This window comes from Patagioenas fasciata, chromosome 11, assembly GCF_037038585.1.
Source record: "Patagioenas fasciata isolate bPatFas1 chromosome 11, bPatFas1.hap1, whole genome shotgun sequence".
Lineage (NCBI taxonomy): Eukaryota > Metazoa > Chordata > Aves > Columbiformes > Columbidae > Patagioenas > Patagioenas fasciata.
The window spans coordinates 24,848,524-25,064,267 of NC_092530.1; the positions used below are offsets into that span (position 1 = coordinate 24,848,524).

Here is a 215,744-nt window from a genome sequence, read left to right on the forward strand (position 1 = left end):
GCCCCAACAAGTGGGAAAGGACCCTCTCCCGGCTGCATCTCGCTTGCATCTCAGCCCAACGGGGACTGACGCCTCATATATTTTAAGAATAATTACCCACTCTTTCTTTATTTTGTGAAAAAAAAAAAAACAAACAAACAAACAAACAACAAACTGATCTGTTGTGCATTTTAAAAAAGAGAAAAAAAAAAAGCTATTATTAAGAGAAATGAAGCGCCTCGTTACGCAAAGGGGGAGCGAGAGATCCTTACACCAGCTGACGGTGCTCGCTCCCCGGCAGCAGCCAGAAACGCTGGTTTGACTCCGCTGTGCGTCCCCCCCCGCTGGCGCTCAGCCCTCGGGGGGGCGCGGGGGGAGCCAGCCCCCGTGCGGGGAGGTAGGAAGGACTCAGCGCTGAGCCCCTCCCCGCCGCGGAGTCGGAGAAGAAATGCCCAACTTTCCCCTTCCTCCCCGGCGGCGCGGAGCGGTGCGCGGAGCGCGGAGCCGGGCGGGCGGTGGCGGGGCTGGAGCGCAGCGCAGCGAGCAGCGGGGGGGCCCCGCCGCCGCCCCCGCCCCGGCCCCACGCTGAGCCCCTCCGGGGCGGGCGCGCCGCCGCCGCCGCGCCCCCGGGGCCCCTCCGCTCCTCGCCGAGATGCCCGGGACGGTGCTGCTGCTCTGCCTGGCCCTCGGGCCGGTCCTGCGCGCCAGGTGAGCTCCCCCCGCGCCGACCGGGACGCCCTATCCCCGCCTCAGTTTACCCGTCGGGGCAATGGGACGGGAGGGGGCTGGACTCGCAGAATCTCTCCCCACCCCGGCTTCAGCGGGCATTGGGGCACCTCTGTGCCCCCAGCGGCTCCTTCCAGCCGGCTCCGAGGCGGGATCAGGTCTGGTCGCGGCAGCACCTGGTGCCTGCATGTCCTCTGCACCCCAGGTCCCCCCTTCTTATGCTGGGAATCCAGAAGACACCCATTTTCCACCCTGCCGTCACCTCACTGGCTGAATCCTGCTGGGGCCCGAGCCTCTTCTGAGGGTGCCCAGGGCAGGACCAGAGGGAGCTCAGCACCTCCCAGAGGCTCCATCCATCACCGGGGCATTTCCATGCAGAGTTGGGCTTGATGGGAAGGAGCTTGTATCCTCTTCCCTACACTCCATCCCCTGGCGCCTCGAAAGCCCCTGCAGGGCTTGCAGCCTGGCAGGAGAAGGGCAGCGTGGGCTCCTGCCTTTGCTCTACAGGTTGGCCCCGGGTCCCAGCTCCGAGTGCCGCTGGGAGCCCAATGCCAGCCCGAAGCCACTGCTGAGCTGGGTGAGGAGGCGAGTGGAGCGTGGGGCTGGCAGATTACGGTTCTCTCCCAGGGCCAGCGGTTTGTAGCGCTTTTCTGTAAACAGCGACGAAAGGCCCCACACACAAGGGGTTTTCAAGTTTCTTTTTCCCTTTTTTCTCTTTTACAATTCCTTACCTTGCTGGTGAGTTTAATGGCTAGTTCGCAGAAAGAACATGTTGTCAGCAGATTGTTGCCCCCGGGGCTAAAAGGAAGAGGGATTTTACTGGCTGAAGCTAATTGGCAGAATAAGCCGCCTTAAAGCCTATCAAATCCCATTACAAATGCAGTCAGGGACAGAGAGCATGAATCCTGCTACTAATGGTCTGCTCTGCCAAGGCTTACCGACCTCGGCTGTGGGCAGAAAGTCCATCCCTGCCACTGTCCTCCAGGGCTTGGCCTTCCTGGGGTCAAGCAGCGAGAGCTGTCCCACGGCTTGTGCCATGACACCCAGCCTCTCGCCAGTGCACTGGCGCCAGCAGGCATTTGAGAGCCAAGAGAGGGATCCGTGGTGGTCCTGGTTCTTCTGCCCTACCGTCCCTGCAGCGCACTGCATTTTGAGAGGGTGAGAGTCCGCAAGATCACATGGAGGAGCAGTTAAGTCATGTATGCATGTGCCCTTGAGCAGGAAGGTTTACCCTGTAGCTGGCCCAGCTTCCCTTTTGCTCAGTTCCCCATGTCTACCTCTTCCCTGAGCCCTGCTTTGCCAGGAGCAGTTCTGTGCATGTTGGAGGGGTGATGGAGCAGGGGAGGAAGCCTGTGGAAGAAGAAGGAGATAAGGAGAAACTTATATCAGGGTCTTACTCCGTGTTCACTGCGTTTTTGCTGGCTTCAGCTTGCACAGGGTGAATCTCACCTGCCCTGCACTTGACGGTGGGCGCTGGGGTGAGGAGCCCGGTTCAGGTGCTGTGTGTGTAAGAGCTCTTCTCCCAGCACAAGCTGCAAGACCTGTCCCCTGGTGCTGGAGTGGGCTGGATGCTTTGTGGCAGGTGACTCAGCACTCCCCAGATGATCTGCCCACCACAGACTCTAATTCAGAAGCATTTCCCAGGGCACAGCCTCAGCTGGGACCAAGGCACCCAAGTCTGAGCTCTGAATGCAGGATCCCTGCATAGCATTCACACCACTGGAAAGCTGGGCTTGGCAGATGATTGAAACTGTGCAGACTTGACCACTGGGGCTTCATGGAGTGTGCTGTAAAAGGAGAGATGCAAAAACATGTGAAATAGGTAGGGTACAGTTTAGTGATCACCCTATATTTAAATCCTCTGCCTGCTTCTAATTTAGGGTAATTTTCCTGAAGGTCCCTGTGCCTACAACCCTTGGAGGCATTGGGATGGGTGGCTAGAAGGACACATTAGCATGTGGTGATTAGGATTGACTACAGTGCTTTTCAACCAAAGGAAATGTTGTTCTTGCGTTTTGTTGCTGTCTGCTCCTTGGGAGCAGGGGAGGCTTTGAGCTGCTTTTGGAGAGGGGCTGGACAATCACAGCCCAGGTATCTGCATCTGCTCTGGGACATTCCTGCCTCAGCAGTAGCTGTGTCACCTCCCCATGGGGTGCAGGTCTCAGTACAAAATTTAACTGGTCTCAGACTTCGTTAACACACCAGGTTGCAAGTAGTGTATGCACCCTGGTCAAGCACCACCAGTTGTCCGACCAGGCAAGGAGCAGAAGTGTCTTCAAGGGCTTGTAGCACATGTTGCTCTTCCCCTCTTCCTGCCAAGGGAAACCTTGTCAGACAGCGTATGCAGTCAGGGAGGGAGCCAGCCACCAGCTCTTCAGGTGTATTTTGACCATCAGTGTTCTTGGAAACCTCAGCAGAACAAGGGTCTGTTTGAGTAAAACAGAATGAGGGAGGCAAGTCAGAGCTCTGCCTGCTGTAACGCCAAGGGTTGCCCCAGGAGGGTTGTCCAGCCCCATCCATATTTGTGAGTGCATCCAAAAAGACACCTCCCTGCTGCGCAGGCCTCCTGCTCTGGGCACCAGCAGGACCTGCCACATCCCCAACCACATCTGTCACACCAAGGGTTTCCTTGCAACCTCCTCAGCTCTGTCCTGCCGCCATCCCTTTGTCCACCCCCTGCCAACAGTCGCAGCTGCCCCGTGGCCGAGCGCAGGAGCTCCATGAGGCGGGCATGTTGACAGTTTGACAAACGGAGGTGAGGAAACATGGCTCTGCCTTTCCTCCTGGCTGCACGGAGACATATGAGAACTGGCTGTCCCCTGTCACTGAGCCAGTCGCTTTGCACGAGGAGATGGAGCCGCCGGGCCAGAAAGTGTTCACAGCACGTTGGGGATTGCTGCAGGTCTGCAGTGTGACATTTCCATTAGCAGCTGTGGGGGGACATGCGCATGTCACCTTAATTCCTCTCCTCTGCAATAGCTCTTGGACTCTTCCCCTCTTGATTTGAAATGGGGCCACTGGGAAAAGAGACGGGGGGAGGAGGAGGTAGGGGTTTGCATAGGGTGGCATGAGAGTCACACTCCTGACCAGCAAGAGCTGGCGTGTGTCTGTATATGCACAGACATCCAGCAAAAGCATATTTTCTCCAGCAAAATCTGGCTTGCTTATGCTAAGATGGCTTAATATGGTTTAGTAGTCCAGGATTAGCTGTATTAGCAAAAAGCATATTTTTGGTAGCATCACTGCATCTGTAATAGGGATGTGACTCCCTGGAAATGCTACCCCAAGCCTTAGGGTGTTGATCAGCAGCACTAAATGGGGGCAAGCCAGAAGGCTGAGGTCAGACTAACCAGCCTGGTTCTGTTCAGCCCCAGAGGGATGTTTTGGACTCTACTGTGGCCTTACGCTTTGTAGGAAGTGGATTTTGGCAGGGCAGTGAGACATGCAGAGTTCAGTGCTGGCAGGTGACTTGTCTTGGGCTGGTTTCAAGTAGAGTCAAGGGAACACTGAGACAAGGTTTTGGTGTAGCTGTTCCCACTCCGCAGCCTGCGTCACCCAAAACACTGACAGCAAGGGAAGGCAGTTAGGATTGCTTTTCCCTGCCCCGAGCTGGGCTGTGGGCAGATACACGTCTCTCTTTGTGTCCTGTAGGAGCAGGGCCATGCCCAGATTTTGGCTCTGGCCAGCTTTTGGGAGGGCATAGAAGTGGTCCCCCGTGTCCCCTGCAGCTGCTGGGTGCTGTGGAGCTGTCTGCTCGGCTGCATTTCGAAGGCACGCCAGCCAGATGAGCCCGCGCTGCTGCTGCTCAGATAGAGAAGTGCATCCTGACAGCATCACTGAAGGCTCCTTAAGCATCCTTAGAAAGTGCAGCACAATCAGAGAGGAAACAACAAGCTGATGTGCCAGTATGTAAGTTCTGGCAGCAGGACTCCAGCTGCTTGCAGCCCAGCCATTGTTGGGGGACCCATCCCAGTGTCTGAAAGCCGGGGAGATCAAGACTTTTAAAGCGACTGTGAAATCAAGTTTTATCTGGGGTTTTAAGAGAAGCAGCTGATAAATTGACTGCAACATGTCAATTTAATGCCTTTTTTCCCCCTCCGGGTACCTTTGCCAGGCTCTGCCTCCCCAGGCACTGAAGGGAGATGTGTGTCGGTGCTGCCTGATTGCACCTCGGAGCTGCGAGGCTCCAGATGGGAAGTGTCAGCACGGTGGCAGCTCCCGCTGTGAGACCCTTTCTGGCGCTGGAGCAGGTGACACGCTGACATGACAGACGTCGAGGGGGGTGTGCCGGGTGCGGAATTGCTCGGCATCCTCTCCCACATATGGCTGTGTCGTTCCAGGGACAATCTTGTGAATGAGCTGCCCAGAACAGCGGCAGGTGGTTAGAATTTCCTGGGTGACCATGTGGACCTAATTTAATTAGAAGGTTTAGGAAAACTCCTTCAGGAAAAGGGAGTGGATGTGAAAGGTTTAGAAAGGGCAGATTTGCAAAGCTGTGGGAGAAGCTGTTGCTTAGTGGATCATGTCCAGAAGAGCATGCAGGCTTTCCTTGCATGGCTTGGAACTGGAAGATCAGGAAGATGGAGCATCTTTAAATGGAAACTCACGCCAAAGGCAGGGGAGGAAGGGTTGGTGAATACAGGGAATGGGTTGTGGCAGGTCTTGGCCCGAGGGCAGAGGAGTTTGCATAAGGCTTTAATTTCCCAGGCTCTGTGCAGGGCAGATGGTTGTGTTCCTGGCAAACCAGACATGCATGCTGCCTGCTTGGTAGTTTTTAGGACCTCTTTTCTCTAAAATGCGTTTGTTATGAATGCCTTGCTCCCTAAAAATGCTTTTTGTTCTTTGACTTCTTTGTCAGAGGAAGCCCACTTCAGGTGTAGGTGACAGGCAGAGCAGCTGAGGTATTTGGGGTTAACAAGCAGCTGCAGGAGCAGGAGCTGATGGCAGCAGAGGAGGAGCAGGAGCACAGGGGAGGGCTCTGTGTTTTGGGGATGAGCAGCACATCTCCCAAGGGAGCTGGGAAGGATGTGGAGCACCCTATGGCCGCTAGTCCTGTCTGCTGGTAGGAAGGCCCCCGCATCTCTAGGGACCCTGAAGTGAGCAAAGGCACCAGGTGAACTGTGTTTTCTCAGCAGCGTAGCTGAGAGGAGATCCCTGAGCTCCCTATGTTCTGCTCTTCAGCAGCACTGCATGCTCCTCCTTTAGTATCTCTGAAACCCAGCTGTGCGCTGACACCCACAGGGCGCCAGAGAGGTGCCACAGTGATGTCTTTCTCCTTTTGCCTCCACTCCAGGTGTGAGAGCACAGAGGAATACGATTACGATTACCTCAGCATCAATAAAACCTGGGTCCTCACTCCCAAGGCACAGGAGACTGATGCCACACAGATCCTCAACTCGCTGCTGAAGAACTATGACAACAAGCTGAGGCCTGACATTGGCAGTAAGTGTCCCCTGAAGTTCCCTGTCGTGGGTATTGACCTGGCCCTGCTGTGTCTCGTGTTTTCTCTGCTTTCACAGCTGTTGTAGTTGGGATAGTTGGTGAGTCAAGAGCTGTGCTGATCCCAGATGCTCCCTTGTTCCCCAGCCCTTCACAAATGGTCCTAGCCCCAGCTCATCAGTACCTTTTTTATTTTCTTTACAGTCAAGCCCACGTTTATCGATGTGGATATCTACGTGAACAGCATCGGGCCAGTGTCTGTCATCCAGATGGTGAGTAGTGTCATTGCTGCGGTGTCACATTAACACCACAGCTGAGTGTGGGAGGTGGCTGGCCCAGTGCTGCTGGCAGATCGTGCTGTGCTGGCTAGACATGGCGTGAAGGTGATGTTCTCATGAGAAGAGGTGTATTTGTTTACTTTTCCTTGGGAAGAGGTGCTCTCACCTGCTGATAGCTGGAGCTAGGAAGTCCTGATAGCCATCCGTGGTTAGGAGCAAGATACTCAAGTGCTCAGTCAGCTCAGCAACTCTATCATGCTCACAAGTTCAGGGAGAAGGATGATGATGCTCTCTGATCTCCATTGGCAATGTGTGGACAGACAATCTTGCTTTGATGCCAGGACGCTCAGGGCAAGTTTCACCACCCTTCTTGAAACAGTGAGATGGTGGCTGGGAGGGGGAGCAGGGCATGTCCTAGGAGGACTGAAATAGGTACCTGCAGGTGGTTTCCATGGCAATGGTCTGATGGTGTGAGACTGGGGTGCCCAGGCCTGGCCTGCGATGCCAGGGAGGGACAGGCAGGTGCCTCAGGTCCGACAGCTCTTCTTCAGTATGTAGCACCTTAGATTGATGCCACCACAACTGATGGTTTCTGCTCATGGCTCAGGACCCTGTTGTACTGGTAGCTGTGGAAACACTCAACAGAGATGCTCTTTGGTCTGAAGAGTCTTCAGGCCATGCACTGGAGAGAAACTGTTGATTATTTATATTTCTCAGGTGACTTTCATTATTATTTTCCTTGTAAAGTCATTTTTTCCTCTTTCTAGCGAGAATGAGACCTGACTGCTGTCAGGTTTCAAAAGACTTATTTGGTCCACTAGGTAGCAGGTGGAAAGTACAAAGGAGAGGTACAGCTGGGACAGTTGGACTTTTCTTGTATCTCTCAATGCAAAACACAGCACAAATAAAACCAGCCCTCTTAAACCAAAGAAAGAGAAAGTTCTCAGGATGGGCATGTTATTTTTAGTCTCTGGGGTAGAAAATTTCCACTGAACAAACCCCTCTGAGGATGGAGAAATGGCATTGTAATTGTAGTACCACTTTCACTCCAAAAAGCGTTTTGAAGCAGCCCTTTTGGCCGGCCACCACCCAGCATGTGCAGCACCTGCTTGTGAGCCACCAGATTGGCACCTGGCTGGGCGCTCACTTGCATGGTGAGGGCACCATCGGGAGGGCCAGCAGGGATGGCCTCAAGGCAAAAAAAAACCCTTTAATTGTTTATGTGGACATGGTTTCTGGGAGGAGAACCACAGCCCAAGCTGTGCAGACGTCATCCCTGTCTGAGGCAGATACTACAAGCTCCTCCATCCCATGTGGGACATGAAGCCACAGTGATGTAGAAGCAGTAGTGCAGGGACTGCACTCAGCTCTCCAGCCACTGCTGTGCCTGGAGGTAGAGCATAAGGGTCATATTATAGGTAGCTGTCCCATCTGCTTTGCACTGCCCAAGGATACGCCAAGAAAACCATGCAAAACCACAGTGCATGTTCTCATTCCTTCTCTTTCCTTCTCATCCATTTACTTTACCCCTTTCTGCCCCTGTAGGAAGCTCTGCTCTCTATCACAGGAGCACCGTGTAGCCCTGTGGATGGTAGCAGTAGAGAGTGGCTTATAAAATCCAGTCTTGTATCCAGCATTCATCTCTTCTCCTAAACAGAGATACCGGGCGCTGCTGTTATTCTGGTTTCCTAAGAAACACAGATTATGCCATGGTGATGGGTGTGTGAGAACATGCGTACGTCCATCCCATTCTTTCAGTATTTTAGATCCACTGGGCTAATACCAACCATATAAGGCTGCAGCTATAGGAGCTTCAGGAGTACTTGGCACCTCTGGTATTTTTGTGAAAACAAGATGCAAGGCAGTGACAAAGGATGTGTGAACTCAACCCTTACTAGACACCGGAGAATCATATGGGAGGGTGTTGCTGAAGACAGCCTTGACCATTCCTAGAGCAGCTCATCTCATGTGTTTAGTTCTTTTTTAAGAGTCAGCAGAAGGTTTTATGCTTCATGAAGTGGGGTTCCATGACTGCACAGGATTCCAGGGGGTCCCAGCACACTTATAGAGCACACCAGGAGTGTGAAGGCAAGACTGGTACTTGAAATTACCTACATCTGCAGGGTTCTGCTGGGGAAGCTGCTGCCATGGGCCTAATCTACCCATCTGCAGCCTTCCTACCTGAGGAAGGTAGTGCTGTTCGTGGGAATGGCATGACTAGGAGCGGCTTGGCCAGGGGAGGAAACCACTCAGCATAGAGACAGTTGATGGATTTTGTGGCATCAGTTACAACTGGCTGCAGTGTCTCTCCAAAGTGCCCAGATGCTATAAATCTAGGTGTCCCTGCTGGGTCCCAAGAGTCACCAGTGATCTGAAGACACCTCCATATGACCCCGCAAGTAGAGTCTCTATGGACCTCTCTCCTTCCTGCAGGGCCTGTTGTGAGAGGACAAGGGATAATGGCTTTAAACTAAAGGAGAGGAGATTCAGGCTAAACATGAGGAAGAAACTTTGTACAATGAGTGTGGTAAAATACTGGAACAGGTTGCCCAGAGTGGTGGTGGATGCCCCATCCCTGGAGACATCCAAGGCCAGGCTGAATGGGGCTCTGAACAACCTGATCTGGGTGAAGATGTTCCTGCTTATGGCAGGGGAGTTGGACTAGGTGAGCTTTGAAAGTCCCTTCCAACCCAAACTACTTGATGATTCTGTGATTCCTCAGCTGGGATGTGTGATGCCCATGAGCTGCAGACCATTTCTCCCTGAGATGCTGGGCTGATATTGAAGGTACTGAGGGCAGCTAGACCCAGGTCTTACAGCCTTGGATGGCAGCTTTCTGTTATCTGTACTCCAGATACCTCCCCCTGCTCGTGTGAGAGGCTGCATCCTGCTATAATGTCTTCTGAAGCAAGAGAAAAGGGTGGTGAGAAAGCTGCCACAGTGTCACCTCTGGACTTGGCTACTTCACTGACTTATTTTGTGTTTGTTTGCTTTTCCATGATGATGCAATGAATTAAATCATTCTGCAGGTCATGCCAGACACTGGCAGGCTGGCATCAAACCTATGATACAGATTGTCTTTGCTGGGGATATGTCATTCCCACTTTGTCCCTTTTTATATAGCTTCTCCCAACCTGAGAAGCTTTGCCTTCTCCCAGCTGTCAGACCCATTCTACATGCCTAATTTTTCCTTTTTCCCATACACAACCTACGGAAATGCACATTTCCGAGGGAAGGGAGCCAGAATGTGGCTGGGGGCTAGATCTCTCCTGAGCCTATGGTGAGATTTCTCTGTGCTGCGGATACAGAGGCTCATGTAGGCTGGAAGGTCCACTGGAGGGGAAATGTCCCATTGATCTCTTTTAGGTGCATTGCAATGACAGGGTCTTACATAAATATTTCTCTTTCACATACCCGGGCTATGCAGAAAATAAAAACCTTGTTCCGCTTTTGAGAAATACATCATCATTACTGCGGCTATTAGCTTGGACCAAGATGGTCTGTGCATCTGAAGCTGAAGGCTATAGGATGGCCTGACATGCAGGTGGAATAGAAGGTTCCAATGAAGCAATGTAGTCTGAATACTGGTGTCCTGTGATCTTTTGCTCACCCCTCAAAGGGTTAACCATTCACTGCTACCTTCAGCCTCACGATGCTCTGTCAGGGCTTGGGAAGCTGGCCGCACGTAGCTGCTGTTCAACCTCCAAATGATAAATCATGTCAGGATACAAAACTGATTCCGGCCCTTAAAAATGAATAGGTGATTTGAAAATGCCCTGTGCTGGGTGTAAATTTTGCATCTCCCTCATCAATCACTTGTCATAAATAACATTAACATTCAGAAGTCAGCAGAAGGCAGGCAGGTTTGGAGGGGGAAGAAATGTAAAGTGATTTCCTGGTATCTTTTGTAGATCAGAATGTCAGTCTTGTTTTCCATTTGGGTAGTTGAGCAAATTTTACATTCCCTCCTCCCTGGGGAAATGACCCCCTGTATTCTGCCAGCCAAAATGTGGCAGTGACCAGAAATAAAGCTAGGAGACAGTTAAATTATAGTGAGTGGACGAGGCTTGGTTGAGGGGCTGAGAGGGAAAAGGGTGCAGAGAAGTGGAACCATCAGGTCCTGCAGCTGTTTGTTCCAGCCACTGCATGGCCTGGGGCTTCCTCCGCATCCGCATGAACCTGTTGTCTTTGAGTGGGATTGGGGCACTTGGCACTTCTCAGGGTGGTGAGAAGCTCCATTTATACCATCAGGGAAAGGATGCGCTCAGCCCTTCCAGAGCTGCCTGCTGCCATTGGGTGCCAGCCAGCAGCACATCAAGCCAAATGAGTTATCGCCCACAGTGCCTCAGCTTTCCAAGCTGTGTCATGGCCCTGGATGCCCAATTAGATTCACATTAACACAGATAGTGTTTAGGTGTCCTTGGCTTATCACGAAGCTGAGCCTGGTGCAAAGACTCACCTTGGTTCCCCCACCACGTTGGTGGGAAGAGGTGCCTGGGAGGGTTGTGTCAGTGGGGACTGATGGAGGAGACTTTGGGTTCAAATTTTACGCTGACTGGTTGTTTGCTGAAGGGATTTGCTCCTGGTTTTGTTTTGTAATGGCTTTATTGCTATAGATTATAGCTTTAACTGGTGTCAAGGGCACCTAGAGTTCTGGATCACCTTCCCTTAGGAATGCTTAACTCTCAGAAAATGATGCTGTAGAAGTGGTTGCCAACGATTGGGACTGAGTGTCTTTTAGTCCTGAGGATGTCCGTGAAGTGTCCATGAGAGCCAGCACGTGTGGGAGTGGAAAAAGTGCTTCTGCTCTGAGCTTGGAGATGGAGCAACTCCTGCCCAGAGCTCCTCAGATTCCTCCCAGAGGTCAGAGCTGAATGTCCTTTTCTTGCTCGCTTGCTCAAAACCAAGCATGAGGCTCAAGGAGTTGAACACCAAGAACCTAACCCAAACACTGTGGTAGCCTCCTGGCCAAAGTGAATGGAGATAAGCCACTCATCCAGGGACCTGTCTTGGTTACCTGTGTCGGGTGTCTGGGATCAGAGGTGGTGCAGCCAGGGCCAGTTTAGATGCTGGAGACTCTTCTCTTTGACACGTGCAAGGAGATGCCCTTGTGTGCCAAATTCTGTAACAAAACTTGATGACAGCTCTTCTGCTGGGATTGTGCGCAACCTCAATCTCGTTACTTAATGATAATAAGATGGAAAAAGCAAAATTGGCCTCCATCATTCACCAGGGGCCAGATTCTGCTGCATCTGAAGTGCCTGTGATTTCCAGGGGACAAGGCTAAGCTTGTGCCTCTGTTATTTTAGCAAATTATTTTCTTAGCTCTGCCTGTGAGCAGGGGACTGAAACCTGAAGAGATTGATATGTCCAAATACACGTGTTGAATGTTCAGCCCTTTCCTCTTTAGGAAGGAGATGCTGCCTGTTATTAAATTCATAATACTGTGCCGGCTGCATTAGTTACCATGCAACACTAACGAAACTGAGGATGAGGAATGTGTTTTCCCACGTCTGGAGAACTGTAGAAAAGATTTAATAGATTGCATGTATGGTGCGTTTGTGAAAACACTGTGAAAAAGGGGGAGGGAGGGAAGGGGGAAATGTTTATTCGTTATCAGCTGATGAATAATTAATTTACAAACGTTGTCTTGTTAAATATAAATTAAATCCTCATTTGACACACTTCATAATTTAGAAGTATAAGCCCAGCATGAATGAAGAGAACTCCCCACTGACTGCTTTCATGTAAATCCCGAGGAGCCAGGGAGGGAGGTTTAGCTTTCAAAGTTGAAGCTGACAAGGAGCAGCAGTGAGGAAGAGGCTGCTGTGACAAAGCCAGCTTGGGGACTTGGGGCACTTTGCTTGTGGGTGCTCTAAGGGCAGGGAAGGCTCAGCGGGGCGGGGAGGCAGTGGTTGAACACACCACCCTCTTCCAAGGATTCCTCCCTGCCTGCTCAGAGTTGCGGGTGGCCAAGCTGCCGAATCACGACTCTTTGGATAAAATCCCCATTGGTGCCAGGTTACCAGAGTACGCAGCAAGCCAGCAGCTGCTTGTGAATGGCAGGACACAGATCCCCAAAGTTGGAGTGAGGGTCTACAAAAGCCGTACGGGGCTAAGCCACCCTTGCAGAGAGCCCTTGGGCGGTTTGAGGCATCTCCATGTAGAATCAGTGGCTGTGCTTGACTGGAAGGCAGTTAATGTGGGAGCCACCGTGGGAAGCCTTGGGTTACAGCCCTGGTGTCCCGCTGCAAGGCTTGGGTAAATATCTTCCTTTCTTCTTAATAGATGGGAAAACCAGGACCGGTAATAATTGTCTGGCTCTGAGGAACGCTTAAGTCTTCATTATACTTAGCTTTGGCTGCTTTGGAATAAGTAGGAAGGAAATGAAATGAAAATGGCACAGTTTTTAAGATGCTTGAATGTGTTGCTCTGGAGCACAAGATAAGCCTATAGGTAAAGGAAATTTGTTACCTCCCCCCACTTTTTCTCTGATAATAATAGACTCCAGCGGCTGCACAGCACTTTTCGACTGAAGAGACTTAGAAATGCTTTGCAAATCATCTGTCTAGGAGGCAACAGCCCAGATGCACCCACTTCTAGGGCGGATTGCGGTGCCTGAAGCGTGCCACAGTGCTCTGCCAAGGACTGCACGCTCTTTTTGGCCTGCCTGGTGTGCAGCAAGAATCGGGCATCAGCATAAATCTAATGAAGTCACACAAGACATGCACTCTTGTAATAAGCTAGGTCAGGTTTTGGTCCCTGATAAAGAAGCATATAGTGGAAATTTAAAATGTTGGGAAATAGGTATTGCTCATTAAGGGCCCTAGTGCTTTTTCTGGCCATTAGTTTCCACGCCTGAGTGATGGCTCTGTGCCACCGGAGCTGGTGGTGCATTTGTGATGTCTTCACAAATACTCATTTGCTTGGAAAGTGCCTGTATCTCTTGATTCCTTAATGTTCAGGAACGCTCACCTGAGCCTATTCCTGTGTGCCCAAGTGCCAGGAGAGTGACTTCCTCACGTAGCTGCTTGTGTTCGTGTGCGGCGAGGCTGGGTACACGGAGAAGGGCAGCGGCCATCCTGTAGCCATCATCTGTCATTGTCTTAAGAGAAAAAAGAATCACGAGGCCGCTGAGGAATAGCAGCAGTCACGTACGACTTCCAGGACAAATCACAACCTGCAACAGAAGGTCTAATGAAAGAATCGAGTTACGCCCATCCTGAAGGTATCCCAAGAGCTTCTGCAAGTTTCAGGGTCTGCTCCCAAACTGGAAAAGGAATGATTTATTCACTATGAATAATTCAACCAGCTCCTTTTATTATCCAGAACATACACTAATCCCCTCTAGATATTTCTGTGTGACATCCATGTCGGTATTTTATTTATAGGCTGTTTATTGTGCAGAAAACACAACCAGTCTGTTATCAGGGAAAACAAACAAAAAGCAGGGGGGGTTGCCTCTAAAATTTGGAGCTAAATAAAATAAGAAAATATGGACAGCTGCCTGCTGGGGGGAAAAAGTGCTTTTCTTCAGAGGCATTTCTGGAGAGAAAAGCCCTGAAGTTAATTAACATCTGTGCTCCCCAGCCTGACACTCAATGGGGAATGTGGCCATATTCAGTCAAGTTTCTTAAACTTCAGCATCGGTCCTGGCACACAGGTGCCTCTGCACAGCCCACAGCTCAGGCTGCCTCTGGCCCTGGGGCAACACGGGGTAAATCACCGTTCATACCTAAGTAAGCAGCTTCTGTACTTTTCTACATTAATTCGATTTCTGGGCTCCTACTGGCAGTAGCGCTCAATCCTGCATTCATCTGGTGCCAGCCTTTGCAGAAAATTCACATTTCTTCATTCAGGCTGAATGCAAAGGGGTTTCTTTGCACTGAACCCTTGCAGGCAGCCCAGGAAGGGCACTTACTGTAGGTGCTTTCCAAGTAGCCGGCGTGCTTGCCATGCCCGGCCTGAGAGCATTGTAACTCATAATTCCTCACTCTTACTCACAGAAAATCTTTCTAATGCAGCTTGTGACCACAGTAGCTGTTCCTGGTCTCCCTCTCCAGAGGCCTCTGACAGCAGCTGGGTTTCTGCTTGTTAATAGACCATGATGATATCTTCCAGTGACCAGGAGACTCTCCTTACTGGGACCTGGACCAGGCTGGAGGGATGTCCCCTTCCCTGGCAGCTAGCAGCTGTCTCTTGGCTTGTGTCATGGTTTAGACCCAGCCAGCAAACAGATCCACATGGCCACTTGCTCACTGCTCCCTACCCCAGTGGAATGGGGTGGAGAATCAGGGAAAAAAGGTAAAACTCGCGGGTTGGGGTAAGACAGTTAAACAGAACAGCGAAGGAGAAGATAAACAACAATAACAATAAAATAAGATACAAAGCAAGGGATACACAATGTGACGACCCTCCACCCAGAAAATCAATGCTCAGCCTGCTCTGCTCCTGGCAATTTCTTCCCCCAGCCAGCTCCCCCTGACATATATATATATATATACTGAGCATGACTCCATATGGTATCGAATATTCTTTTGGCTAGTTTGGGTCAACTGTCCTGGCTGTGTCCCCTTCCAGCTCCCTGTGAAAGTTAACTCTCTCCCAGCCAAACCCAGGACAGTTTGGTAGAAGCTTTGCCCTCTGCAGTCACTGGGCAGCGGGAATGCAGCCTTGCCCATCACACTCTGGTGGGGACGTGCCTGGGAGATGTGGGCTTGGGCTCAGAGCTGCCTCATGTGGCTGCACCTAGCGAAGAAAAGCGCGGGTGCAGCCGTGTCCATCACGAGCCCATCAGCTAAAGGAGCTGCGATGTGGTTCCCCAACAGCCCCGTGTCTCCATACGGAGACACGTGCGTGTGGACAGGCCAGGAAGCATGTGTTTGATTTGGGTACTGATCTGTCCTCTGAACCTCATTAAATTGATTCTTCCAAGTCAAAGGGAAAGCACTATCGTGTCAAATTTGAAAGATATAGGCTCTGAGCTGTACCAATAGTTGTCACTTGATGGGCTGAATTATTTTTAAGGCAGAGTTGATTTATTTGAACTGAAGGCTTTAGATCTCTCCATGGGAGAGGTCTGGGTGTTTCAGGTATGCAAGAGCCAAGTCAGAGGCTGGGGTTTCTGGTCTAGCATTGTAGAGGGAGAGGGTCTTGCTCTCCCCTCCCATTTGGGACAAACAGCCAAAATTCTTAAACATTTCTGAGGGAAAGTGGATTTAGGGACCATCAAAACATTCACATTTAGTAGCACCAGATTGATTTGATTGGCTTTTCATATGGTGATAAATTCTATAAGTAAAGCGTGAAAATCAGTATTTGAAAATAAAATCAAAATAAAGTGAATAAAATAGAAATGGGTAAAGCAAAATATTCTGTTAGTTTACTGAAAGGAAAAAGTTCTGAATGAAATGATGAGGTCTAGGTAATTCATTTTAGATCTTGACAATTTTAATTAATTTTCAACAAGGCTTCATTTGTTTTCAGTAGAAATCGGTTCCATTTATTTCCTGCATCGCCAGATGAAGCAGTCTTACCATCTGCCCTAAAAGGCTGATGTGGAATCTGCCTGCTGTAAATGTGTTACGAAATGGAGACCATTTCTCAGGATTCAGTGGTTGTGGGTGACCAGAGGCAATATGCTTCAAGGACCTCTCCATGCCCTGATGTTAAAGACTGAATATTCAGACTATTGCATCCCATTTCCGTGCACAGGAAGGGTTTAATTGCCCATGATACAAATTGCAAACGAGCAGCAGTGGAGCGGTGATACTGCCAGGCAGAGCCTCCCCATGGCAGCGGGGCTGGCTGGGATGAGCAGCGCTTTGCTTCTCCTCCCTGCAACCCCTTCATCTCCATGACGTCCCCAGGCACTTCCTTGATGTCTCTGTGTCTTCAACTTGGTGTCTTTTATGCTGGTAGGAGATACGTGTTAGGGTCAGCAAGTGGGTGGGCAGGTAGATCTTCACAGTCATCTGCGGTGATGCCTCACGCTGGTCGGCACCAGCCTGTTCTTTCCCACTGCAGGTTTGGGACGCTGCAGCCATTTCAGACCAGTACTGCTGGGACTGGCCCCACCGATTCCCAATGCAACAGCTCCTCAAAGCCCCAGAGAAATCATACTGGCTGCGTGTGGCACTGTGGGTGGGGTAATAAGTCTGGTCAGGGGTCTTGGCCTTGGTGTGTGCTGGTAGCACAGAGCTGATGGTAGCTGGTATAAGCCTTGCTTGCTCGTCTTTGTGTCCAGAGGGATTTGCTGTAAGGATTTCTGTGCTTGTTCTCTGACTTGCAGTTAGCTGGCGATGGCTCTAACCATATGATCAGCTTCGCTCGACGGGAGAATTGCGGATGGTGATAATGGCTCACCTGCGGGCAGGTGCACATGAGATACGTGAACCAAAACACTTAGGTGTGGGTGGGAGAACACCTTGTCTCCATGTGGCTGGGGAACAGGGAAGGTCAGAGCAGGGACTTTGCAATTGTTGTAAGCCTTGTTTCCAACACCTCCCCCTAATCTGCTTCTCTTTCCCTGTTACACCTCCCACACCAGACCTGTGTCCCTTGGTCTGTCATTCTCCACAGACACGCAAAGCCACCTTAGTAGTGCAGTGAGGACAAGGAAGGGAAACAGAGCAGTGGGGTAGAGAATTGGGAAAAATTTGTGGGAGTTAGGTTCATTGTTCCTACAGCCATAGGGAGGTTGGAGGGTGAAGTTAAGATGATAACCTGCTGATCTTCTCTTCGTTACTTCTTGAAAAGAAAATCTGAAGGCAAAGAGAAACATAATGTTCAAGACAACTGTATTGTTTCGTGATCTGGCAGTGGTGGAGTGACAGACCTGTCCAGAGCTTGGCGACTTAGTTTATCACATGAATCTGCACCTTGTGAAAAGGCATGATAGACTCTACGTCTCTCTGCCACAAAAAGCAACAGTGGTGACACGGCTTGGAGCAGTGTGCTGGAGGGATTTGCAGAGTGAATCTCACCAGGAGGCTTGGGGAGGAAGGGTCTCTGCAGAGAAAAGAGGGGATGGGAGGACCATGGGGATTGGAGATGTTGGGCACCTCGTTTGCACAGCGAGGGAGGAGTGAGCCATTGCTTGAAGCCAAGCTCCCTTCTCGTAGGAGTGAGGTCTGCGGCTGCTTAGACGCTGGTCAGCAAGAGGGGAGATGGAGATATCTCAGTGTTGCTGCTGTCACAAAAAACAAAGGCAGGGCTAAGTTCTGGGATTTGGAGCAGCAGAGAATGGGCTGCCCAGCTCCTGGGAGCTTTGAGCTAAGCTCAAGAGCCAAAATTGTTTGGTTTCTTAATATGTATGATTCTGGGATATACAGGCTCTGACAGTGTATTCTTTATACGTCTGTGTAGAAAACCTGAACCTCCATCTTTTTCACTACTCCCCGCTGCCCTAAAACCATCTAGGGGAGTTGAGGAAGGTAGAGTGGTGGAGTTTTAAAGGATGCATCTACATTAGGCTGGGTCTCTACAAAACATTTCAGAGCTGGAAAAAAGTACTGGGAATACCAGCCCCCAGTTTCTGAGGAGAGACTTTTCCAGCCACCAAGTGACATGGGAAGAGAACAGCCCAGAGCAGCAGGGCTCTGCAGGTCCTGCTTGCCCAGTGGCTGGTGTCCTGGCTTCCAAAAGACCATCACAGCTGGCCTGAGGTGTGGATGTATGTCTGGAAAGGAGAATCAGCTCTCCTGGTGTCTCTTCTGTAATTGTGGTCCTGCTTGCTTTACTCTTCAAATACTCAACAGGGGAGATGGAAAGAAATTGTGCTTTCTCTGTAACCTGATTCATTTCTCTCAGCTGCTTTTCTCAGCCTGGTGCTCCCTTGAACTCTCGTTAGGGCTGGGCTGTGATTTTTTTGTGGTGGCTTGAAAAGAACTGCGAAAGGAAAAACAAAAAGAAGCAGGAAGGAGCTAAATCAAGGGACTGGCAGGGCAGGGAGAGAAAGCTGGTGAGCACAGCAAGGGCACACGAGAGACAACATGAAACAGGTTTCCTTGAAAGAGTCAGTGGAGCAGAGTACACTGTCCCCACCTCCTCCTTCATCTGGGGCCAGGAGAGAACAGCCTCAGAAGTGAGGATTTCTGCGGAGGGCACAAAACCCTCTGCTTTTTTGAAAGCAAAACTTTCTTAGATTTTCTGAATGTGCTTCTTTCCTTGAGGATGCGGGTTAGAAGAGGATTTATACAGGCAAACAGTGTTTTTCCTCCTCGCCAGCACAGGTATTTCTGTACAATGGATTGCATCCTACAGAAGTGGGTGCATTCTCAGACCAGTTTTGGTGGGAGGAGGACCGAGTAGCACCAGGGTTTGGGAGGTGGACCTGTCTCTCAGATAGATCGCTGGTTCTGGAAGAGTTGAACCTCACTGCCCACCCAGGGCCAGTGTCCTCATGATGCTTTGTGACTCCTTGTGTGGTGCAACCCATTTGCCCCACCGCAGCTTGTGATTCAACTCCCAGGTGCAGGGCAGCTCCCCTGGCTGGTGGTGAGCATCACTTCTTCAGCATCAGCTCTGGGCTCTGCTGGCTTGTCCACCCCGCCAACATGCTGCCCATGAAGGTGGTTTGACAGAGCTCAGCACCTGTTGGAAGTGAGTGGTTCTCACAGAGGAGGCCAGATTTAGGAGAAGGTTGTAGTGGTTTTTGTGCTCCTTATATACCTGTGCTCCCTGAGCTCCTGTGACTCGCCACTGTAGAAGGCTGTTGGGACACAGGAACACTGCCTGACGTTGTTAGTCCTTTCTTATCCCCTCTGGTTTTGCATGCTGCTGTGCCGTGCCATGCAACTCCTGCGCTGGAAGGATGCTCCGGGCTCTGACCCACACAGAAAGCAGAGCTTCTATGGCTCCTTCTCTCTGCCACCCGTTCCTTCCTGTCTTGACCTCAAAGCACAGCTTCTGTAGCAGTTTCTTCATCATTACGACTGCAGTGGGAGAGACTTTGTTCTCTTTGCATGACAATCGGCGTCCAGTTGAGATCGCTAGGCACCTTTCAGTCCGCAGAGAAAGGCAATCCCTGCCCTGGAGAGTGTACAGCCTTATTAGACAAAGCAAAGTCCTGTGAGAAGGTTGGAAGGGGGTGGGAAATGATGTGATGTTTGAATAGGAACATTACAAGTGAAGCTATTTCTGTCCGAGGAAGGGTATGGGCAGGGTGGCAATGTCTTTCTTGCTGAGACAGAGAAGAGCAGTGAGCAACAGACCAAAGAGTGTGGAGAGGAACGTGGAGAGGAGGAGTAGGAAAGAAGACTAGAACAGGGAGTGAAGGGAAAAGAGGGGAAATCCAAGAAATCCTGGAAAGATGAAAAAACCAGCAAAGGTAATTGGGCAGTAGATGTGGGCTGTTCAGTCCCTGAGCAGAAGGCTGTACTGGGGTCTGGCAAAGCCAGTGGTGGCCCCTTCGGTAGGAGGTACCAGATTGGAAGCACAAAGACAGGCCCAGTAGTTGGGAGACTGTCCCCATGGGGACAAACTGACCATCCCAGACACCCCTCCCTGGGATTGTTTAGGACTGGACACCTCGAGGGATTAATGGGATCTCCTACCTTCCTTTGCCTGGTACAGGGGAGCTGCAGCAGCTGCCCTCCCAGTCCTGGGCAGGATTAGACTGCCCGTCCCAGTGTTTCATTTTAATTGCTGTGGGTGGCATGGGAATGGGAAGCGCAATTAGAGAAATTCCAGCTTCTTATCTGAATCTTGCCAAGCTGTCCTGAAGGACCAGTCTTAGGGAGTTAATTGTATTCAGTGAGAAGGTTTATCTTCTAGCGCTTTCAAAGGAAATTTCTTTTTTGTCTCATCAAGCAACCCATGAGCTTAAAGGACAAATAAACAAGAGCACCTGCCTGGAGTGCTAAGTATTGTTTTCCAGTTATCCGTGTGCTTCTGTCCTCACCTCTTCTCTTGCCCCACCTGCTTTCTTCTTGCAGCACAAAGTTGCTTCGCACATGACATCATGGGGAGCATTTAAACGTTTAGCAGTAAGGTTTGACACGCAAAGAAGACTTTGGAAATATATGGCTTTGCTCTGCAAGCAGTTCAGGCATTTCTTAGAGATCATGGTAACTGGGCTGCATCCTTGTTTGCATCAGAAAGTGCTTACACATGATTTCCATCCATGTCCTGTCCTGAGTGGTGCAAAAACAAACTAAAAGGAGGCGGCTCGTTCCCCATGGTGCTTTGCATAAAACTTCACTGAAGTGTTCAGTATCTTCCCTTTTAATTAATTCTGCTCCATCTGCATGTAGCATCCTGTGTCCGTACCTCTGCCTTTTCAGTAATAACCTCATCAGGGAGAGCGCAGACAGACTGTGCCTCCATAAACCAGAGTCTGGCTGATGTCATGTCTCGACTCAAGGACTTTCCTTGATCCTTTGGGTAATGACTGTTAATCAGATGCTAAAACACACATGTCTAGGTCACAGGCCCCTGGGCCTCACAGTGGGAGACTCTGTGTGCCGGGGTATGTTCCCATTAAAAGAATAACAGGCACCATGGCAATCAGCGGCTACCCTGGGGTTGCATGTGAGGAGGACAGCAAGTGATGGTACAAGGGAACAGCTCAGAAGAAAGGGTTTAGAAGGGTATGGTTGGCTGTCATGAGTATAAAAGCCTGCATTTAGATGTCCCTGCTTGCACATGCATGGGAACCGGCATGAGCAGAGGTGTGTGGGAATGGGCAGGGACAAATCTCAGAAGCCAGCACTTGGTTTCAAAAGCTCTGTCCAGTTCCCATCTGCAGAAACTCCAAGTGTGAACAAACCGTGATCGGGGAGTTTGCAATCAACAGAGCAGCATGGACAGCATGTCTTGTTTGAAGGCTCCTGGCACAAGCACAGGACATGGTGATGGTTTTTAACAGCAAGTTTGTATTATAAAAAGAACACGGTCTCAACTGAAATTCCCTGGGCAGAGGTGAAAGACATTCAGACAAGGACAGCGCTGCCAGTGTTGCTGCAGAAGTGAAACAGATGGGAAGTTCAGTGTGTCACCTTGAAAACACAGAACATCAGAGCTCTGCTCCTTTCGTCCTTGCACACTCCCCCAGTCACTCCAGCATCCTGTTCAGAAAGCTCTCTGGGGTCTGATTGGGAGAGAGGAGGACCTTGGAAACATAATGATACTTAAATTCTCGTTCTTTTGCTCTTTGTGTTGGGGACACAAGTGAGGAGTCTCACACCACTAACAGGAGAACTGAGAGAAGCCTGATGCTGCCCAACTGCTCGCTGCAGTGGTCAGCATCAGGCAGTAGCCTGTGCTGTCAGTGCATGTCCTCTCTGCTGCTGCCTTGGGAGAGTGCTTGCACATTCCTGCCCGCGAGCTGTGGGGACAAGAAGTTGTGCATCAGATTTGAAGTTTATTCTAAAATAACGTTATTTTATTTAGTTACCCGAGTGTGGGGAGCATCTCCAGAGTTTTTGCTATTATTGAGCGTGTTCCCTGGGATGTAGAGCTGGCTGCTGGGAGCAGCCCAGGGTTTGTCAGAGGTGTTTGCAGGCTGGGAGGGATGTGTGGGATGTTGTGGAGAGTAAAACGCTTCCCTGTGCAGGGCTGTGGGGTGTAGAGCTGCTGAATGCAGATCTGTCTAAAGGGGGGATGCTTGGGCTGACCCCGTTTTGCAGAAGAGGGAGAGACACAGAGCGACCTACCAGCCCATGAAAGAAATACACCCCATTCCTGGCTCTCCTCCAGTAACTCCTGAGATTTTTCCTTGGTTGCAGCACCCCAAAGAGTTTGTCTGTAACACATGCTTTGCTTTGTTCTGTGACTGGCAGCATGGACCCATCCGATTCATACCAGCCCACCCAAAATACTGGCCAAAATACTTCCCAGGAGAGCAGCTTGATTTATGGTACTGCAGAGAGGGATTTGCTTGGAGGCTTAGAGAGAAGGAGGCTCTATGAATAAAGACAAATATCACAACAATAAAAGCTAGAATGAGACTAGGATATGAATTTCTCAGCCCCACTGTCATTCAGGGTTTTTCCAAGCTGTCTCTCCAGCAGAGAAAAATGGAGGAACCTGTTTCCAGGTCTCTGTCTTCTCTATTTGGAGGTTTTCTCGCTGCTGTTGAATACAACTGAAGTTGCTAAAAGCATCTTTAAATGCTTAATTTAATCCTAATTTAGAAAGACATCTAAGACACCTTCATCCCATGGCTTTGCTTCTCACTTTGGCATTTGTCAGAAAGCTGAGCTCTTAAAGAACACAGAGAAAGAAGCTCATAGACGGATACAGAGGAACCATGGGGTCCCAACTCCTCTGTATCCCCCTAATTACATCCTTGACAGGGGGCAGCTGAGCTACACACACAGGCTTACTTTGAGCCATTTTAAAAGGATCTTCTGGCAGTGCACAGCTGTGTTTATTTGGTGTGTGATTCTCTGGGGCCATGAAGGTTTGAGCAGAGTGGCTGGGGCTGGGATGACCCAAGGAACTTGGCTCAGGATAGCACAGGATGAGAAGAGTGTCTGGAGCCCAACTCTCTAGTGCTGGGGACAGGCTGATTTCTGAACCTCTCTATTTTCTTTCGGATTGAAAAATTTGGGATTTTCTTTAAAACGACTTTTCACATGGAAATGCTGTAGCTTTTCTGTTAAACTATGGTTTTAAAATGAAAGGTTTTAAGAGTGCAGTAATATCTTTTTTGTTAGTGTTTTATTTTTTCTTCCAAGTTGAAATATTCTTATCAACTCCATATTCCCTTATTTCCCACAAATGCTCTTTTACAGGACAGGGGGGGGGTTTTCCATTAAATGTATTCAGATTTTTACCATTTTCTAGAATTGGGTTTCCACCAGCATCTGTGGTGCCCACATGAGGAAAACAAGGGCTGATCAGTGATGTGCTGGGCAATGACGGTGACCAAGGGCCAGAAGGGGTGTGCTGGGCAATGACGGTGACCAAGGGCCAGCAGGGGTGTGCTGGGCAATGACGGTGACCAAGGGCCAGAAGGGGTGTGCTGGGCAATGACAGTGACCAAGGGCCAGAAGGGGTGTGCTGGGCAATGACGGTGACCAAGGGCCAGCAGGGATGTGCTGGGCAATGACAGTGACCAAGGGCCAGAAGGGGTGTGCTGGGCAATGACGGTGACCAAGGGCCAGTAGGGATGTGCTGGGCAATGACGGTGACCAAGGGCCAGCAGGGGTGTGCTGGGCAATGACGGTGACCAAGGGCCGGAAGGGGTGTGCTGGGCAATGACGGTGACCAAGGGCCAGTAGGGATGTGCTGGGCAATGACGGTGACCAAGGGCCGGAAGGGGTGTGCTGGGCAATGACGGTGACCAAGGGCCAGCAGGGATGTGCTGGGCAATGACGGTGACCAAGGGCCAGAAGGGGTGTGCTGGGCAATGACGGTGACCAAGGGCCAGCAGGGGTGTGCTGAAAGGCTGAGTTGGACATGAGCCCACACAAGTAGCAGCAATGCTGCAGGCTGTTCCTCAGCATCGGATAGTTTTCAGTGTTTGTCTTATGGGTACTTTATTATTTTACGGCTAAAGTTTGATGTAAAATTGCATGCATGCCAACACGTGTGTGCTACCCCATGTGTGATCCAAGTGGTGCAACCTGACTCTTAGAGCAATTCCTCTTATTTCACTAGCTTCTTCTGTTGAAAACACTAAAAAAGCCCATGCTTTTACAGAGAAGTTAACAACCTCCGTGTGCTGCATAACAGATGGTACAGTAATGTTGGAGGAGTATTTTACAATAACCTTTTTCCTCACGGCGAATTTGAGGTATTGCGAAGTCTCTTTCTGATGCTTGAGAATGAACCAAGGGCAGAGGGAAAGTCCAGGGCTGCAGGAGTTCAAGAAGCAGCACTGCCATAAGTTTCAGGGGCTGAGTTCATCTTGCCAGACTTCAGCTATTCAGCCTTGATCCATCTGAGCTCTTCTAAGATCAGTAAGAGTGTGAGCCATTTCCAGAAGAGAATTTGCACTAGGTTCGTATTAGGGTCTCCCTCTTCAGTGACGGTAGGGAACCCATGGTCAAACACCTATTTTAATCACCTTGGTCAGATGCCTGCAGCTGAGTGGGATCTGATTAATGCTCAGAGAAAGGTCTGAGCACCGTCCCACAGCTGATCAGTGCAGAGCCACCATCATGCAAGGTCCCTCAGCATCAATGCAAACCACATCTGGTGGGAACAGGTGCTAAAGTCTTCAGGAGCTGTTGTGGTTTAACCCCAGCCAGCAAGCAAACACCACACAGCCACTCACTCACTCTCTCCCAGAGAGGTGGGGGAGAGAACTGGAAGGATAAAAGTGCTTGCAAAGGCCAGAGCATTTTTGTATAAATCTTGCCTCAGATAATTCTGAAGAAAATACATTTGTAAATGCCAATATTTCCCAATGGGTTCCCCACCTAGAGACGAGGGAGCCAGCTCAGCTCGTACGTTCTTCCCTGTGAACAGCTGTGCTTATAATAGCCACTGAAATTAGATCAAACTACAGGACAGAGACAATAACAGCTCAGATTTTTTCAGAAGAGCTGAATGACTTGTGCACTACACCTTTTGTAAAGGCTGGCTATGAATAGCAGAAGAGGAGGTCTTTAATGGTGATCCCTTCAGGAAATCTGGGCTTGACAACAAATACTAAACCCCTAGGACAGCTGACCCCTCACTCTCCCAAAATGTTAACATTGGTTATCCCAAAGCTGAAAGCTGAATTTTACAGCAGGATATTTGACCTGAGCAGCCAGCCCAGAAGTAAGATCTCACAAGTGACTCCCGTTAGGAGTTAGAAACTGGTAATGGCACACAACATGGATTTATTATTGCATTTTTGATTGCTTTCTCCTACACCGGAATTATTGCTGAGAAGCAATGTAAGCTCAGGCTAGCTCAAATGAGGTTTGCAGGGCTGGGGGAGAATACATCAAATGTTGTGTTATTTTGGCCCCAACAGCTGGCAAGGAAAAGAAAATGTCCCCATGCAGAATAAAATCAGCCCTTCCCATATATGTGGTTTTCTTGGGCTTCTATTACCCCATCTTGTCTCTGCTGTGCCAATGCTTCTTTGCCTGGCTGCGGGCTCTATTTCACTGCTTCACAACTTGATCCATGCCTTCATCACCACATACCCGATGTCCACTCATTACCCAGTGCAATCCAGAGCAGTCAGACGCCGGAACGGGCTCTCCCCACCTCCTGTTTTCAGGCAGTGGCCAACGCTTGTGCTCTTGACTTTGGGGGCTGCTGCTATCCCATTTCTATGTCTCCTCATGTCTGTTTTGAACGAATTGTAGAGGCAACACCATCACTTTGAACATATTGCATCTGTCCCAATTTAGACATATGTCAGGACCTCATCCCCGTCACCTTTACTTATCCCTGTGTCTAACCAGGGTGAAGGATCAGTCCAGAGAGTGACTCAATGACCTGATCTCATCCCCATGCACGAGATATTTTAGGTACAAATCACTCATCACCGGTTGGCTGACAGTGGAGCAAGGGCAAGGAAAATGAAGCGGGCAGTTGTGCAGTGCCCTGCTCTGCCTGCCTGGGCAGGACATGCTGTCCAAAGGAGCACCCTTAGAGTACCACAGCTATTTTAACAGCACGCTGTAGAAGTCAGCTCCGAACCAGCAATGGAGGGAGGATGTGCTGCAGTCGTAAAAATTCCACCAAGACAGATCAATAGAGGGAGGAGAAGAATGGGAGGGAGAGCTGAGCAAAGTCAGACATTGTTTGTCTCTGCCCACAGGAGAGAGGGAGATGATGCCTCTGCGATCATGGGGTTTAAAAGGAGTGGAAGGGAGCAAACTCCAAGTCCGAGAGGTGCTGTCAGGAGCAGGTGACAGCCTTTAGTGTGGGCTGGTGGAACTGGATTTGGGGGGCTTGTTCAGAGAGCCACTGAGTGCCAGACATGCTCCTGTACAGCACTAATTAACGCATTCTCAGCCAGGCTGAAAATAATAAGGAGCAAATTGACTTGCAGTAGCAAGCAGCGGAACGATGGGGTAATGATGTGGGCTATTGCCATCCTGATCCAGACAGGTGCTGCCTCCCAGAAATGCTGTTTATAGGTGAGCTAGGACACCCTGTCTCTCAGCAAAACTAAAGGTCCTCATTATGGTGGAAACTCTATTTTCTGTCTGCAAAAGGCTCAGGCTTTTGAAATTGTCGCTCCAAGAGCTGGGTCCATAGCAGCCCTGCCCCAGCTTCCTTCTCTAATCTTCAGCAAGGGGTATAGGTCCGAAAACCCTAGTGCCCCAGTTGTGTGACATTGATCCTGAGCTAAAGATGAGTCTGGAAAGCTGTCAGTGGTCACTGGCACCTGCTTCCAGACTTAAAAAGCAAATGTTCCAGCTATGACTCCGAAATGGTGGCTTGCAGAGCAGAGGCCAGGGCTCTGCTTTGCCTGAATCCCTCTCAGAAAGACATGCTCTTCCTTCTCTTTTGCAGGAATACACCATTGATATCTTCTTTGCTCAGACATGGTATGACCGGCGTCTTCGTTTCAACAGCACCTTGAAGGCCCTCACACTGAACACCAACATGGTGAGCCGCATCTGGATCCCAGATACCTTTTTTAGGAACTCCAAGCGGGCTGATTCCCACTGGATAACCACTCCTAATCAGCTCCTCCGCATCTGGAATGATGGAAAAGTGCTCTACACGCTCAGGTACATCCAGCAGGCACTGCAGCTGGCGGCTGAGGTCAGGGAAAGATGAGCTGGTCAAAGTAGAGGAGGATTCCAGGTATCCTGGGACATAGTGGAGATGTCTCCCAGTGCTGATGGGAGTACACAAGCCGTGCTGGTTACAGAATGGGCTTCCTCTTCCCTGGATGAAGGCTTCAAAAAAATCAAACTGGTTTTCCATATCATACCGAGAAAACAGTCAAACCTACAAATGGTTTCCTAAACCAAAATCCTTTCAAAGTTTATGTTGGTCAGTCCAGCCATTTGATACTTATGATAACCATTTGGCTTTTGTTCCCATGAATTCTCACTCCCATAAATGAATCTGAAAAGCTCATGAAACAAAAAGGCTTTTTGAACGTGAAAATTCGATCGTTTTTCTCACTTTGAAAATATCCCAACGTATGTTTTGTTTTGCTGCTGTTTTGAAATGTTCCTGCAAACAGACTGATTTGCAACAAATTAGTGTTTCTGTCTCAAGGAAGTGAGCATCCCTCTGTCACACTGTGATCTTGGAATCAAACCGCCGTCACCAACACAAAATCTTGATCTCCCTCTCTCTTCCTCTCTCAGGCTGACAATCGAGGCTGAATGTCTGCTGCAGCTGCAGAATTTCCCAATGGACACTCATTCCTGCCCTTTGGTTTTTTCCAGTTGTGAGTACACATATTTTTAAAATAGGTTTGGAAGCCAGGCAGAGAAACCTCAGTAGAATAAAACTCTTCTGGGAAAACCGTCCTCCCTTTTAGCTACATTTTTCACCTAGTCTCTATGGCTCTTATCCTTTGCTATTACCCATTATGCCCTGGAGCATCCTTTTACTCCTGGCCTAGCAGAGGTCTTCAGGGACAACTCACAGCACCTCTGAGTTGCTCCTTAATTTGAGTGGATGGTTGGAGGTGATTATTTCACTGACCTTCTGGTCATTCTGACCTACTAGACAGAATGTACCCCTTCAGGTGGCACCCGTCCTGCCTTGCATCTTCCCACTTCTGCTGCTTTCTCAGGGGACAACTTGGCTTTCCAGACCTGAGCCCAGAGACAAGCTCACTTTCTGCACCCAAGGCCATCACAAAAGAGGGTTGATAAGACCTCACCTCTTAGTTTTCACTTGTCCATTGTCATCAGCAAACAGGGCTGCTGATGTTGGCACATCTTCACTGGTAATTTTGCAGGGAGCCTTTCTGCACCAAGACATTCTTGTCCTCATGCGTTGGTTGGAAATCTGATTTAGTCATCTTAGCTCGGGTTCACATCTCCTGCTTCCCCTGCCACTGAAGAGACGGAGCTCATGTGGCTCTGAGGTGCTTCAGTGGGAGGCAGCATGCTGAGGAGATACCATCCTCTCATCTCCCGCCATCCCTCATTCTTTGCTAATTAATAGTACATGCCATAACTGCTTGATAATTAGAAGCAAGCATTTAGTTAGCTGCCAAGCTCTTGCTCCTTCCCTCCTCTGAGGAACTCTCTTGTAGGTGTTGAGGTCCCTACTTCACAGTAGGCTGGTTTCTTTGTCAAGAAAGCCAGAGCCAGAAGAAGCCATGCTCAAGCCTGCAGGAGCCAGGTCTCCTTCTCCATGAAGAATGCATCCCTTCTTTTCCATACACAGATCAGCTCCCAGGGCGAGAGGTACAGAGATAGTCAGACCAGCCACAGCTATGTAACTGCCTGTGTTGGCAGCTCTGTGTTCCTGCCGTACTCATGCTTGGGAAGGGAAGGTAGTGGCCCCATGCTCCCCTTAGGAGCTAAAACTCTTAAAGATTCCAGGCCAGGTGAGTCCTCATACACCAATTCAAGTCTCCTTCCCACCAACACAGCCCTTAGAAAGGCTCCATTTCTATCATTGCTTTTCCCACCCCATGGATTTGGAGCAGCCCACAAGGGGAGATGCTGTCCCTACTCCCACTGCATGCAGGGATGCCTAAACAAAAGGCGTCAGAAATGCTTGCCAGAAAGCTTTGTGTCTAGAAAACAGCTGGAGTGAGATGCCAGTGCTTTTGCAGCCAGGGTGGTGAATGACTTTGAAACACATGACGTACTCTTTCATTTATGTCCCTGCCGCCTTTCGCAGATGGCTACCCGCGCGAGGAGATTGTCTATCGCTGGAGGCGCTACTCCATTGAGGTCTCCGACCAGCGCACCTGGAGGCTCTACCAGTTCGACTTCACGGGGCTGAGGAACACCTCGGAAGTTCTCAGGACAGGGGCAGGTGAGGCAAAGGGAGGCAGCCCACAGAAACATGTTTGAGACCTCGTGGGAGGCAAAGGAGTCATCAGAGAGGTCCACGGTGGTGGGCAAGGAAGGTCACAACAGCACAGTTAGAGAAATGTAAAAATGAAGGGATGGACTAGAGGGAGCAGAGGTGATAGAGATGAGGGGTGAGGGGAAGACAAAGCAGGGGCAGGCCAGAACCACTGATATCCGTCAACTGTGGGGTGACAATGCTGATGTGAATGGAGCGATCCCTAATCGAAGTGTCAGGAGAGAGAGGAGATGGAGCTCAGATCCCCTTTTGCTGCACTATGTGTGTGCTCTGTGATCCCTGGGTGATGCTTATAACTGGAACAGCGGTGGGGAAATCAGAACTTGAAGGCCTCAGTCTTCCCTTATGTGAAGTTACGTGGGGCTGGTGAACACCTGAATTATGCTTCAAGAGACAGGAATAAGGCTGAGTGTGTGAAGAAACCAGGGAATGGAGGCCCTTCAACTTCTCCTCCTCATAATAGCTCACATCCCCTTTCGCTCCCACAGACAACTGAGAAACGCCTCTTTGGGTTCCCGCAGGTAGGGTGAGCTCATATTTTTAAGCCCTCTGAAGCAGCAAGTTCGGGTAGTTCTCCTTCCACTCTGCAGAAAGCTGCTGTTGCCAACACCAGCACCAGCGTCTAACCGGAGTAGAAAGGCAGCACAAACTGGGAGAAGAAGTGGTGCAGTGAAAGTGTGTTAAACGCACCAGTGGATGTCTGACATTTGTAATTCTCTTTTTTTTGGTAATTGCCTGCAAGCTCCATCTTAACTCTAGAGCTGTCGGGTGGCTTTCTTCCAATACTCACTAGGAGCCTCTGAAAAAGAGGAAGAACCTCAGCTGTAAGTTGCTAAATGAGCAATTAGGATGTACAGCACCACATGCCTTTTCCAGGGGCAGAAGCAGGGTCTCAGTGAAAGCGACTGAAGGACACTTCCATTGTCACAGCTCAGGTAGTTAGTTGGCAAGCCAGGCCATGTAGCCTGTTACAGCTAAATAGCTTCTATAGAAAAGAAACCCTTGCAGCAATCAGCTGAAGATGAATGCTCTCTAGTTTCTTCCCTGAAATTTTTCCAGTGTGCTTGAACACACAGCCAGGCCAGTATAAATGCACCCTCGTGACCACATAGCCAGACAGGCAGACAGCCAGTTGGGCAACCACAAAGTCAGCTATTAAATTAATCACAAAGACGTCAAGTCAGACAACTACAGAGCCAGCCAGGTAGCCACAGAGTCCACTAGCCACAAAACCAGCAAGACAGCCACAATGCCAGCAAGTCACCAAACCTGCTCAGCCAGCCACACGTCTGTCTGTGAAGCTAACAACCTGGGCAACCACAAAGCCAGAAACAAAACCAGCTAGCCAGGCACTTAAAACAAGAAAACCTCATCAGAAACACTCCAAATTCTGAAAAATTGCTGATTTTTGCTTTAGGAAGTTACATGCTATGATTCCAATGTCTCTGATGCTTTTTCCTAGGGGAGTACATGGTGATGACAGTTTCTTTTGACCTAAGTAGACGTATGGGTTATTTTGCCATTCAGACCTACATTCCCTGCATCCTGACGGTTGTTCTCTCCTGGGTTTCCTTCTGGATCAAGAGAGACTCTACACCAGCCAGGACATCTCTGGGTAAGAGATGGGTTGTTGAACTCTGCAAGGCTAGCAGACTAGCACTGGTGGGGTACAAAATCTCCTAAAGCACTCTGCTGTTTTCTGGTATTATTCAGCTTATTGGAGGATAGTCCATAGGGCATCTTTCTGTGTGTAACACCATCCTCAAGCTCAACCAAATCTCTGGCTGTGCTGGCTTGGACTAGTGGATTATTTCAGGATAGCACAACACTCATATCTTGATCTGAGACCTGAGCATAATCTTTTCCAAGTTGACAATGTGGTATTCTCATGTGCCAACAGGGAGAGGGAAGGGGTGAGCTGTGTCACTGCAGCGTTGGCCAAAGGGCTCCTGTCACACGCAGGTGATCTGCACTTCCTCATGGCTTTTCAAGGGTTCAGTGTAGGACCAGTGACATAAAGCTTGTAGGGTGATGAGTGAAGCTGTATCCACAGAGTCCCAGGGTCTGGCAGGATGCAGAATGCTGGTAAGTCCAGCCTTTCTCTGTCAGTCACACCACACTGGGAGTCCAGGACGTGGCAACAGCTCTGCCTATTGTTTAGATTTTCTCAGCAACCTGCGGTGGCTCTTTGAGGCAGGAAAAAGCTTATGTTGATTGAATCCCACTCTGGTAGGCACTAGAGAGGTCTTTATGAATCTTTAATGCTCTTTGGCTGTATCTGCATTTTGCAGCAAGCTCTGCTTCCCAGCACTGTCCTTCCCATCAGCCCCACTGACTTTCCCTTTAATTGGAGGTAGCGTTCCCAGCCTTGCCTGCAGCCTCTGCAGGGAGGGAAAGGAGAGGCGAGGGGCCAACAGCATCAGGCAGGACTATTCAGAACCCATCCATTATGACCATCTCTCCCCACCTCCCTATCAAAATCAATTTATTCGGTGCTTATTTTGAGAGCAGGAGGAGAAATGGGGTGTCATTTCCAATGGAGGTGAGGCTACGCCATGATCCGTGGCCGGGAAAGGAATGAACAGCAAGAGGCAAAGTGTTCTGAACAGCAAGGGGCAAAGTGTTCTGCACAGCAGACTCCACTATGGTGGCTGTCTCAAATAAAACAAAGGCAAGTTTCCCCAGGAGGGGGGCCCTTCTCTCTGGGAAGGGACCTCAGCACATCAAGAATAATGTATTCTCTCCACAGCCCCTGTTGTACTTAATACAAATGATCCCTGGTACATTTCAAGCCCATCAGCCTACATTAAGGAGATGTAAATGGGACCGGTTCCATTGGCATTTCAAATATATGGGAAGTCACATCGTATCTGCTAATGCAAATATAGCAGGAAAATATGAAAATCTCTTGCCGTGCTCCCATCCAGAGCCATTGGGGTGACCCAAAGAAAGGGTGGCAGGTGGATTTAGATAACTGTTAAAGAAGGAAGAGCAGGCGGAGTTTCTGTTTCTTTTCCACAACCTAAAAAAACAGTGGATAAGATCACAATACAGAATCACAGAATGATAGGGATTGGAAGGGACCTTGAAAGATGATCTAGTCCAGTCCCTCAACTCTTGCACCTGATCCTTTGTTGGCTCCTGATCTCTGGAAACAGATCTGTGAGTACTACTGCTGCTGCAAAAACAATTCCAAGCCCCATTCAAGCGGTGGTTTTAAACTAGAAGAGGGTAGATTCAGTCTGATTGACCTGACCCAGTTGAAGGTGTCCCTGCTTATTGCAGGGCGGTTGGACTAGATGACCTTTGAAGGTCCCTTCCAACCCAAATTATTCTATGATAAGCTTTGCATTAGGCTAAATTCATCCTGGGAAGCAAATGCACAGAGGCAAAGGGAACAGGGGCCTTTGTCTTCCAGCTCTGGTTCACATCAGACAGAAACAGCAGTCCTGTGTCATCTGAGACATTACCATGCTTATTGTTGACTCAACCAGCCATCACTGACTGAATCCCAACTCACCCATTGCCTACCCAAAGCCATCCACTGAGTCTTAGTGCCTTTTAGCATGTCCTTCCTTTGGACGCTCCCCCCAGCATCCAAACCGTTGTTCCTGTCTACAGCCTTAAGCAGAGCTCGAGTTCCCCACTCCTTTACCAGTCCACATTGATGTCCTGTGTGATGAGTGGGTTTTGAACAGCTCTTTTTCCATGGAGCATTGTTAGAGGGGACCTCAAGGCCAGAGTCTCTCTAAGTAGAGCAAAAATAGGACCAGGCAACCAGGGGAATTTCTCTCCCACGAGAGAGGAAAAATGGGGATGTTTTGGGGGCTGGATACATGTAGAAGACAGAAGTGCTCCTCTTCATTACTTAAACCAGCTCTTTTCTCTCCCAGGTATCACGACTGTGCTAACAATGACCACCCTGAGTACCATCTCCCGCAAGCACCTTCCCCGTGTTTCCTATATCACAGCCATGGACCTCTTTGTCTCTGTGTGCTTCATCTTCGTCTTTGCAGCTCTCATGGAGTACGCTACACTCAACTACCTGGTGGGAAACAAGAAACCACTTGAGCACAACAACAGGAAAGCCAGGCTGGTAGGTTGAAGGCGCCAGGTGAGATGGATGCTGTTAGAATCATAAAATATTTAGAAATATCCCTCCTGAGCCTCCACTGGAAACTGCTGACATGGTTTAGTGTTTGACCCGTACTATGTTCATAAGGTCCTCAGACCACTGTATGTGCTAGGTCTGAGCACCTGAAAGGTGAGACAGCATCAGAAAAAGCAGCTGAGGCTCCCCTTGAAACAAGGAGGTCCCTGTCAGTGCCAGGCACACCGTGATCTCTTCAAAATTGCTGGAGAGCTTATCAGTCTAGTTTAGGATGACTCACATGACCAAATGTAAATGTCTACTTTAAGACAGGGTGATCCACAGCCAGGTTCTTCACCTCTACAGATTTGTTCTTTGTGGATTACAGAGGTATCTTAGGTCACAGAGATGCAGAAACTTGCTTTATTTTGTGGTCTGTCCACCAGAGGACATCATGAGTGTGGGGACAGTGAACTCAGAGTGGTCATCATCCTCTTGAGATCTGCCCAAGCTCATGGCAGATACTGCTGTCAGACACATCAGCTGAAACAGGCCTCTGAATTGGGACAAAACTGAAACCAAAAAAGACAGATCTCTTCTGTGCCAGCCTCATTTCCCAGCATGGGTGGAGAGAACTCTTCCATGAGGCTGATATGTCTCTTCCCCTGGGCCAAGAGGTTGGGAGTCACACACAGGCTTTCCCCAGCTTTTCTCCAGCAACTGACGGCAACCAGAAGACATATCTGGACTGTGTGCTGTATCCAGAGACAACTGAGCTGGGGGGAATGAGGGAAGAGGCTAGCACAGCTGAAACCAGACAGGTCCTGCTTCTGCACTGTTAGTGGCAAAGGTGGGGAATCAGAGCAATTAGATCTTTGCTGATGAAGGCTACACCCTAGAGTGCCAGGGATGAAACTCACAGTCATACAGGGAGGTACCAGTCCCCACAGTATGCCAAGGTGGTGATTTACAGCCACATGCATTGAACTGTGTCTATGCTATGAAATGATCTCTTGCCAATTTGATGAGTTTTGGTTTCTAGAACATGTTTTCTTGCCTTTTCTTTCCCTTTAATCCACCTACCCCTCCTCATTACAGCCACCTGCCAGTGCACAGGTGATGCCGTCCTTTACTACCATCAACATCAACAACATCATGCACTGGCCCACAGAGATAGAGGAAGATGAGGATGAAGATCCTGGCTCCCCATGCCTGGAAGGAAAGGAATGCGAGAGGTTCTTCTGCTGCATTGAGGACTGCCAGACGGGAATGTGGCGGGAAGGGAGGGTCCGCATTCACATCTCCCGCCTGGACTCCTACTCCCGTGTCTTCTTCCCCACTGCCTTCCTGCTCTTCAACATTGTCTACTGGATTGCCTATCTTTATCTCTAGCCGTTCTTTGTCCTCAGCCGGACCGGACTGGAGACCAGCAAGACGGGCTTCTCAAGGAACATAGAGAACAGCATCTCTTCCATCGTAGTTGACTGTCGGTCTGAACAATCTAATCTGGTGATTCCCTCTTTCTGCTCTCTCATCTCTTCTGAGAAGAACCAGACAGCTTTTTTTTAGCCTTCTAACACATCTTTTTAGAGAATCTACCTTTCCCAAACAACTCCCTCTCCAGCACCACCAGCATTTTACTCCTTGTAAGATTGCCCAAAAACATTTTGTTCCCATCTCAAACATTAGGGATTTTGTCAAAAACAAAAAACCTTAATGCATTTCATTTTTCCACCCAATCTTACTCCAAAATTTCATGTGAAGTGATGGCAAATGGAATTTTCTGCATAGTTATTAAGACTATGGAAGAAATAAAGTAGATCTTACAACTTCTGTACCAATTCAACCAGAATAGACTTTTTTGGAGTGCTAGAGGCTTGGTAAAGCCAGACAGAAAGAAGTGTGAAAGAGAGCAGCAGGACAGCTTTCCCACAGTAGCTAGGCTTGGCTAAAATGTTTTGAACCTGTCCAGAAAGCTGACAGCGGCACGGACAAGGATGGAGTAGCTGCAAGTCTCCACCAGCTCCCTGTAGAATATCTGGGGAGCGTTCCTCATGGATCACTCCACTTGTTATACCAAGTGGCACCCAAGGCATCCACCCACATTGCTAATTCTCATCAGATGGCGGTAAAAAGCACTTCACAAGTATGAAGGGCTCATCTACCTTACTGGAGCAGATTTCAGGGCCCATGGTGACTTTCGGCTTTGTGATCAGTACTTTGAGCAGGCTATGGAGCTTACATTGGGCATAACTAAAAGAGGGAGAAAATCCTTACGCTACAAAGACCAGAAGAAGTCTCATGAGCCAGGTGTGAGGCGGCTTTCTTTGGCCCGTCTCGTGTGAGCTGGGTCCTGCTGTACCATGCATCATAGCAGGGCCGTGTTCTCCTTCACAGCAACACCTGTGGAAACCATCAGATCTGTGCTTGGTCATAGGTGCTAACCTGAGAAAGGGGTACTAGAAAACAAAACAGGATCAGCTACCAGTGCTGCACCCACCAGTAGTGGGGAGAGGGCGTTCCTGCAGCTCGAGTGTGTTTCCCTGCTTCTCCTTTTATTTTTAATTTCATACAAGACAGTTCACTAAGACTTCACTATGGCTTTTTCCAGTTCCCAACAATGTTTGTCCCTTTTCTTCCGGAAAATCAGGAAATGGAGCGAGTCATCCTTGGTGTTTCAGGAAGGTCAGACATAGTAAGATGGTTCCTTATGGCCCATCTTAAAGGGCTAGAGAAATGCATAACACGGTCTCAACTGGGAAGAAACTACATGAGGTACAAGAGGAAATTTAGGCTCAGGATCCATAACGTGTAAATCAGCTGCATCCCCATTTATACCAACTGCTGATGCGGCCCACAGCATGATCGCGAAAAGCGATGTGCCGTTAATAGTTACTTACTGCGTAAATTACAAACAAAAAAGAAATTTTTAAAACCAGCATGTTTTAGAAACAATTAGCACTTAAAAAGCTTGTCAAGAGAATAAAGCTGGCAGGGTTGCAGAGAAAAAGTTAGGAACGGCTGGCTCACAGCACAGCTAACAGGAGCAGGAGGTTTTACATATTCTTAGAGAGCAATGTGATCTGGTTTAAAGATGGATTTTGACACTGTTAAATCTGATCTGAGTAATGAAGTGTCATGTTTAATTCATTCATAAATACATCCTTACCTTGGTTCCAGAGGAGCAGCTAGACCGCCTAATTAAGTATACAATAGTACAACACTCAGCTAAGTATAACCTAATGGGGGTCAGAACAGCATAGCTCTGCAAGGGGAAATTGTGCCTGTCTAACCTGTTACAGTTCTTCTTTTAAAATACCAAGTAAGAGATAAAGGTTACCCAGAAGCATAATTTGCTTAGCTACTCCGACAGCTTTCGAAAGGATGGAAAGAAATTATGGCATGTGGTTCTAACTGAGGAAATTGATTTAGCAAAAGAATTATTAAGGAGGTTCTAATTAGAGGAAATTAACTGAGGAGAGGGGAAAAAAGAATTGTTAAGGAGGCTCTAATTAGAGGAAATTAATGTTTTAGAAAGAAAGTCACAGAGAGGGAGAAGTCTAAGAAAAGAATCAAAACAACTTCCAGACAAGGAAAGCTGCCGACTCCCAGCCAAGCAGGTTGATGTTCTGCTCCTGATAGCAAAGCGCTATTAGATGTAGCAACAGAAAAACCTCCTATGACTCAAGCATACACTGATGGGGAGCTGTATTGAACAGGGTCCTGTCATCTCTGTGGGGAGACAAAAGGAAAGAGCATCCTATATTAAAACTGGCCCAGATTACAGACTCTGAGCAAAGCCTGTCTTCCCGCATCAGAAGGCAGTTGCTGGCATGTGCATGGGAAGAGGAACCCCAATAGCAAACCAGTGCCTGTGCCAAACATGCTCATTGGCAATACAGTGGCATAAAAGGTGTGCAGGCAATGTAGGTTGCGATGAACACAGGCAGCAAAATGTGGAAGGGAAGCATCTGAGAAAGGGATGGTGGAAGGCAGAACTTAACACCTATGTGCAAAGGACTCCGAACATCTGCAGTTCACTGTAGCTTTGAAGTACTCAGAAGCCTTGATGGACACAGATGATCGTCATGGGCACCAGAGTACAGACATCAGCACTAAGAGCAGCAGCTTGTTGAAACAGACCTTTTATAGAATCAGTCAGTAGAGAAGCAGAGTGTACAAGAGACCTAAGAGGATGACAGAGCCTTGGGCGAAGTAGACTTGCAAGATTATAAGATTTCACCAAAAAAAAAAAAAAAAAGATAAAGCCAACACACACCTAGGTAATTTAACCAATGATGGAGGCTTTAACAGAGGAAAATAGCCTAGTGTGGGCTGGAGCACAAAAAAGCTGATTACTAAGGCTGGGGAAGGAGGAGGGAGGGGGCTTTTTGGCTTAGGGAAATCTGTGCCCATCATAAATAGCTCAATAAATAAAGGCATGCACAAATTCAGTCATGGTTTGAAGTTTCTGCAGTATCTCAAAAAAAGGAAGCTAAGAAAATTCCACCATTTTCTGGAACTACTTTGCAAAGCTCCACTTTCTTGAAAAATGGTTTCCCTGCTACGAGCAGGGAATTCAAGGCACAGAGACATCCATAGCTGTGTGCAGCCCTGCTCAGCAAGGCAGCCAGAACAGAGCCCCACTGGTCCCCTGCTAGAGCAGCACAGACCACAGCCCAAGAACATAGGGTTGAGTCGAGCTGTGCCGGGCAGGAGGGACAGAGACACCTGGGTGGCTGCGCCGCCTCCTCGTCTTATGTAGGTTTCAGCTTTCCTCCCCACACAGAAACTCAGTGGAGGAGCCATGTATTGCCACCATCACAGGTGAGTTGGTGCTGGGCTTCCTCACCTCCTCCCTGCCCTTCCTGGGGACAAGTGAGTCACCTTCCCACCCCCAACACCTACAGAAGACCTCTGTCAGACAACTACTGCATTACAAGTTTCCTTACCAGTGGCTGAAGAGCGTCTGATGCTGACTATCATGGCTGATCCCGTAGCAGAACTTACATCCAAAGTTAGGGAACTTTGCTGTGAACAGGGTCAGTTCCATGTCTTTCTGGATAATCACCTCTATAACTTCCAGGATGAAGCCGATGATGAATTAATCTGCCATATCTGCCTTTAGGCTCTGCTCCAACCTGTGGACATATGTCCTGTTTCAAATGCCTTGAAAACTTCATGCAGGAATATAAATCTGTCCTGTGAATCAGAAAAGACTCTCTTTCCAGCAGTGCCACAAGTGGCAGAAAGTTCTGCAGCTGAAGTGGTATCACTAGAGACTGCAGAGGCTGGACTGGTCAACCCATCTTTTGAGGAGGCTGAAGAAGACCTTCCTAGGAGAATTAGAGTTATGGCTGAAATGAAAACAACTGAAATTCACCAAGAAGACACAGCAGAAGAGTTGAGGATGAGGATAGCCAGGGGTAAAGACACCCCACTGGGAAACGTTCAAGAAGAATTGCAGGATTCCGTCATTGCTGCAGATGAATAGCACCTGGGGACCATATTCTTTAAGTGGATGGTGTCAACGTCAGCAGTGTGGCTCACTGCCAACTCTTTCCTTGCTGTACCACCCAGGGCTCAGTACCAAGTCCAGTTCTCTTTAATATCTTCATCAATAATAGGGACAAGGGGATCAAGCACCCTCAGTAAGTTTGCAGATAACACCAAGTTGAGTGGGAGCGTTGATCTGCTGGAGGATAAACAACTGCTACAGGCTGGATTGATGGGCTGAGGGCAGTTATATGAGGTTCAACAAGGCCAAGTACTGGGTCCTGCACTTGGGCCACACCAACCCCAAGCAACACTACAGGTTCAGGGAAGAACGGTTGGAAAGCTGCCTGGTGGAAAAGGACCTCAGGGTGCTGGTTGGCAGCAGCTGAACATGAGCCAGCATGTGTCCAAGTGATCAAAAAGGCGAATGTCATCCTGGCTTGTGTGGCAATAGTGTGGCCAGCAGGCCCAGAGCAGTGATCATCCCCTTGTACTGGGCACTGGTGAGGCTGCACCTCAAACCCTGCATTCAGCTTTGGGCCCCTCATGACAAGAAAGACATTGATGTGCTGGAGAGAGTTCAGAGAAGAACAGCGAAGCTGCTGAAGGTCCTGGAGCACAAGTGTTACAAGGAGCAGCGGAGAGAACTGGAGCTCTTTAGCCTTGAGGAAAAGAGACTGAGGGGAGACCATATTGCTGTCTACAACTGCCTGAAAGGAGGTTGGAGCATGGAGGCTGTCAGTCTCTTCTCCCAAGTAACAAGCAACAGGATCAGAGGATATAGCCTCAAGTTGCACCAGGCGAGGTTCAGATTGGATATTAGGAAAAAGTTATTAACGAAAAGGGTTATGAAGCATTGGAACAGGCTGCCCAGGGAAGTAGTTGAGTCACCATCCCTGAAGGTGTTTAAAAGATGTGTACATGTGGTGCTTTGGGACATGGTTTAGTGGTGGACTTGGCACTGCTAGGTTTACAGTGTGATTTGATGATCTTAAGGGTGTTTTCCAACCTAAACAATTCTATGGTTCTAACATCTGGCTCATGATGGGGACTGGAAATTATTATCTCAGCACTCGTGTTTTATCGCTTTTGTTTGAAAGATGCAAGGAATTCAGGAAAAAGTTTGATTTATCATTTCTCTGTCTCCAATTCCAATCTTACCCTTGCATATTATGCCATGTAAGGCACCATTTTTAGACTGTATGCTCTTCAGGGCAGGGACTCTCTTATTGTGCGTCTGTACAAGGACTAGCACACTACAGCTTGATCCTTAACTGAGATTTCTGGATGCTACTTATTACAGATAATAAACAACAGTATGGACTACCCATCTTCAGCACCACTGTCTGTCGACACCTTGTAAGAAGGCTAACAATTGTACCTCATTCCCCTCCTGATGGGGTTACTGGAGCTGACTAATGTTTTTATTTTCCCAGAAAAATATAGCTTGTTGGAAAGTGGGGAAAAATGTTGGCCTGATATTTTGAGGGTTGGTGGGCGATTTTTCTGATTTTTTTGGTTTTTAGTAAAGAAAGACAGAAGCTGCTTCAAATCAATACTGCACAGAAACTCTCTACCATTTAAAATCGTTGTTTCTAATGCAAGATAGACCCTTGCTTGGTCCACTCAGTCTGTTGCCATGTTTCCCCAAGTGTTTTTGGGGTTGGTTTGGCATTAGTATTTGGCTGCTGAATCCAGCTCTGGGCCCACACAGCCATATACAGGAAATCTCACCCTTTGCTCCTTTGGAGAAGCATTCATTAGTCATGCCTGATGTGACAGAGAAATTAATTGGCCTCTCGCTATCCCCCTGCCCAAAACGCTGTTCGTCTCCTTCAGGCTGTGTCCCTCATCATGTCCTGCACAGCCCCACCATGCTGCCAGCACCCCTTCAGCCTTGAAGCTCCCCTAAAATCTCCCCTAAATGCGCAATTTACCAAGGGAAGATGGGAGCACTGATGTTAATGATAAAGTCCCCTCTCCCTTAAAAACACCACAAGACCATCCTAGTACACGAAGCATTGCAGGAGGCCTGCCTGAGGATGGCCTGCCACCCAGAAGACCCCTCCACCTCTCCCGTACAACCTATATGTGCTCCATGAACTTGTCGGGGGATGTGTCCCCACCATCATCTTACTGCACCCACTACATGGAGTAGGGCTGAGCCGTCTCCAAGAGGCGGCAGCCCACGTCACCTCCCACCTCTTATATTTCCTCCTCTTAATCTTTCTTAGGGGGTTTATTTCATGGGTTTTGTCCTGCCACCCACCCCGTCTGGGGCCACCCAGGGTTTTCCCAACACCCTAGGGCTCAGATCTCACCCTCCCTCCCCTGTCACTGTGGAAACCATTAGGCTGCAGTGCTGCTGCAGGTGCTTGAACTATAAAATCATCGTATTTCTAATATGTTTGCTTTTTCCCCTTTCTTTCCCCACATTTGGGTGCCCATGTGCCGTGGGGCAAAGGGCCTGTTGTCTCATGGAGGAGCTTCCTGCAGGCACAGTTCACATCAGCTCAGAAAGGGAAAACGTCCCTCCTCTCTGCAGCACACATTATATCCCTTCAAGCTTTGACAGTTTCCAAAATGTTAAAAACAAGAGATGGTGAAGGTGGGGAGAGGAGGGAGAAGATAAAGTTATATTAGTCCTTACTTTTTATATTCTTAAAATACATTCATTATAACTTTTCTTCCTCTTAGTGCCTCAGATTTATAGGCTTTGGGAAGGTTGAATTTAAGGAGAATGAACGTGGCCAAAAATGCTTTAATATGTGCTCCATGGGGCAAGAGGGGAGACATGAACACCTCTGCCTGCACAGCCCCAACGTGGTTGGGATGGGAGCTACCGATTTGTTGTCCCCTCTTAGAGAAATGGCATCAATTGCCCAACAGCACAGCACAACTTCTGACAGCCTATTTGGGGCAGCAGGTACCGGTGTGAAGTGTTGGGGTATAACAGGGCTAGGCTCCCAGTGTTCCCATCAGACTGGGTGAGGAAACCCAGGAGCCCAGGGGTTCTGGGGATCTTACCCCTCTCTCCTTGTTTTTCCCCCTTCTCCCCATATCTTCCTAAAAAGTGAAAAACAGAGTTCAAGTCTCATCTGTCCCAGACACACTTCTGGCACCATCTGAGCCCCTGTGACAATAACAACACCGCAGGATGGAAGAGAGCAACCGAAGCCTTAATAGTTGCTGTAAGCAGGTCGGCATAGCAACATCTCCAGAGAGAGCTCTCCATGGGGTCATTTCCATTCACTTTAAAGCCCACTTGGGCTGCTAGAGTGGTATAAAATGGACTTAGAAAAGCTGTTAATTAGGATTAGCAGCTTCAGGAACATCAAGACACAGTGCTCCAAGCTGAGCCATTAATCTGAGAGAACTCAGGCCTCTTGACTGCCTTCTGAACCGAGGCACAGGACACCGCATGTCAGGGCAGACAACTTTGAAATCATGAAGCAGAGCCAACCGGTCATCTATGAGAGAAGGTTCCTACCTCAGCTGCACCTCTCCTGTAATCAGATCACCCTTTGCTGGACTCAAATGGTTGTCAGGTCCAAGGTGCATCAGCCAGCTGTAAAGAAGCAAGCAAGGGAGAAGACATGGAGCTGTCTTGTCAATACAAGTTGCATGTGGTGTGAAACCCATAGAGCATATGATGAGTGCCCCTGTGTGAGGTTTCTGGATGATACATATCATCTGGTCTGTAGGGCTCCAAGAGAATGCAGCCACTGTGGACAAGAATCATAGAATGGCCTGAGTTGGAAGGGACTCACAAGGGTCCGTTCACAGGACAATCCCAAAATTCACACTGTGTGTCTGATGGCATTGTGCAATCACTTCTCAGATACTGTTAGGAGTACTAGCTTCCTCACATACATCACTCTTCTGGATAAATACACTAGGTCTGGTCAAAGATATAACCATGGTAGCACTTCAGGTATTCACACTGCAATCTGTTTTTCAAGATCACACAATTCAGGGCTGCTGGCAGCCATGCTTTCAGCTGTGTCCATCATAAAAAGAAAAGTCTTTCACTATGTTGACAGCTGGACAGTGTTCAGGCAGATCTGAAATCAATTTTAAGGCAGAACTGGGCCTATACTCTTCTCTCATTTTAGCCACAGAAACTCCCTGTAGCCTCAAAGAATATATATGGCAACAGAGACCCACCAGGCCAGAAAGCCAGAAATCCCTACCTAAGAGTTTAGAGTCAGCATCTTGAAAATGGTAAGTACCTGCTGTGGTCCTTGCCATAATGGAAGTCTTCTATTGCTCCTGTCCAGGAAATGTCTTTCACCAACCAGCCAACCCTCTTGTCACAGAGCTTCAGCCAGCCCCTGATAGCATCCAACAGAGGTCAACAGCTCAGGTAAAAAAAGTCAAGACTGTGTGAGAAGAAAAATCTGTAGGAAGAATTTAGTAAGTTAGAACTTTCACATTGCAAAAGAACATGTACAATGCCAGGCGAATAAATCTGTGAGCACCACCATATGTTGGTGCTTTGGCCAAGCAGGTAGAGTCACAGAATCATAGAACAGGTTGCGTTGGAAAGGACCTTTAAAGATCATCTAGTCCAACCCTCCTGCAATGAGCAGGGACATCTTCACCAGCTCAGGTTGCTCAGAGCCCCATCCAGCCTGGCCTGGGATATCTCCAGGGATGGTTCATCCACCACCTCTCTGAGCAACCTGGGCCAGGCTCTCACCACCCTCATTGTAAAAAATGTCTTCCTTATATCTAGTCTGAATCTCCCCTCTTTTAGTTTGAAACCATCACCCCTTGTCCTATTGCTACAGGCCCTACTAAAAAGTCTGTCACCATCTTTCTTATGAGCCCCCTTTAAGTACTGAAAGGCCACAATAAACAGTAAAACAGGGTAAGACTTTTACTTCCATGTTACATAAGCAAAGGAAGAAAGCAGCAATCGCATTTCTGTAATTCTCTACTTAGACACTTTGCCCACACTCTTCTGAGATTGATGGCCCAGTTATGCCAAATGCATAAAATAACTATCCCTTTCCCAAAACGTTTGCCATCATGCCCAATACAACCTCCCCTTCCCACACCCCCAAAACCAAGCCAAAGAGAACACAAGAGCGGTTGTGATCAGTGCAAATCAAACCAGGGTGGCTACATATATATGATGTCAAAAGAAAGGAAAACAGCCTAATGGCTGTAGAACAGAGAACATGTTTTGACCAAATCTTCAGATCCATATGTCCAAACCACAAGGCATTTTCAATGGCATTGATTTTGCTGCATCCTACCACATATTTCAAATAATGGCTTGATCGCCAATTTTCACTGCTCAAAAGGGAAGATAAAAAACTTGCTCTTTGCTGATACATTTTGAAGAACTATTTCTGATTTCTTTGACCAAATTTTCAGGACAAATACATTGTCCTTGAGATAAGTTGTATTTGATCTGCATTGATATTCACAAAGTAACCCACTTCTCTCTGGCTGAAGAGACTCAAATGTTTGCTACAGAGACTTCAGATAAGCCATTAATACATCTTGCTGGGTTTAGGGGCCATAGGGTCACCATTCCATGTGGACTATAGGTAGCCAACATTTCTACAGTGTTTAGGACCTGAATTTAAATTCAGCACCAGCATATATGTTTATATTAGCGAAAAACTTGGCAGATTGAAACATAGTTCAGCATATTTCTAACATCATTTCCTGAACATCAGAATTTGGTCTAAAGGGAGGTCCAGGCAGGGCCAGCGTGCCACATCTGAAGAAGATCTGCTCTTCCACTTCCACTTGGTGCACAGAGACTACAGGCTCATGCAAAAGAGTTATTTATTGGCTTCTCCAGCTCTCCTAGTCACTACAGCCCTAGTTCTTCAAGAAACAGAACACAGCAGATTTTATGTTGGATTAATTTCAATGATAGGTCATGTGTTGTCTTGCCAACATAATTATCAGACTCAATACCATGAGTCTTTGTAGCTGTAAAAAGCAAGACCACCAAGAACTGTCACCTTTGAAGCTGAACCAGGGGCATAAAGTTCTGCCATATGCTATGAAGTCTTATAACCACATTTTGATTGACCTTATAGAATCACAGGTCACAACATGCTACGCATTGACCCCCACTCTTTGTTAGCTAAAGAAATAGAAACATTCAGTTTGGACCTTTTGGGATCCAAAAGTACAGAAAACTGAGTCCACATACACTGTCCCATTGGTGAAAAGATGGTTAAAAAGCAGAACAGAACTCCAGAAGGGAAACTCCATGAATTCAACTTGTCCCTGGTGCCTGCCCCCTTCTTTCTGCTCTGTGATGCATTAAATTTAGGCTACTGCCCTTGCAAATCAGAAAGTGATGGGCAGAAACCATCCAAAGACACAGGAGGTTGCTCACTCTCTTTGTTCCATAAGTCACACACACACAAATGCACTCTTTGTCACCAACTACCTCTTGCAGAAGCATCTTTCACCTGCTGATGGTCCAGGTTCCTCTTAAAGGAAGAATTTGTCCTTGTTGCTCTTGAAAACCCGAGGTCAGGAGAGGCCTGTAGTGATGTACATGATGTTTGTTCAGGCTGGGGCACTGGAGCATGTAGGACACACTGGTTTTCACCATCTTAGGGCAGCCAGATGTCCAGGCTCTCTAGGAAGTGAGCAGAAACGCATATGGTTGATATGTGTGTTTACAGAAAGAAAGAGGAACAGCAGAATACAAGTTTAGAAGAAGCTTTACCCAAAAAGACAGCGGATGAATGCAGATAAGGCATCTGCTCTCACATGTAGTTCATGACTTTGGATGGAGCAAGCACAGAAAAAGAAAAATCCAAAAATAATGTAAAATTTCGGCCACCTAAAAATGTATCAGAATGAAAACAATTTCTCACTGTGATCAGATTCTAGAGCAAAGCCCAAGCTGTCGTCAGAAGATCAGCCTCTTTGTAGGCTGCTTAAAACAGACTCTGTGAGAATGAATCACAAGGGACCTCACTTTCAAGCAAATAAAGAGCCTACTGACCCCAAGCCACCCATACCAGCTTGTTGTGATATTTCCCACAGCCCAGCCTGGCCAGAATAAGTCAGTGGCCCTGGCCCAGTCCCACTGCATGGAGGCAGCTGAAAATTGCTTCAGAGACCTCTGGTACCTGGGAGCAGATCCCCTTCCCCAGCGATCCTACTGCTCACCCACACTGTGCCCCAGAGGAAATTACTTTATCCCTGTGCTTTATTCAGACATCCTGCTACAGATTACCCCCCAAAGGCACCAAACTGAAGAGCAAATAATTAGATTCAGGCACTGACACCCTGCATCAGGTAGACCAGGAATAGCCCCCTCCCCCATACAAATGGCATCTCCAACCAAGGCTTCCCTGAGCCCCAAGATGGGACAGAGACCACGGTGGGACCGGCTCAATGCCTCCTCTCCTCATCTCGGGGACTGCTGCATTGTAAAGGCAGATCATTATACTGCAAAATTTATTTTAGTTATAACTGGAAAAAGTAATCAAAGCAAATGCAACAGCTCAGGAGGAATCAGAGTAGGATTAGACATTTATATGAATAAGAATAGCTTCTGCGCTTTGACTTGCTGTGATAAAAATAATAAGAATTTCAGTTTTCACGCTCCAGGGCAGAAACCTGATCTCTGAACAAGGTGTTAGAAAGAAATTTCCTCTCCCAATAGTAGTCCGCAACCGTGCAGGCAACAGCATAGGGTTTAGTGGTGTCTGGTGGCCCTCACTAGTGACAAAGCTGCCTGGAAGCCCATGCGCTGGTTCAGAAGCCACTGCAGCAGAGAGGACGTGAGGTGGGTTGCAGTGTATCAAACATAAATGAAACAAGCCCATCATTCTTTGGATTTCCTTGCTAAATCTTAGTCCCTGACAATCAATGAGTTTCTTTACTGGATTCTAGGGACCTCCTTGTTTTGTTTGGTTTGTTTCTCTGCAGAGACAGATCACTGCTACCCCTTCCTTCCTCTGCCCCCATGCAAGCTGAGCTGTTAAGCTATAATGGTTTTAGCCCCAGCTGATTAATAAACTGGCTTGAGACTGCTGATCTCTTTGGACCATTAAACCTTTCCCCAGCGACTAGTCATTAATCCCTCAAAGAGTCATCCTAGATGAGGTTGTTGTTAGCCCCATCAATCCTTTTTAAGGCCTCAGTTTGCAGCAGAAAGGAGCAGGGAAGGGGGGGACATTCTGCATTTGTCAGGCAGTGCCATCTGTTCCCCCAGGTTACAAACAGCTACACCAGCCCCTGCATGCCAGAGCTCAGCGTTTGTGCCCAGGTGAGGGCTATCACTGCAGCACAGACCATCCACCAAAGAGCAGGATAGTACCACACCAAAGAACTAGAGTATTAAACAAGACTAGGAGAAAAAGCTGACATTTGTTTCCTTGATTGTAATGCCTTTGAGTGGGACAAGAGGCATCGTAATGTATTGTTACCACAGGAATACCTGCCGTACTGATTTCAGCAGAAATGCTGTCAAGGAAACACAAGGACTTGAATTACCCAGAGCATTACTACCTTATAGGCCTGAGCAAATCCCCTTGTTTTCTCAGCTTCTGTTTCTAATCCCAATGTCTTCATTAGCAAACAGTCCACATCTCCAGCCGGAAGACCGGATTTGCCTTAATGATGACTCTTAAAGTGGCATTTAAGCCACCTGGCCACAGCCCCTACCTGGCTCTTTCAGCTTCTTCCCCCACTGTCAGCACACTAGCCCTGATTATTTTTCCTTAGCTCTTCCAGGACTTTTTGATATCATTAAATCTCATGACTGTGAGCCATGCTTAGGGGCTTGGAAAGAGGGTGGTGGCAGCAGAGGTGTTAAACCTCACATTGTACCCTCCAAAGGTTTTGCAGCACAGAAATCACATCTGCAAAACCACAGTCAAACATTTCTGGATTTTCACCTAAAAACTTCCTCCCCATCTCTGGAAAGTTACAGCTTTTTAACTCTGGATTTTTTGTCCATGAGAGGTTCTGAATGAGTGAATGGTGCATGATTAAGAACAGGTTTTATAGAAATGAAGTCATATAAGCCTGTCAGCTGGAACCAAGCTACAGAGCAAAGTGTGCCCCAATCTGGCCTGCACTACTGCATATGGCACTGCTGCTAATGGTCTGCTGGAGCAATCACAGAAGGGAAGGAAGTGAAGGATGATGCCGTACACAACTTATGCTATGGACAACTGTTATCTTCTGCAGCTGGTGGTGTCAAGGATGTCTGCTGTTGAAGCCCAGTGATCAGGCAACATAACAGAAAATACATCCGAAGTTTAAATTGGTAGTTTGACTTAACCATCATGCTACTGCTCCCACAGCTTGTCCAAAACGGACAATGAGAGGGCAAACCTCTGGCACTAACACAGCTTGGAAGAAGACATCCCCATCCTCAGCCAAAGAGCTGGTCACTGCTATGTTCTTCATTAGACTTCCCATGTGTCTGTGTCTCAACTACCAGCTATAATTTGGAAATGACCATCCCAGTTCTATCCTTTCAGTGTGTGACTTCTTATATCATGAAATATGTCTTACCATTAACAAGCAAAACTTTTACATGTTCCCATCAGAGGGCCTGGTGTGCTGCTTTGCTACCAGCACAGTGCATGACTTGCAAGAGCACAGATTAACGTGAACGTGAGTCTTCAGAAATCATTTTGGCTTTAGCATTGCCTTGGCTGGTTCTGAGCATACCAACCGTAGCCAAAAACAGCTGGACTCCACGGGGAGTGGGGAAAAAAGAAAAGAGCCACACACACACACAAAAACCATCAGTCAGGCTCCTTTTAAATGATTAATGCAGTGCACAGTAAAAGGCTTTTCAGCTCTCAGATCTTCACATGATTATATAAACCTGAACTCAGCTACCAAGGACCTCTGTTTGTTTGTGGGCATTAATAGCTGCTGTGGTGTTATAATTAGAGAAGAGAATGAGCAGTCCCATGGGGAAATGGAGGAAACCCCACATTGCTCAAGCCATTTAAACATTCAGGGAGATAAAACACCACAGAGAAGTTCTGGAGGGAGCAGTGCTCAGGGGAGGGAGGGGTTACAGCCACCACAAAAGTTGTTTCTGCCTCTCTTGGGCCCATATAATTAATTATGGCTATGAATTATTTAGGATGCTACAGTAATAATTAGTGCAGTAATCATCTCAGCCACTAAAATAACCCCTTCCAGCCCCTGAAGATCTCACAGGACCTCAGAGATTCCCACGCAGTCTCTGGCCTCCCTGCCTGTGGTCTTAGACTCCCTGCTGCACCCTTCAGAAAGCAAAGGCTGGTGGCCCCAGCAGGGAGAAGGGACCCCCCCAGCCAAGGTCCCACCACCCTCCAGATATGCGAAAAAGGGCCTGGGGTGGAGGGCAGTGGGTGCCGCTCCCTCAAAGGAGAGTAGCGGGGAGCACATGGTTTGGATGCTGCAGCTTTCCTGGGAAGACTCGCTGGGTGCCAGCACGGGGTGGGGAAGGTCCCTGAGGACCTGCTAAACCAAAGCCTCTCTGGGAGAAATGGGGAGCTATGGTGTGGTCCATCTGGCCCTGTTCCTCATCCCTCTCTCGGGCACCTGTCCAAGAAGAACTTGCATGCAGCCCCAAATTCGTTCCCAAAGAATAACTTTCCCCAAATCCACCACCTGTTTTCATGCTAGTGACTCGCATGGCCTGTCACGGGACTGCTCATGTTTGCAGCACGCTGCTGTGATTTCTCCATATGTTGTCCCTGGCTGTGGGCATCATGGGCCAAGAGATGACTGAGGACATTGCACTGATGGCAGAGGTTTTGCTTCATCTCAGGGCTTTGTAAGCAACTACGTTCCCCAGTGAGCAGCCAAGAGCCAGAGGTCACTTCCCATCCCACAGCCTCCCACCTCCATCCACCCACCAGGTGACCCCAGAGGATGGGAATGACCCCACTCCTTTCCAGCCCCTCTCCTTCCCATCACATCAAGTGGCACCTCACTCATTAAGGATTTAACTCAACCAAAAATTAACATATTTTACTACGCCCACACCCTGAAGAAACGCTAGCGGGCACACACCATCAAAGAAATAACTCCGAAAAACAAGAAGCAGCTCTCCTTCTCCACATCCAGCCTCTCCTTCCTCCTTCAGACAAGTTCTGACTGCTGCTCACAGCATCCACGGTCCTCAGTGCGACCCAGCCGGCCGCATCGCCCAGCCTCCCGGGGGCTTGTGTAATGGGGAAGTGTCAGAGATTAGAGACAAGAGAGCGGCGACTGCAATATAAAAGCAAACTGAATAATTAAAGAGAGGAGCTGTTCCTCGCAGAGAACAAAATGAAAGAGTTGTGTGATTTGAGCAGAAGTGACCTTTACACTTCATTACAAGGAGGTGGCGTCCTTATAGGGTTATTAATATTTCCAGCTGAATTAGTTCGGGTTAAAAATGGCTCAAAGGAATGAAGAGGGAGAGGGAGAGTGTGCACAAAAATATATCATTCTGTCCTTTTCTCCTCCTCTTTGCTCTTTACTGTTTTTTTTTGTAACTTGTTGACTTGAAAGCAGAAGGACTGTGTGGCCACCAGGAACAAGGCTTCATTAGAGAGGTTGAGAGTGGGAAGATGACCTGCTGAGAGATCTTCCCTCCCCACTGGCTGTGCGCCATGACGCAAGAAGCCTGTGTGATGCCCCTGTGGTTGTTTCCCCACGTCCTCATCTAGGGCATAGTGTTTGTCTCCATTCGCCAAGCTGCAAATGCGTCATGGGACTGACGTCCAGGCGGTTTTGAGTCAGCAGTGGAGCTCAGTGCTGCTGCAGCTGGATCCACATGGGGTCACTAGGATCTCCTAGGGCACTGCAGGTCTCACAGGTGCTCTCATGGTTATTCTCCATCTCCATGCCAGCTGCCTCCCCTTCCTGCTGCCCACAAGACATCTTCCCATTCTCAAGCTTTACCCTACCAGACTGTGAGGGCATTTACACCCTGACACAAGGGACAGACATACATCCTCCCTCCTAAACAGAAACAAAACCCAGGCCTTCACTCAGAACATTTTAGCGGAGAACAGACCATAAAATTGCCATAGAGAGCAGAACTGCTTCAATGCTGTAGCTGGCAGAAGTTCCTACGCACATAGACACTTTTTCTGCTAATGTAAACACAGAAAAGGACCTTTACTTCAGCATGTCCCAGCAGACACAGGCCCACGCAGCCTTACAAAAGCACGACTGTCAATAACGTCCCAAAACACTGGATGAATTAAATGAGCAAAGCTGAACTCGGTGATCTGAACCTAATTCCAAGCCACAATTTTGCTGCTCAGAGCCTCGAGGTGTACACACTTGTGCTTTTTACTCAGATCGCTCAGTCTTGTATTAGTCCCATCACTGACGTTGCAGATGCAAAAGCGCTGCTACTTTGGTAACGTATCCAGATACCTGGTTGCTTCTCCACAAACCCGACCTAAACAATTTCTCTTAGTGCCTTTCTCTTCCTAGTGGTAACAGACATCAGGAAAATCCACCCAAGCAAAAAGAAGAAGAAGGAAAATGAATGCAGGTGCACATCAATAAGGAATGAGGGTGCTATGGTGGAGCCTGCAATCAGTCCCATGGGCTGTGTTGTCACCACAGCAGTTACTCCCACGCCATGCTCCCCAGAGGCACAGCAGATCACTTCCCCCTGCTACACTTGTAGAGGGGGCTTTTGCAAATTTAATACAAAAACCCAAATCAAAAAGAGAGTTTAAGCTTTTGAACTGACCATGAAATAGACACAGTGGCAGCTGCTGCTGCTCCTACAGTGGCTGCTTGAATCACAGCCCCTCACTTATTTATAGGGCTCCCCAGGGTGCTTGCAGCCAAGCTGATGACAAATGCCAATGAACATCTACTCTCACCTCCACAAGGTGCTTTTATCCTGGCTGTAAGGGAGATGCAGAGCAACTAAATAACACACCATCAGCTGCTCCAAATGGAGTAGGGGAGGCAGGCAGAGCACCCAGGACACTTGGCTGACCAGCCAGTGCTTCCAGAATCATCTGAGCACTGTTCTCAGCAAATGCACAGGCTCCAGTCTCTCACCCTACAAGGTGTAGCTCATGTCCATTACTAAGCCTCACAGTTTCTGATGCTATCTTCACTCTGATGAAGGGCAGTGCTCTTATGACCATAGAAAAGATGACACTGACATAAAAATAGAGCAGAGGACTTACCTGAGTTCTGAACCGAGCAGGGAAACATCCCAGGGATGGTGGCCAAGATGCTGATGCTTGAGTGGAAGGGGCAGGAGGAGATACTGAGGCCCAAAGAACAGCCAAAGTTGTCCCCTTTTTGCTGGCAGACTATTGCACATGGGCCAGGCAGTGAAGACATCTGAGGGCAAGAGAGGAGGAAATTTAGACTTAATCTGGCGTTGGTGCTAACAGAAAGCATGAACATGAAGGGAGAGGTAGGAATACCTTCCAGGGACAGGAAAGGTGAGCTGCATCACCCTTCTGTCCAAAAAAGCTTCCCTCCCAGATGATCTCCACCTGGGCTGTGCTCCAGAAGGAAGAGGCCATTTCCCTTGCTGTAGTGCCAGGAAACTCTTTCTGGGTGCATCCACAAACTCTGGTGCTGTACAGCTGGCAAAAGTAGGAGTCAGCTGGCAGGACCACTATTCTCAACGATGGTTTGGAGGCCACAGAGACCACAGCTTGCCTTGTAGATGTCACTGGGACCTGGCAATCAAGGAAAAACTTCTTATTTATAAACTAGGACAGAAGACGATTGCTGAGCTATAGCCTACATGGGAGCTCCTGCCTTCTTTGCAGAGCAGAATGACTCTTAAAATGACACAAGAGGCTGAAGGAGCCCTCCACAGAGCTTGCTCGCTGGGAAAAGGCCACCCAAGCAGGGTGTGCAGAGCTCAAACTCTCACTCACAATCAGACCAAGGCTGGGACTCTCTTCAATAGGCTTCCTGGTGTCAACTGATACTGTGATGCTGTGGCTGTTTATTTAATCAAGTCACCACTCATATATTAAATCTGAAGTAGCTGTTTGGACTAGATATGTTTTCTGTCAAAGCTTACACATGGGCTGAAAAAGCAATGGGTTTTACAGGGAGCACCCATGGACTTGTTCCAGTGCAATTCCAGATGAACCCAAGAAGCCACTGAGTTGCTCTGTGAGGGAAGCTTGGATCCTGCAGAGTTGTCTCCAGGATGAAAACCATTGACGTCTTATTTAGGGTTGAGCTCACAGGGAGGTCAACAAGACTACTGATAAAGTCTCTCCCCTGACTCTTCAATCTCATGACTTTCGTAAGTATACAGTTCCAGATTGCCTTTGCAGCCCAGAAAACCGAATGTATCCTGGGCTGCATCAAAACAAATGTGACCAGGAGATCAAGGGAGGTGATTCTGTCCCTCTGGTGAGACCCCATCTGCAGTGCTGCGTCCAGCTCTGGGGCCTCCAACATAAGAGAGACACGGATCTGTTGGAGAGGGGCCAGAGGAGGCCACGAAGATGATTAGAGAGCTGAAGCACCTTTCGTATGATGACAGGCTGAGAAAGTTGGGATTGTTCAGCCTGGAAAAGGCTCCAAGAAGACATTTCAGCAGCCTTCCAGTACCTAAAGTGGACCTACAAGAAAGCTGGAGAGGGGCTTTTTGCAAGGACGTGTAGTGATTAGGACAAGGGGTAATGGCTTTAAACTGAAAGATAAGAGATTTAGATGAGATACAAGGAAGAAATTCTTCCCCATGAGGGTGCTGAGGCCCTGGCACAGGCTGCCCAGAGCAGCTGTGGATGCCCCATCCCTGGAGGTGTTCACAGACAGGTTGGACGGGGCTTTGAGCAGCATGGACTGGTGGGAGGTGTCCCTGCCCACGCAGGGGGTTGGGACTGCGTGATCTTTTAGGTCCCTTCCAACCCAAAGCATTCTATGATTCCGTGATTTAGATGGAATTAGCTGTTGGTATGAAATGTTGTCGAAGCAGGAGCTGGAGTCAGGCAGAAAGGTCATCTATGTTTTGTTTGCTTTGTTTCAGCTTTCTTTGGCCAAACCTGTGGCTGATCTGAAAGGACTAGAGGCAGCAGCAGTACCACATACCTGGCTGAGATCGACTTGAAATGCAACTGTAGAGCAGTGGAGAGAAAAAAAAGAGGGAAGTGTTAGGAAGAGGAGATATGAGGTGCAGAAGTCCCCTTGTTCAACAAACAAGTCCCACTTTAACTCCACTAGCACAGAAAACAGTAACAGCAGTAGCTCATCATCCGAAGACTGTGACATGAAATTTTTCTTTTCTCCTTGCTTTCACAGCAATTTTGCACTATGTTTGATAGCTGATGTGCATATCCAAATTCATGCAGCCCTACCATCCCTCTCTCTCTGCCTACTCGCTCTCACCCACGCTTCTTCCATGTATGACTCAGGATAAAAAGGGATTTAGAAAGATACAGGGAACGTTTACAAGCCACCTACCATTTCACCCTCAGCCTGGATGGCCACATTAGCACCTCCAGTTTGCATTTAGAGGCCAGACAAGCGAGCATTCAGGATGAATGCCTGGGACAGGCATTTCTTCTGTCACCAGCTCAGACAGGCACAGAGCAAAGCAAAGCTGGACAAGGTCTGCCTCAGTCATTACTGTTGGCTAATTTGCTTTAAGACGCGGCAAGTTTCCTGACTCAATGTCTTGTACATAGACTACATCTCAATATCCATCCAAGAGTGGTCACTGCAGCAGACCCAGGAGATCTCCTGAATATGGTCCCACCATGAAGCAGTAGCTTGGTCACCCTGGGCAATGTAGGAGAGTGGGAGACATACAGTTCTGCCACACTTGACTTAAAATCGCCACTGTGTAAATGTCTATGGCTTTTTTGGGGCTGGCTGAGTGAGGTGTGAAGACTTGAATCTGAGAACTCCCCAGCAAAATACCTGCAGCACAGGGGCACTGGGGCAGGTTCCACCTGCAAAAAACAAGCAGTAAAAATTCCCCCAGCAGCAGCTGTCAAGGCCTGACAAGGGACGAGCTAACCAGATTTGGGTGACAAACTAAAGCCAGTCTCTCCGTGTAACGCGGCTGTTGATCAGCCATTTAGGGGAGCACGTCACCACTAACATCATCCTGTTTCCATGGAGACCAGATTAACAGAGCAGCCGAGAGAAGCTGCACTCGTAATTTCTCCAAGAGAAAAGGGCTTGCTGATACAAGAAACCTTTGAACATCTTTAATCCAAACTCAGGGTTCTCATTTCCATGTTCTCTCTAATCCTGCGGGAGGTTACTAGCTCCTTTTAACCCCGAAGCCAGCACAATAGCATCAAGCAGTGCAGTTACCCACAGCCTCTGCTGTCCCTTACTAAAATTAAATCTGCCCTCTCTTTCTGCGAAAGTTTGGCTGTCCTAAAAATAACGCTTAAACACCTCAGTCCATCATGTGCAAGTGGCCTGCAAAATGATGTCTGCATTGGCACATTCAGCCTACTTTCTGGTGGTGGAACTAGGCATTGAGGACAGAAATGAAGGCACTACCTCCATCAACAAAAAGATCCAGCTCCTGCCTTCTGTGTTGCGTGAAGCACCTTTTATTGACTTTCTTCCCCTGAACATTTGCCTTTCACGTGTAGCATCCTAAATAACAACAGGTCCCACGAGAGCACCAGATGGTTTGCCCAGTGGAACAGTACATTGCAGTTGCACGGTTTTACCTAAGGACTTGCTGCCAATGACTTCCACAACACTGTGTTTGACCACTATCACTCCAAAGAAGTTCCCTGCAATATCTATAGCCTCGTTTACACTTTGGGTGTCTTGATATTCTGTCTATTCCACGAAGAAGGTGAAAAGAGTAGTGCACCCTGGAGGAAACAGCCACATGGCAGCTGACAACCCACCTACAACTGCTCTGCCTGGACCTCCACACTTTGTCCTGTCTCTGGGAGGCTTTGTGGCCCTCAGGCCAAGGCAAGGTCTAGGGGATCAGAGTACAAAGCAGTTTCCAGCCTAGTGGTAAGAAGTCTAAACTCCTGATGAGAGGTCAGTGTTGGAATAGCAAGGGCTCCTGGATTTCAGGTGCAGGATTTCAGCCTACATGGGTCTGAAAATCCTCCCTCCCGAGCCCTAACTTTCCCCAGGGAAACCTACAGATGCCAAGTTTAATTGTAGTTTGGGAGACAGGAAGGCAGTTCCCATGTTCCCTACTTCTAGCAGCCCTGCAAATTCAGCTATAGAAGAAAGAGGTCTGCTTTCTTTCCAGATCTTTTTGGTTTGGTTTGTCATTTTCCTGATGGAAAATATCTCCAAATGCTTGAAGAGTTCTTCCCATCCTCCCTGCCCATCCAAGGCACACAGCCACGTTTTCAAACCATCAGGCAAGGTGTCTGCCACACAGCTTTTGCTGGGTTTTGTTTGGTTGGTTTTGGTTTTGTTTGTTTGTCTTCCAATGGGATTCATGCTGATTAAGCCTCACCTACTTCTCTAAAACTCCAGGCAGGTGGGATGGTGCACACAGCCCTTTGTGCTTTCCATTGATAGAGGGTTACAGCGAGCACTGCAGATGTGGCTCATACACTGCTCCAGCTGTGCCGAGTCAGAGCCGTGTGGAACAGCTTTGACTGCTGAGCTGAACAAGACATAAAAGGCTCTGCCACCTTGCCGTTGCTTCCAGAATTTAAAAGGAATTTGACAACTTGCTTTCTCTTTACCCCGGAGTCTTGCGAGGAGGCTCCCAACAAAGTTTGGCAGTGCCAGAAAGATGAAGAAGGAGGGAGTGTCACCAGAAAAGTTCCTTTTAATCTCAATGTCATTCCTGCTCCCCATGCTGATTGTTTTTCTGCACACCTGGAGGTGTAGTTACGGGTTTGCAGAGCCTTGTCCCAGGGGACTGGAGCTTGTAATTCAGCTGCACCACAAGGTCTAACCCAAGTCAGCCCTCTGGCCCTCCCCTGGGATCCCGCACATGCTGAGGCTTCTCTTGGCACTCAGTACACATACAAGCCCAAAGCTTCCCAAAAGCACAGCTCTAACACAGGCACAGGCACCTCTGGAAAGGGCCAGGCCTCAGCACATCTGTGTCCTACAGCTGGGGGCAATGAAAGGTTGGTTTTCTCTACAGGCTCTGAAAGCACCAGGTTACTTCTGATCAGTGTATCTGATTTCAGATAAGAGCTCTGCTGAGGGATAGAACTGGCGTGTGGGATAAGAGGGAGCAAAATTAAATGCAGGATATTTAGCAACAGTGTTTACTACAACTGCTTCCATGGTCCCCCTTTGACTCGTGTGTCCCTGCAGTTTAGTTCATGGCTGTGCATGGTGGCTGGAGTTCAGTAGAAGCACGGGATAAGTTAAAGCAGACTTCTGCAAAGGCTGTGTTTATAGCACCTGCACCTACAGGTGATTTTTTGTTTTCTTTGGCCAGATGATGGCTCCGTGGACCCTGCATGCTATCCACAGCCGCTTTGGGCCAGACAACAAAGACTATTTAATCTGAACATGGCCCCAAACTCCTCCATCTCGCCCCTCTAGCTGTTCCCTCTGAAAACGTGATGCCCAGAACAAAAGATAAAATTGCAGAATACTATTACTAACATCATTTGTGTGCAAACAGGCTGTACTGTCACCACCAAGACCATGTCCAGAGGCTCAGATACCATAATTAAGGACTTCCAGGAGGGATGATCTGCAGCCTATTATCTGCTGGGGCCAGCACAGCCCTGGGTCTGCCCCTCAATCTGTCACCTGGGGCTGTCAGGGGAGTGTGGGTGAGAGGAGGGGGTAGGTGAGGACCTGGCCTGAGCACACCACGTCAGTAGAACGGATGGCAACTGCCTTCCTACCTGCAGCTTTCGGCACCTTGGTTGTCCTCACAGTGCAGAAGCAGCACGGACGGGACAGGAGACGTGTTGGAGGTGCTGGTGGTGGTGGAGCACCTCGGGAGGTTCCTCCCACGCGTGGGCTGGATGCCGGGGGACATCGAGCGGGGACCGGCTTTGCTGACTCGGCCTGAGCTGTCGGGCACGATGTGTCTTCAGCGGGCTCTGTCGCGCTCCGCCGCTGCGCCTTGTTTTTGCCGGCGGGCAGGAGCTCAGCAATGGACAGGCAACCAGAGGGAGGAAAGCGGGGAGAAGAGGGGGCAGATGAGATAAATAGGTAGCGTGAGGCTAATAAAGGAGGACAGCTGGCCTAGAAAACTCAAAAGACAAATCAGCAAGAAAAAGAAAAAAATGAAGTTAATTCCAAAGTGCAAGGTTCCTGCTGAGCCCACAGGAGAGAGGCACCATGTAGCACCAGCTCCCTCCTTGCTGCTGAGGGTACCAGTGGCCAGCACCCAACCACGGCTGGCAGCTGCCACAGCCCTGCACCTCAGTGGGATTTATAGCCAAGGAAAAGCAAGTGGCTGCACGGCTTTCCCCATATGCAGGGGACCAGCTCTGCGGGACAGGGGTGGCTGTTCAAACTGCGATGCACCACTCTTGCAGTGCAGGCTCATCAACGCCAGCCATACCAAGGCTCCGCATGCCCGCAGGACACAAACAGGGCTGGAGAGGACCAGCAAGGACTTGTCTTGGCGTCTGTACTCCAGTCCTTATGTTGTCATTAGCTGAGACCCTCAGCCCCACCAAAGGAGCTGTGTGAGAATCTTTGTGCTGCCTTAGTGTACTAAACCCCATGGAGCTCTGGGGAGGCCAGAGGTGAGGTCTTGCCACCCTTTCCTGTGGGCTAGCGAGTCTTCATGAAGCACTGAAGCAATACACCAGCAGATATTGAAGCAATTGAGTCTAAAGCATTTGTTATCATTCAGGTCCTCTGATGCACCACAGAGCAAGGGGCAGGAACGCTGTGAGCCTCCTCGGTAGCAAAGAAGCTGTGCAGTGCTCCCTACTGACCTGAGCAGGAGGTCCATGGCCCAGGCAGAGGGATGAACCAGCATCTCTCAGTTCAGCGTTTTTCCCTTGCAAATGGCGGGCACAGAAACACACAGCCCCGGTGTTTTCACAGATGGCATCAGCAACCTAAGCTGTTTTCCAAGGTTGCGAACAAAGATGGAGGGAAAGTTAGAGCAGGAGGAAACATGGGACCAGCCTGTGCTTTCCAGGTTGACAGAAAAAACAGGGGGGCAACTCATAAAGAAAACAGAGCACAGCTTTAATTTCCTTCCAGCCACCCTATCCACAAGCCTAGCATAGCAAAGGCAGCTCACACTTAATCCTCCCCACAGATATTCACACCCCTCCCTTCAGAGCCTGAAGCCCAACTTGGAGAAGTGAAAACAGCCGCTACAAAGTCAAAGATAAGTGGCAGCTTCCCATTTAACCAGCTCTAATTGCCAGCTGAGCAGATGGTTAATCTCTGAGAAACGTGCTGTGATACGGGTGTTGCTGAGTCCCTATAATTGCTTAAGAACAGCTATTGAGGATGCCGGGAATCAGCCAATTATTCTCCCTAGTTTCTTTTTCCTTCCCCCCTCTCATCCCCCGCCCAGTTTTGTGAATTAGCAAAGAGCTGCACTTTTTTTTTTCAATATTTTTCTTTCTATTTTTTTCCAAAGAGCAGCCAGTGCAGGATCTCTCAGCAGTTCAATAGGGATTAAGAGATTATATCTGTGCTGGCTAATCCTGTGTGGGCAGGGAGGAGAAAATGAGGGGGCACTAGTGGGGATCCCACTGTCCGCTGGGCTCGCCATGGGGAGGGGGAGGTCAATGTAAAACCCTCCGGTGTTATTGTTTCGGAAGCGAAGGGGAGGGGAGGCTGCAGTCACAGGTGACGCCTTGAACTGAATTCATCCCAGCAAGCCAGCGCTGTCCCTGAGTACAAATCACATCCAATTTCCAGCTCCTCAATGGCTCTATTGAGTAATAAATCAGCTCTACGTCCAAGCTGGCTGAAACACTCACGATTGCATAGTTATCTTATTCAGTGCTGAGAAGCTAAAGCCTCCTTGCCAAGGCCAGCAGGCTGGGGAGAGTCAACCATCCAAATCCCTTCAGAGCTCAGCAGTAAAAAATAAAATTTAAAAGAAAAAAAAAAGCCAAAAAACACAGGACAGAAAGCAAGTCCCTGAACTGCAAATCACCTGTACATCTCCATTTGTTCAGCTATTTTTCTCCACTCTGGAAGAGATGATGCAATGGACCAAGTATTCAGCTCTCTGCAAACAGCCAGGCCTCTGTCTAATGCAACGCTGATCTACATGTACAGGTAACAGGGCTCAGGTCCCACCCCTTGCTTGTCTTTGGAGCTATTTAAAGTCTGGTTTCCTCCATAGACACTTCATGACCATCCCTTGGATGCCAGTCTTTAAGTCCCAGCATAGCAGCACTTCTTTGTGCTGACCACACAGGCAGGAGTCTTCAAAGCCACCAAAAGGACTGAGGAACTCAAAGTCTCTTAATTTTAACACAATCTTCTGTAAACAGTTCCTAGAAGTTTGGATCCCACCACATTATAGATACAGCAGTACTAAAGCACCGTTTGACCTCCAGCAGCAGGTCCAGTCTGCCTGGGCCACCTCTGGGTAGGGATGGGACACCCAGGTGGACTTGGTCTCTTTTTTTGTGCTCTGCACCACCAGCACATATCGTAACCCACCTACAAGCCACAGCAACCACAGCATCTCTACTTCCATCACCTTACATCTGTAAGTTGCTCTCCATCTCACAGCCCATCCTTCCTATTATTATTCCAGCCTTTGAAGACACCAGATAGAATCAGTGTTATGACAGCTCCTGCACTGGCTTAGTGTTGGAAACCTCTTAGTGGCCCCTCTCAGCTGGGATAAGGCTGGGGTGCTAACACTGACCCCAAAACACAAATCCACCCCATCCCACTCACGGCAAGCTGGAAATCTCCCTGTGGGCTGAACCAACAGAGGAGGCAGGATCTCAGCAAGGGAAAAAACAGAGAACAGGAGAAAAGATGACTTAAAATCCCACAGCACACCTTCAGTTTAATGAATGCCAACCACGGCATTGAAGAAGAGTCACGGATCACTAAGACAGATCTAGGCTAATAGTTTATTGAGTTCTGATCAGTTTAATTTAGGCATGTAAAATATTTAATAAGTACAGATGGATTGGTAATCAATACTCTACTATTTACTACACAAAGTTAGTATGAGATGCAAAGACTGTCATTTAAGCTTGCCATACATATCTTAAATGTTACATGCATGCAAAAAATGTCACTTACCAACCCACTGGTGTCTGGTGGCATCTCTCAGCCTTGAGGGGTGACCTTGCGAGGGTCCCTTCTCAAGGGGAGATCACCGCTGTGCAGCAGCTGCTGTGGAGGGAGAGCTCAGTGGACCCTGATGGCTGCAGATATTTATAGTGTGAAGTGGATGATCTTAAGTCAGATTTTGTGCTGTGTTAATGCTGTTTCAGCTACTTATCAGCCCAGTCTCCAGCCAAACTGATTTTTTGGGGGGAGCTGGTGCTGAGTTCTGACTGAGAGCCTCACACAATAGGATTAGGTTAGGCCTACTTGCTGAGCTTCTACCTGGACCAAAGCTCAGTTAGTTCAACCAGGAGTGCATCCGTCACATCCCAGACCTAAAGCCATATCACAGCAAATGAGGAAGACTCATTCAATAGCATGCCCGATCTCTAGCAGCATCAAAACATGCCCTATGGACACTGTCAGACCTTTTAGGCAGTGATGGGGTCAGGTCCCCTCGGCCAGGGCTGGGCTCTGCTCTTACTCATCAACCACCCCCATGGCAGGGGCTCTGGGGAGTGCAGCTACCCCAGGGAGGGATCTGTGGGTGACCAGGGCTCCTGGACAGCCACAGGCACGTCTCCATCCTGCCTTTCATCTGTACACAGCAGAGACAGCATCAAGGGATGGACCATATACACAATACCAAGTGACAGACTTCCTACAGGAGGATTTTGTGCTTACCCAGCAAGGCTTCTGTTCGTGCTGGGAAAACAACAGTCCTGGGGCTTCCTAGAAGCTTTCTGTGGACAGGACAGCAAGCAGGGGAACAGGAGAGCAAAGGTGTAGAGGGCTCCCATCACAAGTAAAGGGTTGTCTTTAACCACAGCACACCCCTAATCTCTAAACTCTGCACCCTCTCCCTGGCAGCCCTTTCCTCCCCCTCCATGCCCCTGGTACCCACGAACCCTCCAGGGCTCCTCACTGCCATACATGCTGATGCAAGAGCTACGATCAGCCCTTATATAGCAACTTCTCCATCTAAAAAGGCTCAGGGACAACTTCCTTGCCACAGCCAGCCAAAAATTATTTGATGGCGGAAAAGGCAGGACAAGAAAATGGTAGCAGCCTGTCTAACGCAACCCACTTACCCAAAAGCTGGATTGTTTCTTTCTGCTTTGACATAAAGGTTACCCAACCTGTTTTCTTGCCTCCTCTCCAGGGAGGTGGCAGGATGAGGCTCAGAGAGACCAGGACAGCCTCAGACTTGTTCTACTCTCTCACAGCATCGGCGAGCCGAGGGGAACCCAGCACCATTCCAAGGGTGTGCCCAGGGCACAGTGTTCATACTGCTTTTGCAGCCCCCTCCCCAGCTGGGGAAGAGTCAGGGTGAACCAGCCAGGGGCACCCACTTGCCCTCCCTCCCCTCCGAAGTCACACACCCTGGGGAGCAGGGTCTGCTCTTTCATCCATCCACAGCACTCATTTTTAGTTTTTTCCACACTAATACAGGTACTAAGCACTCTTTCAGGTGAAGGTCCCAGCCCTGTTGGTTACCTGTGCAATAGCCCCAAGAAATCTTCCACCTGACAGCTCCCTTCACCTCCAGAGGAGCCAAGTCCTGCACCAGGGACTTGCTCAGGTTGACACAGGAGCAGAGCATTCTGCCTAGGATGAAAAGACCACAGCACCTAGATTCTGTCCAAACATGAAGCTGAGCCCAGCAGTAGTGGCCTAGATCTTGTCCTGGCCCTACCTCAGTCCTGTCCTCATGCTGTCCTGCTGCTGCCCCCACCCCAGAGGCAGCTGCATCTTAGCACCATTGCCCCTGGGCAGGGAGGAGAGCTATGCTGGAGACACAGCCACGCTCCCCAGGGCTCTCCCTACTGTCCTGCTGCCTCGTCTTGCCACGCAGTTATCCGTAAGGAAGAGCACTAGACGTTACAGTTGGCTGACACTGGGGAGATCCACTGAACCTTTTCACAGCTGCTCCTCGTGCAGAAGCGTTTGCATAGGGCAGCGTTAAGGCAGGGGACCATATGTTCCAGCGCAGGGAACAATGAGCCACGCGTGCCGATTAGCATCGCTGTGATGAACCGTTGTCATGACTGGCGGCATGAATACTCTTGGTGAGTTTGGGGGGGACAGAGGGAGCACAGATTTTCCCAGCAGATAAGCCCTAATGAACAGAGAAATAAGTTCCCATCATGCAGGAGATTTGCAGAGTTACAACAGCCATGTCTGGCCTTGCAAGGAAGGAAACAGTCCATTGCTAGCAAGACCATAGAGCAACACCTGGGGCAGAATGCAGAATAACCAGGGGTGCTGAGAAAGCACATCTTCCTGATGGGCTTGGGAGCAGGGGAACAAGCAAACGGTTCCATGGAGGAGAAGGAATAAAAGTGTGAGATAGAGCCATGGGGCAGACCAGGCTCGCTGGGGCATGGGCTGGGGTCTGCAAATCCACCCACGTGCTGTAGCCTCCCCTGTTGCAGAGAAGGCAAGAAAACCATGCAGCTAAAATACATCCACTGCAGCAGCCAGAACCCCTTGCAAAGGGGAAAACAAGGCACAGAGAAATACAAATCCTAGGAGTCGCTTCTCCCGGGCAGGGCCACCCCATACGAGCGAGAAGGAAACTTCAAAACTCAATATTGGCCTCTGCACCTCACAAGTCGGTTCCCACAAGGAATCTCTATTGTCTAATATTGGCTTGAGCACACGCTACAGCTTTCCCCACCACGTCAGAGGAAGCTTTGCCATGGGAACTGCTGCAGAGCCACCTTATATTAGAAGTTACTATAGCTCTGCCAAGAAAGCCTGCCCCGCGCTTTCTATATTTAGCTGCAGGCAGACCTATTCATATCAGCCACTGCTGAAACTCAGGTCCTCACGAACAGATTTGGTGCAATAATTCAGGGCCATGAAGTCAGGTTCTCGGATTTGAGCACAGCTCACCAAGATAAATAATAAACGTGTGAGCCGAGTGCTCACAAGCCCGGGGGCGATGCACTGGGGGGCTGGGAGAGCAGGAGCGCGCAAAGCTAAAGGCGCTTTCATCACACACATTTATTCGACAGGATCACACCACTATTTACGTGCAGAGCGAGGCATGGGGCTGAATGTGATTTACCAGCTCAGGGCCATAAACTGCAAGGGAAGCAAGAGAAATGGGATGAGAGAGAGGAAGGGTCCTGGGGGAAGCGTAAAACAGCTTCGCAAGACTCCAAACTGGTGGTTGTTTTCCTGCTTGTTAATTATTTTGTCTTAAAATGCTTTTAGAAGGGAAGCGCTTCATTTGTGTTTAACACAGGACAAGTAAAAAAGATGTCTCCTTTTACAGCTAGTCCTTGTAACCATAAGGAGAGTGAATCTCAGAGGTCTGCAACAACTCAGACTTATTTGTGTAAACCAATGCAGGGAGAAGGTACATACATTCAGTGATGGAGTTCCCAATCAGCCAGACCTTGTTCTAACGATGCTTTATCATGTTTCATCCTTTCATATGCATGATAGCACTTGCCAAGTCTACACAGGTAACTGCTGGTTTGAAAAATAAAAAAGCCCTCAGCAGCGAGACTACACACCACCTTCCCAAGAGCACTGACACTGCCCACCATCAACCTCCCCACGCCAACCGAGGGGCTGCAGAGCCCCCAACCAAGGGAATTGTGGCACCCACACCCCACCAGGGAGAACCAAAGCACCCCCTGCAAACTGCACCCCTTCCTCCACCCGTAATGGCCTCTTCTGCACCTCCTACCCAACCTGTGTGGGGCAGATTTCACCCTCTAAGCCCCTATGGGGAGGGAGTAAATCACTGCAGGCTCCTCAGAGCTCTCCTCTGCGCCCCAGCAGAAGCGCTCCATTAAACAGCACAGGACCCCAGACCTTCCAGGGCAGGCACCTTAAATCAAGAAGCTCCAAGGTGTGAAGCTACCTATATTCATAACATCCTGAGTTCACAGTTAACCTCCTAGAGCAATCAACAGGTCCAAAAAGCCTCTGCAGAGCCAAGAGGCTCCAGCTTGGGTGCAAAGCTGGGCTCCTGCTCTGAAGGAAAAGAGAGAGGCCCCATGAAGGTGAAGGGGAAGACAGTAATGCTGGACCCTGCTATTTACGGTGGTGATTTCTCTGTAGCTGTTTTTCAGCTGGTTACAAAATGTTGGTTACCAGCTGTGTTGGGTCAGCTGAGATAGGGTTAATTTCCACAGGTGGCTGGGGAGGGGGTGACAACCAGGAGAGCTGACCCAAACCCAGTCAAAAGAATATTCAATGTCAGATAAAGTCACGCTCGGTTTTCAAGCTGTGTGGCTGCTCAGGAGGGAGGCAGTTTTTTAATCTCACTGCCAGAGAGCAGGTCAGTCCGTGATGCTCTCGGTTCTCTCTAGACCACGCAGTTCGGTGCTATTGTGCTTTGGGTAGAGCTGCTGTCCGGATGGGGAGGTTTAGGCACAGGTTGCAGTCAGGAGTTCAGCATTACTGCTTAGAACAGTTTGCTCTGAAAGGGCATCTTGCACACTGGGATTTCCACCCAGTGAGAAATTGCGCTGTGTATCACTTGCTTTGTATATTCTATGGTTTTTTTTTTCTTTTTGCTGTTCCATTAAACTATTCTTATCCCAACCAATGAATTCTGCCTTTCATTTCGTGATTCTCCTCCTCAACCCACCATGTTTTGGTTGCTGGCCAGCGGGTGGCTGGTGCTAAGCTATAACACCAGCATTTCTCTTTCTCTTCCCTAATGTCTTTCCAAGCGACAAACCAGAACATGCAATTAACCCCATAAGCTCCTAACTATAGCTCTGTACTTCAGGGAATTTAATGAAGAAATCTTTTGTCTGAGTTGATTCAGATTTTCTAGAAAATACTATCTGGAGCTCTGCTAGCTATTTTGAACCTGATACAGGCTGTCTTTATGTCTACACATTATGGAAGCTAAACTCAACCTTGACAAAGGAAACCTGAGCAGATGCTCACAGCACAGAGAGCTCTTCCTCCTGCGGTGGGAAGTCCAGTTGACAGGCATTTGTGTGGTCAGTACCTGTGGATTTAATCCCACCAGTTTCCACATGGAGGAAACACTGCACAGAACATCTAACTGGAACTCATCCTACCTGGCTGCACTGCTGACTCGCTCCTGTCTGTAGCGAGCAAGAAGCCTGAGGCTCTTCTGCTACAGGGTCCTGCAGCACTAGCAGAGCAGATGGGAAAAATGGACGTACGCCGCTTCTCTCATCCACACAATTTCCAGGAGGAGCAGTGACAAATTATTGGACAAAAAGCGTACAAAACAACAAAGAGTGTGAGCACATTAAGCCCTTTTCCATCCCCAGCTTATGCTTCAGCTGCTACCTTGAGACTGGCATAGAAACCAACGTGCCATTTGTTTCACGCAGCTCCTGGGACCTCCGTGGCACAGTTTCTGCTTGGGTAACTTCTGGAGGCATTAGGCAGAATAATTTCACCAGTTCCTAAGCAAATGCCTGGAGGGGTCTTTGCAAAGCCAGTTCAGCACCGCTGAAATATGGAGGAAATGTTTTTTGAATCCTAGAGAGAAATGTAATGACTGCTTCATAGTAAAGCACATTCAAATCAGGCCTATTTTGGCTGATCAAGGCATAATCTCATCAGCAAGTTCTGATCCAGCAAGTGAGCTTAGCACCTCTATGGAAGAGTTTTCATCAGCTGACAACACCCAGTTTGGGAAAAATTAGCTCACAGCCTCATTCGGTACAGACTTTAAAAGAAAGTGCATTTTTTTCATTGTTTTTCTCTTATTTTTTCTCTTTTTTTTTCCTTTTTCCCCCCTCTTTTCTGGAAAGGTACTTGCAGTTTGATGGGCCCAACTCCACCGAGGTGCCATCTGGCTGAACACATCAGCAAAGGTTCGCTCTGCGAATGGATGTGACTCTTTTATTGACCTGCTGGTGAAAATGGTGCTGTGCAGAAGTGCTCCCGTGAGCAGCATCCACACCTGTGTGCAGGTGCTGTGCCCCGACCGGGGTAGTTTGGAGTGAAATTAAAATGGGGAGGAGAAGATGTTGGCCATGGTGGTTGGGAAGCTGGAACAAGTCCCTGGAAAGACAATAAGTACGAACACCCTGGGCCACTGAAGGCCACCCATACAGCGTGGAGGGCAAAAACATAGAGCAACCGTTTTGGGAACAAGCACCCAGCATCACTGGTGCCACCAGCTCAGCAGCACCACAAGTAGAAAGTGAGAAATCCAAAGGAATCACCTAGGGCTCACTGACAACTTGCAAAGCAGAGAGGAAGACGAGAGAGGGAGAGAAGGGAAATGATCAGTCCCTGGTGGGATATCTGTGCAGATGTCCCCAGAAGGATGGAGGGGTTCCCCACAGAAAGAGGAGGCAGGAGGGACACTCCCCAGCCCATGCTGAGTGGTAAATCCGGCTTTGGATGTAATTAGCTGGTAATTTTTTGTATCTTACTGTTACCAGGTACATATCTGCAGTTCCTCCACACCAATGCTTCACTCAGGGGGGTCTGAGTGCTACTCACCCTGCCGTAGAGATGGGAAAACAGAAGCAGAGAAGCAGCAATGGGTGAAAACAGCCAAGCGTATCCTGCAGCTGATGAAGCAGAGCATGGACTTGCAGGTTGTCTCCTGCAGCTTATTCCGCTTCATACCTGTTCCTCTGGCCAGCCAGGTGCCCACAAAGGTGTCCTCTTGGCCCATCTCTTGTTTCAAACCCAGGCTTTGCCACCAGCGCCAAACAGGACAGTGCAGGGGCAGGAGGGACAGCGGGCAGGTGTCTTGTTAGAAACCACTCCCGCAACACCCAAACTTGCAAATACGCAACATGGATTGCATTTTGGTAGGTGTCTGGGGATCTGATAGAATAAATTACAAGAAAGGAAGACAGCACAAGTATGTGGAAATTGCTTGTGAAGAGGAGTGGTCAGTGTTAGTGCACTGGTGCTTGTGCTGCGCTGGGGCAGAGCAGGTCTGTGCTGGGGAACCCGGTTAGATGAAGGCATCAGGCCAGCCGATGCCTTTGAACAAAAGGCTCCACCAAAGCAAACCTAGTGTGCAAGTTTGGGTGAAACTCAAAAACCCAAAAACTCTGGTCCCCTCCAGGGAGGGGATTCTTCTGCTTTCTGCCCCAGGCTGATCCCAAGCAAGCTCCAACATCTACCACTGAGCAGGGAGGAAGAAGGATTTGGTCCCCTGCTTTCACCTCCTCTCCAGGTACCAGTGGCTGCATTGTGTCACAGCCACCTGACATTTTGGAGTCCCCCGCACAGAAGCGTGGCTGTTACGGAGTAGAGAAATCAGATCCAGCTCCAAAGACAGCAAAGCACTTGATTTCCCTTTGGTAAATCTTAACTAGCTTCGCCCGACATATAGGGAGATGAGCTACTTGATCTGTGTGGGATTTTTTCATCTTTAGCACCAATAATCCTCTGATACTGCCTGTGCTTTTTTTTATTATTATTCTAACCAGAGCATGAAGTTGTTTCTCATATCAAAAGCTCCCAGTCAATCTGATTTTTAGAAAACATAGCGTGTCTGGGGAGAAACCTGCAAAATATAGAACACGTTCCCCATTTGCATCCGAATGTTGAAAAAACCCATCACTTCTCTATGATACATCATATAAGCACTACACCCACCATGAAATATTCATGGCCATTTATTATGATGTTTTTTATTATCCTCGTAAAACTTTCCAGCGATCAGTGTCTCTATCTGCTCAGCCTCCAGCCTGGATGGGTGCTTTTGTCTCTCCTTCCGTGCTGGCATTGAACTGATGAATTAATCCACATCTCCTGTCAGGATAAGCACAATCTTGATGCCCTTCCTAGCATGAGGTGGGGACTGTGCTCCCAGGGCTCAGTCTGTCCCCAGCTGCTTCCCTCCCTGTGGCACCAACAGAGCACAAACTAGGAACAGGAGGGTGACCATAACACACCCCACCTGCATTAGGTTGCTAGAAAGGAACGAAATTCAAACCAAGATTGACTTCCTGAGCGCAGCGCGGCAGCACAGGGAGCAGGGGAATTAAATGGTGTTGCTACTCCTGCGTGGTTGGGAGGACAGTGGAAAACGCTGCTGGTCTCACCACCCAGTGCATCCTCAATGCGACTTTAAAAAAGAGAAGGCAAACGCTCTGTGAGGATAGCTCCTGAAGGTTTTATGGCAACTGCCAGATTAATTTTATTCTAATCTGCTAAATGTCTTTCAGATGGGTAGCTCTCCATTTCCTCCTTGGCACCCTGCAAGGTCTGGTATGGGAAGAACAGCCCTGAATCGTCTCTGCAACCATCAAACTGCCATCCTGGCAACGCAACGGAGGCAAGGACTGAACCCAGAGGGAGGGTGTGAGAAAGACAGAGATGGTTTCTGGAACAGATGCAGTTTCTGATTCAGAGCAGGTCTTTATAGCAGGACACTTTGTAAGAGTGCCATTCTACAAACCTTTTATTATTGCGAGACCTGCCTTTTACGTACGGAGGGGAGTAAAAAAAGATCTATGAGGACAGTGAGAGCTCTCCTTTCACAGAGACTGCAAAGCTGAATCCGGTGGAGTGACCTTGATACAACCTCTTCCTTCAAACACACAGCAAACGGTTCTGCGTTGAATAAACTGCTGCAAGAGGATTCGGGCTCCTCGGTTGCCAATGCACTGGCACTGCTTTTCCCCAGAGCACAGTGTCTTCCAAAAGCACACTGCACCAGCCTCGGAAAAAATAAATAAATCTACTTTTCACATCGTTTAATCTTCTGATAACAGTAATGAACTCTGTCGAAGGCATTACTGGGAATTAATGACTGTCTGCCTCCTGACTCACCAGCTCTTCCCAGGCTATCATAAATTCCTGAGAACTGTTGTAAACCACACATCAACCAGTGAGCTGAAAACAAAGCAATTGTCCAAAACCCTGGGACAAATATACAACATACCAGTCCCACCTGGAAGCCGGGGAATTGAGATGAGCTCCCGGATGTATGTGCTCCCTGGGAGCTGCTTCCTGGGGCTCCTCGCAGGATCCCACCCGCAGTTCTGCCTCACTTTTTCTTGGAAAAGAAAGTAGCACACATCACCCTTGGGGAACGGTTCCTCTGGGTAATTAAACACACGTTGCATGCTGTACCTTTAACCTTTTTTATGGCTAACTCTCCAGTCTCAGGATGCTCTGGTCTGAGAGATTAAAGAGCCTCTCAAAAGCTCCCCCTGGATGTCGGCACTTCCAGACCATTATCACATCACCTCTAGCCTGCTCTTAATAAACTAAGATGCTTCATTACTGAAAGAAAGCTCCACAGCCCATACCTGTTTGGCAGTTAGAATCCAGGGTACATCACACACTCGAGGCCTCTTGGACTTTCTTCCTTTCAGATCACAGAACTCTCTGTGGGGAGAAGGGTTAATAAAATTGACAGATCTACACACTTCTTTAAATATCTAGATTTCCTGCTCTTCCATTTGCAAATGTAAATTTGTATGTAACTAGCTCCAGTAATTAGGGTTAATGACTAAAGAGCATTTGGAGATTGTGCAGTTCATGAAGTTCTCCATCAGAAAAGGCAGATTAGATTTGCTGCTCTTTTTGAAAAATACAAATATCTGTCATCAACTGCGCACTGAACATGTCTATCTGGGCTTCTTGTGTCTAGAAATTTAAGTCAATTAACACATTACTTTGTTATCATTTAGTAAGTACAGGCGATGTGCAGATTTTAATGAATCAGGGCATTCAGCTTGCAGAACCGATAGAGGCATGGCAGAGTGGAATGTGTTTTAATTTGGAGAAAATATAGCTGCTACGTCAAACCTAAAGGCTGAGCAGTTCCACTCCAGCCCATAGCTGCATTCATTTACTGCTGGATCTCACTTTTGCTGGAGTCATACATCCAGACTATTTAGGTTCCAAGGACAATCACTGCACAGTATAGCCTGGTGCAGAAGAGAGGCTCATCTCATTACGAATTATCCCCAGGCAGAATGAGTGCAACACTCCAGGGGCTTTGAGAAGATGAGCCCTGAAGAATAATCCCGCGGTAGAAATGTGTCTTTCTTCCCCCGGCAGGTGCCAGCCCTGTCCTTGGACCCCTCAGAGCAAAGCTGGGCACTCAGGGCATCCTGGACCAGCATTCATCCTCCTTTGGGAGCCAGGTCATGGGTGCTGCAGAGGCATCTTTGTAGCCGTAGCTGTAGCTGTGTCCCTCTAGCTCTTTAATTAAGGCAGCTTGGGCTTCTCGGCTTCTCAAGCAGTGGGGTGTGAAAGCAGCATCTCATAAAAATGTCCCAGTCCAAATAACACTTCTAAATCAACTTCTCAGGATGCAGCTGCAGCAAGCCACGTGGAGAGGCCATGGCAGCAAGGGGAAGGTTTTACTGGCTCTTAATTATGAGGTTTGGCACAACTCTTTGCAGCTGATTCTCTGGAAAACAGCAAGGAGGAGCACTCCAGAACTGCACCACCTCCACCAGCTCCAGCAGCAGCTCCCCACCGCTCCCACACCTTCCCACACACGGGAGCAGACAGAAGTAGGATGCAGTCGTTGCACTATTTCATTTCTCCAAAGACCCACAAACCAATAGTTTCAGCTCTTCCTCGTCAGCAGACCTCTGATATTTTTCTGATGGTGACCCATGTACCATTAATTGAAGCTTCCTGACATACCAGCTGCTCCCAGGTTCCTTGTCACAACCCTTTGAGAAAGGTCCCACAGGTCAGGAGACCATAGACTAAAAGCTGCTGAAGGGAATGAGTCCCTAGATGGGGAATCTCATGATTAAGAGCTCTTTAACCTGCTGAATCCCTGCCTGCAGGATCAAAGGAGGCAGCTGGAGGGCTTGATATGCTCAGAAAGACATGGTTACTTGTGAGAGCCATTAGCCTCTGCAACAATTCACCCAATGCGTGACAGATTCTCTGTGCCTGGAAGTATACAAATCTCAGCAGAGATCCTTTGGAAAGATAAGCTTCTGTTTGGCCAGGGTGGATGGGCTTGATGTAGGAACAGCCCATTTGATGCAAGAACACATGAACAGAATGGTCTTTTGAGCTGGAAAATCTCTCAAATCTACGAAACTATTAATAGAAAGTGAGAAATTTCTGGTGGGTTTGACAGCTAGATGACAAATCTGTATTAAATTCCACAGGATCCAGAGAAACTACTCGGCCTCCTTTTCTGATATCCTCCAAGGGCTTTCCCAGTGGGAGATTTTAGTTTTCAATTTTTTAGCTTTAGAATGATTTTCCAAGCTGGAGAACTGCTCCAGCTCCCCTCCTCTTCCATCCCTCTGCTCCTCCATCCTCTCCTCTGTCTTGGGGCGTATGTGCCAAGCTGTGTGTGGGTGAACCCCTGGGAGAGGCAGCAGCAGGGAACCATCCCACATGGATGATGAACAGAGAGCAGCTGGGCAGAGGGAAGAGAGACCCAATTTTGCACTTTCCCACCCCAGAGCAATCTCAGAGCCTGGGTATGATCTCACTTGCAGACTGTGGAGAAGCACAAGGAGCTGCCCACATTCTGCTGCTCCCAGAATAGTTTGGTTTATCAGTGTTTCCCTATCAGTATTTCCCTTTTAACTCTGCTGTGAAGATTTATCCTCCAAAATTTAGCAGGGCACCGCAGCTCCCAGTATCTGTTGTTGAGGGAATGCTTCGGATGCTGTCTTGCTGCCTGCTATCTCATCTACCTTGAATAAAGCAAGCAGTTGTGAGGCTATTACATGGTGCAGGTTATTAAGAATTAATAACTGCTTCCAAGACCAATCATTTCAGCCAAGACCGCTGTGTTATTTTTTATGTATGTTTTGAAAAAGATGGCAGATAACTGAAAATGCAGCATTACTTCAAATCATTCACCATGTTCAGTAAGCTTTCACCCCCACCAAAATATAAATCCTCATTTAGGCATTCTGCATCCCCTTTCCTAGCCTTCCTTTGCCATGCTTGCTTAGTAGGGAAACTCTTCAGGGAAGCTTGACTTATAAGTTTGTACAGCACCAAGATAAAACACAAAATGCATAACAGGAATGAGAATAACAATACCTTATTTGCTTGCAAGAAGATTTCGCTCATGTGAGATCGCATCTGCTCCTTAGCAAGATCTGGAAGGACAAAAAAAACAACACCAGCACTATATGAATGGGTATAAACATAAACATAATAGCACTAACAATGAGAGTAAACCTCAAGTGTGGCAAGACTGATAGGGCTGTGAAGGGAAGAATGGAATACAAATAAGGGAGAAATATGCCCATGGCTGACTAAGCAAAGGAAACCACGGAGCAAAAACTCTGAGAGACTCTTCAGAGGTTAGAGGATGTGCAACAGGGTCTGTTGGGGGGTCAGGAATTAAGAGGGAAAAGCCTACTCTGTTGATATTTCTTCAATGGAAAGCGTCAACTGAAAATGGAAGAAATGAATGAAAAGGTGGCAAGGCCCACCAATAATAGTAAAAAAAATTATATATATTTAGGATGTGAGAAGTAGAAGCAGAGAGTCTGTGAACTCTGATGGGACTTCCTGACAGGCATGACAGCAGCACCCTACACTGGGAAAATCTGCTCTCTTATGAGGCTGCCAGCCCTTCGGAAAGCAGAGGTTAATGAAAAAGATGTTCAAGGTTTTCTGCACATTTTTGACATTTAAACATGTGTTAGGGTTTGCATTTTCCCAGAAATCCCAAATGAAATAAGTAAAATGGCCACCACTTGGAGGATTCAATGCAGAAGTCCCCATTTTAATTCATATTTATAACATGAAGTTTGTATAAACCTGTTGAAAGCCTGGGAAAAATACATAACCAGCAGCCACTGCTGGAACTACTGGAAGACGAGTAATTTGCAGAAGGATCCTAGGCTTGTTTCTATTTTGAACATCCCTTTTGAAGATGACACTCTTCCTTCTCACAAAGGGCTTGTCCTTGTGGTCACCCCCTGTGCACAGTTCAGTGTGCAGGATGGCAGGGATGATGGGAAAAGGGTCCCTGTGACACAGAGCTGGATTTCAAAATCATGTCACCAATGAAGACGCAGCCTCACATTTGACGATCAGGAAGGTCTGGACCGATATCCAAGCAGAGCAGCAGGGTTCGAGTTTCTCAGGTGGGTCTCAGCATTCCCTGAGAGAGCTCTCAGTACCTACCACTCTCTGTTCCCAGCCATTCTTATGGTGCTCCCAAGCACCCTAGCATAGCTCCAGTGCCTCTGGAAAAGATGAGGCTCGCTAGTCCCACTTGCAGGTTATAGCTGAGCACGTATAGGTGGCTGTGTCAGATCCCCAAGACACACATAAAGAGCAAATACCACAGAGCTGCTGTCTACCTGTCTGCCGCAGAGCAGTTCCATCAGCCGGCTCCGAGACCCTCCCGCTCCCACCACAATCCTTGGAGCTGCCCACCCTGGGAATCCAACACCACCGAGGTGATTTACGGATGCTTTTTTTCCCCAGAGCCGTGCTTTGCATGAGCCCCAGGTATTGCAGCATTAAATCAGTTTGCAAAGGCAGAGCTGTGCCTGGCACCATAAGCAGGACCTGAGAGAGACGTGACAGCAGGAGAAAAGAGCCTGTTAGTGCTGGGAGCCTGGACCCTGTGTCCAGATGTCAGAAAGCTCTGCAGCACCCGCTGACCACTGCAGCTCTGCCTGCCTGGGGACAGCAGCCCCTCCGAGCCCTGGGTGATGCACAGTCAGAATGTAAAGATTACCAAAGTGTAATACATACACACAGACAGTCCCAGCAACTCCACTGGGTCTATAAGGACACAGCTGGAACCCCAGGATTCAGGGTTCATCCTTAGAAGGGCTGATCCCTTCATTCACCTTTCTGCAAAACTGCTTCCTCCAATCTCTGCACTGCCAGACATCGTGCCTTCTGTGGACACTGTCCTCTGCCAGCTGTGACACCTGATGTTTGATAACGCAGAGAGTGTGTCACCCAGCCAGGGAAAAGGCTGTGTCATGCTATAACAGCTGTACTTTTCTCCCTACACTTTATGACACCCTAATGTAGTGCAAGAGACTGAACCCTGTAGGTTTTGCCTCTGTTTCTACCTAGGACCAAGGAAAAAGTCCTTAGTGCTCTTTCTTGTGAGAGAACATGCAGTTTCTCAGCTGCTGTAACTACTTATATCAAAACATGGCTAGGGAAGGAGAGTCCTATCCTAAGGCAGCTTCCCCAGAGACCCCAGACCAAGCCCACTGCCCTGGTGGCCCAGATAAAGCTGCAGCCTGATGTCTTACTCCAAAGCTCTCGTCGTTCAGTCTGCTCTACCAGTACAGGGTACCTTTGCATCCCATCAGCTAGAGGAGCACACAGATGACGTGCTACCCCAAGGCACTGCAGCGCTTTGCGCTCCCTGGTCCAGCCTTTGCAAGTGCTGCTTCTGAGCATCCCTCTGGCACAGCTCCAACCCAGCCAGGACTGCAGGCAGCCTGGCAGCGAGCAGCCCCTCAGAGCACACTGAGCCCCAGTGCCAGCAGGAGTCACACGCTGTCCCACCGTGCTCTGTCCCACTCCCCACAGCTTTTTATTGGCCTCTCTGATGCGCAGCCTGAGCCTGTGCACACTTGGTGCGATCAGGTAGCCAAATTAGTTATGATCAATACCCACTTTGCCCCACGGAGGGAAATGACGCTCAGAGACATCCCTGTGTTCACATGATCAAATGTTTCTGAGATAACTATCATTCAGATGAGCCCCTTTGCTTGGTAAGAGAGGTGCTTCTCCCACAGGCTGAGTACCAGCAGCTGGAGCCACAGTCCCACATGTGCAGAATCCAATTGTCACAGCTCAGGATGGGAAGAGCCACAACAGATGCCAAGGGAAGGAGGAAGATTTACTCAGGAATAGAGTTGTACGGGCAGGAGGGCAGTCCAGGAAGGAGCCTGCTGTAGCAAAGTCAATGGAAAAAGGACTGTACAGCTTGCAAACCGGGGCAACTTTGTGCACCACTGTGCTGCAGGTGTCATGGGCTCACTGGGAATGTGGGAGTGAGCAGGCGATCCGCAGAGGACAACTGGGCGCATCAGCTGAAACACAGCTTCAGTGGCTGCTAAAATCACCCACTAACACTTCCACATGTCTTGAGGCATCTAATGGAGCAGCTCAAGGCATGATAAGCTTAGGGAGGCGACCTCCTGCCATGAGAAGGCCCTCCAGCACTGCAGATCACCCCAAGGTTTCCTTGGCTCTCTCCTGGTGCCTTCTCTGTGCACTCACCACCCAGAGGGTCGACCTGTCACTCCCCATCTCCTCTCCCTCCCCAGTGCTCTGCAGATGACAAAGAGCGGAGCTGCGAGGCAGAATCTTGTCTGGCCTCCTAGCAAAGCCAGCAGTGCCGCCCTCGAAACCCTGCCTGCCTTCTGCAGGAGATGTGTTTTGTCAGTGCACTGACACCAAGCAGCATGGTCAGAGTTTCTTCCCCTTATTCCATGAGATCTGTTTCCGCCCCAAGGAAGAGGAGAAGAGAGAGATGAACACCAAGACACAGAAGTACAGAAGCAAGGAGAGCACTTGCACACACAGCTCCCGGAGAGACTGTCATGCTCGGACCGCAGCTAAGATACTGGTTTGTCTCTTGTTGACACACTGTCCCCTCTTGTCACTTCCTTTCCTGGCCTTGGCAGTCCCTGTGAGATGCTCAGGGCCCAGACATGCCTTTCCCAGGTCCTAATTGATACAAGCACCCTGGCTCTACCCTGGAAAAGCTGAGCTAGTCAAACAAACCCTGGCCATGCTCCTGGCTTCACCCACAAAGACACTGGCTGATATTCACAGAGCAGCTCTCAGGCAGCAAACCTTTTTTCCTTCCTCTTTTCCACTTGTGTCATCTTCTCTTGGTTCTTAGCTGGTACTGAGCGCAACCAAGAGCCTGCAGGAGGGGCCAGGCTGCAGCTGAGGCATCAACACAGCCTCACTGACTCAGAGCGGCCAGACATCCGATAGGAATCCTCCCACATCAGCAATGCATACCTGGCAACTACTGGCACTGCAGAAGAGGAAACCACACAGAAAGACCCCGCCATCACACTTGACTTCTCATCCCTCTTAGTACAGCTCGAGCCCTGGAGCTTCATTGACAGGCAGCTATGCCCACTGCTCCCAGCCACATCAAGGACAAGGTTTGATCGAGCAGAGGCAAAGACAGATGCTGTACCATCTCCTTCTGTCCTGGTAGGAGCACAGTACCCTGTCACAAAGGGAGCAAGAGATTTGGGATCCTTCAGGTCACTCTGGATGTGGAACTTACCCGCAGATGAACTGGTCCCTGCTCCCTCAGTGACGAAGCACTGCCAGGTTTGTAAGGTAGTTTTCTTTCAACAACCCAAGGCTTAATAAATATTCCTGCTCAACTTGTCAATCCTTTTTGGACGGTGTACTGCCTTCCCCCAAGCTTAACTATCAAGGCATGATCACCAACAGAAAAATAGCAGATTCCTGTAGAGGTCTTTAATGAGGTTCCTGGTCTTAGAGAGATTTTCTTTCTCTAGCAAAGAGTAGAGAAAACCTTGGTAAAGACTGCGTCCCCCCCATCTATTGCTGTGCTATTTCAAAATCTGTCTGTCTGCTCTCCCTCTTGTCCCTTAGCTGTGAGCAGCTTGCAGGGAAAACATGCCTGAAAGCTCATCTGTGCTCATGACTTGTAGCTGGGAAGATACCTGTAAATTAGGGTTTTGCCCAGCAGATCCTCCTAGTCCTTCTTCTCTTGCAAGAGCAGGAGAGGGGTGGTAGAGGTCAGGCCTTTAAAGCCAGGGGACAGTAAATCGACATGGCACTTACCCCATTGTCTGAAGATTCACGGCTTTGTTCTCTGAAGGTCAGCTTCCTCTGTTCTGGTCAATTAAGAATAATCTATCACTTCTCCCTCTGCACCCTCCCTGGCCGTATGCTCCTTGTCAGCAGGACACCATTGGTCAAATAAAAGTCAGAACTGCTCAGTGTCCCAGAGATATGCAGCAAGAAGAACTGAAAAAGGCAGAGAGCTCTGTCTCACGATGGGCTCCCAGGGATCCTGCTTCTCTGAAAGGCTGAGGACTGGCAGAGGGGGACAGTCCACAGAGTGATACAAACACCTGGGAACAATTTGCAGGGAGGGGAACAGGAAAAGGTCCTTCTGACAGTGCCACAAAACAACCCCAATACCTCACAACTTCTGTCGCAGTGCCATTTCCACAGATCTCATGGGGATCCCTCTAGCATGTAGGTCCCTTTGCTCTCTCCATCACGCTCCTATGACCACATCTCCTCCAACCTGTCTTACAGCTAGAAACACAGCCCACCACCCCACCTTCCCTGTCCTGCCTGCAGCCCTGGTGCCTCCCTGTCTTCTGTGCTCGTGGCCTCTAGAGCCTTCCTCAGAGGAAGGGCTACTCCTTCCTGTACCTCATCTCCCTCTGCACCTGCTTTTTTGAGTATTTCACCATTTGCAGAAGACCACTTGCAGTTCCCTAGTTTGAAGGAGCTGGGGGAGCTCAGGGCAGGCTGAGAGGAGGCTGGGTCTTGGGAATGGCAGGAGGCAAAGAGGGGCTGTTAAAGTGGAGACACAGAGGCTGGGAGGAGTCCCAGCGGGTCCGTGGGAGCTCCAGATGCCTGACAGACCACCGTGCCATATTAAAACCTGGAATCATGAACTGACTCCAAGGTCTGAGCTTGAAACCATTGACCTAAAGTTATTTTCTCATGGTTACTCACTTGGTGGCACCTCTAAGTGTGGCCAAGCAACTGGTCTCTGTAGTTTACAGGAGTCAAAGAGACCTGAGATCTCACATATTCTATGCCACCAAAACCAGTAGCAGAGCCAGGACTATAACCCTGACCTGCTGACATACAGCTGAGACCAGAGTCTAAGAGCACCCTTCCAGTAGCTTTGGGTTCTTGGATTGCAAAACATATCAGAAAACAGCACGTCCTGAAAATTAATCTTACATTTGATTTACAAGAGTTTTCATCAGAAAAAAACACAGCAGTTTTTCACCAGGGGATGGAAGGAGGCCAGTGCAGGAGAAGTGGTAATGGGGTCTCTGCTGCATCCACTGGCAGCATGGGGAGGGATGAAGGGAGAGATGTTGACCTTGGCCATGCCTCAGGAATTGTGCAGCTGACTTGGCCTCTCCTCTTGGGCCCAGAGATACTGGGAATTGGGGCACATTCTCCCTCTAAATTTTCTCTATGAGACAAGGATGCGTAAGAGTTTCCAGCCTCCCTGGTTCTGCCTCTCTTTGTTCACTTTATTAGCTCATTTTGTTTGTCTGCTTTGTTTTTGAGCAGCCCTCAAGGCTGTGTTTTGGAGAAAGGGTTTCATCAGGCAAAAGAAAGGTACAAAGATGAGTTAATGGAACGATTATTCAGTGACAGCTGCTGCTGCTCACCTCCTAACAAGTGTAAGGCACAGCCTTGTAAAAACAAGGCTTTCTCTGATGGTTATATTCAGGGGGATTAACTTGGGAAACTTTGTTTAAGACCTGCAGTGATCTTATTGGAAATCTAGTCAATAAACAGGCAAGTACAGGGGAAAAACATACCGTGTTTAAAGTCCATTTGTGGGGAGCAGAGAGAGCCTGGGGTTGGACCGGAGCAGACCAGAGATGCGCAGTCTCCGCTCCGCTGTACCTGGGTTACTCACCACCACCACCCGGGGATGCGCAGCCGAAGTCAATGGCCCTCCTGGAGCTCAGTGAAGCAGAATCTGTTTGCAGAAGCATTTTCTCCCCTGACTGCTGCAGTCCACAAATCAAATCCTTTGTCTCAAGCCCAAACAACCTGGGCCAGGGCTGGGGAAGAACCAGACCGTGAGCTCCTGCGGTGAGCACTGGCTCTGTTTGTCACTGCAGATAGACTCCACTCTACAACTACAGTCAGGTTTGCTAATGATTATCTCTGTGTCCACGCCCAAGATGCGCTCATCCTCAGCCTCTCCACACAGGGATGTGATGCCCAAGCTTGGCACATAGTGCCTGCCATTTAATGTCCCCCATCAAGCCACAGAAAAAACAAATGGACTGGAAAACTGGCCCGGGATTGGTGCTTTCCTTCCAAACTGGCGCCCATGGAATGCAGGACGCCAGTCCGTTTTCAGCCTGGCATCCCAACCAGCCTCCTGCTCAGCTGGCCATGGCCAGGAATAGCATCAGTGCCAGATGCAGTTGTCTCTACCTGTGCCACCAGTGGTGGGATGGCGCCTCCCTGCTGCCTGGTGTTCTGGCACAGCTGGCCAAGGGGGACACCCACACCCTGGTCCCCAGGCACAAGGCTCAGCTCCCCTTAAAGCCGGCGTCACAGCCTTGCCAGTAGCTCAGGCAGATGGTCAGCAAGCCTGGCTCCATCTCCTGTGGCTGTTTGGACACTACAGAGAACTGTTCAGGCCGACCTAAACCCAGCTGGCAGGTGTCTTGTACCTCAAATGCAAATTTTTTGGCAGGAGCAGCTGTGAACCAAATGGATGAAACTCTGTGTTCCACATAGAGACCACAGAGCAGGGTCTGCCCCACAACAGCCCCTGGGATTTCCTCACCTGGATGCACCAAATCTGATGCTCAGCAGCTCTTCCCTCCACTGGCTTCCATCCTCAGTTGCATTTTGGGCATCAGTGGCCCCACACTTTCAGCCAGGGCTGGCCCTGCTCCCAGGGCAGCATCTGAGAGCATTGGCCCTGACTCTGCATTTTCCCCATCAGTCTCTCTTTGAAACAGCGCTCCTTGATTCATGGCTGTTTCACCTCATTTGCTGCCCCAGTGGCCCCCAAGCTCTGGGGTCCTGCTGTGGTCCATAGCTAGCAGTCACCATTAATCTACTCCCAGCTGCCTCGACCTGCTGGTCACACTTCTTTTGATGCAGCCCAGGACCCAGTTGGCTTTCTGGGCTGCAAATTTCTTTTTGCCAGGTCATGTTGAGCTTCTCATTAACCAGCAACCCCAGGTCCTTCCCCTTGGGGCCACCATCAATCCATTCCTCACCTAGCCTGTATTTGTGCTTGGGATTGCCCTGACCCATGTTCAGGACCTTGCGTTTGGCCTTGTTGAGCTTCATGAGGTTCATACAGGCTCACCTCTCAAGCCTACCAAGGATGGCATCTCGGTGGCATCCCTTCCCTCCAGTGTGTCAACCACACCACACAGCTTGGTGTAGTCAGCAAACTTGCTGAGGATGCACTCAATCCCACTGTCCGTGTTGCAGACAAAGATGTAAACAGCATTGGTCCCAATATCAACCTCTGAGGAACACCACTGATCACTGGTCTCCACGTGAACATTGAGCTGTTAACTGCAATCATCCAATCAATTCTTTATCCATCAAGTGATCCAACTGTCAAGGGATGGGAGGGGGATTCATTGGTGTCAGACATTAGATGCAAGAGCGTAGGAGCAATGGGAAACCATATGAGCAACAATAGGGAAAATTGCAAGAGCACCAGCTAAGAGTTTGGCTCTGTCACTGAAGAAATGTGTGGGAGGGACAAGATAGCAAATGCACAACAGCCAAATGCACAACATGGAAGCGGAGGGGCAGCAGGGATGGGCAGAGACACAGACAAGGGGAGCAGGGGGAGGTGACACGCTGCTGGAGATGGAGAGTGGGCACCGTGTGGGTGACGGCAGGAGCCCCCCTGAAAGAGGACAACAGAAGAATTTATGAGCACAGCAATAATGAAAGCCAGTTATCCGTGACCATCTTAAATCTTGTCCGAGGTAGGATGAGAGGGGCTGTCTCCAGTGGACAGGTTGGAAGATTTAATGCCTCTGTTCAGCAACGTAATTAGAAAATGAGTCCCCTCGCACTGGCTGCCACTCTGTGGGTAGGGGCTCATGCTCCTGCCCATGCTTTCAGAGCTGGTTAGGGCCAAGCATCGGCCACCACTGTCAGAGAGGGCCGGCTCTCGGCCAGCCGCAAAGAGAGGAAGGTTAAATAACACAGAAATCACTGCGGAGAGGCTGAGCATCTCCCCAAAGACCAGGGAGGGTCAGGACACCACCAGCCTGCTGCAGCCCAAGTGCAGGATGCACCAAAAGGCTCAGCTCAGAGGTTCAAAGTACTCAGCTACTGAGGACATCACACCAATCCTGTCCCCTAGCACACACCAGTGGCCCTGCACATCCTTGCTCCCACAGCCTTGATTAACAGCACTGCATTTCCAGTCACGGGAAAGAGAACACAGCCTTGCAGTAGATTCCTAGGGCTGGAGAGGGACAGGTCCTGCGATTGTCCTTTTCTTTACCAGGACAAGCTGCACATAACCTCTTCCCCATCTCATCTGTCTCTGCATCACAGGGGTGCAGCTGAGCAGAGTCCAGGCTGGAGTGCACACACACACAGCTCTGCCTGCACCCTGCATGCCCCCCAGCCCCTCATTCCAGCCCTCAGCTCCTCACACAGCTTAGGAAGCTCTGGGCAGGGCAGACATGTCTGGTGGGTAGAGCTTTCACAGCGAGGACTTGGGGAGCATGAACTCAGAAGTAACAGTGCAAACCCAGGAGCCCCCCTGCAAGCCTGAGGTCCACATGAGGTGGCCCTCTGCCAACCGTGGGCCAGCACCAGCAGCAAGGGAGGAAGCCCCAAGCTCCAGCCAGGGACCCCAGGGTACAAGGGGACAGGGGAAGAGCAGCCACAGCCACTGCAGCCCCCACGTCCCCAGAGTCCAGGCACAGAGCTGCCTGCCTCCTCTGCCACAACCAAGCAGCCGTGGCATGCTCTCCCCGAGAGAGAAAGAAATCAGGTGAGCGATGTCTACTCCATATGGAGCGGATGCAATGCTGCCCAGGCTTCAGCTCAAAAAAGTGCACATCTTATGGTATAAATATTTTGGTTTGCCTCCTCCTCTCCAGCCCACAAGCTCCAGCATGAGAACCACAACAGCAGCCCTCATCACAGCCGTTTTGGCAATCTGCTCCCCCTGATCTGCACAGTAACCGACGTTTGCTGCAACAAAAGCCCACGCAAACTCACCTGGCTGGGGCAGAAACCCCCAACCCTACATATAACCCCCCACACACACTTCCTGCATTTTGAGTCATCATTCCAGAGTTTGGGGATCCCTCAAGTCTGAATCAGCTGTGTGTCCAGACTTGTGTTTTATAATGTTGTTGGAGTGCCGAATAATTTTGGATAAACCCTCTTCCTAATTGGTTCTCTGATAAACAGTTCCAGTTAGAATAAAGTCTGTTTGGAGCTTATTGCCTGCCTAAATTGATTTTTGGGGTGATTTTGCAACACCATTGCCGAATGCAAAGAGGCGTGAGCTGCCACCTATCACAGGTGCACAAGGAGAACTGTGATTAAGCTCAGATGCCAGCCCCAGAACTTTTTTCAAAGACTCAGTCAAGCGCAATACGAATTTGTTGGTAAAATGGAAAGACAAAGAAATTCATCAGATGCTTTCTTCACCAAGTCCTCTTGGAACAAGGAAAAGAAAGGGAAAGAGAATTTGTCTAATAAAAACAATAGTAAAAGCTATTTTTCACCGGTATATATATTATGTCTTTTGAAGTCTTGATAAATGAGATGGTGTCCTGCCTCCCTCAGCCCTGCTTTGGTTGTGAATGCAGCGCTGGCCCTTCATCCCAATCCATCTGCACCTGGGAAGAGACCCAGTGCAGCTCTTCAAGCTGCTGCTTTGTCTTCAGACATCCAGAGCAGGACACTTAACCTGAGCGATTGCTCAGGCAGTGCCTGCCTGTGTATAAGCTCCAAAGCTGCACACCCAATGCAAAACCTGAGCTTAGGATCTGCACTTACCTGGGCAAACATTTGTTTTGTGTTCTAATAGCAAGGTGAACACGCAATTCCCATGTGTAAACATCCACTCTCGAGACATAAGCACTACTGAGCTGTGCTGCACTCCTCTGTTCAAACAGCCACTTTCTAGGTGAAATCTGCTGCATTCTTCTCTGTCAACAGAGTCAGTGCTTGGGGTTATCCTGGTCTCCTCTGAAACATCCCTTGTCTTGGATGAGAATGGTCCAAAGGTGGCTATTTATCCATGTAAATGAAACCCCTGTTTTTTTAGGTGTGCTCTGTTACTTGTGCCATCTCAACAGATGGAGTTTGCAAAGCAGGAGTGGGAAGAAAAGGATAACAAACAGCATAGACACAAAAGAAAACATGTTAAAACACATAGTGGGTTCATCCTCTCAGGCTAATGTGATGACTGTCTTCAAAGAGAAAGGCAAAGGGAATAGAGCAATCTTAGCTCTCTAGTCTTAGTGCTGATGCTCCATGGGGGATGGTGACCAAAGCAAGAACATGTGGGGAGTTGGAGAACCCCAAACTAGCCAAAAGTGAGTCCTGGAACAGAAATAATGAGGCTGGAGGGAAGGTACCAGCAGAGCGAGTTTGTGACCCATACCAATTTTTTCATTTGTGACATCGTGCTGATGACTTTTGATGCTGGTACAAAGCCAGGAAGCAGCAGGAGCACATGGAGGGTGCACAGCCCATCACTGAGCAGAAGACAGCTTGGAGCCCACCAAGAGGTGGAATGAGGAGCACAGCATGCGAGGCTCAGGCTCCCGAGCATGGGGTTAGGAACAGCTGTTTCCATTGCCCATCAAGGGCTCATCAGTTGGGAAGGGCCAAGGAAGAAAATTATCTCATAAACTATGAGTGTGATGGGACCCCAGAAGAAAGAAATGCTCGTCTAGGGGACACATTACAATGCCACTCACAGCAGTCTATGGGGCACTGGTTAGACCCTCAGGAAAACCCTTCAGCACCAACAGATCGGAAAAGTGGCATCACACAAGTTCCCAGCTGCTGTTGTTTTCCCTGGAAAACTTTTTTATCATTACTTTTTCCTCCCAGTCTTAGGTTCACGGCAGGACCTAGGATGTGTTTGGTGACGTGTGAGTGGGTCACCAGCATTCAGCATACTCAGGACTACTCAGCTATTCTGAGACTGCTTGCAACAGTCTGGGATAGCACTCATGTCACATATCACTTCAGTTTATGTTTCTGTTGAGATATAAGTTCACAGAGTAATGAAATCAGCCCTGTCCCCATAAAGGATCAGGGCTGGGAAGGAGAAAGCTTCTATACCTCCTATAGCACCTAACCCACCCCATGCCACAGGACAGTGTCACTGTCTTCTCTCTATAGGTGGAAGGAAGGTGAGGTAAGAAAAGTGAAATGACTTGCTCGGGGTCACTTACCACGTGGTGGCTAAGCCAGAAGGCCACCCATGATAAAGAAGGTTAAAAAGGAACAGAGAAGGGCTCCTGAGTGAGCTGGTGAATGGAGGGCACATGGAAAAAAAATGGTATAGAAGAAGATATCCTGCTCAGCTTTGGTAAAGCAAACTGGCAGTGATGTGACTTTTTTCTCTAAAAATGCATCTGCACAATAAACACCAGGGAGGTCAGAAAAAGCTATTTAAGCTCAAGGACAATAGTGGCACAAGAAAACAATCCATATTAATGTTTGCAGGTTATGGGGAAAAGGAAGAGAGGAGTGTGTGGCTTGAAGGAAAGACAGAGGAGATACAGGCAGGACAAACCACAGAGCTGCCAGGCAGGGGCCAAGCAGAAGCTGCCTCTCACATGGGAGGATTCCTGCGGGATCAATGTCCTTGCAGAGCTCAGGGTCCATGCACTTCCCCCCTGACAAGGTTAAACAGAGAGGCAAAATGAGACAATCACTGGCACTGGGTGCGATAAGCAGAGGGGAGTGCAGGAGCAGGGTTATAGAGGCGTCGCAGCAGAGACGCTCAGTGCAGGACCTGAGCAGGGAGAACTGGGGAGCTGCTGCCCTGCTCACTGACATGAGTGGCAGGAAAACAAGTGCCTGGGCTCACAAGCCAAGCTGATGCCTCCTGTTCTCATCCCCTGGGCTTTCCATACACACTGGCAAGTGCTGGGGAGAGCCACAATTCCCCTGGGTTGTGCATGGGCCAGCAAGGGGTACAAATCCCCCAAAATGTCACCAGCCAGTGCAGCATCCCCAGCAGATCCCATGTGCTCTGCTGTCCACTTGGTTCAGAAGCAAGAGCCAGACATTGCTTTCTCATTTCTCCTTCCAGGAGCAAGTCTTTGTTATTAGCCCTGTGAATTATTTATTCTATCATAATTAATGCAGGACTGTTAACGGCCACAGCAAAGCTCTGCAGCTCACCCGTCTGCAAACACTGCTCCACTTCTGCTCACCATTTTGGCATTAAATATGCATCACGACTGATAAATTGCTCCAACACACTGATCACCGCCAGCCTGTTGAACAAAGTGCTCTGAGCGTGGATACCTCCCTCGGGAAGGGCTGTGCTGGGGTAAAGCGGAGGCAGCTGGGGAGTGAGGCATCTCCCAAACAGGGCAGGCTCACTCCCCCCTCACAGCTCACTGCGTCCCTTGCTCTTACCACTGAACAGATACACTTTACCAGAGATGGTATCCGAGCTGTCCTCAGATAAATCAGTCCCCTCAGGCTCTTGCTTCACATCTACCCTCTCTCTTTTCAGCTCATATTTAAAGCAGATGAACCCCTCCAAGTCCTCCTTGCTTTTCAGACCCACTAGGTTTGCAGAGATGTCAGCCAGGGTGCAGGGCTCCATGGACAGTGACCATGAGACACCAGTATGCTCCAACGGATGGGAGGAGCTGGAGGCTTCTCCAAACTTCCCAAGCCTTGCCACAGAAGAACTTGCAGCCACAGCCCTTTATCATCTCTTCCAAGCACTTCTGCAAACACTTCTTTGGCATGAGAGAGGATCTTGTTCCCCTGTTTCCCCATCCCTTGTCACAGAGGACTTGGGTGCTTCCGGAGCAGCATCAGTGTCAGTCACTCCACCGCTTCTCGCCTTCCCAGCCAGATGCAGGGCAGTGGAGAGAAGCCCATCCCTACAGAGCATGGCTCACCAGCACTTGTCCCCATCCACAGCCGCTCTTTTCTGTCTACTGGTCAGGCTGCACATCAGCAGAGCTGGAGGTTATGGAGGAGATGATGGAGAAAGGAGCCTACAAAGTCAGAGAAGATTCTCCATCGCAGCCCCCGGAGGTGGATGTCTACTCTGGCAGGGCCTCCTAGGACACATGAAGAGAAGGGGTGGTTTCACAGGGTTTAAGTGCCCAGAGAGAATGAGGAAGATGGGGAGTAGTTGGCCTAATTAATGAAAACAAAAGGAAATTAACAGCTGCTCTGAAGCTGCTAAACAATTTTGCTCCTTTCTCAAACCAGCCCTTAGGAAGTAAAGCAATTTCAGAGTATGAGGCTTCCTCAACCTCAATTGGCTTTTCGGCAGAGACTTGTCCTAGGAATACCTGAGCAACTGGGACAGGTATTACAGGATGCCTCAGGGACTCCCTGACAAGCTCGCTGGTCGTTAGGTGAAAAACAAACCAATCCAGATTTATTGCAACAGATCAGCCTGCCAGGGATCAACACCTGGGAAGCCTTTACTCCCTGACCCATCAAAATCCTCTCCCATTAACAGCCCTTGATCAGGTTGTGTCCCCAGGACACCCTGTACCTGAACACCCCAGTGCTACTTATTTTACATTTTTTTCCTTTTCCAAAACGGCCGTTCCTTCCAGTTGGCAGTGTGAGGCTTAAGAGAAAGGCAGGTTTCAATTATGGCTAAACTGGATGTAAATCTGGAGTATGACTACACTGCACATAGGTTTGATCAAGAGACCATAAGAGCAGCATTTACACAGCCCAGCTCCATGAGATTGCTCCAAGTAGCCTTTCACTGGCTAAACTGGTGCCTGAGAAAGGATCTGACCCTAACATGGGGGTCTGAATCCAGTAACTGAGAGTGGGGCTGGAGGAGCTGCTCCATCCCACCACTCAGGGGTTTAAAACAAGGAGAGAAAAAAGGAAGCGTTAAACATGTATAGTCTGGGCTAATCCTGGCCCAGCAGTGAAGTGCATTTAAAATGACCCTTCTCTAAGCTTCATCTCTCTCATTTGATGTTTCTCTTGTTCAAGGATGTTTCTGGCTACAACACCTATCTCTCTGTCAACAGCCCTCAGTGCATCTCTCTTGCTATCTTTAGTCTCGGTTTATCGATCTCTCATTCCTATCTATCCAATCTTTTGTGCTTATTTCTGCCTGTCACTCCATTTGCCACAGAACACCTGTCCTGCTTTACAATGCGTAGCTCATGTCAGCCTCCCTTTTATGAGCTCCCCTTTCCTGGTGGGGAGGGACACCAAGCAGGGAACCAGGTGGTGCCCACGCAGGTCTTGGTAAGGGGCTGGGAGATGAGCAGCCCCAGCAGACAGAGATGCTTTCTGTCCAGAATCAACTCCCCCTTGGCAGGGCTGGAGCATCCCCTTGACTGTGCTTGGAAAGGGGATAAATACAAATCAGGCAGAGCCACCTGAGCTGTGGTGTTGGACCCTCTGTCCTGCAACTCTGCTGTGACACGGCTTATCAGAGGAGATTAGTCAGAACCTCGATCCTAATGCCGCTTCTGAATCCAAAACACCAGCAGTACCCTTGGAGATAAGGGCATCTTTGACAGCGGTGTCAGCTCTCCGTGCTGGCTAAATCAGGGCAAAGCAGGGAACAGGGAAAGGCAGCTGAAAGGAGAAAATAAAGACTGAGCAAAGGGGGAGGATGGAGGTGTGCCCTCAGAGCTGCTCTTGGTTTATTTTCTGCTTTCATGTCTTTAAAGGTGAACAGGGAACAAAAAAAAAGGCCAAGAACAAAGCCCTATCACTTACCCTGGCTTGTTAACTCATTATCATTAATGTGGACCATGCTGTGGCAAGCAGTACAAGGAGCAGGAGAAGGATTTTCTGTCTCAGAGCAGGTGAATAAAGTCCCTCCTTACTCAGCAGGCAGGCAGTTCTCAGAGGGCTTAAGCTGATGGATGGCCAGGCATCCCCTGGCAAGCCTCCCCAGGGCTTGGCAGGGCTGAAACCCTCACAAAGGGTCTGGTCCACATTTTCATGCTTTTTTTTGTGGGATGAAGCATGCTGGAGACCCCATTTCTGAACATGACCAAAGCACACCAAAGCATATCAATATTGACACCCAAAACCACTGGGATGTCCATCTGTCGTGGAGGTTGACAGTGGGAAACTGGCTTACCCTCTGCTAAGGAACTGAGCTTGGAGCACTAACAGGGGCTCAAACTCATCAGTGGCCACCACAGCCATGTCTGGTGGACAACGTGCGGTTGGAAACCCATACCCTGGCCAGAAGACAGGTCTGGATCCTCAGCAAGTCTCAGTGTTGTGTGTCTATCAGAGCATTCGTAAGGATGGCTCCTAACTGTAAAGTGCCCTGTTGTTCTCCAGGCAAAGCTAAGCAAGTACATGCACAGTGTGGACTCACCTGGAAAGCCAACAGAAAGACTGATGCCCTTCCTGAGTGAGGCTGAAAATCCCCAGAAATCCCCAAATCCTGACCCCACCAAGCAGTGCCAGGTGACTGCTCCCAGGAGCACTCATAAAGGCTGAAGTGGGAACATGTAGCTCCATGAAAATATGGCCAAGGGAACATCCAAGACTGACACCCTTCTCAGGAGTGGGGAAGGATACACATCATGGTGATGATACCCAGGAGGACAAAGCCCTGCAGACGTGTCCTGAGTTACAATGGCCTTGTGCCATAGAAATCCTGGGGCTAAACCTTGGTTACTTCATGGCCCATAGCAGCTCAGGGACAGAAAAGCTGCTGTGCCTATTTCTCTGTCTAAACTACTCAATTGCCCCTGCCTGGGCAAGCAACCACCAAGACACTGATGCAAAGACCATTTTTCGCCCTTCTGCCACAGCCACAAATGAGAGAGATGAGAAAATAACCACCAGTAGCAGATAGATATAGAAGATTCATGCCTCCAATAAAAACTGTCCCAATGTTGTAGTCCCAGTACTTCAGCTGGAAATTGCTTTCACAGAAGAAGGATAATAACAGTGAGGCTGCAAGGGCATGTCGTTATTTAAGAAGTTCTGTTGGGTTCTTGGGAAGGTCAGGGAAAAGGCATAGGATGCAAAGAAGGTTTATGCTCTAGCTTTGGATACTCTAGTGTAAGACTACAGTCCAGGGCTTCAAAATCAATGCTTCAAATTACTCCCATGCTCTTTGCAAGCTGTGGTCTTTGAAAGTGCATGCTTGGATTTCCCGTGCAGGAGTTTCACCACAGCTCTCTGGTGCTCTCCAACATGCTCCCGGGCAAAGAAACTGAGGCCTGGATGGGTGACAGTGTCTGGAGTCCACCGTTGTCCCAGAGTGATGCTCCATCCAGGCTTCAGCAGGCTGCACAGCAATGGTTACTCCGAGTACCTCCAGCACTCACCAGACTCCTCATATCTCCTTGGCCTATCTCCAGCAGCAGAGCAGGGCAAGAGGAGCCAGATCCCACCAGGTGCAAGTGCAGGCTCCCCTCCTCCCTTATCTGGCATTGAGCGGCTCATCATTGCACTTTTTCCACTGCAAGCTTGTTGACACCTCCAATGTTGCCTTGTGCTGGAGTGGAAAAGCCCTACAGCCTCAGGGCATGAGTCTCTCAGACACATCTCACCTTCTGTGAAATGGTCCCAGCAGCTCTTCCCTGCCCTGCCTCCCAAGCTCACATGTGTTAAACGACATGGTTGTCATAAGTAACCTCCAGCTCCACTGTATAAACGCAGCTCTGATGTGGTAGGGAAATCCTTCCAGGATTCCCGAAAAATGCCAGGTCTTGTCTGAAATAACTGCTGCAGCAGCCAAAGACTGACACAATCTTAAATCTCACCAGTGCAGAACAAGGACCCTCAAAATCTGAGGCTTTATAACAGGCTCCAGGAGAAAAACAGGATGAGAATAGAAACAGAGCAAGGGGGCACGGAGACTTGCCCCATGATCCCAGCCTCCAGCAAGTTGTGGTCTTGGGGACTTCTCAGACTGATTTCTTTGGTTTAAAAGCTGCTGTATTCCAACATGGGACATGACAGTTCGTGACCACTGGAAGACCAGGGCTTTCGGGACAGAACGTACTAGGGAACCCAATGCTTATCCACACAATGGACACAACTGAGGAAAAGGAAGGAGGAGTGTGGCAGTAATTCAACCTTTATTAGCCTCATCAAATATCATCTCGTAATTTCTCTGAATTTACAGAGAGCGTTAACAACATGAATACAATTCATTGACTCTTTGAAGACCCTGAAGCGTAAAGCTGACCCACTCCAAAACAGAGAACAGACTGGGAAGGAAGGGCATGGGTTTAAGCTGGCAGTTAAGTGCTGTGTGGATGGGAGGCTGCAGGCACTGGGATTTGCTCCAGTAGGGCTTTGAAGATGCCAAACTTAGCTCAGGGCCCTCCAGCTGACATGGTCCCCCTGCCCTGCATCCCAGAGAGCTCATCAGTCCTGGCAGAACTGGGTTTGGGGGTGGCAGCTGAGAAGTTTTCTGGGTTTGGCTCCTGAGATAACGTGACCTGTGCTGATGAGCAGATAGGAAATGTCTCAGCCTGAGGTCTACCAGCCTTGCTGTCCTCCTGGTCTGAGACCAAGGTTGGAGACGGGAAAAGGAGTAATAACCAACTACTCCAAGCAAATAGTTCCATAAACCTGAGTCCTCACAGAAAGCAATAAAGCTAAGGCAAATTTACAGGGAACCTTTGCCATTGCTTTGCAGTAGAAAGATTTCCATAAACTACTGGGGTTTGGTGCATTTTTGTTTCTTTGTTGTTTTGTGGGTTTTTTCATGAGACATTTTCCCTCGATTTCTCTTTTACAAAACTTTGTTTTTAAAGACAAGCAGCCCACTGGCACCCATCATTCAGGGGCTCTGACAAGCCAAAGCAACTGTCAGACCACATTTTGTCTTCTGGTTACATTCAAGGTTTTGCATTTCAACGGTTTTTATTTTCCTAACGGAGTTTTCTCTTCAAGAAGTTTTCTCTTCCATCAGAAACCAGAGTGCACCAGCACAATGCAGAACTTCACACAAGAGAAGGCTTACAGTTCAATTTACTGCCAGGGAGATGCTGCAGCGTGTGGCCACAGCAGGAATTCTCAAAGCAGACATTACCCAGGTAGCAGGATACAGAACAGACCTAAATTTAGGAGCATCCAGACTACGGTGAGATTTGCAGGGGTCACAGGGGGTTGAAAAGGAACAAGACTCACTGTGTGCTGGGCAAGCAGGCAGGGGAGAGCATTGGGAAACAGCAGGGCTCCTGAAGCCTTTCCTCAAGGATGGAATGTGTCTGCACCACCTGCGGGCTGCAGAGCGGGCAGGAGAGCCCGGTTGCTGGGTACAGGGTCCTCCTCCAGCCCTGAGCATGGAAAAGTGGGCACAAGCCGTGCCTGGGCTCTGCAGCTCATGCCAGCCCAGATTCATGAGTGCACTGAGGATGAAAGGGGCGGCCCAGGTACACCTGCTCGGGACAACCATCAGCCAGGGACTGCAGACCAGGCAGAAGGAAGAAGGGACCACCAGGGCAGGAGGGGAGTAGAAAAGGCTCATTGTGGAGTATAGCACCTGTTATTCATAACTGTGATACAGAAAAATTATTTTAAAGTCCTTAGTTGAGGTAGAGTGAGCTACCAAAGGCCCCAGAATAAGTTGTAGTGGCAACATTAATAGCCCAAGCCCCAAAGATGTGGACATAGATGACACAAAAGACCCCAGAGCCACCCACATCTCATGGGTGGCAATGTAAACTTGGGAGCTGAGCAAAATCTCTCCCAAAGGTAACAAAAACATCAGGCAGCAGAGGTCACACATACATGCAAGGCACCAGATTTAGTCAAGCCAGCTGCAACATGAACTTGCAGACTAGAAGAAAGAGCCGAGTGTAAGACCTGTTGGAAAACACTTAAAACCAGTCTCAAATGGACTCAAGCAAGACGAGGAAGAAACCCCCACGCTGAATGGCACACTGCACCTGGTAGAGGTGAGGAGGGTGATGGCTCATTGTCCCCCACCCTGCACCGCAAGGCACCCAGGGGTGCCCAACACCAGGGGAAATATCAGCTTTTACTTGCACAACAGCTCGTATCTGCAGCACTGCTGATGGCATTTGTTAAGTATTGACTGAAGAATCGATAGGCTGTCAGTGTTAGTATCACTTTAACCAGACTAACAATAACAACTGTTCATTGCAATTTTGGTTACATTACTAAAAGTTTTAATAAGACTATCAAGAAATTCTTAGTTTGGCATAAGAAAATGCATTTAGCTTTCGGTGCATAACATCCCCCAGCTCAGCCAACGCACCTCGATCCTGCCCTGCCTCCCAGGGTGGATGGGATGCAGGGAGCTGCCATCCTCCTGGTGGCTCAACACCACCCCCTTCACAGACACCCTTCTCAGGGCAAAATCAGCGCTAATGCCTCACAACTCTCCCCACTGCAAGCAACACTTGTGGGTCAGGGCACAGACTAACTCACCGCCTCCGCCTTGCACAGCTGCCCGCTGCAGCCATTGTGACTTCTGAAAGCCCCTTCAGCAAACAGCCCCTCCTTGCATCAAAGGAACTGGCACGCAAAGGCACAGTGGAAAAGCAGAGCTTTAATCTTGGTCTGTTGCTGATACCACTGCAGAGGCAGGTTAAGGGGATAAGAGGGATCAGCTCACATCAGCCATGCTCCAGGTGGCTGAGCCCCCAAACCCAGAAGCAGCCCAGGTCAGAGGCAGCAAAGTGAGACTTTAAACTTCTGCGAAGGGCAAGTTTGCCCGTGGAAGAGTATCTATAGCCATGCAGACAGCAGCCTGTTACCGGTTTGTACAAACTCCTGGGAGTGTTACACCATGCTGAGCCCCTGTAGCAGCAGGGAGACCTTTGCTCCCGCACACGGGGATCAGCAGGATCCCTTTGCAGGACAAAGAACACCCCCCTGTGGCTGCTGGGTCTTCCCACCTGCAGGCACCACGAATCTGATCACAACATTAACCTGGCTCCAAGCAGGGCTGGAAGGGTGCTGCAGGCTGAGAAAGGGCTGAGTTCAAGTTATTTGCCAGCAAGGGAGAGCTCAGCCCCACACCAAGCCTGAGCAGGGTGCTGTCCTGTTTGCTCCGTCTCCTGCAGCCTCCCCCAGGATACTCCTAGGGGTAGATGTGACAGGTACCACCTTGAAGGCTGGAATGGCCCCCAGATTCTGCCCCACTCTGCAATCCCAAAACTTGGCACTGTGTGCGGCTGCTTAACCCTAGCAAAACCCCTCCGTGTGCCCCATGCCAGCAACACCTTCTCAGTCCAGAGGCTTTCCCTACCGTGAAAACCAGCTGAAGGGATACAGAGGAGCTTGGCCACCTGGCAGAGAGCTGGGTGGCTCCAGGTCCCTCATCTCAAGTGGGGACACTTTGCCCAACTCCCCCCAGCATCCCAAAAGAAGCCAGCAATTTCTCATCTCCTTTGCATGCCTCCCACCCTGCCCACCCTCCCTCCATTCTCTCAGCCCCTGTGCCAGTGTCTGACAGCTTCCCAGTCCTCCCAGGGGCAAGAAACAGCATGTGCTTACAGCCCACACAGGGTAACAGTTCACCACAACACGCTCACTTTTAATTTGCTTACCCAAGCAATAAAGCAGAAATGAGGAATGGCAGCTAATTAAAAGTATCGATTCATGTGGCATTCAAAACTACCCAGAGCAAGCCAGGGGGGAAAGAGTGATGAGGAGCCTGGAAGAAGAAGAGGGAATAACAGGGCTGCAGAGCTCCAGATGGGTATATCCTTGCTCCCTGTGATTTCTTACCATGGGGAAGACTCTTCTACAACAATCCGGCTCCTATAACACACTGTCCCCAAAACACTGGCTCTTTTCTTTACCAGAGAGATCTCCAAGATTCCCATTACATCAGGTCCACGTGAACCCTCTCTGAAGTTTGACATGCCCCCTGTATTTTTAAGACTAGCTGATGGTGAGCAGATGAAAACTCTGAAACGGGGGAAAGCACAGCTGGGATGTGTTCCTACAACAATGGCACAGCACGCTCAAAGGTTACAGCTTGCAGTGCTCTTTGACCTTCACATCTGCAAAACCCTGTGCAAACACACGAAATACATTGCCTTTGTGACTCAGGTACATGCAGGACTAGGAGGGTGCCTGGGGCCAGCAAATCCAGATCTCCAGTCTAGGTGGTCCATAGCTTTGTCTGCTCTGCACACCATTGAATCCTCCCTGCTACAAGAAGATGGGTTTTAGCACCAAAGTCAGTACCTAGAGCTCACATGGGAATGGGAGTGGGGGAGATGGAGGCCATCACCAGGGACTCGGGTCTCCTCCGTGGCTAGGTTTCTGTCAGTAGAAACATTCGTTTAATTAGATAAGGAAGATGTTTATGACAAGACAGGAGCTAAGGGTGCCTGTGCCTGGCCAGTGTGGGTCTGTCTGGAGAGGAGGGTGGCTGCTGAATCCTCACTTCTCAACAAGAGCAAAAACTTTGAGTCTCAAGAAACAAGCCAAGCGAAGAGCATCTAGACAGCGCTCTGCCAGTGACAGGGCTATGAATAGACTCAGAAGCACCTACAGCCACCCATGAGGTGAGAAACTGCCACTCTTTTGCTCTGCATTATCCATGTCACCATCTCCACACTCCTCTGCCTTGTGTAGCTACCAACAGCTGTCCTCATGGGGTTGGGAAAGAGCCAGAAACTGGGACAGAAAGCCTTCTCCCCATCCCTCTGATCACACACACCAAGCAGATGCCATCATGGCCTAGATTACAAATGGAGCAGGATACCCAAGTGCAGAATCACCATCTGAGGACTCAGAAGCAAGGATGATCCTGCAGGCAAGGACTCCTGCTCTGCATATGCTCCAAAAGCTTCCCAGAGTACCTTTAAAATTTCTTACCTTCAAAACTGCCCCGGCAGCCTCCTCAGCAAGGTCTGCATCCACATCATGGTCATGAACCCTGGCAGGATCTTCACCCTCTGCATGGTGTGTTATCAAGGCTTCCTCTGGCCTCCAGGGAAAGCTGTGAAGGGTTGAAGGCACGCACTTAGGCTCCTTCTTCTCTGCTTACTCCAGCCTATCTTCTTTTCCACAGACAGCAGCCTGCTCTACTCAAGCTGTTGCAGACCATCCCACTTAGCAAAGCACCCAGGCGGTTCGTCCTGGGGCACAGCCAGACATAGGGAGGGCCAGCAAAAAATATGTCACTTGGGGCAGAAAGAGGAGAAGGGTGACTGAAATCTCAGTGGAAGGAGAGGGAAGAAGACCTGCAGTCTAGAAACATCTCTCTTTGCAGATCTTGGTTATGAAGGCTCTCACCCTAAACCAACTGTATGGAGAAGACATGCCCCCCACTGCTGAGGCTGGAGGAACCAGACAAGGCAGATGCCCACACAGGAGGTGGCAAGCTTACAGGCAACCGGTCCTGTGCCAATGCCACCCAGCCCCATTCTGGATCCTGGCTTCAACACCCAACTCAGACCCTGTCACCATGACCCTGCCAGGGCTGCCTGGCTCCAACACCCTGCACTGCCCGGGCATAGCTTACCTGCACCGTGCAGCTCCAAGCGATGGGCAGAACTGCTATGCTCCCCCAAACCCCACTTTGCACCAACTGGTTATCTGACCACCATCTCGACTTGAGCCTTTCCCCCATGTACCACCAGCCTGAGGGGTTTCTTTTCGGAGACCACTTGCCAGGCTGTGCTGAGGAGGGCACCAGGGAGACTCCCATGGTGGGGCAAGGAAGCCTTCACCCTCAGGAACAGTGAGCTGGTGGGTCAGGGGGAGAAGGGGTGTTAGGAAAGCATCCCAGGGTTTTCCTTCCATCCCTCCAAGGGAGATGGCTGAGGTCGCTTCACCTCCTGCTCACCCATCACGCTGAGCTGCTGCCATGGCAACACACACTTCAATTCAGAAAGGAATGGGTACTTCTCCTTGTTTAACCAAAGAGGAGGCAGCACCCTGGTATTTTCAATGGGGAAGGAGGAGGGAGCAAGTGAGGCAGTCAGCATGGGAGCTCAGAGAGGCTGACCTGGACCTGCACAACATGCAGATCTGCAGCCTCCTGCCACCTGCGAGAGGGGTGAGATGGTCAGCTACTTCAGCTCTGCTCCTCGTGGTCAGGAAACATGCTCATGGAGATGGTGATATGGCCCCCACACTATGTCGAGAACCCACACGAAAGCAGGGGTGATAGAGGGCTTGAGATCCACAGGACAAAACTGGAACTGAGCACAACGAGTCTGCATGACATGCTGGGTGCTCAGCACCAACCTTCCTCTCTAAAGGGCAGAGCATACCTCAGTGAGTCAAGACTTACTGAAGCACCTCAGGAAGGTCCTCAGGTACTCATCAGGGGCTGCAAAAAAAACACACATTGTCTAGCACCACCAAAACCCCTCAGCAGTAGCTCTTACGCTGGTGAGTGATGGCTGTCCTCACCAACCATCTCCCAGGACAAGCCTCAGGACACAGCACATCCAGGATTGCCCATGGACCATGAGAACAAGCTGAGTGTAGACTCTTTTCCTTGAAACCTCACTCATACCTGTAGGAAAAGCAGGCAGTGCTTTGATTCCAGAGCTATTGAATTCAAATGATCACAGGCAAGCCATCCCTTCTCCAGGGAACAGCTGCATGGCAGTCCAGCGATCTTGTACACCACCTCCACATCCCAACCCCTGGAGAACAGGTGGATATCTTGCATCCCTCTGTGTGCAAGACCTTGCTCCTGGGAAGGCAGCACACAGGCGGTCTTGATTCCCTTGGGTGTACAGGAGGCAGGAGCTGGGGGAGGCAAAGCCATCTGGGGAGCACTCAGAGGGGCCAGTGCTGGGAAGCTCGGACCTGCATCCAAACTTTCCTGATTTTCAAGAGACTTTGGTCCAGCTGAGCATATAGGAGAGTCAGTTAGAAATACAGAGCAATACCGGGGCTTTCCCACTGCTTCGCACCACTGAGGTGTTGGCTGGACAGCCAGACCCCATCTCAGCAGTGCAGTGCAGACTCCTGCAGCAACACAGCGCTATGGAGAAGACCATCACCAAGTTCAGCAGCACCAAGAGCAGCTGTGCTGTTGGCCCTGCCATGCCACATGCCAGAACCGCCATCATAGTGCATACCAGTAACCTATGAGCCAACCATCCCTACAGCCTCTGCATCTCACACCTTTTCCCCCAGCACTGTGTGAACCACAAACGGAACTTCTCACCAGGGTGAGTCTGCTGTGCTGCAAGACTCGGAGGCTTCAGGCTTCATGCCTGACCCTGGGTTCAAAGCCAAGCCCACTCTGCAATCCCCAGATCCTGTGGTCCAAACTCATATGAACCCCTCTTGCAGCTTGCTGACCTAACCTCCGGAGAAGGAGCAAAGCCAGATGGTCTCCTGTGCTGCAGTCTCCAGCCCTGCCGTACACAGCCTAAGAAGAAGAGGTTATTTTGGGGCTTGCTCACAATCACCAAAATGGCCTCTTCATGAACATCTTAAGAAAAACTAAAAGCCAGCAGCCAGGAGACCGGAGTTATCTCTGTGGTGTCCTGGCAAGCTCTCTCGATTTCCCCCAGCTGTGAAATGGATACTTACACTGCCCAGAGGCTGATGAGGCAGCTTTTTCTGGGTTTCATTCAGCAATTATTATTTCATTCCTAGAAGCAGTTCCCAGAGAAAAGGAGGGAAGCCCAGTACCACACAGTGCATTTGTAATAGATTCACCTGAGAATCCCAGCCCTTTTCCTGCAGCTCTGGTAGGGGCAGGTGAGGTCTGAAGCTGCACCCGTTGGTAGCAGTAGCCTTGCAGAAAGCATCTTTCAGGGGGCTTCCCTGGTTTGATAGCACTGGAGGGGGTGGCTGCCTGGTGAGGCACACACATTTCCCCCTGGTCTGAGCCCTCTGGAGATCAAATATATTTGCTTCATATTTGATGTCTCCCACCCACAACACACAGCTGAGAAAGATTCAGTTGTATAGGGGATTCCTTTTTGCAATGGGAGAGATCTAAAAGAAAGAAATTATAATATACAGACAAGGCAGTTTAACGTGTCATGATGCATGGGTGGTGTGGATTAACTCCAGCTGGAAACCAAGCCGCTCACTGACCACCAGCCCTAGTGGGATGGGGGAGAGATTGAAAAAACACTCGTGGGTTGAGATAAAGGCAGTTTAATAGGATAGCAAAGGAACAGAGAATAATAATAATAATAAAAGAATATCCAAAACAAGTGATGTGCAATGCAATTGCTCGCCACCCACTGATCACTTCCCAGCTAGTCCCAGAGAAGCGATTGCCATCCTGGCCAGCTTCCCCAAGTTTATATACTGAGCATGACATGATATGGTATGGAATATCCCTTTGACCAGCCTGGGTCCTGGCTGTGCGCCCTCCCAGATTCTTGTGCACCATCAGCCTCCTGGCAGAAAAATGCTTGACTTGGTATAAACATTGCTTACCAACAACCAAAACATCAGTGTATCATCAACATTCTTCTCATACTAAATCCAAAACACAGCATTGTACCAGCTACTAGGAAGAAAATTTACTATCTCAGCTGTAACCAAGATAGTGGGCAAGTCTCTGCAGGGTGCTGAGCAAACCCTTACAGTGTGGACCCTCAGCTTTTCCTCCTGGACACCAGTCCCGAGGAGCAGCCTCTGGCCACCCTCAGCTCCCCATCTCCTTGTGGGGGAAAGGAACATACTGAAAGCACCTGTAAAATGGGCAGCAGCCAAAGCTGTATCTGCTGTGCCCCACGTCTTCTCTGGCAGGAATTTAGGCAGCCCACAAGGGCAGCTGTGCTGTTGCGTGCTTCTCTCCAACATCTGCCTGTCCTGCTCACCGAAAAAAAAAATCATGGAGCTGCTGCTAATTTCATTAGCAGGCCTGTCAAGCGGTTCATCAATCTATGATTTCCTGGCTTGCTGCCGTGAGGAAACAAGCGGGATCTGCTCTGAATTCACAAAGCCATCCTCTGGGGTAATTTGTCTGAAGGCTTAAAATTTCCCAAGTGGATTGTTATCTCAGATTAAAACTGGGGGAGGGAGTGGGTGTGGGGTTTTTTTGTTGTTGGCTTATTTTTATTTTTTTTTCCTGGAATAAGACAGAATACCCTCTAAGCTGCCAGCCCAGAGGCAGGAGTTGCCCTGTCCCAGAGATGAGCAGGGACAAGCAGGACCACAGGCAGCCGCAGCCCCTCGCTCAGCCCCTCTCCGCAGCAGCAGAGAAGCAAAACCCACAGGTGCCCAACCAGCTGCCCACAGAGAAGGGCTTGGATTAGGTGCGTGGGGCAGGCAAAAGGCAACTGAGAAGCACCTGAGTGATCAAGAACGCTCCAAGGAGCTACAGCTCCATTGGGAACCATACAGGATTGCATTTCCAAATCCTAAGTTCCCCACACCTGCCAAAATACAAGCGGCTGTGAATCCACAGCCCTCACAGAAGGTCCCAGCTGCTGAGGCTGCATCCAGCCCCCATGGCCCCATCCAGCCCCACAGCCTCATCCAACCCTCATGGCTCCATCCACCACCCCAGTTCCATCCAGTCCCCACAACCCCATCCAGCATCCCAGTCCCATCCAGCCCCCGCAGCCTCATCCACCCCCCACAACCCCATCCAACATCCCGGTCCCATCCAGCCCCCGCAGCCCCATCCAACATCCCGGTCCCATCCAGCCCCCGCAGCCCCATCCAACATCCCGGTCCCATCCAGACCCCGCAGCCCCATCCAACACCCCAGTCCCATTCAGCCCCCGTAGCCCCATCCAGCACCCCGACACCACCCAGCCCCTCCGGCCCCATCCAGCCTCCGGCTCCGGCTGCCGGCAGCGGCGGTTCCGCGGCTCACAGCTCCCTCTCCTGGCTCCATCGCAGCATCCCCCGGCGGAGCTGGGCTTTGCGGGGGGGAAAGGGATGCTCTGCCCGCCCGCACCCCCTGCCCGCCGCAGGCAAAGAACGAGCGGCAAATTCAGGAGCTGTAAATCACAGCAAAGGGGAAAGCTGGGAGCCGGGGCTTTTGGTGTTGGAAGGAAAAGCAGAACAGAAAACACTTATCCTTCAACCAAAAATCATCTTAGTAATTAAAATAAATGGATAAATAAATAAAGCACCAGAAACTTTACAATTTAATTTAGAGATGACAAAAAAACTTCTTACCCTAAATTCTAATTTGGGGAATTTAACCTTCTCTCCCCACCACTAATCCCAAAAGGCAAGGCCATTATTTTTAAATGGAAAATTCTCACACAAAATGAAGGGAGGTAGTGTTACGTTGGAAGGAAAAGAAAGGACAAAGCAAATTCCCTCTGTTTTCCACCATTAACCTTTCTGGGTTGACACCTCCCCATGCGTCATCCCATTATTTTAGCCAAATGACTGGCTGAATTTGTCCCAGAACATTTATTCTTCCAAAATTCTATTGTCCACCAAACATTCTCCTCTTTAGAGACCAGTCCCAGCCCACCTCAGGGACCCAGAGGGCAGGAGCAGGAGGTCCCAGGTGCCTACACACAGGTCAGGGCCAACTACACAACAGAATGAAGAAATGAGGTTGCATGCACCAGTGCCAGCACCCGCACAGTACCATTAGGCATAGGTGGAATTACTGTTTGTGCTGATGTTGCTGTTGTTTGCAGGGTTTTGGTGGCATTTCCTGCACTGCAACCCTCACCAACAAGCTAAGGACCTGACAGAAGTCCCTGGTCACAGGATCTGCTTTGTGAAATAGCAAACATTGTCTCAGCACAAGACCAGACATCATCTAGCTGACCTCTGTACCCTCTCAGTGCATCCTACCACGTAAACCTTTCTCCTCGTCCTCAAGCAGACTGTCTGAGCTATCGGAGAAGAAGTCCTCCAGATCCTGCTGCCTCATCTTGGACTCCAGAAGAGTGATGCGCTGCTTGAGCTTCATCTGAGCATCATTGTACTCTGTCAGGAGCCGGCCAAAGCGAGTATGCAATGTGTCCAGGTTCAAGGCCAGCCTGTCCAGCTTCTCCTCTATGCTTTTCCCTTCTGTGCTTGCCTCCACAGCTGACTCATCCAGCAGCCCTTCCTTGATCAGGATCTCCCGGCCACGCTCCTCCAAGACCTTTTTGGCATCAGGATACTCTGTGACTGCTTCCATAAGATCTTCTTTTGAGAGGCAGAAGAGATCAGAGTAGCCCAAGCTACGGATGTTGGCTGTGCGCCTGTTGCCCATTTTGCTCCCTTTGATGTTAAGGATGCTGATCTCACCAAAGCAGCCTCCTGCAGTGAGCAAAGCATACTGTGTTATTCCATCATCCGCCACCACGGCCAGCTTCCCTTCCTTGATGATGTACATCTCTTTCCCAATGTCTCCTTTCCGACAAATGTAATCTCCTGGGCTGAACACCTGAAGGCGAAGCTTCAGCACTAACTCCACCAGTAGACCTGCCTCACAGTCCTGGAAAATCCTCACCTTCTTCAGTGTCTCCAGGTGAACATTGATGGCGATCTCTGCCCTTAACTTATCAGGGAGATTCTTGAGGACTTCCCGTTCATCTACTGCCTTCTTGTTGGTCCATAGGTAGTCAAACCACTTGATGACTTTGGTTTCCATGTCTTTGCTCACCTTGCGGAACTGCATGTAGTGTTTGATGGCATCGATCTTTGCCTGGAACTCTGCCCTAGTGGCATTCATGTTGGATATCATGGATCCCACATTCCCCACAATGGTGGCAAAGATGAGGACACCGATGAGGAAATCAAAGATCACAAAGAGGTACTCTTCATCGCGCACAGGGGGAGGGGTTTCTCCAATGGTAGTCAAAGTCAGCGTAGACCAGTAGAGACAGTAGACGTACTCCCGGGTCAGATACCCATATTCAGGGTCTGTGACATTGGGATAGACCCAGGTGTCCTCTCCAAAGCCTATGGCCTTGGAGATGGCATAATAAATACATGCATTCCAGTGGATGATGACCAGGATGTAAAGAACCAAGTTGCAGATACGGAAGATGTTGGGGTGGCTGGTTCTGGTCTCAGTCCTGTCAAAGAACTCAAACATGCGGGAGAAGTGCAGCAGCCTGTTGAAACGCAATTCAGGGTGGTGCAATCCCACAGCAACATATGCCAGGTCTGTGGGCAGGATGGAGAGAACATCCAGCTTGAACTGCAAGGTGTGGATGTAGTTATCCCGTAACTTCTTCAGGTCCTTAACCAGAAGGCCCTGTTCCAAGAAACCTGAGAAGTAAATGAGAGAAATATCGTGACTTCTGTTTGACTCTTTGCAAGCAGTTCTGAGAAACAGTTTATGGTATGCCAAGCACATGTGTGCATATATACGCAGGGTCATAAAAATATTACCAGTTTCACCTGATCTACTCAGTTTACAAGCTCGTGTTATCACTCAAACCCTTCATCTGGCAAGAGCCAACTAAATATATCACTTAGGGATTTACTGTGTTGCCACAAAGAAATGGGGGCACAAAGGTTTCCATCCTCCAGATCATGAATTATTGCAGTTCCGACAGAAAATGTAGAGCCACCTGCCGCGTTCCGAGAACATTAAATTCTACCATTTTTCTGTGTAGATAATTCATTAGCTGAATTGATGCAAAATCGAGATACAGACCTTCAACTATGCCCGAATACTAATAGTAACGCAGGTAATTTTGTACAATTATTCAAAGGTGAAGTTGAAAGCTGGGAAGATTAATCTTTCATTCTGAAACTTACTCTGTTTCTCAGATCTTTTAATTAGATTCTTTCTCTGGAGATTGCTTCATACCAGTGAGTGCTAAGATAGACAAAACCCTCCTCCTAATGGAGCTGTAGATTAGGCCTCTCCCTTGCAGCTCATCTCTACTTTTAGGAGATTAAAGCAAAGCCCTCACAAGCCAGGGTGTTGCTTGTGCTTACCTGTGCGCAGGCGGATCACTATGTCCCCAATGTAGATGGAGTCCGAGATGTAGTCTAACACCAGCCAGAGTACAACGTAGGTCTTTTGCAGATCGCTGAAGCAAGCCCTGGAGGAAAGGCATGAAACAAGGTGGTGAGACCAACAAATCTCCATATCATCTCCAACTATTTCAGCTGAATATAGGCTGATTCTGAGACTCGTAACTGCAATAGGGCTTGGCTATGTGTCCCTCTTCCAGAAATTAAAACCTCTGAAAAGACTGGCTCACCTTGACCTAGGTAAAATGACATCTTGAAACCACCTCCCAAATGCACCTTACAACTTTACCCCAAAATCATGGTCCTTTTCACTCAGGGCCAGAGGATGGATGCTCTGCCTTTGCACCGCAGAAGTCACAGTGATAGCAAGGGTCCCTTTCCTTTAGGGTCCTGCCAGCCCCAGCACCACCAGTATCAGTTGTGTGGTCCTGGCTGAGCCACAACAAGCAGGTGAACAGAAGGACTAGAGGAGACAGGGACCCTACAACCTCCCAGCTCACCTGGCTACAAGCAAGCACCAGTTATAGAGGACAGGAACTGCAATGACAGCCAGCCAGCGGTAATACCAGTCTCCCGCAGGGTCCACCACAAAGATCTGCCATTTCTTCCTGGAAACAGAGAGAAGCCAGAGCTGGCAATGTATGAATAACGGGCTAAACACAAAAAATAGGGTTGGAAGGAACCATGTGAGACACATCCTTCATCCCTTGCACCAGACTGGCTCAAACAGAGCTGCAGCTTGAGTGCCATTCTGTGAACTAAAACCAATCCCAGCAGCGCTGAGCAAAAATGCCCAGCACTGTTTAAACTCCTTTATCCCCAAAACTGGGTTCAGTCATGTACCAGAAGAGGAAACCATAGGACAGTAAGTCAGAGCAAGTGGCCTGCATGCACACATCACTCCAGTGGTAGAGCCAGAAACAGATGTATAGAAGGTGATCAGAAAACTTCTCACTACATGACATTGTGTTCCCCAAATGAGGTGTGATTGGTGTCAGACAGATCTTAAGAGCAGATTAATCAGAGCAGGAAGGAAAGTGTGCTGCAGATCAGTGAGAGCACCAGGAGGGGATGCCCAAGCCCCAGAGCATTGCAAGGCTGCCATCATCATGCTGCTCACAGCTGCCCGCCTGCAGTCTGCTCAGCCCTGGGTCCAGCCTTTGAACTGCTCCCAAGTGTTTGATCCTGCCCATCTTGGGACTCTGAGATAAGACATGTGTGCTCCCATCGCCAGATCTCACCAGAGAAGCCGGAGAAGAGAAACTCTGCGACTGGGCTGATAGGTTTAGCTGCTGCAGACTCATAGGTTAAAACTCCCTCCTCTCCCTCCTTCCAGCTTTTGAACATGCGAAACTCCCTCCAGTGATAGGAAATAAAAACAACCCACTTGGCAGCAGGTTTCCCGTGCCCACCCTGCTGATTCTGTCAGCTTCAAAAGCAAAATCTCTGCCTTGAAGTCTCCTTCCCCAGCTGCATAGGCAGCAGCCCCTGTGGTGCCCCGAGTGTGGGGACTGGCACTCGGTGCAATGCCAGCAGCAGTCCTTCGTGTTTGCTCTAGGTCCTTCGCATTTGCTCTGGGTACAGCCACAGAGAAGCATGTTGTCCAACATCCTCATTAAAAGTGCTTATCTTTTGCTCAGAAAGTGTGACTTCAATGTTTTTTGTTGAGAAAGGGACTCTGGTCCCTGGGACATACACTGACTCACCTGCAGCCAGCCAGTACTGCTGTAACACCCACAAACACTAATAACCTCAATAATGGTGTTAATTACATTGATAATTTCAGTTTTAAATCACCAGTACTGCCCACAGCAGGTGGCCAGAATCACTGGCATTACGCTGACAGTGGGACCAGGGCTGGAAAAGCAGGGCTCTGGGTTAACCCAGGAAGAGGGAATAACCATCTGCCTCTTCCCAGAGGCTTTGCGCCCAAGCCTGCAACTGTGGAGGCTCTCACAGCAGTGAACAACAGCTCATGTTTGGAGTTATCAGACTTCGGGCTCTTCTTACCTGTGCAGCTGAGGACCCAGAAAACAGCAGGAGTTACCACCATCTCCCCAAGAGCCCACTGGCACTGAGCAGCCCTTTCATGGCATGCTTCAGCACCCTCTGATAATTAACAAGCTCCCCTGAACCTTGCAGGGCAGAAGATTTTTTTCTGTGACTAGTGAAGACCCAGATACAAGGCTCAGATATTTTTCTCCTACAGAAAACAAGTGATTTTTGGTGTTTTAATTACCATATATAATGGTAGAGTCCAGAGTAGTCTGTGAGCTTTGCCCTTTAATTAGCCAGCAGAAGAAAAGCCAGGTTATTGTTTTTCACCGGGAATGTGAGCTGAGATGAAAGGGCTGGATTTGAAAGAGCTTTTTCAGAAAGCTGTGTCTGTGCTTTGGGGGGTGTGGGCAGCAAACGCGCTCCCTTCATCCTGCAGATGATGACTGAGACCGGCAAATCCCATGTGTTTGTGTTTGCTGGGTGGAGATCACACATCCCTTGGCTTGTCCCCAGCTCCTCATATGCACAAGCTGAAGGGGCATCTCTTCATCTCTTCTCCAAGTGTGAACTCTGGTGCTGAACTGCTCTGAAAATGGGGAGGTTTCCTAGCTGTCACAAGCCATGCAATGTGTGTTTGCTACAAGGGCAAGAACCAGAGGGGAGAATACTCCACAGCTGAGGGAAAGACCAGGTATTTTCCACAAGGACAGACTACCAGGTCCTGTGTGCCTGCACAACAGCCCAGCAAAGCCAGGCTGGTTGTCTGGACAGGGGCTGGAGAGGACAGGAAGGACCCTTCCCACCACCGTGTCCTACCTCCCCCTTTCCCATCCCCATCCGCCTCCATCAGCCACCACTGCTGGGAGCCCCCGAGTACCGTGCATGACTGATCTCCAGCCAAGTACAGTTGCAGCCACAGGGAAGGGGCCCTACTTTTTGTTTGCCTCTTCGGTCTCTTCATCCTCATGTCCAGCACCTGCAGCCACTGTCTGGAGCTCAGGGCCCTGGAAGCGCTCGAGGAAAGGGTCTGGCCTTTGCTGCTCCTCATGCAAGCTCTTGCTGGCCCAGTCCCTCAGCACCAGCACCAGCCAGACTATCCTGGACAGGGGAGAGAGGTAGAGTCAGGGGGTGTCTGCGGAGCAAGGAGAAAGCAAAAGCTCAAGAGCAAGCAGGGGGGCTACAGCTGAGAAGAAAACTCTCACACCTCCCTCTCAAGCCCAAACATTTCCTTTTTCCCTGCCTTGTAGTGATGGTGTGGGACCAAGAATATAAGAGCAAGAGAGCCCACCCTGGCAGAGTCCCACCACTCCTTCCCCAATCCTGCTGCCATTCCCACAGGGACATGAGGAATGTGTGGGTGGCTGGGGCAGAGGGAGGCTGCCTGCAAGGGAAAGGAGCCCTGAGCCCTCCCAGGGTCCCAGAGGTGAAGGAGCCATCCTCTCCTGCACCCCTCCCCATGGGCACCAGCACACACAGAGCGGCATTCGCAGGTGTTGTCCCTGCAACCCTTGGATGCCATGCAGCAGGAGGGGACGGTCACCCCACACCCCTGCCCAGCATCAAAGCCAGGCACAAAAGGCTCAGGCTCACCCAGGCTCAGCAGCACACAGAGGTACCTGGCCAAGGCTCCCCTGCCTTGGAAAGTGGGGGCAGCCAGCTGCTCCCCCCCATCTGGGGGATCACCTCTCCACAGCTCTGAGGAGGTGTCATCCTGGGTTGAGCAGGTCCTGCAGTGAGGAAAAGGGGAGGTCACAGCCACAACGTGCCACCATGGCACCTGCCCACAGCCAAACGAACTGGAGGCAGCAGGCAGCTAAGTTTGGCATCACAGCCCTCTCCACATCAGGTCTCTGCAGACACAGGGAGCTGGCCCTCCCCTGCCCTGCCTCCCTCAACCAAACCAGGGAACAGCCTGACCTCCTGGTGCTGAGCCCTGTCCCCTCCGCATCACGCTCCACTCGGGCTTGCGTGGGCACGCGGGGGTGGTGGTTGGCGGGTGAGCTGTGCAGACCATTACTCTTGGCTGTCATCCTCCATGTGAGGAGACCACGGGCACACACCCCGTGTCAGAGACCTGCAGAGAGCAGAAAACAGCCATAAGAAGAGCCATGCATCATGTGGTTTGAACCCAGAGATACGGCACAGCATGGGGAGAAGGTCAAACCCCAGAGGATGTGCTCGTCCCATGTTTTCCACCACTGGCCATCACTGATGCTGCAGTAAGAGTCCTGCAGAGCATTTCACCCTCCCCAAGAGATCCTACATCTGCCCACAGCCCATGAAAGACGCTCTCCTCATCGTTCAGGATACTCAGCCATTGCTGAGGCAACAGCATCCCCAGTGAGCCGTGCCATAACAACGAGCCCACAGCTCTCGGCACCGCTATCATCCCAAGAACAAGAAAAGAGACTCATACGGGTTGTAAACACAAGGCCAGCCCTGCCAGGGAGATGCTGTCGTGCAGCAGCACGGAGTAGACTTTGCATGTACAAAGGTGTTTGTACCCAAGCAACCGCTGTCCTTCCCCAGGGCACTGCAAGCTGCTGGTGCTCTGCCCAGGAAACCCCACCTCTCGTCACCACAGAAATCTCCCCTGAGTTGGAAATTGAAGTTTGCTATTTAAAAAGAGCCTGGCTGAAGTCCGTGCTGGCAGGAGCTACCATCTGGTTTCAGAGAGCAGCAGAGAAGATCCTACATTAATACATGGAGACTGCTGTGGAGCTGTTAAGTGCGGGATTTCATCAGGAATTGTTTATCTAATAAGTAAGAGATGCCTGCAGGGCTTGCCCATCTCCAGCATCACACGCAGCCCTCGCTGTTCTGCTGCACCCTAGTATAGACCACACCATGCAAAAGCACCACAGAAACACAGACTTGCTCAGGCAGGGAGGCAAAGCACACAGGCATTGCCCAGCCCTACCTAGATCACCTATTCCCACTCTGGTCACCCAGCCTGCTCCCGCGGGGCACAGCACACCCTCCATACCCCCAATGCACAGATGAGGCAGGTTCCTGGAGACAACACACTCATGTTCTAACACGGTGCAGCCCACAACTGAGGCTCTGCTTGAGAGAAGGCAAAGCCTTGTACACCTTTACCACCAGGCACAAAGTCTACATCCACGCTGCACACCCAGGCAAGCCACCGCCCCAGGGCAGCTGAGCTGCTACTGAGAAGCCACCGCTGTCCACTTACGAGCCTGGTGTCCCCCGAAGCCTTCAACACTTGGCTGCTGTCTGGTGCGCACTAGTGGGGGTGGCTGGGCAGCATCCCTCCCCCAGGAGACTCCCAGGCTGTCTCTGGAGCATTCAGGCTTTTCATAGGTGTGTTGAGCTGCAAAGCAAAACCAGCACAAGTGGAGCTGCCTGCACTCCTGCCCAAGCTGAGAAGCGGGCCAGGCAGCCGGGCAGCGCCCAGGCAGCGGCAGAGGGGCTGCCGCGGTGCACAGGGAGGGTGCACACGTGCGTGTGTCTCGTCACCACAACACGCCCATCCCCTGAGCATCCTAAATGCCCTGAGCAGCAAGGCACTCTTCAAGAGGAGTTAACTAGCAGCTGGCTTTGTGTTTGGGAGATGAAAGGGGAGGAGGCAAACATGCTGCTCAGGGATGCTCCATTTCCCTACGCATGTGTCCCCTTCTCCTCCAGCCACCACTTCAGTGGCTGGAGGGACCCAAGGCATCTCTCAGGGCAGAGATCGCAGCCATCCTGAGCAGCTCTGGGTCCAATGGCTCCCAAGTAACTGACAAACCTCAGGGAAGGGTCATTGCGCACCTGGGGACAGGCACAGCCAGCAGACCCCCACTGGGCTCAGGTCTTGCCGCACAAGGGGATGAGCTGGCACTGCCTCCCAGGCCGCCTGCTTCTCCTCCCCTCCCAGCCCCCTGCTCTAGGGACAAACAAAGCTGGAGACTATATCCCTGCTCCACAGGCTGTGCCACTGCTAATGCTATGATGGAAAACTTGCAGAAGCAGCCACATTTGAACACTCTCCCACCCTGCTACCTCTTAGCACGCCTGGGGAGCAAAACACCGAATCTGCTGCTCTGCAGTCACAGCAAAGAGAGCTGCAGAGTTTGAAGACGATCATGAAATGCATCTTTCACAAACTTCTGCCCTTGTGCTTGGTTGACAAAGCCATTCCAATAACCAGTTAGCAAAAAATTTGTATCCCCAAAGCAATAAGAAAGACAGTAATTTTTACCCCCTTCTTCTAGCATCCAACTACTTGCAGTAGCTGAGGTTGGATCAGTCCCTGCTGTGCACATGGAGTCCTGCAGCATGCACAGGGCTGATCTGAAAGCATCAGCACCAACACTCCCTTCGACACCTAATAGTTACCTTTTTTTTTTTCATCTTCAAAGCCTTAAATTCCACTTACTCTGATCTCAGTGAAAACCTGGGCAGAAGGGAACCCAAAGAAAGAAATGGAATTTTTGCAGCCTTGGTCAGGGCAGCTGGTGTTGTTGGGTCCCCGCAGCAAGGGACACATCACCCTGCTCTTGTCCCCACACCACAGAGCCTGGCACTGGGGACAGCTCACAGACCAGGAGCACCAGCATAACCCCCCTTCCACCTCTCCTTTTGCTCCCTGCCTGCTGCTGCCTTCAAAAGGAACACGAGAACCCCAGTGCCTGATAAAATAAGCACACGTGGCTGAGACATCCAGCATCAGGTCAGAGTCCTGCTGCCAAGGGAATAAAACTTACCCATTGCCATCCACTGGGATACCAGGATCAGACTCCACGGTTGGTAGAAGAAACAAATCCAGACCACACAGAGATTATTAAAATATGTGTTTTATGGGTCAGTGTTTCAAGACTTACATAGAAGACATATTGCATCCCCTACAACCTGCCAATAACTAGCCCTTGAGAACAGACAGTTCGATCACCTCTCCTCCAAACACTTTCTAATCCACACTTTGAAGGTGGTGTCTCCCCAAAAGGGTCAGCCCTTCTCGCCTTAAAATACAGCTTAAAAAAAACAAACAAAAATACAAGCTTCCTCCAAAACACATTTTCACCTCTCAGAGAACGAAAACCAAACCATTTACCTCCTTTCCTGGCAGGAGTCCCAGCAGCAGCCCCCTTGTACAGGCCCATTGTGTAAGGTCCCCTGGTCACCCTGGTCACAGCCTTGAGCCAGAGGAACCAGCCCTGCACCAGTGCTCCCATTCCTCACACACCCCCAAGCCCACCACACCATCCTGGCTCCCACCTGCAATAAATCTCAGTGCTCTCCTCAGTTCATCCATCAGGCACAGGTTCAGATCTGCAATTACTTGTGGGACAGTTATTTATTAGTCGATGCCCGGCTGCCAGATTTACAGTCACAGATGCTTAACACAGTTGCAGGCAAGCATTCGTGTCTGTAAACAAGCCCTTGGGACATCTGGATGATCTGTAGATCCAGCTACAATAGGTAGAACAGAGAGGTCCCATTAGGCCATGCCAAAACCTGCCCCCAGAGCCTTGGAAGCACAAATCCAGCAGAAGTGCTAGAAGAACCACCAAAAGCATCCCAAAGTCAGCTCAGACCCAGGTGTTACTAAACTCCACAAAAGGAAAGAAATGGCAAAGCTGTTGAACTGGGTTTGGTTTTAGCTAAAGAGAATCTGGGCCAATAATTCCCCTCACCTGTGTTCTTGCACCATTGCTGAAGTTACAGCTTGGCAGCAGAGCTGGGAGCCATCCTGCCCTCTGGCCCAGGCAAACTAACAAACATCTACTGTTGCCCAATGGGCAATTTTCCACAGCCTGTCTGGTGCTATCACTGTTGGTGTGAGGTCTTATAATCCAGAGAGTCACCATGAGGAGGTTTCCCATTTAAATCAACCTGGGAAAGAGCCAAGCTCCTGAATAAGCCCAGACCTCAGCAATGATCTTACAGCCACTTTGGATCTGAATATTTGTAAATCTGCTGTTGAACTGCCTCAAGCAGGACGGGAGCTGAAGAGATGGCGGCACAGCAGCAGCTGCAGGGATGGGAGCTCCTCGGGCTGCATGTCTCCCAGGGAAGGGGCTACGGCACAGGAGAACCGTCAGTGTTACTTCCACCAAAGGGCAGTTGTGCAAGGAAGAAAAGAAAACCTACCAGCAGTTTAAAAACACTCAACCACTCTACACAAGTTTTTTGCATGGAAGATGAGGAACAGAACACAGCAGCTGGCTGAGAACTTTTATGGAGTCAGAATTGAGTTGTCCAAGCTGGGACACGGTCAGGGGACTGAGCCCACCATAGTCTAAGACTGTAACCAGACCCCATGTCCACCAACACCTAACACCTTGGTTTTGTGCCTCCTCTAGCAGACAGCCCAAGGGCCAGAGGGTCTCCCATTACTTTGCCCAGGACAGACAGCTCCATCGTTTCCCTCACCCACCTCTGATGCGAGAGCATGGGACAGGGATGACATCTTCATTGTAATCACGGCCTAAAGCACACAAATCCTCAAGTGCCTGCAGTGCAAAAAGCAGGTCAAGTTAAGAAGAAACACATAGTTTTACTGTTTACAAATACACGAGCAAGGACTCTCTCCCTGCCCTCACCCTCACTGCCGGGGTTGGGCAGGGGAGATCGAGGCACAGGAAATCATCTCCTGAGCCAGAGCCACGTGTTGATGAGGCAGGCGGAGATCAGCACGGAGTAGACCAGGGCTTCCTTCTGCCGCCAGGCGTTGCACTGCTCCTCCAGCACGCGAAGCCTCCCCGAGATCCTCGTCAACTGCAAGGGAAGCGGTGGGGCCACTGTCAGCCCTGTAGCAAAGTGCAGGACACTTGCTACACCCTGGAGGTGTGGTAGAGCAACGGATGGAGGGATGGGAACTGCTGTCTCCTTCACATCCTCCTTTCCTAGAGCCGCAGTTATCTTTGTTTGGGAGAATTAGCAGCAGTAGTTCAGCTCCTGAGCAGATGCTTCAGCAAAAGGTCCTTCCCATCAGAAGAGCATCTGAGCCCTTTACCACCAGCAGACGGAAGGGTCTGGCTGTCTCCTGTAGCCCTACAGCCCCTCAGGGCAGGAGCTTGATGGGTCAATACACATGTAAGTCCTCCCCTGCTTCTCCATTAGCTGGGACCAGCTTGGCAAGGCCAGCCCAACAGGGCCGAGCAACAGACCCCCAGAGCCTCCTCACCCACCCTCCTACAGCTTTCCCAGAAGACATTTGCAGCCCTTCACCCCCATCTCACCTGCTTTCTCATTGCTGCCATCTCAGCCACCCCAACCTCCTCCAAGGTGCCCTCCGGGGCTGGGCCAGCCTCCTGGGAGCTGAGGAAGAAAAACAGAGATGCAGACAGACAAACACCGCTCAAAAGGCGCAATTGCCTTCCCTCACACACGGCATCGCCACGGGAAGCCGAGCCATGCAGGTAGCGTGTGATGCCCAGGATGGACTGTCTGGATGCAGCATCAGGAGAAAGGAAACAGCACCTGCACAGCATCTACTCATCTCCTCTTAACCCTCATCATGCATATTTATACCCCTCCACCATGCATCCCATAGTGTCACAACAAAACGTACAGCACATGCCATGACACGCAACAGGGAAAACGCATGCTTGTGTTTCCTGAGACAACCATCAGAGAGAAAACAAGATATTTATCGAGCATCCGTCCCCTGGAGTCAGAGGAATTCATTGAGGGTTAAATAAACCATCTTTAGAGCCAGTCAGGTAAATAAGTATCACAGGGCCAATACCAAAATGGAAGGATGACCTCATTTACATCAGCAGGTGAGGATCCCACAGGTGGGAAGCAGCCATCAACTGAGGGAAAACTATCTGAGCAAGTGCATCAGCCAGCAGAAAAGGGTCCTGTGTTTGCTGACACAAGGATTTGTTCCTCTCCGGTATGTCCAGATACCCCAAGCTCACTTTCCCTGTGCCCTCAACAACAACAACAAAAAAGTATCACTTTTTGCTCTTCTAGCAAGTTTTACCTGCAACGTGAAACATAAACAAGCAACCCAAGCATGCACAACTTTCTTCCGCCCCTGGAAACAAAGGGGCCACCATTGGGATTAGAGGCTGCACTGTTAGAGGCAACACAGACCACGGATCTCCAGGGCATCCCCCGGGGAACCAGCCTTGCTGCAGGGCCCACAGCACCAACACACACAAAGAAATAGATGCACAGTGAGAAAAATCAAAATTGCCATGTTCAGTCTGTTGTTCCTGTCATCATGGGCTAGGCTTGCATCAGTTTTTCTATAACCAAACCCCCCTATGCACACCAATAGGCACTTGATACCGTGCAGTTAATGAGTGTCTAACATGGCTCCTTCAGAGACCTTGGGGACAGGAGGGTATTTATTCCGGTTTGCAACATGATGTTGATCTCACTGAAGACAAGCCAAGACTGCACGCAGAGATTCAGTGAATCTGTCTGAAAAATACATTTGTGAGATAATACCTGCACATAATGTAGCTGCAGTGTAAAATGAAAATCATAATAGAAAGAAAATCCAAATTCCCCCAGCACAGAGCCATTTGGAAAGGACACATCCTGGGGCTTTGGACTGAAAAAAATCCCAGCTGATACAGGTGAACACCCTTTAGAGGAGAAACTATAAATTACTTTCTGACGACTCAGCCCCTTCAAGAGGTAACCATATTCCAGTCTGTCCAAGACCAGACTTTTCTTTATTAAAATTTCAGGACAAACAAGTCAGCTTGGTCATTTTTTAATTTTTATTGTTGCACAGTGGTACAAAGTTGTTGTATCTAAGAGGTACTGTGTGCATCTGAAGTGATGCGAAGTACTAAGAAAAGGCATTTCAAGAGGGCTGGCTTCAAATGGAGAGTGAGACCTGGCGACAGGCCCAGGAGTCAGCCCACTGCGCTACAGCAGCTCCACAAGGTACCACCTCTCATGGTACCATGGCCTAAACCTCCTTTACTGCTGATGGAAGGAGGGAGAAGGTCCTATACAGTCACTAACTAGATGCGTTGCCATGTCCAGACTCCATTTAAAAAAAAAAAAAAGAAGGCAAAAAAGCATCATTTGAAGACAATCAGCCTTCAGTGGCTAAAAGCAGGGACATCACTTTGCATTGTTTGCAGGCAGAAGCCAGCTCTGCTGCCTGCACCTCCGTGCCAGCTAGGGAGGGAAGGCAGGATGTGCTGCGGATGGCACCGATGATGGATGCTCACTCCCCTTTCCTCCTGGAGCCTTTGTTCAAGGAGAATTAGAAGTATTTAGACACTCCTCTGGGTGTTCAGCAGCCTTAGAGCGGTGGGGACACCTTAGGGCCACAATGATGTCTTTGAACATGTTATATTCACTGGACTTGCACATACAGGAGTGTGGTGGAGACAGTTACTCCAGCCCACCCAGAGAGACTGAGGTCATTGCATACCTGCTCCAGTGAGCACACTGGCACACTGCACCCTGGCCAGAGGCACTGGCTATAGGGTTGGTACCTCGGTGCACCCAATTTGTGGAAAAAGTTAATTAATAGTGACTAAGATACAGCCAAGGGTGCTGGGAGCCTGCAGGAACAGGTGTCTCATGGATAGGACCTGAGTCAGACCATCTGCTCTCGACTTTGATTCCTTTCACACATTGATCTCCATCAAGCTATCAAAGCATGCAGAAAAATTAGCACTTGCTTAGCAGTGAAGAGCATCTGAAAAACCAGCAATGTCACAGGCAGCATTTGGTCGCTCAGGGCGCCCAGTGTTAAGCTGAGCAGGAGACACGAGCTGGGCTGGGTTAGCAGGGACTGCTGCACCCAGGACAGGCAAGGAGAAGAGTCTGGGGCAGCCATGCAGGACCAGCCTGCTCCTGTGGTTTGCAGAGCTCACGCCTGGCTCATGCCTTAGAAAAGCAAAGGCGAGTCCTGGAAGAGTGGCTCAAGATGAGCTGAAGTCACCTGGACGGCACTGGGTCTTGCAGGGAATCCTGGAAACGGTGGTAGAGCACCTGGCCCAGGTGGTACATGGTCTGGAAGATGTTCTGCACGGAGTAGATCCTGCCTGTCTCCACGAGGAGGGGGACCGGGGCCCTGTGCGCAGGTAGGGGGCACGTGTCCTCACTGGGGTGCACACAAAATCACACCTGTTATTTCCTGGCCTGGTACAGTATTGACACACACAGGCATTTGGAAGTGCCCTCTGTCCCTTCAGCAGCTCCAAGCATCTCTGGGCAATGCCATTGGCACCCAGACCCCCACATCACCAAGTAGGAGAACCCCCTCCAGCAGCCTCAGAGGCAGTCGCCTGACTCCTCCAAAACCAACCATGGCTGTGTGATACCCAGACCTTCACTAGCTGCTCTCACAGCGGTTGCAGAAGGAAGCTCTCCTGCCACCCACGACAACCCTGGACTGACTTTCAGGAGGAAAAGTGGCTCTGCTCTGGGATTAAGTTAGAGATCATTTCTCCACCAGAGGGACTCTGGAGCCCAAGGCCATGAAAAGAAGATCACTATCACCATGCTGCTGCCCACAAGCTACACTCAAAGAGCTGAAAAGCAAGTGTGGTCTAAGCCCACCCTATCTGTAAGGCACAGGCTTCAACAACCACTGTATAAACCCAGTTAAGCCCTGGTGCCTCCTTTTCCAGTGGTCACCTGCCCATAGCACCCAGCGCTCTGCCATGCTGGTGCTGGAGCAGGAGAGCACGTTGCAGAGCGTCAAGGGGAAGATGGGCACAGCCAGAGCAGGCAGCGAGGTCCTCTGGGCCCAATGGCCAGGCAAGGATGGACAGCACTCCCAGCCTGCTGGAAGATGAGACACGTCCATCTCAGCAGAGAGCTCATCACCCTGGGGACCAACGCAGATGCCTTCAGTGCTGCCTGGCACAAATCTTCTCTCATGCCAGGCGCTGCCTTGCCCCAGTATGGATACCCCCCACCTCAGGGCACTGACATCAGAGAGCATCAGAGCAACAGGGGATGCTGATGCCCACCCACCCCAGACAGCTCTGTGCTCTTGCTCACCGCTCATGGTGCTGTCCCGGGCTGTGCAAGGCCAGCTGGGCACAGTCATTTGGAGTCCTCTCCCGCCGCGACCTGCTGCTGTGGTGGCCCTGTCGGCATCAAACACAACCGGGTTAGCGCGGAGACCCCGCACAGGGCGAGCCCAGTCCCGTGCCCTGCAGTGCCAGGAGCCCATCTGTGGGGAAAGCAGTCAGTGGTGGGAGCACTATATGGACCCCAAACCTGGTGAGCTGATGCTGGAGCAGGTGCAGACATGCTCAGAGCAGGGACAAGGTCACCAGCAACAAACCTGCTGGTCTAATCTCTATTCAGATCAAAAATCCTGAACCCAGCACATCTGGGAATGGCTCTTGAATCTCAGGGAGGTGAAAGCGCTTGAGAAGGCAGATCAGCAGCTCCAGCAGGCGCACCAAGCCGTGGCTTGCCTATGTCTCTGGATTAGTTTCACACAAGGTTAACATCTGCTTTAAGTTCTGACGCCAGAACCCTTCACACCACAATGAAAAACAGCTCCTTCTCATACTTCGTCCAGGAGAAACAGAGACTTCAAAAGTAGCAGGAGGTTGCGGGGGGACTGCACCCACCTCAGCCGATCTCCTGCTCACAAAACGCAGCAGAAGACCTGGCTGAATCCATGTCCCAGCACACAGGTGTGTACTGGTTATGGGACAGAAAGAGACCCCACCACCCCTACGCCCTCATTCCTGGGACCTCCTGGAAGGAGACAGTACCCTGGAAGATGAATTTTGGCTCAGGCTGATAACAGACCTCTGGAGAAACCCAACAATGAGATCGCTCCCCTTTCCCACCACAGGCAATCCCATCCGTTCTCAACACGGTACCGATCGTTTGCGTTTCTGGGAGCTTGATCTGCTGGCCACGTGCAGGAAAGGGAGCTCCCCGAGGTGGGTGGGCTGCGCAGAGGAGTCTGGGGACACGTGCACCACAACAGAGGGGACCTTCCTTTGCTGGTTCAGCAGGATGGGCCTCAAACTGGCATCTGATATTTCTACAGAGAGGAGAGAGAAAAGAATTAAACCAAACTCAATGCCCTCCGGACAGGAGAGGGGATCCACCCATGTAGGAGACCCAACGCTGTGTCTGGTGTTACCAGATGTACATCAAAAGCCATGTGCCACAGGTGTGAGTGGCAGGACAATCCAGAGAGGCGTGGACTGGAAAGCAACCAGACAGGCTGTTCTGGAAAAGGGAGGTTTGGGAGCAGTTTCTCAAAGAGAACAGGGCCATATGTCTCTGCATCCCAAAGCAGGCAGCCTACCAAAGGCCCAGAGGGAACTGTAAGAGATGTGGAAGGAGATGCCTCCACACTTTGCTTCTCACTTTTTGGAGCTAAGAGACCCCTCCTGCCTTCTGTTGGTCACCTTTGCACCTCTCCCCAAGCATCTCTCCACCATCCTGCCCTACCTTCCAGAAGAAAGCTGACTACAACATCTGTGTCTGTCCTGCAAACCACTGGGGACTTAATAAAGAGATCCTAAACTCTAGGATATTGTAGAGCCCCACCAACCTTCAGCCACCCCAAAAGACAACCCAGGACATTACCTGCCAGAGAAATCCTATCAGGGATGTGCATCCGAAAGGAAGGAGGGATGTCCTCTGTCACTGGCTCCTTGTCCACAGGGCTGAAGCTATCTGCCACCTTCAGCCTGTTGGGAACCTGCATCCTTTGATTGATGGCTTCTGTGAAGAGCGGGTCACAGCGCACTCGGTTAAGGTCCAGTCCCCAAAACGGCCACATCTTCTTTTTATTCCCTCAGATTGCTCGAGCACCCTGGGGTTTCACACAGAGGAAAAGTTGAGAGAAAGCAGGACAAGGAGCTCTTCCAAACCGGCACCTGCACACATGCTATAAGACAGCTAAAATATAGGCAGAAACAACCCAAAAGACAGACCCTGTCAGAGTTCTCCTGGAGAACGGGGTGTCCCATGAAGCTCAGCTGACAGGGACAAGGACACGGGGCTGCTGCAAGTGGGAACTCCTGATCAGCAGAAAGAGAAATGAGAAAACTCCTACATGTCCTGGGAGCAAAGCATGAGCTTAGCACCTATTGCTTCAATTTATAGCAAGCAAAAGCTGTGGAAGAGCAGTTCAGTATACCCTAAAAACTAGTGAGTGAAAACAAACAAAATAATCCATCCAGAAGACAATTTTTTTGGAGGCCTGGGCACACATTTTTCTGTTCATACACCTTCAAGGAAAAAAGAGGTCTTCTAAAAACAAACAACATGTTTTGGTGATAGGATCCCAGGTTACCAGAGAAAAAACTGAGCGCTAAGCTCTTTCTCCACACACACTTTTGCCGTAGCAGGCCCATACCCCATTTCACACCCCATTCAGCACCCATCTCCTCGAGTGACTCACACCAAGCTGAACAAGATGGACTTTGCCCCAGGCAGAGCTGCCAGGTGCTGAACCATCCTCCAGAGGGTGAGGAAAAGCACAGGGCAGCTCCTCAGGCCAGCATCCTCTTGGCTTTCTCCCAGGAAGGGACTGGCATGGAGGAACAGTCTCCAGCTCTCACTGCTCCTGGGGGCAGCCTGAACATGGGACACAGATACTCTCTGGGGCTCTGCAGCTGCTCGGAACACACGACTGCCCCATGCCTCAGTTTCCCCTTTGCCAAGTCCCAGGGCTTCGAGACATGCTCTGGGGCCACAATGTCCCAACGCTTTCACTGCCCTCTGCTTGCATCACTATCTACGAGCATTTGGAAGAAGAGGCCCAAAAAACACCTTCCCAGCTCCCAGCATATGCGCTCTTCATTATTTCCCAAAAAGCTGCAGCTGAGGAGAAAACCCCAGCAAGTGAGGGCTGCTGATGCTGGCACATCCCAGTTGGACCCCAGCACTGTCGCAGCATCCCAGACATGCCACACACACATGCGCAGCCTCTCTGCACCCTCCTTGCTGCTGCCCTTTGAGTTTTCCACGCTCAAAAAGGTCCCAGTTTGTTTCCAGGTCAAAAGCTCCACCACAAGACAAACTGCTGCTCCAACACAGCACAAACAACCAGAGGAAAGAAAGGTTTTCCTCTTCAAAGCTCAAAGGGGAAGATGAGAGGAGGTGGCTAATAGGAGCACGCAGGGGCCCTGCCTTCTTTGATCACGTCCAGGGACTATATTTAGCAGCTGGGTGTCTGACGCTGCACTTCCAGCCCACCAGGCTGCTCCCAGCTGACAGCAGCCAGGGCTCCCCACCACAACCCTTGCTGCTGCTTCTTTGGACCCTCTCGCCTGCCCCTGCCCGCCGCCACCCCCAGGATACCACCCATGGCAGAGGAGCAGGGGGAAATCCCTGGGGAGCAGCGCTGCCCAAAGCAGGAAGGACCACGGGAGGTGTGGCCACTGAGCCACTGATCCCATCCCATGCAGCAGCCAGGCCCTGCAACCCCAGGTACAGGAAGGCAGCAGAACCGGCTCCCTGTCTGCAATAACCAGCGCTTCAGCGATCACCTGCCTCACACTGCTCTCTCCTCTGTCATTAAAAACCTTTTAATTGAAGAGATAGAAATTTGCCCAGCATCAGCAGCACGGATTTCCTGCTTCCAGCTGCGCAGAGATGAGATCCCCGTCCCTGCAACTGGGGCTGCCCCAGAGGCACTGCCTGAGACACGGGTGTGGGGGCACAGCTGCCCCCGCCTGGCCCACACCTTCTCCACCACCCCGCCCAGACCCAATGCTGGCATGGGTGACAAAACCTTCGAGTGTCAAAACACACATGCACCCCGCTTGTCCCCCAAACCTCAAATAAAGTGGGTTTTTGCAGGAATCCCCCCGCTCGAGAGTGGAGCAATAAGTCCCAAAGTGGTGTCAGTCCCACAAGAGAAACCTGTGTCAGACACCCAGCCCCACAACCACGGAGACAGGTTTCTCCTTCACGTTTTTGGTGCTTTAGAGGAGTGAACACTCTGTTGCTTTCTCAGACTGCTCTCTGGGAAACCAACATATATTAATAACAATAAATCTGGAGAGGGCAGATCAGTTCATTTTCTAATCACCCCTGAAGCTGCTGCAGCTCCCAGAGAGCAGAGCGATAAGAGGGCAGTGAGAAGCAGGCTCTAAGAGACCAAGCTATTAAGAAAAACCAAAAATCTGCTGTCAAAACCCATAAGAACAAAACACTTAACTGGTTGGATTTCCTCTTTTAACTTTCTTTAGGGCTTTTTCTAGCCATTGCCAAGCAACCCCACCTTGCCAGCGGAAGAGGATTCCTTCTGGGCCTCTGCTTTGGCACTTCTTGCATGTGCAGCGACAGGGAATCTCCAGCATACTAAGTCTGTGGAGTGGGTTTAAGTCCTGCCCTGTGGAAAGAAACCCTACAACCTTCCTCCCTCTGTCCCTCCCCAGCCCAGTATGCTCCGTACAAGGCAGGAGGGGGTACCAGGATGGGATGCAGTGGTGAGCAGCCCTCTGCCAGAGGAGCCGACCTCGCTCACAGCTCTGCCCTGCAGCTCGGGGCTGTGCCTTGTCACGGTAGAAAGGGGCTAAACAAGGAGGGGAAATGGGTTTTGTCACCTGCCACCTGCCACGGCCACACAGAGTGACCCCACGCAGGGTGACCCCTCTGTCCCCCGCGTTCCCCGCCTTATGGATGCGCTGGGGACAAAAGGGCTTCGGGGATCCCAGACACAGCAACCCAGGGGGCTGAGGAAGTCAGGCCACGGGACACGCGTGAGAATAAAGAGCCGAACACCCGCGGGGATGGGAGGCGGGAGGGGTCCCCCAGGGCCTCCACAGCACCTCCGCTGACGGACGCGCTTCCCCGCCGGGGCTGCCCGCAGAGTCCCGTCCCGTCCCGCTCCCGGTACCCACCGGCTTGCACAGGTGGGTGGAGTGTGGGGCACTTACTTGTTTTTGCAGCCCAAAGGAACTCCCGGACCTGTAAACAGCCGCACCCGCTGACCAGCCGGGGCGGGGGCGGTATCTACCGGGACAACCCGCCCCCCCCGCCGCGCTTAAAGCCGCAGCCGGGGTAATTAAGGACTCATCAGCGCGGCGCCTCCCCGGGGACAGCGGGCACCCCCAGTCCGGCCGGTCAACCTCGTCCCTCCCACGAAGTAATAAGTCTGCCGGATGGAAAGGATCGCTCTTTCCAGGGGCAAAACTGGGGGACAAAGGCAAACCCGGGAGCTCCACCCCGTCCCAGGCACACGCTGCTCAGGGGCGTCTGCAGGCGAACCGACCCGCGGTCCAAGGCCAGGCAGCCCCAGCTGAGATGATCCAGCGCAGGAGAGCGGGCAGGAGCAGGGGCAGTGGCCATCCAGCACCGAGCTGTGCCACAGCTAATCTCGCCTGCCTCTCAATGGAGTTTGCTGCGATAAAAACGATCTGTTTGGGATGAATGACAAGTTTTAAGCATTTCTGAATGGAGACTGAGTCCAAGATCTGACCGTAAAATCTGGTTTTGAAAGGGCTTAAACTAAATCCTATGCTGCCCTACTCTTGCTATTTAAAGGGGATTATCTAAGAGGTTTAGGAGCACATAGAGGAACAGCAAGAAACCTTGTGCACCTAAATCCCCTCAAAGACCTTAGGAAATCCCTCCGCACTTCACCTACCGACTGGTCAGGGCTCACAGGACACGCTCCGGCTCTGAGAGTTGCATCTCATGCCCAGGGAAGTCAAAGGCTCCAGTCCTGGCATTCAGTTCACTCCCAGCCCCACAGCAGCATGCACCTGGTCCCCAGAAATGGTCCCCAGAGATGGTCCCCTCCTGCAGCCGTGCCCAGGGTGGGTATCAGTGCCATCGTGCCACAGCTGCCTCCATTGCCCTGCAGAGCTGAGCCCCAGGCACCCCCACAAGATGGAAATCCAGGGAGCGACCCCCCCCGCTGTGGGAAAAAGTCACCCTGTGCCACTCAGACAGTGAGGGTTTTTTAATAAATACCTTTTTTTTTTTTTTTTCACAGAAATATACCAAGTTTTACAGAATACAAACTGCAGGGATAATGACTGGGCATCAAAGACAGAGGATGCAGAGTGCCCTTCTGTCTCCCTCCAGTCTTTTCCAGGCTCTGACCCCAACGCTCGCTGTCAGGTCTTCCCATAAGCCCAATTTGCTAAGGCTGAAAGGCAGAGTAAAGGCCTGGGAGGGGACAGACAAGGTGCCAGCAGCTGCAAACCCATGTCCTGCCCCAGGAACAGCCATGCTGGGCAAACCTCAGCTCTGGGCTGAGGGCACCTGCAGCGAGAGCATCGTTGGGACTGAGCAGGTGCAGAGATGTACAATAGCCTTTCGGTGCTGGTGGAGAGACTGGTATGGGGGTGAACACCAAGGAGTGGCAGTGCTGGGTGTTTCTGGGCTAGTCCTATGGGGCAGGTGAACACAACCCCCTTTCTAACCCATCAAACATGACTGGGAAATGACAGCTCCATTGCTTGGACCCCAAAAAGAGCTGCCCAGGAAAAGGGGACGCTGATCCCACAGCAAAGCACCTGGCTTTGCCCTGGTACCACAACCAGCCAGTGGTCAGGTGCAACAGGGTCTGGCCCTACTCCCGACCCACTGGCATTGCTGGGTCATGGCATGGTCAGCCCTCACTGCTGCAGCCACCTCTGTCAGCTCCACACCATGGCCAGGACCACCAAGCACTCTGCCCACCAGAGTGGTGGGCCTGGAGGAGAGTGGGGTCTCACATTCCCCTTAACCTGCTCCAGAGAACAAAGAGCACCAAAGAGAGGGGCCAAGCAGGACAGAGAGGTTTGGGGTAGAGAGCACAGAGGTTTGGCCTGCCCAGTCTCCCTGTGCCAGCATCCCACCTCTGGTGCAGACACCAGACAGGTGACTTTTTCCAGGATTCTCCAGGAAAAAGGAGCATCCCCAGTGCTTAAAGCCACAGGACCACCCTTGGCCTGAGGTCAAAGATGAGCCCATCAGGCAGCTCTGACGCAGCCAAACTTCCAGCTTCCCGACACCCCACAGGAGGGAAGTGGAGAGCATCAGGAAAAGGACCTGCTACTCCAAAGTCACTTACCTCCCGTACAAGACCACCACGAGCCCTTCCCCCTTTCCAAAGGGATCTAGGAGATCAGAGAGTGCCTCTCTGACTGCTCCTCCTGATCTCTGGACAGTGAATATCACTACAGGCACCACAGAATGGACTGGGCTCCCCATTTTCCCCTGGCAGCAAATCCACACAAGTGAGGCACTTTATCCCCAAACACAGAGTGTGGACACCGACTGCTGGGATGGACAGAAATTCACCACACGCTTCCTGCATCCCCAACTCCTCACCAGAGCCTGGAGCAGCAAAACGGGGCCAGATGAGGACATGGGGTAAGGCTGAGCAGCAGCCCAGGGAGGCAGTGAGGCCATTTTAATAATGGGAAATGTTCTATCTATTCAAGGGGTAAGTAAGGGGATCAAATGCACCATGGGGAGACCCCCGCATTGAGCCAGGAACAAGCTGCTGCTCTGCTCTGGCTGCTACAGCACTTACGTGAGCGGGGAGCGAGGGGCAGGGGACGGCTGGCTGGCTCAGAGCCATCCCCGCGGCCCAGCCTCACCCCGCCTGGGGACAGCTATTTTTGGTTAGGAGGGTAAGGCTATTGTGTGATGGCACCAGCTTGTACAGGTGAGATGGGGTGCCAACTGGCACCCAAAAGGGGTCTTGGGCACGGCAAAGGGTTGGGTGGAGGGGGAGTGTGAGTGTGTGAAGAGGCAGGAGGGAGTCAGATCCGCTATTTGCCCGCAACGGGGGCAGCGGCCACGATCTCTTCATATTTGGGTGGTGGGTCATTGTAGGAGACACTGGTCTCTTCACCGCTGCTGCTCTCTGGGTGGCCTGTCACCTCCTCATAGGAAGGTGGAGGAGTGGCACTAGACAGTCTGGAGAGGACAGAGACTGAGTGCTCTGGTGGGTAAAGGGTGTTGTCTTGCTGGGGGGTGCCCCCAGCTCTGCTGTCTCCAGCCACCCGGTTGCTTGCTTCTCGCTGGTATTGGGTTTCCCCTTGGCTTTGCGACCGCTCTCGGTACACCATAACCCTGGGGAGGCTGCGTCCTGTTCGGCTGGCCAGGTAACGGTTCTGGGCGTAGGAGGGACGGTGGCGGGTGGCCTTTTGAAGCTGGCACCTCCAGATGATGAAGAGGGCGATGACTATTAGAAGAGCCACTCCCAAGAGGGGCACCACCACATACATAGCGTCTGAGCGCTCCGTGCTGTGCCCGGGGTCCTTGACGGAGTAGACAGAGTTCGTGTAGCCCTTCCAAAACTCCATCTGTGGCAGAAACAGAGAAGCAACCGTCATATGCTGCAGGTGGGGCAAGCACTCCTTGACCAATAGTCACTGCCCTTCCCAGGTCCACAAGAGGCAGATTTTTGGCCACCCCCCACAACCCTCACTCAGGCTGTCAGCACCTGAAGTGCTGCTGGGAACCAATCTAAAAGATCAAGGCAGCATCCCTCAACAACAGCCTCCACACCATGCAGGGAGAAATTCGGCTAATGCCAACCCAGCCTGGAGCATCAAGGACAACAGCACAGATGTCCCACACGGGAGTGCCAGCGTGACCTGTGGCTGTGGGCAGGGTGTCCTGGCAATGCCAACGTGAGGGCATTGCCTGGGAAGGGAAAGTCATGCTGGAAAGTGAGTCCACAGCATGCTGCCTGCAGACAGAAGAGGACAAAGAGAACAGGAGAGGCTGTTCCCTCTGCGCTTTCCTTCTCCACCCCCAGCTTGCTAAGGTGTAAGCTCTCACACATCCACTGGGGAGCAGGGCAGGACAAACACACCGTCTTCTCCTTGTTCTCGAACACTTCCTTGACCTCCTCATAGCTGCAGACCTCCTCAATGCACTCCCGCTCGATGGTGCCCTGCCGGATCTCCTCCAAGAAGCCGTTGGCTCGGGGAAAGCGCTTCAGGACTGCGTGGGCATTCCTGGCCCCCAAGAACACTGCAACACACAAGGCAGAGATAGGCTGAGCAGGGACAACCCCACACGTGGCCTCTGCCCAACCAGGCTTTCCCACCTGGCTTCCCACAGGATTTTGGTGATACAGGCATCCCAAACAGCAAAAGCTCAGGGTTACAATTCCATTGCACAGCAGAGTGCCCACTGAGGGAGAGCACACCCAGAGCAGCACAGGGCTCTTGGGATCTGCCCAGAGACACACAGCACCAGGAGCATCCTTCCAGCATGGCTGAGATGCTAGAGACATCGAAAGCAGCAGCTGCAGACCACACAGGGCAGCTTAACAAGAGACAGAAGGTTCCAAAAGTACTTGTTTTCATCCTTCTGCCCTCAATGGGATTTGACCTTGCTGACTCTTTGCTGCAGGGCAGGGGAGATCTCACTGGGCAAGCAAGACCCCATAGGGCTGGGTAGCAGAGCTGGGCCTCTCTGCCAAAACACAGGGCCAGCACTGAGACGGACTCACAACACACAGTGCATCACACATCATTCCACGGTCCCCCCATGCATCACCCTAGAGCCTTCTCTCTTGCTTCACACCTCCACAGCCCCCTGGAGGAGGGCAGAGCCTGCTGGAAGCTGGTGTCCCTGCTGCCAGCTGCTGTGGGGTCATGCAAGCTCAGGTGGCTTCAGAGACTCTGTTCAGGTCCCAGAAACACCACTGTGCACAGGCGGTCACGAGTCAGGTACTGAAAGAGGCCTGAGCAATGTCTCCTCACATGGCATCACATTCTCATCCCTACTACATTTTGTCACAGAGGCTTCACAAACTTGCCTCTGGTTTGCCAGGAGACTCCAGGTTGCCCATATCAGATCTTCCCACAGAGTACGCAGGCAGGAAGACTGAGCAGGAACAGCACCTTCCTGCCTGCAGGACACACAGCCCTTTCAAAGCCTCTCCCCAAATATTCTGCAGGAGGGAGACCTCCACGGGGTGCAGGGAGCAAGTACCTACCAGAACCTGCAGTGCCACGGGAGACACAAATGAGTTGTTGCCTGGAAAGCAGAAACTCCACACAAACCACGGCCCTTCCAGGATCCAAACATCCCATGCACACGTTTCATAAGAGAGCATTTCCATTATGCTGCTCAACACAGCTGTAGGCTGGCACCACCTCATCCCACCAAGCCACATAATCGTGCTGCTTCCCTTGAGGAAGATGAATCAGTTCACGTGGCTGATCCACAGAAGCCTATTTACCCCCTTCACCCTCAGGCTCAGTATCCATTGGATCAACCAGATGAACCAGCTCACACTGCAGCAACATCAACAGCTGCAGGACAAGGAGGCACTGGAACAGCTGGAGTCTCCCTCCTGTTGTTACAGCTTGGCTCCTTCCATAAGGAGCTTGGTGAAGACCAAACATAGCAGTTAGTGAAAAGCTACCAACTTCATTCATTAGGAGTCCTTTACCAGAGAGACCAGCAGATTTCCTTCTGCTTTACCTTTCATGTATCCTGCTCCTTAAAACAATACAGCAAGGTATTCGTGAAAGCATTTGTAAATGTCAAGGCAGGGACAAGATCACGGTGTAAGCAACTACTACTGTGCTATGCCATCCCATGCTTGGAGGCACTGTGCTCTTTTTGTGCTGTGTAGGTGCATTTTTCCCCTGTGATTTATTAACGGCTTGCTTCAGCGAGAGCTTTTGCAGAGGCCTGAACCACTGAGGTGTGAATGAAGAGCAGCATGAATGATGTGAGTCAGAGACTTCCCCTCAGAATCAACTTTATTAGGCAAACCTCTTTTTTTGTTGTTTTTTTTGTTACAAGGAACAACCAAAAGAGAATTTTCAAGAGGCACAGACGGCATCTCGCAGGAGGGCAGGGATCAGCTTGCCTTGGCATTTGCAGTTGAGGAGGGCTGTCCTGGCTGAGAGGGAGCAGACTGCCAGGCCAACCTTCTCTTGAGCCTTTCCAGAATGAGATGAAATTTTACACAGACACTGTCCATTCTGCAAATGGCCCATCCTTTGCTGGAGAAGTCTGGCCTCACCTTCTTTTGCCTCCTGCCTTCATCAGGCTGATGTATCGACTCTCTCCTCCTCAGCACTTGAGTCTGAGCCTCTTCCTGACTTCCTCAGCACACCTTGGAGCAAAAAGCTTGGCCGCAGGTCTCAGTGTCAGGGTGTTCCATCCCTGCAGACACCAGTCCCTTGACCCCTTCCCTGCTTTGCGGTGCTGAACTGGCCACTACGGTAGGAAATAAAAACAGACACACAGGCAGGCAGGTATCCCAAGCAGTGTTCTGACTGAAAGTACGTTGCGACAGAGGTGTGTGCTTCTCCCCACATCCAGTTATCCTCAGGGACCTAGAAATGGGAGAAGAGCAGAAACTAAGCCACTGCTACCCCAGGCTCTTCTACACAGCAAGTGCAAAGAGCTCCCATGTGCCTGGGGACCAGGGCAGGAAAACCACTGGCTTTCAGGAAACAAGAGCTTTGCTAACTCTCATCTCCAGCCTGGACAGAAAGAGCAGACAGCTGAGCAGGTACTGTCCCCGAACTGCAGGGCAGAGGGGACTTCCCAAGGCCCAGCAGCCTCAGTACTGACCCCTTGTGCCTCTCCAAGTCTCCCCACACCAGCTGGAGAACCAGTGCTCAGGAAAGATCAGAGCTTTAGGCAGGGGGAGCAGGAGCCGGGCTGAGTTAGCTGCATCCCTGCCGGGTTTCCCGAGGTGCTGCTGGCCCCTGGTGGCAGGCAGGCTTGGTCACACTGCCACCCCTCATCTCTGTGTCCGGCTTGTGGGGACACCCCCGGGGCTGCTTCTCTGCAGTGACATGCAGCTGTGTCTGCGGAGGGACAGACAGGGCTGCATGATGCTGCTGAGGAGGGCATGATGGTGAACACAATGACCACCACATCCCCGTCCTGCATGTCAGGGTCACCACAAAGGGGACTGGCCAGCAGAGGACACTGCCACCACAGGGGACACCTCCCACAACCAGTAAGTGCTGGTGAGCCAGCACCTGGGCTCTGGGAAGGAGAAAAGGCAACAGTGGAGGAAGGCAGGGACCTAGGCAGGTACCCTCATTAACAGAGAATTAACACTGCCTTCTAAAAACATTGCCTCAAGATTGCTGCTCCCTCCCCGACCTAGCACCGCACAGATAATGAAAGAAGACATACCTGTCACCCCTGGGGTCCTCCTGCTGCCCAGCGTGGCCACTGCCTCCACCTCCATAGCTGGCTCCAGCGACACCCCGAGCAAATCCCGAGATCCCAACCGGATCTCTGCATCTCCCTGTTCACAACCACCATCTTCCTCGAGCTCCCACCACGTCGCTGTGTGCAGCCCCTGTGCAGGCTGCCCAGAAGAGCAAGGATGGAGGGTTGAGTCCAGCTCTTTACAGACCATATGTCATCCTCCACCCTCACCAGACTCGGCCCAGCTGTAGCCACTGGCCCTGTGTGGCCCCATCTCCCATCCTGCAGACACCGAGGTGCAGCGAGCTGCCAGCGGAACAGTTAGGTGGCTGCCCAGAGCTCCAGTGCCACTGGCCACACAGGCTACAAGGCAGCGTGGCCCCCAGGACAGGCAGCTCGTGGGAAGCAAGTCATGGGCCATGAGGAGAACCGCTGTTAGGAGATGTCCGTGCAGACCAGCAGTCCCTGCGGAGGGGCCGGTCAGTCTGAAGAGCCTAAGGGAGGCCTGCCTTGCACAGTGGGCATCAGGCAAATAAAGAAACGCTGCAGCGTACGGGGAGGTCAGCCCTTCAGCACCTCCTCTTGGCTCCCAGCTTCCACAGGGGAGAGAGAAGCACAAGTCAGGCCAGACCTCAGACCTCATCCAGGGATAAAAGCCAATGGCATCTGCTCCCCATAGAGAATAACACCCTCCAAAAAGCACAGGTACCTCTTCCTTGAGAACTAGCTGCCAAACAAACACCCCCCTTCTCTCCTCCAGCACCACTGCCACCTCTCCGTCTTGACAGGGGAACACTTACTTGCCATGCTGCCTCACTCGGCTACAGGGGGCTCTGGTCTACCTGCAGAGAAGAGAACAGGAGAGTCACTGACAGCTTAAATTTCACCCCCTGAAGCCCAAGCCCTCCATTGCGCAGGGTCAGATCCCTGCAGAAAACAGGGTGCTGGGTGGAGGACCCACGGCCGTTCCCAGCCAAGCGGTGCCTCTCCAAGAGCCCAGGACTCGCGCTCATCGCGTGGCTGGAAGGGCTGAGGGCACCCTGGGCTCTCCAGGAGCCTGGGGCAGGTCTCTGTGCCGCACCAGCCCAGGGAGGGCCAGGGCCCTGCCCAATTTGCCCAGAGGGCTGCAGACAAGCCAAGTAGGAAGGGAAGAACTGGATGAAGGAGAGTCCCTGTATCTCATGAGCAGACGAGACAACCTGCATGGCAGAAGCTGCTGAGAGCAGCCTGGTGCTCCTCCTTTCCAGAAGGGATTGATGGACACAGGTAAAGCAGTCACCCCTTTTTATATCAACTTCCCAGCCATGCCAGTTCTCACTTCTGCAAGTCCTGCATAATCTGCAATAAACAGGGCCATACTGGTTTCTCCACTGCCATAAAGCCAACTACACAGCAGCAAAGCATAGGTATGGCATCTTCTAAAGGTTGCTGGGCTAAGCTAAAGGCAGCAGCAGGAGTGACAGAGCTTCCTGCATACCCAGGACAACAGCTCTGCAGCCGGAAAAGCACATTTTGTGCTTCAAAAGCAAAACTAAACTAAACAAAACCCCAGAAGAGTGAAACAAAGTCCTGCAGAGGCAGAGTATGTCTGTCTCTGCTTGCAGGAGTTTCACTCACCTGTTTTTCACGCTTTACCTTCTCCCTGTGCTTGATGTCCCACCAAGATCAGACTGCTCTGGGCAGACTCATCTCCTCTTGCCTTGCATGACACCTTGTGGCAAGGCCACAGCTCCGTCAGGAGACAGAGGGGACAAGACTAACCAGCCCCTACAGGGATTTATTGCAGATGAAGGAGCAAACAGAGTTAGAAACAGCAGGAATGAAACCACATGCTTTATCGTAGGTCCAGGACTTCAGATATTCAGAGTTGTTCTAAAAAGCACTTGAATCTGCTCAGCTGGAGCAAGGTCAGGGATGGCACAGGGTTGTCCACGGGGTCAGCAAGGCTAGAAATGCATTTCTCATTTCACGTAAAGGGTGGGAATTCAGACGCACAGCCCCACAGCAGGCTCTACCACACCCCACCAACAGCCGCCTTCTTGGTAAATCCAGCACCTCTCCCTCACAACATCAGGTTTCCTGTGGTTTCTGGGTTTTCCTGGGGTTTCTGAGGTTCCCGCACCAAAAGTGGCGAAGAGCCAAGCAAGCCTGGAGCTGTCTCCAGAGGCAGAAAGCAGCTCCTTTCCCACAGTTTGTGAAACTCGGATTGCAAACCTGAGTCTGGAGTTTAAGCAGGAGTGAGGAAAAGCAGCAGAGCACCAGAATGACACAGGAGGGGTCTGTTGCCTCCTGCACCCCACAGCCCCCACTGGGAAGCCTTTTCTCAATAAACTGTGTACCCAATCCTGCTTTTCTGAGCCATTCCAGGGGATGTGAAGGCAGCTGAGAGGCTTCCAGACCTGTGCATTCCCCCACAGGCTGCATCAGCTCTGAGCAGGGACTACCTGACCTGCTTTTGTTATCAGCTTTTTACAAAGCGATCTAAACCCACAGGATAAAAGAACGCATGCCATGGAAAACTTGCTACAGCTTCCACACAAAACCTCCGTATTGCTTGTTGTTACAGGCATTCCCGCCCTTTAATAGACAGGAGAACACAGACACAGAAACAGGGATATTCAAGACCAGATTTGTCAGGACCCCCAGCTCTGTAATCTACATCACACATGGGATGACACATTTAATGCATCAGAAAAATTTTATAAGTTTTTTCCAAATATCTGTGCCAATGCACCCAGCATCAGAGCTCAGAGATGGTTTATTTCAGTGCAACAATAAGCCGGGTCTACGCAAGCCTACAAGCATGAGCGATGCCTGTGAGAAGGGTAGACAACCCAGATGCTTATTTTTATTTCTGTGCACAAATTCCTAACCACCTCCTCCGGCTGCGATGAGCAGGAAAAGCTGAACCACCGCGCACGCTGACACCAAGGCGAGCAGCATCCCTCCTGCCTCCGCACAGCCACGCAAGCCGAGAGAAGCTGGAAGCTGACCGAGCAGACGCCCACCCAGTCCCAGTGCCCCCCCTCCGGCTTCCCAACACGCGTCTGCCTCCTCTATAAATACCCCATCGATAGGAGGTTGCTAAGGCAACCATGAGGAGGCGCGAGGGATGCAGCCGTGAGAGTGAGGATGCTGCAGTCGCGCATTTGTGTCTCCCCCGGGCTCCCCCCATCTCCGCCCCCGCTCCCGTCACTGATGCCAAAGGAGGAAATCGTGCTGGTGAAATTTGGTGGGCGTGTGGTGCCGGGCCCCCGCAAATCCGCAGCAGGCACAAGGGGGATATGTGGGGGACAATGGGCAATGGCACCTCCTCGCCAGGCTGGGGGGCACAGGTCAGGGGGATCCATGGACACCAGTGACATGCCACCACACGCAGGGAGGCTGCCAGCTCTCCTGGCATCACGTAGCCACGGCTGCCAACCGCTCACCGGGATCCAAGCAATATTTGGGGTTTTCCATGCCAAGATCCACAGCAAGGAGATGCGGCTGCACTGGCTCCACTTGCCAGGGACCGTGGGGTCCCCGGGGGCTGCCAGGACCCCTCTTTCTCCCAAACAGCCTCCGGACCCCGTCCCACCCTACACGGTTGGTCCTCCCGCTTCCCCCAGCCAGCCCCTGCCCCAGCCCCTCCGTCCCGGCACCGGCCCTGCCTAAACCCAGCTCCAAATTATTCCCACCGCCCACCAGATTCAGCCGCGACCCCACAGCAGGGTCGTGTCCCCCCCACCCCAACTCCCCACCAGCCCAAACGTGAACCTGCCCAACCCAGCGGGGCTTTCTGGTCCCAGATGAACCCCGCCACCTGCTCACCCACTGTCACCCCCTGCCCCACACATCCCCCCTCCGCCGCTCTCCTCTTGCCCAAACGCCCAGAAACCCCTCGACAGCTCCACCGCTCATACCTCCCCAGCCCCGTTCCCCCCACCCCAGCACCGCACACATGGCCCCTCAGCTCCTGCCCACCGCCTCACGCCCACCCTCGCCCCACGACCCTCCCCGCGGCTCCTGCCCCCCTCGCCCCGTAGCCCCCGGCAGCGCCGCCCCGCCCGTACCTCATGGCGGCCCCAGCGTTCCGCTCCCTCCCGCTGCCGGGAGGGGAAGGCCCCACTGCCGCCCCGCCTCCTCCCTCCCAGCCAATCGGACCTCCTGCAGCCAGCGCGCACCGCCTTCTTCCAATAGGAACGCGGAGTGGGGGGAAGTGGGCGGTGCTACTCGCTCCTCCCCCAACCCGAGAGAGACTGGTAGCCAATGAGAAAGGGGTACGGCTTCCGGGCGGTGCCGCAGTGGCTGCTGGTAGTTGTAGTCCCCTGCGCCCCGAGCTGCGGGCGGCGCTGCGGGGCCGGGTTGTGAGGGCTGGTGGTCCCGGGCGGTGTGGGCCGTGCCCGCTGCCCGCCGGGCTGCCTGCACACGGGCTGCCTGCACAGCCGTTCTGCTGCTGAATCTGCTGTCGCCTGCTGCACCTCGCCCTCACACTGTCCTGCCAGGGCTGTCTGGACCTGCCGCCGTGTCCCCTGCCTCTTCTTCCTCCTCTTCCTCCTCTTCTTCTTCCTCCTCCTCGCTGCCCGACTCCTCATAGAAGCAGATGGTGGCCTGCACCGGGAAGTTCTCCAGCAGCTTCTCTCCCACGCTATACAGATAGTCAAACGACTTGGACTTGGGCCAGAGGAGCCTGTGGGAGCACAGCCGGGTGAGGGCCCTGCCTGCCGTCCCCTGTCCCGCATGGGGCACCAGCAGCAGGGAACATACCTGACTGGGTGGTGGAAAAACGCCAGCGCTTTGTCGGGGCCACCGTCCGCCATCACCTGGCGAGGCCAAGCCTGAGGAGACACAGTCGGGATGGCACCTGCCCTGGGGCTCCCACTGGCCCCTCCGCCTGGCACAGCGTGGGTCCTGGCTGGCAGTGAGGGCGGGGACCTTTCTGTCCCCTTGGCTGGGGTGATGCCCCACACCCCGGCAGATCCCCCCAGGGTGACCCTGCCCTGAAGCCAGCATCTCCCGCCTTGTCTGCCCGTGGGTTTAGGTCCTCATGCCCCCACAAAGGCAGCTGGCATTTAACCCTCACCCCGATGGGCTTTTTGCCAGTGTAATCTCCTGCCCGTGCTCAAAAGCTCGTGCCCAGGCATCCTGCTAACCCCCTGAGGAATGCCCGCCCGGCCTGGGAACAGGCAGCCCCGTGTCTGCCCGCGGGAGTCCGCCTGGCCCTGCCCCACATGGGCTGGTGGGGCAGAGGAGAGATGCATGGGGGGAGGTGGACATGGCGCTGCCCCACAATAGTGCTGGGGGTGGAGGACTGAGGGATGAGAGGCTGGTTTTCTGCCAAACAGAGACCTCACCCCTGCCAGCAGGAAACTGGGGTTGTAAAACTCACGGTGTCCGTCTGCTCCCTCCTCTGCCCCGTTCCCTCCTCTGCTCGGGGCAGCCATGGTCTCCAGAGAGGCAGGAATCTAGGTGTGAAGAGCAGGTTTAGTGTGATGGCCGCCCACCCTGACCCACTCCCCCCTTGCCTTGCTCCCTGCCACCACAGCCATGCACCCCCAGCCCCACAGTCTCACCCACTCTCCACAGGTGCATGGCTGGGGTGCTGGGCACATGCAGGTGCACTTGTCACCTCAGTGTCAGTTCTCCTCACCCTGCTCCAGACCCACCAGCACCCCTGGGAGCAGCATTGCTCCCAGGGCTCTGCATACTCTCTCCCACCTGTGGCTTCTGGCATCAGAGGGGTCCCCATCAGAGCAGGGAGCCACACCACCTTCACCCAGACCCCGCTGGATCCTTCCCCATCCCACCTCCCACACACTCCCTGACTTCCTCATCCTCCCCAGTTCCCTCAGGTACCTTTGCTCTTGCTCCAGCCCTGGGCCTGAGTGACTGCCGGCTATGGGCTCTTGGAGCTCGCAGGGAGGCAGGCAACAGGCAGCAGCTTCCATGGTGGCAGCAACCGTGTCCCCTCTGACACTGCAGACCCTTGGCAAGGACACCTTTATAGCCCTGCCCCGGCTGGTGACTCACAAATTCTTTGGGGCAGGGGCAAGGGAAGGGGACGAGGGACTGGGGGTGTGGGGACGGCTGTCCCTGGGGTGTGAAATTTGCCCCAGTTGTGTAAACAGAGAGTTGGGGGTAGGCTGGGGGCAGAGGGGCTGCGATCTCTGGTGGAAAAGCAAAACACAGAAGGGAAAAGTTAGACACCGTTTGTGAGAAAATCCCCAGGGGGGAACAGTAGAGGGCAGATACAATTAACAAGGATGATTAAGTGCTCTTTGTAGCCATTTGCATAAGGGAGGGGGGGACTCAAGGAAGAGATGGGGATTGCCAGGGCAGCATGATAGGCATGAGGTGGGGACTGTGCAATGGCCATGTGATGGGACAGCCTGATGGGCATGTGATGGGGACAGTGTGGTGGGCTGCAGTGTTGGCAAGTACAAAGCAAGCAGGAGGCTGATACTTGAGAGAGGACAGGGAGGAAAGATGAATGGCAGGGGTTGACTTTTTGAGATGTGGACCATACCAGGAGGTACAGAAGAATCTCAATATGACAGTGCAAGGCTCATTCCCCCCGCACTGCGACGCATCCCATCCCGGCTCCCAAGTGCTTCAGGCAAGGTGCTGCTGGCAGACAGGTCACCTCCCGCTCCCGGGAGGGTTTCAGTTTGGGACAAGGAAAGAAAATAGCAAATGGTCCCTGCTGTAGCTCTGCTATCATCATCCAAACACCCCTGTCCAAACGCCAGCCGGACCCTGCTCAGCACCAAGCACAATTTGTCACCAGGGGCCCTCCCTGTCCCTCTCCATCTGCGGCAGCTGGCGAGTGGGAGGGGGCACGGGGCCAGCTCAGCTCTCATTACTGTCTCCATTTGCTCCTCATTTGGGCCAGGAGTCTTACAACAACAAACCCTGCAGAGGATGAGCAGGGCCGGGAGGAGCGAACTGAAAGCTGCAGTTCGCCCTGTGGGCACAGGGAGTTCAACCTGTCTGTATTTCACCACCTCTCCGACCCCAGCACGGGTGATGCAGCCCAAAGCAAGCACATGGACAGTGGCCCACAGTCACCTGCCAGACACCAAGGCTGGACAGAAAGGTGACGGCAAGCCACAGACCTGAACCACGTGGGCAAATCTACTCTGATAGTTAATAGACAACAAGCAAAAAGAGACATCCCAGCTCCCCAGTCCTTCCCGACACTGAAAGGGTTTAATTCTGATCTGTAATAAGCCTCTGATCCAGGCTGAGATTTGCAGGTGGATTTTGCAAAGCCGTAGCTAAACAACTCACAGCCCCTGATCCCCGGGGCCCCAGCCGCTCGCTCTACCCCAACCAGCCACCTCCAGTCCTGGGTGACCCCCCAGCCACAGCCGCCCTCGGTCCCACACTGCGTCTTCAGCCATCTCCGTAAGTACCACAGAACTCCGACATGACCCTCCTGTGCCTTTTTGTCAGCACCCTGAGCACCCCAGGTGTTTCTTTTGCAGCAACACCTCTGATACAGAGCAGGGGGCCTTGGTTAGCACACAGGAAAAGAGGCAGAAAGTTGGGAAACTTTAGTACTAAGCGTTTGAGGAGCTGGTGAGGGCACAGGGAGAGGAGCAGAGGCACTGGGTGGTGGCAGCACTCTCAGCTGGAACATTCCCATGGCAAGAGGCCACTGGCTGTGGTGTCAGCACAGGCTGGCATGGGCTCAGTCCGGTTTCGCAAGACACCGCAGGAGGGGTAATTTTGAAACATGCAGAGGGAAAACAAACCTCCCCACTTCACTGCCTCTGCCAAACCCTCCTGTCTGTGTCCAGGACTGCAGGCAGATGACACCAGCAGAAAAAACCCCGTTGGTGGCAGCAAGCATGAGCTGCACCCCGGTGTGCTCACCCCACCGAGGGACGGGTCACTCTGCTCAGCCAGGGCGCTCCTGAGAAGCATCTCCGAGGCACTGCCAGCGTGCTTTGCTCTGATGTAATTCTGCCCTCTGTGTACCTCCGGGCTCCCCTGGGGATGCAGGCATCACTGTCACATGCATCCTTCTCCACCATTGTCCCCTGGCAGCATGGAAAGGCTGATAGTTGTGGTTCAGCCTCAGGTGGGTGCACCGCATTGTCCCACTGGAGCCTCACCAGCTCAGGGTGGGTGGTGGGTGGCTGTAGATGCCTTGGGTAAGCCCTGTGCAGATGTGAACAAGGTGCAATCCCCCTTCTTCAGCTGTCAGAGCCTCAGGGCTACCATGTGAAATCACTTCTGGCAGGTCCGAAATAACACGACACAGCCATAGCTTCCTTGGCTCAGGACATCACAGAAAACAGGAGGCCCCTCCCAGGAAGGCAGCAGGCACTGCCAGCGGCTGCCTCTCCATCCCTGCCCGCGTCCCCAGTGCAAGGGAGGGCTTGGGTGTCCTTCCCTGCGGCGCTGCTCTGCCTCTGAAGCCTGGCTGGAGAGATAGCGGAGGTGAAAGGACTCTTGGCGTTCCTCCACGGGCTTGGGTCAATCGTTAATCAGGGAGGGCTTGCTTTCCACTCTTGCAGGTAGCCTCTCCTCCCCCGCAGCTCCCACCCACACACCGGTTCCTGCACAAAACCAGCACCCCGGGAGCGGGTGGAGCTGCGGCGCAGCGAGCGGAGCCGCCGGCGGGGCCATGGGAAGGTAAGCGTGTGGGAGCGAGCCACCGGTGAGCCAGGTGAGAAGCCACAAGCCCTGGGGAGGTGACAGCCAGCCCCCACCATGGTCTCCATGGGCCTTCAGCTGCTGGGCTATGCCCTGGCCGTCCTGGGCTACATTGGCACGCTGACAGCCACACTGCTGCCCAGCTGGAAGACCAGCTCCTACATCGGCTCCAGCATCGTGACAGCTGTCAGCTTCACCAAGGGGCTGTGGATGGAGTGCGCCACATACAGCACGGGCATCACCCAGTGTGACATCTACAGCTCCCTGCTCAACCTCCCCACTGACGTCCAGGCGGCCCAAGCCCTGATGGTGACCTCCTGTGCCATCTCCTCCCTCGCCTGCCTCCTCACTGTCATGGGCATGAGGTGCACCATCTTCAGCCAGGGCTCGCCAGGCAAGGACCGGGTGGCAGTGGCGGGCGGCGCAGTCTTCACCCTCGGGGGGCTGCTCTGCTTCATCCCAGTGGTGTGGAACATCCACGTGGTCCTGCAGGATTTTCGCAACCCCGTCCTCCCTGACAGCATGAAGTTTGAGCTCGGGGAGGCGCTTTACCTGGGCATCACCTCCTCTCTCCTCTCCCTCATCGGTGGCTTCATCCTCTGCACCTCTTGCCCTGCCCGGGACTCAACGGCGACCTACGCAAGCACCTACCAGCACCGGCTGCTGGCAGGCAAGAGCTCCCGGCCCTCCGTCAGCCAGACGCAGAAGACCAAGAGCGAGCTCAACTCCTACAACCTGACAGGATACGTGTAGGGGGGAACTAGACTGGCACCTCTTCTGGTCCCCAGGGCATCCAGGCTGGCACCAAGGGAGCATGGTAAGAAGAGAGAACACAGCGGCATCTCCCATGCTCAACCCTCTCACTCACATACTTCGGGGTTTGACCCCATTTTCTCCCTGGGGATCCCAAAGGTCCTGTGACTGCTTAGAGATCTCAGCTGGTGGCTGGGTGAAGGACCCTGAATCCGGCTTCTGTTCCCTCCTCTGTGCTGCCAGCCCACAGGCAGCCCCTGGCACAGCAGGACTCCAGCCTGGAGCTCCGCTGAGCCTGCCTGGATGGGGTGGGTGGGCTTGTGCCCCCAGGGACCAGCCCGGGGGCCATGGAGGCTTCACAGGGTGGGTCAGGTTGTCTGTGCAGATCTGGAGTCACCGCTGGGTTGGTTGAGCGCTGGTTGCAAACCGATGTCACAATAAATCTGTGTTTCTAACCAGGCTGTGGCTGAGCTTTCCTCTGGCACCAGGGGACCCTGGAAGCTCCCTGAGAAGGGTGGGCTGGGGCGGGGGGGCTGCACTCGCCTGCCTGGCAGGCCCATAGTGCAGAAGGTACCCGCAGCATTTGCTCTAGCCTGTGTTGTGTCCCCGCCACAGTGGCTTTGCCACCCAGGAGCCCACACAGGTGGGGGCACAACAGTGGGAGTAGCAGGGGTCACTCCGCTGCAGTGTTTGTCCCTTAGCACCATGCTGGGAAGTTGCCATGTGCCATCGCTGCGAGGGTGCCAGCAGCAGCTGAGGGCAGGCAATGCCTGCCCAGCCCTGCTCACCGCTGAGGGTGCAGGTATCACTGGAACTGGGATGCCTGTGGGGGGATTCACTGGCCCAAGGTGCATGTGACACATCAAGGGCCCCAGGAGGCAGGGAGAGTCCTGGCATCACTGTATCTCCATCCCAGGATGCCATGAGCATCAGCATCCAAGAGGCAACACGGTCCTGAGCACCCAAGGCAGCTGCTGGCCACAGCTGCAGAGAGGTCTCACAAGTGGGTCCTGAGCTCAGGAGTCCTTTTAGGGACCATTTTGGAAGGAAAAACACCTCCAGGGAGACATTAACAAGCCATAAGGGACGGGCAGGCAGTGGTCAAGTCTGCTCCACGCAACCCTTCAGCTCCAGCAGGATGTGCCGTATGGTTGCAGCCCTGCACAGGTTGCTGGTTGCACTATGGGGTGCTTGTTGTGTGCTGGGGCACAGCAGGAGGAGAGGAAGCACAGGCAGCCATGCGAGCACCTATAACCACTGTGCCCCTTCTGACTTCCCACCACCAGAGGTGACCTTACCAGCACAGGGCTGCCCAAGGACCCTGCTGCCCTGGATCCTTGTCCCCCAGGGAGCAGGAAGCTTTGGTCTACCTGCTGGCCTCTCATAAAGCAGTTTAAATTATGTCCCAAAGACAAGGGGACCATGTTCCCTGCTCAGGCGTCACCACTATTACCCTTGCATCAGCAAAATCATGTTTGCTGTAGGGTTAACACACTCCTGGTAACACTGAGTCACACTTTCTCCACTCCTCATGGAGCAAGGGGCCATCTGAGGGCCCATTCCCAGGGTGACGTTTGCTGGAGAGGAGCAAGGTGGATTTCAAGGCAAAGGCCAGTCACCCTCTTTCCATGGCCGAGGGACAAAGCCTTGCCCCAGCCCCAGGCCAGCTGAGCTACTTATTGCTGCCCTGGGTGCAAAGGATGGAAAGCATGCAAGGGGCTTAGCCTGCTGCCTGCAGCCCCCCAGGAGATACCACGAGTTCACTTAAGTCCTTCAGCCACAAATCTTTTGTTTCTGGGCAGCTGACATAGAGAGGAGGCAAGAAAATAGTTGGTACAAGAGGCTGTGCCTCTGAAGAGTAGAAATTTCTGGGTGCCGTGTCCTTAGCCCTCGCCTCCTACCCTGGGCTGCAAGGCCAGGCAGCACTGCCTGTGGGCAGAGGCTCCACTAATTAAACAAAGGGGCATTTGAAACACTTGATCCAGAGTTTGCTGCTGGGTTTATTAACACTTTAATTCAAGCAGCAGAAGGGAAGATTTCTGGTTTTAGAGAAGTCAGTTTTTGCACAGCTTCCCCTCAAAGGAGAGAGGCAGCCAGCATGGGCAGAGCAGGAGCTCAGGTACAGAAACACCCCTGCTTTGGACAGACAAACGCGAGGCAGAGGAACTGCAAGGGGCTCCAATGTCCCCAACAGCCCCTCGGGTTTCTTTCTCCCTTGTGCAAAGCCAGACCCCCGTTCCATGGGTGCAGCACAACTGCTTCAGCTGCAGCACGGCCAGAGAGGAGCTGACGAGCATTGCGCTGAAGAGAGGGAGAGCATTTCCACAGCCCCCCTGCCAAGAGAGAGCCCCTCTATTAAGTGTGGGTGCGCACAAGGAGGGGAAGATTTCTGCCCTCCTGTTTTCCTGGCCTTTAGCTTGAATGCACCCTAAGATGTGAAACTTGGCAAGGCAGGTTGAAAAGGGTTTTCCACTTTACCAGCAAGAGCAGAGGATGGGGCAAGTAAGGCCACTGAGTGCACAAGTGCGGTGGTTATCTCTGTCTCGTGCAATATGCCACGTTCCCTGTTATCGATGAGCCGGGTCCTCGAGGGCAGGTTGGCAGCAACCCAGCCTGGGGCCAGGGAGGTTGAGAGCCCAGCCTGTCCCAGGAGCCAGCCCCACCGAGAGTGAGTGTGAGCGGCACGATGGAGCCGAGCCAGCCCGTGGGGCACAGAGCCAGCCCGTGGGGCACAGAGCCAGCCCGTGGGGCACATAGAGCCAGCCCCTCACATCACCTCTTGCCCCTCACCAGCTCAGTGGGAAAAGCTGAGGGTGCTCCAGGTTTTGCCACATGAAAGCCATGGAGGAGCACAGCCCCAGCTCAGGACGGGCGCGAGGCGGACGGGTGGCCAGGGGGAAAGCAGAAAAGGAATGGGAAGAGGGCTGGTGAGGAACAGCTCCCTCCTGAGAGCTCCCAGCCTGAAGTCCTCACCTTGCAAGTGGAACAGGGAGCCTTGCAGCCTCCCCTCTGGAGGGCCAGGCTGCAGCAACTAATCCCCCATCCCACGAAAATGAGTCTTTCCCATCTCTTCTTGCTCTGGATGGTGCCTCAGATGGAGAAATGGGGCAGCAAAATACTAACGTACTCTTATCTCCAAAAGCACTATAAATGCCCAGCACACCCAAACCTGCAGCTGCACCTGCACCAAGGGCTGCAACCTCATCAGATGGTCATGAGAAACATGCAAAAAGTACCAACTAATTCTTCCGAAGAGGGAATGATAGGTGCTCATCACCAAAGCCTTTGCAGCCAGCCCTTGCCCACCAGGCACCCCAACCCACAGCACCCTTGCCAAATCACCCTCCTGCTCCCCTAGCAAGTGGAGCTTCTTCTCATGCAGAGAACTGGGGGGAAAGGGGCACAGGTTTGTCCCAGACCTGGCCAGATCCCACACCTCCTGCATCCCCGGAGCCCTCCAGGCAAGCAGAGCTTAGCTCCTTCTGGCATCCCCAGCCTGCCTCTCGTTCCTGCCTGGCACAGCTGATCTGAAGCAGCAGCAAATACTCAGTGCAAGCTCTCTGAGGAGTATCAGGCCAGGTGCTGGGAGAGCCTGGCTCTGCCTGCAGCCCCCGGGAAGTGCTCAGATAGGAGTTACAGGAGGGGAAAGAAAATTCAGGCCAAGTTCCTGATGGGCTGAGGCACTTGGAAAGCGCCTCCACATTCCTCCACCCTCCTCCCAGCCCCTCGGCAAGCCAGAAGATGTGGAAGAGAACAAACTCTTCCTACCCATGGTGTTACAGCAGCCTTTGCAGGAACAGCAGAATATGTGCTACAGAGAGGGGCTGCTCTCAGCCAGTTCAGATCCTGACTCCTGGGCTGGGCTAAGCTACAGCACAAGTCGTGGACCGTGCTGGTGGGAACGGGAAATGCGCTCACCACCACAGCCATGCCACAGCTCCCACCTGATGTCCCTGCTGGTGGCCACGGTCTAAGCCCAGGAAACAACCTCATGGTTTCATCTCGGGGCGTCTGTGATGCTCTGCTGGCAATTGCACTCACACTGGACCTCCAAAGGCTTCCTGCCCTCCCAAAGTCCAGGTGATGGCCATGTCTGGTGTCACACAACCAGGACACTGCCAGGAGACCGCTGGTGCCTGGCTCTTCTGGTTTTAATGGGAGACATTGCAACGGAGGTGAGGGGCAGTGAGAAACCAGCTCCTCTTTGGAAAACACCTTCAATCAGAGGAAAAGTCTGTCCATGAACTCATGCCTTTCCACAGCCCCTTGGAAGAGACCTGTTTAAAGGTGCTTTAAGGGATCTTTTGGTCTTTCAAGAAAGATATGAAGGAAACGGGGTGGAATGAACTCAATGCACTGCAGGGCACAGAGACCTTCAGGAGTACCAGAGGTTATTTCTGGAAAGTACCTTCCTGGCTGTGTTTGAACAACAGCTCAGAAACCTATTGGAAGAGCAATAAAAAGTGGTTCACTCAGAAAACCATGACACCTGTGAGGATGATACAGAGGTTTGAACTTCCAGGCATTAGATTAACATCACAATCAGATTTCTCCATAGTTTGAGTATAATCTATTGAGGTTAATGATGTCAGCACACCCAGCACATATGCAATCTGCAGCAGCGAGAACAGGCTTTATCAGTAGCACCTACACCAATTCAGTGAGCAAAGTAAGCTTTATCAGCAAGACACTTTTGTAGGGGTGTAAACTTAAGGTCTTTCAGAGATTTTACAGAAATATCTATGAAAACAGACTCGATCTCTAGCCAAAATCTGCCCTGGAGAACTGGCCTAGAGAACTGAAGACAAATTGTCCTGCACCCTCATCATCTCCACTGACAGTTGATGGTTAACACAGCACAGCACTGCAGCGAAGAAATGGAGGCCAGAGGATCACAAACACCTTTACACGCACAAACTGAGCTGCAATCACATTAACCAGTCTGCAGGTTCATCCCAAGCAATCCAGTCTACCAGCCTGTCACCTCCACGCTCAAAGTATGCTTGAGGGCACCAACATTTCGGCAGCTGCTAACCCAGGTTCATACCCAGAAGATGCTCAGACCCCAGATACCGCTGAGCCCCTCCAAGCTCTCTGCTGTGCACCAGGATTCTGGGAGAAACAAGAAGTCACCATGTAAGCAGAGAAACCAGGGAGGCTTCAGCATCTCTGGGGTTGCCCCTTATCTCTGTTCTGGCTTTCAGGGGAAGGGTTTGTCTTGATGAAGCTTTTCCCACACCAGAGAACTAATCTCTCCTCAAGGCAGGTTCCTTTTTTCACAGAATTTACAACACCATCTATTTCTGGGATGTCCAGCCTGCTAAAAAGGGCTAAAACCAGGACAAGACCCATGTCACAAACAGCGTGATTGCCTTGAACTCATTTTCCTAGAAAACCTCTCTCTCTAGGTTTCTCAGGTCACTGGAGCAAAGTCCCAGACCACCAGCTATACCTGGCAGGTGCTCCCCAGATTGCTCTGACAGATGCATTTTCATTACCTGAATTGTTAGCCTTTTCCTTTTGGCTCAAGGGAGCAGGAGGGTGGGAACAATTCCAGCCTTCAGTATTTTCCAAGGCATAGAGAAGCACAGGGACTCTGCAGGTGTTAGAGAGCTAAGGGCAGACTGCAGCCATCGCTGTCTCCACAACCATGATGCTCCCATACCCTTTGAGCTATTCCAGCACCATTTTACAGGAACAAGGGCACTGCCTGTTGCTTCTGGCTTTCCTCTGGCTGCAGCAGAGGCCAACACCGCATCTCGCCAGCTGTGGGGGATCGAGGGGACAATTAACCTCTGATCTCCTCCACGGCTGAATGCTTCCTCATTGGCCTTCTGCTCTTCCCAACCCACCTTTCTTTTAATGGCATTTCCATTAAAACCAGCAGGTTGTTTCACCCTGGGTGAGGTTACTGGGGCTGCTCTCTTCATCTCCGCACAAGCAGAGGAGGCACAGGGTGCCTGTGCTGGTGGGAGGTGGCAGGTAAGAGGATGGAAAAAGTAACTAACTGCTTGTTTTCAATGCAAGGAGAGCAGGTGCTTCAGGATCAGGGACCTTCCTTGGCAAGGGGAAGGACCCCTCTGCTGCAAAGCAAAGCCCCTGGAAGGGGAAAGTGGGCAAAGCGGCCCCCAGCACAAAGCCCCCAAAGCTCAGCCCCAGGGGGTGAGATGTGAAGAGCTGCGGCTGCCAGGAACCAGATGACACATTGAATTTCCACCTGTTCCTGATGTCCCAGGGCCTGCTCACAAACAAGGGTCTTGCTGTGAGTTACAAAAACACCCCCCGTAAGCCCCATGGGCTGATTTCTGGCTTGTAAATCTGCAATTGAAAACAGGCAAGTTTTACCACACAGGTAACACGCAGACACAGCTAATCTGCCCAACTTCATTACTTTCAGCTGAGTAAAAGGTTCAGGGGTGAAAAAAAGGGAATAACCAGGGCAAAACACTCTGTAAAGGCAGCCAAGTCTTATATGGAGAGACATATTTATCCTCAGCTGTCCCTGAGCGCAGCTGCCCTTTCCCATGGGAGATCTTTGCAAAGCAGAGGGAGGCTGCCCACAAAATACAGCGCTAGAGCTCCCAGCTCACCGGTGGGATGCAGGGACCCGCACCGCTTGCAGCAGCACGAGCCGAGGAGACACGGCTCTGCTCTTCCCCGGCTCCTCACATCACCCCCTGCTCCTGCAACTCTCCCGCAGGACAGGCTGGGTTCCCCCGAGCCTTGCCAGGTCTGCTGGCTGCAGCCCCAGGACGTCACAGCACTGACAGGGAGGACATGGAGAGGTCTGGGAGGAGAAACCTTTGCCAAGCAGCCTTATCTTTGAGATGTTTTTCTGACCTCCTCAACCGCAATAGGTATTTATCTTCACTACACAACTCAATCCCCCCAAACTACTATGGCATCAACCTTCTGGCACAGGCACTGTTGAGCAAGCTTTGAAAGATACAGGACAGAAGTGCCAAGTTTCAAAATCAGGTACTTTGATACCAACTTATCTAAATAAATGAATATCTGCACTGTTTGCCAAGTTACATCAATTTAGGAAACAGTCACAGAACCACTTTGTGTGTTATTTCTTTATACTGAGGAAAACAAGTCAGCTCAAGAAGTGTCAAAAGACCCACGTATTGCAGTAAGGAACATTTATTTTGCCTTGATGGTAATGCAAGACACAGAAAGGTGAGAGTATGAAGCCTGGTAACTGTTCACAAGCTGTTGAACACTTCCACGGGCTCACGGATCTCTGCTGATCGATGCTTGCATCAAAGCTGCCCTTTGCTCACCACCTCCTCATCCAGCAAAGCCCATTCCTATCACTAGCATCTGAGCGTCTGTTTTCTGTACATCAGGCAAACACGTTCTCCATTCCCTGGGTGGCAGGAATTAGCCAAGAGGAGCTCTGAGCTGTGCAGATTGTGCCACAGATCCCTCCTGGAGACAAGGTCTAGATTGAGGGCTCCACACGGGATATGACAAGCACTGGGGATGTTTGTGGATAAAAGAATAAGGCCAAGTAGTATTAGGGAAAAAGTTCAGATCCCAGAGCTAGTTATAATGGGATGGAATAAACAAGATGCAAAGGGGAGCAGCAGCAGCTAAGATTACTAGCTCAACCCATATGTGCTGTGAAGAGCATTGACATCAAGCCTGAAGGAGGTGTGGACGTTTCCTGCTTTAGAAATAGCTTGGGAGAAGAAAATAAAGGTCTGTCTCGTCCCCTGCCCAGGGTGGATGCTTCAACGGATGGCTGGCTTTTGGGATAAAACTTCCTGCCATGATCAGAAACATAACAGCTCCTCAAGGCTGCTGGCTATTTTGCACCTCAGAAACCATACTTGATGCAACCATAAAAACTAATGCAAGTGTCCCAAACATGGTGAAAGGAAACTTCAACTCCTTGGCATATCCTGGTGCAGATTCAATGCCAAGAGCTCTGTTGAAAAATAAAAGCGAGGGGGGCGTTTTCTAGTGGTTTGAGGACCAGCTGGCAAGATGTCAAAAGCAAAAAACCAAACGTGAACGGAGATAAAAAATGCTACGTTCAAACCATGAATGGAGGGAGATAAGAGCGCTGCCTTCAAGCTCCAGTGTTACCACCCGCAGTACTGACCTGAAAACACAGTAAACAGCACAATCTGAAAAAGTCAAGAGAGGGCATAGAAACAGCTCCAGGATCTAGAAACACAAGCTGAAAACAAAGCAGGACTCAACCAGACGGGAAATCGGGAACGGCGGGCACAGAGGCAGCACCTACAGACTGCAGAAAAACACTGTTGTATAGACTTGTCCTTTCTATCCCCACTGGCATCAGTGAAAGTAATTTATCCGGTAATGAGCCTAAGTCCAGCCACGGAGAAAAGGATGTGGCAAAGTTCTTCCCACACAGGATGGTGTGCTCTATCCACAGAGCTGTGTTGCTCAACTCTGGCTTTCAGGCAACACGTACGACATGTTTGGTGACAGCACCTAAGCCACTGGTTTCTGTCACCAGGCATCTGCCTCTCCAGGGTGAATGAAGTGTTTGAGTCAAAGGAGCGATGCTGTGCTGGCCACCCAACCATACCCACCACCTGGGCAAGAGACCACACTTCAGGAAAGACAGTGAATGGTAAGGAGGATTCCTCCTCAGCTCCTTTACACCAGCCATTTTATACCTGTAGGAAACCATGTTTGATTCAGTAAGCAGAGCTGGAAATAACTACAGCCTTAAACACCACTGAGCTATATGCATTGCCCTTAGTAGGCACGACAGGGACCTGCAGCATCCTTTAGTCTGAGGGTGATCATCCCCCTATGGCATGCTCTCAAACCCCAAGTCTTCCTCCAAAAATCCTGTAATCCTTGAGATTTCCCAGGTTAAAAAGATGGTCATACTGCTGGCTAAAGAAGAGTCTACGAAAATAAGCCTAAAACTAGAATTTAAAGGTGAATCTCCCACGTAGGACAAGATCTGTTGAAAGAAGCTGGGCTCAGCCCAGAGCCTCGCAGCAGATCTGACTGCAAGCCCCAGCGTCACCGTACCACCAACTGTTCCCATAGCTACACGGGAAGATAAATTTAGTTCAAGGAACCTTGTGTTGCTACATTATTTAATGAACAAACAGTCGCACTCAAGAGGAAAACACAGGCAGGGACCCAGTTTAGCTGCTGCGTGGGCTGATCAGACCCACGGCCTTGAGTCTGCTCCCCAGAGAGAAAGGTCCCAAATCCTGAAGCCCACACCACGCTGCTCCAGCCCGAGCCAGGTGGCTGCGGTAGGCACAAAAGGACTCCAGGATGGCCACAGAGGAGTGCCCGGGCTGTGCCCTCCTGGGACACTTCTTGCACCAGGAGCTGGGCAGCCATCACCAGGGTCTCCTGCTCCTCAACCATGACTGCTGAGGAGGGAAGCGGAGGGGCCATCAGGGGCGTGCAGGGGCCTGGCTGTGCTCAGAGCCATGGCCATGCTCCTCACACCGCCTCTGGGTTCCTACTGCTTGGAGCACCTCAGGTGCCAGCAATGGGAAGCAGAAGAGCCATGCTGGTCCTGCAAGAGCAAAGGAGGGAGAGGGAAACCACTTGCCCCACCAGAATAGGGATCTAGGACACAAGTAAGGAAACCAGGGTTTTATTAATGGTCACGTGCAAAAGGCACATGAGGTTTGTCTCCTCCAGTATGGTCTGCAGAATCTCATCCACCTGACAAAACTCAAGGTTAATATCCTGGAGCTCCAAGTTGGGGAGAGAAGCCAGAGGAGAATCTGTGTTGAGAGGCTGGATCTGATACCTCCCATCACATACTCAGCTCTTATCTCCCTTCCTACCAGGAGCACCACGTTCACCAGGGTTCCTTGCTCCATCCCCCTCTTCTCCTCTTTATAGACCCAACACCATGCAAGAAATCTGGTAACAAGGTGTCACAGTACAGGACAGAGAGTATGGACAAAGCACCTTTCTGTAGGGCATCTTTGAAGCTGGATCAATTACCTGGATTCATCTGGTGATTGTACGTCCTCATTCCAGTGGGGTGCTGGACAGTTTACCAGAAGGATACTGTGAGAGACAGTATCAAAAGCTTTGCTAAAATCCAAACCCACCATATCTACTGGCTCCCCATGGTCAACAAGATGTGTGATGTTGTCATAAAAGGAAATTAAGTTCATTAAACAGGAATTTCCCTTCATGAACCTGTGCTGGCTATGACCAATGACTGCATTGTCTCTCAAGTGTTTTTCAATAACTCCAAGAATAATAACTCTTCATAATTTTACCAGGCACTGAAGTGAGACTGATTGGCCTGTAATTACCAGGGTCTTCCTTCTTACCCTTCTTGAAAACCAGGACAACCTTTACCAGCTTCCAGTCGGCTGGCACCTCTCCAGCACATTGGCCTTGGGGTATTACAGGAACTGGTGAGCTGTGAGCCCAATCACCTGTGAGCTCCAGCAAAAGCCTCCTTTCTAAGCTTCACATCAAGATTTGGCTTCCCAAAGGTTACCAGAAGACAAGAAAGATAATTCAGCCTCTCTGTTAATTGAAATCTCTATACATCAGACCAGACAGGCCTGAGCTCAGCTCTGAGGTTGACCTAGAACCCCCCAGCATGCTGAGGCTGCTGTGGGAGCACAGTGGCAAGAGGTGGCAGGAAGGATATAATGAATCTTGGCTTGTAAAAATGATATTCAAGGTTGGCCAGGCTCTTGGTGATCAGCCGAGTGTTCACCACCTGCGGCAGGGTGATCAATCTGCGTGCGAGGCTTTGGGTACCAGATAGGGCAGTATGCCTGGGACAGGGGACAGCACAATACAACAAGCAGGAGAATTCTAGTTGCATGCAGCCTCTTCCAGGTGAACCCAAAGGCTAGTTTGGATTTCATGTCTTTCATCCCAAGTCACGCACAGCACAAAGCTGGGGAAGGGCCATCCTGCTCCCTTTGAGCTCGTCAGCTTACCCATGATGAGTGCTCCATTTCTGGGCCAGCAAACTCTGGAACCATCTTCTGAGAGTGCAGAACCTTTCTGCTGGGAATCGCCCTGTCACCTGCAAGGAAGTCTGCTATCCGAATATCATGCTCATCTGTATCAAAAATCCAGCTCCAGCTTCCCGTCTTTATTTCTGACAAACACTAAATACAAAAATAAAGACAGTCTCCTCCAATCATCAGCACCCTGTTCTGCCCTTCTGTATCAGGATTCCAAGGGAACTTCCTGAGGAGCAGATAAAAGAGCACATTTCAGATGCGGAGCCAGGACAGACATGACAGTGGGATGCTTTGAATAAAAAACACTTACAAGTATTGAGCTGAGTGGGGGTCAGCAGTATCTCCACATACAACTTCTCCACATGGCTGTGCTGAGGTACACAGCGGAAGGCTGCAACTCGGCTCTGCTGGGAAAGCCTGTGTTCCCTCAGCCACCATCACCAAAACCTCGGATGTTGCTCTTCCATGAGCACTGCGATACTGTGGGAAGCATATGACCTTGTTCACAAAAAGCGCTACAACAGGTCAGCAGGTAAACTCTAGCTTCTGCCGCAACGGTACCGCACCAGAGCGACCACCCTCCGTGCCACAGGGCTTCATGTGGATCAACAGTGAGGAGACAAGACATATTTGCGATCATAAAGCACTTCTGTAATTAGATACCTGTGCAGCCAAAGTGCCTGTAAGAAAAGAGGCAGCCTTTCTTCTTATCCTAAAGCAATGGATCTGCTGTCACCAGAGAAGGGGCAGCAGCCCCACCAGTCCCCACATCAGTTGGATACTCCAGCTCCCAGCACAGCGGGCAGGAGTGAACTCTGTCAACACAGTCAGCAATGCCAGAGCGCAGCACGCTTGCCTCTGGAAGACTTGCACAAAACAAAGGTGAATAAATACACACTAAGGAAATACCATAATAAATACATTTATTTACATGACTTCTTCTTTCCTTGCCACAAAGGGCTGAGAAGGCAGACACACGTGTAGAACAGGAGGAAAATGCCAGCATGCCCCAGCAGTGTAAAGGCAGTGCCCATCTCTCTTAAGAAGAGTCCAGTCCTCCGCTCTCTCCCTTCCCTGCTCTGAGATTCCTGGACCTGCATGTTAACTCCTAACAGTTCTTCACTGCCACAGTTATGACCAAGTAGTTCCCGTGGCCCATGCAAATCCACAAGCTCATCCATCCCTTACTTGGTAAGGGGGTTCTCTCCAGCAGAGGAGCAGGGCACAGCACAGTCAGTCTCTGGCAATTGCCTCTTGCTTTTCCCAAATTCAATCACCAGCGGCTTTCCCTGCAGATTGTACCCGTTCACCAAGAGCATGGCGTCTTGGGCCGACTGAACATCTGCAACGAGATAGCAAAATGGGCACAGGTTACACGGCAAGTTCTGGCACAGACACGTGTGGTGTTCACAGAGATGTCCCTGGCTCACGGACCCTCGGCCTGCAGCACGACACAGTGCAGCGCTGGGATCCTCCAGCCGGGCTGATGTGCTGAATATAAATACAGCACATAACAGACTACACCCCTTCTGTTTTGATCAACCCTCTTCCAATCCAGGGAAAAGACTATGATGTGAAAGGAAGAAGAGGAGGTGGAGGAGAGTTCAGGCTTGGGTCAGGGAAAAACCAAGAGGAACAAGGCAGCAACTCACCAGGGAAGGTGATGAAAGCCTGACCCCTCATCCGGCCGCTCAGGAGGCGGAACTGGATCGGTGGGCTGTCCTCCTTCTGGAACCGAGCAAACAAGGACACCAGGTCCTTCACTGTCCCTCGAGGGCCCAGGTTCTTCAAATACAGCACCTGTTCCAGAGACACAGAGGGTCAGCCAGCCCATGCTATGCAAACAGACACCTTCCAAACTGGTCTCAAGTCGTACACTTCAAAGGTGTGAATCAGTTCAGCCCCTCCTGCCATCCCAGAGTCCTTCTTCCACCCGCACGCCCACAGTGGAGTTTGGAAGGCAGGTGGGTTTACAGACAGCTGTGGACTCAAGGCACCATCATGCTTGCGTGCACCAAGTGCTAACAGCTCCAGCTACTTGTAAAACACAAGCAGCTCCAGCTACCAGTTAAGCACAGTTTGAGTGAAGTCACAGCTGGTCTCAGTCAGGCCCAAACTGGGAAAGCACATCTTGATGAGTGAGCTGCCAGAGCCGGGAAGGGCCAGGGGCTGAACTACAGCTCTTTGCCAGGCCAGGCAACTTCCCACTAGAGCCAAAGGGCCCCTTCCCTGTCAGAGCAGAGGCTGCTCTGCCTTGGCTGGGATATCAACTGAGCACCCTCCAGACAACAGCAAAGAGGAGCCTTTTCCTGCAGAAGCAACTTCAGGGCATGCTAGGGAGGAAGAAGAAATAATCCTGGTTCGTCTCAACATACCTTGTTGGGCTCTCCAGGATGGTATGATGAGAACCTGGGTATATTCCGGAGTTCTTCCTCTGAAAGACGGTTCTTGCAGATCTCCTCTTCTGGGACAAACTCTACAGGCTCCTTTATAATCAAAGACTGAGGGGACTGGTGTGGCCTTGCTGCAGGAAGGCTGGGACTTCTTCCCTGTTCTGCTTGCTCTTCCTGGTCTGGAAGCGATGACGACTCAGCCACTGGCCCCTGTGGCACCAGGGAAGGGCACGAGCATGGGTCAGTCTTGGTAGGCTGGACTTCTTCAGGCCCCTTCTTGCTCAGAAGCTCTTGGTAAACACTCTCCAGATGAACCATGGGGTCCTTTTCATCTGTTACCTTCTTCTGAGTGTCATCTAATCCACAACAGAGGAACACAGTAATGTAACTACCACCAAGAACCTGAAAAACGTGCTGACTGCAGGAAGAGACAGACAGAAGAAACCACATTCTGCCGCAGCCTCCATGCATTTGCCAACCAGGCCCTGCTGGTTATTTAAAACAGGAAGAACAGTCCCAGCAGCCAGCAAGTGCTGGTGTCCCAGCTGAGAATGAACCTGCAGAGAGCAGCAGGTCCACCAGTGCTTTGTACAGAGCTCATTTCTTCCAGAGATGTCCTCACTGGCTTATCTGCAGCCACATTTCAGTACATTCTAGTGACTCCTTCAACACACCTTCTTCCCCCTTCATCCATGACCAAGATGTGCCACGCTGCCTCTCTACACCGCTACCTGGAATAGAAACTTTTTGCTTCCAGAGACAATATCAGATTTAGCTCCTGGGTTTAAAGAAGGTCCATGGCATGGACTGACCAATAACATCCCCTTTACTCTGTTTAATGGAAATGAGGACAGAAGTGAGAGGGGCATCTCCCAGCCTAAGAGCCTCAACCTGGCTGCCTCTTAATTTTGCTAAATACCACAACACTGACATCAAAGGAAGAAGCAGAGGCCAGAGGATGCCAGGTCAGCTGGACATTTTAGCTTGAACTGTGTTAACACTGATCAAAGTGGTGTTTTAGGAGTCAGAGTTTAGAAGTTCCTCCTCATCTTCTACTTAATGCTGTCTTACATACAAAAACCAGTCTGGGCTGGAGCTTCATGCCCACATGTTCTCCACCTAAAGCAGGCTGGAGCACTTTTTGCCATCTCTGGACAGCACTTGACTTTCCATCCAGAGAAGTCGCACTAAGCCACAGGCTCAGGGACAAGTGCTGTGATCCCATGGACAAAGTATTGGAATCAGCAACTAAGCTCCAATTCCACTTTGGCTACTGGGAGAAGCCTTTAACATGTGACTCCTACTCTTTCCTGCTCTATGCCTTTGCTTCCCTCCCACCCTTGTTACACTGCAGTTACATCAGAGAAGGGATGATCTCCAGCCCCACACGGGCACCTTGTGTCACTCGGTGCAGCTCGGTGTGGACCTCCAGACTCTCCCAAAGCATAACCCTGGCTGCTCTTCCACTTACTGAGCTGGGCTCTGCAATACATGCAGCACATCCATGAGATCCATCAGATCCACGCTCTCTGAACAGAGACGGACTTAACAAGTCTTTATACTCAACCCTTCAGAGAGCCCACTCTCTGTCTGCTCACGTAAGAGAGGAAAATATCTCCTCCCACACAGTGCCAAAACAGGGACATAAGGGCAGAGAGAAATGTGTTGGACTCCCACACACGCCAGCTCTCTGCGATGGAGCAAAGGCAAGAACAGCCTTGAGCCCACGAACCTTGGTGGTAGAGCGCCCGGAGGAAGGAGTGCCGGTCTGTTCCCTGGAAGAGGGCATTTTCAATCTCCATCTCCCGCCGGCTCAGCTGCTTGCTGCCAGCAAACCTCTGGGGCAAAGCGAGTATGCGCTGACGCTCTTCTATCTTCTCCTGGATGGCATGGAGTCGGTCCTGTGTGGCCTCTGGCGCTGCTCCCAGCCCAGAGCCCTGGAAGACAGGAACAGCTTTGCTCAGATGCAGCACATGCCTCCTTTTCAGAGACTTGGCCAGCAGTCAATCAAAGTTCACATCTTCCAGCCCTGGAGAGGGTGCAACCAGGAACCATCCCCTGCAAAGAGCAGCTCACCAAGAGGTCCTATTACTGCAAATAACCTACCTATGGCTATTCCAAACCAGCTGTGGGATCCCAAGGTGCGTCAGAATACAGAAAGGAGGAGGTTGAAGCGCTTTGAAATATTTCCCCCTTTTTCTCCTCCAGCCTTTAAATCCTCCTTACACAGGTACAAACAGGTGAAATTACTTGCTTGAGACCACCAAGGTAGAAGCAGGAATGTAATCAGGTCCTGCTGTGTTCCAGTTGACCAACTCTTCTCTCCATCTCTCTTTTAACAAAGAGCAGGGGTGTCAAACTCATTTTCACCAGGGGCCACATCAGCCTCACAGTTGCCTTCAAAGAGCCAAATGTAATCTTAGGACTGTATAAATGGAACTACTCCTACATTTATACAGCCCTAAAATTACATTCGGTCTTTTAAAGGCAACCACGAGGCTCTTGTGGCCGCCGGTGAAAATGAGTTTGACAGTTCTGGCATAGACCATCCCACCAAAGAAAACAGAAGAAATGTGGGATCATGCTGGCCTAAAGGCAAGAGATATATGGAGTGGCCATTCAATACCAGAGGGCTTACAAAGGACTAGAATTTTCTACCAGCCTGCCACAGGCCATGGGGTTAGAGGGACCTGACCACATTCACATCAGAGCAGAGCCTGCCTACCTTCTCTGCTGAAGCCTGATTCTTCCAGAGCACAATCTCCGAATCGGAGAGCCCCAGCTCCCGCAGAGAGGCAGTTTCTTTGTTGCTCTCCTGCAGAGCCTGGAACTGTGACAAGGTCAAAGCCCCCGCAGCCTCTTCCCCAAAAGGCTTGTAAAAAGCTGCAGGGGCGAAGCATCTTCGCTTTGACTTGCACCTGTAAGCCAAACAGAAATAACTTAGCGCTGAGAAACCGGGGGAATAGGAAGCAGTTGGCCTCTCCCCGTGACCATGCTTGGTCCTGCTGCACCTGGGCAGAGATTCTGTGTTTCCAACACACTATTGATCCACACTCTCCCAACCATTTTGGAAGCCCAGGATATGACTCATGGCAGCACGCTGCCCAAATGCGGGCAAGCAGCACCTTGTGACACTGTAACACCAAACACCCCGCAGGTGCAAACACAGGCCAGCTTAGTGAGGATGAGATATCCAGCCTGGAAACTCACCCCTGCATCTGCCCCAGGCAAATCAGTTATTTCCACCTCAAGAGTGAAAATAAGTTACCGACCGCATTTGCTCCAGGAGATAAGGAGTGCTTATCTCCCGCTGGGATGTCTGGGAAGGAGACCCAGCAAAGCGAGAAGGGTTTGCACAGCTGTTTTGGTAGACAACACCAAACGTCTCCCTGGGGAGGAAGCCCCAATGAGGCAACATTGCTGCTGCCCCTAAAACAGGAAGAGTCACCAGCCCCCTCGGCAGCCCCACCGGGGCCAGATGAGGACTTACTGCTCAATGGAGACAGTGGTATCAAGCTGGTGGTGAAGGAGGCTCTTCAGCTGCCTCTCTCCTTCTGTCTCCAAGTCTTCCAGGAGGAGCTCATCACTGGACAGGCTGCTGTTCACCCTGGGGCACACAGGCACAGCACGGTCAGTAAGGATGAGGGAAAACACTGCTCCAAATGCACCACTGCTACAGCCTGGCTGCCCCCTTGACTCTTTCTGTGGGACTTAAAGGGGACGTGGGTTAGCGCCAGAGTTAGGTTATGGTTGGATTCCATGATCTTGAGGGTCTCTACAACCGAAATGATTCTATGATTCTAAAGCACACAAGGAACCAAAACTACTTGACCAAACTCCTGCTAATGCTAACTAGAAAAGATTTGGGGTTACCTGGAGAACACTAAAATTACCCCAGGGAGTTAAAACAAAACAAAACACCTCACATGCGATCTTATTTTTATTACTGGAAAGCTGTTTTGTATCAGCATCCAGACAGTCATCGCTAGTTTCAAATGACTTCAGAAAGAGAAAACCGTGGGGGAGAAGAGAAACAGTCAATTCCAGCAGCGCCCCGGGAAAAGGTCCCTTTATCCTTCCTGGGGCCACCCGCTCCCACGCAGACGGACAGGCGGACACCCTGCAGACCCCTGGCCCCTCTTTTGGAGAGGGCGCTCCCGCACCCCGGGCCTCCCCCGGCCCCGCTCGGCCTCCCCAGGGCTGGCGGTGAGGCCGCTCTGTGCCGACCCCGCAGCGGGGAGGGCTCCCCCGGAGGGGACGCCGGCACCAGCTCTGCAGCGGCTGTTCCGCAGCCAGCGCAGCCCGGCCCGGGGCCGCTCCAGCCCCGCTCACCTCCGCATGGCCGCGGCCCCACCGGCTCCGCCGCCACCGCCACCACCGCCCCGCGCCGCAGGGGCCGCCGGGACTTGGAGTCCGGAAGGGCCGAGCGGGGCCTGCGCGGCTGCGGAGCCGCGGGGTCGCCTCAGGGCGGTGACCGGCCCGGTGCGAGCCGCGGGGGTGCGCTCGGTTACTGCGGCGGGGAAGGGGCTCCGCTCCCCGCTGGGAACAAACAGGGAGGGTCTGGAAGCCCCACAAGGGTTTCCCGCTCTGCTTTAGAGATGATAAAACGCACACACGTGAGGGAGTAATTCTCAGAATCACAATGTGAGGGGTCGGAAGGGCCATGGAAAGCTCATTCAGTGCAATCCCCCCATGGAGCAGGAACACCCAGCTGAGGTTCCACAGGAAGGTGTCCAGGCGGGTTTGAATGTCTGCAGAGAAGGAGACTCCACAGCCTCCCTGGGCAGCCTGGGCCAGGCTCTGACACCCTCACCACGAACAAGTTTCTTCTCATATTTAAGTGGAACCTCCTGTGTTCCAGTTTGCACCCATTGCCCCTTGTCCTATCACTGGTTGTCACCAAGAAGAGCCTGGCTCCATCCTCCTGACACTCACCCTTTATACATTTGTAAACATTAACAAGTTGTGACTCACATTCAAGTCAGTGATTTACACTTGTGACTCCCTTTTTTCCACAGGGCAACAGGTAAGACAAGGCAGATGGGGGGTAAATGCAAAGCTGACATTATTTGAACCCTGACAACATATTGAGGAGCAACAGCACAAAGTGGGAGGAGAATCAAGCATTGAGGCAGTTTTACTAAATACATCATCACTCACTTCCCTCTACTCATAAAGATACATTAGAATCTGTGGACAGACCCCTGCCCTAAGCCAAGCTTAAAGGGCAAAGGAGAACCAATGGTGAGGGCAGTTCTGCTAAATACATGATCATGCACAGCCCTCTACTCATAGATACATTTTAATGTGCATTATAATAATATGTGATCAAAAAGAATCCATTTGACTCTTTCTCTTAAAAAGCCTTCCCAGCAGACTTGTTGACCACCTTTCTTCCCCCCACACCCTTCCAGCCAAACAAGCTGCACTACACCAAACCCCCACACAAGTGCCATTGTTCTACAGGCACATCTAATCAGTTTTAATTGCAGAGAAATTCTGCTTACAGGTACAGCACTAAAGCAGTTTATTGCCAAATATACAGAAAACAAGGCTCACTTTCAGCAGTGGAAGCACAGACCTCATTTAAACACAAAATCCAGCCAGCCAATACAAGGAATTTGAGTCTCTCCAGCTGCTGCAGCTCCTTCTGGGGTCAGCTCTTCATGGAACCAGCGCTGTAAGGACCTCAATAAAAGCTCAGCAAGTCCCACTAAACAAATGCTGCCTTCCTGGGATTTAAGCAGAATCTATCCAGGCTGCATGCAGTTACACAGCACAAACAGCACAGACTCTCAGCACAAACCCCATGCAGTCTCCTCGCACCAGACTCGGGGAAACACAGTCAGACACTGCAAAGACGGGCTTGGGAACAAACAACTGATTTTATTAAAAAAAAGAAAAAAACAAATAAAGGAACAGACACATGATTTGAGACATAGGTCCCCAAAAACCTCTTTTCTGTGCAGATTTTAGTTTAATCCTTCAAACTTGGACTCATTCAATCAAACGTGATTCGAAAACTGCGCTCTTGCTCCTTGCGGCGGCTTTCACAAACCTTTGTCACCTCTTCTACCTTTCTCTGCAACATGGCTGTGGAAGAAATAAGGGATTAATCTTAGAGTCACCCTAAACCACGATCCTCCACACATCAGCCTGCAGAAAAACACTTTGACAGTCCCTCAGATTTGACAGTGCACAAAGGAGGAGGAAATCCCAACACAAAGAACTGCAAACCCTCCAAGGCAAAGAAGATCATCTGAAAAGTATCCCGAGGCATTTGGGGACCGGCAGGCAGAATCGGAGGATGCTGGGACACATGATACTTTTTGCCACGCCAGCGTGTTGGACTTTCAGGGCACTGCATCAGACAGCAGAGCAAACCTGCCCTGAACACCAACAGCAAAGCTGCTCTGCAGCCTGACAAAAAGCAATTGTTGTTTAAAACAGTTTCCCCAATCACCTCCTGCTCTCTACCTTTGAGTTACACTAATTACAGGTGAACCACACAATCTGAAGTACGTGCACATTTTCTCGCAGGGTATCACACCGCCGTAACACGCTTTTAACTGTAAACACAGAAAGGACACTGCCATCACGCAGGGGAGCTCAGAGCACTTGCAGCCACAACACAGCTCATCTCTTATTTGCAGGTCACAGGTCTGGAAATACAAAAGCCACTGACTGATCACCACTTCAGATGCAGCTGGCATCGCAAGATAGAAAAACTCTTGGCACAAGCTGAAGCAATTTCTAATTTCATTCCAGGAATGCTCATCAGACGCTATTCAACAACGCTACAACATTATGTCAGCCTCTGGCTTGGAGACAGATATTCCAGGTGAGGTTTCATTTTGCGCAGCCTGCCAAACCCAGAATGTTCCAGTAACATAGTAAGCGACACGTTTCTCTCTGTCACTTTTCAAATATGCCAAAATGACATAAAAGCAGCAGTCTGCCTCATCATCTCCCAGATCTTGCCCAACTCAGATTGCAGCTGTACTTGTGAGAGAAGATTCAGGGTCTCTCAGGAAGAGGCAGGAGGTCACAACAAGGCTTTGTCCAAACACCTTTCACTGTGGCAGCAGCACCACCCTGCGTCCATGCCCAGCAAAGCCACTGAATTTGCCAGTAGAGGTTAACGCTAATAAGAATAAACTGCCAGAGTTGCACAAAACTGTTCAACAGGTCAGGCAAGTTAATAATAGCCACTGTGTATGGGTTCACCTAGAAAAGGTCACTGGCTGTGGGGAAACAGTCCTGGAGGTGTTCCACAGGAACCAAAATGGGTAACGTCACCTGCAGCACAGAGGTCTGAGCGCTGGGTTTGGTTTTGTTTATTTGTTTTTTCTGTGCTTTGTGGTTTTTGATACACAAAAAGAATGTTAAGGAATGCGTCCTTCCCAGACCTACCAATTTACTAGTGGCAAGAGCTAAGAGAAAACTGTATTGTGTTTCCACCATACTGCTTAAGGGCACCCAATAAACAAATTCTCCTTGCTACCAAGCTTTCCCTACTGAGCGCCATCTTCAGCTCTGCATTACATCTCAAGTTATTGCTACTGTGAATTTCCCATACTCCAAAGTTACCCCACCTGCAGATAAATGCATCCTGCTCTGTCTTACCTGGATTTGGCTTTCCTGTTCAGAGGGGAAGACGATAACATTACACACACACACCCTCACCAATTTTCCTAATGGATAGGGAAACTCCACAACACTTTACAAGCTGAAATATTTAACCTCACTTGGATAGAACAAAGCATGAGGTTTTCAAGTCCTCTGCTTTGCACTGATGTATTCCAAGCAGTGCTTTTTTTGTGAAGCACGAGCAGTTGCCAAGAATTCCTTCTTAGCAGAGGCCTTGAATGCACGTCAGGAGAATTCAACCACAGAAGGGACAGTGGGAATGAAGGTGAGAAGATTCCTCAGAGGTTTTCAGGAATGCATTTATGTCCAGAAACACAGCCATAAATGCTACATGTTTTCTGCTTACATTCCCAAAAAGCTGCAACACGATTCTCACCTGAGTTCTGATCAATCCACTGCAATGAATCCATGTGCGCATTCAAGATTTTACAGATCTGCTGAAGCTGAGTGGAAAGAAATGGTGCGAGTTATTTGTTAAAGCACACAAAAACTAAGCGCAGTAAAAGACATCCTGCCTGTCCCTGCCTTTGGAACAGGATGCAACCAACTTTCTCAGAGGTGCAGCTCCACTAACTTGGCAGCTGCTTTCCCAGGGAAACCTGTGCAGCAACTCTGTTGTTCCACTTCTCTTTACTGTCAAGAAAACAGACTGGCGTAAAGTACATGTCTGTGGCTTCGGCTTATTCCAGTTCAGACCTAGGAACCACCACAAGATTGAGCACCTTAGGGGCTTGAGGTGGCAGAAGTAAAAAGGAACAGAAAAAAAAAACTGAGTCTGAAACACTGACAGGAAATTTTTACTGAAAAAAAACTTCTCAGTAAAGCCACCAGGAGCATCAAGATCAATTTAATGCACATGAGAAAGTGCTGGTAGTTCAGATCTTGGTTTCATGAGGATACAAAAGTAGCGTAAGCATAAAGAATCAACAGTTATAGAGGGTGTTCTGAACAAAATCTAGATTTGCCACAAGATACATACAAGCAGTGGGGCACTTGGCTGGATCAGTGTTCAGAAATGCCTCCGAAACAAGGTAAAAATTAGACCACGAGCAAATAACAACAGTTCATACCAGAATGAGACACTCTGGAAACTATTAACAGAACTGCAGAGTAAGGAGGTGAGTCAGGCTAACACATGCTGTGGTAGAATGCAAGTTTTACCACAAGAGAAACAACCCAAGGATGAAACAAAATACCCTTCCAAGGATGAAACCACAAGCAGCACAGCATCCATGAGGGGAGAAACGAAGAGTGAAAACTGTTTAAGTATCTTTTGCCGCTTTACCCACGTATTTAAAAAAAAAAGAAAAAGCTTGGATTTACCGGGTCACTGGTGTCTGCCGGGCCTCCTGATGTATTCAAGTGCTCAATTATGTCCTTCAGATCTTGTGCCATATGTTTCAACTGAGCATCTATGTTTTCAGCCAGTTTATAGCTGCAAAATGAATGGGACTCAAGGTCAGAATATTTAAGTGAACTTCAGAAGATCTGCTCCCAGTCACACCAACCCTGGACAATCACAACCAGCTTCTGCACCTTTCCACTGATGCTGGCAGACACATGGGGACAGCACCATAAGAGACACTGTGTCACGCACGTGAAGTAACTGCTGACCTCTTCCTCTCCTGACAGACACACAGAGACACACAGGCAACACTGTGGAGACTTTCTGGAAGGTTTGGTCAGGACTGAAGGAACCAACTCATCCAGATTCTTCAACGTTTATCTCTCTCAAACCCAACATTTGTTTCATTACCCTGCTAGGATTTAAGACTTAAGACTTGCAAGGGTGCTTGAGCCACACACAGTGCTTGCTGCTCTCAGCACTTCTAGCACTAAAGAATCACTGATTTTCAGAGACTATGCAAAATTAGTAACCTTTTCCCACACAGCTCATCAGACCAGCATCCAAAGAGCTTTACATGCTGATTCAAGGGCTTCCAGTCCCCATGACCCTGTTTCTAACATGCAAAATCTAAGCTGCCATAAATAAAGCAAGACCCCATGTGTGACAAATGCCACTGATTGATCAATATTGTCACACAGCCCATTTCTACTTCTTGCTGACCGATCACCACCACATTCCTCTGCTCAGCACACGTCCCAAGCCCATTTTTCTCTTACGTCCTCTCCCGTTCTTCATCTGCATGTTGCAAGTAGATCGTCCCGCTCTGTTCCTTCACAGACTCCTCCAGAGGGGTCAACAAGTCTTCAAGCTCTTTCTGCTGTGACAGAATGAAGTCTAGTTCCTGATCCAGTCTGAAAAGAGAGACTGTCAGCTACCCCACTCACAGGTTATACGCATTCTAGATCTGCCACACAAGAACATTTGGGTTCTTTTTTGCATCACTTCAAGGCTTCAGACTTCCATACCTCTTCTGATCAAGCTTCACTTTCTCTACTTCTCTGTGTAATGACGTAATCTGGAAACAGAGGACACTCAATTACACTACAAAACCTCAAATGTCAACTCAAAAAAGAAGGGTGATGGAACAGAAAAAGACAGCACCATACAAATGTCTACTAGAAGTAAGCAATGGTTACAGGAAGATACACAGTCCAAAAATTGAATCATGGAGGATTTGCTATCAAATTTTCACCCCAATATATGTCTTGCTGCATCTGTAACAGCAAAGGCCTTTACGGATCTCAGCAAGCACAGCGAGTTTACACAGGACGTCACCTGACCTTCTCGCCATTCTCTATCAGCATCCGGTCCCAGGCGTTGACCTGCGTGGCTTGATGGAGAAAGTGTTTCTCTTGGTCTTCCAATTCCAGACTCCACTTGTTGATCAGACTCTCCAGCTGGGCATACGTCATCACTGGAGGCGCGCTGAGAGGAAGCGTCGGACAGTACAGAACACCAGATCAGAACCCAAAATACAAACAACATTCATCCCCCCTTCTGACACCACACACCAGCATCAACACCGCGCCTCTTGCCCCAGGCGGGCAACAGTCAGTTACAACAAAACACTCACCTGGCTGTTGTTGCGGTTATGGCAGCTGTAGAAGTCCCCACTGCAGTGGCACTGGTTGTACTTAACGGCTTCAGATTCAAAGCAAAGCCAGAAGCAGAAGTGGTGCCTGAAAGAAGAGATTCAAGTCAACCAACGCAACAGGACACAGCTGCTACAGAACACAACATCTCCAACATACACTTCCAAAGGGACCTATTTGAGCTCATAGAGCACTGTGCTTGGAGGGATCAAAAGCAAATCCCGTGTCTGTCAAGACGGGAATGAAGCACAACTTGACACAGAAGTACTGCCCTGTAAATGCCTGACTGGCAGCTCCAGGAAAATGAGGAATTGGCTCCCTCTGCTGTGGCCAGGATCTCACAAGTCATGAGTGACTGTGTGTTTGGGGAGATGGAAACGAGGATCAGAGACAGAAAGACCACGTTATTTCAGCATCCAGTTCTTACTTGTGGCACTGCTGGTTGTGGTAGCAGCTGTTGTTCCAGGAACTTTTAATCCAAATCCAAGCGTTCCAAGACTGGCTGTCCCAGTGGAAGGGGCACCAACTGTCAACAGAAGACAACATGCTTAGAAGCATTCTTAAACTCTAATATTAAAGGTCAGCTTTGGAACTAGAGTAGTAATGCAAGCATTATAGAGGTAGTAAAATACAATTTTTAGGCTGGTATAAATCACATCTAAACACTGCAGCTGGTTAGTTAAAAGTAATCAGTGTGACTTTAACGTTAAACTTGTGAAAGTCTCTGGCAAGAGCTGCTTATATTCAGACAGCATTATGTATGGAATTGTTGTCTAAACTATGGTAACCTTTGACATTTACTGTAGACAACGTGTCCATAATCAAAGCAAACGGAAGCGTTGACATCTCATTGCACGTTGAGAAAGCAAGCTGTTGGGACTCTCTTCAAAACTTGGCCACAGCCTTAAAGCTCTCAGAAAACATACAGTATTTCCTGCCATAAAAGTAACTTTTGCAAGAGGAAACTTGCCAATTAGTGCCAGAGGAACTTGCAATCATACATCTGTGTGAATACTTGTTTTTGGCACACAGCATCTCTACTGTCATGGGCCACAGTTCTTAACAGATTGTGAACACCTAGTGCAAGAGTCAAAGGCAGATGCAACAGACTCAAGGTACTGGGTTCTGGAGGACAGTGGCTAAAACTTCACTAGAAAACTCAGTTGTAGCGATACCACTCAGAAGAAATTAAAAATTCACTGCCTCGTGTAGGTTGCACACTGTGAATCTACTTTGGTTTGAAAAAAAATAAACCCTCCATGCCCCTCCACGGAAGAGATTTTGCCAGAAATCACAAAGACAGGAGGTGGCAAACAGCGAGAAGACCCGGCCTTTTGAATTCTCCTGTACTATCCCAGCAGCTGAAGCTCCACTACTGACAGGTAGAACCAACCACCACGTGCTGCTTGCTCACTCTGAATCTGAAGTGTGCTGGTTTTGAAGAGCAGCTAAGGTCTCGGAGCATGTCAAGTTTGGGAAAAAGGAGGCTGAGGGGTGACCGTATTCCTCTCCACAGCTTCCTGAGGAGGTTACATGGAGAAAGACATGCTGATCTCTTCTCCCTGGTATCCACTGACAGGACACCTTGGAATGATTCAAAGCTGCACCAGGGAAGGTTCAGACAGGGAATTAGGAAGCATTTCTTTACAGAGAGGTGGGTCAAACACCAGAACAGGCTTCCTAGAGAGGAGTCAATGACCCAAGCCTGTCAGTGTTTAACAGGCATTTCGACAATGCCCTTAACAACATGTTTTTACATTCAGTGAACCCTGAAATGGTTGATCAGTTGGACTAGAAGATGGTTGTAGGTCCCTTCCAACTGAAAAATATTCTATTATTGCTTTGAAAAAAGTCTTGTGCACCTCAGCACTGAAGAAAGTTTGCCAGAAATCACTAAGGGGGAATGTGGCCAGCACCGAGAAAACCCAGCTTCTTGAATTCTCCCATATTACCCCAGCACCTGCAGCTCCACCACTGACAGGTACCACCAACCATGTGCTGCTCATTTATTCCCCCAACAGATAAAACCTCTACAGTGTGACTCACGTGAGAGCCCTGTGGTGGTAGATGACGTCGGTGCTGAGGAACTCGCTACAGATGCAAACAACGTAGGCCCCGTTGAACCAAGGATGGAGGTTGTGGTGGTAGCGGCAGTCGTAGCAGCCGTGGTTGTTACTGCAAACAGAAAAGGCATAGACCCTGTACAATGGTGCTGGGAACATAATACAAATCTGCCTATCTTCACCAGTTCTTATTCTAGCTCATATCTCTTTTCTGATGAGCCCTTTAAACCCGTGGCTCCTTTCCACTACGCTCCAGCAACAAGTACAGAACAGAATTTGGCACATGGGATGCAATAAGGTCAATGGCTCTATAAACAATCAGAGATTACTGATGCCACAGCAAATTCACAGTAACAAACGCTTTTAGCCCATTGCCAGGCTCAGTTTAGAAAACTGTGCCCAGAAGGACCGCAGATTCACTACATCTTGAGTAATTATTCCCTAAAATCATTCCTACCTCCAAGCTTGGTTCCAAAGGACAGAGCGGGTCCCTGGCTGGTACTCGCGGTCAGTGTTGCTGTGGGTGCACTAGTGGCTGCTGTTGAAGTCAATGACCCAAAGTTTAGACCTGGAACAAGTAACATGAGTAAAAAGATAAGATAAACCTTTTACTAAAGAAACACTGTATGGTCACTTATCACTGAAGACCCTGCATAAGCACATCAGAAAAATCACTGATTGTAGCCACCCGCTCCATTCCCCTGCAGCAGAAGCAGGAGGCTGCAGAACCTCCACACCAACCCAGCTGCCCTCCCTGCCCACAACTCCAGCCGCCCTTTCAAACCCTGGCCCCCACCTGCCGACTGTCCCCCAAGGCTGAAGGGGGCTGTTGACTGGGTCACAGCTCCTGAGGTGGCCGCGGTGGTGGCAGCAGCTGCAGTTCCAAAGGTCAGCCCTGAGGGTGCTGCTTGCGGAGCTGCTGTGCCGATGTTGAAGCCGGTTGTTCCGGTCTGAGTTGTGGTACCGCTGGAAAACGTGAACCCTCCAGTCGTGCCCGACTGAGCGGTGGTGCTGCTGGTGCTGCCAGCAGATCCAAACACAAAGCCAGAAGGGGCTGCTGCTTGACTTGAGGGCACACTCGTTGGTGCAGAGCTACCAAACCCAAAGCCTCCCGTGATGCCAGTGGCTGGAGCTGCCGTGCTGCCTCCAAACGTCAGTTTTGGTGTGTTCGCCCTACAGAAGAAACGCAAAGAAGACAACCCGTTTGAGACAAACATCCAGTCAAGCGCTGCACAAGCTTTCTCACAGACCCTTTGCGGGCAGCAGGAACCACCTTTCAATAAGACCTGCACTCGACTGGGTTAACCTTTTCATTTAGACAAAGGCTGTATTGTGACTCCTGTCATCCCCAGGCCTCTGTTAACTCCCTTTATACTGACTCCCCCTTAATTACCTGCATCCCCCCAGGCACCACAAGACATTTACAGCAGTGTATGTGAAGCTGCTTATTCTGTCAGCTCCTAAGTACCCTTTGCACTTCCTCTACATAAGACTATCATTGCCAACTGACTGTTACTGCTGGTCCCCATGCGAACTCCCTTCTCACTGCTCCCATCTCACAAGCTTCAGCAACAGCAATCATGAAAAATCACCCCAAAGCTTACAGCCTGGCCTAACAACAGAACAATCCCACCTGGCTGAAGGAACATTCTAAGCACTCTAGACTTGCATCAGAAAAGACACTTTATGCTTAGATGTAAAGTTCCATCATTTCTTCATGCAGGCATCAAGAACCCAGCTGAACCTGCTTTAGCAGACAGATGACACTACATGATCTCTACAGGCCCCTTCCAAACCAAATCATTCGGTGGTTCTGTGAGTCACAGACTGAAGCATGGAACAGCCTGTTCTTAGAGCCATTCTGAAAAGATTCAGAAATTACAAATAACGGTTCTCACTCAACACTTTCCCCACGTCCAGCAGGAGCTCTAAAGCACAAGCGCAATAGGTTCATCCCCTAAGAGCCACACGCAGAGCCCTCCCGAGCAATGGCTGAACGGACATCATCTGCTCGTCCTCCCCCGCTCCGGGGCCGCTCGGCACCGCCCACACCCCCGCACGACCCCGGCCTCTCACCCCAGCTGGAACGCGTTCGCGGCCGGAGCCGCCGAGGCCGGGGCCGGCGTCCCGAAGCTGAAGCCGCCAGCGGGCTGCGCGGCGGGGCCCGGCGTGCTGAAGGAGAAGGGCCCGGCGGGCTGGCTGCTGGTGGGCGCCTGGGCCGCGCTGCCGAAGCTGAAGCCGCCCTGGGCGGCGGGCGTGGAGAACGAGAAGCCGGTCGTGGCCGCGGTGGCGGCCGTCTTCGGCGTGCCGAACGTGAAGCTGCCTCCCGCCGCGCCCGACCCGAAGTTGAACTGGCTCATGGCGGCTGCGGGCACACGGACCGGGGCCGACGGCCGCGGTGGCTCCGCTCCCACGGGCCACAGAGCGCCGCGCTCGCGCGCGCTGATGACGCTCTTACCATCCGCCCCTCTCCCGCGCCTCGCCAACCACCGGCCGGATCTTCCTGCTCTACACAGCTATTGGCTGGTCCTGCCGCCGCTCCAGGGCGAGCCGCTCGGATTGGCCGGTGAGTCGGGGCGGGGCAGCGGCGCCCGTTGCCGTGGTGACGGGGACGCGGCTGCTAGCGGCCCCGGGTGGGCCCTGAGGTTCCGGAGCGGTTGTTTGGCCAGAGCGGCTGCTCGAACCCGGTGCGTCTGTGGGGACGGGGCTGCCCCGCTGCCCGTAAGGCAGGGCCAGGAGCCGCTCCGCAGCCTGGAAGCAGAGCCCTGGGGAGGCCGAGTTTCACTGACGCTGTGGTTCCCTTGACCCGCAGGTTGGGCCGGGTCTGGGTCCGGCCTAAGCTTCCTGAAGTGAGGGAGGAGATAGGTAAAGGACCATGCGGAAATCTCTGTCCTAAGCCAAGCTTAAAGGGCAAAGAAGAATTAATAGTGAGGGTAGTTCTCCTAAATATATGACATGCACTTCCCTCTACTTGTAAAGATACCTTTTAATGTGCATCATAATCACATGTGATCAAAAAGAAACAATGTGACTCCCTCTCTTAAAAAGCCTTCCCAGCAGACTTGTTGACCACCCTTTTCCCCCCCACACCCTTTCAGCCAAACAAGCTGCACTACACCAAACCCCCACACAAGTGCCATTGTTCTACAGGCACATCTAATCAGTTTTAATTGCAGAGAAATTCTGCTTACAGGTACAGCACTAAAGCAGTTTATTGCCAAACATACAGAAAACAAGGCTCACTTTCAGCAGTGGAAGCACAGACCTCATTTAAACACAAAATCCAGCCAGCCAATACAAGGAGTTTGAGTCTCTCCAGCTGCTGCAGCTCCTTCTGGGGTCAGCTCTTCTTCAAACCAGCGCTGTAAGGACCTCAATAAAAGCTTAGTAAGTCCCACTACACAAAGTCCAGTTACTTTTAAGCACCAGAGAGCTCAGCTGCAGAGTCACATATACAAATGCTGCCTTCCTGGGATTTAAGCAGAATCTGTCCAGGCTGCATGCAGTTACACAGCACAAACAGCACACTCTCAGCACAAACCCCATGCAGTCTCCTCACACCAGACGGGGGGAAACACAGTCAGACACTGCAAAGACCGGCTTGGGAACAAACAACTGATTTTATTAAAAAAAGAAAAGAAAAAAACACAGACAGGATTTGAGAGACAGGTTCCCAGAAACCTCTTTTCTGTGAAGATTTTAGTTTAATCCTTCAAACTTGGACTCATTCAATCAAACGTGATTCGAAAACTGCGCTCTTGCTCCTTGCGGCGGCTTTCACAAACCTTTGTCACCTCTTCTACCTTTCTCTGCAACACAGCTGTGGGAGAATCAAGAGATTAATCTTAGAGTCACCCTAAACCACGATCCTCCACACATCAGCCTGCAGAAAAACACTTTGACAGTCCCTCAGATTTGACAGTGCACAAAGGAGGAGGAAATCCCAACACAAAGAACTGCAAACCCTCCAAGGCAAAGATGATCATCTGAAAAGCATCCCGAGGCATTTGGGGCTTACTTCAAAATTGTACTGGTTTTCCACCATACTGCTTAAGGGCACAGAGTAAGAGGAATTCTCTTTGCTATCAAGTTTTCCGTACTGAGCACCATCTTCAGCTCTGCATTACATCTCAAGTTATTGCTACTGTGAATTTCCCATACTCCAAAGTTACCCCACCTGCAGATAAATGCATCCTGCTCTGTCTTACCTGGATTTGGCTTTCCTGTTCAGAGAGGAAGATGATAACACTACACACACACCCCCTCACCAGTTTTCCTAATCGATAGGGAAACTCCACAACATTTCACAAGCTGAAACATTTAACCTCACTTGGACAGAACAAACCATGAGGTTTTCAAGTCCTCTGCTTTGCACTGATGTATTCCAAGCAGTGCTTTTTTTGTGAAGCACAAGCAGTTGCCAAGAATTCCTTCTTAGCAGAGGCCTTGAATGGACATCAGGAGAATTCAGCCACAGAAGGGACAGTGGGAATGAAGGTGAGAAGATTCCTCAGAGATTTTCAGGAATGCATTTATGTCCAGAAACACAGCCATAAATGCTACATGTTTTCTGCTTACATTCCCAAAAAGCTGCAACACGACTCTCACCTGAGTTCTGGTCAATCCACTGCAATGAATCCATGTGCGCATTCAAGATTTTACAGATCTGCTGAAGCTGAGTGGAAAGAAATGGTACAAGTCTTTTGTTAAAGCACACAAAAACTAAGAGCAGTACAAGAGTGTACAAAAAAATACCCTTCCAAGAACAAAACTACAAGCAGTGGTAGTACCCAAGAGGGGACACAAAGAGTTTCAACTGCTCAAATATGTTTTGTCGCCTTATGCACACACGGTTGGGCTTACTGGATCACTCGTGTCTGCTGGACCTCTTGATGTATTCAAGTGCTCAGTGATATCCTTCAGATCTTGCGCCATACGCTTCAACTGAGCATCTATGTTTTCAGCCAGTTTATAGCTGCAAAATAAATGGGAATCAAGGTCAGAATATTTAAGTGAACTTCAGAAGATCTGCTCCCAGTCACACCAACCCTGGGCAATCACAACCAGGTTCTGCACCTTTCCACTGATGCTGGCAGACACATGGGGACAGCACCATGAGAGACACTGTGTCACGCACGTGAAGTAACTGCTGATCTCTTCCTCTCCTGACAGACACACAGAGACACACAGATAATACTGTGGAGACTTTCTGGAAGGTTTGGTCAGGACTGAAGGAACCAACTCATCCAGATTCTTCAACATTTATCTCTCCCAAACCCAACATTTGTTTAATTACCCTGCTAGGATTTAAAGCTTAAGACTTGCAAGGGTGCTTGAGCCACACACAGTGCTTGCTGCTCTCAGCACTTCTAGCACTAAAGAATCACTGATTTTCAGAGACTATGCAAAATTAGTAACCTTTTCCCACACAGCTCATCAGACCAGCATCCAAAGAGCTTCGCATGCTGATTCAAGGGCTTCCAGTCCCCATTACCCTGTTTCTAACATGTAAAATCTAAGCTGCCATAAATAAAACAAGACCACATGTGTGACAAATGCCACTGATAGATCAATATTGTCACACAGCCCATTTCTACTTCTTGCTGACCGATCACCACCACATTCCTCTGCTCAGCACACGTCCCAAGCCCATTTTTCTCTTACGTCCTCTCCCGTTCTTCATCCGCATGCTGCAAGTAGATCGTCCCGCTCTGTTCCTTCACAGACTCCTCCAGAGGGGTCAACAAGTCTTCAAGCTCTTTCTGCTGTGACAGAATGAAGTCTAGTTCCTGATCCAGTCTGAAAAGAGAGACTGTCAGCTACCCCACTCACAGGTTATATGCATTCTAGATCTGCCACACCACCACAGAAGAACATTTGGGTTTTTTTTGCATCACTTCAAGGCTTCAGACTTTCATACCTCTTCTGATCCAGCTTTACTTTCTCTACTTCTCTGTGTAATGACGTAATCTGGAAACAGAAGACACTCAATTACACTATGAAAACTCAAATGTCAACTCAAAAGCAGTAAGCCACACCATACAAATGTCTACTAGAAGCAAAAAATAGCCACAGGAAGATTTACAGACCAAAAACTGAATCATGGAAGAGTGGCTACGAAAGTGCTACCCTAAGATAACTTATCATCGTGTAAACTCCCATAACAGATTACCAGCCTTCAATGCCTACAGAGCAGGGCAGACATACAGGGAGACTTTCACAAGCATCCAGACATAATTCACATCTATTTTTTTTTTTTTTCTTAACCAGTAGAATGCCCCCCTGGATGTCTTGCTGCATCTGTAACAGCAAAGGCCTTTACGGATCTCAGCAAGCACAGCGAGTTTACACAGGACGTCACCTGACCTTCTCGCCATTCTCTATCAGCATCCGGTCCCAGGCGTTGACCTGCGTGGCTTGATGGAGAAAGTGTTTCTCTTGGTCTTCCAATTCCAGACTCCACTTGTTGATCAGACTCTCCAGCTGGGCATACGTCATCACTGGAGGCGCGCTGAGAGGAAGCGTCGGACAGTACAGAACACCAGATCAGAACCCAAAATACAAACAACATTCATTCCCCCTTCTGACACCACACACCAGCACCAACACTGCGCCTCTTTCCCCAGTTGGGAAACAGTCAGTTACAACAAAACACTCACCTGGCTGTTGTTGCGGTTATGGCAGCTGTAGAAGTCCCCACTGCAGTGGCACTGGTTGTACTTAACGGCTTCAGATTCAAAGCAAAGCCAGAAGCAGAAGTGGTGCCTGAAAGAAGAGATTCAAGTCAACCAACACAACAGGACACAGCTGCTACAGAACACATCATCTCCAACATACACTTCCAAAGGGACCTATTTTAGCTCATAGAGCACTGTGCTTGGAGGGATCAAAAGCAAATCCCACGTCTGTCAAGATGGGAATGAAGCACAACTTGACACAGAAGTACTGCCCTGTAAATGCCTGACTGGCAGCTCCAGGAAAATGAGGAATTGGCTCCCTCTGCTGTGGCCAGGATCGCACAAGTCATGAGTGACTGTGTGTTTGGGGAGATGGAAAATGAGGATCAGAGAGGGAAAGACCACGTTATTTCAGCATCCAGTTCTTACTCGTGGCAGTGCTGGTTGTGGTAGCAGCTGTTGTTCCAGGAACTTTTAATCCAAATCCAAGCGTTCCAAGACTGGCTGTCCCAGTGGAAGGGGCACCAACTGTCAATAGAAGACAGCATTAGGAGATTGCATAACTTATTAAATACAGTGTCCCACCTAGCCTACTCACCCATCTCCACCTGATCTCTATTTCTATTAACCAGAACCACTCCACATACAACAGGAAAAAGGGCAGAGTGCAGGTATAAAAGAGCCAGAACACTCTGCCATTCTTCCAGGCGACTTTATCAACCCAGTCACCCAGCTACTATCACTTCACTTTAACCATTTTGAACTCTCCAACATGTAACTGCTACCAAATGCTAAAATAAGCAAAGAGTACCGGACACATACAGGCAGGAAACGCAATCTCACCATGAGTCTATTTGTAAAGCAACACAATTGCATGTACTACAGGAAACACACTGCTCACATCTCACTTCCATGGAAACAACCCTCCTGTTCTCTTTTACAAAGAAGTTTTCAGACATCCTGATAAGCAGAAAATGCCGACTAGCTTAGAAGCATTCTGGAAACAAGATTAAGGTCAGCTTTGGAACCAGAGTACCAATGCTCGCATTGCAGAGCTAGTAAAAATACAAACTTTTAGGCTGGGATATATGACATCTACTAATTGCCACCACTTAGTTAAAAGTAATAGGTGTGGCTTTAACATAAAACTTGTTAAGGTCCTTGGGAACAGCTACCTATATTTCCAGAGCTAGGTGCTAGGCAGCATCAGGTATGGAATAATTGTCTTAATTCCAGTAAACAATGACACTCACTGTAGCTAGTGTCATCATAATCAAAGCAAATTGAAGCTAAACCCACTCCATTTTAGATTCAGAGTTGGCAAGTAACATGCGCTTTGGTTACAACAGAACCCTCCATGCCTCGCCATTGAAGAAAGTTTGACAGAAATCACTAAGAGGGAACGTGGTCAGCATTGAGAAAAACCCAGCTTCTTGAATTCTCCCATATTACCCCAGCACCTGCAGCTCTCACTGTCAGGTACCACCAACCATGCGCTGCTCATTTATTCCCCCAACAGATAAAACCTCTACAGTGTGACTCACGTGAGAGCCCTGTGGTGGTAGATGACGTCGGTGCTGAAGAACTCGCTACAGATGCAAACAACGCAGGCCCAGTTGAACCAAGGATGGAGGTTGTGGTGGTAGCGGCAGTCGTAGCAGCCGTGGTTGTTACTGCAAACAGAAAAAAACATAGACCCTGTACAATGGTGCTGGGAACATAATACAAATCTGCCTATCATCACCAGTTCTTATTCTATCTCCTATCTCCTTTCCGATGAACCCTTTAAACCCGTGGCTCCTTTCCACTACGCTCCAGCAACAAGTACAGAACAGAATTTGGCACATGAGACGCAATTAAAAAAAACACAGGACACTAAGTTCAATGGCTCTATAAACAGTCAGAGATTACTGATGCCACAGCAAATTCACAGTAACAAACGCTTTTAGCCCATTGTCAGGCTCAGTTTAGAAAACTGTGCCCAGAAGGACCACAGATTCACTACATCTTGAGTAATTATTCCCTAAAATCATTCCTACCTCCAAGCTTGGTTCCAAAGGACAGAGCGGGTCCCTGGCTGGTACTCGCGGTCAGTGTTGCTGTGGGTGCACTAGTGGCTGCTGTTGAAGTCAATGACCCAAAGTTTAGACCTGGAACAAGTAACATGAGTAAAAAGATAAGATAAACCTTTCACTACAGAAACACTGTATTGTCACTTATCACTGAAGACCCTGCATAAGCACATCAGAAAAATCACAGATGGCAGCCACCTGCTCCATTTTTCCCCAGCAGAAGCAGGAGGCTGCAGAACGTCCACACCAACCCAGCTGCCCTCCCTGCCCACAACTCCAGCAGCCCTTTCAAGCCCTGGCCCCCACCTGCCGACTGTCCCCCAAGGCTGAAGGGGGCTGTTGACTGGGTCACAGCTCCTGAGGTGGCCACGGTGGTGGCAGCAGCTGCAGTTCCAAAGGTCAGCCCTGAGGGTGCTGCTTGCGGAGCTGCTGTGCCGATGTTGAAGCCGGTTGTTCCTGCCTGAGTTGCGGTACCGCTGGAAAACGTGAACCCTCCAGTCGTGCCCGACTGAGCGGTGGTGCTGCTGGTGCTGCCAGCAGATCCAAACACAAAGCCAGAAGGGGCTGCTGCTTGACTTGAGGGCACACTCGTTGGTGCAGAGCTACCAAACCCAAAGCCTCCCGTGATGCCAGTGGCTGGAGTTGCCGTGCTGCCTCCAAACGTCAGTTTTGGTGTGTTCGCCCTACAGAAGAAATGCAAAGAAGACAACCCGTTTGAGACAAACATCAAGTCAAGCGCTGCGCAAGCTTTCTCACAGACCCTTTGCGGGCAGCAGGAACCACCTTTCAATAAGACCTGCACTCGACTGGGTTAACCTTTTCATTTAGACAAAGGCTGTATTGTGACTCCTGTCATCCCCAGGCCTCTGTTAACTCCCTTTATACTGACTCCCCCTTAATTACCTGCATCCCCCCAGGCACCAGAAGACATTTACAGCAGTGTATGTGAAGCTGCTTATTCTGTCAGCTCCTAAGTACCCTTTGCACTTCCTCTACATAAGACTATCATTGCCAACTGACTGTTACTGCTGGTCCCCATGCGAACTCCCTTCTCACTGCTCCCATCTCACAAGCTTCAGCAACAGCAGTCATGAAAAATCACCCCAAAGCTTACAGCCTGGCCTAACAACAGAACAATCCCACCTGGCTGAAGGAACATTCTAAGCACTCTAGACTTGCATCAGAAAAGACACTTTATGCTTAGATGCAAAGTTCCATCATTTCTTCATGCAGGCATCAAGAACCCAGCTGAACCTGCTTTAGCAGACAGATGACACTACATGATCTCTACAGGCCCCTTCCAAACCAAATCATTCTGTGGTTCTGTGAGTCACAGACTGAAGCATGGAACAGCCTGTTCTTAGAGCCATTCTGAAAAGATTCAGAAATTACAAATAACAGTTCTCACTCAACACTATCCCCACGTCTAGCAGGAGCTCTAAAGCACCAGAACAACAGGTTCATCCCCTAAGAGCCACACGCAGAGCCCCTCCCGAGCAATGGCTGAACGGATATCATCTGCTCGTCCTCCCCCGCTCCGGGGCCGCTCGGCACCGCCAACACCCCCGCACGACCCCGGCCTCTCACCCCAGCTGGAACGCGTTCGCGGCCGGAGCCGCCGAGGCCGGGGCCGGCGTCCCGAAGCTGAAGCCGCCAGCGGGCTGCGCGGCGGGGCCCGGCGTGCTGAAGGAGAAGGGCCCGGCGGGCTGGCTGCTGGCGGGCGCCTGGGCCGCGCTGCCGAAGCTGAAGCCGCCCTGGGCGGCGGGCGTGGAGAACGAGAAGCCGGTCGTGGCCGCGGTGGCGGCCGTCTTCGGCGTGCCGAACGTGAAGCTCCCTCCCGCCGCGCCCGACCCGAAGTTGAACTGGCTCATGGCGGCTGCGGGCACACGGACCGGGGCCGACGGCCGCGGTGGCTCCGTTCCCACAGGCCACAGAGCGCCGCGCTCGCGCGCGCTGATGACACTCTTACCATCCGCCCCTCTCCCGCGCTTCGCCAACCACCGGCCGGATCTTCCTGCTCTACACAGCTATTGGCTGGTCCTGCCGCCGCTCCAGGGCGAGCCGCTCGGATTGGCCGGTGAGTCGGGGGTGGGACAGCGGCGCCCGTTGCCGTGGTGACGGGGACGCGGCCGCTGGCGGCCCCGGGTGGGCCCTGAGGTTCCGGGGCGGTTGTTTGGCCAGAGCGTCTGCTCGAACCCGGTGCGTCTGTGGGGACGGGGCTGCCCCACTGCCCGTAGGGCAGGGCCAGGAGCCGCTCTGTAGCCTGGAAGTGGGGCCATGGGGAGGGCGGGTTCCGCTGGTGCTGTGGTTCCCTTCGTCCGCAGCTTGAGCCGAGTCTGGGTCTGGTCTAAGCCTCTTAGACCGAAGGGAGCAGGCAGAGAACCGTGTGGGAATCTCTTGTCTGGTCCCTCAGTGCCAACCCTGAGCCAAGGCGTCCTGCTGCCCTGGTCTGGGCTGCAAATCTTTGTCTACACGAGTCTACCAGATCTAACAGTCACTAACGCTTGAGCTGTGATTACAACTGATGCCCATGGAGCAAAGAGCCTATAACCTGAGCACAAAGAGTAAAGGTTGATTATGCTCCATTATATTTATTTTGACATTGTGCATGTGAGAGTTTAGCCAAACTTCATCCTTCCAGAACACACAGCAGGAAAGTTGTGTTTTACAGACAGTGCAGAGCACATTGATTATTTCTTCATCTGTCGCTTGTCTTTTTTTTTGCATAGGTGAGCAGTGGCTGTTGATATGGACAGTGTTTCCTCAGCCTCTTCTCTGCAGTTTCTTGCCACACTGCTTCGTGATGCTGAAAATGAAGATGGTGATGAATGTGAGGTGAGTATTTCATAAAAATGCTGTTCCTTTTACATGTTGTACCATAGCCTAACCTTGTTACATGAAGACAAGCAGATCTCTCTTTTCCCAGTGTGACTAAAAAGAGCATGAAAGCCTTAGAAGGTTTTGAACTGACACAGCTAGAAAAGATAACTTTTAAGGTAGCAAGTTCTTGAGGGTTAGAGCAAGGAAGATGCCCCAGGAAAACAAGGAGAGATTGTGACCACAAGGTGGAGGGGACATTTAAGTTTTCAGCCTGAAGGAAATGGGAACATGTAGTTGATATGCTCTGGATGCTTTAGGCTTCCCCCTACTTTTCCCTGAAGACTCCCAGAGATGAAGGTAATTAGAGTTATATATTTCATATGAAGGGAAAAAAGGTGCTGTTCAGCTTCTGAGTAAAGACTAAGATATTCAGAAGTGGCTGAGCGTACAAATACTGTGTGTCAGGCATTGAACTATAGAGGTAATTGATCACTGAAATGCAATATATATCTTGGTCATTGTAGAACAGGGAAGGGCGAGTAATCATTCTAAGGTGAATGATCTGAATGAATAATGAGAGAAATGTCTTCCTATTCTTCTGTATCAATTAATCTCAGAACTAGGTGAAAATCACATGTTTTAGAAAGAGTATATATGTTGTTCCTGCAATACGCAACTGCTGCTTTTATCTAGGTGTGTATGTGCACTGGGGAGAAATATCCCAATAGGGCCATGGGTGCCAACAATTACAATGTAGAAGGTCTCTGTGAAGGCTTAAAAAACTTTGCCAAGTCTCTTAGGTTATTGAACAAGTCGTGTTATGACATGGATAACCAAAAATGGCGAGTGCCTCAGTATTCCCCGAAATGACTCCTCAACAAAGAGCCGGCTGGCTGACCCAGCAGTTGTGCACTAGTAATGGCAATGGTTGTAATATTTGGGATAAAAGGGATGCATATCCCTTCAAATTTCCTTTTAGTAGGTGGTAGATATGGTCCTTCACACTCTTAACTACCCTTCAGCTCTTTGATGCCTGCCTATTAAAACCAGCATTATTGATGTACATCTTTGCAGTAAACATCCTGATTTTAAAAGAATTTGTTTACATCTTATTAATGAAATGAATGACACTTCAGAGACAGAAATGGAAAATTGCCATGAGGGGTGTCAATTAAGTCTGAGTCAATCTGGGCAAACTGAAATCTTTATTTTGATTTAATTTAATGTTCTGTGCGTATGAGCACTTTTATCAAACCGAGGAATCTTTATATATGGAGAAATGCCTCACACTGCCTATTAGCACTAAATTAATACATAATTAGAGGAAAATGATGTTGCCTCATGCGATGTCTACTGTCAAAAGGAATCCAAATGTGATGGGGTTTTCATGTAACACCCTTGGTTTCCTGCAATATTTTCATGGCAGGCAAAGCATGGAAATTTTGCCAAAATGCCATGGCAACTAATACTTAAAAAGCACATCTGTCCATAATGTTGTGCTTCTGGGAGTCCTGCTTAAACCCGGTGTGTCAAGGTCACTTTCTGCTGGGTGAGGGTGAAGAGGAGAGAAAGTTGAATGGTTCAGTCATGTAATTGTGTGATAATATTTTTTGGCTTTTAGCAGGGATTTGTTTGACCTCAGATAGCATTTTATGTTTATTGACATTATCATTGTTACTGGGCTCTATGAAAACTGATTGAAGTTCCATTTGCCTTTTTCGCAGCCCCACACTTCTGTTAGCACCATGACTCCTGCTAGTATTGGACCAGTAAAGAAAACCACTGGTAAGGAGGAACGTTTGTATGTTTTAGCATTCAGTCCCATGTTAGCAGACTAAAACAGCTGTAGCAAGTTACCACAGATAGGGTTTGCTTCGGTAAGAGAGTGGTCACTGACCTTTGAGGTGGAAATAGCATTACATTTTCACAATAACACTGTAAATTTCTTCTTCTCCTGAAAGCTTAGCAGCAAAATATATAAAGAGAAGCAGAAAGGGTAACTCCAGATAAACAGAATTGTTAGAGCAAACAAGGAAGATGGGCTTCTAAGTACTCAGCTGAAAGGATCTTCATGGAGTAAACTGTGTGGAACTGAGCTTATGCCTATGAGGAGAAAGAGCTATGAAGTGTAGTGTGAAATGAAGTCATACCACATTTCCCCCCAGGTTTCACAACCCTATTCAGATCACACACGGGGAAAAACAGAAGCTTTGTTCAGTGCTGCCATGAACAGACCGAGAGATGTTTGTCCTTTATTCTCCTTCCTGTACCTCGTTCTTCATCTGCAAACCCCAATCAGTTCTGTGTCTTACCTGACTCACATGTTCTGGCACCGTATGGGAAGGCAGACACTCAGACAATGAGAACAAATATTTTGAGGGTTCCTAAATTTGTGTCAACATCTTGAACTGTACTCAGGAAAGAAAGACAGAGACGTTCAGTCTTGGCAAAGTTAATGTAAAGTTCTTCCTGGAGCTAATGCTGTCACTTTATTTGGCAGCTTAGTTATGAGCCCTAAGAAAGGTCAACAAGGACCAGGATGAGTGTAGCAGGAAAGGAACTGTGGCAAATAAAGCAAATACAGTATTTCTGCTTGAGATTCCAACATTAACCAGAGATTCTACTATAAAAACATCCAGGTTGCAGATTTACCAGCTTAATAGAAAATATCTTTTTTGACGTAGGACAGACATAAACCACAGCACTCTGCCCATCAACTGTCATGTGTCTTCAGTACCTTATCTGGGCTGTGCTCAAGAACTAATGGGAAGAACTGGATTCCTATGTGACGGGGGATGTCCTATTGTAAATGACTCTGCTCACTTAAACTCATGTCAGGGATCTTGGGGAGGATTTCTATGTCATATCTCTACACTTTACCCATTTAGAAGTGCTAAATATTTTATGCCAGAAAGGAGGATTTCCTTGGCATAGAGGTTGGGTAAAGGAGATTTAAGGGAAGGGTAAACATCCTCCTTCTGCCAATTCTTATTTATAAGATAACTGAGGTGAAGAAGGCTGTAATCATTAACTAGAATGCTTTTAATACAAAGATTTTTTTTCTAAAGCCTAGAGAAATGTAAGTTTTCAGCAAATCTAGAGGAGCAGAGGCATTCCAAAATATAACCATGTGATTTTTCTCCTCACTTACAGTTACTCTGAAACTGAAATCCCAGAACAGCAAAACTATTTGGAATACAGAGGAGGTTCCAGAAGGATCTGAGTTTGATGATACCCAGGACCCTAGAGAAGAGCCAGAGTAAGTGAGCTGAGGTTGCCTGCAGGGCTTTACGTAGCATTAATGGAAATAGGAGTTAAACAGCGTCTGCTGCATGTGGGTGAAATAGCCACTTGAAAAGCTCGTGTCATGGAAGAAGGTATCAGTGTTGCATCTAAAGCAACACATGAGGAGTGATTTTAACCTCTCCTTTGGAAACCTTCTGATCTCATAACAGAAATGTAGAGTTAGTTTTTGCCATTATAACGTTATTTGCAGTGTCAGATACTTGTATGAAGTGCAATTAGGAAGGAAAGTAGGCCAGCAAAATTATTTCCTAGCTTTCAAATATGCCATTTGTGTGAAGTACCTGTCTTTTCCCACGGCAACAGAGATGCGTTCATCTTCAATACTCATAAATTCATCAAGTACTCCAACTTACATTTGCGTTTCAAACAATTAAGCTCTTTAGGGACAAATAGTACCATAGGAAGGAAGGCAGGCAGTTTTGTACGTTTAAATCTTGTCATTCAATCTTAGTCTGTCAAGGGACAGTCTAAACCCAGAGTCCTTTCCCTTGCTCGTAGAAAAACAGTAATGAAAACATTCTTGAAATAGATACAGTCAGGCATATTAGTTGTAGTTTGTAGAGGTCAGAAAGCCCTCAGGGTCAATCCACAAAGCAACCTTTGTATTTCTAATCATTGTGCTCTGATGCAATATCCCAGAGAGCTAAATGAAGCCCATGAAGCTGCACATCATACGCTCGTTTGTAGTCCAGAATCCTCCTTTTTCCCCACATGTAAGTCATGCCGTTAGGTGCTCAATTTCCTGCTCTGAACACAGGACTGAGACTCACCTGAACTTAGACTCAGCTTTTCTCAAAGTGATTTGGCATTAACCTGTAGACTCACGTACAGTTGTACACTTGTTCTTCAAACTGTCACCTGTGAGCTACAGAACACACTCTCTATTGTGGGCAAAACAGAAGCTTTTCTCATGCTATTTTTAAACCATTCCCCTCCGTGCTGGGTCAAATGCAGTGCTTCTCTAGCCTCCAGCAACTGGGACCTATGTTGCACAGATGAAAAGAAAGTGTAAATCTTTGTAACTGTTCATCAAATTGAATCAAGGAAAATGACCCAAAAGGAAAACAGATGGCCAGAGAGGTGCAGCCAGAGCTATTAGACTGACTTCTCACTGACTTAGGAATTATTACCTATGCATATGAACACTGGAGATGTGAAGACTTTGCATACACTCTTTCCAACAGCTTGGAGAAGTAACTCGCTCCATTTATTTTGCTCAATTTAGTAGGAGTAACGTATGTTCTAAATACAATCTTTAGCTTTCATTTTCTCATTCATTAAGTATCAAGAGCAGGGGGGAATGTGATTTTATGTTTAGTGAATGTGGAGGGAAAGGAAATCAGTGTTGGCCAAATGCAAAATAATTACAATCTGACAGAAAGTGTTATGCCCAGGCTGCAAGAACATGTTGAATGACAGAAGAGAACACAGGTAATTGTGACAGCATCCTTTTCAAATCCATTTCCCAAGAATTTGTGGTGTTTCATTAGTTGGTAAGTATCGTATTCACTTAGGATGCACTTTGTGATCCTGCAAAGGGTGGTTAGTGAAGTGTAGGCAGCAAAGGAAGAGCCTTGGAAGGTGGAATGAAGGATCTTCACCTGACTTCTAGCTCACTCAGTCATGGTTCTCAACAGAAACCCTGTGCAGATGGGATGAAACCTTAAAGGGAGACTGGAAAGGGGGAGAAACAATGCAATGAGGATATTTACAGTCCTCTGAGAAACACAATCTCCTGCCCCTTCTCCAGTATTCTTAGGCAACTACTTCCCTTTCTCAGGTACCAGATTTTATTCAAACAGTGTGTGGGAACAGAGGATGTCTTCCTTGGGATGAGCAGGAAAGACCACTCCACAGCCTGCTGTGAATACATGGTGGTGAGCTGGACCTGTATCCCCATCCTTTGTGCCCTTTCTCTGCCCTTTTCAATCTTGCTGCCTTCTTGAGGGACAGAATGTAAACACTCAGCTGTGTAACTGCCTCTGGCCTCTTGTAGGATGTTCTTGTAGTTCTTCAAGCATTTGTAGATGATATTTACACTTTCTAGCCTGAGGAACTCATGTGTATCTCAAGGATCTAGTGTACTCAAGAGAATCATATGCCACATCCTGATTGAGGAAAACAAAGTGTAGCTCTAAGATAAAGTTTCATCTTGGACACAAATTTGAAGGGGAGAGGGGCTGGGAAGCAGATGGTTTTAATCTGCCTGCATTTCTTACAAGGTATGTGAGTTAGCAGAATGCGACAATGCTGATAATCTTTAAACTTACAGCTATCAGATCCTGTCCTATTATTATATGATCAAAGACCTTCCTGCTTTCTGAACTTCAGGACAGGTGGAACTGTGGTGCAATTTTTTCTAGTAGAAGCAAGCTGTCCTTGGAATACACAAAGCCAGGGGAGTTTGCTGGGTGCAGAATAGCTGTCAAGTATATTATCAGCTCAGGATTTTGAAGAAAATAGGATATCGATACACATGATTAAGCTATGCAAAGCAATGATTATCACCATCCTACTTTCTCTGGTACAAATTACCTACAGAGAATGTTGCTCTTTGGCACTATTGTCAAAATATTCATGAAGATGAGATCTTTTATGGCTTAAAGGGATACATATCTAATCACAGCTTTGCCTCTGCCCATCATTTCAGATTAAAATCAAACTGCCAGAGACAAAGTGCTCAGATATTGCATTAGATATCCAGGATGAGGTTCTTGACCTTCGAACTCCCAAAAGGTAAGTAAGACACAATGATAGGAGTACAGTTAAAATCTTGTTTGAACTTCAACTGAATGCTGTATGGAAAGCAAAGCTAAAGACAAAGATCGGATTATTGATTGCACATGAGAAATAGATATAGACAAAACAAGCATAGTCCATCTGTAGGTGTGTAGTGTGCTAGCTTTGAATCCGTGATACTGTTTTAGCGAAAATAGCTTCAAGACAGATTTCAGATACTTCAGCAAGGCTTTAAGGGCCCAAAATGTCTGGCAAAAAACTGCCCACAGTCTTGAAGGACTTCCTGAGAGTTTGCTTTCTAAATATTGTTTTGTGCAAGATGATAAAAAATGTACAGATACATTTTCAGAAGCTGAAAGCCAAGTTGTGGACATATCCAGGCATGGATGCAGAGATGGAAATGTTATGAGGTTTCCATAAAGAGACTTCCTGTGAATCCTTTTTTTCAATAGGGCTCTTTCATACCTATGAAGATAATCAACTAAGTTATGTACTCTCATTATTCTTCCCTATTTCCCTGAGTGTGCAATTGCCCTGCCTGAGATTTCCAGCTAATTCCCGCGTCTGTTTTGCTTTAAGTCCTTCTTCACAATAGAGCGCTCTCATAGGAAACTTAATCCTCGCTGGGCTGACTTGCTGCATTGAATGGAATGTGGGAAGATCCACATGTGAATAGCTTCCTGCAAATAAATTCAAGGTGCAGGCCATGGATTAAGGCCCAAATAAATTCTGTCCCCAGTGGACTAACTGTAGTAAAGTGTCTTTCTCACAGACAAAACCACGCTGAATTGGTTACGCCTTGCTTGGATTTAACCCAAAGATGCAAAAGGAGTGGAAGAATGTTTGGAATTGCTAGCTCTGAAACTGGAAAATCAGCAGGAATAATTGTTCAGCTAATGACTTGCAGAACCTATAGGTAGTATAAGATGTGGCTTAATGCAATACTGCAGATGTAGGAAAAGCTCAGCATCCTTTTTCTTCTGCATTTTTTGGTGACTCAGATCTGCCATTATCTTCTTAGTATCCAGCTGTCTCTAGTCACAATCCTGGCAAATAAAGTTTGCTGTAAATCTCATGGTTGCTTGGGTACAGCCTGAGCCGGCACTGCTTTCACAAGTATAAGTCTTCTCGGTATGAAAGAAACAAACAAGGTTTCTACTTCTACGTACTGAAGACCACTGTAGCCTCACAGATGTGTACGAGGGCTCAAAGGAACTGTTTCCAACTCTATAGTCCTGGGACTCATTCTAAGCCAAGCTAATTTTAGGGACTTCTCCAAATTATAGCAAATGGTTGCCTTCACTAGGTGTGGTGCAAAGGTGTTTTGACTGTACTGCTTTCAGCCATAGCTCCTACAAGAGAGCTGAAATGGTCTGAAGAAGAATCGGCATGACTTAAATTCCAATTTAAAGTAACCCCCATCTATGCTACCATGTGGTCTTGTTGGGCTTTATAGAGTTTGGTTGGGCAGATGTCTTGATTCTAAAGTGTCCTTGATTCTGTTTGCACTGTCAATGCGGTGGAGGTCCAAGACTGGCCCATTATTCGTAGTGTTTATATATAAGCCTGACATAAGAAGGGAAAGAGTCCAGGCTCTGAACCAGCAAGTAAGTCTGAACTGTTGTCAATGAGAAGAGTTGGATGGTCCAGATGAGACATCCTTGTGAGGACATAAACAGGAAGTCTTGTCAGCTGTTCCAGGAAAAGTTGTATGTCTAACATAGTGAGAGACTGGGGAATATTCCTGAGACCAAGATCCAGCCTTTCTTTGTGTATTATGTTACTGAGCCACAGGAAGGGGATCACTGAGTTAATCTTCAACGTAGCTTAAAACCCCAGCAACTTTATAATTTCATAAGTCCATTCTCATACCTGAATTGTGCTTTGCAGTGTAGACATATCCTTCGTGAAACTGGTCTGGCCAGAGTCTCTAATGAGGCTGCACCAATTATTTCTTTTTACTAGAGAAGACAAACTCCTGAAGACACATTCAGACTTTAGGCATTATTCAGATTTTTATCACCAGGAAAGCATTATCAATGCAGCTCCTCCTTCCTCTGCATTTAAAATGCAGCACTGTGCAAAAGCAAGAGCAGCGGAGAGAGCTCAAATCCGTCATTGGAAACCGTTGTCATAGCCACAGCTAAAGGAAAGGAATAGCATTGGGAGTATTTCAGGGCCTGTACAGCTGTACACCAGGTGTTGCATGAACCCCACAACCTGTCATGAGAATGAGATGCACTGGAAGAACATTCCCTGGATACTCATTGGCGAATGGTCGGAGTAACTTGCAATGCTATCACAGTTGCCCATCTGGTCTGAGACACTGAAGTTCACTGTGTTCCCTTTTACAGGAAGCTGCTGCTACACCTCCCCTACCGTGTGAACAGCAAGGATTGTAAGGTTCGTTTTCTCTCTGAAGAGGAGACCTTGGAAGTCACCTTGAGAGTATCAAGGATGTTTGACTTTATAAATTTTGCCTGATGGACACAGAGAAAGGTTGCAAAACGTAATCTCTTAGTTTGAAGTCTTCTTGAAACCTAACCAGTCCTGAAATAGTAGATTGTTTCCTTCCAGCTGTCCAGGCAGAATATCCCTGAAGAAACTGAAGGAGTCAGGAGGAACACAGCACCCACAGGTTCTATAAGGTGATGCTGTCCAACTCTTGCGCTGCCCTGCTTAACGTTCTGCTTCTTTCAGTCTGATACCAGCTCTGTGAATTGGAAGATAGAATAAAATTCCATAAAATTCAGATATAGTCTTTTTGTGGTCATGGCTGATAAGCAGCACAGTGTAGCTCTGGCCAACGCATCTGGTGCTTAGTTATTGTTGGAAGACTTGCAAGTGGTAATGTTCTTGTTTGGCCTCCAATGCTGGGACTGGGCTCCAGTTCAGAATCTCCTCTTAGCTACTCCTTGACAAGAAGATCAAAGCTCTTCAGGGATCCATATCCACATCTGAGGCGCCTTTACACTGGCAGAGCAAGGTAACCAACTATAGTTCGATTGTTGAACAGCTCAGCTCTTTTGAGCAATTTTCAACAATGTGTGGCTCAGTGTCACCTACTCACCTGCTACCCCTCCAGCTGTTCTTCTGATCTTTCTTGATTAATAAAAGAATGTGTTAACTTTGCATAACAAAGCATCACTTAAATGGCTGAAATGCGGCAAAAGCTTCTATTTGGCCTTCAGGTCCGATCTAGAGCTACAGAGATAGGTAACCAAGATCTTTTTCTCACTAGCTGTTTGGTAAATATACCCATTTAACATCACTAATCATGCAGGAAAAGAGGTGTTTGTTCAATGACCAAAGTGGAGAGGACAAGCAGAGCTTTGCATGTTGATGGACTCTAGGTAAGTTTAACCAAAGCTTGTAAGCACTTTAAAACTAAAATAACAAGCATGCTGCATTCTTCTGGTGTAGAAGTAGAGGAAAATAATTGACCAGCTAGGCTGCAGACAGTACCTATGCAGCTAAATTTGTGGCAGGCTGTAATGAGAAGATGAATTCTTCATGATGAATTTAAGACACTGAGAGTGAGTTTCCAGGTATAGTTTTTTGTTTTGTCAGGAATTTTGAGAATCCACAGTATGTTTGCAATATACTGCATAATAACTCTAGGACAAATTAAGCTGATGCCAGGACACGTCAACCACTTTCCTTAAAACTGGACCCATTGCTTGTGTCAGAATAATACTACCCAACCTTTGCTTTAATGTTAATGCACTGGAGAGCAGATACCTCGGTTAAGATTCATCACAAGCTGTCGAATTTGCTGATAACACTAAGGGGCTGCTCAAATTTGTATTTGCTTAAGTTTCCACAAATTGCATTTGAATGTCTCATTCCTGCTCTACAAAGCTGTGGTGGAGGGGAACAATGCAGATGTATGAAAAGGCTGAGATCATTCCTCCTGACTCAGTTTGCACTGCCTGTGGTTGCCAAGAAGTTACAATAAGGCTGTTTCTTGGAAAAAGGATGTCTTTGTAGTCCCCAGATAATATGCAGCTTCATTTTTACATTTCTTACACAGATTACAAGAAAAGTGGAATATTTACCTGTATTGATACACATGGGAAGATAATATTTGTCCAAATTAATTCAGTAAACCCATGGCAAAGCAGAATGTAACTCTGCTCTTCTGAGCCCTATTCCAGTGCTCTATCCACAAGGTAATGCTGCCTTTATAGGTGGCAGTAGTAATTTACTAAGCCTTACATCATCAAGCTCTGCTTAATTTAATGTCAATGTTTGATACTGAAAACAACGAGTTTGGCTCGTTGTGCCTCTCTCCGGTGTTTTAGCTTCCTATGGAAATGAGCTTATGCCACACGGGTATCCATGTCCTATTTTCTCCCCACATATTTTTTAACCTAGGGGCATTTTAATCTGCATTCAGGAGACAAAAATCTGAGGTGCGTTTTATAATAAAGTTGGCTGCTGAATAGAAAAGGGAACAAATTAGTGCTACCTAAGGGTGAAGTTCTAGTGTGATTTCTCATGCCTGCTGGCCAGTCACTCTGCACAGCCACATTCCAGGTGACATAGGTCACCCAGCCCCTGCACCAGGGGAAGATGGCAAGTTGGTGACATGGCAGGACAGCAAAGGTATTGCAGGGAAAGGGAGATGAGCTGGCAGGGGCAAGCTGAAATCACAGTGTAATGGTATATGAACATGGGACAAACTCAGAGGAAGCCAGGCTGCGTATTTTCCACTGCTCAAAAGTACAAGCTCTAACGTTGTTTTCAATACTCATAACATTGGTCTGGTGGTGGAACATTTGCTGTTCTGATCATCACCACCTGGAGATGCTCTCACATTCTCATTTCTTCCTACCAAGGAGAAAGAAGCTGCCCTAGGCAAAAGGTTGTTTGTTTGCTTGTCTTCCATAGATCATCCCAAGAAGAAATTGGTCAAAAGGAAATGCAGGCTGTCAAGCTTCCCAGAAACCACGGGTCTGCTGCTAAAACAGCTACAAGAGAGTTTACTCTTTTGCAAGGGCTTGAAGGCAGTTTTGCTTTGCTTAACTAGCACTGGCAGAAATCCTTTTGAAGGGGATACAAAACCCCCTTTGCCTCTGAACATCAAAGCTTTTGCCTCAGTACCACTCCAACACCTGCAGGCATCTTAATTAATCAAAATTATGAGCCCAGATAAACAACCGAGCCATTAAGCATCATCAAGCTTTATTTGGTTCCCTAAGAAACATCTTGATTAAATGTATTGCAGTTAAGTAGAGAGTTTTGTAGCTGTGGAAATATGATAGAGGCTGTTTACAGTAGTATCCCAATAAAGTGGAGGTTGTCATCTGGCCTGGTTTGTGCGTTCTGTCCTGCAGTTGTGGTGGCAGAGCCACCATTCCCATTGTGACTTGTTCCTGCCTTATGTCGTTCTATGGCCTGAAAAAGAGAAAAGCCAGAAGAGCTGCTCCATATAAACACCGGAGACAAAGCAACAACTTAAATTGAGATTTTTCCCTTAAACCTGCAGTCTAGCTTCTGGGCTGCTCATATTCCCATCTTCCTCCAGGTCTGTTGTTGGTATCATCACATACCCCATGTATTTGTTTTAAAAGGAAGCCTACTTCATTTTTCTGCTTCTCAGTTTGAAGTTTGTATCCAAAATGTCTATGTAATTCTTTCATTGTGTGAAACACTGCTGTATCAGTGTCTGCTTCCTGACAGATAAAGTTTATCTACAATAACTAAGCTGTATCTATGTGTACAGAAAGATCTCTACCCTAAAGCCTACAGACTAAGTCAGGAGACACAACTGCTGCTGCTTCAGTCTTCCTCATGTAACCTCGAGCAATGATGCTCAGTGCTGTGGGCAAAAGGGAGCTCTGCACCACCCCTTGCAGGCTGAGGTGCACACTGACACTCTGGGAAGTGCGAATACATGAAGGAAACTCTCAGTGAAGTAACCTCTGTCCCCAAGACCTCCCAAATCTTATCAGTGAGGTCGCAGGTGACTGCTTTTAGCAGTATCTACTCGGGATGTTTGGCAGCACAGGCTACTGGATATACAAGACAGACCGATGGGCGAGGGCAGGCACCAATGCCAATCCGTACAAGCAGGCTCACCGTGCACTCACACATCCATTGCTTGTGCACCTCCGCATGCCTGAGGGGGTGCTCTGGGACCTGGCGGTGGTGGCAGACCTTCACCCTGCCTCTGCAGCACCTGCAGCTTGGATTCAGCCTTATTCTCTGGGATCTCCTTCAAGAGCTGCTGCCATGGACAGTCAGTCGCTTTTGTCTGCCTATGTATGGTCTTGGTTTCTGGGAAGGTGCCTGCAATCTGCTGGGGGTTGGGTTATTTCTTTCCTGTGATCTTAACAAACAATAGACAGTTAATGTCTTTGTGGTTCCCTTTGCCTTCTCCTTCAGGTAGTCTTTACTTCCAGATTGTGATGCAGAACACCCAGTCCACTCTCTTTTCCTTTTCCTTCCCAACTGTTTCTTGTGCTCATTTCAGGGGACTGATCTCTCCTAAGTGCTTTATCTCATTTCCCTTGGTTGTTCTCACATTAGGACATTTCTCACCAGAGTCTCCTCACAGGTTGCAGTTGACATATCTGACCCTTGCTGGATGTGCCAAATGTTGGTGAAGTGTGTGATTCATCTCCCTTCACTCAGCTTAACACCAGGTGAAGGACTTGTCACACCTCGCTGTGCAGCTGGTCTGTGTGCATGGGAAAGGGGCACACGCAGGAGAGCCACGGGCAGAACCTGGCTCATTTTAGAGCGGTTATCTTACAGGACCATGGCACAAAAGCAGCAGATACCGCAGGTCAAGGCAGAGCTGCCGGAGGAGCGCTGACGGAATTGAGAAAGGGCCCCTTGGCACAGGCACAACCTGCTTGAGCTTATGCTTCAAATGTAGCCACTCTGCAGCTCCCCAGTACAAAAATGGACGGTTATGAAGGAATGAGCCAACTCAGAAAAAGTCAGAATCATTCAGAATTCCAGCATTTCCCAAGGCCTGAAAAGTTTTTTTTTCTGCTTCCAAATATGTGTCTCTGTCCCAGATGAGTACTCGATTTTTTGAGATGGCAACAGTGACACAGGCAACACAGGAGTGCCCTTGGTTTTGGAGTATTTTTTTCAGTCCATTTAAATATGTGACCACTCCAGGCTTACTCATCTCAAGGCCTCCCTTTCATCTCTTTTCTCTGTCTTTACACACTGATTTCTGAAGAGAAGGTCATGGGAAGTTGCCAGCACGGTTGTGGATATTGTCCACCTACAATCCTTAGAGACCAACTCTCTTTAATTGTGGACCCTTTCTGTGGGTTCTGGCAGACTGACAGCTCACTTCTGATGCTGATCAGCATTTTATTTTAAATCCACACCCTTTTAACTTGGTATCATGACCCAGCAAAGTCTGCCAAGGCAGCGAGGTTTAATTTGGCAACCTATCTCCTGCAGCTGCTCAGCAGAGAAGAAAAGAGCCATAGAGGTCTTCTGGAAAATTCTTTTCCTATTGAAAAGCTGCACAAAAAGAAAGATGATAGGAATGGAGATGGACACAGATGATTTTATTAATTCGTAAGGAGATTATGTGGGCAAGCCAGACATTTCCCAGACAGCAGCAGAGTAGGAACTGTACCAGGTGTGAGCATCAATGCTTGAGCTTAATGATGCTGTGAGCTTTGGGTGGGTTCCATCCCTCATACATGCCCAAGTAATGAGAGTCTACCACCCCTGTGGTTTTCTCTGGCTGGGGAACCCAGGCGATAGGATTTCCAGATCAATAACTTTCTTCCTGGAGGACTCAGGTTCCTGTAGCCACGTCCCTGAAGCACAGCCTGGGGTGGCACTGGGGCAAACCAGCAAGTCTATAGAGTGGAATGAGGAATTGACTTCACCTGGCACAGTCAGCGCTCACTTGTCTCACCTGAGCTGGTCCCAGCCACCTGGGAGCCAGAGGGCTCCACCCAGGAGGAGTTAAATGGCTGCAGTGGGAGATGCTAAGCAAGGAGAGGAATTGGTATGTGTTGTGGTTGTCCTGGGGAGGAAAGGAGGGAAAGTTGTATGAATACTGTACAACAGTAAGGTAGCTGGAAGATGTGTTGTTTGTCTTGGCTTTGGGACTATCTGTGCTGTTCCTGGGAGGTTTGAGAGGCAATTGGCCAATGGCTGCATATGAGAAGCTCTGACAAGGTGAGAGTTTTTTCTGGTTTTGTTCTGGGTCACGGGTGCTGTATGAAGGCTGGAATGTCAGTGTGACTTAGCTGGATGTATGGCTCTCGGTCAGCAGCAGCTGTCAGAATGGGGGCAAGCTTCTGGGGGGGAACCTGAGGTGCTGAAAAGAGCTATAGCAGGTCACAGCAAAGCACTGAAAATGCTGCCCTGGCCCCAAGTGCAACTTGTGCTGTGATTTGCCTTTAGTAACTAGTAATGGTGTATTTGTGTAGCTCCTCAGAGGCCAGTGTCTTGTGTGGGTGAAGGTGCTGGAGGCAATGGTGTGTGTGGTGCAGAGCTGGGTGAGGCTCTGAGCCTTGGTATAGGTAATGCCAGCAGGATTGGAGTGTGTGGGCAGAGCTACATGGGAATTCAGGGCTAGGGGTGTGTGGGGTTACATAGGACTGGACCTATGTCGGTTACGGGCTAAATGGTGTGTGTGATGGTGGAGTGAGGCAGTGCAAGTCAGGGAGGGATGTGCGTTGAGCAAAAGCATAACTGGGAAGAGAAAAGAATAATCAGAGTTTCCTTAAAACCTCTGTGCTGAACAGGAGGTTTGGAGCAGGCGGCTCATCACCCTGAGCTCAGGACAAACTTCAGCTTCTGTTTGAATGTCACCGGTGCTGGAAATCCTGTGTCTAAAGAAGCCGTGGGAAGAGGACTGTGCCTGAAATGGATGTGAGGTCTCCAAGAGGACCTGAGTGTGAAGGTCACCTAGGTTTATTGAGCTGGGAACCCTGTCTCTCTCCAGAGGTCAGCCCAAGGTGGCACATGGCAAATACTTTTAGCAACACCAGATGAAAGGAAAATTGGTGTGGGAGGAGTGGGAAACGTGGCTGCAGTTCATGAACCCTCTCAAATGCCTGTAACAGCCCGACTCTCTGCTTTGCCCTTGCTGCATTCACTCCTGGGTAAGCAGGCTCAGTGCGTGAAGTGCACAGGTGACAGTTTGCTGTGCCCTGGCCTTCTTGCCTCTATCCCTTTCCCTATTTAGAGCAGGCCTTCTTTAGTTTAGAAAAAAAAGGTGCTTTTGCTGTAGAAATAATAGGTAAATGAGAGGATTAGAGTTGTTCTTGTTCTGCAGCAAGGCGTTACCTTCAGACCGGGGCAGGACACCTCTTGGATGAAGCAAAGGGTTTCCTCATCTAGAAAGATCCCACAAACTTGTCCTGGACCAGCACTCAGATGAGAGAGATGGCAGTGATCAACTGTTTGCTGTGATGTGGGTCCTGAGTGAAGAGAGCAGCTGGAGTAATCCAAAACCCCATTTCTGTTGTTCTCTTTACCCATGAATTCCCCAGCTTATGATCTGAGAGTCTATTTAAATTGGACCTCTGCTTCTATTCGGAAGTAATTTTTCTGTTTTCTTGAATAAAATATCTCTCCCAATGCTGTTGCCCCTCCCCAAGCCACAGTCAAGTAACATCTCAGCATAGTTCCTTAAATCAAGAGAATTGTTTATGTCCTTGGAGGCTGGAATAATAACATCTGAAGGAAGCCATGAGACACAGCAGGAATTCATTTGTAAGTTAATGAAGGCTGTGCAGTACAGCATAGGGATGAGCAGGCTGTTCCTGGGCAGCATTTACCAAGCTAGATTTCTTTCTGTTGGTGTTTTTCTCCCTGGAAGCATCATGGGCCAGCTTAAATACCAGTTACATATGAGTTTATTATAGCATTTCTTGGTACTAAGATGTGCGCTGTGTAATAGGGCTGTGTGCATGACAAAAATGGGAGACTGTGATAAGACAGTATGATATGGATCGAAAGAGAGAATCTGCTTGTTTATATGCCCTGCCAAAAGGGAAAGAGGGGGAAAAAAAAGCAAAACAAACAAAAACGCATCGTTTGGGTGGGTTTTTTGGTGGTGTTTCTTTATTTTAGTTGTGGGTTTGTGTGTGTTTGGTTTCAGTGGTGTTTTTTGTGATTGTTGTTAGTTTCTTTTAGTTTTTCTTGTTGTTTTAAATTGTTGTTGTTGTTTGGTGGGTGGGGGTGGTTGGTTTATTTGGGGTTTCGTTGTTGTTTTCTCACATAATAATTTGTCCCCTGGAAGCAGACTAATGCTTTGGTACTTGCTGGAGGGGATAGGGCTGAGGCGGAGCTGGGGTTGGCCCATGGACCATGTTTCTGGGATTAGTCTGCTATGTGCAGTCCAGAACCATTTGGAGGAAAGTGTTGGTGATCTGTGCGGGACTGAGCTCAGAACACCCGTGGGGTGAACTGCTGGGTGAGATGGGGTGATGGACTGCAGGACACAATCTGAGCAGCTCTTTCCACTTGGGGCTTGATTTGGAGGAGTCCTGGTGGGCTCTGACCTTGTTCTTCCACTGATGGGCTTGCGGCGCCCTGGGGTGGAGGGGGGCAGTTTAAAGCCCTGACCTTGTGTTCACTCAACCCACTGGCTGCTACAACCTTGGCAGTGCTCTTTAACTGTGTTATGTCTGCATTTTTCTGTTGGAGATGCTTCAACTTGCAGGACTCTGCTGGCCAGTTAGTCATCGTACATCGCATGTACAGGCACAGAAGTGGTGAGGGCTGTGTGTTCCCTCAGGGGGATGCTGCCAAGAGACTTCTGGAGAAGGCTGCTTCTGTGATAAGCATTACATGCTATGGACACTTGAGCTGGTGGGACTTGAGGCCTCAGTATAGACAACATTGAGAACAAGTTAACTCTTAGGTCTGCTGTGCACCATACTGTTCACCCCCTGCAGATCAACAGCCCTGCAGTGGTGCTTCAATCTTTATAAAATACTGTCAGTCAAATTGGAGGGGAAGAAGGGATGTACTATCAACCTTTGATACAACACAACACTGGAACATATGGTGGGGAGGCAGCTGTCCCCTGCATGTGAGCTGTGATGCAGCCTGTGTGAGCTCCTTGCTTAGCACCAGGATGCAGAAGTAGTGAATTCCAGACTTGCAGATGCAGGAGGTGTCACTGCAGAGGGCAGGAGGTGTGCCGTATTCAACCTGTCTTCAGAGTTCACTGACTTGGAGGTAGTGGAGCATTTGAGTGCTGCTGGGTGACAGTTTCTCCCTCTCCAGGCAGCAAGTGATGACATGAAAGCTGGTGTTCTGCATTGAGCCACCAGAGAGAGCCACGCTGCTCCAGCTCTCCCAGACCACTCCTGCTAGACACACAGGCATCGCTTTCTTCTGTGCAGTGGAGCTTTTACTATTGGAAGCTGTAGAATAGCTGAGTCCTGTCTTTGGGTGGAGGAGGACAACTTCAAAGCAATGACCCACTGATCTGGGTGGGTTCTCAAGGGGATGGAGAGCAGCTTATTCCTCACCATGCAGCCAGCTTCTGCCACTTGCTGTTGACTCTGACAGATGATGGTGGTTATGGCTTTTGAGACCTGAATACAACTCCAAGTACAAATAAGCTATTCACTGACTGGCATGAAACAAGTTATCTGATAATAAATTTGGCTTTGCAAATAATTATTTCCCACTGCAAGACTAGTGGAAAAACTGAAAAATTCAACTTGGATCAAAGCAGCAGCGGTGAAGACTATGAGCTCCTCTTTCCTTGCCAAAATAAGTTTTCTGTTATTTCACACAACGTGAAATCTTTCTTTTGGTTTGAAGGAAAATCAGCTGGTTTGGGGTCTTCTTCAGGGAAATTAAGGGAATTTGGAGACTGGCTTCTTGATATTGGTAACAATTGCTTTTCCACCAGCTAGCATGCAATGGGATAGTCAGGGACATGGGAGATGTATGTGCACTGCTGCATGCTGCTGTCGAACTCTGTTTCATGTGTCCTTATGCACACAGGCAACAGCAGTCTTCACTTATTATTTTATTAAAAAAGTCTAGTATCTACCCACTTTCTAAGCAAGTGTATTAATAACTACAGGCTACTGGCAGAAGCAGGTGCTAATGGCAACTGCATTCCCACCTACAGAAGCCAGAATGCAGCTTTGAAACCTCCAAATGTACTTTTCCAGCAAACATGCAATATGTTGGAACAGATCTAATCTTGTTTCGTTGAGCAAGTTTAGGTATCTGCTGTTGCAGCATACATTCTCTTGATGAGAATCTGCTCTGGATCTTCCTGAGGCAATGAGACCTTGCTACCCGCCAAATCCAGGGCAGGGTTCATCAAACCTGCAGAGATTTCTTCCAATGTTTATTGGAAGTATTAGCCAGCCCAGGTGACCTGTCTGAGTGTAAAACAATGCCACTGGGGGGGTTTTGCTGCTTTTGTTGTTAATGCAGTCCCTGCTCTCCAAGGGGTGTGCAGAAAGAGCACCAGGGTTGCTCCTATGCTGATGCCACTCTGCGTGTCTGGGCTCCTTGCAGTTGTGCACTGGGGTTTTGTGGAGCACGCCAATGTTAGTTGTTCTTACTCAAACACCAGATAAAACCAAAGTACACAGAAAGCCCAAGCACACCTGAAGACAGACTAGTAATATATCCCTGTGAGAGCTGGGAATGAGTCTGTGTGCAAGATCTTAATCAGAGGACAAGCTGCTACAGTAAGTGAGGGTAACTCTCCCCCTAGACTTGGGGTTGCTTTAGTGGTGGGAAAATGGGGTCCTATAGTAAATACAGATGTGAACCTAAAGCTCTGCCTCAGTGCTCAGGAGGACAGACTATGCCAGTGGTGGTTTATTACATCTCCTGGGATATGAGTCAGATCCAGGCTCGTCACCATCACGTGGCTTACCAGTCACAAGGACATGTTTGTCCCCTTCATGCTTGCACTGCTGTGTGCCTTGAAGGAAAAGGAGGCAAACGGGGTTCTGTGTCTTAATCTGCCCTGAGTCTGCTGCAAGACATTCAGTGCCCGAAGAATAGACCTGATTCTGTTTTCTTTCTGCAAACCCAAGTGGCAGCGTGGGGACTGAGCTGCAGGCACCCCCTGGCCAGCTGCCCTCTCCCACCCAGAGAAGGTTCCATGCTGCGTCTTGGCCATGGGCACCTCAGAAAATCCTTCAAAATGTATTTCATGTACAGTTAAACCAAGACAATTTTGTATGTGTAGACAACTTGCCTCAAATGAGGGCAATGAGTGGAGTTAGCAAAGCCTAGTTTCTATGGATTTGTCTTACAGTGAACATAGGAGAACCTAATACAGACCTTGGTGATCAAAACCCTTGCAGAGCAGGATGTGCCTGTTATCCACGTGGATTCCGATGCCTGGTAGAGCCTGAATCAGCATGCTAGTTTCCTCAACAATGGGAGCATCAGTAGATTTATTTTCTGTCTAGTTGCTTGTTGATGCGCAAGGTGCATCATTCCAGCTAACACTGATAGATGTGTAGAGGTCTCATAGTAATTCACCATCAAGCTCAGAAGTTGCAGAGAGTGGGAGGGAAGCTGCAAACAGCACTGTAGTATCAGCTGCCAATTTCTTAAATGTGTGTATGTGTATATATATATATATATATGTATTTTTTACAATCTGCCAAACAAATTTAAATTGCTTGGAGAGCTCTGGGAGTAGGGAAATAAAACTGAAATTGCTTGGGAAGAGGCAGCCTTGTGGTATTGTAACAAAGCTGCAAAGAACCCAGATCAGAGTAGCTAGAGATGATGTACATCATGCTTGCAGTTACTTCAGACTTGAAGGGGTTAACAATGCTGTTAACCTTTCCATTCCCTGCACCTTAGGCTACATGATAGAGTTGGGTTCCCAGGAAGCAGCTATATGTCCAAATACAGGCAAGGAATGTTTAAGCTGCAGCTGTTTGGTTACAGACTAATCCATGAAAACCCAAGTTCCTGTGCTCCCATGGCTGATGATCAGTGTGAGCCTCAAGGGAAAGACAAACACCCAGCACCTGAACTGAAACATAAACAGGAGATACTGACTTTTCTATTTGCTGCAGTACTTTGTGTTTTGTTTTGGCTTTTTTTTCTAGAAAGAGCAGTTAGTGGGTTTGTTTGGGTCAAACTTGACAGACAATAGGGTGGCTGGTTTGGACACTCTTCCCCAGAGCTGAGCTGCAATACAAGCAGGGTGGCATGGGTGGTCATTTAACTGCTGTCTTCACTGATCTGAAGCATTCTCACTGGTCTCAGTCCTGCAGACTCTCAGGATGCAGCTACACCTAGCACAAGAAGTGAGGCACCCTAAAACTGTTTTATTTTTGTCTGTTTTATCTTACCGAGATCTGGTCTCCTGAGTTCTGGCCTGACACTTGCTACAGGCTCATTCAGGTTGCTAAGGGAGGCAGAAATTCCTCCCAAAGTCTTAGTTCCCCATTTGCTGCTGATGTCTGAACTCTGAAGCAGCGCTAGATTAAGATAACGGACTAGCTGGGCAGGGGCTGTGGCTGCCCTCTTGTTGATGGAATGCCAAGCAGGCTTTGAGCTTTCAATAAGAAGTAATTAATGGTAAAGCAGACTCCTGCAATCCTGCAGAGTCTCTTTTACTTCTGTTACTTGGGCTTCTAAAGGCAACAGAATCACAGTGGTTTGACTTTCTTCTCCAGCCAAAAAAGGAAGAGCAGTTAATCTAGTGACCTCGCATTTATCTTCTGCCCTTCATTAGCACCATCTGTCTCCCTCTGCCTGTTGAAAGGCGACTGTGCCCATCTTCATTGCTGGGACAATACGAATATTGCTCAATTACTGCAATGCTTGAAATGCAATTACTCAATTGCAATGTTAATTGGATTATTTGGGTTTAATTATTCCATTAGGAATTCTGTCAGTAAAGCCTAAGTTGCTTGCTTTCTCTGGGCACAATGCAGCATCTGGCCATGCAGAGGAGGACTGGTTTTGGTCAGACAGTCCTAATCAGGCTGGAGAGAGTCTGGCACTGTTCAGAAATGATGCTCTCAAGTTCAAGCACAGGTGTCAAGTTTGCAAGAACTTTCCTTTGGTCAATGAGTTTACAGGCACAAAAATACTTGCAAGTGGAGAGCAATGACTATGCAGGAATAATTTTGTGGGATTGTGTCAAACACTTGTGAGGGTTTTGTGAGTAAAGGAATCCACCTGAAGAGATACTTGGCAGAAAACAAAGGGACTGGTTGCACAACATGAATCTTAGTTCAACACAGATGCAGGGGGAATTGAGTGGTGAAATAGTTTTCCTTTAAATAGTCTATGCAAACATGGTCTTTGTCTCTGATGTTCCTCATTAACAGAATAGACACATATTTGCTTTCATCCTGGCTGGTGTGTTAGGAGCAGTTGGAGTTTAAGGGTGGCAGGACCTCCAGTGGCTGCTGCTTCTCAGTCCCACTTCGCAAACATCCCTCCCTCCCCTTCTGAAGGAGAGTGGTTGCCTTTACAGCAAACCAGATCTTACCCAGCTTTGGTGAGAACTGGCTCCACCAGACCCTCTTGTGAGGTACGAGCCCTTCGAGGCTGGGGTGCTTGGCTGCAGCCATGGAAGTGCCTTCGTGTGCCTCAGCACAGGGTTTTCCTGGCCCCAGGAGGCTGCTGGTAGAGCTGGTTTGGACACAAAGCTGGGGCCGAGTAGCTGTGCTGGTCTGGGAGGTGGTGGTGCCAGGGATGCAGCTTCACGTGGCACTCAATGGCTTGATGAACGCTGTACCCGGCTGAAGCACCTGAGACACCTCACAGAGCAGACTGTAATTACAACTCTCTGCCTGCATGCTGATGCATAATGGCTCCGTGCTCCCACCATAACAACAGGGCAGAGGGGTTATTGTGAATAACAGTGCTGGCGGGGCAGAGCTGGTGTATGGAGGAGCACAGGTCCCTCCTGCCCTCATCCCCTGGGAGGAGATGGGAGACCTGCCTCTAGGTCTCCATGCACTCTGCTGCTGCAAGGAGCTGGCTGAAGATCTGGAGGCAGGAAACCTGCCCTCCCAATGGCTGTGTGACCCAGACCTCCACCTTCCACCTCAAACAAATGGAGAGGTTATGCCAACAGAAAAGGATGAGCCTCTCTGGGGAAGGGTGGAGGCTGAACATCCTGCAGAGTAACAGCATTGAGTTGCAAAAATAGCTCCTAGAAAGCCTCGGAAGATGAGTGATCCTAATGGCTGCTCCCGATGTCTTGGATGTCACATCCCCCTCGTGTAGCTGCAGAGCACTCAGCAGCTTGCTGCTTGAGATGCATTCAGCCTATTGCATGGCATTGATTATTTGAATTTTGCAGGCTGTTTTCTGGGTTAATTTCCATATTCTCCAGTGTTACACTTATGGGCTCTCTCACCCTCCTCTACGTGCCCGTGTATACACACGAGTGCCTTTCTGCATCTCCAACCTGCAGCCTCATCTCTGTTTGAGAGCTGTTACCCTATCAGCATTATTTTCCAAGCCCTTCCTTTTTCCAATTTGACAAGGAATTGGATTTCCATGCCTGCAGTACCTCAGCGTCTCTCCCCTCTGTACCTACTTTGTTTTCCTGTCTGCTCTCCAGGATGTCTCTGCCACTCTGGCAGAACCTCCTTATTTCATTTCTGGCAGATCAGCTCTGTGAAGCTCAATCTTGCAAAGCTGCTTCAGTGCCAGTAGATGTACCAAGGGATTTTCACAAGCACCTATAGCAGAGGCTTGCTGGCCGTTCTTGTGGCAAAACAGAATGGACTTATGGGGAAAGCAATAGCTTGGTACTGGGGAGCCTTCGTCCATCACCCTCTGCCTTGGGCTCCTGAAAGCTGCTGTTTAAAAGGAAGGGAGCTGGTGGGGCTCTGAGCATCGCAGAAGACCTGACGCAAGCAAAAGGCAGCACATCTGCCACAGGGCTGGAGCTTGTGAACGTGTGCTGGTCTCAGCAGGCAGGTGACGTGGACTCTGGGGACTGAGCAGGAGCCACCTCCTGTTCGCCGCCAGCGCTGGTGCCTGTGCTGGGGCAGGTTGGCTATAAATCCATACCATTTACGTCACAGGCAGTCAGAGCCAAACCTGGAGGGTATTGGAAAACAGCCGTTGGATGCGTAATTTTGTTCTTTTTCACTCTAATGCCTCATTTAATATTCCACAATCTTGGCAATGTGTTACTGTGCCAGAGACACCCACAAAAGCTGGCTGGAAGTTCAACAGCTGACATTTATGTTATTAGGCTGGGGTTCTGGAGCTCACAGGGGTCTCCCTTCATTCTAGCTAGAAATACAGGGTTTGCAAAAGCTTTTGGCACTGGCTTTTAGCACTGATCTAGCTGATGGTTACAGATGGCAGAGGGGAGTCAGGACAGTGCTGCTTTTGGAAACTTTGCCCGAGGTTTTCTTTGAATGGAAAGTCTGGACTAGGGTGAAAGCACCAAGAAACAAGTTGGGCCCTTGATAAACACGATCCTGAGTCAGAAGCTGTTCCCCAGTGCTCCTGGTCTGAACTGCTTCCAGATCCTCTGAAGACACCAGTTTACATAATTGCCCTTCAGTTTGGAAATATTGGCTCTTCTCTTGTATCAAATAACACCTAATGTCACTGCTGCTGAAAGCAAGTAGTATAAAATTGCCTGCCTTATTTTTCCCACTGTGTTGGCTTTATGCATTTGGCAGCATTTGAAGTTAAATCAATCTTTCTTTCTTCTCCCGGACAGGTACTTAGTTTTGCTGATGTCAGGGTACAGCTGTCACGCAGGGAGGGGAGAGGTGGCAAACTGTGGCTGAGAACATAGGAAAGGCGGTTGCAAAGCCGCACAGGCTTGTTGGGAAGTTCAAGGCTAGTGCATGTATCTGAGATTTGCTATATGGAGCTGCTCCTGCCTTGCTGGTGAGATTCCCGTGGGCAAACTGGTCTGTTCAATCTGCTTATGCACTCTAAGACCCCAATCCCACTCACAAGTCAGTTTCAAATTTTCTAGGGGATCCAGATGCCTCCAGAAGTATCTACCAGCCATCCAGGCTTCATGGTATCTGCCCTGGCTTTCAAATTGTTTCAGCCTCTTTATGTGCCTTGGGGTGGGAGGGACTGAGGTGACACTGTGCTTGAGAACCCTTGTGGGCCAGTGTTGAGTGGTCATTCCAGTCCTTGAAGGTAGCAAAGCAAGGTCCCGTGTGGCCAGAGCACCAAGGCAATGGCCCATCCCCTGGAGAACCTGGGCAGGGGAGCAGGGCTGGGGTGAGAAAACGCTGGTGGTCAGAGGCTGCTGCTTCTCTGCGGTGGGTGAGGTTGGAGCTGGGCAGACAGCAGCAGCCCTGGGTGTGATCCTGCTGGCTGTTCCTCCAGGTTCTGTTCATCAGCAGGTCACAGCCACTGCTGGACACGCAACACAGACCCCTTGCACACTGCAGTGGCTTTGGAGCTGCAGGCTGTTGGGTTTTGAACAGTTGTTTGTTGTTTTGAGGTGGTATTTTTTAATCTTTGAGCTGTTCTGTGCCTCAGTTTCCCCAGCTGTGAAGCAGGGACAACACTGCTATCTTTTGCAGAAGAGGACTAGCAGAGGTCTAGACACCTCAGTTTTGTTAGTGCCAAGGTCCTGTTATGCTTGGGGACATGTACCCACTGCAACCAATGAAGTGTTTCTCACGCCACATGAAGAAACCATCCCTACATCAAAGTTGACTGGCTTTCAAGTAAAGCACACCAGATGTCCTGGGGGGGAGTTACAAGGAACAATCCTCCTCATTCAGATATCTTAGAATGTGTGTGAACTCCTGACCTGCATACGGGGTGGAAGGTCATCTCCAAAGGAAGCTAACATTGCAGGCAGACACATTCAGCTTGTGTGAAGCTGCGGGACTCCCACCGCTGCCAGCGCAATTCTGGCACGTGAAACGTGCATAGCATCCCTGTGCTGCGAGTGCCGAACTAGCGCTGTGGCTCACTGGTCGTCAGAACTTCCCTTACTCATTCAGGCGCTGTCTTTTCTTTCCATTGCTTTAGATGATTTCTTTCATTCTCTTCAAGCGGTCTCCTGCTGCCTCTTATATCTTTTCAGTTCACCACATCTAAATACTGCAGCCCACTCCAAAACCTGATAAGGCTGAGTGAGTGCAGTGAATATTATGTCCTCAAGAAATGTTTTTTCTCTTGCTCAGGAGTATGGGGATCGCTGTCTGGGGGTGGGGAGCAGGTGAGTGGCACCCACAGGCAGCTGGGATGGCTGGGGAGTGACCTCCCAGGGCACACAGATCCTTGGCAGGCTGCTGTGCTGTTCAGCTGGTGCTGATGTGAGCCTGTTCCACCCTTTTGAGGGGAAATGCCTGCAGGTGAGGCTGCCGGCACTGGATTTCTGGTCTCCTTCCAGCTGCAGCACCTGCATTTCTCCCCTTCTCCTGTGTGACTGCTCCTCGGGCCAGCTCGCTGTCCCATAGGCAAGGATGGAGAGAAATCTTTCTCTCCAATTATCGCTTTCAGTGCAATTGTAGCTGGGTACTCCCTCGGATGCCTGAAGAGTGCTGGTTTTACAGTCGCAGCAGGGGAAGCATAATCTCCATTCACTGCTTTATTAGTGCTGTAACTGCTTTGGGCTACAGTTACCTTTAATTACCGGCTCTGCTGGGGCTGGTTGTTCCTCTTCCAGTGAACAGTTTTGGAGGTCCTTGCTTCCAAACAATGAAACCACTTACCATCACTTATCTTGTAAATCAGAGCTTATAGGAGGTACCAGCTAGATATTCAGTCTGCTCCTCAACACCTGCACGGACAAAAACTGTGTAGTCATGCTGTTCATGGGAAGACTTGAAAGCTGTCCTCCTGCAGCTGAGTTGGGATGTGGCATCAAGAAGAATGTCATGTCCTATAGTGTTTGCCTTGCTGTTGAGCTCAGCTATGACACTTCCTTCACCTTGTGTATCATTACAGGCTGAAAAAGTCTTCCAAGCATGTATTTCATAGCCACCAAGCAGAGGAGGGAGCAGCTGAAAGTCCCTCTTACCATGCAACTGTGAGATGAGCTCTGCATCTCTCTTTCATGGGAGGTGAAAGGCAGAGCTCAGTGAGGGAAGAAAGTGTCTGCTCAGGGTCCTAAAGAGCTGGAGATTTCTTCTAAAAAATTATTGCTGTAAACCAGGAAACAGGATTGTCTGCCCTGAAATCATTATTCCTCGCATTTAACACCAGCTGAAGGGAACTGGAAGCAGCCCTGGCATGTCCCAGCCTGTTGTTTCTCTTCATGTGCAGCCTTGGGAACAGAAACTGCTGCAACAAGTAGTCTTTGGCAAATGTTGGCTCTGCAACCAAGATCTGTGCTCTCACCAGCACTGCAGAAACTGAGGAGTGGGCAGGGAAACTGTCCTTCCTGTCCAATGACCGTGGCCCTGGGGCAGATGCCTAGAGGGACAGTGTTTGGAGGACACAGTGCCTTAAAACAAGATGCAGCAGCATTGCCCCGGTTGCTCTGTGGACCCCAAGCGACCTGCATCTAGCAGAGAGGATGCTTTCTCTCCGGAAAGCCCAGCCATGCTGCATCAAGTTGGAGCTGTCGGGTGCCTGAAGCCATTTCACACCGTTTCCCCTGCAGGAGGAACATTTTGGGCTGCAGCAGGAGAGCGTGTGTTCAGAAGATGCTCTACAGCTGCACGGCCGGCTGGCTCTGCAGAGGACCACGTGCTGTGCCGTCTGCCTGAGCATCCTCTGTGCATGATGAGATGGTGGTGAGAGGGCAAAGAGCCCTCATCTAATTACTGCTGCTATATTTATACACGAGATGGGGGAAGCGAGCAAGAGACGCACGCTAGTGCTGGGAACTTGATGGCTTTAAGTGTGTGAATTGAGAGACAGGGCACTCCAATTAAGGGGTTTTTTTCCTTTTGCATATGTTGCTATCCTTTCGCTTGCCTGCCTGGGAGGCTGTGTTACCCGTGGTGCTCCCCGTGGCAGGAGGTGGCTGTGAGGGATCAGGAGGGGTGCAGAGCCAGTCAGCAGCAAGGAACAGCCTGTCCCACCATGGGGATTGATAATAACGTCCTTTTGATGCTTGCTGTGTATGGAATGAAACTAAATGCACCATTCTCTTGACCGGGGTTTGAAAATGCCATTAAGGGATCAGAGCGTGCTCCAGCCCTAGGTACTGGCAGCAGGCAGGGGAATGAAATAATTGATTGCTTTCTCTCTGTGATCCAAAATTGTTTCGATGTGAGGCCGTTCATTGAGGTAGCCGGAATACTAACACAATTCATTTGAGCTGCAGCCCTGCAAATGGGTGGCTTTACTAATGGCTAATCCGGGATGATGGATGAGCTGGGGGGGATGCTGCTGCTGAGTAAGGAGAAGGCAGGGAGACGGAGGCAGCAACAGGCTGGGACCCAGCAGGCACTGTCCCAGCTGTCCCCCAGCCAGCACAGGACCTTGAGGGGGAGGCAGGTTGGGCAAGTATCTGTCCTGGTCTGCTCTGCTCAAGGTGGTAAAACAAGAGGCAATGTCAGAGTTTAGCCACCTGATTTTTACCAGGTCTGGACTACATGACAACGAAAAAGATGACAGGTCTTCTCTCCATCCTTCCTGCAGCCCTTCTGAAGAATTAGATTTATCTATTTATTGTTAATTAAAAGTGTCCTGGGATTGCCAGCATCCTCAGGTAAATGGAAGGCAAAGCTGAATGTGAAAGAGAGGGCAGCAAAAAAATAAGGTGAGAGCAGTTGTGCTAATTAGCGGCAAGCAGGGGTTGGAGTGTTCCCCAGGCATGCCAGGCCCAGCTTCCCTTGGATCCAGCAACTGGTCCCACTTCCCCAAGCAGAAGCACATCACTGTGTTTCAGGATCGTTGCTCCTGATTTACACTGGGCTGGGTGGGAGGAGAGGTGGTGACCATGGTCCCCTTGCCTGCTTCAGGGCAGGGGAAGGAAATGCCCATTGGGAAAGGTTTGGCTGCATCCAACCCAAAATCCATGGCTCATGCTGAGGATTCAGTTCATGGTAAGGCTGGTGGCTCAGAGAGGAAGAGAACTGGGGTTTTTCAGACCCCTGGTTCCATCTGCATGGAGGGGACAGCACCTTTCCACCCAAAAAGCAACGTCCACACCCATGTGCCCACCAACAAATTAACTTTAAATGGCTTCAGGTCAAGAAGAAGCGGCTTTCAGTTATCGATCATGTACTGATTACTCCAGCACTTGGTATTCAGCTGGTAAATAAGATTACAGGGTGAATCTAAAAAGGAAGCAGACAGATAAGATTTTGCTCATTTACAATAAGCTCAAAGAACTTTTTCCCCTCCACCCTCCCTCCAGCTTTATTAAGAAGTCCAATAAAATACCCTGGGGATGAGAAGGAAACGAGAAGAGCAATTCAAAGGGAACATCAAAAGGCACCTCTACCCATTTTAGCGTGTTAGGTAACAGGCAGGGAGATGCTCCCAGCCAAACACGGCAGCTGCTCCGAGCAGAGCAGCCCCGCACCCTCCCTGCCACCCCCAGCTCGCTCTGCTGGGCCCAGGGCTTCCCCTTCTCCATGCTGGAAAGACAGACCCAGCACCACGTGCTTTTTGAAGATCTCAGATAAGTTTCTATTTTGATGGCAAGTATTTGAGGTATTAGACGGGGAGTTCAATGTAATAGGTTGTTCTTGCTGTTTTCAGCCCATCTCTGCAAAAGGGGAAGAAAAAAGATACTTTGCAGCTAAAAATAATGTATTCCTCTTTTTTCCTCTGTGCTGCTGCAGTGCTCTGCTTTGGGCTCCTAGCAGTGCCAAGTACCCTGGATCTACCAAGACAAGCTGAAGGAGACTGTGATTTAATGACTGGACATTTAAGAGCTATAGGCACCTTTGCCAGCCCTGGAAACATCACTCTTGTGATATCAAGTGGTTGAAACAAGCCCCAGCTCCTGGAGCTGTGGGAATTATTGAGAATTTTTAAACCTGGAAGAAATGTAATCTCTTCCACTGGACAACCATGGGGGGTTTCTCCCAGCTCCATCCTCCAAGGGCAGGGGAAGCATCTCCCTCCTCTGAGCAGCAGCCAGGGCATCACTGCAGGGAGCTGTGCAGGCACTGCCCTAGAGCAAGGAACCCCTGAGCCATCTTCATGGGTGCCACTGTTTTAAGAAGGGAAACCATCTCCTTGGTGTGAGTTATTTAGGACCTGGCACCATCCAGCTCCTGATGCTCCAGCAACATGGTTCAGGAGTGAGCTTCACCCTTCACAAAAGGATGAGCTGTTCTGCCTTTCCCGTGTGGGGTCTCCAGGAGGCTTGAGGATGTTTGGTCTGAAGTTCGCTTTCCCCACCCCAAACCTTAGCATTTATCCACTCTTGGCAGGAATTACAGCAAGTTATCCTTCAGTGCAGTGTCGGGGAGAACCAAACCCCTACCCCAGCCCTCCCCTGGAAAGATTTGGAGCCCCAGCACTCAGAGCAGCTTGTGCCCTTGCTGCTGGCAGTGAGGCACCTGCCTCTGCTGGGCTTCCACACCATGTACCAATGCCAAAACCAAGCACAAAGTGCTTTCGCAGTGAGCTGTGGTCCTTCAAGGGTCAGGCTTTTCAATAGAACAGGATTGACTTGAAAACCCCAGTTCATTCATTTTTAAATAACAGCTCTTAGATTCTTACCTTCTGCTTCTAGGTCTGTATCCCCAAGATTCCCTGGGTGTTTATGAGATCTTGAAATTTAATCTTTAAAGAATCCTCATGCAGTCCTGGCTGGGGTCTAAAGGAAAAAAACATTGGGAAATGTGGTGAGACAGAACAGGCAGTGTTTTGTGCTGGTGGGATCGGTCTCTATGCACTAGAAACCCCCAAAAGCACCAAGTGTGGGTTCCCCTTGGCTTTTGGGACCTGTTAACAGTGACATTAGTGCACATGTATGCCCCTGCTTGGGAGCTGCAGTAGCGCCAGCCATGTGCTTCCAGTAAACCCCACACTTTCTACTGCATGGATGGACCTTATGCTTTTGCAGCCTTTGTGTAGCTATGGGCATTTCCCTTTTTCCCATATTAAGAGGAGGCAAAAGCCTCTGCTTTCTTCAGGGCAAGGATTTCTGATTGTGATTCACAGGCCCGGGGTATGCATGGATTACTGCTTGGGGTAAGGAAAAAAAAAACAAGTGTCTGAAGTCTGTACATGCATGGGGTGGATTTCCAGAGGGGATTGTGCCTCCTGCGAATATTCAAAGTCACTCATTTGCAGTTTCTGTCTGCCAAGGGCTGGGGCAGCCCCTGAGCCATAGAATCATTGGCAGGAATGTTCCAGATATTTGTAAGTCCAGCTGAAGGTCTCTTCCCTCTCTGGACGTTTTCAAGCCCCTGGCCTCATCCAGCTGCTGGGAAACACGTGAGTTTTCAGCAGATCGCCCAAAAGCCATGCTGGAGTAATATGTATCACACTTTGCAGCCCTACTGCTGCTGGGCTTGATCGGCTGGGGAAGAAAGCCTACAGTCGCCTTTCCCCAGCCAGAGAAGTCCTCTCCCGCCTTCAAGAAGGCACAAAATACTTACAAGATGATGAAAAAAAAATGCCATGTCCTATCCAAAAATATGAAAAGACAGGAAAAAGTTATAAACAGCTCCAAAAATGACTGGCGAGAATAGAAATATGTGTGTAATCATGGATTCCTCCTTACAGTGCACACCCGAAATGCAGATGCCTGCTGCTGGCCCTGCTCTGCTGGAGCCCAGGAAAACACTCAGCTCCTGGGGCTGGCAGAGTCCTTGGCCCAGAGTGGAAGTCCCTGTGCCAAAAGCAGGGAGCACCTGAGAGAGGAACAGAGAACTGAAAGCCCAGGAAGAGTAATGTAGTTGTCCTGGGACAGGCAAAGGTCACTGCTGACCTCAGATACATCCTTTCAGCCCACTGGGTGCCCTTTGGTTCACGTTGGCAGAGTGTGTCTGGGACTAGAGGCTGTTTGCACACACCAGACCCTTGTGTACCGCTGCCACCAGTGCTCCCACCCCTGCAGGTCCCCATCATGGAGGGATTTATAATGTAGGCAGGGAACCGGGGCGTGAAGGCGCACCAAGACTGAGAATGCCGATATCCGAATGCCTTCAGTTCCTTCCTCCAGATAAATCACTGCATGACTCTAATTATCGCGCTTGCCCTGGGTACACACAAGCTTAATACGGAAAATGAGTGTGGAGGATTTATTACTGCTGATCCCTGATCTCTCATTTTTTATATTAAAACATGTTTAATTCATTGCAACATAGATTGAAATAAGGAAGGCCAGAGGCAGCCTCTGGTTTCGCTTGGGGAGAAGCTGGTTGCCGGGCTCTGGCAGCGCTGCCGGTGTCAGGAGCTGGACTGTGCTGGCTCCCGTGCCCTTCTGCGCCAACAGTGAGTCCTGGTCTGGCTGTGTCATATTTGATTTCACCACCACGCTATCTCTGGTTGTGAATTTGTGGTTGTTCAGACACAAACTCTAGAGACATGGTGTTGTAAGCGCCCTATTTTCCTTGGACAGACAGGTTACGGCAGAGGTTATAACCCCGTTAGATGCAACAGGAGTGAGGGGTTTCTGATGTTTTAAGCTTTCCTAAATAAATGGCCATCTCTGCCAGTAGGAATCAGCTCTTGCCTTCAGAAAATGCCTTTCTTATCCTACAAGAGCCTTTGACCTTCGCTGCCCAGTTTGCATTGAATCTTCATCTATGGCAAAAGCATTTCTCACGCAGCCTGGGAGTGTGCTGCAGAGCCGAAACCTTTTTTGTCTATTTTGCTTTTAAAGACAGCAGCACGGTATGGATTCTGCAGGGTGATGGCGTCCTGGCCATTTGCACTGGGCCTCAGCAGCAGGTCTGGTGTGAGCAGGATGCTCAGCAGGCGCAGGAGCCATGCTTACAGCTCCCACTGCTTGTGGCTGTGTTGGGGGTTCACAGGAGCATCAGTATCCACTGTGAGGGCAAAGACACATCTGAAGGCGGGGAGCACACACATCTGAACCCCTGGACTGGCAATGCACATGAATCCCAGCAGAGCATCTCCTGGGGCTGCTGCAGCCCATCTGATGGGAGCAGAGCTGGTCCAGCCGCAGGGCTGGGAAGGGCAATAAAGGGGAAGAGAAACGCATGGAAAGGAAATGAAAGGAAGGGAAATGGAGAGAAACAGCTTGGTTCACCCCAATAATGTGGGATGTGCCCCAGAGGTGTGCGATGGGAGGCACAAACCTGCCCCAAGGGAAATCTGCTGCCTGGGCACCATGCTGTCCCACGGCAGGGACAGGGATGGGGAGGTGGCAGGGCTTTGCATCACCATGGCAACCCACGGCAGGGACAGCTCCACCTTGCGCATCCTGCATCTCAAGGATGAGCCTTGGCAAATCAATAACCACAGCAGGGACGGTGACAGGCTGAGACAGGGTTGGGCAGGGTGTCCCCTCCTGCGAGGCTGGGGACAGGGGTGTCTCTGCCCAGCCCTGATGAGGACACCAATGTTTCTCTGCAGATGTATTTCTCCCTCAGCTCTACTGGGAAGTTTCTCTCCTGATGAGGCTCTCGGTGGAGCCTTGGTTAGTGCACGGCAATTGAGAAACTGCGTCATACTGAACTGATGGGGAGCTGCCATCCCCCAGGCTGATGGAGCTGGCTGATTAGGAATCACTCTTGCATTTCTAACACTGCAGAGGTTTGGGCCAAGAAGCTCCTTGGAGGAAATCAGCAGCCTTGAGATGCTCTTGCAAAATGCAGCATTTCTGCCCTGGTGCACAGCTTCGTCAGGATGCAATCCCATCCTCGTGCCGCGGTGTGACACACGTGCTCGTCGGTGACTCAGTGCCCCTTTGCACCTCCACTCTCCTGTCTCATCATCATGGCCAGGCATGGGACCAGAGCACGGGGTGGGAGAATGGGGCTGCCCAGCTTTACCCCTGCCTTTTCTGAAGCTGGAGATTCAATCACACCTCCTGGAAAAGGAGGCTTCTATGGCCCGCATTTTGGGGAGAAAGCCCTGGGAGATGGGTACAGGCAGCACTGCCTGTCGGGTTTATCACCCTGCTGAGCTCTTTGTCCCTTGCTTGTGGCCAGACCCCTGCCCTCCCCTTCCCCAGCCTGTCCCAGCCACCACTTACAACCTTCCCCCAGTGCCCATGTTTATTTGGGGTTGATTTGTGCTGTGGCAGAAAAGCCATTAAGGCGCTCTTGTTAGTACAAACAGAAAGGTCTGCTGTGTGCTCATGGCCACTTTGGAAAGCTGGGAGGAGGGCAGTAAATAAGGTTTCACTCTATTGCGATGATTGGAAAGTCTCGAACAGGAGCAGCGGGCTGGCGGAGCCGCAGAGGTGTCCTCCAAGGGGCAATTGCAAGCAGCAATCTGCCAGCACAGTGCTTTGCTCTCCATTTATCTTTCTGCTGAGCCACGAGATGGTTTGAAGCTCCTCATGCCCAGAGTGCCCAAGGTGGCCACAGGTGCCCCTGGGGTCGTCCTGTGGGACAGAGAAGGGTGGAGGTCTCCTCCAGCACCAGAGGTCTGGCGTTTGGCTCAGTTACAGGCAGCAAATCTGCTTCCTGGGGATCACGAAGCAATATAAACGTGGGAAGGGTCTGTCCTGACATGAGTGGAGCAGTGGCTGTTCCTGGCTGGGATGCAGAGGGTGGTGAATAGTTCTGCTCCCACTACCTCCCTTCCTGACCTCAGCACCTCTGTGTGCCGGCTGCATCCCTGGCATTACAGCAGCCCAGCTTTCCTTATTGGGTGTTGGGAGACTCACTTCATTAGCATTAATGAAGCGTGCCTGGCTCTGCTGCAGGGACGCAGGGGAACGGCTCAGTTGAAGGTGTCTCCAGCCCCACAGAGCTGCTCAGTGGAGGGGATGTGCTGTCAGCACCAGGTGCTTATAGCCTTGGGTTTTCCCTGCTGCTGAGTCACAGCCAGGCTCAGTCACAAAACAGGCTGTAAAGTCACTATTTAGGGTTTATGGGGTCCTCGGTCCATTACAACATGTCTGAGTAGCTCCAGTGCCCCTGCAATTGTCCAGCTGCTGCCCCAGCCCCACAGAGGGGCTCTCCCATGGCATTAGAAAGGAGCAATGCACACCCAAACCCTTGTAGTACTTAATTTGTCACTCTGAAGGGCAGCATCAGGTACCTAAAATTAGACTCCCACCTCCTCATTTAGGTACTTCAATAAAGAGACTGATTTGCCTCTTCCTTTCTCCTCCCTGGCACTGCTCAGCACCCAGAGGCTTCCAGGGAGGTGCTCTGTTCTTGTGCATGTTGGAGAAATCCACGGCACCAAGTGTAAGAAGCCCAAATCCTTCTGTATCCGTGATTTAACCCCCGAGTAGAATCAGAGTCTGGAGAAGAGGACCTGCAGCAGTTCCCCAGTCCCTCAAGGGGAGACCCCCCTGGTGCTGCAGGAGCCTGGTGACTGTCAAGTGGCTGCTCTAGCAGCTATTAATTAATTATAAGCAGCCTAGTATCCAGCCTCAGCATAGAATCATAAACAGTTTGGGTTGGAAGGGACCTAAAAGATCACCCAGTCCCAACCCCCTGCCATGGGCAGGGACACCTCCCACCAGACCAGGTTGTTCAGAGCCCCGTCCAACCTGTCTGTGAACACCTCCAGGGATGGGGCATCCACAGCTGCTCTGGGCAGCCTGTTCTGGTGTCTCAGCACCCTCATGGGGAAGAACTTCTTCCTCATATCTAATCTGAATACACCCTCTTTCAGTTTAAAACTATTACCCCTTGTCCTATAACTACATGCTCTTGTAAAAAGTCCTCTCCATCTTTCTTGTAGGCTCCTTCTAAGTACTGAAGGTCCACAATAAGGTCTCCCCGGAGCCTTTTCTTCTCCAGGCTGAACAACCACAACTCTCTCAGCCTGTCCTCATAGAAGAGGTGCTCCAGCCCTCTGATTGCCTTCATGGCCTCCTCTGCACCCACTCCAACAGGTCCATCTCTTTCTTATATTGGAGGCCCCAGAGCTGAACACAGGACTCCAGGTGGGGTCTCACCACACCAGAGCAGAGGGGCAGAATCACCTCCCTCAACCTGCTGGTCACGCTTCTTTTGATGCAGCCCAGGACACAGTTGGCTTTCTGGTCTGCAGGCTCACATTGCCGGGTCATGTTGAGCTTCTCATCAACCAACATCCCCAGTGCGGGGCTGTGGATCAGAAGGTGTAATTTCACTGCCAGCTCCTCCAGTAACAGGGCACAGGAAGAAGGGTGTAGAATCAAACCTGCCATCGAGGAAGTGAATCGCTGCTGAACGAGCAGTGTGCACGCTGTAGTAATTCAGCTCCGTGCTGCATTGCTCTGACTCACAGCATGTGCAGGGTGCTGGGGGGACCACAGCTGGATCCCCAGGGTGCCCTGGGGCTGTGCTGGGGTGCACGGGGAAGAGGCAGAGCTGCATTGCTGCTGGAGGCTGCATCTTGCCAGGATGGCTCCCAGCAGACAGCGATATTGAGATGCTGGGGCAGCAGTGTCTCGGTGAGATGGGGTGTGAGCTGTAGGGCCCTGTAACGTAGTAGTGCCAGGGCTCCTTTCGATTACAGCAGCCTCTGGTGTTAAATGAAAGAGTGAGTGCAAACACAGACTCTAATTATCACAGCTCCTCCAGAGCCAGCTCTGCTTGCTCTCCCCAAGCTGTCAGATGCTCTCTAGCAAATGCCTCCATCTCCTTTCCATGGCCAAATCAAAGCTATTTATTCTCTCCTCAAGATCCAGCTGCTTCTGTTTTACCACTAGTTGAACAGCAGGGAGAAAAAGCAGGAGGAGTGATGAGGGGAGAAGCTCCTGTAGCTCCTTGTAGCAGGATCAGTAGTGTCATGATGTCCAAACCTCGTGTGACACAGAGGGGACAGAGGCCATTGAACCTTCCTGCCAAGGGAGCACCTGGCCTGCAGCGAGCCTTGCCGGGGGAATGATCTTCGCTCCCTGTCGGTGGCATGAGGAAAGGGATGGGAAAGGGAATTTGCTCTTCAAGATAACGTAACACCCTCTGGGTCTTGCAGCCCAGCATGGCTGAGAGCACCTGGCAGGTCCCTGATGACCCCAGCAGGGTCCTACCACAGCCTGGAAGGAAAACAACGAAATACCCTCATGGTAATAGGTCCAATTAGCAAAGGCATTTAACTTCCCAGTGCCGCCGCCACTGGCTTTTGGAAAGGACTGGAAGAGATGACTGGCAGCCCCAGCAGGTTTGTGCAGGTGGACCAATTTAGTCAGGTGAGGAGCTGGAGAGCTGCCATCTCCCGGGCCGGCTCTTTTTCTCTGCTCTTTAACTGCTGCTGCAAATGGGAGCAGACAGCCAGCACCTCTTCTGCACCCATCTTGATCCCGCTGGGCCCCCCAGTGAGGCAGCACCACAGTGGTGCCATTCCTGGTGCTGCATCCCTGCAGGGGCTGGGCTTGAATCCCCAGCTTGCTCTGCCCTGGGCTTTGGGCTGCGAGTGCTCCTGGTTTGGGTGGTTTGTGGTCCCTCAGCCTGGCTTCCCCGGGTGGCTGTGCTGCCAGCACGTGCTTGACCCCCTGGCCTGTCCTCAGGTTTGGGGTAAAAGCAGATACCCAGTTAAATCTGAGCTCCCAAAGATGATACATGACAGGCTTCTTGAAAATCAGCAGCTGAGTGGCAGACAGAAAACCCTTTTCCTGCCCTCCATTGTGGGGAAAAAAATCTGCTCTGTAAGATGAATGACTCCTTAATAACACCAAATGGAAGACTTAGAGTGTCCCCTCCCAAATAAGCTTCTCTTCATGCTGACATCAATGACACAGACAGAGGGATTGAGTGCATCCTCAGCAAGTTTGTGGGTGACACCAGGCTGAGAGGGGCAGTTGACACGCATGAGGGACGGGATCCATCCAGAGGGACCTGGACAAGCTGGAGAAGTGGGGCTATGTGAACCTCATGAGGTTCAACAAGGTGAAGTGCAAGGCCCTGTACCTGGGGCAACCCCCAGTACCAGTACAGGCTTGGGATGAAGGGATTGCCCTGCGGAAAAGGACTTGGGGGTAAATGAAATGCTGGACATGAGCCGACAACGTGCACTTGCAGCTCAGAAGGCCAACCATAACAGTCCTGCCAAACAGGAAAATAACTCTTCCCAGGCAAAATCACCCATCTTGTGCTGGAAATATTGGGCTTTACCTCCAGTGAGCTCTTGTGGGGATTCAAACTTGCACTCATCTGACTAAATTGCTGTGTGAGAAGAACACTCCTTATTTTTTTCCAGTTTGAAGGGTTGTTTTGCTGTAATTGGAATGCATTTCTAATTGCATGTTTAATTGAGGCCTATGGAGACTGAAGAGGAAGAGGCTGGGCTGAGGAACGTGTTGTGGAAGATGGGCTTTGGGCACACAGAGAGACAAATCTGGGAGAAGCAGGAGAACAATGACCTGGAGGCTGGTGGTCCCTGTGCCATGGCCACTGCTGGACTGGGCTGGACTGGGTACCTCACTCCCATAAGTGGGACAGATGCTGCTACCAAACATCCCTGTGACTCTTCAGGAGTCTCTATGTCATCCTGGGGACTTCTGGTCCCCAGCGTGAGCAGGATTCCTGTGCTCGCCTTGTGGGTCCCTTCAGCTTGGCTCCGTGCGTGCCCCAGGTTCCCTGGCTGTGAAATCTGTGGAGTGGTGGGCTTGAAAGCTCCATGCCCTCGCTGCCTGTCAGTGGCCATGGGCAGATTGAAGGAGAAGTGAGAAGCCTCCTCACAGCTGCAGCTTTGAAATGGTCAGTTGTGGGCTGCCCGGGACTCGCGTCTCTCCTCAGCATCCCATGCAAAGTAGCATCTTCATAGTCCCCTGAAATAATCGCAGGTGGTTGTGCGCCCTGCCCACTGGTGACAAGCCCTTGGAAAAGGCAATGGTCTTCCCCTGCCCCTAGCTCTGCTCTCTCGTGCTGCTGCTCTCCTCGCAGCTGGTGAGCCTGTTACTTATACAAACTGTTCACTCTCAAGCGCTGATAGAGCTGTTTGCTTCCCACCCCACTGGGCTCTGCAAGCTCATTTTACTTTTTCTTGGCTTAATGGGATGTTTACTCCACAATAGCCTTCCCTCAACACCCAGCAGCAGGAACTCTGAACCATCACCCCAAAAACTTCCCCACTGACCTGGGAGCAGACACAAGCTCCCTGTTGCAGCTCACAGCGCTGTTGGGCTTGAATGCTGGTCCCCAAATCCTACGCTCCGAGGGCTTGTGCCTGGCTGAGCTCATTTCTGCCCAGGGAAGAAGCACCTTGTTTGGTTTGGAGCCTGAGGACTCTGCTGCCTTGAGCAGATAGGACGGAGGCTGGGACATGGGCCCAAGTCCCACCATGTCGTGACAGTGCAGCTATAACCAGGCAACAAGGATCTGGCTTGACAACTGTCAAGCTTGTTTCCTGACAGCTGCCAAACAGCCATCAGGTAGTTGTGACTTCTCCTATTCACTCTGGCTTGGAGTGAGGGACAGAATAAGAAGGGGCTGCTCTGCTTTTCTTGTAGAAGAGGAAAAAAACAGGTGTGCACAGATCCCTTTTTCATGTGTCCCCCTTACATGAGTGTGACACTTGCTGTGCTCCTTACCTTCCATCCTCATCTGACCCCCTGTGGGCTGCTCCCAGGGCAGGGAGCGTTGTACCAAGACAGATGTTCTTACAGCAGCAATTGGTACTACCAGCAGCACTGATTGGATCAGGAGCTGCACACGTTGGCTCCGTTATACCTTTGTCACATGCTGCAAATGCATCTTCATTTACCCAAGTTTCCACTACTGACATACTGTGCCTGCCGATACGTGGTTTCTTTTGAGAAAAAGAGCCCCCTTGAAGTTTGCTTCTTGCTTTCCATGAGCTCTGTGTTGTCTGTTTCCTGTCTTGGTGTCACCTCTGTTCTGCTGTTCTTTCTGACTGTCAAAAGCCCCAGCAAAGTCTCATCTGAGGTTCCTCCAGTATTGTGCTCTGTGGTGAAGCGCCTCATCTTGTCATCATGGGCAGTGAGAGTCCCTGGGGAAAGGGCCATAAAGCAGCTAATTAACAAGTGGCTAATCCAGCACAGAGCAGGACCATGCAAAAGCAGCAAGTATTGCAGTGTGAACCCAACCATCTCTGTCTCATCCTGCACCAAGGAGCTGGAGGCTCATGGCGCAGGGCACTGTACTGGCACTGCTGTGAGCCCATGGCATCCATGGGAAGCGTGGGCTAAGAAATGGATAATATGTGTGGTGGTCACATAGTGAGATTAAGAGATGCCAGAGAAGGGTCTCTGAATTTATACCCAGCAGCGAGCCTTAAAACATTTGAAGATAATATTCCCGCAGCAACTATTCAGGCACCAAGGAGGAGAAACAACTTTGTGTTTTAGTCCCAGGCAGTCTGCAGGGCAGGGAACGAGTTACACATGTTATAATTCCGCACCGCTTCCGAACTCTCACCTAACACCAACTGCAGAACAGCCTTCTGGAAAATAAGCTGTGCAAAAGTAAGAAAACTTGGCCAAAGAAGCAGCTGAAAGAGTAAAATTCTCCCAGATGATACTGCTGCTCTGAGACATTGAGCTCCTGCTTTTAAGCAAGCTCTATACCAGCATCCAAACTTAAAGAAGTGACAGGTGTACATAAGCAGGTGGGTGCAAACAAATCCTAATACTCTGCAATGAGCAGCCTATGTTTTGTGAGGGATGTCTTCAGGTACAGGCAAGCAGAGGGAGTGCATGGTTTCTTATGGAATAAATTCTGACATTAAAATGTAGAAAACCATTTGGTAAAATTTGTTCTGTCTTCTTCTCAATCTTCATTCAGGAAATATGTTTTCATAGCTGTATCTGTAAAGGACCAAAACACACCAAGAGGTTTAAAATAGCCATGTAACGGAGAAAATTAGACATCAACAGACAGCCTTCAGAAGGTGCACGTTGTGTCGAAACAAGGAAAATAAGAGAGAACATAAATCTACATGAGTTGAACGTAAACCTCTAGGATGAGGTAAGTTTTAAGGTGGGACGTGCTGACAGCATAAAAAGGTGTAATAAAGACTGTGGTAACATCATTAGAAGGAA

At 50.0% G+C, this 215,744-nt stretch overlaps 9 protein-coding genes and 1 long non-coding RNA gene across 12 annotated transcripts; 3 read left to right on the plus strand and 7 right to left on the minus strand.

Moving 5' to 3' along the window:
• Positions 1–294: 294 nt before the first annotated feature.
• On the plus strand, positions 295–40,255 carry LOC136106059 (gamma-aminobutyric acid receptor subunit gamma-4). Its single transcript, XM_065846082.2, has 9 exons — positions 295–687; positions 5,999–6,147; positions 6,349–6,416; positions 26,838–27,058; positions 27,650–27,732; positions 29,148–29,285; positions 30,802–30,954; positions 33,233–33,435; positions 34,528–40,255. Exons 1-9 carry the CDS (start codon positions 632–634, stop codon positions 34,819–34,821), a joined length of 1,365 nt encoding a protein of 454 aa, XP_065702154.1. The 5' UTR covers positions 295–631; the 3' UTR covers positions 34,822–40,255.
• Positions 40,256–45,377: 5,122 nt separating this feature from the next.
• LOC139828807 (uncharacterized) lies at positions 45,378–52,575 on the minus strand. The gene is made up of 3 exons (XR_011740797.1): positions 52,329–52,575; positions 52,083–52,242; positions 45,378–45,544 (listed from the first exon to the last, which is right to left on the minus strand). It is a non-coding gene; the product is annotated as an uncharacterized lncRNA (long non-coding RNA).
• A 48,248-nt stretch (positions 52,576–100,823) lies between these two features.
• CNGA2 (cyclic nucleotide gated channel subunit alpha 2) lies at positions 100,824–109,817 on the minus strand. The gene is made up of 7 exons (XM_065846295.2): positions 108,926–109,817; positions 107,647–107,803; positions 107,346–107,456; positions 106,663–106,827; positions 104,232–104,339; positions 103,693–103,799; positions 100,824–103,014 (listed from the first exon to the last, which is right to left on the minus strand). The coding sequence occupies exons 2-7, from the start codon at positions 107,757–107,759 to the stop codon at positions 101,591–101,593; spliced, it is 2,028 nt and encodes a 675-aa protein (XP_065702367.1). The 5' UTR covers positions 107,760–107,803; positions 108,926–109,817; the 3' UTR covers positions 100,824–101,590.
• Positions 109,818–110,512: 695 nt separating this feature from the next.
• LOC136106160 (mitochondrial fission factor homolog B) lies at positions 110,513–121,818 on the minus strand. Of its 2 annotated transcripts, XM_065846299.2 has the most exons (8): positions 121,536–121,818; positions 118,231–118,459; positions 117,510–117,676; positions 116,668–116,756; positions 115,601–115,762; positions 112,917–112,995; positions 112,278–112,452; positions 110,513–112,187 (listed from the first exon to the last, which is right to left on the minus strand). In XM_065846299.2, the coding sequence occupies exons 2-7, from the start codon at positions 118,424–118,426 to the stop codon at positions 112,321–112,323; spliced, it is 825 nt and encodes a 274-aa protein (XP_065702371.1). In that variant the 5' UTR covers positions 118,427–118,459; positions 121,536–121,818; the 3' UTR covers positions 110,513–112,187; positions 112,278–112,320. The 2 variants fall into 2 exon arrangements, with proteins under 2 accessions (XP_065702371.1, XP_065702372.1); XM_065846300.2 differs by lacking the exon at positions 115,601–115,762 and having other exon boundaries at positions 110,513–112,452; positions 121,536–121,809.
• A 730-nt stretch (positions 121,819–122,548) lies between these two features.
• On the minus strand, positions 122,549–132,875 carry PRRG3 (proline rich and Gla domain 3). Of its 2 annotated transcripts, none has more exons than XM_065846301.2 (4): positions 132,801–132,875; positions 129,546–129,587; positions 125,420–125,580; positions 122,549–124,904 (listed from the first exon to the last, which is right to left on the minus strand). In XM_065846301.2, the coding sequence occupies exons 2-4, from the start codon at positions 129,550–129,552 to the stop codon at positions 124,368–124,370; spliced, it is 705 nt and encodes a 234-aa protein (XP_065702373.1). In that variant the 5' UTR covers positions 129,553–129,587; positions 132,801–132,875; the 3' UTR covers positions 122,549–124,367. The 2 variants fall into 2 exon arrangements, 1 of the variants encoding a protein (XP_065702373.1); XR_010652094.2 differs by lacking the exons at positions 122,549–124,904; positions 125,420–125,580 and adding exons at positions 127,311–127,910; positions 128,728–128,905.
• A 2,767-nt stretch (positions 132,876–135,642) lies between these two features.
• Positions 135,643–138,599, plus strand: CLDN2 (claudin 2). The gene is made up of 2 exons (XM_065846625.2): positions 135,643–136,134; positions 137,253–138,599. Exon 2 carries the CDS (start codon positions 137,449–137,451, stop codon positions 138,142–138,144), a length of 696 nt encoding a protein of 231 aa, XP_065702697.1. The 5' UTR covers positions 135,643–136,134; positions 137,253–137,448; the 3' UTR covers positions 138,145–138,599.
• An 11,415-nt stretch (positions 138,600–150,014) lies between these two features.
• RBM41 (RNA binding motif protein 41) lies at positions 150,015–155,952 on the minus strand. Its single transcript, XM_065846448.2, has 7 exons — positions 155,834–155,952; positions 154,992–155,108; positions 154,227–154,419; positions 153,234–153,438; positions 151,484–151,857; positions 150,761–150,908; positions 150,015–150,450 (listed from the first exon to the last, which is right to left on the minus strand). Exons 1-7 carry the CDS (start codon positions 155,839–155,841, stop codon positions 150,293–150,295), a joined length of 1,203 nt encoding a protein of 400 aa, XP_065702520.1. The 5' UTR covers positions 155,842–155,952; the 3' UTR covers positions 150,015–150,292.
• A 1,415-nt stretch (positions 155,953–157,367) lies between these two features.
• Positions 157,368–166,672, minus strand: LOC136106162 (nuclear pore glycoprotein p62-like). Its single transcript, XM_065846302.2, has 12 exons — positions 166,291–166,672; positions 165,011–165,387; positions 164,672–164,782; positions 164,198–164,326; positions 162,579–162,677; positions 162,133–162,238; positions 161,840–161,984; positions 161,525–161,574; positions 161,276–161,410; positions 160,475–160,586; positions 159,528–159,594; positions 157,368–157,594 (listed from the first exon to the last, which is right to left on the minus strand). Exons 1-12 carry the CDS (start codon positions 166,572–166,574, stop codon positions 157,503–157,505), a joined length of 1,707 nt encoding a protein of 568 aa, XP_065702374.1. The 5' UTR covers positions 166,575–166,672; the 3' UTR covers positions 157,368–157,502.
• Positions 166,673–167,815: 1,143 nt separating this feature from the next.
• LOC136106163 (nuclear pore glycoprotein p62-like) lies at positions 167,816–174,904 on the minus strand. Its single transcript, XM_065846303.1, has 12 exons — positions 174,551–174,904; positions 173,270–173,646; positions 172,931–173,041; positions 172,436–172,564; positions 171,321–171,419; positions 170,874–170,979; positions 170,581–170,725; positions 170,135–170,184; positions 169,879–170,013; positions 169,078–169,189; positions 168,823–168,889; positions 167,816–168,034 (listed from the first exon to the last, which is right to left on the minus strand). Exons 1-12 carry the CDS (start codon positions 174,832–174,834, stop codon positions 167,943–167,945), a joined length of 1,707 nt encoding a protein of 568 aa, XP_065702375.1. The 5' UTR covers positions 174,835–174,904; the 3' UTR covers positions 167,816–167,942.
• A 170-nt stretch (positions 174,905–175,074) lies between these two features.
• DNAAF6 (dynein axonemal assembly factor 6) lies at positions 175,075–184,580 on the plus strand. Its single transcript, XM_065846785.2, has 7 exons — positions 175,075–175,162; positions 175,693–175,798; positions 177,508–177,568; positions 178,937–179,042; positions 180,870–180,966; positions 181,740–181,825; positions 184,183–184,580. Exons 2-7 carry the CDS (start codon positions 175,712–175,714, stop codon positions 184,310–184,312), a joined length of 567 nt encoding a protein of 188 aa, XP_065702857.1. The 5' UTR covers positions 175,075–175,162; positions 175,693–175,711; the 3' UTR covers positions 184,313–184,580.
• Positions 184,581–215,744: the final 31,164 nt, after the last annotated feature.

Coding starts and splice junctions, on each gene's coding strand:
- LOC136106059 (XM_065846082.2), top strand. CDS start 632: ATGCCCGGGACGGTGCTGCTGCTCTGCCTGGCCCTCGGGCCGGTCCTG. Junction 688..5,998: donor GGGCCGGTCCTGCGCGCCAG/GTGAGCTCCCCC, acceptor CCTCCACTCCAG/GTGTGAGAGCACAGAGGAAT. Junction 6,148..6,348: donor GCTGAGGCCTGACATTGGCA/GTAAGTGTCCCC, acceptor TTTTCTTTACAG/TCAAGCCCACGTTTATCGAT.
- CNGA2 (XM_065846295.2), bottom strand. CDS start 107,759: ATGACAGCCAAGAGTAATGGTCTGCACAGCTCACCCGCCAACCACCAC. Junction 107,457..107,646: donor ACAGGGCTCAGCACCAGGAG/GTCAGGCTGTTC, acceptor TCCTCACTGCAG/GACCTGCTCAACCCAGGATG. Junction 103,800..104,231: donor TGGTGCTTGCTTGTAGCCAG/GTGAGCTGGGAG, acceptor CCTTTCCTCCAG/GGCTTGCTTCAGCGATCTGC.
- LOC136106160 (XM_065846299.2), bottom strand. CDS start 118,426: ATGTGGCCGTTTTGGGGACTGGACCTTAACCGAGTGCGCTGTGACCCG. Junction 117,677..118,230: donor TGATAGGATTTCTCTGGCAG/GTAATGTCCTGG, acceptor TCCTCTCTGTAG/AAATATCAGATGCCAGTTTG. Junction 115,763..116,667: donor CCGGGACAGCACCATGAGCG/GTGAGCAAGAGC, acceptor TGTGCACCCCAG/TGAGGACACGTGCCCCCTAC.
- PRRG3 (XM_065846301.2), bottom strand. Junction 124,905..125,419: donor TCGAGAACAAGGAGAAGACG/GTGTGTTTGTCC, acceptor TTTCTGCCACAG/ATGGAGTTTTGGAAGGGCTA.
- CLDN2 (XM_065846625.2), top strand. CDS start 137,449: ATGGTCTCCATGGGCCTTCAGCTGCTGGGCTATGCCCTGGCCGTCCTG.
- RBM41 (XM_065846448.2), bottom strand. Junction 154,420..154,991: donor ACCACTGTCTCCATTGAGCA/GTAAGTCCTCAT, acceptor TTTGGCTTACAG/GTGCAAGTCAAAGCGAAGAT. Junction 150,451..150,760: donor GGCTTTCATCACCTTCCCTG/GTGAGTTGCTGC, acceptor ATCTCGTTGCAG/ATGTTCAGTCGGCCCAAGAC.
- LOC136106162 (XM_065846302.2), bottom strand. CDS start 166,574: ATGAGCCAGTTCAACTTCGGGTCGGGCGCGGCGGGAGGCAGCTTCACG. Junction 161,985..162,132: donor ATAACCGCAACAACAGCCAG/GTGAGTGTTTTG, acceptor GCTTCCTCTCAG/CGCGCCTCCAGTGATGACGT. Junction 160,587..161,275: donor GATGAAGAACGGGAGAGGAC/GTAAGAGAAAAA, acceptor TTCATTTTGCAG/CTATAAACTGGCTGAAAACA.
- LOC136106163 (XM_065846303.1), bottom strand. CDS start 174,834: ATGAGCCAGTTCAACTTCGGGTCGGGCGCGGCGGGAGGGAGCTTCACG. Junction 170,014..170,134: donor GTAAAGCTGGATCAGAAGAG/GTATGAAAGTCT, acceptor CTCTCTTTTCAG/ACTGGATCAGGAACTAGACT. Junction 169,190..169,878: donor GATGAAGAACGGGAGAGGAC/GTAAGAGAAAAA, acceptor TTTATTTTGCAG/CTATAAACTGGCTGAAAACA.
- DNAAF6 (XM_065846785.2), top strand. CDS start 175,712: ATGGACAGTGTTTCCTCAGCCTCTTCTCTGCAGTTTCTTGCCACACTG. Junction 179,043..180,869: donor GACCCTAGAGAAGAGCCAGA/GTAAGTGAGCTG, acceptor TCCCTTTCTCAG/GTACCAGATTTTATTCAAAC. Junction 181,826..184,182: donor GACCTTCGAACTCCCAAAAG/GTAAGTAAGACA, acceptor TCCCTTTTACAG/GAAGCTGCTGCTACACCTCC.